The sequence below is a fragment of the Ursus arctos genome, unplaced genomic scaffold, assembly GCF_023065955.2.
Source record: "Ursus arctos isolate Adak ecotype North America unplaced genomic scaffold, UrsArc2.0 scaffold_27, whole genome shotgun sequence".
In the NCBI taxonomy this organism is placed as follows: Eukaryota; Metazoa; Chordata; class Mammalia; order Carnivora; family Ursidae; genus Ursus; species Ursus arctos.
Window position 1 is genome coordinate 27,001,401 of NW_026622952.1, and position 269,477 is coordinate 27,270,877.

At 46.8% G+C, this 269,477-nt stretch overlaps 1 protein-coding gene and 1 long non-coding RNA gene across 4 annotated transcripts; one reads left to right on the forward strand and one right to left on the reverse strand.

The window, feature by feature from the left end:
* Window positions 1–1,980: 1,980 nt before the first annotated feature.
* Window positions 1,981–175,436, reverse strand: LOC130541897 (uncharacterized). The gene is made up of 3 exons (XR_008955991.1): window positions 175,331–175,436; window positions 89,887–89,994; window positions 1,981–2,035 (listed from the first exon to the last, which is right to left on the reverse strand). It is a non-coding gene; the product is annotated as an uncharacterized LOC130541897 (long non-coding RNA).
* Window positions 175,437–181,267: 5,831 nt separating this feature from the next.
* On the forward strand, window positions 181,268–242,356 carry ERICH1 (glutamate rich 1). 3 transcript variants are annotated; one of them, XM_026508511.3, is made up of 6 exons: window positions 181,268–181,385; window positions 194,796–194,927; window positions 211,288–211,440; window positions 235,250–235,765; window positions 238,130–238,324; window positions 241,870–242,356. In XM_026508511.3, exons 1-6 carry the CDS (start codon window positions 181,364–181,366, stop codon window positions 241,941–241,943), a joined length of 1,092 nt encoding a protein of 363 aa, XP_026364296.2. In that variant the 5' UTR covers window positions 181,268–181,363; the 3' UTR covers window positions 241,944–242,356. The 3 variants fall into 3 exon arrangements, with proteins under 3 accessions (XP_026364296.2, XP_057159420.1, XP_057159419.1); XM_057303437.1 differs by lacking the exons at window positions 181,268–181,385; window positions 194,796–194,927 and adding exons at window positions 206,924–209,744; window positions 210,291–210,554; XM_057303436.1 differs by lacking the exons at window positions 181,268–181,385; window positions 194,796–194,927 and adding an exon at window positions 209,752–210,554.
* The last annotated feature ends 27,121 nt before the right edge of the window (window positions 242,357–269,477 follow it).

Here is a 269,477-nt window from a genome sequence, read left to right on the forward strand (position 1 = left end):
ATTAAAATGCAAAAGCAATAACCATTACATCTGAGTCTGAAGAAATTTCCAAACATTTCCTAAATAATTAAGCAGCTTCAGACATACTGGATCACATTACACGGTAAGAACCAGAATTCGCACATTGTTCAGTTCTGAACAGACACTTTGAAAGAGTAATCATTTCAGCCGACTCCTCTTTCCTCTCATTTGATACCATTCCTTCCCCAATCCGTGCCTAATGTCATCGCCTTGGGTCTTTCACAACTAGTTCTATAATATAAAAATCTTCTAAAGAAAATTGCCTAGCAAATGTCCTCAATATTCAAGTCTTACTGGGAGGACACCTTCTTGGTTCTAAAGGCTAATTACTTGGATTCCTACAGAAAGCAAATAAAACAGCTCAATTTGGCAGTATTTCATATATTAACTTGAAATTTCTTATTTATCAGACTGGCTAAAAATACAGAAAGCTCATTTCAACATCTAAAATCCCAGATTTTAGATTAGATTCCCAGAGAATGGTATTTAACTTTTAATTAATTTTATCATTAATTTTGATGCTTCTCAGAATCAGAGACTTGCCTGGAAGACATAAACTAATCATTCCTTCTTTAAATTGTGTTATAATCAGTATTGTTGATGGACACAGTTTACAAAAATCTTTGTTTCTTCAACGTGACCTGTTCATATATTTTTGTTACTAACTGAGGCTTCCAGAATGTAGAAAGAGGCTCGAAAGATACCTAACCATGTTCTCAACAAACTTCCTTGTAAGTAAGTGTGCTCAAAGTCACAGGCAGTGTACATTTGAATGGGTGATAGCAGAGACCACTCTATGGACTATTTTTGATAAAACAATAGGGTTGGTGATATAATCCGTCCATGATAAGTAAAAAAATAAATATCCTACTTTTCCCAAAATACTCAGTGTTTTACACTGGAATGCATAATATAAAACAATAACTTACTGACCGCTTAAGAATGAGATTTCAATAACCATACTAGCTAGTTAATATGCTCTTTATATTAAAAGCAGAGTAAATCCCAACACGTTTAACTCTTCTGACTCTCACAGAGTCCATTATGGTTTATTTTATTAAAGCTGGAAAACTAAGGAAATGTCAGCCCAGCTCTGTGTCATACCCAACACAAGTATCCTGGAATGCAGACAGATGTATCTGACAGGACACAGCTGACCCCAGGAAGGAGTAATTCTCAGAACTAGCCCTCGGCAGAAAAGACAGAGCGTTCCATATCTTTTCCTCAGGACCTGCTATTTCTTTGATGAAAATGCCCTAAATTAGAAACCCCACAGGGGAGAGTAGCTAAGACGAAGACCCATAGGACAACAACTCCACGTGATCTTCATGTTTATTTCCGAACTTCAACACAACAAAGTTTCAAAGCTTTCTTTTCAGGATTCACCCTTCATCATGCTTCCTTAAAATTTATGCAAACCAGCTCACTCACAGCCTCCAGCCTCCTACATCTGTGAGAAGTCACATGACATACAATTTCCCACTGTGAGACACCCATCCTTCTGTGTTTTCATTGGGACCCTTGAGATTTCAAGAATATGGCATCTGGCCAGCTCCCACCCCGACTGCAGGCAAAGCCCTGACTGCACACAGACTGCAGACACATTCCATGCTAGCCAATAACAGTGATCTTCCTCAGTGAGTAAGTACAATCAACAAAATAAACAATTCTGCAACTCATATATTCAACTTCAAAAGACAACCAGTTTCTCTTAAAAATCTAAGACAACTATCACCTAAATCGATTTACTCTGTCAAATAAAAACAGATCTTTGAGCTCGGGTTATAATTCACCACAAAACTGACCAATCCAGTTTTTTGCTTGTTTTGGTCAATATACAACCTTGCACTAAAACAGCAGCTAAGAAAACAAGATACCTAAATTATGCAATCATACTTCTCAAATTTTCCACTGACATACAACCTATGCTCTCAAATCAGAAGAACAAAATATATTTACCTGTATTCCTGTCTGGTAAGATACAGCAATGCTTCTGCAAAATGCCAGGCAAAACCTGTTTCAAAACATATAAATAAAACACATTTGGTTATTGCTCAGGTAGAGAAAGGTGCCTCGTTAACTGCAGCAAGAGTTTTCCTAATAAGGTCATTCAGTGCTGCACCGAGTCCTCATGCCCAGAACGATCTCACAAATTAAACAATACAGAGAAATTTTGATGACATACATTTTTCATTGGAAAGGTTAATCAGGTAGGTGTGCTCACTGTAACTGCTGTTCTAGAATGGTAATGCAGTTCTATTTAATGTACGCCCCTAATGGGTCCTGCGAGGATCTTGAAAGCTGCACTCAAGGGACTCCTACAATAAGGCAAATGGGCCCACCAATTTTTGTGATGGCTTTTAAAATATTAGATGCAATTAGAGCCTGAAAGTGGAGGGCCACTGGGGCAGTGTACTGGGCTGGCCTTGTAGCATCTAGGCAGAGATGCTTTCATCCAGGATGAGTTACAAAGAGGAATGGGGAAGAAAAGTCTGTGTTTACAGTCACAGTTTGGTAGTAAATGATGAAGGAAATACCTTATTAGATTAAGTGAAGGGAAGGTGGAAAGAATAGGAAACGGCTTTCCCCAGAAAATTCAGCACTGTAAGCACAGACCAAAAGCATCTGCGATGAAGAGATCTCTGTGGGGATTTATGATGATGCGTGCTAAACTCAACCAAATAAAAGCTGAACTTCCATCCTGAATTCTCCACCGATGCAGCTGCAACCATTCCTCCAAAACTCCCAGCCCAAGAGCAGGCATTACGTACCCTGGAGCAAGGACTTAGTGGAGAGGGAGAGGGAGGGGGAGGGGAGCGCAGTACGCAGGAGCCCAAGCCCAGCGCCTTGCCCTTGACCAGCGTGTGATCCAGCCACCCACACAGTGGCTTCTGCCAGGCGGGACTAGTGGTCACAAAGCCTCCCTCTGTGACCCTCCCCAATACCCCCCCACCATCCCTCCACACCAGGGAAAGAATAATTCTCGCCAAGTATCATCAATTGCAGACAAGTTGGTATTACCAATTTTCCACTCTAAACAAATCTAAGAGACAGAAAACAAAGCAATAATCAAATAAAAACCCAGTAAATACAAAATGTGGAATTAAATGTTCAGAAAGACGTCTCCCACTGCTGCAAAGCTGACTGTTTAGCTGGGACGCAGAACAGCAGGCCTGGGACAATCAGGGATCGAGGAAGCGCTAAACCACACGACACAAGGCCAATGCCAATGCCTAACTCCGCCTCCTGCACCTGGTGCCGGTTCTTCATCAGCCAGTCCGAAACCAGCGTCATTCTGGCCCTATTGTCTCCCTCACCAGCCCCTAGCCCTCGAGGCCAGATAAGGACATGCACACACTCATACACATGTACACACACATGCATGCACACTCATGTACACACACACACGTGCACACAGGTGCATGTACACGCATGCACGCATGCCCTGGGCTCCCTGTGAATCTTCATTCCTTCTCATTCCATGGCCAATACACTTGTTCACGGACTTTTCCAGCCATTTCCAGAAAGCCTTACAGGTTAATACCAGGCCTAAGAAATAGTCTCCCTCAGAAGAAAGGAATGGTCCTGCACGTCACACACTGCGTACTGCGTGATCCATGTGGAGGACACAAGCGTGAGTCACCATGGTGAAGTTCAACCAGGTCCTGCAGGTACACAGCCCTCCTGCTCTCCCAGCACCTGTGAGCACCCAGGCGGGCATGCTGGCCAGTCCACCGCAAAACCCCCGGACTGGTCTTTCAATCCACAGTCTCCTCCCAGTGACATAATCAAACGTGATGCTTCTGGTTAATTTTCCTAAGGAATTACTAGCGATTGCTAGAGAACAGAAATGTTCACAATGGAGGTGCAGGTGTGTCCCTAGCATCAATCTTAGCTCCAAACTGCCCCTTCAAGAAGCAGAAACAGAGTCTGGATCCATCAGACACTGCATGATCCGGCCACCACCTCAGTGCTGGTGGTGTTTTCATCCAGATGAACTGAACTCAAGGTGATATGATGAGGGCCCCACAGAAGGTCAGGGCTCGGGAACCAGAGGGGGCGTGAAGAGAGGCCAGGTGCTGTGTTGACAGAGCAGGGATAAGGGGAAGGGAAGCAGGTGCTGAGCTTGGTGCTGAGGTTGGCCCTACACAGCATAGGCACCGTCTTCCCCCAGCCAACCCCTGTCAGATGTGGCAGCTCTGGATTGAGCCCCCTCTCTGGTCCGGGAGTCTGGACGGTGCACAGAACCCCTGGGGGGGGACCCGAGTGGTAACGTGGGGTTCCTCTCAGATTCAGTGATTCACACCTGGGGAAGGGGCACACGCTCTGCTGGTGCCTTCCACAGAACTAGGAAACCCTCCCCCAAGGCCCGGACGTGCTACAGCAATCACACCCCACTGGGGCGCTGGGGGCCCTTCTGGAGGCATCCATGTCACATGGCCAAGCTGTGTCAGGGAAGAAAGAGCTTGGGAGCCACGGATTTAGGCAAACATACACATAGCTTACGTGACAAGTCATTCTAAAAAACCACAGTGGCCCCCACGCCCATATCCCCTTGCTTAACCCTCAAGAGCCCTCTGTGCCCAACCCTGTGATCCCTCCACTCCAGCTCCCACATTCTCCCTCTCCCACCCAGACACTGTGCCACCTGGCACCAACTGACACGGCCACTTGCTCAGCACAAGGTCCCACCAACGCAGCCCTCCTGCCCACCACCACGTGGTCTCTGAGCAAGCCGCGTGACTCTTCTGGGACCTCAAGCAGGAGAATATAAGGATCTGGAGAAATCACGAGCAGTCATGGTAGAATTCACTTGTGACTTTCCTGAGGGCAGACAATTTGTATTCAAAAATGGCAGCCATACCTAATCCTGACAGGTTCCTCCTAGCTGCAGGCATAGGTAAGACACCGGTGCTCAATCTTAGGAAAATGCTCCGTGCACACCTCTGCCTCTTCCAGCTTGGGCTGAGGGGGCAGGAAGGCGGGACTCACATGTGCGTCCATTCCTCTCTGGAGGGTCCCTTCCTGCCCAACAGTTCTCCTAAAGCTCAATGCTGCCAACCTGCCTATTCTAGGAAAGCATGCAACGGCTGAGAGTGGAGGAACTCCATGTAAATCCGTGCTCTCGACACACTGCACCATGCATCTGTCTCAGACTTACGTGCCTTGTGAAGCAGGCTGCATTGCGTGGTCTATCCCTGACATGTAAAGGCACAACATTAACTTGTTATAGGAGCCACAGGAAGAAAGGCTGTGAGGACATCGGGGCAAGGGCATCGTGCTGGGCACGCCACCAGCAGCTGGGGTCAAACAGAATACATTCAACCAACAGCCAGGGTCTTCCATGAGCACCTACCCAAGTAACCATGGGCATGACACCAACATCATATGCATTCATAGACCACGGCTGCTAATTATGTCCTCCATGTCCTGTGTCCAGAGTCCTCCAACTGAAATCTATTCCTGAAACATCCCTTTCAAGGTTTCACCCCTCATGCTGAGCCCTCTCTGGTGGTACCAAGCTGAGCAGGCTCGTACCTCATCTGATGCGTCAGGTCAAGAGTGCTGGACATTGCACTCCCTGGCGCACAGGCTCAGTAAGTGTCAATCAGTGAAGTCAATCCGAATTTGAAATTCTGTTGGTCAGGTGTGCTGTCCACAACTGAAGCGCTCACGTGGCTGTGGCCACCATACTGGATAGCGCAGACATCAAACATCGGCATCACTTTTCAGATGACGAAAACAAAGTCTGGAGGTGACATTCTGTGTCAACTATACTCAAATTTAAAAATAAAACGTTTTTAAGTGTTGCTGTTTTGTCCTCACCCCTCTTCAGTCTCTCTGGGCAGATGCCCCTCCGTTCCTATGTGGTCATTCCAGCTGGTGTCATGAGAAGCCAGACGTGGACTCAGCACGCCACATTTGCCTGGAGGTCCTCCCAGCCTTACTTCCTGTGGCTCCTATAACAAGTTAACGTTGTGCCTTTACATCTCAGGAACAGACCACGCAACGCAACGTGCTCCACTAGCACGCGAGTCTGAGACAGACGCATGGTCCAGCGTGTCGGGAGCTTGGATTTGCACGGAGTTACTCAAGTAACTCTTCCCAGAGAGCTTAACTCTTAGCAAAGAGCTGCAGGATTGTTCCTAGGAGAAGCTGTGTCCCGTGGCTCTCGTGGAATAACACAGACGGCCCTTGCATTTCATGGGGCCAGGACTGAGGATCTCCACGTGTCTGACAGGCTTTCTGCCCCCGCGCTCTCCCGGGCGGTCTGAGAGGCCGCTAGCAGTTGGTGCACCTGCTGCAGGGCGCAGAGCCAGAGAGAGGCTGGGGCTGGAGCTCCCGCGGGCTGGCCCCTAGCCCGGCAGCCGCCCTGCGGTCCTGCACGCCGCTCGTGTGCTCAGCTGCGTGCAGGGCGAGGATCGTGGCGCTGCCAGCTCTGAAAAGTTGTGTGTCTGTGGCGGCCGCCTGTACCAGCTGGCCCAGGCAAGTGCTGGACACACACTGTGCCTGTCGGCTCGCACCTCACCCGAAATCACATCCAGGGCGGCCGTGGGGATGAAGTGAGTCTGAGCACACTCCTACACATGGAAGAGAAGTGTTCACACCCTGGAGACGTCCCTCCCCCTTGTGGTGCAGGCTGTGGTTACACACAGTCCTCCACACACACACACACACACACGCACGCACGCACGGGGTCCGTGACAGAGCACAGGGACCCCGAAGCCCCAGACTCCAGCATCAGGACTGTGCTCTGGGGCAAGACACACACCCCTCAGCGTCTTCATCTGCGGCACGTCAGCGATCCAGGGTCCAAGGAGGCTTTCTGCATCACAAAGCAGCAAGCCAGTATCGTTTCACTCAGCAAAGGGGCACACACTCTGCACCAGCACCATCCAGGGGGCTGTAAAAACACGGAGTGCCCGGCCAGCCACTGGTTAAGGAGCTCCAGAGCCCTGTGCACACACAGCCCCTGCGGCCAACAAGCCCGTGCTGAGCACCTCGGATGTGCCGGGGGTAGATCTCACGCTAGGGGTTTGTACCATAACAGAGAGAAGGGACAAGGACTCTGTGGGAGGTGATGGGTGCGTTCGAACCTTGACTGTGGGGCTGATGTGCGTATGCCTCCCAACTCCGCACGCTGTCCACGTTAAACACTGCAGGTTCGTGTAGCAATTATGAAAAAGACTTCAACCTCCGTTTGACAGGTAAGGAGCAGAAAGAGGGCTTTCTTAGCAGAGCCAGAAATCGGGGATCCGACAGTCCCCAGACAGAGCTCTCGTTAAGGACTCTCAAGGTTCAGGGCTCCAAAGCACGACATGTGTCCAGGGCAGGTGTGGGAGAGGCATGCATGGGCCCCCTACCCATACTCAGAGACACGAACCAGAGGGGGCCAGAGCACAAGGGGCTGGGGAGGCGTCCTGGGGCTGAAAACAGGGAAGATGATTACAAAGCTTACACACTGAATGGAGCTGCCTCCGAGCCCGGCTCTACCTTCTTCCGGAAGAAGAACAGCTGGGCAGTTACCTGTCCCAGCCCTCGCCCTCCCCAAACAGGAGACTAGGATATTCTCCTCTGGGAAATAAAACAGGCCAAGAGAACATACCTCCTATTGACGTAGGCCTTCCAATTAAAACTGGCTTGCCACTAGATCTCTGTGGAAAATTCCACCAGCCAATAAGCCCCATTTACTCACCCAAAACAAACTCCGCATAAATGTTTAATATCTCGCACTTAATGAAGACTCACAGCTGAGGATTATCATGCATTGAAAGAGATCCCCCACTTTGAGGGTGACTGACAAAGTCAGAGGAAACAGAAACATTACCAGAAACGAGAACGTTTTATTTTTTAAAAGATTTTATTTGAGAGAGAGTGAATGAGAGAGAAACAGCATGCACAAGTGTGGGGGGGGGGCGGGGGCAGAGGCAGAGTAAGAAGCAAACTCCCCGCTGAGCAGGGAGCCCTACACAAGGCTCAATCCCAGGACCCTGAGATTATGACCTGAGCTGAAGTCAGACACTTAACCGACTGAGCCACCCAGGCATCCCCATAAGAGAACATCTTAAAAATATCACAGAAAGACAGAGAAGAGATTTTGCCTATGACCCAAGAACAGGACACTATATATGAAAGGGAAATTTATAGAACTATATATAAAAGGGAAATTTATAGAACAAGAAATACAGCTTTTGGAAACTAAAAAAAGGAAAATAAAATAAATAGTTGAAAAATAAATTCAAGGATGTATCCCAGAAAGTACAGAAAAAATATATATAAAGAGTCAGAAAAAAAAAAAATGAGAGAACAAAGAATTATGTGGTCATCCTGGGAGTCACACCATCTGGCCAATGGAGGTTCAGAGGAAAAGGGCCACGAGACAGATAGGCCACAGGGTCACACAAAGAGACAAAAGCCACATATCTGAATGATACAATTCCAGACTCAGTAGGTCACCATCCATACAAGGTGACCAGCCTAAAATTCAGAACAAAAGGAGACTCCCAAACTCAACCAAAATACTAAATTCTGGAAGCTGGAAAATGCAGGAGCAGTGTTTTAGAAATTCTGGGGGAGAAATAGAAGATGCCGTCCTGTCAGCCAAGCAAGACAGAGCGTGCCCCACTCCTGGGAGGGGAGCTGCTGGGGATCTCCACTGCCCCAGAAGGACCCAGAGGGCCTCCCAGGGGAGGCAAGGGGGGTGCTCAAGTGGAGGGCGTCCCGATGTGGCACCCGGCTATGGGCTCGTGGAAGAAGGAAAAAGCAGGGAGGAGGGACACATGCTGAACACACAGAAGAGAGAGCTAAAAATGGGATGAAAACAGGAAAGAATGGAAAGAATAAGCCTGCTTAATTTTTTTAAAGGCAATTAACAATAAATGGAAGTTGTCACCAAATAAAGAGGCATGATCCTACAAAGTGAGTCTGACGTTAATACAAACCATGGATTTACCCAAACATCAGGGTATAAGCCCACAGAGCACAGGGAGAGGGGACAGAGAGGCAGTGCCATCCACACCCACCACAGAGGGGCACGCAGAGGGGAGGGCCAAGGGTAGGGGTCTCCAGGCAGTGGGACAGGGTGGGCACAATGCAGCTGCCTCTGCTCTTCAACGCCTCCTAAAACCACTTTGCTCTTCATGGTATGCACACGTACGATTTAATGAAATTAGAATTAACTTGCATTAAATAATGTCTGGCCAGTCTGCACAATGATGTTTGCAACTACAAGAAAGCAGTACTAACACATCCTTAAGGACCCTTAAAATGACCAAAACACCTATCTAGAATCAAAGTACTTCCAGACGTTTTTACAGCTTTCTCATTACAACTTAGACACATCTGAACTCAGTCTTTTTTTTTTAATGATTTTTTATTATATTATGTTAGTCACCATACAGTACATCCCCGGTTTCCGATGTAAAGTTTGATGATTCATTAGTTGCGTATAACACCCAGTGCACCATGCAATATGTGACCTCCTTACTACCCATCACCGGTCTATCCCATTCCCCCACCCCCCTCCCCTCTGAGGCCCTCAGTTTGTTTCTCAGAGTCCATAGTCTCTCATGCGTCATTCCCCCTTCTGATTACCCCCCCTTCTTTATCCCTTTCTTCCCCTACCGATCTTCCTAGTTCTTATGTTCCATAGATGAGAGAAATCATATGATATTTGTCTTTCTCTGCTCTGAACTCAGTCTTTAAAAAAAAATTTTTTTTTAATTTGATTATTTGATAGCACACAAGCAGGGGTAGGAGCAGAGGGACAAAGCAGGCTCCCCGATGAGGAGCGAGCCAGACTCCAGGTTGAATTCCAGGACGCTGGGATTATGACCTGAGCCGATGGCAGACACTTCACTGACTGAGCCACCCAGGCCGCCCCAAGACACATCTGAAGTCAGTCTTTACCTCGTTATTCAAACCACGTGTCCAGGAACCCCAGATAAAGGCAAACACTGGGCTAGGAGTGAGAACAAAACATAAGCAAATTCGGATCCAACCCAGAGTCACTTTCTGATACAAGTTCATAAAGGGCTGTAAAACAAGGAGTTAGATCAAATGCTTCTATTTAAGCAACAGTAATCAAGACAGCAGGTGTTACTGAAGGAACGGAGGGCAGATCAGGGGAACAGAACCGAACGGACTCTCACAGATACAGTCAACTCATCTTTGGCCAAAGAGCAGCAGCAGCACAGTGGGGCAGAGACAGGGGTCTTCCCAGCAAAGATGTGGGAGCAACTGGAACACCCACACCAAAAATAATGAATCTTGACACACAATTACACCCTCGTAAAAATTAACTCAGATAGATCACAGATTAAACATAATAGGAAACATTCTGATCCCCTAGCAGATAACAGGGAAGCAAACCCTAGATGCCCTTTGTCATGGAGATGACCTTTTCTGCACAATACCAAAGGCTCCACCATGGAAGAAAGAGCTGGTAAGCTGCACTTCCTGAAAATTAAAAACTTCTGCTCCATGAGAGACATGCTCAAGATAACAAGCCACAGGCCAGGAGGAAATATTTGCCAAAGAAACATCTCGTAAAGGACCATTACCCAAAATATGCTAAGAACTCTTAAAACCCAACAAGAAAACACACAAGTCAATCAAAAGATGGGCCAAAGACCCTGACAGACATGTCATCAAAGAAGTTACACAGGTGGCAAATGAGCCTGTGAGAAGACGCGCCACACGGCATGCCATGAGGGACACGAAAGCTGAAACGAGGCACCCCCACGCAGCTATGGGAACGGCACCCGTCCAAGGCGCTGACCACACCAAGTGCTGGCGAGGATATGGCGCCCCGGGGACTCCCACTCACTGCTGACAGAAGGCAGAATGGGGCAGCCCCTGTAGGAGATGGTTTGACTGTTTCTTACCAAACTGACCACACCTTTCAAGTACAATTCAGAAATTCTCTTCCTTCCTATTTCCCAAAGCAGCTGAAAACCTACGTCCACACAAAACCTGCATGTGGATCTTTACAGCAGGGTTATCATAACTGACAAAACCTGGAAGCAAGCAAGATGCCCTTCAGCAGGTAAATGGATAAAATGGTCCATCCAGACAATACAATACTATTCAGCACAAAAAATAAATGAACTGCCAAGCCATGAGGACACGGAGGAACCTTAAATGCATATCACCCAATGGAAGAAGTTAGTCTGAGGCTATTTACTCTGTGATCCCAACTCTGTGACCTTCTGGAAAAGGCAGAACTACAGACACAGTAAAGAAAGGAGTGGCTGCCAGGGGATGAGGATGGAGAGGGAGGGGTGAGGATGGAGAGGGAGGGGTGAAGATGGAGAGGGAGGGACGAGCAGGCAGCGCACAGAGGGTTTCGGGCAGTGAGACTACTCTGTATGACCCTGTCACAGTGGGTACGTGTCATCACACATTTCTGCAAACCCACAGAGCGTGCCACACCAAGAGTGACCCTGATGTAGACTGAGGACTCTGGGTGATGACGACGTGTCCATGGGGGTCATCATTGGTGACAACTGCCCCATCCTGAGGGGATGCTGATGGTGGGGTGAGCAGAGGTGGGGGGACAGAGATCATTTGTCCCCGGAGATCTGTGCCTTCTGCTCAATTTACTATAAACTTGAAACTGTTCGGGGGGAAAAAAAAGTGTTCTCTAAAAAAGGCTTTTCCTTCATGTGAAATGTAAGCATTTCCAGGGGGACAGGAAAGGTTTCACCATAGAGCGAATACAGGCCCTGCTGCGGATGCCCTCACCTGCCAGCTCAAGGCTCTGACTCGGTGCCCGCCCCTGGCTCCTTCCTCCCTGACCCCAGCTGACTGTGCTCGGGCCTGCAGGCAGGAAGTCCATGATCTCCACAGACTCAGGACGACCTCGCTGCCCACATCTCCTGCCTGGATGATGCACTTCCCTTGCATTGAGGAGCTGTGACTTGCTCTGCAAAACACACAGAAACTCCCAGAGACACACCCCTGGAAGGGCTGACGAGTCCACATCCTGTTGTGGAATAGAGAGATCGATGTCAACACAAACATGAAAGATCAACTCATGGGACAGAATTAATAGCGCCTCTTCGCTGCTATGGCGTTAAAACAACACAACTGCACCAAGTGTCCCTTTCACACCACAAAAGCATCACTTTCATGGCAACAGACACAGAGCTCAGGACGTATGTGCAGAGCAAGGTCAACAGTGCCCTCGTCCCAGGTGGGTGGCCACAGATGGGGGATCTGCCGCTGCCCCTCCAGCCCCGCCACGCCCTCGGTCCTGGGAGCTCCTCCCGACGCGCCACTGCAGGACGCCGGCACAGAGACACTGTGCGTCATGGCTGTGACGTGAATAAGCGAAGGACCGTGGATCCACAAACTGCGTCACACCACTGACCGTGATCCCGCGATCCAAACGTCGAAATAAAGAGCTATTCTCAGTGCTGTGGTGCAAACGTCTCACGGAGGCCAAACCAGGTTCTGCCTGTGATTTTAGGGGAGAAAGGGAAAACCCCAAAGTCGCATGCTGCAGAGACCTCCGGCTGAAATCGCATGGAGGCGCAGGTGCAGCAGAACCAAACCACGGACAGGTCAAGTTCCCCAGGTTGTCCTCATCAATACCACATCTGATGCCAAAGCAATCACACCTGATGCCCCGCCAAAGGCCACGACCCCAAGCAAAACCTCACCCCCAACTCCGGCACTGTGGGAAAGCACCCGGAGCTGCTGAGCTCCCCAGACCGCCCGGTTGGGAAGCCTGGGCGCCACTCAGTCCCCCGACCAAGGAGCAGAGAACCACGTATTGTGCGAGCTGTGGAGTATTTCCACCCACGATAACCCCCTTCTAAGTACACGATGGAGGCCACCTTCCAGCCTGAAAAGAACTGTTCTTTGAAACAGCCATCTCTGCACGTTCAGCAGAGAGCTGTCTCGTGGCACATCTCAGGGTGCCGTCCACGTGTGAAAACACAAGTAAATCAGCAGACTTACAGAATGACCCTGTGGTCAGAAACACCACCTTGCCTCCCCAACACCCTCAAACACTTTCTTCAGGGTGATCATGGCCACCACGGATGGCTCACATGGCCCAGCTGTGTGCTCCCTCCGGGTGGTAACGCCAGCCCCACGGGCTCCACACCAGAGTGGTGGTGAAGGTTACATGTCCAGCTGTGAGCCCAGCTGTCCAGTTGTGTGCCTGACCGGCAGCAGGGTGCCCAGGTGGAACACTGTTTCTCCGTGTGTCTGAGGTGTTTCCAGGAGAGGGGGGCACTGGACCCCGCTCCTGCCCCCCACGGTGTGCGGTCCTATCCCATCCTCTGAGGGCCTGAGGACAACAGAAGGTGGAGGAAGGAGGGACCTGTCCCCCTCTCCCACTTCACTGCAGCAGCCAGGACACCTAAGTGCGACCACTGCCCTCAGACAGGACACAGACCAAGCTCCCTGGTTCTCGGACGCCCCGGGGCCTCCAGCTTGCAGTCGCAGACTGTCAGCTTCTAGGCCTCGGAAAGCACATGAGCCGCCTTCTCATGATAGATCTCGTCTCAGACAGACAGAGACAGAGGGGGACAGACAAATGTGACGTATGGACACACAGATGAATCCTGCTCTGGAGAACCCTGACTGATGCTGCAGATTTCTCCAGCTCACCACTGACAAGCCCACACCGCACCGCGTCTGGAGGGCCGGTGCGGAGGTCCTCGGCCGCGCTGCCTGCTGGACCCGCTGGGAGAGCGGCCCACAGCGACACCTGATTCCGCCGGCCCGGCCTGCAGTGCACCGTGAGTGGACCAGCCCGGGACTCCCATGCAGACAGCTCATCCCAGGCTCACCCTGGGAAGGACAGGGCTACAGGGAGGCACAGGTCTCTGTCCCTGAGCATGATCCCAGCCATGGCAGGGGTGCGCGCTCATGCACTCATGTGGCTTCTGGATTGTTCCCAAATGTTTACCAGATGACACTGAGAATTGCAGGAGCAATTCTGGCTCCCGAGTCCTGCTACTGTGGGAACTACCTGGAAGGACCAGGGTGCAGGAGAGATGACCCTTCTGTTGGAGAGCCAGCCAGGATAGCCCATGGGGTTTGGAAGCTCAGAAACGAGGTGTCAGGGTCCTGTCCTAAAACCAGGGAAGCCAACAGTGATGTCCCCCAAAAAGGATGAGTGAGAGGAGGGGCTGCAGGGCTGGCCCCTGCCCTGCTCTTCCCTCTGCGCTCTCTGCTCAAACTCCCAGAAGCTTCCCCAGGTTCTCTGCAGTGCAGGCCAACCTCGGGTAGGCACCTCCTCACACAGTCCCCTGCATCTGTCCTCAGTCTGGCAGCGAGAATCTCAAGACCCCTCGTGCCCAGGCCCCCCCTCCCACCACCCCACCCCCCCACCCCACCCCCGCTAAAGGTCAGCTCAGAAGAAACCGCTCTGATCTGGAAAAGTGGCTCCAGGCTCACAGGGTGCTGACAGGGTCTTCAGGATCTAGAAAACGAAGCCCCCCAGAACAGCCTGCCCACCAAGCCTCATGAAGGAGTCAGACATCCCATTTCTGAAAGTCCTCAGGCTGCACAGGGTGGGGAGGACTCCTACCAGGAAGTTCCAACACACAACACCCTTCGCACAAAATCATTACACCCGTTACAAAGGGAAAATGACCAAGAAGAGTTGCAGATATTTCCATTCTCATAAGAGAAACCATTTAACTTAATTTTACAGAACATTTATCTGAGCTTAAAAATAGCAGAAATTGGCACATAATGAGTTTGGACCAGCTGTTTCACTACACTGGCCCTCACATTTGTTTTTCTAAATTTCAGGAACTATTGATTGACGAAGTTAAGAACTTGGGAACTAATCAAGAGCTTATACTCCTACCAACAGCTCTAAAAAGGCGTAACAATTTAAATGAGAAGAAACATCATTTTGTTTTTGTTTTTAATGAATCAATGCAAGAGCAGAGTCACTGAAATTATTGGTCATCTGGCCCCACAGTTGATAGGCTGTCCCCCCAACGGCAGGGCATGAGTGTCCCAGAGAATTCGGTCCATTGAGAGACACAGGCCACCGACATTTCAGAAACCCTGAGGGCTTCAATAGAGCTCCGTTATTCTTATGGAAACAGTGGTAATTGTATTCTCTGAAAGTTCAAGAATATCTGACGTCTGATGTTATAAAGTACGTACCATATTCAACACCCCTCTCATCACACCCCCTGTACCAGGACCCCACAGAACCGCAGTGTTTGGTGTCACTGGCAAGCCTCCCTTGCTCCCTGTCAGCGTGGGAGCCCATCGCCTTGACTTTCAGCTCCTTCCCGGTCTCTGCTGTGAATCCTTGCCTCTCCCTGTCTCTCGGTTCTGTATGCCGAGGACACAGCCACCAGCTCCCCACTGGGAGCTGTCACCCACTGGGCCCTGATCCTAAACCCTGAGCCCTCAGGTCATACACATGACTGCCTATTTGTTGTTCCAACTCACACATCTCATGGGATCTCAAAATTACCATGCCCCCAAACAAACCACCTCCCCACAAACCGAGCTCCCCGCCTGTGTGTGCCCACACCTCCACACATGATGCCTGTGCACTGTCCCCAGCATGGGGCCCCACCTCGCCCTGCAGTCCTGAGTCCTCCATGGCAAGCCTGCAGCAGACCTGGGCAGGGCCTCACCACCACCCCCACTGCTGCTCCAGCCCATGCTACCAGCACCCTGATTAGTCCCGCACCCTTCCGACCCACCTGCCTGCTCCCACTCTCATGGTCTCATAACCGGTCTTGAAACGCACACCAATGTGATCCTCTAATTTAGTCTTTATGTCAGTCTTGGTCTAGAACACTTTGATGACTCCTCAGAACACTTGGTCCCTAAACACCCCCAAGCCCCCAGAATTCTGTGGCAGGAGCTAGTGACCTCAATCCCACTCAAGAGCTCCAGCCACACCAGCCCTTTACTGCTCTTCCACCTGCTGAGCACACCCCAGGGCCTTTGCATGTGCTGCCCTCTGCTGGCAAGCTCTTCTCCAGGGTCTCTTTCCAGATGGCTCACCACAGATTCCTGCCAAGTTCTCCTCTTCTGTGAGCCCTCCCCCACCTCTCAAGAAAGCTATCATTCTGCATTGGGTCCTCCACTATACTCCCTCACAGTTTACACAGCCTAGTGCTATCTCCTGCTTCTGTCTGCTCTCCACCTGCCCAGCAGGAACAGAAGCTCTGTGGAGGCAGGACTGTCTGTTGGGGTCACCTCGTGACCCCTGTGCCGACAGCTGTGGCTGACATGTGGCGGGGCCTGAATCAGTGTCTGCTGAAGAGATCAGTAGACTATTGCATATGGGAGTGATTATCCCACTTCCTCAGACCCCACAGCCCTTTAATACACAAGGTCCGTGGAACAACCCCATCACGCACAGCAGGTAAGAGGGACCAGCTGCATCTGAGGTGTGGGGTCCAGGAGAACAAAGGGCTCCTTTCCCGCTGCCCCCCAAGCAGGATCCTTATGGGACCGTCCCCGGGGTGAACTCTGAAGGAGGATCGTGTACCACGCAGGGCTCGGGACCAGGAGTAAACACACAGGTGGAAGGACGCACAGTTACAACAGCGCTCACCAACACCACGTGCTTCCCTCCCACATTCCTAGGACCTCACAACAGTCCTAGGATGTGGGCCATCACTGCCCCCCACTTTAAGGGTGCCCTGAGGAATGGCGACGTTACACGACCACTGAGCGGTTCAGAGCACAGGCGGGCACAGCATCCCCCACTTTAGAAACCACACTCCTCCTGCCGTGGGCTGAGCCGACCATGCCCGATGATTTCTTGTCAAATGCCCGCTCACAGACGTGGTTTCAGAATCCTCTACATAGCATCCAAATGCCCAATCCCCAGATGCCAGGCGTTGAAAGCCACAGCAATGTAGCTCGCTCACAGTGGCAGGTCCAGGGGGGCGGGGCAGACAGAACCCCTCCCCCACCGTCTGGACCCACCAGTGCCAGCAGCCCGGGGAGGAAGGAGCAAGCACTCACTGGCCTCTCAGGCTTCTCCTACAAGGAACACGGGGCTCCCACTGGCATTTCCTTGGTGCAAAGTGCAAGTCCCATGGCCACACCTGTGAGGAGAAGGAACCCCTCTTCCTGCACGCTGGGGAGGAGGCAAGACCCTTTACTACTGCGACCACGCCATCACCGGCCAGCCACATTTCTGAGCACAGCAGTGAGTTAAGCTGAAGGCTAGCACTCTGCCGGGGATGGTGGAATCCTCTGCTGACTTAGTACATGCTAAGGGGAGCTCTGACATACCAGGATGAGCATGGGAGCTGTGAAGAGAAGTGCTACAGGCCTGGCGCTGCTGAGGTCCCCGGGATGAGACCCAGGGACACAGCCCTGTGTCACTCACAACTGTCCCAGAGCTGCAGCACAGAGCACAGGGCTGGCTCTGTGCACATCTTCCCAAAGAACAGATGGGGAATGAGCGCACAGACACACAGACAAGAGGGCAGGTGGACTCGGTCGTGAACCATAGTGTCCCGCCTGGAGGGCTGAATCCCACCAGGAAGACTCCTGCCACAGCTTCCCGGGTCTGGGGCTGGCCCCGAGGCATCGCCAGGGTGGCTCGTCTTTGCCCAAGACCGTGGGACCAGCCCTACCAACCTCCCCTGCCCTTGCATTTCTCTACTTCTCTACTGTAGACAACGGTGAATATTGGTTCCATTCATTTAATTAAATTTAATTAAATTTATTTGCAGTGTAAGAAAATTTGAGTGCACAGGGCATATGTAACGGAGATAAATCACAAGTCCATGTTCATTTAATCGATCATGTTGGCACGGTTAAAACACATGGAACAATTCTTCAGGGTTATTCCTGACCATTTTTCTTCCTTTCTATTGAACAGAGAAATGTTGTATTAGTTGGGGTTCTCTAGAGATACACAATCTACTGGATAATAGGATATATATACACACACACATATGTACGTACGTGTGTACACATATACGGGCTTCTCGGCCCCCATAACCGTGTGAATTCCTCGTAACAAATGCAGCTCGTGGCAGCCGTGGGCGTGGCCATGCGAGGGTCTGCATCCCTGCTTCCAGGATTCAGGGTCATACTTAGAAGGGAAATTCTGGATCATATGGTAGCCCTATTTTTAATTTCTGAGGGCCCACCCCATGGCTGCAGCATTTTCATTCCTTCCCGCAGGGTAAGAGGGGTCCTTCCTCCACGGCCTTGTCTACACCTGCTACTTGCTGGGTTTTGACAGCAGCCACCGGGGTGCCGGTGAGTTGGCTGCTGGCAGTGCCCACAAACGCACTCACGCGCCATCCCATGCCAGCGTGGTGCCCCCCCACATGACCCTCTGTGCCACCAGCAGCCGAGAACTTTGGAATGCTCATTCCCCATGCCCACCCAAAGCCCCAGCCTCCTCATGGATCCATGGCCCTTCCCGACTCCCAGGCTGACCACAGCGGTGTGGCGCTGGTCCTTTCGAGTTCCCTGTGAGGTGTGACTCTTGTCTTCCTAACACCCTTGCTCATCATGTATGTGAGACACGCCCACCCCCCACAATTCACCCTGTGCTCCCAGACCTGCCAGCTGCTACAGGCCTCACCTGACCCACGCCTGCTTGGGGACGGAGACAGGTGCATGGAGGGGCCCGGGGTGTGCCCCCTGCCGTGGGTCCCCGAGACCAGGGCCCCAGTAGACGCCTGCACTCGGCAGAAGCTTCTGCCTGCCAGCTGCCTGTGGCCCTGGCCCCCCGGAGAACAGTCACAGGGAGGTTCTTCGCGGTTTCTCTGACCTGCATGCAAGATTAACGGCTGCACCATTTAGATTCCCTGCACAGCCTGACCTTTTGGACATTCAGTTTCTCAACCCCACCCGGTGACCTTTCTTCACTTTTCTATTGAATTTTTTTTTCCAAATTAAACTTGAATGGAATACCCTCCTTGACTCCATCATACCACAAAGGCCTCGTTCACCTTTTACTTTCAAAGGCTGTTGCCTGCCTGCAGCGCCTCACATCGTGCCCCATAAATGGGATGTAGCCCCCGACATGCCACGGCCCTTCCTTACACCCGCATAGAAGGTACAAATTCATCCCGAGCATTTGAAGAGCTGCTATAGGATGGAGGGAGTGGTGGCAGACACCCCAAGCCTGACCCCAGAAGTGCGCCATGGGGAGGGAGGGGTGCAGAACGACAGCCCCCCAGGTATGACAGCAGCAGGAGAGAAAGGGGGAAGAAATGCCACCAGCAAAGCATGCCTGGGGTCAGGAAGGCCACACAGAGGTCTCCTTGGAGAGAACGAGTGGTGGGTTTTCAGGGAGGAAGTCTGAGGGGCAGGCCAGGCGAAGGAGCTCCAGGCTCCAGAGTCCAGAGCAAGGAAGAGGCAGTTGTGGGGTAGAGCGGGTTGGGCAAGGGTGGGCGTGGCATGCTCACAAGGAGGGAAGGCGTGAGGCTGGAGGCACGTGCAAAGCAGAGTTCCAGGACCTCAGGAGCTTACATTCCATCCCACGGTAAGGGAGATGCTCTGGAAACCCGAAGACACGACAAGCAGCTGTGCACCTCGGAACAAGGGCTCTGAGAGCGTGTGCAGGCAGGGCCTGACCAGTCCCAGGCTCCGGGGTTCTCCATGCGGGAGATGGTCAGCAGGCCGGTGAGGCACTGAGATGGGGAGGGAGCAGAGGAGACGCATTCACCAGGCCCCATGAAGAAACATGACCTTAAACGGGGCTGAGTAGAGAAATTAAGACAGGAAAGGTATTTACCAAAGGAAAACAAAAACACTAACTTTAAAAGACATATGCACTTCGATGTTTGTCTCAGCATCATTTACAATAACCAAGCTATGGAAGCAGCCCAAGTGTCCCTCGGCAGACAAGTGGATAAGGAAGCTGTGGTGTATACACAATGGAATATCACTCAGTCATCAGAAAGAATGGTATCTTGCCATTTGCAATGACATGGATGGATCTAGAGAGTATTATGTTAAGTAAAATACATCAGAAAAGGACAAATACCATATGATTTCACTCACATGTGCAATTTAAGAAATGAAACAAAAATGAACAACAACAAAAAAGAGATAAACAGACTCTTAACTATAGAGGGGAAGTAGGTGGGGGACTGGGGGAAACAGGTGTTGGGGATGAAGGTGTGCACCTGTCATGATGAGCACCAGGTGGTGTACGGACGTGCTGAACCACGATATCTTACACCCGAAACTAACTTTACGCTGTACGTTAACTACGCTGCAATAAGAAAACACACAAGAAAGAACTTGAGGTGACTCCTATTTCTAATCTTCCATTAGTCAAGAACAGGGTTTTCCAAATTCTATTTCCATGAGAGAAAAGAGAGTTTCAGGATCAGAAGAGATGAGGGAACACAAAATATCAATCACATGCTCACCTTGGTGATGATAATTAGCATATTAAGGATGCTGAAAAGTCCTGCACAAAAAAAGTTCTACTCTGGTATGGGATGTGTGTGAGGTATGTGCTTTGTTATTGGTTAAACTTAGGTAACTTTCTTTAAATGTTTCTATCTGAAACTAAATGACTCAGGATCATTATTCTGAATTTCTGTGCAGCTGAGTAATGGAAATGGGGTGATCTTCGCAGTGTCCTGGGCCAGCTCTGCTTACCTCTGGCTCATGCACACCTGAGATGATGCCCCACAATGAGTCTGTGGAAGGCGAGCAAGCAGCCTGGAGCTGCTACAAGGTGACAGCCTAGGTGAGGACAGGTGAGGGCCGGTGAGGGCAGGTGAGGGCAATGCCATCAACGCTTGCCCGATGGTGGAAACAGGATTTGGCTCAGACCACAGCTGGAAAGCTATTCTTCCTATAAAAATGAGAATTAATCCACCCAACAGCATGGTCTACAGCTCATAACACAGCAACGCATAGGGACGGAGGTTAAAGAATACAGTGTAACACAACCATGCCACTGCTGAGAATAAGGAGGAAGCAAACCCCAGCGCTGCCATCTACAAAACTCCACTCATAGCATCACTGCTGAGCAATTATTCTCATACAGACTGAGACACTGACGGAGCAAAACAACATCCCAGAAGTATCAGCTGCAAGGGGGAGGAGAGAACAGAGCAAGAAAACCCCCCATGAGAGAACAGAGCGAGGGACAGGAGTCACTCAAGAAGGGCGTCCACAGCTTTCCGGAGCGAGCTAACTGAATTAAATAAATCCCACGAAGTCTCATTCCCTGCCTGCCACAGGTAGTGATACTTAGGTTAACTGTATATAGAAGTCCCGGTGTGTCTGTGCACTTGCACACACACGTATTCAGGTAGGTATTTCTCATTCAAAATGTCTTAGACTGCTTTCATTGATTTCTCCAGTCAAGAACCATTTCAACCATTACAGAGAAATGTCTGGGCTGGAGGATACTACTTAACTAATGATGCCAAGATTTTACTGGCCACAATGGGCGAAAACCAGGTAATTATCTTAAACACTACATATTATACACACCACTGTGAGTATGTGTACGGGAAAAACTCAAACATTTCTGCTGAATAAACTCAGTCAGGGATGGGAGGTGGGGGATGCAGTCATGCTTTAAAAATATAACAATCTGAGAAATGGGGAACAGAAGAGAAACCAGATACTCTGGTGAAGTACTCTACAACCAGCCAAATTACAGGGGACAAATGCCTTATATAAACCTAAGCGACAAATGAGATTCATGGTCACATTAAGCCCATGTAGACCTAATACCACTGGAGAGAGTTTTATGGCTCAAATCAAAATTGTCTATTAATTTTCTGAAAAGTAGAAATCCCCATTCTAGGTGGTACAACTCTGCTGAATTGTTTTAAAAAGGAATAATCTACTTTAAAGAATGTAAGATTAAATTTATTACCGTAAGTCACACTGCATGTAATTTTTGCAAGTTCTTCAGCTTTATCGCTTTAGCTCTGCAAAATGGAGGTGGATGGATCTTACTCATTTATTAAACCACTTACTGAGCACCCACCGAGCGTCTGCCATTGTGCGGGCCTGCAGATAAAAGCTGGCTGTCCAATTAGAGAGGACACGGTGTGACCAGCTACAAATTAACATCGTGTGTGCTGTTCTGAAGCAGCATTCAGAGCATCACAGCTATGCTTGAAGAGGCGCCTACCCCAATTTAGGAGGGAGGAATTCTCAGAGGAAATCACACCTGCGCTGAGCCAATGCGCGAGAGGAGCTGTCCTAGGAGGGGAGGGAACACCACTCTCCACAGGGGCCCCTATGTGCAGAGTCACCAGCATGACCGACCATGTCACCAAGACTGTGGTCGCACACGTGACAGTCACCACGGACAGAATCCTTTCTGAGTCTGGACATGATGCGGGGCTCCGCTAATGGGGTCTCACACAAAACACTGGCAGATACGCACCTGAGGAGCAGGAATCTGGAAGCAAATCTGGAGCATGAGGAGCTTAGAGGGAAGAACATTAAAAGCATGGAAATTGGCTGAGAGGACATGGTAATATTATTGTCAAAAGGAGTGAAAAGAGGGAATAAACCTGATGGAATGAGGTCAAACGGAGTAGAAGGGGAAGAAGCCAAGAACATAGTAACGGAAAAACCCCTGGCGGGAAGAATGCTTCCCCTCAGCCTCCCAAAGTAAGAGCAAAAGAGGAAAAAGGAAAAGCAGAGTGGAGACAAAGGCATGTACACTATTTCCTTTGACCTGCGTTTGTTATGTGAAATAAGAGAGCGTGTTGCTTGTGGAGAGTAAATGAGTGACAAAGTAGGCAGGGGAGGCTGAGGAAGAGAGCTGAGACACAGAATCCCACCACAGGGAGAGCCGGGGTGGGAAACGGAGGGGCATCTGGACAGGGCAGAGAGAAGAAAGTACTGGTAACAATGTGGGTACAAAGTGGAGACCATTTGCGGGGAGGGGGCTGAATTTTAACCAGCGTTATTTGCACAGATATATAGTTTTCCTTAGCAGAAATCATCTCTTGCAAGTACTGAGAAGTTCAATTATGGAATTAACCCATATCTGGAATTTTGTCAAGGAGGAAAATGACAGATTAGGAAGGGGGATGGTTGGGGAGGAGGTAGTGGCCAAAGTAACAAAACTACAGATTGGCGAGGGCCTGACTCCCTAGGAATGACCCTGAAGACAAGATGAGACAGACGGAGGGAGTCACCACAGGGGTTCAAGGACTAGGTTCTGTGTCAAGAAAAAGGGTCTCCAAACAAGCACAGGTGTTCCTGGGGCAGGAAGAGGCCCTCACAAGACAAACTGAAACTGGGGCATAAAGCCCCTGCATGGCGCAGATGAGCACTGACAGAAGCTTATCGATGGGCATACCAGGTACTTGGATCTCCGTCCTCTAATACACCCCTGTGCCCCTCAGGCATAGCCTGACATTTTGTGAATATTCCAACAAGAGAACAGCCACTACCTCAAAGGCTGGTGATCATTTATTATCAAGACATTGCAAATTATTTCTGGGAAATAATTCTCCACCCAGCAGTCAAGAGGGAAACAATTTATGTTCCTCTGGACATGTTCTTGCCCCTCAGTGAACCAAGTGGTCAAGCCCAAACTGAAACATACCTAGAATCCCTCTGGGATCCCACATAAAATGTATTCAGATGGTATCTATGTCAGTGTAAAATATTTAAAGTTAAATTATTAAACTCTCAAATTGTTGTTTTGTTTTTTAACATACAACCTTGCCAGATTTGGTCAGTGAGGACACTGGAAGCCCCTCAATCTATTTTTTCAGCTTTACTGAGGAATAAATGATGAATAAAACTGTATATATTTAAGGTGTACAATGTGATGATTTGATATATACATATACTTTGTGAAATGATTACCTCAATCCAGTTAACGAACACATCAATCACCCTGCCTGTTAACTCGTGTGTGTGTGTGTGTGTGTGTGTGTGTGTGGTGAGAATCTTAAGACCTACTCTCAGCAAAGTACCCCCTGTAAACATGCTCACAGAACTAAAGGAAAACCATGATTAAAGAAGTAAAGGCAAGTATGATGACAATGCTGGAAGAAACAGAGAACAGGAATAAAAAGAAATTATTTTTTAAAATAGAAATTCTGGTGCTACAAAGTAAAATAGCGAAAATAAAAATTTACTTGAAGAGCCCAACAGCAGCTCTGAACTGGCAGAAGAAAGAAAAACAAATTCGAAGATAGGTCAACAGAGATTATGCAGGCTGAAAAAAACATAGTGAAGCCTCAGAAAGGTGAAATACCGCCATGCCTACAAACAAGCGTGCAACAGGGCAACCAGAAAGAGGTGAGAGGAACAGAGAAGATATTCAAAGAAATAATCACTGAAAACTTCCCAAACTTCTTCAGAAACAACAACCCATGTTTCTGGAAAGAACGCAACAAACTCTAAGCAGAATAAATTCAAAGAGATCCAAAAAAAGACACATCAGAGTTAAAATGCAGGTCAAAGACAAGAGGAAAATCATGAAAGCCAAAAGAAAGAAATGCCTTCTTACTTACAACAGAAACCCAGTAAGATGAACATCTCACTTCTCAGCAGAAACTATAGAGGCCAGAAGGTAGTGGGACAACATATTGAAAGTGCTCAAGAAAAACTCAATCAAGAATCCTACATGCAGCCATTTAGTCTTCAAAAGTGAAGGCAAATAGGGACTTTTCCAGAAAAACAAAAACTGAACTCATTTATTGCTAGCAGACCCACTTTGCTAAAAATACTAAAGGAAGTTCTCTGGGTTGCAAACAGGTGACCTCAGATGGTAATTCAAATGCACATGAACAAAATGAAGAGTATTGGAAATTATGTAATTATAAAACACAGTATAAATGCACATTTTCTCCTTTCTTTTAACAGACCTACAATGACATTTATAAGTATGTATGAAGTGTTCTTGGGCCTGTAACACAGAGTAACATATGTGTAAGATATTTGCAAATAACAGCACAAAGGGGGTAGTGGGAGCAGAGCTATAATGTGCTAAAGAAAAGATTGCAGATTATGAAGGAATAATTATAACAATGTACTACTGAGTTTGTAACATGAAGAGACATGGCAGGTGTAAGGATAATACCAAGGGCGGGGAAATGGAACAGAGCTACATAGGAGTAATGTTTCTATGTACCACCAGAACTTAGTATAAATCTAAAGCTGATTCTAACAGGGTAGGTTGTACATGGTAAATCCTAGAGTAGCCACAAAAGAACTGAAAAATACATAGTGAAAAATACCATTAAGGAAATTAAAATACAACATCAGAAAATATTCACATAATTCAAAAAAAACAAAAAAACAAAAAAACAAAAAAGCAATGAGGGAGAGAGGAACGTACAGGCTCAAGACAAATGGAAACCGAGAGTGGAACGGCAGATGGAACACCAACCATGTCAATAATATTAAATGTGAATGGACCAAACCACCCAAACAAAGGCAGAGTTTGTCAGAGGGATTAAAAACAACAAACTACGATCCAACTCCATGCTGCTAGAGGGGACACAGTATGGATTCAAAGATATGACAGACTGAAAACAAAAGGATGGAGAAGATACCAAGCAAAAGCAAACACAGGAAAGCTAAAAGTGCCTACACTGATATTAGAGAAAACAGACTTGGAAGCCAGAGTGTTACCAGAGATAAAGGGGGACACCTGATAACCACAGAAGGATCAATCCATCAGAAACATGTAACAACTATACACATATGTGCACCTTAACAACAGAGCACCAAAATCCAAGAAGCAAAGACAAACAAAAATGAAGGGAGACATTCGACAATCGTTGGAGCCTTCAACACCTCACTTTCAACAATGGGCAGAACAGGTAGACAGAAGATCCACAACACACAGAACAAACCCAAGCCACACTCTAAAGCAGCTAACTCGTCGACACCTGCACAGCCCTCCACCCGATGACGGCAACAGACCACACGACCTGCTCCAGCACACGTGCAACACTCCCCAGGAGAGACCATATGCTAAGTCACAAAGCTCCATGAATGTAAAAGGAGAGAAATCGCATAAATTATGTTATTCACTCACAATGGAACGAAATTAAAAGTTAATCACAGGAAAAAAGAAAACTGGGAACCTCAAAAATATGTGGAAATTAAACAATGCAAATAGCCAATGGAACAAAGAACAAATCAAAAAGGAAATCAGAAACTACTTTGAGATTAATAAAAATGAAGACACACATACCAAAACTTACTGGGTGCAGCTACAACAGTGCTTAGAGGAAAATGTATAGCAATTAATGCCTATACAGAAAAAAGAAAGAACTCGAGTAAGTAAGGTAACCTTCCAAACATAACACTGGAAAAAGAAGAGCTAATCACACCTAAAAGAAGTAAAAGGAAGGAAAATAATAAATATTAAAGCAGAAATTTATGCAACAGAGAATATAGAAACAAAAGAGGAAAATAAAACCAAGAGCTAGTTCTTGGGAAAGGTCAACAAAATTGACAAATCCTTAGTCATAATGCCAAGAAAAAAAGAGAAAGGTCAAATGACTAGAATCAGAAATGAAACTTGGGGTAGCACTCCAGACCTTACAGACCCTACAGAAATAAAAAGGATTATAATAAAGGAATATAATGAACAAGTATATGCCAACAAATTACATAACTTAGAAAAAAATGGACAAATTCCTAGAAAGACATGAACTACCAAATCTAACTCAAGAAGAAAAAGATAACCCAAATGAAACCATAACAAGTGAAGACAGTCAATTAGTAATCAGAAGGTAGCTACGAAGAAAAGCCCAGATTCAGACGGCTTCTCTGCTGAATTCTGTCAGAGCTTTAATACCAATTCTTCACATATTGTTCCAAACACACACACACACACACACACACACACACACACACACACACAGAAGGGAACACTTCCCAATTCATTTTATGAGGCCAGTATCACCCTGATACTGAAACCAGATAAAGACATCACAAGAAAAAAAAGGCTAAGAAGTAATAGCTCTTATGAATATAGATGCAAATATTCTTGATATAATACTGGAAAAATGAATCCAGTTTATTATTAAAAATTTGATAGAAACACTCAACAAACCAGGAACAGAAGGAGACTTCCTCAAAGTGATAAAGGGTATCTTAAAAAAAAAAAAAAAAAAAAACACCTCTCAGCTAACGTCATACTTACAGTGAGATATGGTGAATGCCATCTCCCTGAGATCAGGAACAAGACAAAGATGTGGGCTCTCACCCCTCTATTCAACATTGTACTGGTGGTCCTAACTGGGACAATTAGGCAATGAAAAGAAATAAAAGGCACCCAGATTGATAAGGAAGCAGTAAAACGAGCTTTTATTACTGATGACATGACTGTGGAAGTGCTGACAATACTGACTCCATCTTTGGCCCACCATCTTGTTGATGTTTGCTCAGTGACCTCTCCTGGGGCCACGTGTTCCAGCTCCCCTGGCGATTAACACACACATCTTGGAAATGCCTGCCCAGGCCAGGATGGGAGCAGGCTTGATTGGCCTCCCATGAATCTGTCAGGGATAACAGTATTTCCCCCCTCCTGATACACAGGTGGGGCCAAAGATTTAATTAAAGCTTAGCTGTCACTGAAATGAACGCAAGCTCTTCGAAGGTGCATCTGAACCCCTCTGATCTCACGACAATGCACTTCTGTGTGTCCCTTCACTCTACAAAATCTGTGGACTAAGCTCCAGATTTTGTGGAGAATACCTATACAGCCACCACAGAGCACCCTGTTCCCAGTCCCCCCATCAACAGTTACCCTGAAACTCTATGTAAACTGTATGGAGTGGCCTGCTTCGTTTCCCAGTCTCAAAGTGCCTTCCCAGTTTGGGGGATACTTTACTATCCCTCCCCCACCTTCTAACACATGATCCTGTATATAAAATAGTCAAAGAAACCCACCAAACTGAAAACAAGTAGAATAAATGAGTTCAGCAAAGTCAAAGGATACAAGATCAATATTAAAAAATCAATTATAGGGGCGCCTGGGTGGCTCAGTCATTAAGCATCTGCTTTGGCTCAGGGCATGATCCCAGGGTCCTGGGATCGAGCCCCGCATCAGGCTCCCTGCTCCTCTGGGAGGCCTGCTTCTTCCTCTCCCACTCCCCCTGCTTGTGTTCCCTCTTTTGCTGGCTGTCTCTCTCTCTGTGTCAAATAAATAAATAAAATCTTTTTAAAAAATCAATTATAATCCTATACACATGAACAATCTGTAAATAAGACTAAGGATACAATTCCATTCACAACTGTATTAAGTAGAATAAAATACTTTGGAATAAATATAACAAAAGAAATGAAAAACATATACTCTGAAATCTACAAAACACTGTGGAAAGAAATTAAATACCTAAGAAATGAGAAGACAGTCCATGCTCATGATGCAGAAGATGTCACATCGTTAAGGTGGCAATACTCCTCAGACTGATCTATAGATTCAATGCCCTCAGAAACCTAACTAACGTCTATGTAGACATTAGCAAGGTGATTCTAAAGTTCACATGGAATTGGAAGGGACCCAGAATGGTCAAAACGATCCTGAGAAACAACAAAGTAGAAGGACTCACGTCTGGACGTCTATCTTACTGCAAAGCAGTAATAACCAACCCTGTGGCAGGAGCACAAGAACAGATCCATATGATACCACTGAGAATCCAGAAGTTACCCCATACGTTGTACAGGCAACTGATTTCCAACAAGAGCACCGAGACCATCCAACGTGGAAAGGAGACTTCCTGACGCAAGCACTGAACAACCGGGGAGCATGTGCCAGCGAATGAAGGAGGACCCTGACCTCACACCAGACACAGAGATCAACTCAGAATGGATGAGGGCTAAGCCGATATGCCCCCTAGAGGGACGCGTAGTGGTCAAACTTCCTTTTGGGTTTGGCGTGAACTGATGACAAAGAAGATCCACAAACACGGTAGGGATGGCGGCACAGTAACACGAATGGACATAAGGCCACTGAGCCACACACTTAGCAACGGTTACGGTGGTCAAATTCCAAGTCTTTAAAGCTGGAATAAAAAACGGTTAAAATGGTAGATTGTATGTTATATATATGTTCTGCCACACAATGATAATGTTTTTAAAAATTAAAAGAAGTACAAATTTTTAAAGGAATGGAGTTCTGACGTGCTACAACATGATGAATTCAGCCTGGGGAACATTTTGCCAAGTGACAGAATCCAGTCACCAAAGCCCACGTGTCCTAGGACTCCATTTCCTGCAGGAAATGGCCAGAGACTGGGGAGACAGTTCAGCCGTAGTTACAAGTGTGAGATATTGTTGTTTCTGCATCATTCCTAACAGCTGTTCTGAAATTTAATAATCAAGAAGCAAGGATGTCAACATATTATTTAAAATATAATTTAAGGGATGCCTGGGTGGCTCAGTCAGTTAAGCATCTGCCTTTGGCTCAGGTCATGATCTCAGGGTCCTAGGATCGAGTCCCGCATCGGGCTCCCTGCTCAGTGAGGAGTCTGCTTCTCCCTCTGCCTCTGTCCCTCCCCCCTGCTCGTGCTCTTGCTCACTCGCTCTCTCAAATGCATAAAAGATCTTTAAAAAATAAAATGTAATATAACTTAAGCAATAGAATGAATTCCTTTAAATTTCTGGGGAAGAACAAGAAGAAAGCACACAAAACACACCAAGCATGTAAAATTTGCTTGAGTTTTTAAGCACTTAAGTCAATGATACAAATTTAAAGAAGAATAGCACAAAACACATGCCACGTTAAATGGAATAAAATCACTGAGAAAGAGAATGACTCAGGTTGCATCAAAAAATAAAATCTAACTCTGAGGTCAGCAAAATAAACAGACCAGAGTTGAGATACTAATGCAGATCACTGTTGAGTCTGGGGTTAGAAACCAGGAAGGAGATTTCATGATGCACAGAGTAAGAGTCAACGTCTGTCACGAGTCCCTACGTACTGAAGTGGCTGGAGCACAGAAGAAATCAACAAGGAAACCACATCCACTGCCCACCTCGAGTCCCACCAAGGAGGCAGCAATGAGCCAGCGCACAAAGACGGTGAACTCAATACCAAGAGAGACTATTCGACACACGCTGGAATGAAGTAGATGGGCACGCCACCATGGGATAGACTCGATGCCAAAGAAGTGTCAGTTCTTATCACTGTATCTGCAAATCCAACATAATCCCCATCACAATTCCTAAAATAACTCTATGGAAACTGGAAACGTGATTTTAAAGTTTGTCTGGATGAACAAACGCATCAGGAAGAGGGGATTACCCCAGCCAAAATTACAAAACAGTCCTGCAACAGTAAGATGTGGCCACAGCGAGGGAAGAGAAATCCGGAAATAAAGCCAAGGACACATGGAAAGTCAGTGCACACTAACAGTTCCATCTACAGCTCGATTAAAAGGTGCACAGGAGACAGACTCATGAGCTTGGGTGGGGGGCTAGCAGGGAGCCGCTGGCAGAGCACGGTGGGTCCTGGACTTGGTTCATGCTCTGAGTACAGGTGCAGAACCGAGGACTCTCACTTCCCTGGGGAAGGGACACTGATAATCTGTGGCAGGGGGTAGAAAAAGCTCCTTAAATTATCACAAACAGATACTTAAAATCCAGAGTCAGATAAAGAAGAGGCCTGAGGGGACTCAGTCCTCACTGCCACAGAACATTTCAGGGCAAACAAACGGGGCTGTTGGGTGGCTTCCGTTTATTCTGAAGAACGCGAGGAGAAAGACGGCGGGCCCGGTGCTGTGTGTGCTGCACTCACGCACCTCGGAGAGGGGGGAACCGCCGTGGGTGGCACCAGGGAACCGCCGTGGGTGGCACCAGGGACCCGTGAGGCGGGCCTCAGATGCCACAGGCTTGCCCAGCACGGCCACAGGGAAACAGACCTCCAGCCCTGAGCCCGTCCCACCGCGTGGGCCTCTCTCCTTCCCGGCCCTGGCCGTGAGCATGAGGCACCAGGGCAAGGATACAGATGGAGACCCCCCAGAGGTAGGTAGGTGGACACAACAGGGTATGCCAAGGATGCTTCTGGAAATCCTTCACCAAAATGCCACTGGGGCAATGACAATGGCAAAGATAGAGAACGGGGTGCTGTGAAGACCACGCCTCTGGCAGGGGGTGTGGAGGGGGTATAGGAGGGGGTATGGGGGGACAAGCAAGTCTCCCAGTGCCTGGGCCTGGCTGCCACAGAGCTGGGGGGGGGCTGCATTTTCGGGGCAGAGGGACAAACGGTGCATAGGCAGGGTTTGGGGACTGGCGCTGGAGGACATGGCCCACAGGCTCCACCCGCATGGAAGTAATAACCCAAGTCGTAAGGTGCACGGCAGCTCTGGGAGCCCGCCAGGGGGCAGATACAGATGGTAAAACCCTGAAAAATGATGTGTATTTGGGGGAAAACAGACAAAGAAACAGCCACAGAAGAAGGAAAACTGGGGTCACATTGTCCTAAGGAAGCCAGAGAGAACGTCTGAAGAAAGCAACAGTTTTGTAGACACAAACTGGTCACGCATCCAGTGAAGAATCAAAGCAGGACCCAGAATTCCACTTTCCACGTCAAATCTCCATTTTGTAAATTAGTAATGATGTCCTCCCCGGCTGGTGCCCAAACCCTCTGCTCTGCTGAGGAAACCACCATGACCCCGTTCTGTACTGTCTCATTAGCCCCCTTCCCAGGACCAGCCTGGTCTTGGGAACATGTCCTGCCCATTGGGCACCGCTGGGGGCTGCTCGGCACCAGCAGAGGGCCTGCACCCAGACAGAGTGACCCAGATTCCAGAACGACCTTCCACCACCTCAGCTTCCTGGCCAGTTCTCTATCCCTTCATGTTCCAGCTTCCATTCAAAATGACGCGTATATATTCATTATGAAGACAAGGGAGACTTTTCATTTTCTTGTTATGTGTATTAAGTTTAACTTTATCCTGCCACCCATGTGGGAAGAGATGTGGAGGTCTTGGCATAATTAAAAACCCTGTGCTTGAGACGTGGTTTTCTTTGTGGTGACTGTGACTGGCTATCCCTTTCCACAGAGCAAAATTAAGAAGCATCTATTTTAATTACTATACTTTCAAGCTCTCAGCCTGCAAATACAAAGGGCATTTTCTTTTGCTAAAGAAGGAAATGTGCAGCATGGCCTCAGTGAGAGAGAAAGATCCGCTGAACAAATGTGCTGGGAAGGGGATGGGGTCGGGAAGGCATCGCTTCCTCAGTGGAGAGCAGGTGGGCACGTCAGGAGGAGCCCTGCAATCCCACTCATGCCATAGCCAGGCTGAGGGCTTTAGACAAACAACGGTCAACAATAAAAGACAGGTTTGGTGACTCCCAACCTCACAGGAACTATCAGGGGTGGCTTATTGGAAACAAAACAGAAGAATAACAAACAGTCTAGGATTATGCAAAGCTGCACACACACATACAGCAAGAGGAGGCGTCAGAAGGCTCTTGGGGTAGAGAAGAGGATGCCAGCCACTAGTGGGACCCCGGAGGGCAGGTGCGGGCAGAGCTGGTCAGCAGCTTTGTGTATTCAGTTGGTTGAAGGGGATGTCTGCAGAGAGACCAGACATCCGTTCCTGCTGATCAAAGTCAGACCAAATGGCAATCAAAACTTTCCTAAGGGGGAATTTCATTTCTTCAAATTCTCCTATGTCATGTTGATCACAGAGGACCCAAAGTACCAGGAGGCATCATGGCAGAAAACTACATGAAACCTCCACTTGAACACCATTTCCTGTGACACATCGAGTCTGCAGTCACCAACTCTCCAGGGCTTCCTGACTTGGGGTGGCGTTGGACACACAAGGGTTCCACCCAGAAGAGGGACACGTCATTCGCAGGCGTATAATTACAAGATGGTGGGCTGATCATGTATCAGACATTCAAAAACCTACCACACTTCCCTTGGCGCACATGCCCTCAGGGGGACAGTTAACATCCCAAAGAGGCTGATAGCTGTACTATTTCTAGAGCCTTTCTTTAAAATCATCTTCAGAAACTATAGCACATTTTTCGGATTATCCACCATGGTGCCCAATCTTCATTCTCTCCTGCTGATTTGATCGGAAGCTAACTCAGAGTACCGTGGGTCCCAGGGCCGTGACATAGGGCACCTGCTCCACGCTGCTGTGTTTCACGGGGGTTTCCCAAAATGAGGAACATGCTTCATTTCTCTGTAGGTAAATGTCTTATGGAGTCATGGTTATTAGATTTTCTGAATCAAACATCAGAACAGACATATATGGTCTTCCAAGGGCAAGGGTCCCACATCTGAACCCCCGAGCATCCCCTCCAGTAAGAAGTGACCCCCCCAACCTGAGAAGTAAGTCCCATGGACACGCACTCACATGCGTCCTGCCTTAAGACACACAAAAATAATGGCTTTCAGTATAAATGAAAACCATTTTCTTTCTCTTAAATGTCTTTTTCTCATGGTATCCTTAAGGTTAGTTATACTCCCTAAATATAAGTAATAAAGGAAAAAATATGAAAATGTTTTTAAATTAGCTGGAAATAAAGCATATAACCATCTTGAAAACTGACACCTTTAAAAAATTTGTAAGTATTTACATTTGAAGTGATGGATGCATGACGGATGCAATTCATAAGAAATTATAAAAATAATTTGTTAAACCTATCTTACCAGATGCTTTTTTGAAATGAGAATAAAATTAATACAAGTGTCACAAGGGACTAAATATGTTCAAAAAAGATAAATAAATGCACACCAAAATGTACCATTTACTTAAATAATGCTGGGCTCCCATCTTAGAATTTTGAGCTCAGATCCTTGAATTTTATTCAAAACAGAATTACTCAAAGCTTCGTTTCCCCCATGAGAAACCAGTGTGAACAGAGATTACATGCTGAAAAATCTGAGACAGCCACCCCAACATAAAGCATAGATGACAAGGTAAGATAGCATCTCACATAAATAATACTAAAATACAGCCAATATCAGTGTGATTTATTCATAATCATTAAAGCCCACATCCGAAACTCTGCAGATTTGTGTATATCACTAAAGTTTACTGTCACCAGGTTTGGTATGAATTTAGAACAGAAAAATCCATGTGACATAACCATAAAAATACTGTCCTTCTGCTGTCACACAGTTTGGATATCGAAACAAAGTAACACCATAACGAGACTCAGTACCTGTTCACCTGCTAGAAGCTTCTGTCGGACCTCAGACCTCCTCCAACTCTTCCTTCTCCTTCCCACCAAATGAGAAAAATCAGAGCTTAGGAGCTAACGTCTGCTAATGAACACTATCAGAGGCATGAAGTTTTGATAATTAGACATGCGTGAATTCCACACATTCCAATATAAAACTGTAAAAAAAAAAATGCTTTGCATGTGGGAAACACACAGAAAATAGTGTTTCTCTCCCATGAAATAAACCCAGTCCTGGTAGACAAAGATAAAATCGAATTTGCAATCCTGCCTTTGAGCCCAGAAGTCAACTGTCACTTTATCAATGGTGACAGCAGGTAAACAGTATACGAATCGGAGTCACAGAGTTAACAGTTCCCAGATGAACAAAGGACAGAATGGCAGTAATGCCTCACTCCGGCTTTGCATCGGTCGGCTCCAGCAGGAAGAATGGCCTTCATGTTGCAGAGGGAAACAAAACAATGTATAAAGAAGCAATCACAGCACCAGACCATTGAGATCGTGACAACTATAGAGATGTGCTTCCAGACCCAGGACACTGAAGCAACAGGGGGAAATCATCCCTGAGCAAGTTCTTCCCAGAAGTCACATAGGACAAGGTCAAGATCCCGAAGAATGAACAACAGCAAATGCTAGGTTAATTCATAGGAGGAAACAGCACATTCTAGAAATGAACGGGATTTATTAACTTGATGTTCATAGTTAACAACACCTGGGAAAAAATACTTGGTCATCAGAACCTACAACAGGATCTCTAAGAACAAGTCACAGCCAGCTAAACACACCTGCTCAGACAGGCTGATTAGTAAAACTCCATTTTCTTGTGCATAAAGAAGACGCACCATCAGCGCTGTGGTCTCGTGTAGACAAGCCCCGTTAGAACCCACTGACAAAGAAGGTCTCAGAGAAGTGGGTTTAACAGAAGATGAGAGGATGGGCACCCACCTTCTGTGGCTGGGAATTAAAAACTAAAAGTATTTAACCACAAGACAAGGACTAATGGGTTCACTGGCTCGCACCTGTGCAGGACCCTTCCAAAGTCTTACGCACCTGCAGCTGTGATATCCGCCCGGAGCCCTCCGTGCACGCCTCCTGGATATGGAGGGCAGGTGGAGGAATCGGAGTTAGCGGGTGACATCGGGGGGCAGCATTAGCACCACTGGTTACAGTTGGTGCAGTGAGGCTCCGGGACTACATTTAAAGACTTCTGCACAGCACAGAATGAGCAGTGTCATCAGACACACGCTTCTAGTTGGAAAGAGGACAGAGAGGGACCGAGCACTCTCCACCAAGAGCGTGAACAGTGCTGCAGATGGGGTGGATTCGGCCCTGGGCCTAAAAGCAATTCAATGAATATTACACACCCCAAAATACTGTCCTTGGAGCCTACTCTTTTATTGTATATAAAAATTAAGAAGAAACCCATGAGAATACGTGGACTAGAAGATTCTGCCTTACTAAACACTCCCCTTAAACTACTGTTAATGTAGATTGTATTTTTAAGATGTTCTTACTTTAAGGGATCAAATTAGACAGCTATCCCCCACCGTGTGCACACAGACCCCACCTCTCCCTGAAAGAACATGCACAGATGAGCTGAGCTGGGGGAAAGAGCGGTGAAAGCCCCTCCCACGGGGGGAGAGACACAAAGATACACAGAAGTGAGCCGGCAGTGAGCTTTGCAGAAAGGGGAGAAGGTTGTTAAGTCAGGCAAGCTGCTACCATGATTATAAAGCCCTATTTAACCGCAGACATTATCCTTCCCCACAAGTAAATACCACATAAAATGTATACTGGAGGGGGTGAGCAGATGTGGACAGCTATGGATGAAGAGTCGGACAGAGGATTACTAACTACAGCTCTCACACAGTGGCGTCCACACTGAACCCAGCCTGAGGCATATCAGAGCATCAGATCAATACAGAAAAGTGCGAAGCTCCAAAGGAGTCTGGACAGGGAACTGATAGTGCAAATCAAGACAAGTCTCAGAAAGCCTAACTTTAAAGTACCATCTTAAAATCAATCTTAACAGCCAGAAGCTAATATAAAAGCATTAGACTGGGCGCATGAGCTCAGCATTCAGCAGCAGTAATAACTCCCCGGTGCCCTTCTGTATTACCCGGCCTCCGACAGGGACGGCCAGAAGATCCACAGAGGGAAATTTCCATACCCCAAGCTAGCAGAGGCAAAGAAATTACAGCAGCACACGAATCGAGGGCAACAGCGAACGTGGTGCCTTCGAGTGGCTCCTCTGGTTACCCAGAGGACAGCCGAGGCAGGCCGCAGAGGGAGAGGGCCCTTGCCCACCAGGGGGATAGACTGAAACCTGCCAATGCCAGATTTGAGAATGGATGCCAGGCAACGCTGTCAAGAACAGATTCACATTTTCAGTAAGTTTACGTACATTTGAGATTTCTACATCCACTTTCCAATTTCCAATTTTCCTATATCTGGGAATACAGCTTGAAATTTCAAAAAAGGAAAGAAGTGTTAAACACACACAAACACACACACACACAGCTAGGGGCACCTGGGTGGCTCAGTCCTTAAATGTCTGCCTTCAGCTCAGGGCGTGATCCCGGCATTCTGGGATCGAGTCCCGCATCAGGCTCCTCCGCTGGGAGCCTGCTTCTTCCTCTCCCACTCCCCCTGGCTTGTGTTCCCTCTCTCGCTGGCTGTCTCTCTCTCTGTCAAATAAGTAAATAAAATCTTTAAAAAATTAAAAAAAAAAAAACACAGCTATATCATGCATCTTATTATTGTAAATTAATAAATGTAATGTAAATGACAAGAACATTGGCTGATATAAGTATTAACTTTTATTTTAAAATGCCTTGCTACAGGCCCTTATTTTATTGTGCTTTGCTGTATTTCACTTTCTAGATGTTTTTTTAGCAAATTGAAGATCTGTGGCAACCCTGTATTGAGCTTGTCTATTGGCATTTGCTCACTTCATGTCCCTATGTCGCGTTCTGGTAATAGGTACAATATTTCAAACTTTGTCATTATGATTATATTTGTTATGGTGATCTGTGATCAGTGATCTTTGCTGTTCTATTGCAATTCGTTTGTGGCACCACAAACAGCATCCATACGACGGCCAATTTAATCAATGCATGTGTGTGTTCTGACTTCTCCACCCGCAGGCCTCCCTATCCCTGCCCCCCAAACACAGTAATGTTGAAATCAGGCTAATTAATAACCGTACACTGGCCTCTAAGTGTCTAGGTGAAAGGAAGAGTCTCACGTCTCTCACTTTAAATTACGAGCTAGAATGACTGAGCTTAGTGGGGAAGGTGTGTTGAAAGCAGAGATAGGCTGAAAGCGAGGCTCCTGTGCCAAAGAGACGGCCACGCTGTGAATGCAAAGGAAGAGTTCTTGAAGGAAATTAAAAGTGCTGGTCCAGTGAACACATGACGATAAGAAAGGGAAACAGATTTATTGCTGATATGGAGAAAGTCTGAATAGTCTGGATAGAACACCACATTCCCTAAGTCAAAGCCTAACCCAGCACAAGGCCCTGTCTTCAGTTCTCCGAAGGCTGAGGGGAGGTGGGGAAGCTGCGGAAGAGAAGTCTGAAGTCAGCGGAGGTTGCTTGGTGGGCATTAAGGAAAGCAGCCGTCTCCATCACATGAAGGGACAAGGTGAAGCAGCAGGTGCTGATGGAGAAGCTGCAGTACGTCATCCAGAAGATCGGGCTCAGAGAATCCAGGAAGGTGGCTACACTCAACAACAGATTGTCAGTGTAGACCAAACAGCCTTCTGTCAGGAGAAGATACCACCTAGGACTTTCCCAGCCGGAGAGACGTCAATGCCTGGCTTCGAAGCTGCAAAGGACAGGCTGGCTCTCCTGTGAGGGACTAATGCAGCTGGTGACTCTAAGTGGAAGCCAGCGCCCACGTACCATTCTGAAAATCTAGGGCCCTTCAGAATCATGCTGAGTCTACTCTGCCTGTGCCCTGTACATGGGACAACACAGCCTGGATGACGGTACATCTGTCTACAACATGGTTTACTGATTATTTCAAGCCCCCTGTTGAGACTTTTGTTCAAAACAAGATTCCTTTCAAAATATGACTGTTCAGGGGGCGCCTGGGTGGCACAGCGGTTAAGCGTCTGCCTTCGGCTTAGGGCGTGATCCCGGCGTTACGGGATCGAGCCCCACATCAGGCTCCTCTGCTATGAGCCTGCTTCTTCCTCTCCCACTCCCCCTGCTTGTGTTACCTCTCTCGCTAGCTGTCTCTATCTCTGTCAAATACATAAATAAAATCTTTAAAAAAAAAAATGACTGTTCATTGACAATGCATCTGGTCACCCAACGGCTCTGATGGAGACGGACAATGAGATGAATGTGGTTTTCATGCCCGCTAACACAGCATCCATTTGGCAGCTCATTGATAAGAGTAATTTTGACTTTCAAGTCTTACTATTTAAGAAATACATTTTGTAAGCCTCTAGCTACCAAGATGGTGAGTCCTCTGATGGCTCTGGGCAAAGTAAACCAAAAACCTTCCAGAAAGGATTCACCATTCTAGTTGCCATTCAGAACATATGTGATTCATGAGAAGGGGTCAGAATATCAACACAAATGGGAGTCTGCAAGAAGCGGATTCCGCCTCCATGGATGACGTGGAGGGTTCAAGTAACCACAGAGGGGGTGGAAGGAGCCAGAGAACGAGAATCAGAATGAGCCTGCAGGTGGGCCTGCACTGTTGTGCTCTCAGGATCAAAGTCCAACAGATGAGGGGTTGCTTCTGTGGATGAGCAAAGATGGTTTCTAGAGATGGAATCTACTCCTGGGGAAGATGCCGTGAAGACTGTTGAAATGATGACAAAGGATTTAGAACATCACATAAACTTAGTTGATAAAGCAGCAGCAGGTTTTGAGAGGATTGACTCCGATTTGAGAGAAGTTCTACTGTGGGTAAAATGCCATCAAACTGCACTGTACGCTGCAGAGAAATTGTTCAGGAAAGAAGACTGGATCGATGTGGCAAACTTCCTTGTTGTCTTATTTTAAGAAACTGCCACAGGTACCCCACCTTAAGCACCCACACCCTGACCCATCAGCAGCAGCCATCAGCACGGAGGCAAGACCCTCCACCAGCAAAGGGACTATGACTCACTGATAGCTCAGATGATGGTTACCATTTTTGAGCAATAAAGTATTTTTTAATTAAAGTATATACATTTTTGAGACATAATGCTAATGCAGAGTTAATAGGCCATAGTATCATGCAAACATAGCTTTTATATGCACTGGGAAACCAAAAAGTCACTGGACTCACATTATTGCAGTATTTGTTTTATTGTGATGGTCTGGAGCCAAACCACAACATCTCCAAGGTATTTTATTTTAAATGATCCCTTTATTTAGAAATAAACTATCAACGTTAGTGCAGGACTTGGCCATTTGTCATTAAGTGCGACGAGCTCCCAAAACACAGATTAACACTCATCATTTTATGATTGTAAAATATTTACTGAAAGGAATATTTTTTGACTGGCATCCCTGAATGCTACATTTTATCATCCTGAACTCGCAGTGGGCAGAAATACATTAATTTAATCAAAAGTAAGTTAGAATTGTGTATCAAAGCATCTTCACAAATGATCAGAGAGTTTCTCTTGCTACCACTAGATCAACCCTCATCTATTTTTCTAGGCAAAAGATATTCCAGATCCCTGAGACTTTATTTCCAAGAGACATGAACAGTGCCTGAATGCTGGAACATAACAGTGCTGGATCATCTACACTGAAAAGAGTAAGAAATTACTCTTTCATCGCGAGCCTAAGGTCATCAAATCTTAAGTACTGGGAATTTAATCATTATTTGTTGCGTACATCAGTCAGTCAGTCAGTCAGTAACATGGGGACTGATGTAGAACTGAGCCAGTCAAGACAGAGAGAAAATTATTCCACTGGCATGAATACATCCTTGGGTCACCCCAGCCTGCATCGAGGGAGGGAGGGTGACACCACCCTTGACCTTCACTCCAATCCCAGTACCATCCTGATCAGTGAATTACACTGGTCACTTAACTGTTCTGGGAGCAAGAGGAATAACACAAACCAAATAAGCCTTGTAGGAGTCACATAACCAAATATCACAGCACATACATAAACAACTTATAAATAACAAAGTACAACAGGAGCGGACGCCTGAAATCAGTTTTGCTGCTTTTTTCATATCTGGCTCGGATACTCAGATGACCAATATTCTGTGTGACAATGGAAAAGTATTTTGATTATTTCCCTGATTCTATCAATTACGTATGCTAACAAGAAAAATATAAAATAATGCCAAGAGCAGTGACCACTCACAGTCTTATATCAGTGAGTGTGCCAACACCAGACTTCTGGAAACTTGCAAAATCAACATTTCAAAAACTGAGGCTTCAAATTAAATGTGGATTCAGAAACAACCCTGGCTATGGTCTATTCTAAGTCACTTACTTTACAGATGAAGAAACTGAGGGAGAGGTAGAATTAAGTGAATTTCCTAAGGCAACACAGCTACTTCTGGGAATAAAACCGGAGTCTAACACTCCTGATGTCCTGTGCTCCCTCCAGGATGCCTATGAAAAGGGCCATCAGCCACAGGACACAGTGCTTGCTGCCTTGGTCAGAATGCTAGAAGGGATGACGGCCCAGTCTCGGGTGTATTTCTTACTCCAGGTTGGATGCAGAGTCTTCTCCTGCCCACAATAACAGTGCTTTGTCCTCAGCTGTTTGTTCTGATGGTAGATGGAGACAAGCCAGTTAATTTCTCAACACGTCTGTCTTTCAGCACCCATGTATCATACATTTCCACAGTTCAGGTTTTCATTTATTTCAAATTCAATTATATTTGGATCTTCTAGAAGAGCCACAATCATGTAGGTTCATGAAGCTGTGAAATTGTTTCTACATATATTTCAGAAGAATTATAGAAAACTGTGCTGGAAACATTGATGCAGGAGGTTGGAATTTCTTTCAAAAGTCTCTTAATTTAAACAGTTGGTGGCATGAGAATTTATACATAACTGCCTTTTAAAATAATTTCCTAATGATTTCAAAGAAGATAATTTGCATTTATTTCTACTAAGTCAAACAATATTATCTGAGGAATAAAATGGCATGTGAATTGTCGGCAGAGAATAATCTCTCAGCAAAACAGCAAAACATCCACCAGGAAACACATCTGCACTGGAAGGCAGATACACCCTACGGCTCCAATGACATAGATATGGAGCACATGCCATTCTGTCCTGAGCAAGCATCCATGGAACACTTAATAGGCTTGCTACATTGATACTTACAGTAAATGGTTGCTGTGGTTAAGACTGTCAAATACCTTTCTTGTAATTTTCTGAATAATTCTCGAGCTTGTTTGCAATTTTATATTCAACTTCATACTAAATGGTGCTAGGTTTCCAAAATTCCTATTTGGAATAAAAAGTTATCAACAGTCTTTGAATTTACTTATCATTCCTTCATTCAACAATACCTACTGTGTGGCAATAACAATGCTAGGAGCTAGAGATACAAGAAATATTTGCTCCTTAAAGATAATGTCCAAAGCAGATTCAGACTAAAGACTTCAAACTTCTTACAGGAGTACCTAGAAACTCCACTGCAAGTGTGAAGAGAGAAGCACTCAAGTCCAAGCTGTAAGTTTAGAGTATGAATGAGAATAACAAAATCAAGGACCCATTCCCAATTTTTCTTTCATTTTCAATTCCTTTGTAAATCAGCTCTGAGCATTAAGATTACTTTGGTCATAAATGTTGCCTCCAGAAGAGTGAGGTAACTCTAATACCAGGGAAACCCTGTCCACATAAGCACAAAAGAACAGATGGCTAATTTCTTCCTCCCAATTATCTATGTACTAACTGAAAAAGAGAATGAACACCTTCTGTACAAAAAAAAAAAAAATTAACAGACTTCAAAAATACAAAAATATGAAAACAAAGAGGTAAAATTTATTTCTCAGATAAAATAATGAGTCATATAGAAGATCCAAGAGAATCTACTAACAAACTAAGGTAGGTGCCAATATTGCTGGGCACTAACTCAGTAATAACAACACAGTAGTGTACATAACACAGAAGAGTAACCAACTAGAATAGTCGAGAGATTTTTTTTAAGTCCCCATGAGGAGTTAAAACTGTAAGATGCTTTCTTAAGTATAAATCTAACCAAAGATGCCCAAAATTGAAGTGGAAAAATAATAAACACTATTTAAAATATAAAAGAAATATCAGATATATGGACACATATACTATATTAGTAAATATGATAAGGCTACAAGTTTTCCATTAATTAATGTATAAATTCAAAATGATATGAATCAAAGTCTCAATCGAAAACATAATAAGCAGTTTTCATGTGGACAAATGGCTTAGAATAATTAAAATAATTTCTGAAAGAACAATGGGAAGATTTACTCTACCAAGTATTTTGTTTTGAAAATGTAATAATTAAGAATGTTATTTTTTAATAAATAGACCAAGTTTTAATAAATAGACCAAGGAAACAAACTAGAAAGCCCTGGAAGAGACCCATACCTGTATGAAAAATTGACATGTAACAGTAATATATTTCAGATTGATGAGAAATTGATATACCCAGAAAAACAGATTGCCCATTTAAAGAATAAAATTAGATCTATCATCCCATACCCGAAAACCTAACTATGGGTAAATTAAGTACATAAGTCAGATGCAAACTTTAAAACCTCTAGAAGAAAATAACTGGCACTTTTTATCATATCAAGGTATGGAAGTCATTCTAAAGCAAAATTAGGGGCGCCTGGGTGGCACAGCGGTTGAGCGTCTGCCTTTGGCTCAGGGTGTGATCCCGGCGTTATGGGATCGAGCCCCACATCAGGCTCCTCCACTATGAGCCTGCTTCTTCCTCTCCCACTCCCCCTGCTTGTGTTCCCTCTCTCGCTGGCTGTCTCTATCTCTGTCGAATAAATAAATAAAATCTTAAAAAATAAATAAATAAAGCAAAATTAAAAACCAAAACTGCAAAACAGAAAGAAGTAGGTTTTAAATTTTAACTAAAATTAACATTTTTAAACAAATGGATGACAATAGACACTATAAAACAGGTTACAAAAGAAGTCAGAGATGACAAGGATTAGTATCTTAAATAATAAAGAATGTCTATAAATTAATCATAAAAAGACAAACCAATAGAAAAATGAGCCAAGGGTAAGAAGAGGCAATTAACATAAAAGGAAATACAAAGAGTCAATAAACCTTAGAAAAATATGTGCAAGCTCATTAGTAATCAAGAATTTAAAAACAAACAGAAAAATACAAAGAGACTCTATTCCACAGGCTCAGGATGCCAAAATAGTAAAGTCTTAAAACAGCAATTGTTGAATAAGAATGTGAAACAAAAGGGATTCTCCTACAATGACAATGAGGGAATACCACATTTTACATCGAACTGAAACTAAAGTCAAGTTGAAGATTTTCTTACCCTGAAACTCAGAGATTCTTTCTACCTCAAGATATATCCTAGAGCAGGTTCTCAGACTTTAGCTTGGATCAGAAACACTTGGGGTGCTTGTTAAAACCCAGATTTCTGGGCCTCATAAGCAAAGTTTCTGACTCAGGAAGTCTGGGGCAGGGCTCAATAATCTGCAATTCTAATAAATTCTCAGGTGATGCTGATGGTGCTGGACCTGGGACCCCACTTTGAGAACCACTGCCTAAGAGGAACACTGTACAAAAGTACATGGGAGCTATTCACTGCAGCTCAGTCCTGCAATACTGAAAACTCTGGAAACAATATACATGCCCTAAATCACACTGAGGAAGGAGAAACAGAGTCATTCTCAAGAATGCAATAATCATGCAGCAATTTAACATTTAAGGCTAAACACAGCCATACACATAGATCTTCACCTGCAAACACCTGCAGAACAACTCTGCATATTATTTGTGGATGCATAAAGATGTCATCTACAAGAAAAACATGCTTGGGAATACACAAACCAGATGCATGACAGAGACTAGCTCCAGGGTGGGAACACAGTAATGGGATTGAAGTAAAACGGATCCCTGAAGAACCACATCCTTAGCACTTTCTTAGAAAAAGCAAAGTATGAAACATACTTGGCATGACATTAAGATTTAATAAATATAAGGAGTAGTACAGCGGCAAGTGTTATACTGTTCTCTATGCATAGGTGTACCCTTGAAACAGTTTATAATAAGATGAAGACAACAATATATTAACTGTATAAGAATTAACTGCACAGAAGTAAATGAATGCTTTATAAAAGCATTGTATTTGGATAAAACCTATGTCAGAGCACCAACCCTTTGACTTTGCAGCTAATGTAGAGCTTCTCAACCAGTGATTCCCTCATTTGGTCAACAGCTAGACATCTGCTGTCTGCTAGGCCTGGGCACCTGGTCCTCCAGGAACTCAGGTATGCCCAGAGCCAGGTGCACTGGGTGTCTGGCAGGGAGATGGGGTAAGAACTGCAGCATACATATAAAGACGAGCTTTTAGTTGAACCTTATAAAAGAGGGGCAATCTGTCAGGTCCAAGGGGAGAGCAATCACTGCTAGCAGAAGAGACATACGATGTGAAGCAGTCAGGGACTGGTGAGTTGTTCACCTGAAACCCAGGTTCTGATATGGGGGCCACTGGGATAGAAAACAGCAGATGACACAGCAGACTGATAAATAAAGACAATCGGCAATTCACACCACTGACCCAGCTGTCAGGCCCAAATCCCCAAAGTCACCCATGATTTCCCACTTCCCGTCACACTCACATCCAATGAATTCATCATGCAATTCTGCTAGCTAGCAGATGAACCCAGAAAGGGACCCTGTTTCCCACCTCCTCCACCCATGCCTGCTGTAAACCATCACCTCTCCTCTGAATTGGCACAGGCTGCTGTCTGGTCCCTGGGCTCACTCTGCTACAGTCTCTACTCTGCAGAAAACAGCTGAGGGATGCTGCCAAATGTGAGTCAGACCTTGCTCCCCGCCCAAAGTGAGCCAACAGCTGCCCATCAAAATGAAAGCAAGACTCAGCCTCTTTCCTGTGTCCTGGAAAGCCCTGTGCCATTTGGCCTGGGTCACCTCCCCCCTCACTCACTTTGCTCCAACTATTCTCTTGCCACATCACAAGATGCCACCTCAGGGCCTTTGCACCTGTGGTTCCCTCTGTCTGGACTATTCACCCACCATGAAAGATCTGCAGGATGCAGGCTCTCACCCAGGTCTCTGCTCAATGCCACCTCTGCTCAGTGAAAGAGGCATTTCTATCCACAATGCCCTCATCCCTCTCTTTACCTCTTCTCCTGTGTTATCCTTCCTTGACAAAAATTACTATTTTGTGTAATATCATTCCATTATTTGTTCACTTATTCTTTGTCTCAACAACTAGACTTTAAATGGGGGATTTACCTGCTGGTCATCATCACGAGGAAGCATGCCTGGGACATATATAAGACAAAGAAATCTTTGTGGAATAAATGACTGAATTAGCATTTATTATGTTTACATTTTTGCAAAAAAATAAAAACAAAAAATGACTTAAACACAAGGTGATGATTTATGGATTGAATAAAGGAAGAACACCCATTTACCTTTTAGCTAAATCACTGAGCAAGCACTCTGCAAAAGGTTCAGTGAAAATAGGCAGCCTTACAGGTTCACTACAGGCCTTACAAAGCTATTTACTCCATGACGAGTAATATTTATTCCATTAGGATGGAAAAGCCAAGGTGATAAATAGTTAGAGAATCTTGGAGACGTCTTTGAAGTCCAGGACTGTCTTTATTTTAAACCACAGCAAATCAGTCAAGAAGACTTGCCATTTGATGGTATCAGTAGCATTAACAGCAGCAATGAGTCGTTGGTGATTAAAGTGATTTTTCTGCAAAACCTGGGAAGTCATCCCAGAGCCCCATTCTAATTTCTAACCCAAGGATTTGAAAGTTTACCTAACAACGGTCACTTGAAATGTTGTGGCCAGGGCTGCTTCAGGAACAATGGAAAAGTCCTACAAGCCATTATAGAATCTGCATCAAAAGGGAAAAAAAACATCAGGAAATATTTACCCTTCCTGGTTTCTTTAATTGGGAAAAAAACAATCTAAAACAAAAACCAGGGGCGCCTGGGTGGCACAGTCCTTAAGCGTCTGCCTTCAGCTCAGGGCGTGATCCCGTGATCCCGGCGTTCTGGGATCGAGCACCACATCAGGCTCCTCCGCTAGGGCTGCCTCTTCCTCTCCCACTCCCTCTGCCTGTGTTCCCTCTCTTGCTGGCTGGCTCTCTCTGTCAAATAAATAAATAAAATCTTTTAAAAAATAATAATAATAATAAAATAAAATAAAACGAAAACCAAATTTAGTATGGAAAAAATCATCTTGGCTATAATAACTTTATTTTTATCACATTAATGCTTAAAAACTACCAAAAAAAGGCAAAACCTCAATATTAGAAATACTCTGAGGGACACTTGGGTGGCTCAGTTGGTTAAGTGTCCAACTCTTGAGTCATAATCTCAGGGTCATGAGATTGAGCCCCTCGTCAGACTCCACGCTCAACAGGGAGTCTGCTTAAGATTTTCTCCCTCTCTGCCCCTCCCCCTGCTTGTCTGCATGCTCTCTCAAATAAATAAATCTTTTAAAAAATTTTTAAAAAAAGACTCTGAGAAGCGTCTTTGAAGCCCCACCTTCCCCATGTTTATGTGTGTGACATAACCAGGTCCTTCATCTTAGATCTGTGCACACCCTTCCTGTCCCAGCGTCCATCTCCAGTCGGGGCCAAGAAGGAACCTTGTCACCCTTGCTGCTGAACACCCAGGACCCTGGATAAAATCACAGGCAGGAACAAACACGGAGTAACCCTGGGATCCTGGCACCACTTCAGACTTGTCAATGCCATCGTCACCAGGGGAAGTCAGGTGCCCTGATGCCAAGACCCCGTCACCAGATTCACACATCCAAGGAAGTAAGCTGGAGTCAGATCAGGAGGCTCAGATGTGTGGTCACTGCCTAGAGGACTTCTGAGTTGCAGCAGGTACGCTAAGCCCTGACGTCAGACACCCTATGTTCAAACCCCAAGTTCTGCCACTAACCAGCTCTTCTTTTTAAGTCACATTAAAATAAGTGTGTAAACCAATCTTCTCAAGAGAGACGATGCTTAGAGTAGTTTTAGGGTTATAAAAAACTGAGGAGGAAGTACAGAGTTCACATAGAACCCTTCTTTGCCCCGTTTCTGGTTCCCCTCTGATGAACATCTGTGGCTCTGCTGAGCCCACACTGATAACGTTATTCTTGACCCAGGTCCACAGTTTACATCAGGGTCACTCCTGCTGTTGTACATTCTATGGGTTTGGACAAGTGGATAATGACATTATAGTATCACACAGAGTAAGACAGACAGTATCATAAAATAACGTACACACAGAGAAATTTCACCGTCCCAAAAACTTTCTGTGCTCCCCCTTTTCATCCCTCCCTCCTGTAACACTGGCAACCACTCATCTTTTTAGTTTAGTCTGTGTAGTTTTGCCCTTTCCAGAAGGTCATATGGTTGCAATCACACAGGATGTGGCCTTTTCAGATGGACTTTTTTGACTTAATGATACGCATTAAGGCTCCACCATGTCTATCCACAGCCTGATAGCTCCTTTATTTTTAGTGCTGAATAATATTCCATTGTCTGGACAGACCAGAGTTTATTTATCCATCCACCTACTGAAGGACATCTCAGTTGCTTCCAAGTTTGGAATTATGAATAAAACTGCTGTAAAAATCCGTGTGCAAATTTTTCTGTGGATGCATGTTTTCAACTCCTGTGGGTAAATACTGAGGAGTGTGGTTATGGGATCAAATGGTAGAGTATTTTCAGGTCTTCAAGACACTGTTACATTGTGTCCGAAGTGGCCGCTCCATGCTGTGTTCCCACCAGCAGTGAGTGAGGGTCCCCAGTCTCCACAGACTCTCCAACACATGCTGTGGTCCGTGATCTGGATGGTGGCCATTCTCACGGGCATATGGTAACATCTCATGGTTTTAACTTGCATTTCCCTGATGACATATGATGTTGAACTTCTTTTCATATACAGATGTTTACTCAACTTTTACCAATGTATTTTTTCCTGGATGAAATACCCATTCAAATCTTTTGCCCATTTGTTTTAGAGACAGAGAGAGAGTGACTGAGAGTGAGAGTGGGGGGAGTCGGGGGGGCAGAGGGAGAGAGAAAATCTTAAGCAGTCTCCACGCCCAGCCTGGAGCCCAACCTGGGGCTCAATCTCATGATCCTGAGGTCACAGAGTGAGCCAAAATCAAGAGTCAGATGCCTTACTGACTGAGCCACTCAGGCACCCACCCTCTTTTGCCCATTTTTAAATTAAGTTATTTATTGTTGAGTTTTAAGAATTTTTTGTATATTTTAAATACTAATTCTTATCAGCTGTGTCTTTGGCAAATATTATCTCCCAGTCTGTGCACAGTCTTTTCATTCACTTGACACTACCTGTCACAGAGCAAAGTTTTGTTTTGTTTTTTTTAAAAAAATGAAGTCCAGTCAATAATGACTTCTTTCACGGATCACATGCCTTTGGTGTTGTGTCTAAAAAATCATCAACATAACAAAAGTCATCTGATTTTCTGTTATCTCCTAGGTGTTTTTTAGTTTTGCATTTTATGTTTAGGTCTGCGGTCCATTTTGAGATAATTTCATGAAGGATGTAAGTATGTGTCTAAATTCATTTTTTTGCATGCAGAAATCCAACTGTTCCAGCATCATTAGCTGAAAATCTTTGCTCCATTGTAGCACCCTTGCTAGTTTGTCACGATCAGTTGAGCATATTTATGTGGGTCTTTTGTGGGCTCTCCATTCTGTTCCATTGATCCATTTGTCTATACTTTCACCAAGACCACACGCTCTCAATTACTGTTAGCTATATTTTTAATAAGTCTTGAAGTCCGGCAGAGTCTGTCCTGTGACTCCGTTCTTCTCCTTCCTTATTGCACTGGCTCTTCTTGGTCTTGTGCCTTTCCACATAAACCTCAGAGTCAGTGGACGCTATCCACAAAGTAACTTGCTGGTATTTTAACGGAGGTTGCAATGAATCTGCAGATAAGCTGTGGAAAACTGCCATCGTACCAAAACTGGGTGCTCCTATCCACGAACATGATGAAACATGAGTCTTTTATTTTGTACTTTCACTTATTTCACAAGGGTTCTATAGTTACCTCCATATAGATCTTACACATGTTTTGTTAGATTTTTTATGTAAGCACTTCATTTTTTGGTGTTAAAATATATGGTTTGTTTTTTTTTTTTTTTCATTTCGAATTCCAATTGTTTATCGCTGGTATATAAGAAAACAGCTGAATTTTTTATATTATCCTTGTATCCTGCAACCTTGTAATAATCACTCTTTAGGTCTGAAAGGGTTTTTTGTTGATTCTTTTTGATTTTCCACAACAATCAAGCCATATCAAGGACAGTTTTACTTCATACTTCCCAATCTGTATACCTCTTTTCCCCTTTTCTTGTCTTACTGCATAATCCAAGATTTCTAGTATGAAGTTGAAAAGGAGCGGAGAAAGGGGGCATCTTTCCCTTGTTCTTGATCTTAGAAAAGACTCTACTTTATCACCATTACATATGATGTCAGTTGTGGGTTCTTTGTAGATTTTCTTTATCTAGTGAGGAAGCTCCTATATTCCCAGTATGCTCAGAGTTTTTATCATGATTAGATGTTAGATTTTGTGAAATGCTTTTTCCACAACTACTGATATGATCATATGACTTTTCTTCTTTGGTGTGCTGACTTGATGGATTCCATTAACCAATTTTCAAATGCTGAGGCAGTTTACCATATGTGAGATAAACCTTCAACTTGCTCCATATGCTTCAGAAATTAGTAACTTAAGTCCTTGCTTTTGCCATTCCCATTCCATCCCCAGTCAAATGAAATCAGACTTTCCTCTCGGGCACCAAAAACTTACCTGGGACCTTTGGGGCACCAATCTGACAGGCACTTCTCATTGTTCTCCTCTTGCTGCATCTCTAACATGAGGCACTAGGATACATTCCTACCTTCTTGAAACTTATCGCCTGCCTTCCTCAAAATGCCAGCTTCCGGGTTCTCCTTACACCTTTCTGGTCACTCCGTTTTGCTCATTTATTCATTCAACAAACGTTTCTGGAGCTCATACTAGATTTTAGCCTACGTTAAGTGTTAAGCATATAGTTCTGCCCCAAACATACACACCTTGCTAGCAGAGCACCCAAGTTAGTGGAGAACAAAGGCATTGTAGAGAAAATACTCATAACTTGGTATTATGGGTGACATGCTCCTCACCAACAAAGCAGAGTGAAGTTCAATCTCTAATATGTCAGAATGTGATAGTATCTGGACATAGGATCTTTACAGAAATAGTCAAATTAAAATGAGGGTGAACCCTAATGCAGTATAACTGGAGTCCTTAAAAAAAGGAGGGGGGGACATATGAACATGGAGGGAGACATGCACAGGGGGAACAAGAAGTGAAGAGACACAGAGGACAGCCATCTACAAGCAAAGGAGATCCTCCCTCCTAGTCCTTAAAGGGACCACCCCTGATAGCACCTTGATCTTGGACTTCCAGTCTCCAGGACCATGAGACAATACATTTCAGTTGTTTAAACCACTAATTGTGAGGCACTTTATTAGAGCAGCCCCAACAAACCAACACACATGAAGAAAAGCACTGGGCATGGGGCGCCTGGGTGGCACAGCGGTTAAGCGTCTGCCTTCGGCTCAGGGCGTGATTCCGGTGTTATGGGATCGAGCCCCACATCAGGTTCTTCCACTATGAGCCTGCTTCTTCCTCTCCCACTGCCCCTGCTTGTGTTCCCTCTCTCGCTGGCTGTCTCTATCTCTGTCAAATAAATAAATAAAATTTAAAAAAAAAAAAAAAAAAAGAAAAGCACTGGGCAGAGTGGTAAGAAAGTGCAAAGTCCAGAGGCCAGAACAGGCTTGTCATTGTCACCAAACACAAGTGCCTCTGCTCACGGATGAAGGACAAAGCAGTGGGTAAGTAGACAGCACACTAGGTGGTTTAGGCCACAGGAGAACATCCTTCTTAGCTATGAGTATGACTATACACCGAGTCCTCCCACCGAATCACTGAACCGGGGGATGGTCTTGGGGACCCCATACAGTTGGATGAAGCGTTCGCTCCAGCTTCCCACTCCACTGCCATGAAAGCTCTACGCACTGAATTTCCTCTTGATAGCACTTACCTGTCACGTTTCATGTGTCATCCCTACGTCATCTCCCCCAGATTTTTACACCACATCTCACCTACATCCGGCGACCTGGTGTCTGGGAACAAGTCCATACACAGCAAACGCGTGACAAGTTTCACCAACATCTGCAGTGGAAATACTTGAATCAATTAGAGGATGCATGATGCAAACAGCATGCAGTGAAATGAAGCCTTCTGTAAAGCCACAGGAGACGTACACAAAGGAAGTGGTAAGCTCGCGGCATTCGGGTTTCCCCAGGAAAGGCTCACGGCAAGCACAAACCCACACTGGGTTCCGGTGGGTATTTTATCCTTTACAAAACTGTGGAAATGGCAAAGATGCTAACATGACAGTAGGTAATATAATCAGTACAAACCCTGTTTGCTGAGAACATAATTCTGTCAGCAATTTATATTAAAGCCTAAGGAGCTGAAGGATTTTGATTTGCTTCTTCACTGTAGGCAGACAATCAATTAAGCTGGTGAGAGAAAGATGAAAATGACCCACAGAATCTTAAGTAGAATGAAGCTGATAATTCACTAAAATTTACAGCCAATAAACAGATAAAAGTCAGAGAAAAGTATGATAGTTTGATTGGATTTGCCATTAGTCTTATCGTCCTGTGAGAAAAGCCGATCCAAGATTTCCAGCAGAAGGTCATGGTGACTTCATTACATGCGAGATGGAGGCCAAGGAAGCAGATGACAAAGCCCGGGTACCATCAACAGTGTGTCCTGTTCAAACTCCCAGATTCAGGGACACAGAACAGACAGGAACGTGTTCAATGGGACAGAGCAGGGTGGGAGAGAAAGGCAATTCCAGCATCCCATCAAGTCGAACCGCAAAACCATAAAGTGTTCAGACTGGCTGTAAGAGTACTGGCTCCCGGCACAGGCTGGCGAGAGGGGAGTGCCGGTTCCACTCCACGCGGAACACTGTGGTCTGAAGGGGGTGAAGGCATACGTGTGTGGGCATCGCCTACAGCTCGGCACAGCAGTGAGGAGATCATGCTTGGAGCCAGGCCCACCTGCCGCAAACTGTAGCTCCCCATACGCAAACGGAGTGGCCTGAAGAAAGCAATGGAACCTTCCTAAGACTCAGTGTCCTTGATAACAACAGAGGGATCGCAGTAAAGACACCTGAGGGCATGCACACAGTGTCACTAGTGAACACCAAGCCCGTGCTAGACAGTCACAAACCGTGGCTCCCGGCACAGCCCAGTGTCTGCTGGTGTGTTGCAAGCATCATGTGGTCAATACACTTTGTTAAACGAATGGGGGAATCCACACACCCTCCCACCCACTGCCACGGATGATACACAAACATCTGCAAACCCCCTGGCAGTGTGTCCGAATCTTTAGGTAGATGGAGGAGGAAATACGGCGTGCTCCTACAACAGGGTGCTGGACTGACCAGTCCTGCAAAGCCCACAGACCCCTTCAGAAGAATGTGCGCAAAGGCACATAACAAAACACACACAAAACAGTCATACTGAAATCGTCAAATATGTCTAATCGTGAGGTACTAATACAGGAGGTATTATTAGCACATCAAATGATCCCACAGCAGGTATGACACTGACACGAATTTCAAAGCGTGGATGAACTTACTCCTTCATAGCTAATGCACCAACACCGACCCAACGAGAACCACCTTCTGCCACTCCTGGTGAGAAGCCACGGTGCTCTTACCTACGCTGTGGCTGCCTCCACTGATGAGTAGAGGAAATGCAAGCTCCTACCAGAAGCTACTGGGAAAAGGACGGTGTTTCTCCTGTTCAAGTCCATAGGGCCACATGAGTTCTTATCTGCCAACCCAGGAGGGGTCTGTGTACCCCAGTTAAGAACCCATGCTCTAATTAAAGCACCATGTCTTCATGCTCCTGGAACCGTTTCAAGGGCCTTAAGCAGGTGGTTTTATGTCTCATCTACCTTTGCATTTTTCGTTAACATTACCACGGTATCGTATGGATCAGCCAGGGTCCCGGTGAAATCACTGGGACCATCCAGGGAATGACATGGAAAGGTGTGGTCAGGAAGAAGAAAAGGGCAGAGACAGGGTTGGGCCAGGGCAGTGACTGTCACCAGCCTGGGACCTGAGGGACCGACAGCTAGTCTCTCTCAGATTCCTTACCTGCAAACGGAGGGATTGACTGAAATGCAGTGTATGTGGTAGGCACCACGCAGCGCTCCCCAGAAGATGCCTTTGACAAGGTGACCACAGACTCAGTGACCCATCACACCACATCCCACATTTTAGAAGATGAGCTGAATTATCTGGATGACATGCAACCCACCAAATACACAGGATGTCAGGATAAGGTTCCAATAACACGCCTGCCTTGCAAGACCCCGATGATATGCACTGCCACACAAGGATGAAGCCAGAGGCCCAGACTTCTAGAAAGGCTTTCTATATTAAAGCTAACAAAGTATCAGTCACAACGCTTGATAAACTAGTGGTTCTCAATCAGTGAAACAGTAGTCCATAAAAATCTATACACAGCCACCCAGGTGGCTCAGCCAGTGAAGCATCTGCTTTCTGCTCAGGTCATGATCCCAGGGTCCTCAAATCGAGTCCTGCATCAGGCTCCTTGCTCAGTGGGGTGTCAGCTTCTCCTGCTTCCCTCCCCTGGCTTGTGTTCTCTTTCTCTATCTCTGACAAATAAAAAAAATCTTTTAAAAATTTTTTTAAAATCTACACATAGCCAAGGCCCTTGAAATTTACTTAAAAGTTAAGAACATACATCCCTTTGAGAAATCACTGCCTATCCTACCAAGTATCTTGATGATTTCTGACAGACAGACGACATTTAGCAAAACCAGCCGCTCCTCTGAGCGTCACTATTAACAAAAATAAAACAGTAGCCAGTGTGTTACAAACAGATCTTATGTGCTCTGAAAGGAACTTTCTAAAGTATTAAGAAATTTGCCAAAAACACTAAAGCAAACACGCAAAGATTACTCAGGACAACGATTATATGTTCAGACATACGATCTTTACCAAGTGAGGGCTGCTAACTGAATTTCCTAAGAGCAATCAGGAACACACCCAAAGCAGGAAGATTCTTCGTCACCAAGGCAGCACCAATTGTCCTGGGCTGCTGCAAAATACAATAAATAAATTTATCTAACTCAACTAATCACTTAAGGGAGTGGAAGAAAGGTCACTGGAATCCTGGCAGTGATGGACTCCCTCCAGCTTTGAAATTAAAACCTTGGCTGGATCACCAAGATTAGTTTTAATATATGCATTTAAACTTGCCTGCAGTGGAAAGTCACTGCCATGTGACAATTTCCACCCTATTGATTTTTTTTTTTTTTTTTTATTAAGGCAAAGAGAAAGGTTAGTAAAACAAAATAAATCCCGGAAATGTGTCCTGAAAACCAAGTGGGGGATAAAGTTATAAACCTATACCTGAAGAAAAACAAAAACCCTTTGGGCTCAAACATAATAGGAGAATTTTAATAGCTTTTTCTTTAGGCTTCCTGCAAATGTGAACATCTGCTGCAGAAAGATACAAAGAAATCTATATTTTAAAAAATGTCGTTTTGATAGAGAAACCCCTTCTGGAATCTAGAAAGTGTATCTTTCATCCTCTGTTCTTACCTCCCCAAATTTAATAACAAGATTCTGTAAATGCTCTCTTTACAAAAATTGTTTTAATGGTATAAATCTTGGGTATTTCAAGGATGAACAGAGAGTAAAAGATGCGTAGAAAAAAATTGTTAACAAATTTTGTTGACTTATCTCCAAATTCTTTAAAGTGAAAAAAAAGATGATTTTTAACTCTCACTTTAGTATTACCAAGGCAGGTTTTGTTCATCGTAAATCACTCCATCCTACGGCACTGGGATTATTCCAGTATTATTGTAACAGTGGCCAGACAGTTCCACAATAAAGTTCATGCTGCTATAAAATAATTTGTAAAATAGATAAAGCCCAATGATGCACATATTGGTTTCTGTAGGAGTCTAATTTCATTACTTATGTTTAATAAAAACGTCAACATTTACCTGGATTATAAAACAACAAACGTACTTCATACGCGCGCACACCCACATACTTACATATGCTAACATACAAACGTTCAAGTATTAGCTGCCCTGTCCTAAAATATTCTTGAATACTTATCTTTAGCTTTCTGTGAAACAGTAAAAAATGGTAAAAAGTTCAATGTGATTTTTTTTCTTAAAAAAAATGTAACTTAGAAAATAAAATTAAATTAAAGGTGAAATGACAGGATGACAGGAGCAACCTTTGACTTCTAGCAACAGATGAAAAGTTTAAAGAAACTGTTGACCCAAATTCTTCATCATCTCCTTCCATGAAACCAACCCCCGTTGGAGAAATAAGACAGTTTGATACCAGGAATATCAAACTGACAGACGACAGCAAGCCCCTTCAGAGTGTGACAGACATAAGTGACTGCCCCGCATTCCTGCTGCAAAATCACACCTGTTCACTGAGCATTTTCATGGGCTCCTGTCAGAGGTCACTGGCAGGACCACTGTTCTGCTAAACACAGAAGGAGGGTTTACAGTGGGGGAAATGCTGCACCAGCAGTCAAGGACAGAACACGCAAGGTTAGTGAGAAATGAGCATCCTACTTCCCGCTCCGCCACCCTGCCCTCTGGCACTCAGACTTTATTCTCTACACAAACTCCCTGGAGGACAGTGATCCCATGTCCTGAGGCAAGAAAACATCAGAACACACAGGAAACATCCTGCTGTTCCCAAAATGCAGGAGTAACCTCAAAGATGCTGGGCACTGAACTAAAATGACCAAGAGCCAGCATGAGGGGACAGGGGGTTTCAGTGGGCAGGCTGTGGCCCTCAGGAGATCAAAGATTAATAATGATGATGATGATGATGAAAGTAGAACAAGTTAAGTCTATATAAAAGCTTGACTTGATGATGAAATTCAGGTATGAAGAATTAATTTAGTGTTTTAAGAATACAACCGAATACCAAGATAAATGTAACTAAATATCCACTTATTGGTTTTAATACAAAGAAACAAATAGGTGTGTGATGATACTGTGTTTCTTCTGGTCAGCATTAGTCTGTTCCTAAGGAACATTACATTCTTCTTCATTCTTCATTTTATCTTTGAAAGCGGAAAAGGAATAAAACTTTAAGACAAGCAGATGCTGTAAAAGCAGGGACAGTATAAGAATGGAAAGGATCAGCCAGGAGGGGTCACATACAATTCGCTAGAAAGGGTCTGATGATTTAATGGGGAATGGTTGTCACAAAAGGTTTACTCCAAAGTGACAAATTAGCCAAATCTCCTAGGAGCTAAGCACACAGACCCAGTCCCTGTCTCCTAGGAGATGAAACCTCAAACAATCCTCCTACATGTAAGGGTTTTTGTTTTTTGTTTTTATAAGATTTATTCATTTATTTTAGAGAGAGAGAGAGCAAGTGTGCACAGAGGCAGAGGGGGAGAGAGAGAATCTCAAGCAGAGTACCCTCTGAGCACAGAACCCAGCTCGGGGCTTGATCTCATGACCCTTACTGAGATCACAACCTGAGCCAAAATCAACACTCAGACACTTAACTGACTGAGCCACCCAGGCACCCTGTAATGGAAGTTTTAAAAGAAACATACATTTTTAGTAATAATAACAGTCCAGGTCAATAGGTCATAAGAAATACAGGATTCCAAACCTTTAAAAAAATACCATATTCCTGGAAATAAAACCAAGTCTTCAAAAAAAACTAAAACCACATGAAAACTTGGGGCATTAGGGTCCGATGACACAAAAGAGAATCACTTGATTTTATAAAAGGGACTCACTCGGCTGGATAGCAATGGTTTTCCTGAACTATTCTAATCAACAGAAGCAGTCCCCAAAACCAATATCCCCTTACCTGCCTTGGAGGCTCATGGGAGACAAGATGCCTCCCTTCACAGTCCGGAAAGATTGTGACCATTGTAACATTGTAGGGGCATACGTTCCAAGATTACAACAAGTTATAAACCTAGAATACTTAAGAGGAAGAAGAATTTTCTTAAAATGTTTAATTAAAAGTATAATATTCTACAGTAACTTAAAATATAAGGGTTTTTACCCTTATAATCATATAATCATTATACCCTATATGATCACAGTGGTATTTTGTCTGTGTTCATCAGTAGGTTCAGCTTAGGAGAAGGAAGAATGAACTTAAATATTTATAACTGTCCGGACACTTCTTAAATTGATATTTCAATGTTCACAAACATCCTGGTAAAACCTGTTATGCAGTAACTAACCATACAATCTCCAAGCATATAAGGATAGGTGGCCTATGTGATGCTACAATAAAAATTAATTATTTAATAAATGCACAAAATTAGTTGAGCCATAAACAAAATAAAAATTCAGTAAGTAGTCCCCCTGAAAACTCTATGCAACATGAAAGAATCTATGAAGAATTCATAAGTTTTCTCTTCCCAAGAGTCTGACCAGCTAGACACATCCACACTGCAAACATACATTTAGAATAAAATAACTGTGAAAGTATTTGAAATACACTGACGTGCTGAAAAATATTTCTAAAAGATAAAAAAGCCAGTGATTGATATGCAATGCAATAAATAAAAAAGCCTCAACAAATCTCACATCTTACAAAAAAATAATCAAAAATAGTAAAAAAAAAAAATAGTTAAGAGACTTAAATGTAAAATTTAAAACTATAAAACTTTTTGAAGAGATCACAGGACACAGTCATTGTGGCCTTGCGGCAGCCAGAGCTCTTACAACAACCCTAAAAGCACAATCCATAAAAGAAAAATGATAGACTGCACATTATTAAAATTAAAATATTCTGTTGTTCAAAAGACACTGTTCAGAACAAAACAGACAATTTACACCTGGGAGAACAGATTTGCAAATCACGGGCCTGACAAAAGACGCGTACCCAGAATACACACGGAAACATTAACATACAAACTGCCCATTTGTCTAAAATATTTGAAGACACTTCATCAAAGAATAAACATGGAGAGTAAACATGTGAAAGAGGCTCAATGTCATTAGTTATGGGGGAAGTTTGGGGAAAAGCTGATGAGAGACACCATGAGAAAAGCCAGGAGAAATACACACAAGCCCACCCACAGTACACGCCGACCCGACCCAGCCGTGCAGAGCAGGCAGCAACCCCAAGCCACAGGCACTGGCTCGCCCTGCCAGGAGGAAGGCGCAGACACCCAGGGAAGCAGTTTGACGATTCTCAGGAAGCCACACACACACTTCCCATTCAACTGGCCATCCCCATCCTTCTACGGAATGAAACACCCATGTGAAATGAAGACCCACTTTTCACATGAGAGCCTGCATGTGAGGCTTACAGCAGCTTTATTCACGACAGCCCGAAGCTGGGAACAGCTCACATGTCCTACAACAGAACTGACGGAGATGTGAGTGCATTCATACAACGGAACACTACTCAGCAATTTCCTTTAAAGGAACGGTGGTGCACACAGCAGCATGGGTGAATCTCAGAGGCCTTCTGCGAAGTGAAAGCAGCCAGGATCAGAATGCACCACACTATGTGTGCAGCCTTCTGGAGAAAGCAAACACACAGGACGGAAAAGAGACCGGCAGGTGGGTGACGCGAGAGGGCAAAACACTCAGGACTGAAGAATGCTGGAACACAACCAAAATAACATTTTAAAGGAAAGTTTGACCCCTCAAGTATTCATATTAAGTAGAAAAAGCAGCTTAAAGAAGCCAGGCATCCAACCACAAAAGCTGCAGAGTGAAAGGCAGAAGAGAAAATAACAGAAATTAAACTGAAAAAAAAGTGCACAACAGAGATGATCCAACAACAGCAAAAGGCGAGTTCATGAGAAATTCCAGCCAGAATTATATAGAATAAAAGAAGGGGTCTATAAATTATATGTCAATTCAGCTGTTATTAGAATTGTTCTTAGTTATTAAAAATAAAAGGCAACAAAAGACAATATCAATGAAAAGGAGAACATAACTAAAATAACAAAAAGCTCAAACAGATCCTAAGAGACATTAAAATTCTGTCAGCAAATTTGAAAACTAAGGTGATACAGATAAGTTTAGATAAACACAATTTCCCTGAAGTGTCTCAAGAAGAAACAGAAAACCTGAATATTCCTAAAATCATTATAGTTATTGTCCGTGATTTTAAGCCTACCCACAAAGAAAACTCCAGGCCTATGTGGTTTCAATCAGAAGTTTTACCAAATATCTAAGGTAAAAGAATTCCAGGAGAAGAGGGAAGATGGCGAAGGAGTAGGGGACCCTTGAATTCAGCTGGATAGCCAATAAAATCATTCTGAATTGTGAATTCAACCCGAGATCTAAGGGAAAAATTGCTGACGTTCTACAAACAGAAAACTGACCACTGTTTGCAAGGTAGGAGGTGCAGAGAAGTGAATCCGAGGGGATATATGGGAAGATAAACCGCGGGGGGAGGGAGCCTCCGTAAGCCAGCTACTGGCAAGTGATAGAGCACCAGAGCACAAAATCGGAACTTGTAGAGGTCTGCTCCAGTGAGGGATGTCCCTGCCTGAAAGGTGCTCAGATGGCAAAGTGCGACAGAATCCTAGGTGGGCCAGTGTGGTTTCGAGATCCCTGGGGTCACAGAAAGAACAGGGGTGCCTGAGTACAGCAGAGTCCCCAGGCATCTCAGCGGGGAAGCCAGCTGCAACCCAATAGCCCAGGAGGGGGCTTTCAGCTCTGTCCACAGCAGGATTAGATGACTGCTCTCCAACCAGGGGCCCAGCAAATGACAGAACAGCTGAGTCCCCACTCCTTCCCCAGAGGAGTGGCGCAGGTGGGTGCAGGATGGGGCAACTGCTCCCAGAGCAGAGACCTAGAAAGCAGGAGAGCGGCAGGGAGACCCCCTCTCCCTCTCCTTCCCTCCCCTGGGAGGATTGGTGTATGTGTGCACTGCAGGAGTCCACAGACATCTACGCACACAAAAGTGACTGACTGTTTTTCCCTGAGGGCACACTGAAGAGTGGGGGCCATGATAGTTCAGCTCCAGGGCTGGAGATCGGGCACAGACATTTTTTTTTTCACCCTCTAAACCTGCAGGAAAATCCTTCAAAGAACACAAGCCACACAGTGCAACCAGAAACAGCTTACACTGAGGCAGGCCTCCTGGCAAGAGGGGTGTGACTCCGCCCAGGCAAAGACATCTGAGAATCAGCACAGCAGGCCCTTCCCCAAGAAGAGCAGCATAAACATCAGGTGAACACCAAGTTTATGGATCACACAGAATTGAAAAACTCCTACTCTATGGAAAAACACTATATAGACCTCAAGGCTTTTTCTCATGAATCTTCAGTCTTTCGGTTTAAAATCTTCTTCTTTTTTTTTCTTTATTCCCTTTTCAACGAGCTTCTTATTTTATCAAATCTTTTTTTAAGTCTTTTTTCCAATTTTCATTTTTACATTTACATTTTATATATTCTTCATTTTTGGCTTCCTTTCACTGTATTCAATTTTATTTTGGTATATATATAAATTTTTCTTTCTTTACAATTTTGGGATCGAGTGTCTTCTAACAAATAGACCATAATACACCCAGGACCGAGTGTATCATGGTGTTCTGTCTACTTTTTTATTATATTCTTTTTTTCCCTTTTTTTTTCTTTTTTCGTTTCTGATCTCTTCTGATTTCCCTAGTACATATTTTGCTGGGTGTCATGGCTGATATGTTTATTATTTTTTTTATTTCTATTTTGTTCTCTCATTCATCTATTCTTCTCTGGACAAAATGACCAGAAGGAAAAATTCCCAGGAAAAAAAGAACAAGAGGCAGTACTCACTGCCAGAGACTTAATAAATATGGATATTGGTAAAATGTCAGAGCTAGAATTTAGAACAATGATTATAAAGATACTAGCTTTGCTTGATTAAAACATAGAAGACACTGGAGAATACCTTTCTGGAGAAATTAAAAAAACTAAGATCTAATCAGGTTGAAATAAAAAAGGGTATTGCTGAGAAGCAATCAACAATGGAAGCTCTTATTGTTAGGATAAATGAGGCAGAAGAGAGAATCAGTGATATAGAAGAGAACATTATGGAGAACAAAGAAACTAAGCAAAAGAGAGAGAAATAATTACTGGACCATGAGGGGAGGATTTAAGAGATCAGCAATACCATAAAGTGAAACAATGTTAGAATAAATGGGATCCCAGAGGAAAGGTGGGGGGCAGTTAGTACGAGGCAGAAGGTATATTTGAGCAAGTTACAGCTGAGAACTTCCCTAATCTGGGATAAGAAACAGGCATTCAAGATGGAGGCACAGAGAAACCCCCTCAAAATCAATAAAAATAGATGAACACCCCAACTAATAATAATAAAGCTTGCAAATTTCAGAGATAAAGAGAAAATCCTGAAAGCAGCTGGAGACAAGAGGTCCTTAACCTAGAAGGGTAGACACATTACACTGGCAGCAGACTTATCCACAGAGACCTGGCAGGCCAGAAAGAGCTGGCATGATATATTCAGGGAACTAAATGAAAAGAATATGCAGCTAAGAATACTTTATCCAGGGGCGCCTCGGTGGCTCAGTCACTAAGCGTCTGCCTTCAGCCCAGGGCATGATCCCAGGGTCCTGGGATCGAGCCCCGCATCGGGCTCCCTGCTCCACTGGGAGCCTGCTTCTTCCTCTCCCACTCCCCCTGCCTGTGTTCCCCCTCTCACTGGCTGTCTCTCTCTTTCCAATAAATAAATAAAATCTTAAAATAAAAAAAGAATAATACTTTATCCAGCTATGATGTCATCCAGAATGGAAGGAGAGATAAAGAGCTTCCAGGACAAAAAGAAACTAAAAGAATTTGTGTTTACTAAACGACCCCCGCAAGAAATATTAAAGGGGCTCCTGAAAGCGAAGAGAGTGCCCAAAAGTAACATAGACCAGAAAGGAACAGATACAATATACAGAAACATGGATTTCACAGGTAATAGAATGGCATTAAATTCATATCTTTCAATAATTACTCTGAATTTAAATGGGCTAAATGTTACAATCAAAGGACACAGGGTATCAGATTGGATAAAAAAACAAGACTCGTCCATATGCTGTATATAAGAGACTCATTTTAGATCCAAAGACACCTCCAAACTGAAAGTGAGGGGATGGAGAACAATTAATCATGCTAACAGACATCAAAAGAAAGCTGGGGTTGCAATCCTAATATCAGACGAATTAGATTTTAAACCAAAGACTGTAGTAAGGGGTGAAGAGGGACACTAAATCATAGTTAAAGGATCTATCCAACAAGAAGATCTAACAATTGTAAATACTTACGCTCCTAATATGGGAGTAGCCAATTATATAAACCAATTATTATAAAAATACAATAATAGCAGGGGACTTTAACACCCCACTCATAGCAATAGACAGATCATCTAAGCAGAAGATCAACAAGGGCTTTGAGTGACACTCTGCACCAGATGGACTTCACAGATATATTCAGAACATTCCATCCTAAAGCAACAGAATACACATTCTTCTCAAATGCACATGGAACGTTCTCCAGAATAGATCACATACTGGGTCACAAATCAGGTCTCAGCTCGTACCAAAAGACTGGAATCATTCCCTGCATATTTTCAGACCACAATGCTTTGAAACTTGATCTCAATCACCAGAGGAAATTTGGAAGGAACTCAAATACTTGGAAGTTAAAGAGCATCCTATCAAAGAATGAATGGGTCAACCAGGAAATTAAAGAGAAATTTTAAAAATTCATGGAAACAATGAAAGTGAAAACGCCAACTGTTCAAAACCTTTGGGATGCAGCAAAAGCAGTCATAAGAGTAAAGTACGTAACAATACAAGCCTTTCTTAAGAAATTAGAGTCTCAAATACATAAGCTAATTTTATAAATAAAGAAGCTGGAGAAAGAATAGCAAATAGAGCCTAAACCAAGCAGGAGAAGAAAAATAATAAAGATTAGAGCAGAAATCAATGAAATAAAAACCAAAAGAACAGAACAGATCAATGAAACTAGAAGCTGGTTTCTTGATAGAATTAAGATCAATAAAGCCCTAGATAGACTTATCAAAAAGAAAAGAGAAAGGACCCAAATTAATAAAATCATGAATGAAAGAGGCAAGATCACAATCAACACCAAGGAAATAAAATGAATTTTAAGAACATATTATGCCGACAAATTAGACAATCTGGAAAAAATGGATACATTCCTAGAGACCTATAAACTACCAAAACTGAAATGGGAAGAAATAAAAAATCTGAACAGACCCACGACCAGTAAGGAAATTGAAGCAGTAATCAAAAATCTCCCAACAAACAAGAGCCCAGGGCTGGACAGCTTCCTACGGGAATTCTACCAAACATTTAAAAAAGAAATCATACCTATTCTACTGAAGCTGTTTCAAAAAAAAAAAAAGTAAAAGAAAAAAGAGAAAGAAAGAAAGAAAGAAAGAAAGAAAGAAAGAAAGAAAGAAAGAAAGAAAGAAAGGAAAGGAAAACTTCCAAACTTGTTCTATGAGGCCAGCATTACCCTGATCCCAAACCAGACAAAGACCCTAACAAAAAGGAGAATTATAGGCCAATATCCCCATGAGCATAGATGCCAAAATTCTCACCAAGATACTAGCCAAGAGGATCCAACAATACATTAAAAGGATTATTCACACGACCAAGTGGGATTTATTCCCGGGACACAAGCGTGGTTCAACATTCACAAGTCAATCAATATGATACATCACATTAATAAAAGGAAGGACAAGAACCATATGATCCTCTCAATTGATGCAGAAAAAACATTTGACAAAATACAGCATCTTGTCTTGACTAAAACTCTCCACAGTGTAGGGATAGAGAGAACATACCTCAATATCATAAAAGCCATCATAAAAGCCCACAGTGAATATCATTCTCCATAGGGAAAAACTGAGAGCTATTTCCTTAAGGTCAGGAACACGACAAGAATGCCCACTCTCACCATTATTGTTCAGCATAGTACTAGAGATCCTAGCAACAGCAATCAGACAACAAAAAGAAATAAGAGGTATTCAAATTCGCAAAGAAATCACAAAACTGTCTTCACATATGACATGATACTTTATGTGGTAAACCCAAAAGACGCCCCCCAGCAAAATTACTAGAACTCATACAGCAATTCAGATATGTGGCCAGACATAAAATCAATGCACAGAAATCAGCTGCATTTCTACACACTAACAATGAGATAGAAGAAAGAGAAATTAAGGAATCGATCCCACAGACAATAGCACCAAAACCCATAAGATAACTAGGAATAAACCTAACCAAAAATGTAAAGGATCTATAGTCTAGAAACTACAGAACATTTACAAAAGACATTGAGGAAGACACAAAGACATGTAAGAACATTCCATGCTCATGGATTAGAAGAATAAATATTGTTAAAATCTCTATGCTGATCTGGGAACAACACAGGTGGTGGGAACTGGGTGGGTCCACTTGCACATGGATTTTTCCAATAAATAAAGTACTTTACTGTGGATTTTCTCTATTTTATGGTTTTCTTAATGACATTTTATTTTCTCTTGCTTTATTGTAAGAATGCAGTACATGATACACATAATATACAAAATACATGTTAATCAACTGACGTGATCAGTAAGGGCTCTGGTCAACAATTGGCTATTAGCAGTTAAGCTTTGGGGGAGTCAGAAGTTCTATGTGGATTTCTGAGTGCGTGGAGGGCTGGACTGCACAAGGCTACCTGTACTATGATCCCAACAGATGAATAAAAAGCACTTGTAAAAATTTAACAACCATTCATGTTTTTTTAAAGTATTTAGCAAATTCAGAACAGAAAGAAACTTTCAAAGCAATATTTTATGATGATGAGAAACCATATAAATGTGCCCACTGACACCACTTCTTTCCTAAGGTAAGAAAAATGAACAAAAAGGTTAAGAATTAGATTACAGGTAGTTAAAAAATCAAAAGGTTAAAAGCAAAACTGTAAAGCTTCAGAAGATAACAGGACAGATGTGTGGCTGTTCTGTGTGTGCGAAGCCCACGCACTCCCACCCTTGCCCCCCACCCTGGAGCTGAACTTGGAGGGCTCCACCCACACACTGCCTTCCCCCTTCATCCTGCAAAGTTGTCCTGCTGATGATCAAGATCATTTGCAGGGAGACACTGGGGTTCGGGTTTCACGACCCTGTGCCCTCCTGGTGGGCAGTGGGTTGGCAATATCCAGGCCCCAAATTCTAAACTGTTCAAAATGTTACTGAGCACCGTGGCTGCTGCCTACAGCTCCCTTCTGATGCCTCTCCCTCCAACCCAGAACAAGTAATGAAACCTGCCACAAAATGTTCCCGTGGCCCCTGCACGGAACCTCTCAGTCACCCCAACCAGGGTGCTGCCCACCTCACAGGCAGCGCTCAAGGGTATAAGAACAAACCAGGCAAGAACAAGACCAATGGATGGACTCGACCAAACTTGGGAATTTCTGCTCAATAAAACAAACTGTAAGGAATGCAGAACAGCAAGCACAAATTGGGAAAATAAATTTGTATCACAGGTAAAGGATACAAGAGTTGCATCCAAAATATTAAGAATTCCTAAAAGTCAGCAATACAAAAATAATTAGGTAGAGAAATTTTCAATAAGCACCGACCTCCATAGGAAATACATACGGCCAAACACACACACACACACACACACACACACACACACACCATCCGATCTCATTAGAAATCAGAAAAATGAAAATCAAATGAGGTATCACTTCAGAGCCAAAAGATTGGCAAAAACATTTAAATCTGACCTCGTCAAGTGCTGCCAAGGACTGAGAGGAACCCTGCCCCTTACACAGAGCCAGTGGGACTGATGAGGTTGGGGAATATATGTGAGGTTCTGTGGGATTGAGTCCGGAGCCGACGACCGAGAAAGAATTCTTGAGGCGTCTTTGATGCAAAATGGTGGTTTATTAAAGCACGGGGACAGGACCCATGGGCAGAAAGAGCTGCCGCCCCGGGGTTGTGAGGAATGGCCCATTATATACCCTCAAGTTGGGAGGGGGCTAGGGATAGCGTAAGTCTCTAAGGAATTTTGGAAGCAAGGTTTCCAGGACCTTGAGGGGGCTAGCTACTGTTGGGAAAAGGTCATTTATTACCGTCTAATAAAACCTGAGTCATGACACCCTTCAGATGTATATCGGTGGGCCATATGCTTGGGGGATGATTGCCAACACATATCTTGGGGGAAGGGGGTTAGAGATAAAGGAAGTTTCCAAAGGAATTTTTATTTATACGTTAAAGTAGACTTACAGGATCTTGGTGGAGGGGAGGGGGTCAGGCTAGGACTGCCTTTTGCCCTTAGCAAAGTATTAACATGGAGGCAGCTGAGTTCCTAGAGGAATGTCACCATGCCTGTTTCAAGGACTTGTCAATGGGCTGTAGGTAGTAAGGACTGTTTCTTTGTCCTTTAGGGCAGCCAGGAGTGCCTGAGGAATGTCCCATACATCCCATGGGGGGGGGGGGGGTTGCAGGGTGTCAGCTTCTGCTTTGTCCTCAGCTTGCCTTCCATTCCCTCATCAGGACCGCAAAATGACGCTGTGAAAACAAGTGAGCATCACCTCATAATACTGAGAACGGGCACACTCAGGTGCACCGGGAGAGCATGCGCAGAATCGCTGTGGGAGTGACAGCACAGGCTGAGGTAGAGGAGATGGAGAAATAAATTGGGCTCGGTTCTTACAACTGCAATCTCTAACAAATGGAGCTCAGCTGAACTACACAAGAAAGTGAGAGAGGAAAAATACACAGCACATTTCTGTGGATATAAAGTTCAAACACTTATAAAACTAAGCAATATTTTATTTGGCAAATAGGAATCTTTTTTAGTGAAACTATGTTTTAAGTTTTTTTTTTTAAGGCAAAAGATTACCTCTATGGGGCTCCAAGGACCAAGCTTCAGAGGGAACTTCAGATGAAATCATGAAGCCCCAATTTTCTCTTAAGCTGGGTTATCATATTATTATTTTTCATACTTCACTCATCTTTTAGAAATTGTTTTATATCTGCACCAAATTTAATAATTTTAAATGAAACAGAATGTTACAGTGACTGCAAAAATGTCTAAGAACCAAACACCTTATGTCAGCCCCTAATGAGAGCGTAACACCAATTAGAGGGCAAAACAAGTTTCCACCATTCCAAGTTCTTTTATTATTTATCACTAGCGGGAAACATGATTAACATCAGAATGGGTGATGCTGTGAGAACTGCCTCTATTCAAAGCCTCATTCTAACTAGCTTCCAGAGAAGGGACTCTGAAAGAAGGCTGAGCCAGGCAAAGGGAACTCGTCCTGAGAGCAACAAACCGGAGTGGAAAGTTGTGTGCACGAAGTTACCGCAGGGGTTCTGAAGAATGCCCATGGCTAACAGCTGCGTTTTGCCAGATGTGGGGACTCTCCCCCTTGTGAGGCAGGCATGCAAGATCAGCGCCCTGGGACTAGGGTCCTCAGTGGGAGATGGACTGTGGGGAGTCCGGCAAATCTATTCGTAATGCCTGGGGTTATTACCAGCACTTAAAGAGCAGGACCAGAGACATCAGGTTTCCAGTGATGCCCAGGACATTCCTGCACAACACAGAATGCTCCTGCCTCACACCTATCTCACAATTGTTTTGCCAGACACTCAGGAAAGTCAGCCAACCTACTGTATAATTATCTGAGCTAAAACTTAGCTCGGTCATTAAAGGAAAAAAAATGCTTAATATGTTCTGAAGCTGGCTCATATACATATAAGGAGGATTGTACTTTGTTTTCTTTGAAGCTTTACAGTTTCGTGGTTTGGTGTTTTGTTGTTTTTTGGGTTGTTGTTCTTTTTAAACTATATTGGAAAGTCATTTCATGGAGAACAAAACATTTACATGGTATTAGAGTTGCCAAAACACCTGCATTTATACTGATTCTCTAAACATACAGAGGTAGACCTATGTAGCCTTTAAATGTCAGCTATAAATAAAATGCGTCATTAACATTTCTTCAATATAAAAGAAACACATTCATTTTGAGCATATACAAGCACCTACTTTTTTCATTAAGCCATTGACTGTGGTCATACCCAAGCATATACTTATTAAAATGTTTATTATTTTATTATTACAAAATATTTTCCTTTTATTTCACTTTTATATTAAAAATGGGCATTACATTAGTATTTAATCATGTGATAGGAATGTTACATTAGCTACAAATTTCTTTCCAGCATACTAAAAGAATGCAGTAAAATATATATTTTGCAATAAAAGGAAAAGTGTTGAACTTAGTAAGAGTTTGAGACTACCCTCCATCTAGTCTGGCCACTTTGTTTCTCTCTCCTCACAGCCAGACTTGCCAAGATATAGCCTGGATTGTTAATTATGTCACCAACATGTTTACAAACACATTTTTAATATATTCTTAGCGAAAGTAGAGGTTAAATGGACAAAAAAAAAAATCATTATTCAGCCTGGTGTAGTAGAAACAAAAATTACAGAATAGGGGAGTGGGGGCACCCGGGTGGCTCAGTCAGTTAAGCATCTGACTTTTGGCTCAGGTCATGATCTCAAGGTCCTGGGATTGAGCCCTGAGTCTGGCTCCCTGCTTAGCAGGGAGTCTGCTTATCCCTCTCCCTTTGTCCAGTCCCCCACCCTCATGCTCTAGCTCACTCTCTCAAATAAATAAATAAAATCTTTAAAAAAAAAAAAAAAAAGAAAGAAAAGAAAAGAATTACAGAATCAGGGAAACCCGTATTGAAAGAGGTAACCCACCACAGGTCCTGAGTGACCCCAGAATGCAAGGCACTCGTGACTCTCTCTCTGGGCTACTCCTTGGCACTGTGACTGCACCAGAAAACCCTCTTGAGTGTTAAGGTAATATACCCACCCAGGACCAAGAACAGACTCCTTGCTGCTTGAGATAAAAATGAGAATTCCCCAAGCTCCGTTCCTCAGGTGACACTCAAACCCACAGCATATGCATCAATTACTTGTTACTTCATGTGTGAGTGATGAAGTCACTGGTCCCTGATCCAATAACACCACGTCTTCTGCTAGCTTCTGTGACACATTAACACACAATTTATTAGTTTGTAAGAAAGTAAAAGCAAATGCCATATCCAACACTGAGATGCAGGGCAATCTGCTTAATCTTCATGGCTAATTTCCTGATCCATAAAACTGAGAAAATATTGCACAAATCAAATATATAGTGTGTCTACCACAGTGTCGTGACAGAGAATATGCAAGCACAATGATCAGAGAGTTCCTGTGCTAGTTAAAATAATGCTTCTAATTTGAAAGCTCAACTTTTCAGAGTAAACTGACACATCATTTATCAAATCAACTCCAGAATGAGAGGAAATATAAATGAAAACAGTAAAAAAGAAAAATGTTAGAAGAAAACCTAGGAGGTCATATTAGGACCCTGGAGTAAGAAAATACTTATTAAATAACATAAAAAATAATGTTTGCATACAAAAATGATAATCATATTAAAACTGAGAATAACTTAGTAAAAATATATTACTTAGAAAGTGAAAATCACAGTGGAAAAAATAATTGGAATCAAAGGTGGATTTACAGAATATATAAACCATTAGTATATAATTTTTCTAGAAAATCTAAGGAAGACAAGTCATTGGGAAAATGGGCAGAACATTTGAATAAGCATCTTGAAAATGAGTCAAACAGCCAAAAGACATATATAAAGGTGATAAGCTTCATTAGTCATCAAAGAATGCAAATGCAAATTAAAACTACAATAAAATACCACTATAAGCTCCCTAGGATGCCTGAAATGAAAAGTCCAGAAGATACTGAGTTGGCTAAAACATGGAGCAGCAGGAATTACCAAACACTGCTAACAGAAGTATACACCAGTAAAACCACTTTGGAAAACTGGAAATTTCTATTCAACCTTAACACAGGAAAACCTAAGAACTGGCCCATTCCAGGTACATACCCAAAGAAATACAAACATATGATCACCATTGGACAAACAAAACAATGTTCAAAGCAGCACTACCCATAATAGGCAAAACCTGTAAACTAACTGTCCACTAAGAGAATGAATAAATTGTGATAAAATCACATAATAGAATACTATACAGCAATGATAACAGTCTGCAATTAATACAGCACTGACAAATGTTAGGTGGGGAAAAAGAAAATAAAAGAGAAAACATCCTAGATTTATCCTAGGAATGCAAGCTTGGTTTAACATCCAGAATTAAATAATCTAACATACTATATCAATAGAATAAAGGACTAAAAAAAAAAAAACCACATGATTATCTCAATGGACATTTGACAAAATTCAACATTCCTCATGTTAAAAACACTCAACGAACTAGACAAAGAAGCTAATTCCTTCAACCTGATAAAGGTCAGTTATTAAAAACACACAGCAAACTCATACTTAGAAGACAGTGCTTTCCCCCTAAGATCAAGAACAAGATAAGTATATCTGTTCTCACCACTTCTATTCAACATTATGCTGGAGGTCCTAGCCAAGACAATTAAGGAAAAAAAAAAAAAAAGAAAGAAAAGAAATAACAGATGTACACATTGGAAAGGAAGGAGTAAAACTATCTCTGTAAGTAGGTAATATGATTTCTATATGAAGAAATTCCTAAGAAATCCACTTTAAAAAACATTAGTATAAATGAGTTCAGTAAAGTTGCAGGATATAAGATAAATCTACAAAAATCCATTGTATTTTGACACACTTGTAATAAACAAAGGAAAATAAAATTAAGAAAATGCTATTTACAATAGCATCTAAAAGACTAAAACACTTAGGAATAAAATTAACAAAAGTGTAAAACTTACACTCTGAAAACTATAAGACATTGTTGAAAGAAAGCAAAAATCGAGATCAATAGAAAGACATCTCATGTTCACAGATCAGAAGACCTAATATTTATAAGACGGAAATTGATCTGCATTTTAAATGGCATCACTGTCCAAATCTCAAATGACTTCTTTGCAAAAACTGATTAACTGATCTTAAAATTCATATTTAATTCCACACGACACTGAGCAGCCAAAACAATCCTGAAATTGAACAAAGCTGAAAGACTCACATATCCAATTTTTTTCCCCTAGAGATTTATTTATTTATTTTAGAGAGAAAGAGAGCACAAGTGGGCCAGAGTGAGAGAAACTCCAGCAGACGCCATGTTGAGCATGGAGCCCAATGTGGGGCTTGATCTTATGACTCTGAGATCATGACCCGAGCCAAAATCAAGAGTGGAACACTCAACTACCTGAGCCACCCAGGCACCCCTCACATATCCAATTTTAAACTTACTACAACATCCTATGAAGAACTTAAAACAGTATGAAGCTGGCATAAGACAGACTTACGGATCAATAGCACAAAATTGACAGTCCAGAAACAAACCCATATGTTTATGACCAACTGATTCTCAACAAATGTTCTAAGATAATTCAGTGAGAAAAAAAATATTTTCAATAATTGGGGACAATGGATCTCCACATGCAAAAGAATAAGACTGGACCCTATACAACATATAAAAATTAACTCAAAATGGATCTAAGACCTAAAGGCAAAAGCAAAAAAATATATAAAACTCTTAAAAGAAAACATAGTATAAGTCTTCACAGCCTTGACTAGGCAATGTTTTCTTAAATATGACACCAAAAGCATAAACAACAAAAGATAAAATAGATAAACTGGATATCATCAAAATAAGAACTTTTATGCTTCTAAGGACACATCAAGGAAGTGAAAAGATAACCCACAGAATGAGGCAGAAATTTGCAAATCATACATCCGATAAGGAATTTGTTTCCAAAACACATAAAGAGCTCTTTCACCTCAAAAACAAATAACCTAGTTTAAAAACGGGCAAAGGATATAGATCTTTCACCAAAGAAGATATACAGATGGCCACGAGGCACATGGAAAGATGCTTGATATCATTAGCCACCAGAAAACTGCAGATCAGAGCTAGGAGGTAAGTGTAGGCGAGGACTTGGGGAAATCAGGACTCCTGCACTCTGATGGCAGAAAGGTAAAAGGGTGCGGTGGCGTTGGGAGAGCAGTCTGAAGTCCTCCCTCTGTTGGAGTTACCACAGGATCCAGCAATTGCTGTTAGTGCACACCCAAGAGAGTGAAAATGCACGTGCATACAAAACATCTCTATACAAATGTCAAGAGTAGAAACATCCGTAATAACCAAAAAGTGTATACAACCCAAAAGCTTACCAACTGAGCACTGGATAAATAAGATGTGTACGGCCATGTGACTGAGCGCCATTCAGTAAGGACAAGAAAGGAAATGCATGCCTCCGCATGGGTAAACCTGGAAAACACCATGCTAAGTAAAAACAGACGGACACAAAAACCACATCTCAGGTAATTAGCTCCATATGAAGTTCCCAGAACACAGAAATATGCTGAGACAGACAGCATGTCAGTGGTGGTGTGCTGCTGGAGCGGGGGCAGGAGGGGCGGGAGGGGATAGCTAAGGGGCGCGTGGTTTCTTTTCTGGGTAAAAAGTGTCCTAAAATTGAATGTGGTGATGGGACGCGTCACCAAGAATATACTAAAAGCCAGTGAATTGTGAACTTTATGAGATTCCTTATATGCTAAACAAAGAATATCTGAACAAAGCTGCTAATGAAAGAGCATATACACTGTATAATTCCATTTACAGGAAGGTCAAATATAAGTAAAACTCAGTGTGTTGCTGGAAGTCAGCACAGTGTGGCCCTGGGTGGGAGAGGGAAGAATGTGGAACCCAAGCCTCCTGCAGTCTGGGAGTGTTTCATTTACTTATCCAGCTGCTGATGTGAAGGGCTCATTCTCTTCACAAAACTTCAGCGAGCTGTAAACTTAAGAACACACAATCTTCTGAAGGCATGCTATATTTCAATTAAAAGTTTCTTTTTAGGGCACCTGGGTGGCTCAATCAGTTAAGCATCTGCCTTCGGCTCAGGTCATGATCCCAGCGTCCTGGGATCGAGTTCTAGGTCAGGCTCCCAGCTCAGCAGAGAGCCGGCTTCTCCTTCTCCCTCTGCCTGCTGCTCCCCCTGCTTGTGCTCACTCTGACAAATAAATAAATAAAATCTTCAAAAAAAAAAATTTCTTTTTAGAAAAGTAAGCTGACTTACGCATGAGCCAGCCCTGTTGCTTCTGCTCAGTACCTCATCCCGACCAACAGACACACCTCCCTTCTAACTCACCGATGTCCATGGAAAAACTGAAGATGTGTCAGTCCTCATGCTGTACCACAGAGTGACGAAGTATGTTAAATAAAGGAGAAATACAGAAGAGTACTCAGCATCAAATACTTACATCAACAGAAACTAGTAACTGTCAAACCCCTCTTTAAATCATTTGCAGCTGACATACTGAAACATATTATCTATGCTATACAATAGTTCATCTACTAAATAATCCATTAAAATAGGCCTAAAACAAGCCAGGGAAACATTAACATTTAAAAATATCTTTCAAATAAGGTTATAAACATTGAAAGCACTTATTTGTTTTTAAAAGAATACATATGAAAGAAACGTACCGATAATACAGGGAGAGGATAGAAGGGACTGAATATGTCACAAGGCTAAGGTCTTTAAAATTTCTATAGGAAAACGTATTAAGACCCTGTTAAAAGTAGATGTTTGAGATATAGTAAGCCCAACAGCACCGTTTTCCACCTCCCCAAATCCCCACATCAAAAGATGCAAATTAACGAATTAGCAAAACACAGACACTCATGTACCATTGCAAGCAAACTAGATGAGGAGGCATCCCCTTGAGGCACAAAACCTAGAGAAGGTCAGAGGAGCAGCAGGGCACCATGGTACACAGCCACAGGAAGGAGCCAGTGGGTGCTCCTGCAAATGCCCTGGGGCAGCCAGAGAGCTGCGACAAGGGGGTTCACCCAACCACAGCCAGGGAGCACAAGGGTCTCGGGAAACAGCCCCACGGACTCCTGAGCCTGGTTGTACAACCTCCCCTGTGGGACCTAGCCCCACAGTCACAACTCAGCAGAACGGTGACACTGAGGCTAAGGGAAGGAAAGGTAAAGATAAAATTGGGGAACAGAAACAGTGCCAAGAAACCTCAGAAATCATGCTGCCGTATGATTTAACTCCACATGCAAACAACAGCAGGGAGAGCTCATGGAGAGAGAAAAGCCTTCTGCAAAACATTCAGCAAAAGCCAGGTGACATAAAAATGAGCAGCAGGCAAGCATCAAGGTCAAGTCTGACTAAGTTATTATAAGAACAAAGGAGCAATAGCCCAGTAAAGCTGGAAAAATAATTTTTAAAAAAAGGAGCAGAATGACACCCCCACACAATGAAAGCACCAGAAATTCAGGTCCACAAAGTAATTCAAACCCACCACCCGCTACTCTGAACACATTACAAGACATGGAGAAAGTGATGTAAGACATAAAAGAACACGGAAATCAAAATTGGAAGAACTTAGGAACGAGGTGACTGATCTCGGGAAATAAAGGATAGCTCGTTTCATAAATGCGGAATCCCTAGAAGAAACGAATGAATAAACAATAAACGTGTTGAGAGAGAGAGGTGGTTAAAAAAAAACAAACTTTAAAACAAACAGGAAGCACCAAATATTAAAGGCAGGCAAAGAAAATGCAAAAGAGACAACAGGAGTCCACAAATGTGACAATTAAAGCTGGAGGACAGATGTAATTCATGAAAAGTTTGCTGAATTTCACAAAAAAACAGGTTTGGCAACATAGTTAAAGAACCAGAGAAACCAACCTGTAGCGAATAACACCATGATCTATAATTCCATCACTGAACATTAAGAAAATTAAAGCCCTCTGGCATCTGGACGGAAATATAAATGACTTGTGAAGAAAAGGCGCCAGACTGCCCGCTCGTGGCCTCCGCAACAGCACCGTGTCTCAGTGGAGGAGCCTGGACTGGCGTGAAAACACACGCAGGGAAGGTAAGCAGACGCCCTTCCAGGATAAAGGGCTCAGGAAAAATGCTATCAACCCATAACTGCTCGACGATCGTTGTTTCCATGAGCCTCTTCTGCAGAAACTGCGAGACAACATGCTCCAGCAAATCAGGACAAAGCAGTACCGTGAAGAGCGGAGAACAAAGACGAAATGTAAACAGGAGGAGTACCGAATTCAGGGCACAGACGTGCCCACAGTACGGAGACAGTAACCCAAAATGGAGAAAAGTGAGAACTTAGGAAAAAGACTTTCAGTGGTTTTCAGCACTCATACCGGTGGTGGTACTCACCTTGTTCTGTTAATACTGCTGGACAAACAGCATGGGACACAGTAGATGCCTACTTATAGGTCATTCTGACTCTGTTATCTCCTGTGCTCTTGGAAATCAGGATTTTCAGCATGGAAGGAAACAGATACAAGTGCAATATAAAAGAGGCATAGTAAACATTCCAGAGTCCTGAATTTGAATTTTAAGTATCTAAGAATGGATAAAGTAGTCTGTCTTAAAAAATTCACATATACATCCTAGCTAAAGTCTAGACGCAATGACCAACCTGCGGCAAAAGCATCCTAAGAAACAAGACTGTATTCTCAAAAAGCACTTTCACTAAATAAAGCAAGGCTCCTTAGACACAGTCGACTAATTCCAAGTCTGGGATAGAAAATGGATGGTATGAACATCTACCAAAGCCTCTAGAGTCAGGTATCTACCCAAAGAATACAGAAGCACTAATTCTGAGGAATATATGCACCCAACATTTATAGCAACATTATCAACAATAGCCAAATTATGGAAAGAGCCCAAATGTCCATTGACAGATGGATAAAGAAGATGTGGTATAAATACATATATATAAATATGTATAAATATATATAAAAACATATATATAAATACATATAAGTACATATGAATATATACAAATATGTAAGTATATACATAAGTATATTTAAGTATATATAAATACATATAAATATATAAGTATATATATATAAATACACACACAATGGATCATTATTCAGCCATCAAAAAGCATGAAATCTTATCATTTGCAAAGACATGGATGGAGCTAGAGTGTATTATGCTAAGCGAAATAAGTCAGTCAGAGAAAGACAAATATCATATGATTTCACTCACATGTGGAATTTAAGAAAACTAATGAGCAAAGGAGATATAAAAAAGAGAAAGAGACAAACCAAGAAACAGACTGTTAACTACACAGAACACACTGATGGTCACCAGAGGGCAGGTGGATGGGGAGAAACAGGTGATGAGGATGAAGGTGTGCACCTGTCATGATGAGCACCAGGTGATGGACGGAAGTGTCCTATCACTATATTGTACACCTGAAACTAATATTACACTGTATGTTAACCAACTGGAATTTAAATAAAAACTTAAAAATAAGTAAATAGACTCTAGAGTTATGTCAAGGGCTCACAGCCCAACTTGGAAGTGGCCCCACACACCCCAGCCAAAGATGGGGGTGTCAGCACCACTAAAGAAAAGACCACAAGAGACTGAAGCACATCACATGTATTTAATCCACGTGTTTATAATAATATTTTTTAATGAACAGGTCATCTTTGGAGGGTGATGGGAATCAATTCATTATCTTGATAATTTTTACATAAAGCATTTACCCTGCCTTTCCTACATGAACTGTTCCATCGTACAAGATAGAGTAAGAGAAGTATCTCCTGATACAAACAATCCCAAATTACAGATGATAAAGATTCAAATACTATCATTTTTCATCTCCGGCAAATTAATGGACGTACACACTGACCACGGACTGCTGCCAACATCACAGACAGAAGCTGATGTGATGTGCCCTTGCTGAAGGAACACACCATGCCCCACAGTCTTGCCGAGGGAAGGCGCCTGAGTTGACCAATCTCTGGATCCAGCTGCAGCGCTCAGAAAATACAGAGCACAAAGGAACATGCTCGAGCACCACACAAGTACACGCAGCCAGATCTGGACCCCAGGACGTCTGGGCTGAAGGGTCCCGGGAGAGAAGGGGCTGTATGTTAAGAGAGATGTAGAGACACCTCAAGTGAGGAAAATGGTCAGGACTCAGGCCCAGAGTCTGGGATACACGGGTGGAGATGGGCCTGAGGGGTCCAGGGGAGAATGCTGGGCAAGAGGGGTGGGCTGCAGCAGGGAGCACAGCAGGGTGGGAAAGAGGCTCCTCACCAAGGTGACAATTACAAGGGTGTTCCCCATAGGAGAATTCATTAGACCATATGTTTGTATGTTTATCTTCTAGAGCTTTCCTTTTGTCTCTACCATTCTGTTGAAAATATGGCCTCTGACAACTACTAAATATTTAGGCCATCAGCGAGTATCAGAGCTTTATTAATATAAAAGCACACACAGTACCACACAATCAAGGAAGAATAGGCTTGGATAAGGTCAGGGAAGAGAAAGCAAGCTTTCTTATTTAACACGATACTGTGTATGGTCACGGCAGAGCATTTGTGGGCAGTCGGCGTTATAATGAACTTCTGTTTATGGCCCGACGAACGACAGCGCCAGCCAGCAGCATGCTCTGCTCTGGGACACGCAGCCGCCGTGGTCACGGGCCCCTCCAATTAGCGGTCTCTGTGTCTGCTTCCTACCGTGACATGCACACAACACCCTTCCTCCCTCTTCACTGAAGTGTTCTTTCAGGGATTGTTGTGTGCAGCAGGAGCCCTTTAATTGCAGAGGCATGACGATTTTGTAAGAGGAAAAAAGCACAAAACAACCAAGTGCAGCCGTTCCTTCTTCTGGCCTCAGTGATCACCCAAGTTCAAAAACCAAATATGACAGATCAATGGATATATGTGTACATATTACGTTAAGCTTATCAAACATTATATATTACAGATTAAATGAAATTCCTAAAGACCTCTATTTTTTTTATGTGTGTGCAGGGCTGGTTCACAACCCCAGCTGTGCTCTAGAATTTTCGAGACATATCAAACACACGGGTGCCTGGACCCTACTGCAGGACGAGGGACCCAGAATCTGTGAGTGTTTCCTGCTCTCACCATGAGATTCCTGAATGAGGTGAGGGCTGAGCATCACCGACACTGAAAGGGGAAAGAATCTGGACCACTTTGCATTAAAAAAAAGAAAATCGACAACTTACTATAAAGTAATAACCACAATGCACAGCAGGCTTTAGTTAGTGGACTTCAGGGCTCTCAACTTGAGTCAGGGAGGGACAAAGGGAAGAACTGCAAGAGGAACAGGACGAGGAGACACACCACGAACAACAGCTAGGCTTTTACCAACACGTTTGCGGTACATGCAGTGATCTGAATGTAGCTAGTTCTGTTTCCAGCACCCTCCACCACGTGGTCTCCACAAGACGGAAACACACCCAAAACGTGCTCAGCGCGCACACACGCGCACACACATGCACACACACGCACACACACACACTGAATTTCCACAGGGTGTCCAGCTCCATCCACCGCTGGGGAAGCAAGACACACCAGCGAGACAGGGCCCAATGTCAAGCCAAGTAAGCAAGTAATACTGCTCCATCACACACCGGGATGTACTCAAGGAGGCGGACGATAAACACCCGGCATGCATCTCAGAAGGAGAACCCTCAGAGGTGAGTGTTTACTATTCCATTCTCTGGACGTTTCATGGAGTTCGAGCTCATAGTCTTGGTCGAAACCGGTTTAATAAGTTTGGTGAGCAAGACTGATGACGTGCCAGGCTCTGCGGGGAGTGCTGAGAATAACACAGTCAGACACACCTGCTATCTTCACGAGCCCACCCTCTTACTCTGTGGGAAGCAAGGCTCCAAAGGAGCCATGGAACAAGCTGGCAAAGCCTCTTCAAGGGAAGGCGTCAGAACGTGGCAAGAGTAGCCCCTGTCCTCCAGCACGCGACAGCGTGAGGGGCCCCTAAAAGCTGTACGCACACCTAGTCTCTCCCACGAGAGGGAGTCTCTCCATCTCACGGCTGAGGGCACCGAGGCACAGAGAGGTGCCAAGGAGTAACAGAGAAAGGTTCTCAGTCACCAGAGGAATGGATGCCCACAGCCTAGCCCACGACATCCACAAGACGTGTCCACAGGAGTTTCAGAGCACCGTCCACATTCCAAATCCCCTCATCACCGTGACCGTGATGCTGACAAGACTCACAAAGTTTGAACTCCTCCAGCCAGTCTGGGAGACTTACAACATCCTTATTTATGGGTAACTGTCTGTGTTTGCCCCAGCTCTCTCAATAATAGGGACCACCTCTGAGAATCTGAGTTCAGAACATGTCAACATGGTCTCATCACGTGAATTCATTCCATGGTCTCTGACAAACCACTTCACTGTCTCCACTGACAGCCTTCCTTACGGCAAACTAAGCTGGCCCTTCATCCATTTATGCTCGTGACCTCCAGGGACGTCAAGCAGCCAACCAAGGACAGAGCCCCGGGAGAGACCCTGCCACGACCGGACTGTGGACACCAGACCACACGTTTCAGTTGTTCAAGCCCCAGTCCGTAGTAGTTCATTATGGTGGATCAAGGTGAGTGACAGACATGGAGAGCACATCTGGGGGGAAATGCCTGGAGCTCACACATACATGTTCATTCTTAAGTTACCTGAGCCACACGTGGGGCCAATTCTTCCCACCTGATCCAAAAGGAGTCCCTCAGACATTACTAAGGAGCCGTTCCTGCCAACTGCCACATCAGGGCCCATCGAAAACAACAGCCCGGGCTCGACAGGGGAAGGCCCCCCCAGAAGGGCTCTGCGGGGTCTCCTCCCACACTGTGGATGAACCTCCTAGAAACAGGCCTGGAAACACAGCCTGTGAATCAGTCTGCATGTCTGCCATTCTGCACTGAGCTCCAGGCAAGACATCATTAAAGGAGGTTCAGTGCAAAGTTGCGATCCACACTCTGTTTAAAAATTCTAACCAACTGGGGCGCCTGGCTGGCTCACGCGCTTGAGCACCTGATTCTTGGTTTCAGCTCAGGTCATGATCTCAGGGTCGTGGGACAGAGCCCCACATCAGGCTCCGTGCTCAGCGCAGAGTCCGCTGGAGATTTTCTCTCTCTGCCCCTTCCCCTGGCTTGTGTGCGTGCGTGTTCTCTCTTTCTCTAAAATAAATAAATAAATCTTAAAAAAAAAATTCTAACCAACCATCTACACTGCAGCAAACATATTTACCAATTTAAGCATGAATTTATGGTGACTGAGTGGAGCCCAGACATTTTACAAGAGGAAACCTCATGGTCATTATAATGCTGGGGGACGGCAGGGGTCAGAAGGCGCATCCCAGAGCGCTGCTGGTTTGCTATGGACGGCAGGACAGAAGGACAAGTGTATCACGCACTGGCGATTCTACAGGAACCAGAGGCAACGTGCTTCGGGAACTGTGGGTACCAGAAGCATGAGGAAACCATGACATTTAGCTGTGAAACCGAGCTGACGCAAACAACTGCTGGGGCCCGGCTTCTGCCGTGTGCTCTCATTTTCCTCCCAGTCAGCGTCTGTGGGATACATGTGTCTAAATTTAAGACCAGAGAAAAAAGTTCTTAAGAACAACACAGCTGTTGTGTTACTGTTATGTTCTGTTGTTGCAGATGGTTCTTTAAATCTAGGTGTTTATTTTGTTATGTAAGTATAGATCCATTCGTCCTGCTGGAGAGAAAGTCGTCAGAGGAAGGAAACGGCTCTCAAACACCACGGAAGAAGGTCTGTGTCTAACACACTCACGCAGTAAGTGCATAACTGTTCTGGAGTTATGACCGTGCAGCGGGAGTCTGGGGCGTCCTCTGCGGCAGTGGGCACATCAGAGCAGCGGCTGATACAGGGAGAGGAGTTCCGCTCTGCAGGTGCACAAGCACAAGCGAGATGTAACAGCCACTGTCACAGAGACACTGATGACCCCTCTCTAAGCATTTCAAGAACCTGGCAACTCAACCAAGCATGGAGGAAGGGATTGTAATTCCAAGCTCGCACGTGGCAAACCTGAAGCTCATGGGAAGAACCAGCTCAAAGCACCAGGAAACCGGAAAAAACGATGATCCCCAGGAGAGCCACGGCTCTTGCAGCTCTGCCGCCAGATAATGCCCTCCTGCCACAGGCAGGCATGCCGGGGAAGTGAGTGTGCCCACCTAGGGCCAAAAACACCGCGACTCTAAGATACAGTCACCTGTCTGACAGGGAGAGAGGGGGAGGGGCCGCAGAGGGAGGGCAGCTGCGAGGACCCGAAGGCAAGAGCCTGGCCAGATCCTCAATAAGGCTTTGATTTCCCACCCAGTTCTTCAGAACGTGTCCACAGAAGGTCATTTCAAACCCCAGACGCTGGCTTCCTAGATTTGAGAAGCCATATTTAAACAGAAGTAGGAAACTTTTTAAGGATCTAAAGAATAACTGAAATATTTAAAATAGTAGTTAATACCTTAAACACGTTCCTTATATCATTTAACTACTAAGTTGTGGTGTGAACCAAGTCAGCATAGGCTGTCGGCTCCGATCACAGAGCCGCTCCTCCTCACAGCGCATACACACACCCAGACACACCCCCAGACACACACCCAAATACACACACTCATACACAGGCACCCAGAGATATCATGAGACACACACAGACACACCTGCTCACACAGAGATACATACACTCAAACAGACACACTCACACACACACACACACACACTCAGACACACACACACACTCACAGACACACACTCACACAAGGAACACTGAACGTCATGTCCATGCTTGAGTTCATGAAGTCTCAATCTTGAAGTTAACTGTTTTTTGAGAAATAAAGTAGAGCACATTTGGGAAGAAACTATAAATAAAACCATCAGGGTAAGAGTGGTCTAAGCCATGCAGGAGGAAAAACTCAGGCAACAATAGGGATATGACCCCAAAGCTGTGTTTCTGAAAGCTGCTCTTTCTTTACAGAGATTTGGTAGAGGAAGACAAATCTTTTTTTAAGGTAAAAAGATCCAACTCCCCTAAAGAAACACAAGTTAAACTGCAGCTAAGCAGCACACAGAGAGGAAATTTACAACTGTTGTTTTAGACTAAGAATAGTTGGTTCCCACAACAATGTCCTGAATAACGTGTTCGTGGCACTGGAAAACAAGAAATGCACTCTTCAGCCTGGATGTGCCCAGAATCTCTTACAGACTTCCTAAAACGAGACTGCTTTGTTCCGTCCCGTCTGTCTTTTCTCCACTGCTCATCTGTTTGCACTTTAAAGCACACAGACTGAAGCGTCTGCGTCCCGCACCTGCTAGGGCTCTGTCTGTAAACCCTCCCCGCGTCCCTCACACAGCACTCGATTGACAGCGCTCCCGTCCGACTCCTCAGCCTGTGCTCCTGGATTCTGGCCAAGACTGATTTCTTCCAGGGGCACAGGTTCGAAATGACTGAATATAATTGCATCCTGAGATGGATCTTAGTGTGCTCACCAACCCTGATTGATTGCAGGCAAGTAATTCACGCTGGAATTCTCTGTCCACATTCATGAATCTTATCCTTTGATTATTTCATTCTTAATCAGGACAACATCTTCATTATATGTATAGTGTCATAGAAGAGAGTAAGCCCATTGCACTGAAATTAAATTACAAATCCACGTCCTACTGCAGAATCATCAGTCCCAATAAACAATTTTTCCACTACTTAAAAAATGGTAAAGGAGCTAATCTTGTTACATTCTGGAAATAGACTTACATAAAATATACAGATAAAGTATGAAAAACTTACACTTTGCAACTATTTTTCCAGGAAATGTAGAAATTTTGTTCAAGTTCATGGTAAAACACAAACTCTCCAACAATGAGAACCAAGCACAAGATTACGTGACAAATAAATATCGTGGTGAGACAGTGATGGCCCCAGAGATGTCCACAATCTAATCCCAGAATTTGCCAACCTCGGTACCTCAAATGGAAAAGGGACTTTGCATCTGAGATAAAGGGTCTTCAGGTGAGGGGATAGCCCCGAGATAATCACAGGCGTCCATAAGAGCAGGGACTGTTTCCCAGGTCCGAGGACCAGAGGGAGGGACGTACCAGAGACATGAGGATGGAGACAGCAGTCAAGGAGCAGGGAAGGCATGTGGGCACCTTTAGAAGCTGGAAAAGGTAAGAACAGATTCTCCACTGGAGCTGCCAGAAGGAACCAGCGCTGTGGACATTTCAATGTCTGCCCGGTGAGGCAGTACCAGATGCCTGAGTGACCTACAGAGCTCTGAGACGATAAATTTATGCTGTTTAAGCCAACAAGTTCACAGTAATTTGTTACAGAAAAAATTGTGAGTTCTCTCAGGATAAGGGCCATAAAATGCCTACTCTAGCACTATGCCTACCCAAAATTTCTACGAGTGATTTGGCCATATCACCACTCCTGACATTGTCAGAGACAGCACCGATTACATATACATCATTAGAAAACTACAACATACCATCAGTGCAGTAAGAAGTACTAGCATTTGGACCTGTCGAATCCCAATCCTCCCGGCTGCAGCTAGAGCGTGCCTATCGGGTGTGCTTATTGACTCTGTGTCTACACACACTTGGAAGTCAGACTAACGTACTCAGGTACAAAGTTGGACTGAGCAGGTGCCCTGCAGATGTCTTTCAAAGAACTGACTTCAGGGGGAAAAGGCCCATCTCCAGGAGACCGTCCTGTGCCAGTTCCTCCATCCTAAATGATCATGCAGCGTTTTCACGGTGACACTTTTCCCGAAAGCCAAGCCAAGCAGCACCTTCCAGGGATTGTCCAAGACTCTATGTGCCCTAGCATACATTCACACACAAACACGTAGTTGTTACGAACTCAACAGGCACGTCCAAAAGAAAGAAAAAGCTTTAACATAAATGTCTACCAACAGAAGACGATGGAAAGGGGAGAGTGATGCAAGAGTCTACCTCAATTAGCATTTTCCCAAAATAGGAAGTTAATCCAGCATGAGAAAATGGAACGGCATCATTCTCAGGAAATGGTATTCCAATAGCTAGTTAGCCAACTAGTGGCAGAAGTACAGCCTTTGCTTGATACACAACCAAAATAAATCAGAAGAATTACAGACGTGAATGTAAAAACTCAAATAAAATGTTAGAGTAAAATATGGCTGAATGTTTATGCAAATTTTGGCAAAGAAAGGCTTTTTATTTAGCATTTCCCCAAAGTCAGAACTCATGAAGGAATACATTCATAGGCATGACTGTGTGACGACTTACTTCTTACGTATATAAAAATCATAAAGTTGAAGCTGAAATGGCAAACTGAAGCAGCAAAAAAAAAAATTCTGGATCATAAATACAAGAAAAGAGTTAATACCTTATGGTCTGGATTTCAAAACAGTAAAATAAACATCCTAATAACATTGACATGAGTAAAAGACCCTACACTGTGCCATTTACACACCAAGCAAAAGTGAAAAGTGGGGGAAAAAAACATTCAACAGAACCACTAACCTAAGTAAACAAAACTGCCAAGAGTGGATCATCGGTCGAGCCCATAATTATAAAGAAAGTTTAAAGCAAGTTTTATATTATATATATATACACACACACACACAGACACACACAGATACATAGATATAGATTTATATATATATATATATATAAGTTTAAAAAGCAAACATTGTGAAGTGTGCAGTCTGAGAGGACAAACATTGCATTTTTGTAAAACCCATATTTGCAATGTATGCTGAAAATCTTTCAGATCTTCCTATCTTTTGAAACATTTTAAGTCCACAAATGTATTCTAAGAAAATAGTTAGCTGAACAGAGGAAATTTGTCCGGGCATTACTTACATTACCAGAGAACAGGACATCGCTATCAACCTGAGTGATGCCCGTATCATGGTATACTTCATTCCTATTAAAATATTTTTAAATATTTTTATTGACAAGGACAATTACCATAAAATACTGCATTAATTTATTGCAACATCTGTTATTGAAATAATTGGTATAATCATTTTATTAATACAAATTGTGGATATATACATATAAGGACATAAGAAAATATGAGAAGTAAACCAAAACATCAACAATGATCATCTCTGAATCTTATGCTTTATTTATGCCAATTTTTCTATGGTAAGATAATTTCCTTGCATGGTTTTTAAAAAGGAAGAAACAAGTAACTTAAAAGAATTTACAATTACAGTGTTCCCAATTTCTACAAGTAAATTTCTGAATTAGCTAGACAGAAGGTACTCCCAGAAATAATTTGTACAATTTATTCTTAATACATACGTACTTGCTGAACTAAAAAAGTTGAACTACTTATTCACACACGTGCTCGATGCTCGTCATCCATGCCCAAAGTCCTTGCAGGTAAGTGTGATCTGACGGTGAGAATGGAGACTTACGGAGCTTATGACCCACACCCCCCACGGGCAGGGACGGTGAGGGGAGACAAGCAGATGAACACACTCCACCACAGTCAAGAAAGAGTTACAGATGAAGCTCAAATAGAACCCGGGTTTCCACTGCCAAGCAAATACTGGACACTATCCACACCCCGCCTCCATTCACCCCGTAACACCAGAAACTGGACTCCCCACCAGCAGACAGGTAATAGGAGGACCCTCCTGGCTTTCTTGTTAATAAGGGAGAAAGGAAAGAAAGCATCAGGTTTTGCCCCATAAACAATTAAACCAAATTGAATTCATACGTTTAATAAAGAAAAGCATTTGGGTTTATCAAAGTTAACCAAAACCCTAACTAAAAACCAATGACACTACCCAATGAAAATGAATAATGCTCTAAGAGAGGGCTGTTTCTGTTGCCTATAGACAGTCAGGATCATATATGGTACTATTTTGTTTCTCTTCCTATATAATCTTTGTCTTGGAGCAACATAGATCTATTCATAGTTACCTTGACAAGAGTGAATTTTCTTTTGCAAAATAAACGAGATTTCTACATTCAGAATTACTGTGGCTTGATCTAGCAGCAACACTAGGAACGCTTTCTATAATTTCTCTTATTTTAAATGAGACAAATATCAAAATACAGCCTGTTCTTATCCGCGTTGAGCACAACAGAAATGTAAATACTGCTCTGAATTCTGCATGAGGATTGCAATATTGCCAAGGTTGGGGTTAAGTATGCAATGTTGGGGTTATGTACGCTGAGACATCATATCAATGAAAAGATAAGCATCTGAATAATTCCAGTAGGTTTTCTGAAAAACATTTTATTGTTATCCCAAAAATCCAAATGTGCATTTTAAATATAATCTATGTAAACGAATTTGCATGCAAAACATTCAATGTCCTAAAAGCTCCCACTCCCATGCAAAAACAAAAACAAAAAAATACTCATATTAAAGACAAATGGTTTCTTTATCAAGATTCTATTACTGCCCTATCCTTTTTACTCAGACTCTCAAGGATACCTAAGTATGATAGACTAGATCACAAAAGTAAAGCAAAGTTCCTCAACCTTGTCTCTTTTGACATTCGAACGAGCTCACCCTTCACGGCAGCAGCGGGATGATTAGTAGCCTCGTGGCCTCAACCCACCGGATGCCAGTAGCTCCCTTGCCCAGTTATGAAAACCTAAAACCTCCCTGGACACTCTAATGTCCACTGCTAGGGGGCAAAACTGCCCCCTCCCGGGAGAACGAGCAATATAAAGGGAGACATAGGCCTCCCCGTGGAATTTGGAGTGGCCTCCCAGGGAGGTGACCCACGTCTGTCCACGGACAGAACAAAGAAATTGAGAAAGACAGGATCCAGGTGGGGAGAAGAAGTCTCCATTTGCCTCCCTGTCCTTCCCCAAATCCACATAAAGGCCAGTGGTGGGGGAGAAGGGAATACATCCCAAACATAGCTGGAAAACAAGAGCACTCCAGAGACAGCAACATCATTAAGGAAATTCTAAGAGAAGAAGACAGATGGAACCCAAGGGGCCAAGTGAGCCCAGCGTGGCCAGGGGGCAGCTCGTCCCGGCCAGCGCTGGGTGAGTCGCATGGAGGGGAGCAGGGAAGACGGGCTTCTGACGACTCCTACCCCACAAAACCCGAAGAACCGTGTTCTTTCCATGAATTAACCACCTCTCAAAAACGCTGATAGAAATACAAAAATCTTCAGCGCCCGACAAGGTAAAATTCATGGGGAGATTTATAACACCAAACAAATGTCTTTTAGAAGGGAGGGGTCTCAAATCGCTGACCACACCTGTTACAAAACGCGAATCAGAGCAAATTAAAACCAAAGTAAGTAGAAGAAAGGAAATAATCCAGACCAGAACAAGTATCAGAGAAACAGAGAATATAAAAACAACACCAAAGTCTGGTTCGTGGAGAAGGTCATTAAAAGTGACGGACCTGACTGATAAGGAAAAAAGGAGAGAAAATTCAAGTTCAGGGAAACAGCATCATGACAGATTTTCAGATCCTGAAAGCGCGCTGAGGGAAGATCAGGAGCAACCTTGTGTCCGTGAATCTGAAAACAGGTGTTTTTCAGTGGGGTGGGCGGGGATGGCCGTCCCTCAAGCGACACTCGGCAACGCCTGGAGACATGTCTGGTGTTCGCCGCAGGAGGGAGGGTACGATCCGGTGGATGCTCGACACCTCCCCACACCCGGGACCGCCCCGACCACCAAGAATCACATGGTTCAGAATGTGAGGAATACCTTTCACACACCACGACTCCGCTGGCACAGTTCCGCAAGGTGAGAGGTCTGCCCTCCTAAGGCCGAACCTAGGAAAAGGGCCTTGTACGGCCACAGGTGTGTCCGCGGAAGGCCAGCGTGGGTGCCGGGCTGATGACAGAGGCGGCAGAGGGCTCGCTGCAGTGATTCGGGGAGTCACGGGGGAGGTCAGAGCCATGGCAGCGCCCTCACCTCTGCGATCCCCGTCTACGTGTTTTCCCTTATAGGGGAGAGTTGCATCTCCTAGGGAGCTACTGCTGCCCCTGTACAAGGTGAGGACGGAGCTGGGGGGCGTGGGGGCAGCCTGCGGCAGGCTCCCACGACAGCTCCACGGGGGACTAACCGACATCGCTGAGCATGGCCCTGCCCCTCTGACACTCGCCACACTAGGAAGGACTCCTCCCAAGGAGTAACATCCAAGCATCACCAACAACGCACTGGCCTCGATGTTCCTGGCAGCCACAGGCAGGCCTGGCGCCAATGAGCGCTTCCCTGCTTGGGGAGCGAGCATCCTGGGGGTGGTCTCCACACCGCACTGGGTCCCGGGCAGTGGGGCCGACAGCCAAGTGCAGAACCCCTTTATCCAGCCCCACTGAAAGGTCTCGGATGCGCCTCACATCCTTTGTAACACACTCCTTCTCTGCCTAAACGGGCCAGAGTGAATTCTGTTCTTTACGACCCAGAACCCTACCCAATTCCTGGAGGAAACAGGCAGTTGTCTGTTCCTAGCTTCAAGGAGTTTGCCTGAGTTCCGAGCCCTGAAGCGGCCTCGGGGAGGGTCTCTGCTGAAGCAGACGGGAGGAAGAGCTTAACAGGAAAAGCATGGGGCGACCGATTGGCTCAGTCAGAAGGGAACGTGACTCTTGATCTCAGGGTGGTGAGCTCAAGCCCCACTCTAGGTATAGAGACGCCTTAAATCAATAAATAAACTTTAAAGAATACTAAACATTAAGAAAAATAAAAATTAAATAAAAGGAAAAGTTTGTCTTCTATCTCCCCAAAGGCTCTTACACAAAACTGAAGTCCCAGCTGTGGGGACAGACACCCAAAGTCAACCTCGTTTTCTGAGAGTATCAAACAAGCCCAAGAAGATGTCAGCAAAGAGATGTGAATGCGTGAGGTGCCCGAGTGACGCAGAGAGGACGGAGGAGACAGAGAGGCATCATCAGAGGGTGCACCCAAAATCTTACCGCGTTCATCCACGCAAATCTCTTCCGGGGAAATAAGACACTCTGACGTCTCCTCTCTTCCCCTTGCACCATCAGAACTAAGGCGTCTGCGTGTGAAGGCTGCGGCGGACTGTGTGAGGTACTTAGCAGCACCGGGAGGGGAGGTCACAGCCCCGCCATCACCCGTGGTCGCAGGCAGGTGAGCGGTGGGCGTGGCCTGCCGGGACTTGCTGAGAACGCGGGAACTCTGGGTATTTCAGGAGTGTGTGGCAGCCAGATGTGTGCGTCCCTGCTCCGCGGACACCAGCTCTGTGCACCAGCTCCCGTGTCCCCCCACGCACACAAAAGCACCCACCACCGATGCCACATGGTGGCCTCTACAAACCACTATAAAGGAACAACAGCACAGCCCGAGAAGCTCCGTTCGGGGGATTCCGGTTACCTCCACGACTGCCACGGGCCGCGCACGACGCAGACGCTGGGCACATCTACCTCCACCTTCCACGTGAGGCCAGTGGGCCGCCACTGAGACCCCACTGACCTCCTCAGAGCCCCTCCCCACCTCATCCACCACAGCAGAGCAACAAACACGGCACCTCATCCTTCTCAACAGAAGAGCGCCCTCCCCTCCCGCGTCCCCACAGCCGGCCCGCCGGCTCCCGCCCCCCACGGACGCACAGAGGGCGGGGAGCACAGAAGGGACATTACCTGAGCAGTCCCCATCACGGCTGGGCTGGGTGCAGGCCGAGGGCGTCCAGCGGCAGGTGCTGTGAAACCGCGCCAGGCTTATGGCCGCGCCGCAGGTGGTGCCAAAGCCTAAGATGAGGAATGGATAGAAATGGGGAAAAGATGATAAAAAAAAGATAAGCATCCTCCCCCCAATGGAAAAGAAAATACATGGAATGTACATAAAAAAAACATGACACTAAGCGATAACTAAAACCGAGAACAGCGATTAGGCAGAGAAGCCATCTATAAAAAAATGACACCAGGTAGGTTTAAGTCAGACCCTGAAATGCTGTGTATATACGTGCAGACCTACGTCCACGGGGCAAAAAGGTCATTTCTCAAGCAGGGCGTGAGATGATGAGACATCGCTTTCCCACCTTCAAAATACAGAACCGGAGAGAAATAATAGAACCATACTTAAACCAGGGGCAGTTAAGGTGATGGCAGAAGCAGTATTCGTGAACCTGAGCGAGCTCTGAGACTCCAAGAAACAAGAGCGGTACCAGCAATATTAGCAAGTGCTCATTCTCCGTCCAGGAGAAAAATAGCACCAGACCCTGATGAAAATGAGGGCAGCCTTTTAAAAAACGGGTGCAAGAAAATATATTTTGATAAATTCTAAACTTCTGCTCCTTCTCTCATTGGAAACTAGTACATACCCCACCACCAAGTGAATCAGATGAAACGGGAACCGGGTCTCTTCGAGGAGGTTGTTGGTAACATCACACGGGAAAAGCACGAGGAGCTTTTGTTCTTACTGAGCCGGTAGGAACACAGAATGCGCACCGTACACACTTCATGTGCCCTCGGAAACCACGATCAGGTTGTGACTTTACACGAAGGCCCGAGGTCCTACATAGTGCTCTCACCTTCCGAAACTTACCCCGTCCCCAGAATCTCTGACCAAGCATGTTACCAAATGCCAGGGCTTCGTTTCTAATGTGCGAGCCTCATAAGGTAAGAAAATTAGCGAGTGTTTTATGTCGGCAAGCATACTCGGCAAGTACTGACTCTAAAGAACGCACAAACCAGAAAGCAACCCCGGCTTCCCCTACCAGTCAGTACGTGTGCTATGACTGTCACCTAAGCCGCGTGTGTGTTTCCAGGCATCTCCTCCTGAAGTTCCGCCTTTCCGGAACGACACGCCGCTTCTCACTGGCATTATTCACGTCCGGTACCAGGATTTCTCCTTTGTTTCTTGCCTGAAGACTCACACAAACCCTGCAAATCCCTTTCTGTTGGGCATTTGGGTTGTTTCCAGTTCTTCCGAACTGCTAAGATTTCTGCACATTTCTATATGCTTCTCCTTGCGTTTCTGCAGAACACACAGGACGTGCGTGTGCTGGAGCCCACGTCACATATCACCAGGTTTTCTGTGGGCCTCTGCTGGAGTTAGACTTTCCCACTGTTCTCACGGATTTGCAAACACTTTTGTTAAGATTACTGACCAAATATATTTCCACGCAAACTGCCTGTTCCATAGACTGGTCGGCTTCTATGGGGGAAGTTTCTGCTGACTCCGTAGTATCTCTGTATATATTCCAGACCACCTGTCTGCCCCACCCGCTGCACCACTCCTCCTGCCTTCTCATGCCTTTACTTTGCACTGGTGGCTTTCAATGATTTAGACAGGTTTAATGGGAGTTATGTCCAAATCTATCAGTCCCTTCTCTTTAAGGGCTTCTATCATTATATCTTTCCAATTCCACGATTTAAAAACATATTAAATTCACATTTAATTTGTTTTTCTTCATACTTTTTTCTTTGCTGCCTTATATAGGATTTTTTCAATATATAGGACTTTTCCGTATATAGGATTTTTCAGTGTCTATATATTTTATTTCTCCCTCAACAGTTTTAACATATACAAGTATACATATATTTTTCTAGCAAAGCCATTAATCAGTATCTCCAATATCCTCTTGAACAAAAGAAGAGCTTGGGATGCTTACACTTGCCTCCAAGTTCACAATGCCCTCCCCACACCACAGCTGCTCTGACATTACTATTGTGTGGATACCAAAGGAAAATGTTTTACTTATTCTAAAATCAACACTTATAAATAAAAGTGTCCTTGATCTCTTGGCTAGCATCCTTCTGAGTTCATTATTCCTCATGCTCAAAAATACCTTCTTGTTTTTCTTTCAACATGGTCTCTCTGTGGTAAACTGTTCAGGTCCTTTTATGTCTGAAGAGATCTTTATTTTGCCTTCAATACTGAATGACAGACGAAGAACAGAATTCAAGAAATCCAACAGATAGTTTCAGGCACCTATCGTTGCCTTTGAGAAATTTCTCATTAATCTATAAGCAATTTCTGTTCTCTTGACGAAGTTTTTCAGGATTCTGTCTTTCCCCTGGATACTGCAGTGTTTCACGAGGATGGGTCAAGATGTACATCTTGTTTGCCTTTGGTCTAGCAGGTGGTACAATTTTTCTGTACCCATTTTTTTACTTGAGTTTTTAAATTCCAGTTAGGGAACATACAGCATGATATTAGTTTCAGGTGTACAATACAGTGATTCAGCACTTCCATACATCACCTGGTGCTCATTGCAACAGGTGCCCTCCTTCATCCCCATCACCTGTTTCCTCTCACCCCCTCCACCACCTCCCCTCTGGTGACCATCAGTGTGTTCTGTGTAGTTAACAGTCTGTTTCTCGGGCACCTGAGTGGCTCAGTTGGTTAAGCAACTGCCTTCAGCTCGGATCATGATCCCGGGGTCCTGAGATCGAGTCCCACATCAGGCTCCCCTCCCCGTGCTTTGCGGGGAGCCTGCTTCTCCCTCTCCCTGCCACTCCCCCTGCTTGTGCTCTCTCGCACTCTGTCAAATAAATAATCTACAAGAGTCTGTTTCTTGATTTGCCTCTCTTTTTTCCTTTTGCTCATTTGTTTTGTTTCTTAAATTCCCCATGAGTGAAAGCATATGGTATTAGGTGGTACAATTTTTCAACCTGAAAACAATTTGTATCAATTTGGGAAGATTAATGGCCATTTTATCACAGATACTGATTCACTCCATTATTCCTTTCTTTAGCTTCTATCAGAAGCATTTTTTGCCTTTCAGATCTATGCACTGCATCTCTGCAGTTTCTCATGTTCGTTTTGGGCTTAATACTAAGAAATTTCTTCAGCCTCATCTTCTAGTTCACTAATGTTTTTTCAGCAATGTCTGATCCATGAATGTCTACTGAGTTTTAATTTCAAGGGCTATAATTTCTATAATATTTCTAACCACATCACCTCCTACTCTTGCTGCATAGCTGTCCCCCCTAGCACATGGGCTGCAAACAGGGATTCAAGCAGGGTACCAACTCCAGGACCCAGGATTCAGTAGTGACACAGCCTCCGAACATAGGTTACATAACCACAGCATGATGTTCCCTAACATGTAAAGTGGAAATAATTACAGGACCCAACTCATAAGGAAGTTGTAAGGATTAAGGGGGTTATTCACGTAAAGTCCTCAGAACATTGCTGGGAACATCTTAAGACTCAACACATGTTGCAAACATGGCCTCTGGGAGGAAAACGTTTAGCCCTCAGAGTTTATGCCCTGTGCACCTGTGGGCCTATTAATTCAGTTATACTAATCCAGGTGTTGGCAATGTCTGTTCTAATTTTCACTGCTCCTAATTTTAAGGAAAAAGAAAACTAAATTCTCATTGTAAATTTCTCCCTTTTTCATGGCATCCCACTCCTATTTTATAGATGAGATTTTGGGTCTTCTGAGTTTTCCTCTGGTCTATCCTTTAAATTTACTTTAACAGCAGGCTGCCCTCTGTAATTCGGTGTGTTTTGTCTAGCAAGTGATGAGTACACTTTGATGGCCTACTTTTCCTCACCTCTCTGTCCCCTCATCTCTCACAGTCAAAGCAGCCATGAGTCCTTCTTCTGGGGCTCCACAAAGTTGAGGGGCAGGATGACAAGCATATCCTTCCTGATCAGCTAGAAAAATGTAGACTCTCCCTCAGTGAAGAAGAAGGGACCTGAGACTCTTAGGCTCTTCTGAGTATGCAGAGCTGGGGGAGGAAGAAAGCTGTGCTCCCCCACCTCCCAAGGGAAAACGTTCAGGTCAGGAGAGCAGGCCCTTGGATGAGGGTCCTATCAGCAGCACCTCTGAGCTTTTTAGACCCTCAAACCTCCTTTAGAATTGCACTGTATAATTGTAATATAAATTTAACTTTCCATTTTTATTCTTCAGGGCTGAAAAGAATAGGTTTTAAGAAATCTCTCACACACACGCAGGCTTCAAGAATGCAAGGCAGAGCATGGTCCATATTTATATTTTACACAAGGTATTTTCCCTGATTAAAAAGAAATAAGACGAATACAGGAATCTACTTTCCAAATCACAAGATACTTTCCCAATTACAGCATATGTACATGAATATAGAGGTATTACACCAAATACTACCTACCTAATTTCTAATATCCGCAAATATTTTAACTGACCTTCCCAAAATATCTCAAGTACTTTTTACCTTTAAAAAAGAAATAGGAGGGCACCTGGGTGGCTCAGTTCGTTGAGCATCAACCTCTTGATTTTGGCTCAGATCATGATCTCAGGGTCCTGAGATCAAGCCCCACATCAGGCTCCATGCTCAGCAGGGAGTCTGCTTGAGAATCTCTCTCTCCCTCTGCCTTTGCCCCTCCCCCCTTCCTCTCTAAAAAATAAATAAAAATTAAAAATAAAAAGGAATATGAACCATTATGATATCTATATGACAACAGGAACTGAAGAACATAACATGTTTGCTCTGCTGCTCCTTTAATATGAGAAAATATAAAAATGTCACATTTTTTTTAGTTGGTTGAAAGGTAATCCACTCAATAACAAAAATATCTTCTATTATAGTTAAGAAGAGATTACGGCAAAGCATAACTGAGTAATGCCAAGGAAACAATCCCACATGCATTCTACTTAACCCATTTTCCACTTACATGAGGCAGAGATCAGTCACTCCCTCACTGGGCCCCACCAGCCAAAGCAATCATCACCCCTCTTCTCCAACAAATGGGAACTAACCACTTACCGCATTTCCACACACGTGGAGAAAAAGTAGACCGTGTTCACAGAGATGTGAACCTTGGCCCTGATGTAATTCTAAATATCACACATTAGGTGAAGGTCAGAACGTATGAACAGAAACATAAACAATGTGAAAATAAGCCATTCAACACTATCATATCAGATAAGTGCTATAATAGCATTATTTTTCCTCCAAGCGTTAAATTACAGGCACCCACTTAATAGCAAGCTTCTCTGTTTACAGAATGAGATTGTCTAATAAATTTTTTATATACAAAAATATGTACTCAAAAGCACTATAAAATTCAATGTTATAAATAGGAATTTTACTATAAGCATGTTAGCATCATCACTATTGTTCCTTAAATTCAGTTTTTCCTGTGCTCCACAGCTGCATGTCTCAATTTCAATCTGATTTCTCCAACCAGTTTAGAAATTTAGTTCATAGATTCATGTACGTCTTCGAAATATTTTTTAAGTTTATTTATTTTTTAGTAATCTCTACACCCAACGAGGAGCTCGTACTCACAACCTGAGATCAAGAGTCACGCACTCCACTGACTCAGCCAGCCATGGGTGTCTTCTAACTGATCACCTGTTACCCCCGTCTTTATCAATGTCTGATGCATTCTCCTTAGCACCCAAAGCCCGGGAGCATCGCTGACTTAATTCCATCTGTTTCTATCTGATCCCTCTGTAACACATTACTCTAGGATTACAGATTCCATTGAAATGTCATGGGCATCTCGCTATTAGCAAAAGAACTCAAGTCTCCACTACCTTCTCTAACACTACATCTTCTCTGCCACAGACTGATTCTTCCTCCTTTTAAGTACCTGCTTCCTCCTCTCACCTCTGCCGTGCCATCTTCCACTCTGACTGCTCTGCAGGAAGAGAGCAGAGCGGTCCCTGCGAGGCCAGAGGAGCACAGAACACTGCGGGACAGGGAGGCACACCACCACTTCGAACAAAGTCACATACAAGGGCTGAGGCTTTGTCCGTGGTCTTCACACTCAGGTATCAGCAGCCTGCACCTGGGTCTTCAGCCTGGCAGCCTTCCTGCACACTTCAGACTTGTAGCCTCTGCAGTCATGTGAGCCAGCTCCCTACCATTAGTCTCTCTAGACAGAGATAGAGGTATAGATACACATCCTGTTGGTTCTGTGTCTTTGGAGATCCTTGACAATACACATCTTAGTAGCAATCACATCGTGTATGGTGGCAGGTAATAGAAAAATGAACTCAAACTCACGTAATAATAAAGGCAATTTACTGGTTCATGTGGATGCAAAGTCCAGAGCCTCAGAGTTCGTTTGATTCCATGGCTCCATGATGCCAAGTACTTGGGAATCATGTCTTCTCCTTGTATCTTATGATCACAGCTACAACCCAAAGCTGATTACACCTCATGGTGGCTGGACGGCTGCTCAGAACTTCCAGAGATGTTTTGCTCACTTACAGGGAGAGAATGTGAGTTCCAGAAGCTGTCTTAGAAGAGAGGTAACCTCTTTCTCAGAAACCCCTTTTCCAATTTCAAAAGACTTGAGTCAGGTTACGTGCCTACTGGAATGCAAACCCACAGCCACGTGAGGCAGCTAGCTTCCTCCAAAGTTCCTGGACTGCAGTGGGACACAGGGATATGGCAGTGGTAATGCTGTGGGCATTCCAAGAGAGATCAGGGTCCTGATGCACCATCAAGAGAGCAGGGGTAAAGTCTGGGCAGGATCCGTCACTGTCCAAGCTTACAGCCTCCTCACAGGCTCTTACGTTTCCAGAAGTATTACAGAAGGAGACCCAATTCTGCAGCCACCTATGGATGGCACTGTTCACAAAACGCCATCTAATCAAGTCGGCAATTGCGTTTAACAAGTGTCCCAAAGTAAAACAAGCACGTTTCTAAATACTAGAAATGTTTCTGAGAGCTGAGAGCTACACAGGTTGGCACTGTGAGAAAAATGACACAGGACAATATTAAGACATCAATCCACAAATCCCTGTGAACTACTTTTCTTCTTCTGTCTTCAGTTTAAAAAATCATTAATAAATTGGATAAGAAAACTCATACCTTTTTAGATTCTCATGTTGAAAATGGTACTCAATTTACTCAGTAAACAAGACTATGGGAAATTGTGATGTGGCGTATGTCATAAACAAGAATTGTAGAAAAATGATTCTCAGTGTAATGAGGTTCATTTCTAGAATGTGCTTCAAAAACCATAGGTGTCAAAGGGCTGCGTGTGAAATCCAATTATCAGAGCATTAGACTTTTCCATCTTCATATCTGCAATTGTTTTATAATTGTTGTATTGCCATTAGCATAAGATGTGTAATGGCGTGTGCCAGAGAAGTGACTCTATGTTTTGCTTAATATTTTAACTAATGACTAAAAAGATAATGAGCAGAATTTCATTATAAAATGCATTTTGAACAATCTGAATTATCGCATGTTGCAAGAACCAGTAGCACTGGAGGAACGAATAGGCAGAGGTCAGACGTGGAGACGGTAAGCAGCGTTAGGTTCATGTGAAGCCCACACACTCCATGGAGAGACGGCAGACACTCCAGATCACGAATAGTTAAAAGGGTTTGAGGGGACGTAATGGTAAACCCCAATTTTACTGAAGGACTCGTCCCCACTGATAAAAAAGGTTTTAGCACAGATCACCACCTGCGGTCCAGGGCTCCTTGAGGGCATCACACACCAAGGACAAATTGACACAATGGTGCTCGGTTCTTTTTGGCGAGTCAGAAGGACCACAAACCAGTACTTCCCATGACAAAGTCTATTGCAGAAAACAAAATATGGTAGTCAAAGAAATCCTGACAACCACTCCTCGTGCTTGAAGAATGACAGCATCTCCATCCTCTCCGCATGCCCTCAGTGAGACCAGGGATAGACAGTCAGACAAGCCACTTATTTCTTATTAACTGATCTACTCACATGAAAAATAACTCCACTTGCTACTGAATTCAAGTTAACCCACAGCAGCAGACACATTCTAACTTAAAGATTTTTATTTATTTATTTGTTTGTTAGAAAGTGTGTGCACATGCAAGAGAGAGAGCACGCACAAGCACAAGCATGAGCAGGGAGAGGGGCAGAGGGAGGAGCAAACTCCCTGCTGAGCAGGGAAACTAATGCAGAACTCAATCCCAGGACCCTGAGATCATGACCTGAGCTAAACACAGATGCTTAACAAACCCAGGCACTCTGACACATTCTAGAACAGGAAGAACTTTTATCTATAGTCCTGTTTTTTTCCCAATGCTCTGCCACAAAGCAGAAACTTCGAACCAGGCAGGACCATGCTGGCTGAGAGAGAAGCTGGAGGGGCCGAAACGCTGGGGGTACATGACTTGAGCAGCACACCCTGCGTGAGGGGGAGTGTGTGAACCCACACTCAGCAAGTTATTGCCTGAGCAGTAAAAGTTTAGATCAAATCAGGGGTCTAAGAAGAAGTGAAAAGATCTCAAATGATGTCTCAGCAGCAAACTGGACACGGGCCCACATGAGGACCCAGCAAGCACGCATAAAATGTGAAGAAGAAAATCTAATTTGAAAGGTACCATTTTGAAATGTACTGAGTGTTAAGTACAAAAGTTATGATAGGGTAAATTTGGCATTCATTGACCTAGGGTAGGGTAACATCCACTGTGAATTTACGGTGGGCTGAGCTGGTAGGTTGCTCTGGGGGTAGTCTGTGCACCTCTGCTTTGGAGAAACACCACCTCTTACCCAGTCGTGCACCTGCGTGGACGGAAGGTGGCTCTGCGTGGCACTGACAGGCCTGAGGACTCTGGGGGCAGCTCAGGAGTTACCTCTCCCAGGGTCACCCCTGAAGGCACAGGTCCCAGTCAGCAGCTCCCTACTGTTCAGGGAAGGGGGGATGCCGTTCCCAGGCCACCCTGGGACTAGAACTCCCTTCTCCCAGGGGACCGCTCCCTCCCACAAGAGAGACGGGGCTTCCCCAGGTCTCAGCAGACCCAGGAACAAATTCAGAAAATCAAGAGAGATGAATATAACCCACACATATCAAACTCTGGGTCCCTCCTTCTTCGGTGAAATACACCATCACTTACCTGGCCACCACGCACAGGCCCTTCCTTTAATATCTGTATGCACAAACTCAACTCACACCTTCTCCCACCCAAGGCCTGCACACACACATTGAACAGGTAATATTCAACCAGCAGAAATCCAATCTACCAAACCCTGGTGATATGTACATGGAGGATCTCAGTGTCACTTTATAACACAGAACACACTATCTTCCTTAAGCTTCACACCAGCCACGAGACACACATTATACCCACCCCTGGACAGGCACCCTTCAGATGGGAGCCACAGCCAGGACTCCAGTTCAGATCTGACTCCAAGGTAAATCACGAATACTCCAAATTACCTAATAAGTCACCCATCTGCTCTGTGTTCAATTTTATAACAAAGCCCAGTTCTTAGATTCCCTCCCAAGCTTCTGCTCCAGCTATCTTTACCACCTGGCCCTTGGCTGCTCACTCACCTCCCTTTTCCCTTCCTTAATTTCCTGTTAGTCACTGTCTTTCTCATTTCAAAGGCTGCTTTATGTTCAAAGGGAAAAGAGGTAACAGTAAGGAGAGATAGCCAAGAAACTGCCTTTTGGGTATGGGGGAAAGTGATCAGATTGCACAGAAGACAGACGTATCTTAACTGAGATCTCATTCTTTGGGCTTCCAGTGAGCATAAAACAAGAGGCTGAGAGCTTCGCGTTTAGGGAGAGAACACAGACACGCTGAGCTGCCAGCCCAGTGGGAAAATCCAAGGTCACCAAAGACCGTCACAGGGGAAGGAAAACTCCAAAACCAGGACGTTTATGAAGAATAGGCCATCTGAAGAAGGTGCCAAAATTCTGTGAGTCAAGATTATTTGAGGTTCTCTGTCCGAGCTAGGAGATGCAGAGTGGAGGCAGGGGCATTCTGGGGAACGCTGGGGTTTACGCACCCCAAATCTTACAGCTGGGGTCAGTAAGTATCTCTGCTGACCACTCCTTTCAGTCTGGCTCTCCGGTGTCCTGGCCACTTCATAACAAGAATAAGCTGGTATTCGTCCTTTTTTACAGCGCGCTCTAACTTAGAAAGCCTCCTTAGCGAGAAGAGGGACATGGCATTTAAATAAGTGAGTAGAAAAGCCCGCTGCCTCACTGACCGATGACTATGGGCACAAAGCTGCTTCATTGACTGTGATTTCTCCGAGCTGTGTAAGAAACGGCTCAGAGAAAGAAAATGGAGCTCTGGCTTCCACCTCGAGCACCTAAAATTTTAGCAAGTACCACAGTAAACAAGGTCAAACCCCTCATGCATGTGTCTGCTGTCTTTGCCTGGGGGGCACATGTCCCTCCTTCGGGCCACCTCTTTCTCAATCCACACCAGTACATGCCCCACACCAGGGCTGGGCCCACCATCCCACCCCCACACGTGACGATGAGTCCAGAGGCGTACAGGCCACTCAGGGACCAAAGGACGGTCACTGCTATGGTTTTTGCTGGAATGACTGTTAGGATGAGGTAAGGCTGCAGCGGCCACGGGCTGCCAGGTGGGGAAGGCCACCTGAGAGAAGGCACAGTGGCCTCAGTCAGGGGTCGGAGCATCCACACCCTAATGACATCATCTGAGCCTTAAGATCCAGCTTCCATGATCCTATATGCAGGTCCTCTACACACCCCATGTGCTCGCAAACCATAATGAGTGGAGTATCTGTCACTTGTAATAAAATAACCCTACCTAATTGAGTAAGTTACAACTCTATCACAGTAAAATGTTGCCTGGCATCTTCTGGTTCTAAGATCTTACCTTACGCACAATTTTCCAATGGGGCTTCCAAATGGTCTTGGCAAAGGAATTAGCAAAATAGAGCATCCTGTCTTCATGGTCTTCAAAATGGAAGGGCTAGGAGGGAAAACCCAGCAAGAACTAACAGTCCAGGTTGAAATCTCAATGTAGTTTCCCACAGAAATGCAATTGTAAGTGTTGGTTAGGTTCCCAGCCTTGCTCATGTCCAAACAAATGAGAAAAGATGAACTCACAGTGGTATACAGGACGTGGAAAACTATAGCTTAAAAAAATCATAGTGTAGATCCTTCTAGAAACTTAGAAACTGCAGGTGGTTTGGACATTCAAGACAAACAACACTAAGGACTTTCTGAAACATGGCTCTCCTGATGCCAGGAACCACCAGACTTTGGGAATGGGTTGGCATTCCTGGGAAGAGCTCTGGAGATGGTGCGAGTCGAGTGCGGCACGGGAAACATGATGCCAGCAGGTGACGAGAAGCACCACACCTTCTCAGCACAGACTCACATAGCTTTGTGGGTGATCAAGGAAACAGCTTCCCCAGGATCTGGGAAAGGACCCTGATGAAGTGAGAGAGGACTGGGGAGGACTGTGGGGGAAAGGTGGGGCTGCCTTTTCTAAAGCCCCACTCCTGGTACAACACCGTCAATATGTTTATCTTTGGCATGACAAAAGGAAAAGTAATTTTGACGACTGCAGTTCACTTAGGGAGCAAATCCCACCCACTGCTAATTGAGCGTCCGAAGCTGTAGAAAAAGGAGGATGGGTTGATATAAATTAGTATAGGACAAGTGCCCTTTCTGGGTAACATAAGCTGAATTAGAGTGAAAACATTTTAAGAAAGTTTCAAGTATCTTGAGTAATAAGGAAGGCAATAATTTGCACCTCCAAATATAGTCCTGTTAGAATCTTCCTGCAAAAATTCAAGGCTGTTGGGGTGCCTGGGTGGCGCAGTGGTTAAGTGTCTGCCTTGGGTTCAGGGCGTGATCCCGGCATTCTGGGATCGAGCCCCACATCAGGCTCCTATGCTAGGAGCCTACTTCTTCCTCTCCCACTCCCCCTGCTTGTGTTCCCTCTCTCGCTGGCTGTCTCTCTCTGTCAAATAAATAAATAAAATCTTTAAAAAAAAAAATTCAGGGGCGCCTAGGTGGCACAGCGGTTAAGCGTCTGCCTTTGGCTCAGGGCGTGATCCCGGCGTTCCGGGATCGAGCCCCACATCAGGCTCCTCCGCTATGAGCCTGCTTTTTCCTCTCCCACTCCCCCTGCTTGTGTTCCCTCTCTCGCTGGCTGTCTCTATCTCTGTCAAATAAATAAATAAAATCTTTAAAAAAAAAAAAATTCAAGGCTGCTGAGCCGGTGTTAATTTCTTCAACTGACCAGAAATTGGAAAGTGTAGCACACGGAACCAACTACGATGGGTCCCCCCCACACACCATATCACCACACTCCTGGGATTTACTCTGAAATGGAATGACGTGGACGGCTCCAGAACAGCTCCAGAGGCCCCACAGAGCACATGACCTCCCCGCTGAACCAGCCCCAGGGCCAGTGTCTGCAGAAACTCAGCAGAACACGCAGTCCGTTACCGCGCGCCTTCCTCCGAACGCATGCAAGTCTGAGAACTGGAGATACATCTAGGACGAAGAGGAAAGTGGTTTCCTGAAAACTCCCAGAATTGTGGAACTGAAACAGACTTCAAAGAATCATCTAGAACAGCTCCGCCTTCAGGAAATTCAACAACCCATTGTTAAATACGTGGCTGCCCCATTTTTAAAGAGTTCTACAGCAAGAACTCTGCACGTGTGTGTCCCTCAGACTCTAATGTTCAATCACTACAACGGAGAGATGCCTGATTCCTCTTCTGAACCAACAGCCCTCTCGCTGCCTCTTTTTTTTTTTTTTTTAAGATTTTATTTATTTAACTGACAGAGAGAGACAGCAAGAGAGGGAACACAAGCAGGGGGAGTGGGAGAGGGAAAAGCAGGCTTCCCGCCGAGCAGGGAACCCGATGCAGGACTCGATCCCAGGACCCTGGGGTCATGACCTGAGCCGAACGCAGACACTTAATGGCTGAGCCACCCAGGAGCCCCTCTTGCGGCCTCTTAAATTCACAACAGGCGTCCCCACTCCTGACCTACTCGGAAGGCAGCTGGAAACTCACGTTAGAGCCATAAGTTGAACGTATTTAACAGATACATCTTTTTATCCATAATTTAACTTTAAATTTCTCTTGAAAGCCCTTGAGTTGTATTTTCTTCCCAGAGTTAGAAAAACGTTCTTTCCAATCAACAGTGCAGTACAAACAGAACGTGTTCGTTCACGACGCTCGCAATGTTCAGCATGACTACCGCAAAGTGGGAATATGAAATTCAAGGGGAAGTACAGTTCTCCAGCTCAAACGGAAGGAGTCCCTCTGGCTCAAGTGTTTCTGTTTTCCAGGAAAGGCTTGACTATTGCAATGGCCTCTGGATACTAACTGGATCGTGGGATTCGAGTTTTACAGTCAGAACTGACAACAAGCCAAGTTCTGAATGTGCACATTCCATGACCCCGTCCGCGAACCCTCCGCCTGGCAGTACCCGAGTCAGCTCTGGCTCCGTCCCCAGGCCTTCCCGGGTCCGTGTTCTCCCCGCAGCAGCCAGCTGACCAGAAGCCACCAAGGGCCCGTTCACCTTCAGTCAGTAAACGTAGGATGAAAGACACACGTGCAGACCGGAGGCAGACTATACGGAGCTTACAGTCTGTGTAGCAAGGAATGAAGTATGAGTGAAGACAGCTACGATGCCAGGAAAAACCCTGACTCTAAGGACAGAGGAAGGGATCACAGGGACCGTGAATCCTAGATTGGAAGAGATTATTCCGCACTGCAGAAACGCGGAAGTTCTGTGTGGAGGACATGACATCTGGGCCAGACCTACTGGGACCCGACAAGGACGGGAGCTCGGGCAGAGCCCTGATGGTGCCAGTGCGAGGAACAGCCAGGACTATGGCAGGAGAGCCAACAGAAAACCCAAGAGGAAAGTAGATTTGAGCGAGACCAGGACACCTTAGCCACAGGCCAGGAAAGCTGGACTCCTTTCAGGCCGGAGGGGACCCAGTGATGACTGAGACCACGTGTGAGATGGCCGGGCCAGTGTGGGGGTGGGGGTCAGCACAGGGGTCTGCATGGGGTCAACACAGGGGTTGGGATTCAGTGCAGGGGTCAGCACAGGGGTCGGGGTCAGAGCAGGGGTCAGCACAGGAGTTGGGGTAAGCACTGGGGTCAGCACAGGGGTCAGGATCACTACAGGGGTCAGGATCAGCACAGGAGTCAGGGTTAGCACAAGGGTCGGGATCAGGGCAAGGGTCACCACAGGAGTCAGGGTCAACATGAGGTTCAGGGACAGTGCAGGAGTCAGGGTCAGCATGAGGATCAGCACAAGGGTCAGGGTCAGCAAGAGGGTCGGGTCAGCACAGGGTCAGCACGAGGTTCAGGACCAGCACAGAGGTCAGGGCCAGCACGGGATTCAGGGTCAGCCGGGGGGTCAGCACCAGGGCAGGGGCCAGCGTCAAGCATCCAGGTTAGGAGGTGGATTTGGAGGCCACGACCGTGGCCAGCGAGGAAGGTGCAGTATTGGGCAGATGGCCTCTGGCGCCCACCACATCCTCCTGGGGTCCAGCAGTGAGCTGGTGTCTGGGATCGGCCATGCACGGAGCCAGGCTGGCTAACTCTGCAGCAGTGCTGGTTCTTACAGTCCACGGTCACGCCACCCTGGGCCGCACCCTCCAGCACTGTCCCTACACCCCAGGGACTGACACTGCACAGCGAGTGCCCAGGGGCTTCGAGAGCAGGGGCACTACACTGAGGCCACCACACCGCACGTGCTCACCCGACATCTCCTGAGGACCCTTGCACAGGCCATCCTAATCCCCACGGTCTCTCTCTGCCTCTCTCACCTCCTCACACCCTGCAGAGCATTCAAGGCCCCGGAGAATCCTGACCTTTTCCCCTATCCCTTCTCTACATCTTTGGATCCCATACATTTCTCCTCGCCCGGACATCTGTGTTGGAAGTTACAATGGCGGGTCCGCTCACCACATCTAGTCTCCGCATGTCTCTGCATCCGTTCACTTACCTCACAGGGGGCCAACCCCACAGGGCAGGAACCGGTCCCAGAGGGTGGAGCCATCGAGACATTACAAGGGTTTGAGACCCTCCCGAGCCCATGGCCCCTAAGCCCACATGCGGTTAAAAGTTCATGGGAGCAGGCTTTCATCAGCTGTGAGTGAGGACAGCGGGGGACACCATCCTCGCACTTACCCCAGAGCTCCACTCAGGGCGGGACACGTGGTAAGGGCTGAGAAAACACCTGGATGGGTCAAGTCCCATGCGCCAGTCACCATCATACAACCAAGGTGGAGAAGATGAGCAAAACATGGCCACAGAGCGGGTATCCCCTGACGCCATCCCAGAGAGGGGAAAGGAACACGGACACTGTCCTACTGCGATCGGGGCACTGGCTGACCACAGCTGTCCACCAAGGGAATCCTGATCCAGGGCAGACGCAGATGCCCCTCCCCTAAACCCACTTACACTGCATGGTGCTCAGCAAGCCACGTCGTCCACAGCAGCTCCTCTGAAATCATCTGTCACTGATGTGACACACGAGGTCAGCACGTCCTTCCCACATTTCACAACTGTTTCCAGTCACCTTCTTAATTTAACATGTACATATTATCCAGTATTTATGCTCCTTCCCAGTTCAGAGAAGAGATGAGTCCGGCAGAGGCTGCCAAGGACTGGCACCCGTGGGCTTAACAGAGACCCCTACATGCCTCAGTTTCTCTTAACAAAGGAGATAATGTACCTGTAGAAATCAAGATTGCAAGAGCCACTCTTAAGTTCCCCAAATTGTTTCCTCTTGGAGAAGATTTTTACTATATTATTTTCCCAAACGGCCTCATTAATTCAATAAAGATATATTAATAATAATTACTGTTTAACGGCTGCTTTCTGTGGGTCAGGACTATGCATATTCACAACCAAACATGTGCCCAGAGTTCTGGGAAGGGAGAAGGAAATACCCAGAAAAGATGGTGACAAGGTCACACTGGTCACAATTGATTTGGGTGGTTGGTCTGCAGGTAGGAATGTAAAGGGTCTACGTGGGGAAGAGGTGACAGGGAAAGGGATCGGGGAAGTCACAATCATGACCTAGCCTCTGAGGGACATTAGGGTTCGGGTGGGTGACAAGAAGACAAAAGGGCACCCAGGAAGAGAGTGTGGTGGAGCAAAGCAGGTAGTGGGGGCTGCAGGCAGGGGACACGGGCACGGATCAGGGCCACATAGCAAGAGCAAGAAACAATCCCACTTAGGAGAGGCAGGACCATTCACTTCACACTTCTCAACAAATGTCACCAAGGCACAGGCCGCTGTGAGAAAACATGCGTGCATTCACACACACCTAGATGGGTGCACATAGATATGCATACGGACTTCCATGGGCGCACACACACACATATGCCTACGTGTGTATGTGCCCACAGGTGTGCGTGTGTATGCCTGCACAGATGTGTACCAACATATGTGCACATAAAGCATGTGCACACCTACATGTGTATATGCACCCACATGCATGCACATGAACACACGTATGCAAACCCGCGTGCCCACACACATGCACATGGGTACATATGTAAACCTGCCCTGGTGCACGTATACACATGGACACACATGCTTGTTCATACCTGTATGGGTGCACGCCCATATCCATGCATGCGCACACACGTGTGCATATCTGCAGTCAGGCATACACACACACATGCACACACACAGATTTCTCTACTGTGGACACTCAATGTTGGGCAGCGGGACGGTGGTCCTCCACCTAGCTAGGAGGTTCAGGTCTCCATCCCCAGCAGACGGACGCTGCTGCATGTGTGAGCAGCTCTGTGGGTCCTTCGTGGCAGCTGCACGGTTGTATACAATTGTGCAAACAGTGTGCAAACAGTTCCCAGGTCCAGCTGATTCCCCTTTGAGCGTCAGTACTAAACTGACATCATAGGACTTCCTATGAGCCTCTCCGACAAACCACATTGCGGTCTTTGAAGCAGCACTGCCCTGAACATCTGTAACACATACTCCGACAGCTCGGGAACTCTGTAAATACCACCACGCGACACTCCTCACACGGGGGTGGGAGGCTCTGCAGCGTCTCATGTCTGGGAACAACGTAATGAGATCTGCAGAAGGTCAATCTGGCCGTGCTGGGATAGACTAGTGCTGGCAGACATGAAGAACAGGGTGAGGCTGTTTCCCTGAAAAGTGGACCTGCTTTCAAGGCTTACAAAACATCCCCCAGAAGCACAGTTTTCCCCATGCATTTCTTCTGTGTAACCGCAGCTTTCATTAAGGCAAGCAGAATGCTTACCCAATTACTGTAATTACAACATTAATTCACCACATTTAAGTCCTTTTAATAATCCAAAGTGAGTTCACAGTTAATATCAACTATTTGATATGCATCATTAGCAAAATGCGTTTTTGCAAAATATGCCTTGTCATCTCGTGGGCCGTGTCAGGTACACAGAGCCAGCCCCCAACACCACGTGAAGTAAGCCGAATCTGATGATGTCCCACTGCCTCTGCCAGCGTCAGACATGCCTGAGTCCTCTATTCCGGCGCTTCTGACCCCAAAAGCCCGGGATCCTCCTGCTGCTCGCGAACTATCCAAACCTTCCCTCTGCCACGTAACACCTCCGTCCTGCCCCCTCCGGACCTGCAGCCCCAGGGCATCCACACAGGTGATGGTGACAGGTGCATCTCTGGGGAAGGGACTGAGAAGTGGGTTCAGGATGAAGTGGATGCTGAGGGAAGGCTTCAGTGTCAGCTAGCCGGAGAACCCCTGCTTTCACCGGCTAGACCAGCTCACCCGAAGGAAGGTGATACACAGCACAGGCCCACAGGTGCCATGCCACGTGGGGCGCCACCAGGAACCTCAAACCCAGCTCACATCAAGCTTCCTCCAGGTGAGAACGCACAACCAACCCCAAGGTTCTCAGGAAAGCATCCGGCGGGAAGCCGATCGCGAGCGCGTACCTTCAGTGTGGACGGACACGAGGACCTGCTGTCTGCTCAGCATTGGGCACACACACCCGGGAGCCCTGAAGACACTGCTGGGGACACAGTTGGGAGTTTCAGAACAGAAACCACCACGTGGAAACCCAACAGGGCCCCCAGGAACAGGGAAAATCCCAAAGGCTAACAGCACAGGGTGGGTAGGGATTTGGAACAGCACCGGCATCTGAGGGCACGGCTGGTGGGGACACGAGAACATGCAACCACCACGGTGGACAGCTGTCAAACTCCTTTAAGAGTCACACGTACATGTGTGCCCAGAACCGCCACCAGCTGTGCACCCACGAGAAATGCAAACATACATCCACAAAAACACGCCTCACCCCCGAGAGCCAAAACCTGGTCATGACCGGGGAGTCCATCCACGGGTGAACGGACACACAACACCGCGGGATGTTCGTATTCATACAAGGGAACACTAATCAGCAAGAAAAGGAAACAAAGAACTTATGTGTGGACGACAGGCATTTCAGGCAGAGTGAACGGCAGCACGCACAAGCACCAGAGAAGGCGCGAATCCAGTCTGTCTCCCAGAACAGCTCTACTCCACGGAGAGGGAGGGCAGGGGGTGCCACTGGGACGGACTCCGAGACACGGTACAAAGGAGGCTCCCGTCTCGCGTTGGGCAGTGGTGACAGGGTCGTGTGCGCCTGTTGAAGCTTGCTGACCTGAATACTCAGTGTCTGTCCATTCGCTGCAAGCAGATTGTTCTTTAACACGAAGGGATGAAAGTAGGAAGTGATTCTGGGTGCTCTGATGGAAGCAAATTTGAGTTCAAGACCAATCTGCACACGGAGTTACTGGCACTGAGGGAAGGCTTCACAGGCACACGAGCAGGTGTTTGCCCGCAAAATCGGTGAGGTTAGGAGGAAGCATTTCATGCCAGGAGACCTCCAGGGAAAGGAGGCTGGAGAGGGATGGATGGGCCTGCAGGGAGCAGGGACAAGACCGGGAGGGGGCTGAGCACGGGGAGCGGTGGTTGCAGAACCAGCAGGGTCAGGTCAGGAAGCCCCCCTGTCAGGCCAAGGAGCCCGCGTTGTCCCCCCCGGAGGCTGGGAGCGTCCTAGAGATACCGTGACGGGGTTGTACTCTGAGCGAGCATTCTCGCGTCACAAGAGCACAGACCCACGGGCTCTGAGGACAGGAGAGCAATCCACTCGGACTGGAGCAGCGACCAGAGAAAACCAGCGGGAGTCTGAACTAAGCAGCTCCGGGGCATGAAGAAGGCATGGAAGAGACCTCTCCTTCCCCATCTTCTCTACCCCACAATGCAGGCATCGTGGTAAAGAAGACACTAGAGGCCAAGACAGAATCCCATCAGCTCCGCAGAAATCTTGAGCATTTCCTGAAAAGCAGAGGTCAGCTGGGACAGAGCGGTCATGATAAAACCACTCCCGAGGGGCGCCTGGGTAGCACAGCGGTTAAGCGTCTGCCTTCAGCTCAGGGCGTGATCCCAGCGTTATGGGATCGAGCCCCACATCAGGCTCCTCTGCTGTGAGCCTGCTTCTTCCTCTCCCACTCCCCCTGCTTGTGTTCCCTCTCTCACTGGCTGTCTCTATCTCTGTCAAATAAATAAATAAAATCTTTAAAAAAAAAAAAAAACACTCCCGAGAGGGGCCAAGTAGGGTGCATGCCGGGAACACGAGTGCAGACACCAGGAGAGTCCTGGGCAACCAGAGCCCACCCGTGTGGTCAGGGTCTGCATGCACACCCACCTGCTGCAACTCGTCCACACCCCAGTCAATACGCACACGAGGGCCCTCTGCACAGAGTGACAAAAACCGTGGTCCCTCAATGCACTCGATCCCAAGAAAGCTCCAGTGAGGCTGCATTACTGCCCTCTGTCCCTGCTCCTGGATTGCAAGTCTGTTCACGGCATTCTTCACATTTTGTATTTTACCGGTGGTTTCACTGGTCAGAACACCCCCCAGCCCAGTGCCGCACTGCTGCTGGGTGCTCCCAAGTACAAGTAGGCTGCTACGTGCCTTGCGGAGAAAATGTGTGCATTAGAGAAGCCCTGTCCAGGCCTGGGTTCCATGGCCACAGATCAATAATGTACGGTAAATGAGAGGTCTTTAAACAGACGCACTGAGAGCACGAGGTTGTGCATTGATGGGTTGATGAAAATGTTGTAACCAAAGGCTCACAGGCCCCAGGGCCCATGGTTCCTCAAGGAGCGGGAGTCCGGCGTGCGCCGACACAGAGGTCCCAGCGGCCTCACATAGCACACCACCCACCGTACTCAGACGTGTAAAAGAGAGAACACACTTGGGGTTTCCAAAGCGTTGGCCATTCCTCCCCACAGTGGTGCTGTGCTGGGTCACGGGTGGGGCCAGAGGACCTCAGACGGGATGCAGCAGAGTGGCCCCTTCGCTGATGTCACCCAAGGCGGGGGAAGAGTCACCCCCACACCACCGATGGTGGCTGGCTCCAACCTCTCTCAAATCACTAGGAATGAATTCTCACAGTCAGAAACACACCTGCCATCAGGCCAACCGGATTTCAGAAACAAAAATGGACCATCAGCAACAGCCCTGCTGTGGAGGAAGGACACCCAACTCAACCAACAGGAAAAGTCACACAGAAACAGCCCACGTACATAGACAAGGTTGTCAGAAGTACCACAGATGCTGCCGTGGGAAAGAACAGCGTGGAGGTGCTGGGACTTAGCAGCATACTGACCGTTTATAAAACCAAATGGGCAGAGCACACGGGCAAACACTGAGGAGCAAGTTAGTGACTGTGAGACCCAGTCGAGGATTCTACTAGAAAACTGCATAAAATTGCACAAAATGCAAGGATTTCACCAAAGTTAAGAGACATGAGGAACAACTCCAGGAGTTCCAACATGTTTCCAATGGGACCTTCGGAAGGAAAAACAGAGAGAATGCAGAGGAGAGAAAAAAAGAAAGAAAAATTCCCCCAAATAAAGGAAAAGCAGGTTTGAGGGTGAAGGAGCCAGTGAACACCAAGAGGCATGAACGGGAAAGCAAACCAGACCAAGGACAAGAATAAAGCCTCCCCACGGAGACGTGCCTTTGTGAAATCTCAAAGCGGGTGGAGGCAGGGCTGACACGCAAGCCCTGATGGGGTTGAATGGGACTTCCTGTTAACAACACTGGGTGGAGATGTCAGCGGTTCCTAGGGAAAGCGGTTCTGAATTTTGATTCCAATGCTCAGTAAAATTAGATTTTATGTGGGAATAAACATATTTTTAGTCACCAAGGACTCTAAAAGCTTTCCCACTCACAGATGTGAACAAAGACTCTTCAGAAGACAAACAGCAAAGGGAAAATGAATAAAAGTTAAGGAGGGGACATGGGTGAGGAGCCGGTGGTGAGTAACACCAGGGGAGGGACAGCCGTGAGACACGGACCTGCGTGCACACTCAGGACACGTGTGCAACTGGAGTTCACAGCACCTCCATGCAGAGAGGGCCCAGGGAGGAAGACAGGGAAGGAATGACAACGTCCTGCTTACGAGAGTAAGACAGCAACGGAAAAGTGTGAATCAAACATGTTCAGCTTAAAAACTCCACCCCACACACAAAAATGCAGAAATCTCAATAAGATATTAGCAAATTGATTCCTGAGGCGTATCAACGTAACACATCCTAACTAGGAAATGCAGGAAAGGTTCAGTATTAGAATATTTACCATTTCATTCAAAAGGTATTGAAGAAGGCAGAGGGGAACCTAGTCACACGGATGTTGGACAAGCACTTGACGAATTTCAACATTATCCCTGATTTTTTACATAATTCGCATGTTATGATTAAAGAGGAATTTCTTGGGGCGCCTGGGTGGCTTAGTCGTTAAGCGTCTGCCTTCAGCTCAGGGCGTGATCCCAGGGTCCTGGGATCGAGCCCCCCATCAGGCTCCTCCGCTGGGAGCCTGCTTCTTCCTCTCCCACCCCTCCGCCTGTGTTCCCTCTCTCGCTGGCTGTCTCTCTCTCTCTGTCAAATAAATGAATAAAATCTTTAAAATAAATAAATAAATAAAAATAAAGAGGAATTTCTTTTCCTTCAGTCCATCTGCGATTATTTTAGTATTTAACACCATGCTACCTTCCTGGAGCCATGCAGTAAGACAGAAAAACAAGAATAAACTATGGAAGGGAAAATAAAATTAGCAGTTACAATTTATCTTCTTAGAAAACCCAAGTTGACAACCAATTAGCAGCCCTTCAATAAGGAAAGGAATAACAACAGCACAATCTAAAAACTGGGAAAAGAATAGGAAACTGTCACTTGTTAAATAATACCTAACCATCCTACAAACACTAACATCAAACAAAATTACATTTGTGCAACTCACTAGTCATCTTGGCATTTTAATGAAAACAATGGCTCACTATCTCATCAGAGCGGAAAATGTGGAAGGTCGCTAAAATCTGAATGGGTAAATACGGTGTCTCTCAAAATCAACATGAATATTCACTGACTCAGCACTTGCACATATTCAAAAAGATGAGTGTGCAGCAAAGATTATTACAGCATTGCTTATTCTAGAACAAAAAGAACCAGTCTATGTGTGCACCACCAGAGGACAGTTACCCAGACAACTTTGCAACCTGAAACCCAGGACTCACATAAGACAGTGAACTGAGGGACCAAGTGCAGTAGTTGACCCCAAGCCAGAGTTTGCACCACAGGGGACGTGACATAAAGACATTGTTGGGTCAATGATAAAATCGGAATACAGGTGGTAGATGAGACACACACACGCTGTGTGCACATTCGGTTTACAGGTGACAAAGCACGTAGACTACGGCATGGCTCCCACATGCCTAGGGAACACGCATCACAGAACATAGAGGTGAAGTGCGCCCACACACACAAGGTGCTCTTCCACGGGGTCACAAGAACGGTCCGTGCGTGCACGCTGTGTGTAAAGGAGCAGGGAGCGCAAGTGAGCATGAGCTCAAGTCACAGAGCAAGTGGGGTGAATATGGTCACTCTATAAAGGGTGTTCGGTCCACGACTCTTTTCTTGAAATTTGCCTGAGGTGTGCAATTATTCCCAAACGAAAATGTTGCTTTTAAAAGGAAGAAAGTAGATGTTCATGCACACACGTTAAAATAAAAAAGATCTATTTGGCACATCAAGTGAAAAAACTAGCTGCAAAACTCTGTGTAGCCTGATCTCAATTATGCTTGAAACCTACACAGGGACACAAGTTATATTCACAGTAGATACACATTTAGTCACACAAATGCACAGAAACACCAAAGTCTCACCCAGTTACAGCTAGGGAGGAGAAGAACCTGGAGGCTTAAAATTCTGCATTCGACCATGAATTATCCAAACGTTCTAAGTGTTTTAAAAACACTTTCCTTATTTAAATTGCTTTCACTTGGTACTACCGGCAGGAAGGAAGCAGGGATGGAGATTTTGAGGGAAAGTCCTCAACACTCTGGCCTCTCAGCATGGGGAACCAGCGGGTAGTCTCACAAATCCCAGGCAGCATCAGTCACTCAGAAAATACAACCTGGGTGGCTCAGTCATTAAGCATCTGCCTTCAGGTCCCGGGATCGAGCCCCACCTCGGGCTCCCTGCTCAAGGGGAAGCCTGCTTCTGCCTCTCCCACTCCCCCTGCTTGTGTTCCCTCTCTCGCTGTGTCTCTCTGTCAAATAAATAAATAAAATCTTCAAGAAAAAAAAAAGGAAAAGAAAAAGAAAAAACAGAAAGAAAACATGACAAAACACCAGCTGCGATTACATGTAGGTGGTGGGATTATAATTCACCACGACTTTCTTCCTTTTGCTTTTCAATATTCTCCAAACTTTCTACAAGGTGCTCCTCCAAACTTGGAAAAATTACATAAGGTAAATAATGCTTACTTGATATACTAAACCATCCAGTGTTAACAATAAGGAATTGTGATTGGACAGTATCTGTCCAATGAAGGGGAAGAGGTGGGGAGAGCCAATGTTTTGTTTGCTTCCCAGACAGAAGCAGAGAAACGGGGAAAGAAACTTTTTCCCACCAGCACAGACCAAATATACTCAGTTGCAGTGAAATCCTTTCAGAGCCTGGCAGTGGGACGTTCCATCATCCAAGCTGCCTGCGAGCCCCTTCTCCAGTGTAACGACTCAGACAGGCGCCCATGCATCCAGATCTATGCTCCAGCCCTTAGCAAGTCCTTCCCCAAGTGAAAACCATGAAGGAAAATGGGGACTGGTTCGAGCACACAGGGGAGCTGGAGGAGGGACACAAACGCAGGAAGGGAGCCTCACTCCTTGTCATTTGGCTCACACTGTCCCCAGCGTCACCCGTCCTTAATGGGGCTCCAGCTTCCTCACAAGGCAAACCCCCGACCTGCTCCCCTGGAACACATGTGGCTTCACCAGCTTCACAGCCCCTGCCCCAACATCCTTGCCCTCCTCAGAGTCCTCCCCCTGCTCTGCAGCCAAGCCAGATCCGACTCCTCAATGAGCCTGGGAAGGGGACCCTCCCTCCTCTAGCTTCCTCCATCTCTGTGGCTCTGAGGAGGGGAGAGAACGGGTCCCCCACACCAACCCACACGTGAGGTTATCTGTCCACGACGACCCTCCTGAGCGTGTAACGGATCCCCCCCAACCCTGAGAAAACAGAACAGCACAACGCACAGCAGCTCAATGGGGAGCTGGGAGTCTTTCGGGGAGCCTTTGTCTGCAACCCAGGATCTGTAACCATACTGGGCCACTCACCTGGGACACACTCATTCTGCAGAGACCCATGACCACAACCACGGGCCACATCTGCAGCCATACAACCACCCATGTCCAGGCAGGGCCTGAGCCTGATTCACCTTCTACACAACAGAACCCCTCACCTCCTGAAGGGCTGGAACACACCAGAGTTACAGTGTATATCCGGTCAATAATGCGGTATGTCCCACTCTGGGGGAAATGTAAAATTGCCCAAAAGTGAGCTGACAACAGGAGAATGATCCACCTGCAGGTTTAACTGTCTACAACTGGAAGTCAGTTTTCTGCATCCGAAACCGTTCAGAGAGGAACAGGACAAACTACAGATGGGGGAACTCTCTGCAGTGACAGATCTGACAAGGTTTTATGCGTCCAGGACATATAAAGAACTCCGGGAACTCAACATGAAGAAAGCAAACCACCCACGTTTGGAACGACATGGGGAGAACTAGAGCAGTCCCTTCACCCAGGAAAATAAGTGGGAGCAGGTCCGTGTCTACTGCTCGGGATGTCGGGGAGCACCAGGGCCCCGCATCACCACTGGGGAACATCTACGGAGGCCTGCAGGCATTCACAAGAAGACCACCACGCCGGAGACCACGCTCGGAGAAATAGCCGCAGGGTGAGCTAACCTTCCGAACGGTGCAACAGAACCCGTCATTACCGGGGACAACAGCGACTTCTCTGATACTTCCTCGTAGGATCACGCCACTACTTTGAGGTCTCTTGTGAAAACACTGTCTGAAGTAAAGGAAGGAGGTTCGCTTGAGAACAGCATGACGCCTGTCTCCTCGATCGTGCTCTTGGGGTGATGTCTGCTCACGTGCTCTGTGCCCTCAGAGCCCGTCCTCAGGCTGACATGCTTCATCTGATGACGAGTTTATTTTATTAAAGGTGTAGGTGTCATGTAGACAGCTCCTGTCTCCTCCGTAAGATCAATGTATACTCGTGAGACTGGGAACGGCTGCACTGGGAATGGCATGAAGCCAGCACGGGAGACCCTGCAGGCCCAGGCACCAGCGGCCGGACCACCTGGAGACTGGCCACCCACACCCCAGGAACAGCTATCTTTCTAAACAGTAACAGTGAAGAGCCGCCATGAGAAAGATGGAGGGTTAATTCCAAATCTGGGGGGATACGTAAAAGCTTCCAAATCTGCCCAAGTACAATGGTATTTCATCACCGGTGGGCACACTTGCAGCTGGGCGTTACCATATCGCTACAGGAGACACGCTTTTACCGTGAAGCACAGGCACGAGCACACATGAGACCCCGCTGTACAGAGAGGCAGGCAGACACTGACATCGCCTCCTCGAAGGAACATGTCACTCCATAAGCACCATCCAGAATCCTGAGCCGCCCAGGTTCTGGGTCACCAGAGCTGAACCGCTATCACCTATCACATGCGATCAGGCTGACTTTGGTCCCTAAGTCCCCAGCCTCACTGCACACATGCCCCTTGGGCATCACAAACTGCCCCAGGTGCCCTCGAGTGAGCGCAAATGCGGGCCACCCGCGCTGACGCCCCCCAGCACACTCGTCCTGCTTGTGGATCTTGTGACACAAGCTCCTATGTGTGGAAATTCTCCTGCAGGCCGAGTCAGTTCTGTTCTAGTCGGCCTGGACTCCTGGGACAACCTCCTCACGGCTCTGGAGGCTGCGAGCCCAGGATCCGGGTGCTGGTGATGGCCTCCTCCTGGCTGCGGACCAGGTGCTGGTGATGGCCTCCTCCCGGCTGCGGACCAGGTGCTGGTGATGGCCTCCTCCCAGCTGTGGACCCTGCCTATGCAGCACTGTGCTCTCCTAAGGCAGACAAGTATTCTGCTGTGTCTTCTTACAGGGGCGCTGACCCCACTGTGGGGCCCAAACCTCATGATCTCACCCAACCTTATTGCCCAAGGACACCCCTTCCCAATACTGTCACAACTGGGGGTTAGGGCGGCAACATTTGGAGGGGACCGAACATTCAATCCATAGCAAGTCCCCCCATAAAATAACCTGCAGTATTAGGACAGAGCCACCTGGGAAGGCCCAGAGCAGCCAGGAACACAGGCCAAGGGGACCCCCGGCGTGGGCGGGCTCCCAGCCAGGACAGCAGGGGCAGCTCCTGGGAACCACTTCACGCCTCCAGCTTCACCTGAACGAGGGGACGGGAACCAGGAGCAGCAGCGTCCGCGGGTGAGTCCTGCCCTGAGTCTGTGCTTCCTCCGGTGAAGGGCCACCGACCGGGACCGACCCCACCCTTCCTTCCAATCAGCACAGACGTGAGAAAAAGGATGTTCTCTTTGAAGAAGGGGAGAGAGGGGAAAAAAGGAATTTCTTCTTTACTTAAAAACTACAACTGTGCTCTCCAAAAATCAGTCTCCGTGGACTAAGGTCAAGGTGTGTATAGGGCCGGCTCCTCCTGGAGGCTCCAAGGAGAAATATTTTCCTCAGCTTGACAGGCCCGGCTCATTCGTGGTTTACGACGGGTGCGAAGGACACATTTCAGAGTATAAATGCTGCCGCGGTACAGAAAGCTCGCCGGATGGAGGGACATGAGACTCAGGACACCCGTCAGGAGGCTGGCGTCGTCACAGATCCTACAGCAACTACGGCCCAGACGCGGGCGACTTCGAAGAAAATGCATGAAAAGATTTTCAAAGGGAAGAAGAATCCACTCGCGCAGACGGGTAAAAACAGTATCAGGAGGGACAGGAAGCCGCAAGTCAGGAGGTTCGCTTTGTGAAGGAAAACTGAGCCGATGAGATTAAAGAACCTCATATTCACGTTCTGTGGCTACTGTGATACCACAACACAGCAAGAAGGAAAAGGGGGAAAAACTAAAGGGAAAGGCATTATCTGCGCTTACGATCGGACAAAGAGATCCCGAAAATTGTCCTCCACTTTCAGCTGCAAACAGGGCAAGGGACAGGGCGTCCCTGGGGTGGGGGGGTGGGGGGGTGGGGGGGGCAGGGAGGCCGGTCCAGCCACAGGGTCTCTGAGCACAGAGGCTGAGTGGGCACCTTCCATGCACTGGCACTCCCTCCAAGAAGCTAGTTTTCATTGGCAAAAATTAAGACGAGTTTTCTGATTTTTCAAAATCCCCCAACTGAAATAAGCCGCACACAAGGAGATGCTCTCTCTCACCCGTTTCTGAGCCCTGCACACCCCAGCCGGGGCTGCTCCTCGGACTCTCGTCCATGCAGTCCGTGCCAGAGCGTCACGCTTCTCTTCGTGTGTGTGTGTGTCTTTTGTGAACGGCACCCTCACGTGGGCTCACATCCACCTGCTTGGGCCTCAGAAGCACACTGAGGTGCCCAGCAAGCTCTCCACACGTGCCGGCGCAGGCTGCTCCAGCTTTGGGAACTGTGACAGCTTCTGAATCCTCGGCTAACTCTTCTCTCCAGATCATTCTTTCAAGGAGCCTAGATTCTGACGACATGCTGACAGGGACACGCTGTCAGAAACTGGAAAGAGCTCTAAGAGCCAGACAACGGCAGCCATAGGGATGGGGCCAGTGCCACCAGCACCCGCCTCGCTGAGCACAGTGAAAGCTCAGAGAGGTCTCCCAAGCAGGTGTGGCCGACGTGGGGGAAGGGGGCACGTGAGCTCTGTGGACGGCCAGCTGTGAGGGAACCCTTTCCAGAGAAGCATCACGCCACCTGCCAGAAGGCTCCAGCTCCAAACTCAGTCACTCCCTGGGTCACTGGGTCCTTACTGAGCAGGGAAGGCAGCAAGGAGGCCAGTGCAGGGGAGAAGTGTAGCAGGACACAGAGAGGTGAGCGCAGGAGGAGATGGGCAGGGGTCGACTGGGAGGGCCCCACCTAGCAGACAAAGGGCTTCTGCCTTTCAGAAGAGATCACACAGGGCCTTGAGGACAGCAGACGCGATGATGTCATCCAAACACCTGCACCACCCTTCCACTCCCCGGTGTCACGTTCCCCGAACACAGTACTAACACAGTGCTCGGCTGCACCTGCCCCACATCAGTCCTGACGCTCAGAAATCACAGAATCAAGGTGCACAGACAGCACTGGGCTGCAAAGATAGTCATTGTGGGTTTTTTATAGGATTCCTGAAAACTCTTACATGTACACTAACGCACGTTTCTAAGTTGACACCTAAAATTCTTCTCCGTAAGTTTAATAGCGGCAAATGACATAAATGTTATGTAATTTATATTCAAATTTTGAAATAAAACTTTTATATCGTCCCCTCTCACATGTATCAACAGGAACATAAATGCCACACAATTTCATACCGACTACTCTCCACTGGAAAACGTAGGAATAAATTCATCTTCAATGGCTGAAAATTTTACATTCTGCATTTTTGTCCTTAAATTCTTATTTCCATTCCACCTTCCCTCATAGAATTGTATCCTACCGTAATGCATGTTTAGTTTTAAAAGACTTCTGTGTGGGGCGCCTGGGTAGCGCAGTCGTTAAAGCGTCTGCCTTCGGCTCAGGGCGTGATCCCGGCGTTCTGGGATCGAGTCCCACATCGGGCTCCTCTGCTGGGAGCCTGCTTCTTCCTCTCTCACTCCCCTGCTGTGTTCCCTCTCTCACTGGCTGTCTCTCTGTCACATAAATAAATAAAATCTTTAAAAAAAAAAAAAAGACTTCTGTGTGTACACACACACACGTACATCCATGTACATACATACGTGTATGTATATACAATCAGAAATGTGTTTTTCAATTTTCTGTGACAAAGATTCCAAATGGTAAAAAGTTCTATGTGATTAAATTATCATTACTCTTAGAGGTACATAATTGAGCCTAAACTATAAATACACTAAAATTTTTGATAAGCACTGAACATTAAAATGTAACTGGCAATGCATCTCTTCGTGAGATGGAGAGAGATTCTTCACAATTCCTTAACGTAAGTGTGGGAAAATGTCACTTGTTGGTGAAGACGACAGCCGAGCACCAATGACTGGTGAATGCTATCAGCGCTGAGACACTTAGATCAGGAGGACGATGCCCATCTTGTTACGGCAACAGCTCTCAACTGCGGCACATCCTTCGGAAAGCGGTATCTTCCACCAAGGATTTTTATTAACTGTCCTAGTTCAGTTATGTTGAAAGTTAGAAATCGGAAACGACAGATTGTGACCTATTCGTTACAGCCATTACTTTCTTCAGCAGCAAGTGCAACACGACCACTGTCCCTTCCTCTGAGAGCAGTTTCTCTCCCGGGCAACGGCGACAGTCAGATCATGGTGGGAAGGCAGGTACACACGTGCACTTTATAAAGGGGGGGATGGGCAGCGAGCAAACTGAGGGGAAAGACGTACAAGCACAACTCGGACGCTTCCTAAGAGTAATAGGTCTTAGGAAAAAGCGCACATGATATGTAAGATCAGGGAATTAACTTCCTTAAAATAATCTCGCATCATGTGCTCCAGGAAAAGTGCTGATGATTTGGAAGAGTAAGCACTGCACTTTGAAGACACTTGTTAAGACAAAATAGTAAAACAGAGGCCTCTTTTTTTCAAAATGTCAAGAAACTCTGTCTTTCGGACACATCTTAAGCTCAGAAAATGGTCATACATAAGCGATATGTTCCCATGTACACAAGATTGTGACAGGACTTCCAAAATATGGAAACAAAGACAGATAAAGAAAACGTCCATGTGCGTTTTCATTCCTTTAACAGTGTTCTCGCTAAAACAAGGGTCCGTGGGAGCCGCGTGGACGCGAACATCTTCCACGGTGGCTCTGAGCAATTAAACATGCCTGGTTTTAATGCCCACAGCAGCTGCAGACGCACATTTATTAGCGTCTGGGGTATCTCACGAGGTAGCAGGTTACAGGAAACGTCTGCGAGCAAGCGGCCTTAGAACCTGCCTTAGTTGGAGGATTCGGTCACTGCCACATTATTCCCTAGAGGAGGCAGACCCCGCAGTGGAACTCTGTGAACTGGGTGCAGCTTTCCTTATTCATGGAAAACTGAAGGCCCTCCCTGACGGATGCCAGCATCATGTGGTGCTCACTCTCCTTTCTAGAAACGGCAGCGGAGCTCATCATAATCTCTGCCCCGAAGTGTGCACCGGGATGTTGGGGTGGGCACCTCGTCTCTGGCCCCCTGACAGTGGACACACAGTGAAAGCCCAGGTTTGCAGGGACCTCCAGTGTCCTGGAGGAGGACAAAGTCCAAGACATACTTCTACACCTCAGAAGAGTCACGGTGCCATGTGATTGGCAGACAATAAATCCTCAAGAGTGAATACGCTGTAAGCAGCACAAATAAGCCAGAAGACAGCCACTGAGAGAAATAGTTGATAGAATCAGTGCTCAGAATGAGCAGGGACAGCCCTCAATTGCCCTGGCATAGAAACTATACCTTCAGTGTGCTGACATGTATTGATTTGAATTTTCCATAGCAATAACTGAACCCACATTTCTCAACTCTCTTTATCAAGAATTAAAATGTTTTATTGAGCATTAAAATTAAGTGATGCAGGGAGATTAAGAATGGCAGACTCTTAGCTTTAAAATATTAATCCACATGAAATAACAAAGTATTTTAAATTTCAGTATTAAGATAGACACACATAGTTGAAAGTCTGATGAGACAGAATATTTATTATTTGTCATCAGTTGCAGAGACAGCCTGGGACTTGCACGGTTCCAAAGGAGGATGTAAGCTAAAGTTGATCTAGATATCACCAGTTACTACAAGTTATTTGTGGTAGTCCACAGAAATGAGCAGACACCAGTGCCTCCCCCTAGCTTTTGAATGAGAGTGGCATTATCTCCTAAATGCATTCAACTTTTTAACAAAAGAAACAAAAATTACAGCACAGAAAGTGGGTGAAATAATTGTTGCTGCAGAGAACCCTGAGAACACATCAAGAAGAGAGGTGTAGTTCCCATAGCAACAATCACATAGGCATTTCTTTTTTTTTTTTTTTAAAGATTTTATTTATTTATTTGACAGAGATAGAGACAGCCAGCGAGAGAGGGAACACAAGCGGGGGGAGCGGGAGAGGAAGAAGCAGGCTCACAGCAGAGGAGCCTGATGTGGGGCTCGATCCCATAACGCCGGATCACGCCCTGAGCCGAAGGCAGGCGCTTAACCGCTGTGCCACCCAGGCGCCCCCACATAGGCATTTCTTAGACGGATTGTGTATATGTGATGCTGGGGTTCTGGGAAAAAATTCCTTCATGTGTCATCGACATGTCCGACAAAAACTCTGGGTCCCACTGAATTCCCTTTTCCCTTTTGTGTTCACGATCTTAGAGCTGCACTCCCCCACCCTCATGTTCCATCATTACAGGATGAATGTGGTACTTGGGCAACGCTTCACTTTTAAGAGGGTTGTAAGCACTAAAACACTAATTACAGAACTTCATCACGGTTGTAGGGAGTCTCACATGCTTTCATATCATCCTTCAGTATTTGCATTCTTAAGCTCTTTCTCACACACACAACACACACCTTAAGGCAATATCAATTAGTTTCTTCGATGTTCTTTACCCTCCTATGAGCATTGTTAGGAATCAAACTTACAAAAACACATGTAAGATACTTTAATAACAATTTTATAAGGATTATGTTAAATTATACTGTCTTAAAGAAAATATGCTATTAAACATAATTTCACCTGCTTGTATTTCCTTGCTTTAATGTGAATACTAGTGAATTTAAAATCAGGGAAGTGCTTCCCATCCTGTCTCTGCTGACACTGAGGGATGGAGGAACACTCACCTTGCACTGGACTGACGGCTGGACTGGGGGGTGAAATTCTCATTCCTTACATACTGTGTGCAGTAAATATGAATCACTTCCATAACTTCTAAACAAAATGATTTTTAAAAGAAAATGGGTTTCTGAGGATAAATTTGTGTCACCTAATGTTAGGACAGATCCACAGAAGTGGCCAAGGCTGTCACATTTCACAGTGGGCAGTGGGGTTAGTGAGTGCTGGTGTTACTACCACCACCTAAACCACACGGATTAGAGTAGTACTGAACACCTCTGATTCCAGGATTGGGAGTTATCCCGATAATCCACATATTTGGATACGAAACAATGACAACCAGTAAGTCTGTTTTGAGCTCAGCTACCATGGGCTCCAGGACTTGAGACAGACTATAACGGTTTCTGCAAGTGTTCTTCTGTACTTAAAAGGGAGACCGGCATAGTTTTCCCATGAAACGATTTTGATCCAGAGACTCTCCGTTCCTTTTATGAGAAGCATTTGTTGACCATATGCATTAAAAAAGTACACCTTTGAGGTTTGAGAATTTGCACAATATGGGGGAAGGGGCATGGCTAAGGAAATCTGGCCAGAAAAGTAGAAACACACATGACAAAGTCTTCAGATTTTTTGGAAATTTAAGCAATCACAGATATAAATTAAGGGATTTTGCGATTACTGCCCAATGTTGCCACTACCGTGGGAGGAGGGAGTAGGCAGCCTCTCCAGCACAAAATGAGTGAAGAAGCTAGAGCGGGATGAGAGTCAGCACAGGGGGCAAATATCAGAACTGACATCTACACTTGTATAATCTCCTACGCTGGGTCAGATCATAACGCTTCCCCTGAGAATACAACGTTGACTTTGTTCAAAGTCCCAAAATCAACAGACCATCTACAGGTAACATTCAACAGCCTCAGCCGAGGAATGCCTTACAAAAAACTGACCCAAATTTCCACTGTGGAATGAACCATTCATAAAAATTATTGCACTTTTTACAACAAATCATTTTAAACCAAGTCAGGCTTGTGAGCCCAGTGTTATGTCCTATGGCGGACAAGAAGAAGTTAACCCTCATCTGAGTGCATGATGCCTGAACCCAATGACCACGAGCTGCCCCACCCATCACCAGCCTTGACAGTGTGCACGTTCACAAAGCACGCACACTTCACTGAACCCGCCGCACGTCAGTGTTCGCCAGAGCCAGCTTGGCCAACGCAAGGACATCCACATGGACCAAGTCTTCGTAGTGAAATGGAGACAGAGGTACAGGCCCAGAACGTTTGCAGAGTCCACAGAAATTGCTAAAGAAGCACCCAGAGCATTACAAAGTCAACTGAGCAGAGAGCAGGATTTGGTTTGGGGCAGCCCTAGGAAATCAGACAGCATATGGCTTTCTGCAGCACACATTCATCTTCAGCCTCAAAATTCAGTTTCTATAAGGAGGAAAGCCTTTTGGTCATCAGTCAGAAAATCCTAAGTTATGGACAAACTGACATTATGTGGGCTGTAATTGAATAGATCAGAAGTGTGACCTATTTCTCCGGGTGGGAAGGCAAAGGACTCTGAGCAGGAGCAATGATTCGGCAGCCAACTGTTTCCTTTGTAAGCCAGAGTTCGGGGCGCACGCACGGCACACGTGCTGTGATTCACCATTTCCAGATGAGCGCTGGATAGCTCATCATTAATTCCATGACTCTAGACAGATTGCTCACCACCTTGTGCAGGGAAATTAATTTGAATAAATAGGAATAATGTATGTTTCTTGTTTGCAAGATTATACAAAACATGTCACAGAATAACCTGGAAGATCTTGGAGGTACTGGTACAAAAACAACACATGAATATAAGGCATTATTATTCACACCTACAAATAGGTTTTCCTCGACGGGCTGCTGGTTTAGACAGAGAACACTACCCGTACAGAGCTGCATTAATGTCTCGGCGAGGCCCGCACACCTGCTGCTGCAGAGACCCTTCGGCTCCAGCCATGCTCCAGCTGTGAGGCTTCACCTCATCCACTGTGTTTTCTGCAACACATCCACATGGCCACCAGCAGAACCGGTGCACACGGAGTGTGGCTCTGCTGCCTCACCTCTGGTGGGAAGAGTTCCACTATGCAACAGTCTCTTGTCCCTACAAGAATATGGAGTAAGAATGTCTTTTGTTCCTAATCTGAATGATCCTCTAGTTCATGGCGGCCACGCAAACACGATCTGCAGAACCAGAAGTTTAAGCCCCATCGACATCATTCAAATTCTAATTGCTTCCCTGTAGATGTCTGTAACTCATCAAGATTCTGAATAGTAGCTGAGATTTAGTCCTCTCTTCCTTCCCAAACCTCATGAAGATTTACTCATAAATTAAAAAAAGATGACCAATACCCAAACATGGAAGCTTACAGAGACTATCTACTGTGTCATTCCACTAAACAAATTAGATCACGGTTTTCTTGCATTTGAGGTTAATGGGTGTAACTTCCTGCATCAGCTACTTTTCCCTCTGCAGGGCACGCTCCTGGATGAATGACTACACCTCCAACTGCCTGTGTTTTCAACACTCTCTGCTGGATATCTGCATGGACGTTCCAGAAGCCAATCCTTCCTGAGATCCAATGCCGCAAGTACTCCATAAATCATTTTTGTACAATCTTAGCTTCAAATAACTGCAAACTACTCTGTTACTTTGCTGTTTATCATTATTCATTAACCTTAAAAGATTTCTGTGATTTTCTTTCTCTGGAGGGTCTAGCTGATAACATTTGGCATCACTAATAGTGACTGACTGCGTACTACATCCCAGAGGCCATACCTAGTCATCCACACACCATCTTCTTAATGTTCAACGCTCCTTTGATGTCACCCTCAGCTGACAGATGCGGCGGCCTCACCACAAAGGGATGCAGTGACAGCCCCCCTTACGAGTGCTACAGGATGCCCGGGTTCGGACCTGAGGCCACCACACTTGAAGCCACTGTTCTCTGCAGGCCCCACAGACCTCTTTCCTCCCACCCCAGACACAACCCAGTATTAAATAATAATACAAGATGATTCATGAATTTTATATTTTAAAAATATCCTAATTTTAAATCTAATGTTCTCAAGTCCCCACACGTTCCAAGCAGTTAGTGGTGCTAGGTTTGCAGCATTGTGTTGGCTTTGTAAGAGGTTAGACCAAAATTATCAATGCATGTCACTTCTGGCTTCATGACCGTGTCACTATAAACCCACAAAGAACAGTAAAAACATCAAGTAAATTAACTGACCCAAATAGCAGTGATGTGCCTGAGAGCACATCGATGATGCTACCGTAACAAAGTGGTTCAGGAGCGGAGCCCACAGAAGACACAGGCCTGCAGAGAAGCTCAGGTAGGGGCTCGGTGACATGAGCGCCTTCGGGAAGTGCGTGTGGCAGACCTCCCTCCCTTTTTTTTATGAAACACGTGTCCATTCCACCTTCCCTAAATCAAGTGACAGTAACAGGACCTCAAGTGTATTCAAACACGTCCGTTAGTGACAGGGCACCGTAGCTTCAATCCTTATGATCACATTCCCAGAGCAGGAAGGAAACTAGAAAACAGAGACTAACAAAACATGAACATCCTTCCTTCCTGTCCACCAAGTCCAGGCAGCAGCAGTGTGATTACAAATCAGATGAGCATCGTTCTTCCAAAGGCATTAGTCTTGGATTGTTTCTTAAATTGTAAAGAACAGTTTAAATATCCAGATGAAGAGACTGTTTATTAACCACAGGGCACAAATGAAACGTTCCACTACCAGAAATGTCTTTCAGATGACCGTGTTTACTGAGTTTGATAAAAACCTTATTAACAGTTGCTAATACGAAAACTATTCATCAATAGCTCTCACCCCGAAGTTCTGCTGCAGTCACAGAAAATGTCCTGTGTTTCTTGTACTCTTAATGTATAGTTTAAAAATGCTTTCCAATGTCTCCTATTACACTTAGAATCAGTGGGCAAGGTCCTTACACATACAAGAATTAACTGAGTAACAAATCTTCTATGTGCATTTCAACCTCCTTGATGCCTGGCCTTATTCCAAGGACAAGGCTGGAACATGCTGGTGTGTCTTTCTTGTTTCCTTGCTAGAAACGAATACACGTTTGTATGGGAGAACGTGCACAGTCAGTACCAGGAGCAGAGTGGTGGATGAGGTCCTGGCAGGGACACGTGTCCTTTCGGAAATACAATACACAAACAGGAACACCCACATGAAAAAGAAGACATGCAGCCAACAGAAGGGACCCGAACAAGCTTCTTGAACTTAATTTCTCTTTTGTAGAAGTTAAGGTGCTCGAGGAACTTTATTGCCTACCACCTCACGGCCCAGATTCACAGCCCTGACACAACACCAGTCGTGCCTCCAAAAGGAGAAAGGACTACTTCTCCTGAACCACTGGCCTCATGTATTCCTTTGCTACAGTCCAACCCACTGCTCACACTTCACATCCTAGGCCATTTAATTCACTGATAAAACAGCACATAAATAAGCTCTCCAAGGCTTTCAAGTGAGCGAGTGAGCCGGCGGGAAGAAGGGGTCCATTTTGACTACGTTTGTTAACTGTAGGAAAGCGAGCAGTGATTTTCAGAATGACATAGTTCTTTGGAGCTTGAGTCTGGAAGGCCAAAATCTGGTTGGTGAATTAATGAACTTTGTCCCCTGTAGAAGTCAAGGTCTCTACCATCAACTGAAATGACTGCTCCAAAATATCGTGCATGGATCTCCTCACCCAGAAGAAATGTGTATCTGGAAACCTTTGCCTCCTACCCCAACAGCCCATACCCGTGGCATATGCAGACAAGAGACTAGATACCAGGTGGCCATTAATCCGCTACCAAAATACACCGGCTGGACTCATCCAGGTGACACCACAGTTCAATTCTGGAGACCACTGAACAGATTTGACTGACTTCAATGTGTGCCATGACTCACAAAGAAAAGGGTCTCCAACATAACTGTAACTTTGACAGGCCTGAGTGTTTACAAGGAGAGTCCAGCCCACCCAATTACATAATTGGGAAAGGATCTGGAGGGCTGTGTTAGATATCCCACACCCCAGATGTGTGCGTGTATGTGTATGTACAGGTACAGGCATGAGTGCAGGTGTGCAAGCTTGCAGGCATGTAACAGTGTGCTTGTGCACGTGTGTGCATACATGTGCAAGCACGCACACATGCACCAGATGGGAGGCAGGACAGAAAGAACAACACTTCGCATGTATTCTCTCTCCTACAAGTTACCCTTCCGACTTCCTCAGCCTCCTCGGTCTTCACAAATATAGTACAAGTCCACCAGCCCTGACTGCAAAAGTCCAAAATTCAAAAGGTTCTGAAAATCACAAGTGTGTTGGCATCTCATCTGGCAACAAAGCCTCACATTTCTGCCCTTCCCAGAAAGGCAGTATGCACTAATGTGAAGTAATTCATCTTTCTTTACCCTGCTCAGTATGAATATAACACATTCTACTGCAGAAATATTAACATGTCAGAAAACAAGATATTCCCCCAGGTCCCACGATACAGGCAGCATGGACATGACATAACAGTAGAAAAGGTAAGTCACCTCTGAGGGTGCCTTAAGGGTACCTTGACCATTCCTCTTAAAGTAGTAGCCCCCCACACTCTCGTGTAACTGCATTCCTGACTTCTTTTTGTTCATATCCTCTCTACTACCTGATATCATATACTTATCTATTTATTTATTTACCCGTATGCTCCTGCAGAATATAAGGTCCAAGAGAACAGGAACGATGTTTGCTTCAGGCTGTAGTCCCAGAATTGAGTGTCTGGCAACACTGCAACTTCATAAACATCTATTCACTACAGTTTACTTAATCCGAAGATTTAAAACTACACAATTTGAAATTGGCTTATACTATGTACTATCTAAAGAATACAGAATACAGGAATAGACTGCTGCCATGTGTATGAGTATGACTTCGAATGAGAAAAACTTCTCCTGTGTCCTGGTTCTACCAAATTTCATCTGGGAGTACTTGGAAATGTCACATGAATAACATGTTCCTTAGTTTATTTATATGTGAAACAGAGAAAGCAATTCACATCACACCAATAGGAAAGGACATTCCAAGTCTTAAGGCACTACCGAAATATTACTCTAGTCATTTCTGTGATACAGTTGGAGAGGAACATCAGTTTCTTGAAGCCTCGGGTGTTTAGTTTCAATATTTGTTAAATATGTGTTATTTAAGCCCCCAGTCAATGATAATTTGTTAATGCAGACAGACTAAGACAAGGCAGCCAAGAAGACCCAGTGCAACGGCAGCTGCCCGGCACCTGGCCCACAAAGCAGGGATATCACACAGAGATACTCAGGCCACCCCACTCCCAGCTCTGGAGCTATGATTCACAGATTCTGTCCCAAAGGAGAGGCAGTCCGTAAGAACAGAAAACCCCAACGCTCTCCCCAAAGGGAATGGCTTTACTTGAGACATTATGATAAGTTTGAGCCCAAGAAGACTCTCAAGACAGTGGATGTCTAGGAGGAAACAATTAAGATGAGGATGGGAGCTCTATGAAAGCAGTAAGTTACACTCAAGGCAAACAAGTTTACCAGAAAGAAGCAGAGAAAGAAGAGTCCTCCTGGGATCACACAAAATCCCAGAGACTGACCTCAAAAACTATCACTAAAATGGGGCCCAAATAAAATTGATCAGACTATTGCATAATTCATACCCCTGGGCATTAGAGAAAACAACAGAGCAATCAGCTGACAACTAGTGGAGCCCAACAGCTGTGATACCAAATGAGGCAGAAATGTTACGAGAGAGAAAAAGAGGCAAAGAAAATGGCACTGAAAGCACTCTTCTCCAAGCGGCCATTCTAAAGAATAACTTAAAAAGCTTCACACTACAGGGGTGTAGACTTTGTGAAAATAGTCCAGCCAAGTTTTCAAAAAATTAAAGCAAAGAAAAACAGCAGCAATCCCCGGAGGGAAGATGAATATTCGGGTTTACCACATTATCCAGATTCTAATATAAAACCATGAAGACATGGAAACAAAAAAATGGTATGCATCCACCGAGAGAAAAAACAGGCAACAGAAGCTGCCTCTGAGAGATTCAGATGTTAGAGTTAACAAAGGCCAAGGCATGTTTTACAAATATGTTCAAGGAACTAAAGGAAATCACACTCCGAGAATAACTGACCACGTCTCATCAAATAGAGCATATCAGTAAAGGCACAGCAATTGTAAAAAAAGAGCTAAGTGGAAATTCTTGACTGAAAAGTACAGCAATTGAAATGAAAAATTCACTTCAGTGGCTCAACAGTAGGTCTGACTGGCAGAAGAACAGCAGCTTTGAGACAGATTAATGGAGATCACGCGATCTGATGCGCAGACAGAAAAGGGAATAAAGTAAAATGAAGAAAGCCTTAAGGAGCGGTGGGACATCGTTAAGCATATCAACATATGTGCTATGGGAGTACCAGACAGACAGGAGAGACGCAGAAAAGGTATCAGAAGAAATAATGGCAAAACACAAATTTCCAAATTTTTATGAAGAACATTATACACACATCCAAAAAGCTCGACAAAATTCACCGAGGGAAAATGCAGAGATCCACATCCAGACACATCATAATGCTAAGAGCCAAACACCAGGAGAAAATCTTGAAAGCAGCAAGAGAAAAATGATTTCTGATAGAAGGAACACCAGAAAGATAAGCATCTGAAATCTCATTAGAACAATGGTTCATAAGGAAGTGAGAGGACATATTCTAAGTGCAGGAAGAAAAAACTGTCAACCAAGCATCCTCCATTCAGAAAAACCACTTTTCAAAAATGAACGTAAAATAAAGAATTCCCAAATACATAAAAACAGAGAATTTACTGCTAGCAGAGCTGCCTTAGAAGAAATGACCCAAGCCAGTAATCCAAATATGTGAAAAACAAAACAAAAACCACCAGTATATTAGGAAAAATAACACACACACACACCCCCCACAAATCTCCACATCATAACATCTAGAACCTGTGAATATGTTGAGGGCAAAGAAGAATTCAGGTTGCAGATGAAATTAAGATTGGTCAGGTGACCTTCAGATGGAAAGATTATCCTGGACTTTCTGTGTGAGCCCAGTCTAATCGCAAGGGTTCTTCTAAGTGGAGAGATGGTACTATGAGAGGGACATGGCCTAACATTGCTGGCTTTGAAGATGAAGACTGGGGCCATGAGACATGAGGCCTCTGGAAGCTGAAGTGAGTGGAGAAATGGATTCTACTCCAGCATCTCCAGAAGGAACACAATACTGCTGATCTTAATTTTAGCCCAGTGAGACCCCTTTCAGCCTTCTTCCTTTTAAAAATTGTTTTAATTTTTTTAAAGTTTTCATTTTAATCATCCAATGCTGATCACAAGTGCCCTCCTTAATCCCCATCACCTATTTCACCCATCCCCCCCCCCTCTGGTAACCATCAGTTTGTTCTCTATGGTTAAGAGTCTGTTTCTTGGGCCGCCTGGGTGGCCCAGTCATTAAGCGTCTGCCTTCCGCTCAGGGCGGGCTCAGGGCGTGATCCCGGCGCTCCAGGACCGAGCCCCACATCGGCCCCTTCTCTAGGAGCCCGCCTCCTCCTCTCCCACCTCCCGTGCCCGTGTTCCATCTCTCAGTGGCTGTCTCTCTATCAAATAAACAATTAAAATCTTAAAAAAAAAAAAAGAGTCTGTTTCTTGACTTGTCTCTCTCTTTCTCCTCCTTGCTTGTTTGTTTTATTTTTTAAATTCCACATATGAGTGAAATCATATGGTATTTTTCTTTCTCTGACTGACTTATTTTATTTGAAGTTTAAAATTTTTGTGTAGTTAAAATTATGAACTTTTTCTTTATGGCTTCTGTGTTTTATATGTTGTTGTTAAAAGCATCTTCTATCCCAAAGTGATAAACATGGATTCTTATTTTTCTTATAATGTGTTTGAGGCTTTGACTTTTACCTTTATATTTTTAATCGAAGTGGGTTTATTTTTTGTAAAAGGTATAAAATATTTGACTTAATTTTTCTCTCTCAATTTACTGAGAAAAATTCGGTACATGACTATCCCCTCCCTAGAGTTATTTTATTGCCACTATCAATTATTGAATAATTATCTATACATGGGTCTATTTTTGAACGCTATTCTGTTACAATCCATTTGTCTCTTCCTGAATCAATACCATAATGTTTTTTTTTTAATGATTTTTTATTATATTATGTTAGTCACCATACAGTACATCCCCGGTTTCCGATGTAAGGCTCGATGATTCATTAGTTGTGTATAACACCCAGTGCACCATGCAATACGTGCCCTCCTTACTACCCATCACCGGTCTATCCCATTCCCCCACCCCCCTCCCCTCTGAAGTCCTCAGTTTGTTTCTCATAGTCCATAGTCTCTCATGTTTCATTCCCCCTTCTGATTAACCCCCCCTTTCTTTATCCCTTTCTTCCCCTACCGATCATCCTAGTTCTTATGTTCCATAGATGAGAGAAATCATATGATAGTTGTCTTTCTCTGCTTGACTTATTTCACTTAGCATTATCTCCTCCAGTGCTGTCCATGTTGTAGCAAATGTTGAGAACTCGTTCTTTCTGATAGCTGAGTAATATTCCATCGTATATATGGACCACAACTTCTTACTCCAGTCATCTGTTGAAGGGCATCTCGGCTCCTTCCACAATTTAGCTATTGTGGACATTGCTGCTATGAACATTGGGGTCCCTTTCAGCCTTCTGACACCAGAAATGTAAGATAATGGATTTGTATTTCTTTAGACCACTAAATTTGTGGTAATCTGCTACAACAGCAATAGAAAACTGAAACAACTTATTAAAATAACTCTGCAATTATAAAATACAGTATAAATACATATTTCTTTGTTTCCTCAATTGATTTTAAAACATACATATATAATTAATGCATAAAACATGCATATATAATTGTACCTATAAATATGTACACATACAATTGTATACACAATGTGTACACATACAATTTATCTGCTTTTGGGGGGCCTGGGTGGCTCAGTTGGTTAAGCATCTGCCTTCGGCTCAGGTCATGATTCCAGGGTCCTGGGATCAAGCCCCGCATCGGGCTCCCTGCTCAAGGAGGAGCTGCTTCTCCCTCTCCCTCTGCCTGCCCCTCCTCCTACTTGTACTCTCCCTATCAAATAAATAAATAAGATCTTTTAAAAAATTGATGTGCTTTTTCTTTTGTTTTGTTTTAGGTGTCATATGTAAGAAATCACTGGATAATCAAGAGTCACAAAGATTTATGCCTAAATTTTATTCCAAGAGTTTTATATTAGCTCTTGTGTTATGTCTTTGATTTATTTAGAGTTAATTTCTATATATGCTGTGAGAGAAGAGTCCAATGTTATTCATTTACATGTGCTGCATATATAGTGGTCCCAGCATTATGTGTCTAAAGACTATTCTTTCTTCATTTAACTATCTTTGCACCCTTGTCAAAAAACCCTTCCATTTTGCCATAAAGTTAGACAAGTAGACCAATGGAACAAAAGAGGGCCCAGACAGAAACCCTTGCAAATGTGGTCCAATGATCTTTAACAAGGATGCTGAGACTGTACAACTTGAGACAGTTTCTTCAACAAAAAAATGTCGGTAAAATTTGGAACTTTCACACAAAAGAATGAAGCTGGACTCTTACACTCTACACAAAAATTAACTCAAAATGATTAAAAACCTATATGTAAGACCTAAAACTATAAAACTCCTAGAATAAAAAATAGGTGAAAAGCTTCAGGACAATACGGGTTTGACAAGATTTCTTGGATATGACACTAAAAGCCCAGAAAACAAAAGCAAATATATACAAATGGGAGTATGTGAAACTTAGAAGCAACCAAGATGTCATTCAGTAGGTGATGGATAAATAAACTGTCCATCCAGACAATGGATTATTATTCTCTGATAAAAAGAAATGAGCTATCAAGCCATAAAAAGGCATTGAGAAAACTCAAATGCATATTACTAAGAGAAAACCAATCTGAAAAGGCTGCATATCATATGATCCTGACTACACAATATTCTAGAAACGGCAAATCTATGAACAGGGTAAAACTATCAGTGGTTGCCCAGGATTGGTGGTGGTGACAAATGAAGGGGCAGAGCAGAGAGAGTTTTTAGGACAATGAAAATACCTTGTATGATACTGTAATGGTGAATATGTGGGCTCTGGGTGATAAAGTTATGTCAACATAAATTCATTAATTTTAACACTCCAGTAAGGGTGTTGATAATGGGGGAGGCTATGCATGTGTTGGGGCAGTGGGTATTTGGGAAATCTCTGCACCTTTCCCTTAATTTTACTGTGAGTATTAAACTGGTCATAGAAAATTTTCTTATTTAAAAAAAAAAAGCTATTTTGATTTTTTTTAAAACTGTGGGAGCTAATACAGGAATTCAATAAATTTGCAGGATACAAAATCAAAGCACGAAAATTAGTTGCATGTCTATACTAGTAATGAACAATCTGAAAAGGTAATTAAGAAAACAACTGCATTTACAATAGCATCAAAAAGAACAAAATAGAAATAAATTTCATCAAAAAGGCAAAAGACTAGTATTCTGAAAACTAGAAAACACTGCTGAAAGAAATTAAGAGATTTAAATAAATGGAAAGACATCCCATGTTCATGGAGTGGAAGATTACTGTTAAAATGACCATATCCATATCCAAAGTGGTCTTTAAATTCAGTGCAATCCCAATCAAAATTCCAATGGTGGGATTTTTTTTTCTTTTTGCAGAAATAGATAACCCCATCCTACAATTTATATGGAATCTCAGAGATCCTGCACAGCCGAAACAATCTTGAAAATGAAGAATGAAGCTGGAGGACACACACTTCCTGATTTCAAAACTTACTACTAAGCCACAGTAATGAAACAGTGTGGTATTGGCAGAAGACATATAGACCAAGGAAAAAGAATGGAAAGTCCAAAAATCAACCCTCACAATATCATTAATCGATTTTCATTATCAAGGGTATCAAGGTCATGATACCCTTTCAATAGGGAAAGGAAAGTCTTTTCAATATAAAATCCTGGAAAAACTGAATATCTTTATGCAAAAAAATGAAATTGCACCCTCACTCTATACCACATTCAAAATTAACCAGAATGGATCAAAAAACTAGAGTTAAAAATGTAAAACTCTTAGAAGACAGAGGGTCAAATATAAAACTTTCCTTTATCAATATACAATATCAAAGGTGTGAAAAAGTACTCCACAGAATGGGAGAAAATATTTGCAAATCATCTATCTAGTAAGGGATTAATATCTAGAATACATAAAGAACCCTTAAACTAAACAAAAAGACAAAAAAAAATTTTTAATGGTCTAAGGACTTGAATATTGATTTCTCCAAAGATGATCTACAAATGGCCAAAAAGAACATGAAGAGATACTTAACATCACTAGTCATTAGAGAAATACCAATCAAAACTCAATGAGATACCACCTGACACCTATGAGGATGTCTGCTACCACTCCTGGTTACACACACAGTATCAGCATCCCTAGGTACACACCCACAAGGATGGAAATCAGGGACTCAGAGATGCTCGTACACCTGTATTCACAGCAACATTATTGTCAATAGCCAAAAGTGCTCATCAACAAATGAACAGGTTAAGAAAAATCGTAGGAAGGAGCCGAGATGCCCTTCAACAGATGAATGGATAGAGAAGATGTGGTCCATATATACAATGGAATATTACTCAGCCATCAGAAAAAATGATTACCCAACACTTGCACTGACATGGAAGGGACTGGGGGAGATTATGCTAAGTGAAATAAGTCAAGCAGAGAAAGACAATTATCTTTTGGTTTCACTCATTTGTGGAACATAAGGAATAGCAGGGAGATCGGTAGGAAAAGGAAGGGAATAATGAAGGGGGGATAAACAGAAGGGGGAATGAACCACGAGAGACTATGGACTCTGGGAAACAAACTGAGGGCTTCAGAGGGGAGGGGGTGGGGGATGGGCTAGCACGGTGATGGGTATTAAGGAGGGCACGTATTGCATGGAGCACTGGGTGTTATACGCAAACAATGAATCATGGAGCACTACGTCAAAAAAAAAAATCATAGGACACAAGAAGGAATATTATTCAGCATTAAAAAGGAATGCAGTGCTGATGGCTGCCGCAGGGATGAGCCCTGGAGACACGCTCAGAGAGACGAGGCTGACCAGAAAGAACAAGTGTGAAATGACTCCATTTGTATCATGTACCTGGAACAAACAGGTCAATTCCAGGAGTCTGAATGCAGAGTAATGGTTATCACGGGTGGGGTGGGGGAGGAAATAAGGAGTTAGTGTTTAAAGGGATGCAGTTTCTGTTTGGAATTATTTTTTTAAAGTTCTGAAAATGGATAGTGGTAAGGGTTGCAGAACATCGTGAAAATACGTAAGACCACTGAATGGTACACTTAGAAATGGCAAAAATGGTAAATACTATGTGATTTATATTTTATACAAGTTTTTAAAAAGGAATAAGGTGCTGACCCATTCCACATCAAGGGTAAAGCCTGAAAACCTCATGGTAAGTGAAAGGAACCTATCGCAGAAGACCATATAATGTAGGATTCTATTTCTATGAAATGTCCAGGGTGGATAAGTCCAGAGAGACCAAAAGTACATTTGTGCTTCCCAGGCGATACTGGGGATGAAGTGACTGCTAATGGGTACAGAGCTACTTTTGGGGGTTATGAAAATGTTCCAAAACTGACTGGTGATGTTTGCATAATTCTGTGAACATAGTTGCAAGCGTGGAGTTGTACATTAAATGGGTGAATTGCATGATATGTGACTTACATCTCAAGAAAGATGTTATTCCTTTAAAAAGGAAAAGATATGCCAAATCTACCCTGAGTGTTTGCATACACCCAGGACACCACTGTGTGTGTGGTTTTCCTGGCCAGCTGAAAAGCAGAGAATTCTATCATAATTAATAGTAGCTGGTGTGAAGGTAAGATATGGCGTTAATCACGTGTTCCTTGTAAAGTTGATATTTATATATTCCTGTTTTCCCTGATATTACAATATCATAGGAAAAACAATGTCTAATCAACACTTGGTCGCTGTTAGTCATCGGTTTAGAAAGAGCCCTTATATAAGGTGCCTGCATTACCTTGTGAAACTCACCAAACTACGTGCGTGGTTTCAGGTGGGAATAAGCCGTTGAAAGATCTATTTCACTAGAGTCCAAGGAAGAGATAACAGCTTTTTTTTTTTTTTAATAAATGAAGAACAGGATTTCAAAAACAACAGAAGACCACCGGGTCTACAACACTGATCTCTTATACCTAACCAGCAGCTTGCCCGTATTAAAAATGAGCAGGCTACATGCACACCTGACTTGAAGGCACAGCCTCCTAAAACCTAAAAATGTCATTTTTATGTGAGATCCTTTCCTGTGCTGCAGTGGCACTTGGCACGTGCCGTGCTGCCACTCTATCCCACGGCCGGGTCCCTAGCCTCCCACCAGACACTGAGCGCTGTGTGCTGGCAAATTCATACACCGACACCGTAACCCCCAGCGGAAAGGTAGCAGGAAGGGCATGCTTTCAGAGGTGATTAGGTCATGGGGGTGGAGCCGCCATCATGGGACTTGAGCCCTTGCAAGAAGAGACCCCAGAGACTTCCTCATCCCTTCCTCCACTAGGTGAGGACAGAGATGGAAGACAGCACCCACGAAGCAGGGAGAGGTCCTCATCACACGTCAAATCTACTGGCGCCTGGATCTTGGACATTCAGCCTCCAGAACCAGGGGACATACATGTCTGCTATTTATAAGTCTGTGGTGTCCTGTTATAGGGGCCCAAAAAGACTAGGCCACCTTCCCAGAACACAACTATCCTCATCTCCAAAACCTGTCTCTGCTCCGTAACACACAGTGTCAGTATTTGTTGAAAAAATCAAATGAATGGATTGGATTCTTTAACTCTTGATTTCAAAATGAGAAATCTGCTGTGGATGCCAAATCTAACAGTCCGCCTTTGGTATGGCTCCGAGACCTACCCAGAACCCAGAACTCCTCGTCCAGCCTGCTTCTTCCCAGGGACTGAGGCTGAAGCCATGGGCGTCCCCCATCCCCTCTGGAACCCTGCCTCACAGCTACTCTGCCGGCTGAACCAGCAACATCCCAGACCCTCCCTTTGCAATGGAAGCTATAAAGCTCAGGTTCTGAGACTCAGATCCAAATAATTCTCAGAGGACTCTGAGGGGCTCTGTCTCTTCTGTGGTGTCTGATGCGTCCTTAATACATTTCGTGTGGCACAGGCCTTGGGCTACCCCGGTGGTTTCATTTCCCGGGTCCTCAGCTGTCTGCCTCTAATGAACATGGTGAATTCTGAATTCCCCTAGAGACAAGGCCTTCATTTGAATACGCCTCTCTTGACTGGGGTCCAAAAAACTGCTGCCCTGGTTCTCCTGAAACTTGCCCACATCCAAATACACTCACCAGTTTGGTGGCTGATTTCTCAGGGGAACCCTGGTCCCCAGCAGGTGCAAGCACATCGACTATCACCAGCTGTTCTCTGATGCATCCGAGCTCAGGACGAGGCAGCACTGAGGCTCTGCCTCGATCCCACATGATTCCTCTCCTGGTCAGGAAACATTCTGGGCATTTTCCCCTAGAACCAGCTCTGAATAGGCAATAAGAGCTTCTCTCAACTCCTTCCTTCTCAAGAGTCAGCTGTTGTCTTTAATGGGCCTCAAATCGTATATTCCCCCCGAGACTCTGGAGGGAGTTACGAGGACATGCTTTCCCTTCCATAAGTAAGGTGGATCCTAGGATCAGTGGCTGTTGTCCCCACCACGATCCAACATTACGGTCCCCCATTCCCACTGTCCTGCTCCCTCCCGGTCAGCCTTGATTTTCCAGTTAGACTATTCACATGCTGCCCAACATTTTCTGTACTGAAACATGGGTGAGGGGCAGCCCTTAATCCTCCAGCCTCCTAAGTCATAGTCTCTGAATGAGAGCATGGATGGGCACTTGAATAAATCAAAAACTGAGGCAAAGGAAATCCAGAAGTAGACCCACATGCCCAACAAAATAGAAACTTTTACCTTTAACTTTTGTTAGCTGTTGAAATTTGGAAGACACACTTTAGATAGTAACTAGAAGACTACCCTCTGAAACTGAGCTACAACGACTCAGTCAGTGGATGGTCGGGAAAGGAAGAGGGAGAAACTCCAGTGCACCCTACCATGGGACTTGAGGACAGATGGGTGCCAGAGGGAGGAGCCGCCTGGAGAAGGAACACAGGGTCCACACACGTGCTTCCCCTGCTGGTCCATCAAGTATCCTACAGCTGCAGGCACACTCGAGAGTGAATGTGCAGAATTTTCAGATTTGATTTCAAATCAATTTTTAATGTAAGACTACTGAGATTTGGTTGGCACTGAGCTATCACTTTGAATTCATGAACCTATTTTTATCATGTTTTGAAAAAATAAACATTCACAGATTAATGCCTTCAAACAGGGATGCACTTCTGTTTTGCACAAGAGTGACGTCTCCAACCTCTCCCTGGTATCTGCCCTGAGCTGTGTTCTAGGAACGCTGTGAACTACCTCTAGCCATCTGCATCATCTTACCTGGTCTCCGTGGAAACCAATGACTTGCAGAAGCGTCTCTTTTCTGTCATAAAGTCTGCAACACACCTCTTCTTGATACCCAGTACAGAGGGGCCAATAGAACGATACATACAAAACAGGGCTAGAGATGCCATATTGTGAAAGACAGATGCTTCATACATGGAAATAATCCCCCAGAACTGCAGGATTTCTGCTGCCAACGTGAAGGTCCTATAATTGGGTCTTACACCAACACAGCACGGTGCCACCACTGCGGAGTCTTGGACAAGAGGCAGCCTTTCCAAGAACTGCTTCCCCTTCCACAAAGTGGGGGGTAGAAATAGACGGACATCAAACACACCTACTCAGCAGGTACCTGCCATGTGAGTGAACACCCCAAAAATGGTAGCTCTCTGCTTGGTTGTCCTTGCAAGTGCTGAGGAACAGCCAAGCTTAGAGATACAGTCTGTGGTTCTGAAACATTTTCTCACAGAAACGAGCTAGCCTTCCTGACATCTACACCTCTCCATCTTTTCTCTCATGGGCGTGATGCTTAGGACAACTCAACTAACTCGTCTAGACAACACCTAGACATTGTGAAAAAATAAAAACAGAGCTACGACCTGTTTGGAACTCCAGTACAGTTGCAGATGCTGCTGTTTTATAAATAATTCCACTAAAACACAAGAATCAGCAAAGATGATGGTGATGAGAGCACTTGCTCTTCTACGACTGAACTGAGTTAATGACTGAAGATTTACACGGATGTTGTAAATAGCAGTGTGGACTGAATTGTGTGTTCCCCCTCCCCAATCCATATGGTGAAGCCCTAACCCCAATGTGACTATATTTGGAGGTGAGGTCTTTAAGGAGGTAATTAAGGTTAAAGGAGATCATAAGAGTGAAACCCTAATCTGATGGGACTGCTGTCCCTATAAGAAGAGGAACAGACACCAGGATCAAGAGTGTGCAGAGGAAAGGCCACGTGAGGACTCAGGGAGAAGGCAGCCATCTGGGATCCAGGAGGCAGCATCACCAGCCACCAGCCCTGATGGTGACACCTTGACCTCAGACCTCCAGAGCTTATAAGAACAGAAATGTGTGCTGTGTGAGCCCCCAGTCCCAAGTCTTGCAATGGCATCCCACACTGACTGAGATACCCAGATAAAAAGATGAATGAATATGACCCATTTATGTAACACCGGTGCTCTGCAGGGGAAATCTATGCAATACCCCCACTTCAACCAATTATGTATTAAGAACAAGTGAAATTCAGAGAAATAAACTGAAATTGTAATTTTAAAAAATTATAAATTTTACCCTGATTTTCTGAATTACTAGTTTTTCCTCAAATTCTGTGCCCAAATCACCATAAATAGGTAGAAGATCATTTGAAAAGAAACCTGTGTCCGAAGTCCAATTAATGACGTTTTCCAGTAAGAAGGACAATATTTTTTACATTCTGATACAAAACGATAAAGCCCATTGCTGAGCCTAGCACTGAGGCACTTCGCCTGTGCCAGAGAGAGCTGCGAAAACTTGCTTTTAGACACTGGAGAGCACCAGCAATCCCACTGGCCACCCGTGGGAGCTCTGACATCCGCATCCCGGAGCACACAGCACTCACACCCGAATCTCCATTCAGCTGCAGCCCGTCCCACAGCGTGACAGTCAGCCCTGCAGGCTAAGTCCTCTCACTCATCAGTATTTCCAAGGTTATCACGAAGCCTCACTCCACAGTATCACATGTGGAAAGAGATCATTTGTAAATAATGAATTAGTATATGTTAAAAGTGAAAAGGTGAGATTCGTATTTCTGAACAGTGTCTTAATCCAAATTAAGGGATACGTTCCACCAGCCCCTAATTATGACAATCAGAGTCACTCGTGGACACTTTGCTCCTGCCGGTGAGGAGGACAGGACACAAGGTGGGGAAGGCTGCTGCTGGTGGCGGGGGGGGGGGGGGGGGGGGGGGGGCTCGAGGTCGCCTGGAGACAGGGCAGAGGGTCAGAGACTCACTCAGTGGTGTACCGTCCTGTTAGTTTACCTCTTGGTCTGACCTGATAAATATCAGTAATAATCTAGAGTTGGAAAGTGAGTTCTTATGTGGAGTAAATAGTGTTTCATAATGTTCTTAATATCCTATGTCTAGGGAAAATAATTTGCATATCAGTTATGTATTTGTGTTATGGATTACATAACATTTTTTTAAGATTTTATTTTTAAGTCATCTCTATACCCAACATGGGGCTCAAACTCACAACCCCCGGGAGATGAAGAGTCACACACTCCACCAACCAAGCCAGCCAGGCACCCCCGGTACGTAACATTTCTAATGTAATTTAAACCTAAGAAGCTTCCATCAGGAGAAGACAAAGTTGAACACGTTACCAGCCCATATGCAAGTAGGTCATTCACACACCTGAGGCCGTCACGGTCTTGAAGGTGAAAGACCACATTTTGTTTGGGGAAGGTCTGAACGCACCTCGTTTCTCTGTGGCTCTTTCTTCCCCCTTCCCGTCTTCCCCCAACATCACAGCACATACTGTCCAGGGGGCCCCACGAGGATTTGTGTTGTCCACAGGAGGTTTAAAGAGAATATCAACAGGTGGTCAACAATGAAAACTGCGTGCTGGCTCACATGTAATCCAGAAACAGAAGACTAATCTCTGGCTTCTCTCGTCTGCAAACCTCACGGAATATGGCAGGCGGGGGAGTACTACGGGGTCACCAGCACAGCGATGCCGCTGGCCCGTGAAGGGAGAGAGGGACAGGGAGGACGGAGTGTGAGCCCATGTGTGAGCCCGGATCCTGCTCCCAGCCCCGTACCGAGGGCTGAACACGCAGCTCTCTTCTACTCTCGCTACAGCCTGCGAAGTGAGTAGGGTAAGTGTCCCCCTGCAAGTGGGGAAACCAATGTTCAAATTCAGTGACCTGCCCCACACTCTTAAGGGAGTAACAGTGAGGTCAGAATTGGAACTGGGACTTACATGGCCTCACACCCATGGTCACCACTGCTATTCCCAAAGAGCTTGTAACACAAGCGTACACAGGCATGTCACCCATCAAAATCAGTCTACAGACAAAATGCAAAACGAAGAAGGTCCCAGTCCCACAGGCTCTGAACAGCAGAATGGGCTGAGACCAGGATGTCTCCTTAAAAATGGCACGACCAGAGAGGATCAGGGAAGGGTGGAGGGGAATCCATGCAGGAAAGCGTCCACGAACAGAAAGAGATGCTGGAAGAAGCTCATTCTCCATTTTAGGGCACAGATCCTTGACGAGACCAAGTTTAATTTTAAATAGAACAGAGAACGCCTGTGTGGCAAGAGTGGCTCTCTCTCCACGTTCTTGAAGGCACTTTTTACTTTACATCCCGTGCTTCTGGTTTCAGAGGTGAGATTACTGTTCCCATCGGACTGCATGACATATCATCTTACTTGTAATAGGTCTGCATTATTTCTGTAATTTCAGGCAAAAAGAAGGACCTGCAAACCCATTTGTAGTAATACACATTTAATGTGTGAAGCATAGGATGTGTTTTATGTGCAAAAGTACTTAGAGATTACAAAGTGTACATTTTTTTAAATTATGAGAGATGCTGAAGATCCCAGAAATGGGATACATGCCACCAAACTGCAAGGTAATATTAAGAAAATTTATTTGAGGAGTTCTAATATATCAACAATTACGTATTTTAATCCTTTAAAACCTAAGACATAATAGGACACGTGAAGTGTTCCAATCACATAGCTTCTTTAAAAATCTACACCTGTCATCAAAAAATACCTACAGTTATTATAAATGACAGGTGCAAGGTAATATCTTCAAGAAAGAGAAATCAGTACAATGTTGGCTCTTCTGGCATCAGTTTAAAAAGAAAGTACATTATTCAGAAAATCATACACTCAACATCTTCCTACATGCTTTCTACTGTGGTAAAACACACATAACATAAAAATTACCATCTTCACCTTTTTTTAATATATAATTTTAATTTTTTTTAAGTAAGCTCCATACCCAGTGTGAGGCCTGAACTCACGATCCTGAGATCAAGAGTTGCGTGCTCTACCGACTGAGCCAGCCAGGCATCCCCGATCCTAAACTTTTTAAGTGTACAATTCAGTGGCACGAAGTACCTTCGCAAGGTTGTGCAACCATCTCCAGTACTTACATACTTTTTAAAAGTACTCACAGTAAAGAGGTTCAGCGCACACAGAAAGAAGAGCACATCAGGTACAATTCTCAGCTCTGCCACTAGCATGAAGACCATGGGGACAGCGCCCAGGATGGGTTGAGAAAGCCCCAGCGGACCGCAGCCCGCGTCCTCCGCTGCTCGGGGCTCCATCTCCTCCCTCCAGACACTGGCAGGCAGAATGCCCCCTTGCACAAGCTGACATACCACAGCGCTCCGTGCTCAGCGCCTCAACACAAGCCTCACTACTCAGCGGGGCTTGAAGCAGAATCACGAGCGGCTAGCGCTGAGCTTCCTGCAAATGCACAGTCCCTTCATTCAGCGCCACGGTTTCCCAGGCAGCTTCGGAGCCCCCACCCACTCCCCGCCCCACGCCCACACAGCGCAGAACTTTCCCATGGTTTCGGTGTTGTGTCTCTGCTCATTTGGAAGCTCCATGGCCGAGTCCCTACCTCACCCCCAAGTTTCACACGTCTCCTGGTCTGTCCGGGAAGTCTAATTCCACCGTCTGGAGACTGCTGTTCTCCAGGGCCGGGTTTTAATCCCATCATCGCCTGTCCACATCTGATGAGCACCAACGCATTCACGAGGACAGAGAGATGCTTTCGCTGGTGGTTTCCCGCTTGAGGGCAAAGCAGCCCTGGGACACCAGAGAGTCTGTGAGAGCCTGATGGACCTGTAACAGGGACCACAGAAGGAAGCCCCGGCCACATTTTATACACATCTTCTTCTCCCGGCCTTACTGACAGAGACTTGAATGTCGCACTGCACTGGTGTGCGTGTGGTGAGATGCTTACCACGGTTAGGCTCGTCAGCACCTCCTGCCCCTCACATGCTTACCGCTTGCTGTTGTGGTTACAGTGAGAACATTTATGCTCTAAACTCGTAACTTCCAAGTACATGACACTTGTCATGCTAACTACATGTTTGTATTTTCAAAGAACCAGCTTTTTATTTCATTGATTTCCTCTATGGATGTTCTATTTTCTATGTGTTTATCTGCACTCTAACCATCACTATCTTCTTCCTTCTGCTAACTCCAGGTTCAGTTTGCTATTCTGTTTCTAGTTTCTTAACATGCACAGTAAGAATCACCAGGGAAATGCAAATCAGAACCACAATGAGATTCACCTGATACCTGCCAGAATGCCTAGAATAAAAAGGACAAGAAACAACAGGTGTTGGCAAGGATGTAGAGAAAAAGGAACCCTCCTACACTGTTGGTAGGAATGTAAGCTGATGCAGCTACTGTGGAAAACAGTGTGGAGGTTCCTCAAATAATTAAAAATACAATTACTATATGATCCACTAATTCCATTACTGGGCATTTATCCAAATAAAACAAAAACACTACTTTGAAAGATATATGTGCCCTTATGTTTACTGGGGCACAACAGACAATATCAAGATATGGAAGCAGCCCAAGTGTCCATCGATAGATGAATGGATAAATAAGAAGTAGGATGGATGGGTGGATGGATGGATAGATAGATGGGTAGACAGATGGATGGATGGATGGATGGATAGTTGGATAGATAGTGGAATACTACTCAGCCATGGAAATGGATGAGATCTTGCCATCTGAGACAACTTGGATGGACCTAGAGAGTATTATGCTAAGTGAAATAAGTTAGCCTGGGAAAGATAAATACCAAATGATTTCACTCATATGTGAAATCTAAAAAACAAAAAAAATGGATAAAAAAATGAAAAGCAGAATCAGACATATAAATACAAAGAACTAATGGCTGCCGGGGGTGGGGGGATTGGGCAAAATGGGTGAAGGAGAGTGGGACGTACAGGCTTCCAGTTATGAAATGAAGATGTCATGGGGATGAAAGGCACAGAACAGCGAATACAGTCAGTGGTACTGTAACAGTGTTGTACGGTGACAGATGGGAGCTACACTTGTGGGGAGCACAGCCTAACGTACAGACTTGTCAAATCACTATGCTGTACACCTGAAAGTAATATAACATTGTGTGTCAACTATACTCAAAATTTTTTAAGATGTACAGTGAGGTCATTTTTGTTTTTAAATGTAGGCATTTGAAGCTCTAAATTCCTCTCTTGAGTGCTACTTATGCTGCATCCAATGAGTTTTGGTATATTGTGCTTTTGTATTCATTTGTCTCTTGTTTTCTTATTTCCCCTGTAACTTCTTCCTCAACTCATTGGTTATTTAGGAGTATGCTGCTTAATTTCCACATTGTGGTCTTTCCTTTGTTTTCCTTCCATTATTGATTTCCAGTTGTATTCCTCTGTGGTCAGAAGACACTTTTGTTATTTCAATATTTTGAAATTTACTGAGACTTGTTTTATGACTGTGTACACAGTGTACCTGGAGAAGGTCACATATACACTGAAGAATGTGTGTTCGCCGTTGGGTAGCGATTTTGCATATGTCTGTTAGGTCTACTGGTTTTCAGTGTCTCTCAGGTCCTCTAGCTCCGTACTGCCCTTGTGCATGGTTGTTGTACTGAAAACAGGTTCCTGGCATCTCCAAGTAGTATTACAAGACTGCTTATTTCTCCACAAGAGAATATACTTTTAATTCAGTCAATGACTCTTCATATATTTTGGGGTTCTGTTGTTAGTTGCCTATGTGTTTATAATTATTACACTTTTTTGATGGATTGAACCTCTTAACAGTATAATCCTCCTTTGTCTCTAGAATGCCTGAGTTTTAACTGGACTCATGGCACTCTAGAACAGGGGTTGGCAAACTCTGACCAGCAGGCCAACAGTCACAGTCTGTTTTTATAGGACTCCCAAGTTGAAAATGTTTGTATTGTTAAATAATTGAAAAAACAAAAAATATTACATGACACGTAGGAAATTATATGGAATTCAAATTTCAGTGTCCATGTTTTATCGAAATGTGGCGATGCTATTCATTTATGTGTGGTCTAGGACTGCTGCCACAGGATAATGGCAGAAATGAGTAGTGAAAAAGAGGCCATATGACCTGCAAAGCATAAAATATTTATCATCTAACCTCATACAGAAAAAGTGAGTACAGTCCTGCTCTAAGACAAAAACTACGTCTCCCAGCTCGCTGTGAAGAGAGGAATGGCCATTTGACTAAGTTTTGAATGGTTAAGATGTCAGAAGAAATGTTGTGTATGACTCCTAAGATATGTGCTTAGCAATAGGGAGTGTGCACATCTTTGTCTGTTTCTTCTTACTGCTGGTTAGAAAGCAGATATGATGGCTGGATCTCCAGCATCCAACCTGGCCTGTGAGTTAAGACACAAGTTTAGAATGGCAGAGCAACAAGACAGAAGCAGCCCAGATGCTTGGTGATGAACGAATTCCTACAGAGTCCAGGATGTCCTAAATGTGGCCCTTGTTTACATTATGGAAAAATTAATCATTCTCTTTAAGTCATTATCATTTCATGATCTTTTTTGGATGTTAGAACCTAATATAGACTGATATTCACTTGCCCCTTAAAGCTGGTTTATTTCAATGTCAGTGGCATGGCAATTAAGCCAAATGCCATGCATTTGGCAAATGCTTATTTTGATCCTAGCACAGAAGTCAACAGAAACTTCCTCTGCCAACCGAGGGACCCATACTGTCCCAGTCACTTGATGAGGGATTCTTTCCTTTTTCCATCCACTGTGTAACAGACCTAAGAATATTCTCAATAATCTGCACACAAACAAAAGGGAAACAAGGTCTTTGCCAAAATACTACTTGAAATTTATCTGTTATCAAATGATCTTAGTCTTAGAAGGGCCCTTGAAAATCATATAGTTTGGGTTACTACTTTTTTTTTTTTTTGGAATTGAATTACATTTCAAAGAAACTTGTACACAAACACTCCCATACAAAATGCAGATAAAAACAGAGAAGTTCATAGTGGGATCTAGGTGGAGAGACTGCAGCCCCAACCGCTGTGGCTCCCCCGAATTCTCAAGTCCCTTCTGCAATGCTCAAACTTGATTAAATATTTTCTAAGCGACAATTCAAACTTTCCCATGAAATTTGCTCACCACCACTAGTTACTACTGCATTGTATTAGTAACAGCCACGAGCTTGAATTGCATCTATTCCAGTCACTGAGAAATCGTTTTTCTTTCTAAACCTCCACGTTGCCTTGAGTAGGTTAAATCAACAACTACCTGGATATATGGGTGGGTTTGAGTACTATTTTTTTTCTTTACGAGGTCTGTGATCTGTACTGGTGATAGAGGAACTGTTCTTGTCCCGTTCTTGTCATGCTCCTACCTCTGAGGGACTCTGTAAGTTACAAGCCCTGCCCTCACCTGCTTAACAGACAGCACTGGTCATTGACCTACTGTTACCAGAAGGGTGTGTGTCGGGGCCTTATGTTATGGTTCATACGGGACAGGTTATCGTTGTGTAGATTTAGAAAAGTAACTGGCCAATAACACAGGGCTTTATCACCTACAGATGAAACACATCAACCTGAACTCAGGTGGTGACAGCTGACGACAGCAGCGCTGAGGGGATCCAAAGACTCCAACAGTCACTTCCTAGTCATTCACCTGTCAGAGGACATGTTAATTGTTTTAGAAAAAACTGACAGTTCTTTTTTTAAACACCAAAATGGCAAAAAAAATATAGTACACATTTATGTACATTTCGATGTCGTTTCTTTCCCCAGGTGGACAAATTCATAGGAAGTAAGGAAATCACTAAGGATTTAAAAGGCATTATGATTAGAAGCAATTCTCTAACAGAAGCTAAAATGAAGACCTTGCACCACACACTTGCTCGTTTTTCTGCAGAGAGAAGCCTTTCAACCCTGTAACCTCAATCCACACCTCTGCCTAGTCTTTGTCAGATGAAGCAAATGAGTGGCAGCCACTGGCTCAGAACGATGAGCCCTGGAACTCTGTTTAGACAGAACGTCATGATTTCTGGAAGAAGGAATCATGACTCAGTATCTCACCAACATACTTAAACCGTAAAAACTAAATCTGGTTATAGATTAGGAGCTGTAAGACACAAATATCCTATCGAATGAACTCTCGGGCTCTCCAAAGTGAAGCTTTCCACTTAAAAGCTGGAAGCACGGGCAAATATGGTATAAACCCTCTCATTCCGAAAACCATTTCATTTACTTTATGAGATTGTCATTTTGGTGTAATTCTCGATGTTGTTTTAAATAAGGAAATTATCAGCTAAGGTTCAGGACTGCAATTAGAAAGATTTATTTCAGTTTCCCTGATTCTTCTTACTCTCTTTGAATCCAGCTAATGAGTCTTGAGTTCTCTGTCCTACCGGCACGCAAGTCATCATGGTCAGCATGTATCTTCCCGTACGTGAGCACATTCATCGCTCTCCAGAAGGAATATACCAAGCGCCCTGCTAAGTAAGCACCTGTCCGTACCCAGCACAGCCACCGCTAGTTCATGGGTCTAAATCACCTCTGACATTCACTGCAGATTTCTGTAATTATGAATTGTCACTCCTTATCTCTTATTCTTCATACATCCTTTTAGGCAAATTCTACCCGGAATGGTCTATAAAGTGGGAATCACACCACATAACTCCCTCTCAAGACGCTTTTATAGGTCATTCCTTTCCAATGTTCTCTCCTTGAACCACCTCTAATAGGACGGTAGCACAGTCAAGACGGCCAATTACAGCCCTTCCGACTCAAGCAATTTCTCACAACACCTGAGCAAAGAACTCTTATCTTGATAACGAAAGTATTACTTAAGATGGTAATACTATACTTTGCTTAAATAAGATACAATTCCTTGAAAATTGTTTCTCAAGTAAGTAGAATAATAGCACACACAGAGAAGTGTGGTGTTAGCCGCAGGCCTGGGATGGTGAGGCCATTATCCCAGCCGCACCGATGACTCTCCACATGCCTTTATAGCAGCACCTTTGTCCCCAGGCGTGACCCCATGTTCCCTTGCACCCTCACCCTCGGACTCCTGAAACCACCAGATTCCTGATTCCACATTCCCTGAACTAGTGGCTCTTTCACACTTCTTTTTTTTTCCACTCAAGTGGCTCTTGGAAGAATTTTGAATACCCCCTAAGGCATTGCAAATGATTTGAATACCTAGTAAAGCATTGCAAATGGAATATTGTAATAACTGCCATTTTAAGTAAAACTGGTAACTCATTCTTTTAAATGTACCCGGTACCCAATGGAACAGGATGACCATAGCCATGGGAGGCCCCCATCCTCAAGGCCAAGACGATCAGGCCACAAAGTGGATGGTGCCCCTGGCAGTCAGCAAGGTAGCAACTCTAACAAGCCATTAGAAATTGCACACTGTCACTTTCACTCCACGACTCTTAATTCCACTCCATTTATCCCAAAGAACTTCATCCCGAAGTAATATATCTTATGCATGAAAGCTTCTATTGATCGCTGTTTCATCTGTCCCTACAACAAAGATATGTATGCGAATGAATTAAAATGTTTAAGACTCCCTGTGACCATGAAGTTCAAGTGTTTACACAGATAATGCAAATTTTTATTAATAAAAAACATAAAAGGTAAACGGTACCACTTGTGGTGAGGATAGAGCTTTTTTTAAAATGTGTCTTTGAACAAATATTCCTTCTTGCTAGGCTGAAAGTGGGTTCAGCATCACTTCTAGACTATATTTTGGGGGGTTTTTTGAAATAAGCATGAGAAACCATATTCACAGAGACAGTGTTTTGTCACAGTAATGTCACTCCGACCACTGATTCCCATACGTTACACACCAAAGCTCACAGCGACCTTTCCTCTACTCCCAATGACCCACCAGAGGATAACATGATTAGGTTCTCCTTCAGTTTTGTTGAAAACACAGAATTCAGAACACCCTGATACACACCAAGACACTACCTGGTCCTGAGGGCTGTTCACTTTGTCACTTCCCACACCAGTACTCAGAGCTTCCCAGATACGTCCGTGCCGCCCCCTCGCCCCCCGCCCAGGTCTTTCCCAGCCAGGGCTCAGCAGCAGGTGCAAGAGGAGAAGTGGAAAAGGACTCTGAAGACGGACTCATCCATCTAAGGCTCCTTCTCCAGCATTGCTTCTAAGGGAGGGAGGGAACATGGGTAATGTTATGTGTTTTGCTATGTCTGTCTTCCATAATGCAGGATCCGTGCCAGCGTATAACACATGTTCATACACATAGGAGGAAGCCTCTGCTCACCATGCTCACTGAAATGCCTGCTTTTGAGTATTAAAGTAAAATGCTCACCAAGGCAGATGGTCACATGAAGGACTTACTGCTTCTCCAGCTCAAAGCCATCAACACTCTGACTTTTCAGTATGTCCATGCCCACTTGTGAAATACTAAAATCCACAGATTTTCTTAAACAATGCCATGAAGAAATCAAAAAGACGATGATCTTACAGAATTTTGGCCAATGTCATTTAAAGAATGACAGAGAAGGGGCGCCTGGGTGGCACAGCGGTTAAGCGTCTGCCTTCGGCTCAGGGCGTGATCCTGGCGTTATGGGATCGAGCCCCACATCAGGCTCCTCCACTATGAGCCTGCTTCTTCCTCTCCCACTCCCCCTGCTGTGTTCCCTCTCTCGCTGGCTGTCTCTATCTCTGTTAAATAAATAAATAAAATCTTTAAAAAAAAAAAAAAAAGAATGACAGAGAGTTAAAATACATTCCAAACTGAAAAGCCCGAATACAATAAAACAGTTTGTCTGATTTGGGGTGATTGAGTAATTACTTTTATCTACCCCCTTTTCCTTCAGAGACCCCATTAACTAACAGTAAAGGAATCTAAAGAGAAGAACATCTACAAACATGGGTAAGTAAGCAGGGACCAACAAGCTGGAATAATCTCCAGGAACTGGAAAGCGGGTGAACAGGCGATTGACGACAGAGAGCGGGTGAACAGGCGGTTGACGACAGAGAGCAGAGGAACAAATAGCAAAATACACAGGAATAAAGCAGCTTAGGTAGCCCATGGGAGCTCCAGGATGCCTGGACCAGGTCAGACACAGATGATGCAGGGCAATCGAGGAGGGAGACAGTGGTAAAGATACCTATGTGAACGGTTCACAGCATGCCTGGAACACAGTGAGCATGGAGCGTCAGGTGAAGCTTAAAGCATCACTAGGGAATCCTCCTACCCCTTCACACAAAATACCGATCAGCCTGCCAACCACCTCCTTCTCACAAAATTGGACTATTCTTCTTTTCAAAAATAAAACTGATTTGCTCTAAATGAAGACCTGAATTTTGGGGCTCTCCAGCAATACAGCCAGCTCTCCGTCCAGCTCCCTCAGGAGAAGCCCACCTGGTGACAAGCCCTGCTTGCAAACTAAGAGCTATAGCCAAAATGAACAAAATAAGCAGATCAGGGCACAGGAGAAACTGCAGAGAATAAAGTAGATTTCTGACCCCCCTCTCAAAAAAAGGCAAATTAGTTTCCACAAAGAAATCCGAGAAGATGCTGGGCCATTAAAAAAAAAATGTTGCTATAAAAACAGAAATAGAACAAAGACATTTTGGAAAATAAAAATAAAACTGTTGAGATTAAAATTTGAATAGAAATGTTAGAAGACAGTGCTGAGGGGCGCCTGGGTGGCTCAGTCGTTAAGCATCTGCCTTCAGCTCAGGGCATGATCCTGGAGTCCTGGGATCAAACCCCATATCGGGCTCCTCCGCTGGGAGCCTGCTTCTTCCTCTCCCACTCCCCCTGCCTGTGTTCCCTCTCTCGCTGGCTGTCTCTCTGTCAAATAAATAAATAAAATCTTAAAAAAAAAAAAAAAAAGAAGACAGCATTGAGAAAATTTTCCAGAAAGTAGAACAAAAATATGAGACTCAAGAGTATAGAACAGAAAACTTACAAAACACTAAGAATCAATCTAGGACGAGTTCCACATCCAAATAACAAGAATTTCAGAAAGGAAAAACAAACAGCAGGAAAAAAAAGAGGAAAAAAAAAAGATGGGAAGAGATTACCAAAGTAACACTACATGAGAGTTTACAAAAGCCAAAGGCACAAAACTACCAACCAGAGGAGCCCACATAGCCAAGCATCTTGACTGGGAGGGGAAAAGACCTACACCAATGGACATCCTCGTAATTTTCTAGAACATAAAGATAAGGAGAAAAGTCTATTTTCACAGAGGAGAAAGTTCAACAAACAAGAATGGACTTTCAAGTAACAACAGTAAATAAAACAAAGGAAAAACGCCTTCAACCGTCTTTAGCAAAATTAGACTCTAGACTTCTATATCCAGCCAAACTTTCACACATATGTGGGCAGACAGGCAAGATCAGAAAAGTCACCTTCTACTCTTATTTTCTTAGTAAATTATTTGAAATTGCACATTAACAAAATGAGGGTGAAAATCACCACAGAAAAAGAGAAGAAATGTAAGGAACAATAGCTCTAGCCAGAAGAGAAGTGAAAGAGACAAAGAGACCCAGGCTGCCCTTCCTGTACAGAAGGGCTTCAGGAAGCCGCTCCTGTCAATGAGTCAGTCAATGGGGAAAATGAGGTTTCAGATGAGAAATGTAGCATTTGGAATGTAGCTGAGAGGCAGTGAAGAAAGAAAATGCAAGAAAAGGAAAAAGCATCAGAAACTTCAGGTGGAATGAGCAGCTGCTTGAGAAAGAAAATGATCAACACGACCAGGCAGGCAGCTCTGCCCTGAATCTCGCCATTCAGATAACAACACACATACACACATGTATTTTTGACTTTCAACCTACTGAAAAGCACCAAATGTAACCACGATCGCTAAGCACAACGATGGACACATGTCGGCGGGCAGAAGTGAACCGAGAAAGGAAGGAAACTGACAGGTATTAACGTCCCTGCATTACAAAAAGGGTTGTCGGGTGAAACAACCGGGAGCTGACAGAGTGAGAAGTAAAGGAAGAAACTGTTGATTAAGGTAACGAGTTAGCAAAAAGAAGGATCTAAAAGCAGCTGACTTCCTCATGCTGAGAGAAGGGGCAGATGTGAGTAGCTAGAGATGTTAAAGGGGATTAGTTAGGAGACAAGGAAATCACCCTGAGAAGACCTGAAAACGCAGTAACGCGTCCAAGCAAGCAACACAGTGACATCAGGATGGTGGATATGTGTCCACCCCAGAGAACGCACCCCACCAGGAGGGACCCCACCGTGGACCGTGGACTCTGGGTGATGAGCACTACAGGCTTACCAGCTGTAACTAATGTCGGTAAAAACCAACGCTGACAACCAACAGGGGGGCTACGGGAAATCTCTGCACCTTTCTATTTTGCCGTGAGCCTCAAACTGCACTAAAAAATAAAGTCTGTTCAAAAACCTTGAGTTGCATGTGGTTCTCCTCCCCTTACAGGGAAGAGTGGAGCAAGATGCGCTGCTTTTCACTGTAATTCCTTCTGTATCATCTGATTAATTACATGTAAATGTTACTTTAAAATACACGTAAAGATATATAAAAGTGAAAGTTTTTCAGTTTTCATATTCAACAAGGAAATGAGTATGAAGGGTTTTCTCCACCTAAAGAAAGGTCTTCATTACCATCTCAAAGTTGATACAGAAAGTACAAATACACAACTGATTTTTATGAAGAAATACTAGGAAGGCTTTCAATACAGCCAACCGTGTCACAGCATCCTGCCTCCTCACCCCTCCCAGCACGGACAGCCTCAGAGCAGGGCGGACCCCATGCACCCTGACCAGCTTGGAACCCTTGGGCAGTTACTGCCTGTGGCTTTGGTTCCCTCAGCTTAAAGCAGATTGACCACAGATGTATGGCCCACGGTTCTCTTTTCTTGTGGGACCTCGTCTGGCTTCGGTGTAAGGGTGATGCTTACCTCATAAAGTGAGCTTGGAAGTGTTCTCTCTACTTTTCCCTTTTGGAAGAGTTTAGGAAGGATTGGTATTAATTCCTCTGCAAATACGCAGAACTCAGATGTGAAGCTGTCTGGTCCTGGGCTTTTCTTTGTTGGGAGGTTCTGATTACTGTTTCACACTCCTTCTATGTTACTGGTCTGTAGTGGCTTTCCACTACCTTTTCACTCAATCTTGACAGGCTCCATGTCTAGGAATTTATGCATTTCCTCTAGGATACCCAATGTGCTAGCATATAATTATTTAGGACAGTCCACATAATCCTCTTATTGCTGGGCATCCGTGATAATGTCTCCTCTTTCATCGGTGATTTCATTTTTCTGAGTCTTCTCTCTTTCTTTCTGTTGGTCCAGCTAACATCTGTCAAGAGCAGACCCGCTCCCACGGTGATCTCACGGAACTCAGTGAGACGCCATCAACACAGCATCTAGCACCACACCCCAGTGCTCACTCAGGAAACGGTAGCTGAACCTCTATTGTCTTTAATGATTGGAGTACAATTGACCCTTGCTTAGAGGCACCAGACCCCTGTGCAGTCTAAAATTCACATATAATTTCTGACTCCCCAAAACTGTAACTACTAACAGCCTACTTTCGACCACAAGGAAGTCTTACAATAACATGAACCTTCCATTAACACATTCTGCAGGTAATATGTATTATATACTGCACCCTTACAACAAAGTGGGCTGGAGAAAAGAAAATATTTATTATGAAAACTGTAATAGAAAATAGATTTCGTTTTGTAAAAAAAATAACAACATGATTGTGCAAGAGTCAAATATATAAACCAGATAAGATCTTGCTGAACAGTTAAACCCAAAGAAATACAAAAGTAGAGAAACAGATGTTTAGAACTGAGAATAACTGTGGAAATCATCTAATCCAATTCCATGCACTTAGAGATGGGGCCACAGAGCTAAGGCTGAGGGAAGGGGCAAGAGCAGAAGGAATAGGGATTTAGTGGTAAAGTCAGCTATCAGCTAAGTGATCAATGGATGCATGCTAGTCAAATAACCTGTGGGTGGGAAAGAGTCATGACCATCAGTAGAAAGGCCGAGTGACTCAGTTCACAGGGGACACCCGCAGGACTTTACCATGACTCAGAGAGACTGTGTGCACAGCAGCACCCAGCAGGAAGGAGCAGACCTGTGATCAGGTGTGGCTGGGGCTGCACCTGGAAAAGAAGATCCCTTGACAACAGAGCTGGAGGAACCACACAGACACGATGTGAGAGGAGTGCAGAAAAGCTAAGCCAGCCCCCAACCTGCTCAAGGTCTGCCTGCATGTGGATGAGGAAGGTAACCAGACACAGCCTCTGGGGTGACCAATTTAAGGCAAAGCCATCGAGATCAGAACCTGGGAAGAGCCACGTGCTTTTGGAGAGTTTCCAGGAAAACCTGCAAGTAATACTTCAGATGTGTCATGTGAAAAGTTGTTGCTCCATCTCTAATTCAATAAAAATATTCATGGTTTGTTTTAATCTGTAAAAATAAAAGCATGGTCTCTCATAACAACTGCTGGATTGAAATAAACAAACAAAAACAAACAGTTGAAAAGTAATTTGAAAATGCTTTCCCATAAATATAAAGGACGCAGTACTACCTTCTGAGTATAATAATTTCTACGGTTAAATGATTTTTACTACGTGAGTGCCCAGGCAGCTCACCAGGACGCTCTGTGCTGAGGAACAGAGCAGAGTTCAGTCTAGCGCACAGCCATGGAAGGGAACCCAAATGTCAGTCCAGGCTCCATTGCTGCCCCACCCCAACCCCTGACTGGTCATTCAGGCTCCCCAAATCTCGGGATCCTCAGTTTCATTCTGCCCTCCATGCACAGGTGCAGAAGGGAATGACATCATCATCACCCCCATTCCACTAATAAGATGACTCACAGACACGGTCATGGCCAAGTGCACTCAGCTAGAAGGTCAGGAAGTGGCAGAGCCACCCCGACCGCACCCACTCCCCATCGTGCCCCATGGTTGCCCCATGATCATGAAATCATACAACTGAGGGGCACACGCATTTGAGAACACCTGGTAGAAATGGTCTAATGGCTTTTAAATCCACCAAGAGAACAGACTCAGCCTCTGATTACATAGTGAATTTGACACAGAATTTCTGGGGAAAGGCATACAGCTTCCCACCACTTTCAACACTATCAGGGGTTCTGCTAAAACATGACTCTAAAATGGGAAAATCAAAGACACACAGTCTCTAAATCAAAGAGATCTGATCTTAGATTCAGTAGTGTGGGTTCCTAAACTCCACCCAGGCCCATGGACCACACAGCCTGGGAAGCCAGCACCACTTCCCAATGGATAGGCACAACACTGGACGCTGAAGGAGCACATCCAGAGCCCATAGTAGCTACGGCCTCATTCTGAGGAGTATGCTTGAATCTTCTGTCCGCCAGTAAAATGTGAGTGCAACATCTTTTAAAACCCAGTGTGAAATAAATCAATCTCATGTAACTGCATCATTGTCAACACATAATGGGAACTATTTTTTTTAAAGGAAGTTCATTGTGGGGTATTCCCAACATTATTTGCAAATCTAGCTAGTCATTATATGACGACTGGTTTGTGATTTAAGGTATCTTGTATAGAACATCTTCTGAAGGTTATAAGCTAAAGGGAACCATAGAGTAAAGGAATGGCCAGAGTTGGAGGAAGGAAGCATAGACGTTACAGGATAAAAAGGGTTTTAGTTAGATAGGAAAGAGAAATGAACACAGAGAGAGAAATATAACACAAGAAACAGGTTGATACAGAATTTTCCAGGTGGGTGATACGGCTTGTGCAAAGGCCCAGTGGCAGGCAACAGTAAACCGTGAGCAGGAATCCCGCATGAGCAGGGTTTGCTCCATAAAGCTTCATGCGGAGTACCCCAGGAAAGAGGATATTTTGCAGCAAGCTTTGAAAGCCAGAAGGGAGAAATCTGGATTTGACAAAAGGCAACAGAAAACAGCATGCAGAGAAGTGACATGATAAAAATGGCCTTAGAAAGATTATCCCAGCAGCTGTGTGTAGGATGGTTTCAAGCCGAGGGAGACTGGAGGCGGAGACCTGCTAAGAGAATGTTCTACTAATTCAAGCACAGTGGGGGGAGGGTGTGGTCGGGGTGCAGAGCCTGGTGGAGGGAAAGAGCACTCCTACGGGAGGAGGAGGTCTGGGACCATCCTCAGTTTCCCCAACTGTAAAATGTGAGGCTTGACCAGAAACTTCACCTTGAGCACTGTGGGTTCCAATAGATTCCAGATGATCCAAAGGACGATGGATAAGATCTCCAGGTGGGCTGGATATCAATAGAGACTGGGGAGAAGGAAAAGGAAAAGCAAATCCCAAACCACACCTAAACAATGAAACCTGGTTTTTGCAAACTAATGCTCATGCATTTAGTATTCTCTTAAAGTCCTCCTAAATATACGATTGTATCCATACTACCTAAAAGCAGATTAGATAACATTCCCATGTAGTGAGTTAATGGTTCCAACCTTACTAGACCCTCCACACCGCCCGGAGTGGCCCCGTCCTCCACCTGCTCCGGCAGAAGCCTTGCAGAGGCCTTGACACTCCCCTGCACACCCTTTCCTTGAGCCTGGGAGACAATTACCTCTGCCACCCCAAAAGCTGTATTTATCTCCCTCCACAGACTCTTACTCCACCAAGGGCCTTCTTGCTTCCTGAAATATACATGATGCTGAGCACAGCGCTTGGGTCCTTGGGAGTTCACGAACTGATACATCAAATGAATGAACAAACAGTAATGTTCTCTCTTGTATCCACCAGACATGCACCAAAAAGTACCTTCCAAAGGACCTATAATCACCAAAAATCTAGAAATTCATCCAAAATTATCCAGATTATTACAAATTGCTAGGAAGGGGGCGCCTGGGTGGATCAGTCAGTTAAGCATCTGACTCTTGGTTTTGTCTCAATTCATGATCTCAGGGTCCTGAGATTAAGCCCCACACTGGGCTCCACGCTCGGAATGGAGTCTGCTTCTTCTTCTTCCTCTGCTCCTCCCTCTACACACACTCTCTCTCATAAATAAAAATCTTTTTAAAAAATTGCTAGGAAGATTTACTGGAGGGATTAAAAATGCATATCCTGGTGACAAAGGCATGTGCTCCTTTCTAATTTCCACCATGTGGCTACAGACATCCAATTCCTGAGTACTCCTTTCTATGGGAACAGAGAATGCTAATCCTGCAGCCCTTGTTTCTAACCTGTGTTTACTCGGCCCTCCATGAAAGGCTTCACACACAGGAAAGAGAGAGAGACATGCAGAAATCCACACCGAAAGTTCCTTCAGTGTGCAATCACCATCCCACTGAACGTGTGATTCCCTGCTATCTAAAGAGAGATCTGTCCCTTTAAGATACAGTGAAAGTTGTCAAAGTCCAGTGGAGCTGAATTTGGCAAACTCTAGAATGTCCGTAAATGGAGCTGGTAGCTGGATACGGCAGACATCCATCAGGGGCCCCAGTGAGCCTAGGAAAGGTTGGGCATATCATTCAGACATGGCTGCTCAGGAATTCCTATGGAACAAGCCCACCTGCTCTGGACACCCACACACCCTCACTCAGGACCATTTCCTCCCGGCAGGAGCGATTAATGGCAGCGGCTCGCTGGGGCACTGAGGCCTCCCCTCAGAAAAAGGGCTGGAAGCAAGGAAAGGAGTTACCAGGGCATCACTTCAAACAGGAAACTGAAGTCTATACTGTACTGTTTCCATGGTTCTGACTCTCAGGGACCTTGAAACGCCCGTCCCATCGCAATTACACAGAGAGGGCCATTATCCCTAATTTGTGGCAAACTGTAACCTTACCATGCTTTCTCTGTGCATTTATTTTTAAATACCTCAAGGAAAATAATGATTATTTATCCCATTTTATTATGTTGGATGATCTTACAGGACACGCATCATGTTTAAAAACTAGTAAATCTCCATCTGGAGCATTGGTAAATTCTTTATGCCTATGATATTTAAACAGATGAATAAAGAATTCAAAGAAGCTTCTGGGCTTGAAAACTGACTGCACCTACTGTTATTTCTTGTATTTTTCTCTCTGTGATTCCCTTCAATTTTATAGGTCCCTCTCTTCCTCCCGATCCCTCTGCGGTGGCCTCAACTAGAACTTCTCACTCTTCACAGATCTGCCTGTAATTTCTGAAGACCTTCAGAGATACCTGCTATCTCACAGAAACTCTTTCAGCTCTTCATTCTTAGAAGGAAATGTTTACTGAGTAAACTTATAATTTAAATAGACTTTATTCTTTCTAATGATTGATTCCCCCCATTTCCCTACCAAGCTTCAGTATAAATAAATAGTGTCCATATTAGCCCATAAGTAACATTAAAGAACACTGAGTCTCAAATCCCATAATACATGAAAAGGATCATTCACCACAATCAAGTGAGATTATTTTGGGTTGCAAGGACGGTTCAATATCCTCGAATCAATCAGTGTGACACAACACACTAATAAAATAAAGGATAAAAATAATAAGACCACCTCAATAGATACAGGGGGAAAAAAAAACATTTGACAAAATTCAACATCTGTTTGTGATTTTAAAAAAACTCAAAAAAGATGGTTTAGAGAAAACACACCTGAATGTAATAAAGGCCAAATATGAAAAACCCAGAGCCAACATCATCCTCAATAGTGAAAGAATGAAAGCTTTTCCTCTAAGATCAGGAACAACACAAGGATTCCCATTTTCACTACTTCTATTCAACAGCACTAGAAATTTCAGCCACAGTAATCAGACAAGAAATAAAAGGCATCCAAATTGGTAAGGAAAAGTTAAACTACCACCATTTGCAGATGACATAATACTATATTTAGAAAGCCATAAACATTATACCAAAAACTATTAGAAGTAATAAATGATGGTGTACCGTATGGTGACTAACATATCATAATTTAAAAAAAAAAGAATGAATTCAGTAAAGTTGCAGGATACAAAATTAATGTACAGAAATCTGTTGAGGGGGAATGGGATAGGCCAGTGATGGGTAGTAAGGAGGGCACATATTGCATGGTGCACTGGGTGTTATACACAGCTAATGAATCATCGAGCCTTACATCGGAAACCGGGGATGTACTGTATGGTGACTAACATAATATAATAAAAAATCATTATTTAAAAAAAAAATCTGTTGAGTGTCTACACACTAATAATGAAGTAGCAGAAAGAGAAATTAACAATCTCCTTTACAACTGCACCCAACAAATAAATAAATAAATAAATAACCAACCAACCTAGGAAAAAACTTAACCAAGGAGGTAAAAGACCTGTACTTTGAAAGCTATAAAACACTGACAGAAACTGAAGACCACATATGGGGAAACCATGCTCATGGATTGGAAAAACCAATATTGTTAAAATGTCCATACTACCCAAAGCAATCTACAGAATCAATGCAGTCCCTATTAAAATACCAAAAGCATGGGGCAACTGAGTGGCTCAGTCAGTTAAGCAACTGCCTTCAGCTTGGGTCATGAGCCCAGAGTCCTGGGGTCGAGCCCCACATCGGTCTCTTCTCAGCGAGGAGCCTGCTTCTCCCTCTCCCTCTGCCTGCCACTCTGCCTACTTGTGCTCGCTCTCTCTCTCTCTCAAAAATAAAATCTTTAAAAAATAAAATACCAAAAGCATTTTTCACAGAACTAGAACGAATAATACTTTTTCTAAGCTACTTTATTTCCTTGTTTATTGCTGTCATTGACCCCTCTATTTCTCCTCAACCATTAGCCCTCTCCTTCATTCAGTTTCTTTCTTGTTCAGCTTTGATAGCACAGTCTTTTTAGAAAAAAACACACTTAATCTGTATTAGTTCCTTATGGCTGCTGTAACAAATTACACAAACCTGACGGCTTAAAACAACACAAATTATTCTATAGTTTCAGAAGTCTGAAGTCCAAAATGGATCTGGGCTAAAATCAAAGTGTCAGTAAATCTGCATCGTTTCTGGAGACTCCAGGAGAGAATTCATTTCCTTGCCTTTTCCACCTTCAAGAGGCTGCCTGCATTCCTTGGGTTGTGATCCTTTCCACCTTCAAAGCCAGCAGTGGTTGGTTTAGTCCTTTAATGTTGCATTACTCGGACATATTTCCATTGTTACAACTCCTTCTTTGACTGTCCCACTACCCTTTCTCATTCATAAGGACCCTTGTGATTACACTGGGCCCACCCAGATAATCCAGATAGAACCAATAATACTAAACTTTGTATGGAACCACAAAAGACCACAAGTACCCAAAACAAGGCTGAGAAGGAAAAACAAAAAGAAAACAATCCCATATTTCAAGAAATACTACAAAGCTGTAGTTATCAAGACAGTATGGTACTGGCACGAAAATAGTCACACAGATCAATGGAACAGAACAGAGAACCCAGAAATAGACCCATGCTTACATGGTCAAGTGATTTACAACAAAGGTGGCAAGAATACACAATGGGGAAAAGACAGCATCTTCAATGTGGTACTGGGAAAACTGGACAGATCCATAAAGATGAATGAAACTGGACTACTTTCTGACATGAAACACAAACTCAAAATGATTAAAGACCTAAATGTGAGACCTGAAACCATAACGCTCCTGGAAGAGAGCACAGGCAGTAATTTCTTTGACATCAACTATAGAAATATTTTTCTAAATAAATATCCTTTGGCATGGGAAACAAAAGCAAAATTCAACTACTGTGACGATACCAAAATAAAAAGTGCTTGCACAGCAAAGGAAACCAGTAATGAAAAAGTAACCTACTGAATAGAAGATATTTACAAATGATATATCCAATAAGGGGTTAATATTTAAAATATATAAAGAACTACAACTCAACACCCAATAATCCTCCTCCTCCTCCTCCTCCTCCAATTAAAAAATCGGCAGAGAATCTAAAAGGATATTCTTCCAAAGAAGACCTGCAGATGGCCAACAGACACATGAAAAGATACTCAACATCACCAATCATCAGGGAAATGCAAATCAAAACCACAATGAGAAATACTCTCATACCTGTCAGAATGGCTAGGATAAAAAATACAGGAAACAACAGGTGTTGGTGAGGATGTGGAGAAAGGGGAGCCCTCTTACACTGTTGGTGGGAATGCAAACTGGTGCAGCCACTCTGGAAAACAGTACGGAGGTTCCACAAATTAAAAATAGAACTACTCTATGATTCAGTAATTCCATTACTTGGTATTTACTCAAAGAAAACAAAAACTATAATTCAAAAAGATATACAACCCCTCGATTTATAGCAGCATTATTTACAATAGCCAAGATACAGAAGTAACCCAAGTATCCATCAATAGATGAATGGATAAAGAAGGTGTAATACACACACACGTACACGACTATACGCAATGGGATATTATTCAGCGAATAAAAAGGATGAAATCTTGCCATTTGCGACAACATGGATAGTATTATGCTAAGTGAAATAAGTCAGAGAAAGACAAATATCATATAATTTTACAAATAAGAGGAGTCTAAAAAAACAAAGAATCAAACAAAAAGGAGAATCATCCCATAAATACAGAGAAGAAAGAGTGGTTGTGGGAGGGCAGGTGGTGTGGGGCATGGGCAAAATGGGTAGAGGGGAGTGGGACGTACAGACTTCCAGGTATGGAATGAATGTCAGGGGATGAAAGGCACAGCACAGGAAGACAGTCAGTGATACTGTAGGAGCGTTGTATGCACAGCAAAACTTTGTCCCATTGCTATGTTCTACCCCTGAAGCCAGTGTAACACTGTGTGTCAACTATCCTCAAATTAAAAAAAGAACACTGAGCCTTCCTAACATGCCCTAATGTTACTACTGCTCCCAAGAGGCATTGGTCAAGTCCATGCACTGAGACACAGGGGAGCGACACAGCACAGGGGATCACTGTCCTCCCTCCCCGGGTATCACAGGTGGACAGTGACACCATTACTCCCGGCTTATGTCCCACACTGTAAAGTCTTCCAACCTTTCAGGGCCACTGTTTGCATGTTTGCAAGACAGAGATGATAATACCTGACCCAAATAAGCTTGTAATCCGTGTTCTTCTAAGGTGGGGGTTCAGGACAAAACAATCATAGGACAGTGACCATGGCTTTTGCCACGTTTCTTTTTTTTTTTTTTTTTTTAGATTTATTTACTTACGTTTTAGAGAAGTGAAGGTTTCACAGCTCACCCGTAGCAGAGCTGGGATGTTACTCTGAGTAGCTAATTGCCAAAGCCTATTCTTTTTTTTTTAATAGTAATTTTTTATTATATTAGTCACCATACAGTATATCCTTAGTTTCTAATGTAGTGTTCCATGATTCATTATTTGCTTATAACACCCAGTGCACCATGCAATACGTGCCCTCCTTAATACCCATCACTGGCCTATCCCAATCCCCCACTCCCCTCCCCTCTGAAGCCCTCAGTTTGTTTCCCAGAGTCCACAGTCTTTCATGGTTCATTCCCCCTTCTGTTTACCCCCCTTCATTCTCCCCTTCCTTCTCCTACTGATCTTCCTATTTCTTATGTTCCATAAATGAGTGAAACCGTATAATTGTCTTTCTCTGCTTGACTTATTTCACTTAGCATTATCTCCTCCAGTCCCGTCCATGTTGATGCAAATGTTGGGTGTTCATCCTTTCTGATGGCTAAGTAATATTCCATTGTATAAATTTTTGCCACGTTTCTAAAAATCATCTTGAGAAACAAGATAAGCAGGAGTCTACTTAGACAGACAGAGGAATATAACATTCAAGAGGAAGACTGTCCTGAGAAATCCAAGAGGCAGCCCGTCTGCAGGAGGACCAACAGTGGGGTGACTCTGGGCTGCTCGGGCAAGGGGACCTGGACAGCCTGTACCCCACTCCCCAGAGGCTTCGTCACAAGAGGACACCAAACTCCACATCTGCCTGATCCCAGCAGGGTCCGCTGCCAGAGGCTGGGTGGCTCTTTGTGGATCCCACGCCTCCTGGCCATCTTTGGCAGCCTGCCACTTACACATTTCAGGGGGGTCCAGACCCCCTTATGGTGCATCCACCGTGTTTAGCGCTGAATGAATGGGCCCAAGGCGTGAAAGCAGGAAGATGGGCAGGAGGCACTGCTCTGAGCTCCCACCTGTGGCCTCAGCCCCTATTCCTGGACGACCAAGTCAGACGCACCCCAGACAGATGCTAACCAGGCCCCGTGCGTACCTGAGGTCTCTGCTCCACCTGTCTGCACAGCACACACCCACTCTTAAGTGCTGTGTAGGGCCAGCTGTTCAGTTCCACTATGTCCATGGCTCCCACCAGACTACAAGCCTCTGGAAGGCAAGGACTGCCTCCCCCTCTCTTTTCGGACCGCAGCGCAGGACTGACACAGACAAACCCGGTCACAAAGGAGAACCAGTGAGTCAGGTGCACCAAGAAAACCTAATAAGCTTGAGAATGTCAGATGAAGCAGAATTCTCAACTTACCATCAGGATTAGGAAAGAGGCAGAAAACCCAGAGAACTGCTTATGTTTCTCAAACCTTACAGTTCATTTATTAAATGTCTCCACAGAGAAAGCAAGAAGGACCCGGAGGGAGGACCCTGAGCTGGCAAGTTCAAGAACAGGACAGGGGAGAGACGCCCCTGAACAGTGATTAGAAACAGTCAGGAGCTTGTATCGCGTCAGACATTTATGTCACAAAGTATCGGAGGTGGCAAGACCACGCAGGAAACAGATCTTTCCAGGGAGGGGTGGTCGTGGCATCCACTCCGTTAATGGCCCATCTGCCAGCAGATGCTCGAGGGGACCCAACTTCCAGGCTCCAGCAGCTTGGGCAGCTCACCTTCTCCATCAAAATAGCGCAGCACAAGTCCAACAGTTCAGAATAGGTCTATTTTAGGACTGGACATTTTTCAGACACTAAATTTAGGCTGCTTGAATTCTTCTTAAGAAACTATCCCATTAAACCTTTTGAAACAGGAAATCTACATTTCATTATAAAGTCAGAACACAGCGTTCTCTGATCGGCTGTGAAGCACAGGGGAAAGTGAGTGTTAGGGACGGCGCACTTGGCAGATACAAACGCCTGGCGGGGGTATTTTGGGAAGGTTGAGGGCGTACAACTAATGGACTCACGTTCAGAAGTCTGATCATCAAATGCTGAAAATGTGTGGCCATTAATTATTTTTAAAATCATAACTTATTAAATTTAGAAAAGTGATATTTAGTTTGCCTTTTTGTTACCTTTTATTAGTGATTCTGGCCATTCTCAAATGCTTATGGACTAAACTGTTGACTCTTTTATGAATTTCCTGATTGTTCCTTGTCCATTTTTATGCACTCATGAAAATAATCTTTATACATAAAGGATATCAACCCATTTTTAAGGATAAGAACAAGCATGCCTCCAAGCTCACCATGTCTGCCTTTAGTCTTCTGCGGGCGGGAACAGAAAAGTTTCCCAACGTTCCTTGCCTTTGCTCTCATGGCTCTTACACTTACAAACCCTGTCCTGGGCCACGATCAGTGCACACTTGCCCCATTTCCCAGTTGTGGCGAGGGTGCCACAGAATGAGCCTCACACCCATGCTGGTGCGGACGCGCTGCTCTGGAAGGACCTTGGCAGCAGTTTCAGGTTCTGAGAACATTCATGCCCACTGTGGTGAGCCAAAAACAGCCCCCAGGGGATGGCCACTCCACTGCCTGGAATCCAGCAACCTGACCTTGTTTGGAAAGGAGGTCTCTGAGGGTGTGATTCGGTTAGGAACCTGGAGATGAGCCAACACTCCAGGTCATCTGGGTGGGTCCCAGATCTAGTGACAAGAGTCCCTCAAAGAGAGAGACTAGAGATGGACAGGGGACACAGACAAGAAGTCGTGTGAAGATGGAGGCTGAGACTCAGTGATGGGGCCACAGGACCCCCAGTCAGCCCCAAGAATGGCAGCCAAAAATTTTGGTAAGCAAGTGAACACTGAACAATAGAGAAATGCTTAAATAATACTGCACACTGGGATATTATACTTCAATAAAATCAAATCAAAGAATATTTTGAAAATATAGGCACATTCTCAGAAAAGAATATAAAGTGGAAAAAAACACTATGGTTTCTATTTCAGTTTAAAAAATAAGAATAAGGTGGGAAAGAAGCACACAATACAAAAACAATGATTGTTTCTAGGTCATGGAATTATTGGTGACTTTGAAGTCATTAATTTGTGCTTCTCTATAATCTCTAAATATTTAGCCGATCCAGTGACAGGAAAAAAAGAAAATGTATGACTGTCACCCAACTAGCCTGCAATTTCTCCACCAGCTAAGGGAGAGGACAGCCATTATCATAGGAGGGAAGTTTTTAGAAGTGGAATAAATACAACAGGAGGTATTGGCAAGAAAAGATCTGGTAGCCAAATGCGTTACTGAGTTTGACAATAAGACTCTGACCTCCGGGTTCTGCCTGTTCTTGATCCCTGGGAAAACACAGCATACTTCTCAAAGAATATTCTAGATCTAAAATAGAGGGATTCTAAAGGGTTGGAACAAAAGCTCACGAGCAGAGCTGAAGGAATAGACTGTGCCCTGCCGATCATTAATAAGAGTGGTACTTAGTGACACTGTTAACTTCGTAACACTGCGGACCCTCATTCTACCCAATGCACATACGGAGACAGCTTCCCCACAACATACTGAGATATGTTGGAGGAGGATACAAGATCTTAGGTCTCTCGCCTTCCCTACAGTTTGGACTCCAGTGACTTACGGGGGAAAGACCAGGTAAGGGTCTTCTCCTTGGGGCACAGAAAGAACAGGATGCATCTGCCTGTCCGATGTTCTGCACGGCCCCTGCCACGCCGCACTCCAGGTGCCCTGCAGGTCTCTGGACAAAGCAGCGCACAACGGTGTTAAGCCAGCTGCGTCAATCAATCCTGAGCAAAGCAAGGCTGAGATGGAGAACAGATGCCCCAGGAGAGGGTCCCACAGATCCTGCTAGTGAGTTGCCATTGCAGGTGACACAGCAGGTGACAGAGGTCAAGGGAAAGAAGTGGTCTGTCTTCCCAGGCTCTGCCCCACGGAGTCCCCCCGGCTCCTCCTCTCCTGGTTGGGGGAGGGTGAGCACAGTGTGGTCTATGCCCCAGGTTCTGCCCCACGGGGTCCTCCCAGCTCCTCCCTCTCCTGGTTGGGGGAGGAGGGTGAGCACAGTGTTGTCTGTGCCCCAGGCTCTGCCCCACAGGGTCCCCCCGGCTCCTCCTCTCCTGGCTGGGGGAGGGTGAGCACAGTGACTCTGGAAGGCTCGTGTGAGAAGGCAGAGCTGCAGACAGAAAGAACCTGGGTACAGAAAGACCATTCAGGGGAACGCACTCCCTGTCCCAGAAAACTGTTCCACTTGACCGGAGCTAGAAGCCAAGCTCTGCCGTGTCACATAACCAGCGCTGCAGAGGGACTGTCACAGCAGACAGCAGGCCCCAGCAGAGGCCAGTCCTCTTCCTCCAGAGGCTGCGGTTACACCTGGGAGTGCAGTCCCTGAATGTGACGGCCACCTGCACCGTGAGGGGTTAGACCAACAGAGGGAAGGCCCAGCGCAGAACAGGGACAAACCAGGATCCCTGACGGTATTCCACCCGCCACCATTTATGACAAGAGTAACATGTCCCGTTTCAGTCATTCTATGTGGGACTGTCCATGACCCAAGGCCAATGTGTTCTGACACAAACAGAAAAAAAAAAAAAAAAAAACAGAAGACTGTGGATCCGTCCCAGCGTTCGCAGATGAACAGCGTTAGTACTCGGATCAATACTCACCCACTCAGCAAATATAGACCAAGCACCACGGACACAGCGGTACTTTAGGGGCTTGGGACACAGCAGTGACCAAATAGCCCACAACCCTCCACCCTCAGAGCTGACGTTCCAGCCAGAGGCTTCACTCTCCGGCTCTACCAGACCATACATGTGACCCCGACACGTCACCTAACCTCTCTCCCCTCATTTCCCCATCTGCAATGTGCAGATGAAAACAATCCCAATCTCCCAGGGCTGGTGTGCAAGGGAGGAACACAACGCTGTGTGTTGCACACTCAGCAGCATGCCTGCCACTGGCAAGTACTCTGTGCACGCCGGTGATCACAGGCGGAGGACAAACATCCAAAAATAAATAAGTAAATCACACAGTGCGTCAGACGGTAACCAGGGAGCTCGCGAGTGCGGGAGGCATGGCATGGACTCCCTGAAAAGTGCCATGTGGGGGCTCCATGCAGGGAGGGGTGGCTGTCATGTCCTGGGAGCACAGAGGCAGGGCCGGGAGCTGTGCAAAGGCCCGGTGCCAAGATGCGCCCCAGCCCCAGGAACAGCACAGGGAGTATCCACTGTGAGCACAGTGTGCTGGGGAGAGGGACTCAGTGAGCTAACCAGGTCGGGGGGCGGGGACCTGCTGTGCAGACCTGGGGGAAGCTGCCCTTCACTCTGAGCACTGGAGACGAGATGGGGACAAATCGGGTCTCCCATTCCGGCCTCTGTACCTCTTCTGTCTCTCCTCTGTGCTCCACACAGAGATATGGGGTGAGAATGTGGTCTCTGTAATCTCCTTTTGTCCATTAATGTGATATGAACACTTTTTTGTAGTAGGAAATACTTAACTTTCATCTTTTTAATGGATATGAATTTTTCTGGTAATGTGACTATAACACAGTGAATTTATCTAATTTATTATTCCTATTTTCCAATATTTTCCTGTAAAACAAAACCAGACTGAACATCGTTTCAATAGTTTCCTATAAATTCATGACTATTTTCTTGGGATATGTTCACAGAAGTGAGATTGCGGGGACTACTTATTCACAAAGGCAGTTTTATTTTGAATGAGTCCTGGGACTCTTAATAAAACATCGTTAGAGAAGCAGGTGGATAAATGAAGGGTGACTAAACACTGTTTGGTTGTTTTAATGAGCTATGTAGCCCCTCCTTCACGACAAAAATAAAATTGTAATCTAACTAGAGTGATAATCTAGAACATTTTACTGTAGACTCAGGAATGTTATATCCTAAAATGGCCACAACGGAAGTTCAAAAAAAAACAACATTCACCTGTTTACGAAAATTTCTAAGTTACCAATAGATTCTATGCTGTTTTTAAGAGTCAGAAAAGAGATGCTCAAAAATTTGTTCAGAAACTGTCAAATCACAAAGAATGTCAGAAAAATGGACATCATTTATAAAAAGCCAAAAGTTTCATATTCTTGCAAAATTAAAAAGGTAACCAAATCCCCTGATGTGCTTGTCATGTCCCACATCTCCAGCATCCACACACACCCCTGAGAGAAGCCGTGGGCAGAAACAGGTCAGTGAGGGGTCTCTCCTGCAGAGCATCGGGCAGGGAACTAGTTGTGGATTCACTCACTCAAGTACCTACTGAGTAATACGACCTAAAACACTCAGATAGAACAGGGGGATATCCAGATCTGCCCCCTTCACTGTCTCTCCTCAACACCACGGACAGAGCTGGGCAGCTGGCACGTGGAGGCAGGAGCACAAATAAGGATCTCCCATGGAACATTCCCTAAGAGAGGCACAAAGAACCACAGGGATGACTTGCTTCTACACGGAAGGACTGGGGAACCTGTCAAATGGGACATCACAGTTAAACGAGGTCTGAAAGGACAAACTGACGAAAGCACAGAAGAGAAACAGTGGTAAGTGTGGGCAGAAGAATGGCGTCATTCTGCTCATAGCTAAGTCAGGAAACAGCGAACAAAGCAGTGATGGGATCCGAGAGCTGAGCCTAGAACACCACGGACGGAGTCCTGGGGATGAGGAAGAGAAGCAGACGTAAGGTCAGATCTGCCAGGCTGAGTGTCTGCTCATTGCTCTCGTTCACACACTGCAACAGATAGCGAGACAGATGGAGACCCAAGAATGCATAAGGCCAGCACCCTCCCTCAAAAGCTGTCATTCTGAAAGGGGAAGAGAAGTAAAGGGTTAACCACAGGGCAATGTGAGGTTTACTCTACTAGTAGGTGCACAGGGAGAGTTACCTAGCTGACCTTACGGGGTTAGGGAAGTTATTGTAATGGTTTCTAAGCTCTTACTCGGAGGCTGAGTACTGCTCCCCGAAGTGTGGGTGGGAGATGGAAACCAGACGTGGTCTTGGGGCTGCAGACGACGGCCATGACTCCATTCACCTGGGGTCACATTCAGACCACAGAGCCACTCACCTTTGGCTAAGACAGGTTTATTGGGCATTTCTATGGAAACACATGGAAATATGAAGGGACATCAGAGCTAAGAAACCTTAGCAGTCCACAGGATGTACGACACCCAAACACTAAATGGAAGCAGATCAGGGCAGGAGGCAAAGGCACACAGACATGGCTCCTAAACCCAGAGCTCCACTCTCATCATGGAAACAACATGGAAATACTGGAAAAGGTCATCGTGCCCTTGTGTAGGGTGGACCTGCAGGGTTTGCTTTTCATGTCTTTCACAATTTATTGCAAGACACAATCGTGAAAGCACTCTGTATGTGTACAAGTGTTCCTTCTCAGGCAGCCTTAAATCCTTTCTACAAAGTCTCCCCCGAAAACATCTTGATTTAGCACCTAGGACAATATTTTCTCCACAGAAACACAAGTATGCAAAGCCCACCCCAATTATGTGATCAAGTGAGGACATTTTCGGGGTGTCATGGACTTGGTGAAAAGGAAACTCAGTCAAACTGGTGCCCAAAGAATTAGGTGAACCATCCTGGTTGTCACACTTGTTTGCTCTAATTGTCTATTTCTACCTGATGAGCATATTTGCCTCCTCTTTTGTGGTAAAGCTGGGTCAAAACTTTTTGGAAATAGGTAGCAAAATAAATACATGACTAAGAGTAGAAATAATAAATACCTCGGTTTTATGGGAATTCAGAGCATCGCCTCGCTATGTACAACATAGCAAGGCTCAAACGGGGCCCCAGTTTTACTTCGTGATCCAAAACTGGCCACGCTTACTGAGCATTTACCACACACACCACTCTAAGTGCTTTAGAGTCATCGACCCCTTTATACCTTGGGACAGTCCCGTAAAGCTAATTCGTATCCATCCCTTAATGACTAGGGAAGGTTACGGAGGTCAGATAAACCGTCAAAGGCCACTGGGCTGCCCAGCCCAGTCTGACTCCAGAGCCTGCACTCTGATCACCACCTACAGTGCCAACACGGATCCCGCTGCTCGGTGCTGAGCAAACTCAGTAGGACAGATTTCCATTTAGCACAAGAGGATCATTTCATTCTGCCCAGCTTATAATATATACTCTATGGGCCCTAAGGGAATCATTTCGATAGTTTTACTTTCGTGCAGAGTATGGTGTACATCATTTTAAAGACAATGACCAATTACATTTACAGTTACTTTTTTAAATATTTGCTGTAATTTTATGGATAGGCTAACTGAAAATGCTTATTCCTCTTTGGAATGACTTTTTTCCCCCCTGTGGATACACCAAAAAGGTATATCAAACAAAAAAAACACCTCAAGATGGACAAATCTCACACATGAGAGCTTTAATGTGGACATTCTGGGGGAAACTAAAACCCCCACATTGCACCTGGTTCTCAAGGACAGAAAACCCAATTCAAATTGGGGGAGATTTCTTGGTTTACATAACTGAAAAGCCAGCGTCATTGCTGCAGGCACGATAAGGTCTCAGGACTAGTGGTCTCCAAACACAATCGAGCCCTAAAAGTGGGCACAGGTGACCCTCCTAAGGACATCAGCAGTCACCTGGAAGAGTGAATTCACACTGCACGGGAAGTTCAACAGAAGCCTACCGAGCCGGTCTGGAGAGTTTATCTCCTTGAAGATCCACCCAGAACCACAGAGATCTCGCTCAAGGACCAGCGTGACCGGCACCCAGCAAGGAAAACCACCGGCAACCACTCGGGTAGGCACATTCTCCAAAGCGCTTGGGGGAGCTGTCGGAACAGCCAGAAGACTGGGCAGGCACCCCTCCAGGGCACAAAGTCAGGACGAGATGGGGCCCATGAGAGGCTCACTGCCAGCAGCTTTATCAGAAGCAGATGAAGCCAGAGCACAGAGTAAGGGCAGGAACAACGAAGAACGGGATTGCACGTGGGGTCCAGCTACCTTTGCCAAGGAGTCGGACGCTGACAACAACCGTGATCTGTGCCCTGGCGGGACAAGCAGGTACAGGATGTGAACTGCAATCCGCACACCCTACAAGCCCACCCTGTGGACCCAAAGCCCACGGGTCCAGCTCCCTACACAGGAGTGTTTGTCATGAGTAAACACGGAACACCCTGCACCTGCAAAATGACACATTTGAAACACTGATGATCAGCTAGGACCCTGGTCACAGGATAAACCGTGGTGGATGAAGAATGATTTTTAACTTCCTAACATGTTTTGCCTACTAACTTCCTGCATGGTAGCCTATAATTCTTTTAGAACCAACACGCTGGTGAGGCTCTAAAGAGAACTCCCATCTGTCCAACAGGATGAATCATAGTTATTTTTATTGTATCCAATGAATGACCGTGGCATATCCTTCCCAAGGGTCAATAAATGATACATTTACTTATTTTTCCCTCTAAGATCTATACTCAAGGTGTACATCCTTCAACTCCTTGGGTAACCATGAAGTTGTCCTCAAATATAGTCATAAAACAATGACAGCATTTCTTCAATTTCATCGTGTAGGCACAGGATGGAAGATACTCTGTTAAAAACAGACATAAGAAATCCCCTAACAATATTAATCGTATTAGAACCCTTTAGTTTCAGAAGTGGTTTGACTCTGGGCATCTGGAATCCAATGTGACCCAAATGTTACAAAGCAAATTTTTTGCTTTTAATATTTAATTTGGAATTCCCAATTTCAAAAATGAAGTAAACAGAAATAAGAGCAGCAATAGATTACATTAGGGCCATATTTATGTCTCCAGGAAGCAATAATGCAAAGTAACCTGAGTTCTATAAAAATAAACCCTTATTAATTCATCTAAATCACCAGCAACCTAAGCCATACAAAAATAGTGGTAAAAGAATACATGTTTATTTCTGTCTCAAGCAGGAGCACTTTGGACAACTGTACTGTAAATGCGAAGTTTCTTGGAAGGAAAGGGAATAAAGGATTAACAGAATGAAAAGTTGGCTTAGAACACTTATCTGAGAAAACATCTCCGTGGTGAGAAAACTCTCATTTTAAGCACTTCATCACTCTGGATTATTTGAGATGGTATTCCTTTCGCTCACAAAGCTTACCCTATAACCTACAATGATCCTACAGATGGGCTAGGACAGGTCACTAGAGTAAGTCACCCAAGGTTTACTGACTTCTTCACCAAGAACAGAAGATTTCAGGGGCAGAGGGGCTTACAGACACAAAGTTATCAGTGAGTGTAATCCCACCTTTATGGACCTCCTCACCCGGGACAGGACATTGCCGTGATCTAGAAAAAGGCAGTGTGCTTTAGGACAGGACTTTCTCCCCTGTTTTCGTTCATTAGGTCCCTGCTTCTCCCAGATGTGCCTGAGCAGACCGTATTCCCCACAGCCTGCTCATCGTGCTGCCAGATGTGGAGCATAAAATATCCCAATTTGTTCTCTTGCAAGCAACGAAAAAGTCCTATCATCTGAAAGGAAATGGTACACACGCTCCACAATCAGTGTCGGAGCCAAGGCTGTGAGTCACCCAGTGCCTGCACAAGACAATTTGGCTACTGGAAAATCCTGATTAATGACTTTTTTTGAACACCGGAGTAACAACCTGACCTGCCAAAAATCACAATTTTTTCATCAATTCACCATGTTTTGCCTTGATTACCTATTACCTTACCCAGAGAATATGAAGGAAGAAAAATGAGAATGGTGTTTAAGGCACATGAACCTCAGACGTCGATGTTGCTTTTCCCAAGTTGTGGGGGAAAGGGCGGGGGTGACGTCCCCGGGAGGTGCTACATGGCCTCCCCAAGCCTGTGCTGAGAGCCTGGGGATTTTCTAGTCACCAACAGAACTAATTCACCATTTGAAATAAGTACCAGGTCGGCCAGTTCCTATCGCATGCAATGCTCCCCAAGGACACACAGACAGCAAGAGCCCAGGACCCCAGGGAGAGTCCTTGCCTGAAGTCCTCCCCTCAGCTCTCCTGCCTCCGAGGTGACAGACAAAGCCGTGCGCTTTACATTCTGAGCTCCAAAGCCACGCCAGCCCTGCCGGCAGCATTACCACCACTGAGGAAGAACTCGCTACCCATCGCTTCATTTGTAATCAATACAAGACAGCCAACGCTGAGAAGTCACGAATCCCAATTCCAAGCCCCGGCCGGAATCGCCATTCATTTGGCAGAAGAGAACACAGGCGGCTGGAATCACAGCAGCTGAGAAGTGTGCAAGAGTCAAAGGAAGAGAGGCTGCCTCCAGTTTCCCATGCAAATCTCCAGCCACTGGGCATGCTCTCTCCTCTCTCCACCTGTGCCCCCCCTCACACCTCCACGTGCGCCCTCTCCACCTGTGCCCTCTCCCCTCACAGACCTCTCTGCTCTCTCCACCTGCAGACCTCTCCTGCCTCCACTTGGGCCCTATCCCTTCTCCACCTGCACCCTCTCCCCTCTCCAACTGCAGACCCCCTAGACCTCTGAGACACTCCGCCTTGTCGCCCCCTCCTGACCTCTCCTAACTCTTTCCCCAACCGTCCCCCCCCCGACCCCCAGGTTCCCTGTCCAGCTGACTCCAAGACTCTGGGCTCAGTGTGCGCAAGGTCGGCCAGGTGGGCTGGGGCACCCTCCCCAGCCTGGCCTCACCTGCTAGCGCACGCAGAGCCCGTGCCTGCCGCCCCCACCCCTGGCAGCGCAGGCTGCAATAATTACATCCTCATTATTTCTCTGCGATCGTTAGCGAGCGAGCCGAGAACAGCAACAGCCGCTGCCGGGGGAGGCTTGGTTACAAAACCCTGCGCCGGGAGCTCCGCGCTTAGCAACCACCCCGAAAAAAGCCCGGTGCTCGCGCTCCCACTTGAAGAGCCGGGCGGCGGCCACCCCCTCCCTGCGCTGCAGCCGCCGCGACCCGGCAGAAGTGGCTCCTCTGCCCTCCCTGGCTCTGCGCCCCTCGCAGGCGCAGCCCGGGCTCCTGGCCCCCACTGAACCTCCCGAATCCGGGTCAACCGCCCACCTGCGCCCCCGTCCCCTCGAGGCTGCCCCGCGGGAGCCGGACACCGCCCCCTCCTCAGCCTCCGCCAGCTCCCCCAGCTCGCCGCCCGAGCGGAGTCTGTCCCGCCTCCGCGGCGCCCGCACCGCACCCATACCCGGAGAGCCCAGGGTCCGGGGACCCCCGGCCACGACCAGCGATGCGCCCAGCCCGAGCGAAGGACGAGGCCGCCCGCGCAGCCCGGGACCCTGTGTCCAGGCTGCCCAGGGGTCCCTGCCCGCACCCCACGCGGAGCCTAACCCCGCGCGCGACCCCGGCGGTTCGCACCTTCCTCAGCGCAGACATCCTCGGGCGCTCGGAGTTCAGTAGGTGCTGGGCGACATGGCGCGTGGCCCGTCCGTCCGCCCGTCCGTCAGTCCGCGGGGCCGCTGCCGCCGCCGCGCGCTCCGACCGCGCTCGAGCCCGGCGCACGGTCGGAGCTCACCGCCCGCGCCTGCGCACTGGGCGCCCGGGGAGGCCCGGCGCACTGGGGGGGGCGGCCGGCGCGCGGCGGCATCTGGGGAGGGGCCAGGCCCGCGCCCGGGGGAGCCCAGGCCTGCGCGTCGCGCCCCCGGCCGCCCCGCCCCGCCCGCCAGCGCGCAAGCCACGCCCCGGACGCCACCTGTTGCGCGGGGCGCAGCAGGGCGCCTGAGGCAGCATGCAACATGAGGCGCTTGGAGCTCGCCTGGCAGCTCCGCGGTTCCAGCGCTACCCGCGCTAGCCGGTGCCAGAGCGGTGCGAAGTTAGCGCGCGGATCCCACACGTGCCTCAGCACCTGGGAAGCAGCAGCGCGCTCCGGATCCGGAGGGGTGACACGCGCACCAGGTAAAGTCAGCTCCATAGCCAGATGCACTCTAGCCAGAGAGGACGCAGGAGAACATGCGTGTTCCAGGCGCTGGCAAGGGACTGTCACCGCAAAGGTGTCCCGTCTGTCCATCCTGCTGCTGCGGCTGCCCTAAAACCAAGCCTCCTCCTCCTCCTCCTTCCATGGGCGCACTTTCCTACAGAGAAAACGTGCGTGGTATCCACAGGGAAGAAGGGGTGCACTATGGCGTCACTATTCTTTTTAATAGTAAACCTGCATGGAGAGGCAGTGAGCACCATCAGTGGGGTCTGGCCGCCTCCGTGCGTTTGCTCTCAGCAACACAGAGAGGACACCAACCGAGGAGGAGGAAGAATTAATTGAGTAGAAGTTGTGTTGACAACCTGAGCGATCTGGACAACTGCCGCACTGGCCATACTCTGGTAGACCGTCATTAAGTTCGTGGGAATATCCTTCCAAGACCAGACTGCGTGAGGAGGAAAGTTACCAGCCAGAGTGGTACCTGCTCCACCAGTAACCACAGGCCAGGTGTTCTTACTCTGCTCTGTCCCCTTCTGGTCGTGGGCCCCCGAGCAGGGAGGGGAGCCCCATTGTAACTCCTCCAAGTCTCCACCTGAGTTGCTGGGAAGTGTAAGGGGGATAAAAGCCCAGGAAGCTGCTAGCAAAAGTGAGGCCAGCAGGATGAAGTTTTGTTTATAGGGAAATGACAGGGTTTAGAATAGGAATCAGGTGATCAAAAATATTTCGAGTAGTCAAGCAAGTCTTCTTCAGAAATTTCAAGATTTTTTTTTTTAAGATTTTATTTGTTTTAGAGAGAGACAGTATGAACTGGGGGAGGGACAGAGAGAGGGAGAAGCAGACTCCCTGCTAAGCAAGGAGCCCAATGCAGGGCTTGAACCCAAGACCCTGGGATCATTACCTCAGCCTAAGGCAGCTGCTTAACTGACTGAGCCACCCAGGAACCCTCAGTAATTCCAAGATCTTTAAATAAAAGCACTGTCTCCCTAAGAGTTCTTCTTCATAGACCTGACCACTCTTGTCCATCAATTGCATTTTATTTTACAGCAAAGTTCTAAATGCTGAGGGGAGTGGGTACAAGGTGAGTCAAAGAAACCTGTCCACAATCGCATTCTCTGCAGTGATTCTAGTATCTTCCAATTTGTCTCTGCTCTCAAACACTGATGAATTATGTGTGCCAACCCTCAACCAGAAATCCAGAGTCTAGATCCATTTTTTAATTTAAAAAGCTTACTTCCCTCCTCTCCATATTTGTCCTCATCTGTTCATCTTTTTGAGATTCATTTGTTCATTCACACCCCAGCAACAACAAAAAATAACAAAAATGTGCTGTCTGTCATGTCTCTCAGTATATGAGCAAAACAGAGAAATAGCAAAGCAGCCACTGGACCAGGAAGCTTTCAGTCCAGAGAGGGAGTCACTTTTAAAAATCACACAGTAGCATGATTACAAGTGATAAGTGCTTCTCAGAAGGACAGAAGTGGGGTGTTAGTGGTGAATGGTAAGAGGGCAGCTAATATAGCTTGTGGTATCAGGGAAGGACTCTTTGAGGAAGTCAGAATTAAGTTCAAGCTTTACCTTGCGCCAGGTTTGCCCACAAGCAGGTCCTGAGACATGGAGTCAGGTGCAGGTAGTTTAATTTGGAGGTCAGTCCAGGAAGCTGGAGGAACATGCCAGGGAGAGAGGGAAAGTTTATCAGATGTATTACCAAGCTGGTCACCCCTGTAGGGTGCTCAGTCTGGCTGGGGTCCCTGAAGGAACCATGTGGACAAACCTCAGAACTGCTTGACTGAGGTTTGGAGGACTGGACATTTGTGAATTTCCAACCCCCAGACTGACAGGTGTTTCCCCACTCGCTCACCTTCAGTGCCTCTGGCTGAGCAACTCCTATAACTTACGGAAAGGCTGCCAGCAGGATTTGGGGGGCAGCAGGTGAGTGCAAGGGGATTGTATAGAGAACCACAGTGCATCCTGAGGGCACCTTCTGCCAGAGCCCTGGGATTTGGACAAGAAAGGAGCGGGGTGGGGAAGGGGATGTAGGAGGAAGGAAGAGCGGGCATGAGGATCCAGGGAGGTGGAAGGAAGGGCAGGTGGAAGGCCCACCCTCCATGCTCGGAATGGTCGGAGTAAGTAGAACAAAGTGAGCAAGGGGCAAAGTGGCACGAGAGTGTCTGCAGAACAGTCTGGGTTTAAAGGAGATTGGAAGGGCTCCAAGCTGTATCTTGTATTCAATAAAGTCTGATGTAGGGTTTTGGGCAGGGAAGGAGGGTGTTCTACAGAGATAATCATGACATTTGTGGACAAAGTTTCTTTTCTTTCTTCCCAGTCTGTGCACCTTGTCATATTACCTGAGCCAGGACTTGTGGTGCCATGTGGGAAAGAGTGGTGGGAGGGGACACCATGAAAAACAGGGTTAACATGATGTTAGCTATAGGGTTTTTGTAGATGCTCCTTATCAAGCTGAAGTCCCCCTCTGTTCCTAATCTAATGAAAGTTTTTATCATGAACACGTGCTGGGTTTTCTCAAATGCCTTTTCTGCATCTATTGATATGTTCGTGCAATTTTGTACTTTAGCTTATAAAAGTGATGGATTACCTTCACTGATTCTGAATGGCAGTGAGATTTTTAAAAGACATTTTGGCTGCAATGAGGAGAAGACTGGAGGGGGTGGGAGTGAGAAAGCAAGAGTGGAACTGGGGAGCTCAGTTTAAGATGCCTGCAGGAGGGCGTTTGGGTGGCTCAGTTGGTTAAGTATCTGCCTTCGGCTCAGGGCATGATCCCAGGGTCCTGAGATCGAGTCCCCTGTCTGGCTTCCTGGTCTCTGGTCTCCCCACTCAGCGGGGAGTCTGCTTCTCCCTCTCCCCCTTCCCACTGTTCCTGCTCTGTCTTTCCCTCTCTGTCAAATAAATAAAATCTTTTTTAAAAATGCCTGGAGGAATTCTAATGAGAAATGATGAAGGCATTAGAGGTCAGAAATGCTGCAGGGAGAACACTCTTGTTGCAGTTTTTCTGGGCAGGTTATGAGGGGGGAGAGAGGGAGGAGAGGAGGTACAGCGATCCCACATCGGGCTCTGCACCTGGGCAGGTGGCATTTCTGGAAGGACACTGGGTGGCAGGTACACACTGGTCAGCCTACACAGGACCTGGTGACATGAGGTCCTGTGACTTTGGAGCAGGTACACAGAGGGCAGATGTGGGAGACACACAGCAGATGACAAAGTGGCTGACTTTGCCGTCTCTTCTTTCAAGTTTGGATCTGAAAGACATTAAGGACTTAGGGCGGGAGGAAAATCTGGTTTCTGGATGATTTTGTTGTAAAGCCACCAGGACCGGAGTGGCCTTGAACTCTGGTGGAGTGTTGCAGAAGAGAAGGACAGGTTCAAGATGCAGGCTCATCGAGGACATTAGTCCGGCAAGTATCCCCTCCTCCTGCACCAACATATTTTACGTAACTTTATTTCTTAGGACAGTTTCAGGTTCACAGCAAAATTGAGGGGAAGGTGCAGAGACTTCACATATACTGCCTGCCTCCCCCACACTCTCAGCCCCCCATCATCCACATCCGCACCAGATGGACCTCTGAGCCCATACTGACACATAATCAACCACAAGAGTCTATCATGATTCTCATCAGGGCTCACTCTCGGTGCTGGACATTCTGTGGGTTTGGACAAGTGAATGATTACCCCTGAACCCTAAAGTTCTAGTCAACTGTTTGATGGACGCCTACATTTAGGGGTCGAGAGAGCCTCTCAAACTTCTCAGGGCGGATGCTACATGCCACCCCCAAGGATCATCCTCTCAGAGGCTCCCCATCTCCTTGTGACTCCATCCTTCCAGTTTCCGGAACAACACCATGGACACATGCCACACTTCTCTTCTTCAGAGCCCACACGGGTCAACATGAGAAACTCTTTTGCTCTGTCGTCAAATGCATCCGAAATCCGAGGACTGCTTCCTACAACCTCGGAAGCTACTGCCCGGATGCTGGCCCCCAAGGTCTAAGTGGCATGGCCTCACCCTGGTTTCCCTGCTTCCTCAAGGGACTTCTCTAAGATGAAGTCAGAGCAGTTGACTCCTGTGTTCCAGCAGGCTGATGATTTTCCGTGGCTTGCTGGGAAGCAGAGTTGTGATAATCCACTTTAGGCCTGTGCCCCAACACGGAGGCCTTTTTCCTGCCTGATGGCATCAGTCCCTCTGCCCTCCCTGGTCCCGCTGCAGACACTGTCCCCCCAGGAACCTCAAGGGACATGTGCCTCCCCTCTGCTGAGTGCTCTTTGCCTGGTTATCACCAAGCCTTGCTCCCTCTGCAACCAGCCTGGCCCACATGATCTTCCTGTGGAACCTTCCTGACCACCACGCTCACGTCCACGTAACATGCTGTGTGTCTCCCTTCATTCCCTTCCCAACTCCCATCATCCGATTTTTCATGACATGTCTGCAGCATCTTGAACAGTGCCTGACATGCAGACTCTGAGCTCTGGGAAAATATATTTTCCAAGAAGTAAATTTGAGAAAGGGAGCAAACAATAAGTCAGGGTCCCAGGAAAGTACGGTGGGGTTGGGTGGGGGCGCACAGGGAAGAAACCCACCTGGGGTGGACATGGACCCACGGGAGAGTGACAGGGGAGGGCGATGGTCTTTCCCATGGCCGTCAGCAGGCTTTTTTCTTCCCCTTGGCCTTCACAACCCTAGTTCTGGGGTACCTCAGGACACCTGGTGCACGGTGGGCTCTAAGCAGGGCGCTGCACTGCTCCCATCCCTGCAGCACCAGCACCCCTGATATGGGGCCACGGAACCCTAGGTGACACCATGGGTGGTCACCAAACCACACTACCGGGTGTCCCCTGGAGCTGCGCCTCCTCTCCCCGTGAGCCCCTCCCGCTGACCCCCTCCCTTTGACCCCCTTCCCCTTAACCTCTCGCTGACCCTCTTCCTTGTGACCCCCTCCGGCTGATCCCTCTCCCTTTGACCCCTCCTTCCCCGTGACCCCCTCCCGCTGACCCCCTAGTCATGACCTCTCCCTAAACTTAGTGTTGCATTTCAATTATATATCAATAAAACTGGGAAAAAATAAATCCTTCCCTTTCTTCATTTGAATATTGATGATTAAATGGTAATGACGAGGAGATATAGTTTAATAGGGTTCATATGAGCCTGGAGTTCCCTGCATCTCCTGACTTTTTCCTAAAGCACCAAAACGGAGAACCGGGGTAAGCCAGGATTCAGTCAGTTCCCTCTGAGCATGCTCGAAGCACTCCCCCCCACCCCACCCCACGGCCACGCCCACAGCCTATGTACGAGCCAATCCACAGCCGGAGCGCGGCTGATTGGCAATCTGCGGGAAAGACCCCGGATCCCGATTGGGCACGCCCGTTGTTATGGGCGGGCATAGAGAGCCGGAATCCGGAAGCGTCGCCGCGCGGCTCTGGCCCTGAAGCGGGTAGCGCGGGGATAAAGCTAGGGTCGCTTAATCGTCATGGCAGCGCTACGGCAGCACGGTACGCTGGGTAGGGGTCTGGGGGCAAGGGTGGGCGGCGCAGGTGGGGAGCGGGGGCGCGGCCCGCCCAGATCCTGCTCTAGGACCCAGACTCCGGACCCCCGGCCCACCCTCCTCCAGGACCCCAAAGCCCTGTCCACCTCTCACACGGACTCGGGACCGCGGCCCACCCCCCACCCGGACCCCAGAACCCTGTCCACCTTCCTCCCTGAGCCCGGGACTGCGGCCCACCTCCCGCCGGGATCTCAGAGCCCTATCCATCTCCCATCCGGACCCTGGACTCCTGGCCCACCTATCCCCCAGGCCCCAGAGCCTAGCCCACCTCCCTCCCATACCGGGACCCTGGCCCACCTCCCGCCCACACCCCGGAGCTCCGCCCCCCTCCCGCCTGGACCCGGGACCCCAACCCTCTTGGATCCCAGAGCCCCGCCCACCTTTTGCTGGACTCTGGACCCTAGCTCACCTCCCGCCCAGATCCCAGACCCAGGCCGGTGTTGGCGCTGGGGGCTCGGGAGGACTACCGGGGCGGGCCGAGGACCCCAGGGCTCCAGCAATCTCTGGGATCCGTACCCCAGCCCTGGGTGTCCAGAGGCCCTGGGCGGAGGAGACAAGGCCTGTGGGACCCCGAAGGAGCGGGGAACAGCTTTCCATGAATGAATATGGGATTTGCAGGGACAGTCCCCAAAGACTTTGTAGGGACCTGCACCTTGTACTGGAGCATACACTGTGGGACTGGTTTTCCTCCCTTGCAACCGGTCAGAAGCCTCTCTGAGCCTCATTTTCTTCATCTGTAAAATGGACGTAATACTCTACCTTGTAACAGTGTTCATTAACTGATATTTTCAACCAGCGCCGAAGGAGTGGAGTACATGTAATTGGCTAACATTTTGGTGCCTTAGAGTTGAATGTTGGAAGATGCAGGGAACTCCCATCTCACATAAGGTGCAACTAAATCTTCTCATTCGCACTCAGTCATCAGCATTCAGATGAAGAAAGGGAAGGTTTTATGTTTTCCCAGTTTTATTGAGATATGATTGACATTCAACCCTGTATGAGTTTAATGTGTGCGGCATGGAGACCTGACGTGCGTGGACGCTGCAAAATCATTGCCGCAATAAGTTAACATCCATGTTTTTCCTTGTGGTGCGAACTTCTAAGACTTTCTCTCTTAGCAGCTTTCAAATACAGCACACAGCACAGTAGACTACGGGTCACCGTGCTGTGCATCACGTCCCAGGAGTTATGAATTCTACAGCTGGAAGTTTGTACCTTTGGCCACTTTCCTCCAGTTCTTTCCCTCCACCCCTCACTTCTGTTAACCACTAATCCGATCCCTGTATCTGCACATTCAGGGGTTTTTAGATGCTACCTGTAAGTAAGACCATACGGTATTTGTCTTTGACTTAGCATAGGCCTTCAAGGTCCACCTATGTGGTTGCAAATGGCAAGATTTCCTTCTTTTTTAATGGCTGAGCGTACCATTGCGTATCTCACTACAGCACCTTTATCTATTCATCCATCTTGTGTGGACCCTTAGGCAGTTGCATGTCTTGGCTGTTGTAAATTGTGCTGCAGTGAACGTGGGGGTGCACATCCCTCTTTGAGCTCCAGATTTCATTTCCTCTGAATAAATATTCAAAAGTGCGATCACTGGGTCATAGAATAGTTCTATTCTTAACTTCCTGAGGAACCCCCATACTGTTCTCCAGAGTGGCTGCTCCAGTGTGCATTCCCACCAACAGTGTAAGAGGGTTCCATCTTTGCCAACATTTGTTATTTTTTGCCTTTTTGATTATTGCCATTCTAAGAGGTGTGAGGTGATCTCTCGCTGTGGTTTGGATTTCCATTTCCCTGGTGATTAGTGGTGTTGAACATCTTTCCATGTGTCTGTTGGCCATCTGGATGTCTTCTATAGAAGAATTTGTATTCAGATCCTCTGCCCATTTTTTAATTAGCTTGGTATTTTGCTCTTGAGTTGTGTACATTCTTCATATATTTGGGGCATGAACACCTTTTAGATGCATGACTTGCAGGCATCTTCCCCCGGTCTCCAGGCTTCCTCGTCGTGATAATAGGTTTCTGTCCTGTGCAGAAGCCTTTTGGTTTGATGTGTCCCACTTGTGGATTTTCACTTTTGTTCCCTGTGCTTTAGGTTTCCTGTCTAAAAAATCACCAAGACCCATATCGAGAAGCTCTTTCCCTGTGTTTTCTCCTAGGAGTTTATAGTTTCAGGTAAAAGTGAAGGTTTGTTGATACATTTCTTATGTTACTTGGATTGGTTCAGGCAGTGGTTTTTTTTTTTTCTTTTCTACATTTAAAATGGATGATTATGGTTTTGCCCTTTAAAATGAAAAGTTGAGTGTCCATTATAGTTAAAAAGCACTTGCTTACAATAAGAAAAGGAAACTAATTTCTCAATAAGGCAGAATACGGAGAGCAGTAAATAGAGTTCCCATCTCTGTGGCTTCCTTTATAGGAGAACACCGTGGGGGCGCCTCCCTACTGTTCTGCACCCCACTGAGTCCTGACTTCCGCCTATGAGCTTTAAAAACAGATCACCACAGGTTAAAATGGCTTAATTTCTAACCAGTCAGATGTTAGTCTCCAAAATGAACACTAAAACATCTTGAGTACTCAAACCACTGTTCTTACGCATGCCAGAAGCAGGAGCGAAGACTGCAGGCTTGCGAGTGGGCCTAACCCAGGTGGCCACCCTGGGTCTTATAGGCTGGCTGACAAGCCCCGAGCCTTCTTCCCTGTCACCGGGGGTCCTTCCTGAACTGCACGGCCGTTATTTCTCTCCATCCCGTTCTCTCATCCCACGTGTGTTTGTGACCCTCCCAAGCCTGACACTGAATGCTCTTCCCTCTGCAAGAAAGTAGGGTCATCTGAGTGCACCTGTCAACTTGTAAAAACCTTTCTCAGCTCGCCAGATAGAGATGAATGAAACCTTGCATTGTTTTCCTCAGTCAGGGACCTTCTCTAAAAATGGCCTCCTTTTCCTATTGGATCGGTGATAGAATTGTCAAAGTGAGGTTTAAAATATTGCAGTTGGAAAGTTGGATTAGTAAGTCTTGGAAGCCTACAAATTAAGTGGGAAACTAAGTGTTAGTTTTGTGAGTCTTTTTTACAAGATCACTGAAGAGTGTGTCTCTAGGACAACACTTATGCTTCCAGAAACACCTATGGGGGAGATTGCAGTTGGAAAAGATTCTAAGCACTTGTAAATTATCGAAGCCTACAATCTGGGAACTGTGTGGTGGGCAGCGAAGGCTATGGCTGGTGCTGACTTGCCTCACAGCTCTGCTCTCTCGCTGCCCAGCCCCCTTCAGAGACACGGGGTCGCATGCAGAACTCTCACTTCACACTCACTCACGCAGCACATGTTCACTGAGTGTGCTGAGTGCGTGTGACATCTCATTCAGGCCCTGGGAATGAGCAGGGAACGAAACACTTTCATTCTAGGCAGGTTCCAGGCTGTTGCTTTGAGCTAGGGTCACCGTTGTGGCTGAGCCACAGCTCAAGAAAAAGATGCTCCGCTCTGGCATGGACCAAGAAAGCGTGACAGGGGTAGGCTGGCAGTCAGTCTGCAACCGTGGTTCTAGGGGCTTCCCTGAAGGCAGAGTGCTTCCTCTAGGTCGTGAATCCTAACACACAAATTGCCCTTGAGACAACTTGTAGTGAAACTGCGGAAATTCATAGGGAGGATGTTTTGCCTTTGCAGAGATACTACTTGAGTAAGAAGCAAAATTTTTTTTAATATGTTCTATTTTATGCGGGGAACATGTATGAACGGTACTAGCAGATATCTCCTGGGCCAGACTTTGCAAGCCTCTGGGAGGTAACAGGCAGACATGAAATGAACAGCTCTCCATAACTGAAGCGAGTCCCGTGAAGGCCCCCATATTGTAAGTGGAAGTTCAAGTGGCTTCCTTTGTGCTGGGGCAAATTGAGTGACTACCCAACATATCATCAAGTGCTAAATCAGGTGGGTACCGGCCGGCTCAGAGGAGCCGGAGGCAGAGGAAGCAGAATGACAGCAGTGGGAATCTAGAAGACTGTCCAGGTGGATTGGGTGGTAGCTGCCACAGGACTGGCTCCCTGTGGAATTGGCACTCCCTGGTAAGAGCGTGGGGTCCATCCCTGGGCCAGGAGGAACACACTCAGCTCTGGTCCTGCTTCTGCCCCTCACCACTGCAACGTGGATGCCACTGTCCCTCACTTCCTGCCACTCATGACTGTGCCGTGAACGCCAGTGTCACTCCCTGCCACTCACGACTATGCCATGGATACCACTATCACTCACTCCCTGCCACTCACGACTGTGCCATGGACACCACTGTCCCTCACTCCCTGCTCCTGTATTTATGAGATGAGTGGTAGGTAGAGATGATTAAACAAATAGATTCAAGTCAAGAGCTTGGCAGAATGCCAGTCCCCCAGTAATGCACCTCTTTCTCATCCAGCATCCCCCACCCTTTGGGCCAGTCACTTTTTGTTAATCCTAAGATTTCTCATCAAGATTTCTCATCAAGGTCATCTCAGCCTCTCATGTTATCAGGATTAAATGAGTGAGTGACCGTGGCCCTGGCTTCCCACCTCCACGCACTTGCACATTCCTCAGGATACTGAACCCAGCCCTGACCTATGTGCACCTGCACCTGCACTGGGCTCATCAGGCAGACGGGCAATTGAGGAATGTATGTAATGTACACAGTCCAGTGTTTCTTCATGAGACTTTGCTCCTGCCATGACCAATTGTCCCAGGGTGCGCTTCTCCTGGGAGCCAAGAGTGTGTGGCCAGCTGAGCCATTGGGCCCCCAAGATCCTTGTCCTCCAGGGACTCTCATTGGATGAGATCTGAACCGTAGTCAGTTTAGTCCCAGCTGGCCGAGACTTCGTCCTCTTCCCCTTGTCCTCGCATCTGAGGGAAGGCTCTGTGGTCGGCATAACCTACCCCTCACTGTGGCACTCTCTGTGGCCTGGATGCTGATGATAATGTTCCTGGAGCAGTGGGGCGGGGATGTGTGTGCATGTCTGTGTGTCTGTGTGTGAGTACACATGTGTGTGTATCTCTGTGTATGTACATGCATGTGTGTCTATGAGTGTGTGCATGTGTGTATCTGTGTCTATGTGCATGCGTGTGCATCTGTGTGCATGTGTGTGTCTGGTGCGTGCATGTGTGTGCTCATGTGTACATGCATGTGTGTTCATGTGTGTGCATGTGTATATCTCTGTGTGTGTGTGCACATGTCTCCCCTCTCGCACCCTCAGACTTACACACACAGGCAGCAGACTTACACACACCTCCTCTGGAGGCGCAGGACCACCGGCTCTGGTTGGGATGGATCTCTGTTGAAAAGAGACCCCCCTGTGCTTTTGCTGAGCTGCGTGCCTGGTGTCTGGTGCCAGCTAGCTCTGGGTGGCTGTTAGGGCCCAGCTTCATCCTTGTTGTGCCCGTGAGGCTTCCACAGTAGAAATAGCCTGGCTTTACTTATTCATATAAGTTGCCCAGGGCAGAAGGCTAGATTAGCGCCCCTACCCCACTGTTCCAGCTCCCATGATGGCATGCACCCTCCATCACACACGGCTGCCGTCTGGATTGTCACCACCAGATTCCTGTCGAATTCTTCTCCCAGCCAGGCTTCCTGTGCTCAGCAAGCATTTCCTGAATGAGCAAAGGAGTGAATGCACGAGCTCAGCAAGCATTTCCTGAATGAATGAATGAGATCATTAAGCATTTAATAAGTGAATGAATGAATGAGCTCAGCAAGCATTTCCTGAATGAATGAATGAGATCAGTAAGCATTTCATAAGTGAACCAATGAATGAGCTCAGCAAGCATTTCCTGAATGAATAAATGTGCTCAGCAAGCATTTCATGAATGAATGAATGAATGAGCTCAGTAAGCATTTCCTGAATGAATAACCCAGGGAACAGACAGACAAATGGCTCCATGCAAACCATGAATGCTGGTCCCTGGCTGCCCAGAAGCAGCCATGTTGGGGTAGGAATTGTGAGCTAGTATAGGTTTCGGGCACAGGAGGGGTGGGCGTTTGCTTCCATAAAAGACAAATCTGAAAGTGGACAGGATAATTGCGGGAAGGGGCAGGTCCAGCGGCAGGAGGGCCAGGCAGCGTGTGGTTGGGTTTCATGGGTGGGTGGAGACAACAGGGAGTAAGGCAGCACCCCTGGGGGACAAGTTTCAGGAGAAGACGACATGAGGACTGACCTTGTCAGTCCAGAGACATGCCTGGTGGGCAGTTGCAGACTGCTGTCCTTTGGATTTGACACAAGTCAGATTGGGGTGTGTGGATAAAGCAGGTTGCATCACCTGGAAACCAGGCGCCCAATGCTAGGATGCTGCTGTTCAGAGGGAGGTGGGCCCCCGTTGAGGGCCTGCCCTGTAATCCTCAGTTGTCTAGGGGCTGTCCTGGGTTCTTTCATGACACCGTTAGTCAGATGCAGCTGCAAGAGGACACAGCAGAAGCTCAAGAAAACCAAGGTCATTATACTCATGGGTCCTAGAGATGGAAGACATGCCGTGCCACCCCATGCTGGGCCACTGGGGGGGGAGCACTAGGGGAAGATTTAGACCAGGGCCTTTGTTAGGGTTTCCATGGGATAGGCGGGCAGGTCGTGGTAAACAATTTAGGTCTGGCTAGTTTGAACAGTTTTGGTGGGCTTTGAGCAATAAGGAAGGCCCTTAGTTGCCTGGCACCAGGCCTGGGATGGTCAAAGAAGAGGAATATTGCTCCTGGGTGTGGGATGGTGGGGAAGGGGGGCAGAGGGGTGTTGCTCGGGATGTGGTGTAGGTGGGGAAGGCCAAGCTCTGGATGGATTAGTTTTTGAGTATCAGAGGGACTCTCTTGCTTTGCGTCTCCTAAGAGTGGGCTGGCCCTGGGAGGGGCAGTCTCTCCACCCAGGAAAGTTTTTAAGATGTCAAAATATGATAATACAGTTCATCCTTGAACAACAGGGATTTGAACACGTGGGTCCACTTGGACATGGGTTTTTCCCATCAATACTGTGTAGTTCTGTAAATGTGTTTTCCTTATAATTTTTTAATAGTAATATTTTTTATTATATTACATTAGTCACCATACAGTACATCCCTAGTTTTTGATGTAAAGTTCCATGATTCATTACTTGCGTATAACACCCAGTGCACCATGCAATACGTGCCCTCCTTAATACCCATCACCAGCCTATCCCATTCCCCCACCCCCCCGAAGCCCTCAGTTTGTTTCCCACAGTCCATAGTCTCTCATGCTTCATTCCCCCTTCTGTTTACCCCCCTTTCTTCTTCCCTTTCTTCTCTTACTGATCTTCCTACTTCTTATGTTCCATAAATGAGTGAAACCATATGATAATTGTCTTTCTCTGCTTGACTTATTTCGCTTAGCATTATCTCCTCCAGTCCCGTCCATGTTGCAGCAAATGTTGAGAAATCGTTCTTTTTGATGGCTGAGTAATATTCCATTGTATATATGGATAACTTCTTAATCCAGTCATCTGTTGAAGGGCATCTCGGCTCCTTCCACAATTTAGCTATTGTAGACAATGCTGCTATGAACATTGGGGTGCATATGGCCCTTCTCTTCACTACGTCTGTATCTTTGGGGTAAATACCCAGTAGTGCAATTGCTCAGTTTTTAACTCCTTATAATTTTCTTAGTGACATTTTCTTTTCTCTGGTTTCCATTGTGAGAATACGTGATACACAGAGCAGACAAAATAAAGTTAATCGACTGTTTATGTTTTTAGTAAGGCTTCTGGCCAACAGTAGGCTATAGTAGTTTGGGGGAATCAAAAGTTATACAGGGGGCGCCTGGGTGGCACAGCGGTTAGGCATCTGCCTTCGGCTCAGGGCGTGATCCCGGCGTTGTGGGATCGAGCCCCACATCAGGCTCCTCTGCTGGAGCCTGCTTCTTCCTCTCCCACTCCCCCTGCTTGTGTTCCCTCTCTTGCTGGCTGTCTCTGTCTCTGTCGAATAAATAAATAAAAAATCTTTAAAAAAAAAAAAAGTTATACAGGGATTTGCAGCTGCACAGGGGTCCGTGAGCAAACCCCACGTTGCACAGGGGGCAGCTACACACTGAAGATCGAGTGCATGACACTGGCATTGTCCTGACTAGACGACTCAGTCAGGAGCACAGTGAAGTGCTAGGTCCAAGGTCACAGGCCGGCTGACAGTGACACAAAGCAGCACAGGCCACCAGCCTGGAAATGTGTGGATCAGGGGGAGGCCCAGGCGTGCCTGGCTTAGGGGCTGGAAAGCAGGATAGTACCCCACCTCTAAGACACAGTAGCAGGTGGCCAGGTCCCTCAGTGGAGGTGGGTTTCAGGACCCCAAGTTAGCGGGCATCTCCCAGTCTGTGTCCTCCCCGAGCCCTCCCACAGCAAGTGGTTCACCTAACCACTTCTGCCTGTGGCCCGGCTGCCAGTCTCACCTTGCCTTGGGGGCAATTCAAGATCTGGTGGATGAAAAAGCCAATGTTCGTGAAACTGGGAAAAATAAAGGTATTGAGTAGACATGTTAGGTTATCCTGTATATCCCCAGGTAGTAAAGCAAGTTTCTGAAGGGCCTGGGAACTCAGGCCACACGCTGGTCCCTCGGCGTGGTCCGTGAGGCCAGGAGCTCCCAAGCCACCTGGTCCCGTGTCCCTGCTGTGTCCCCTGGTGGGAACAGTTGAGGCTGGGACGGCTCTTCTGGCAGCTGACGCAGTAAGTCACGTGAGACACTCTGCAAGGAAAAATTGAGGACAAAGTTTGGATTTTTTTTTAAGTGTGAAAGTTTTGGGAGAAAATGAATATTCAGTGTCCATGTCACCCTTAGATGGGGAGAGTACATCATACTGGTCATGGTGTACGTTCCAATTATGTCCCCTTTGGGCACCATTTCTGGCTTTATTTTGAGTACTGTTTCCCTTTTATTTAAAACTTCAGAAAGCTTGCCAACTCTTTCTTAAATCTTAGCTAATTATTCTTTCATTTATGATTCTATTATGAAGCTCATTAAGAAACTATCATTCATTAAATTAGCATATTATCCTGCACTTTCCTTTCTTGTGAAGTGATAGGGTGCTATTATCAATGTATTCCTAGATTATAGACAATGGTTAAATACCTTGCCTCATTATTGGGATAAAATGGAAAGAATAAAATATTGAATATTGTTGAGAAAGCTATGGATAGACTGGTAGGTACTCAGCAGGCATTTAAACATAGTCTTTCCTGAGAAGATGAAACTCAAAATATCCGATTCCAAGAATACAGTAACCCTGAGAAAATTTTAACTTCAAGTGTCTGTTGAAACCTGGTATACCCAGGTCAGGATGGAAACAGGGGTGATGTGACCCAGGATTTGTTGAGGTGGGGGATGTCTCCGTTCTCGCTAACGCCGTGACCAGTGCATGGGTATCTGTCATTGGCATGCCTTGGAAGGTTTGCCCCTTGCTCAGGCTTTGGTGAGGAGGGGGCGTGATCACTCAGCCACAAAGCTTCTATTAATGTCCTTTTCTAGTCTTGTTTTTGGTAGCAGTTTTCATTTAAATAAGGTTTCAAAAAGCCCGGTGACCCTCAATTCTAGATAATCACTTTTCCACTTGTACATCTGTACACTGGAAACTCTGTAAAAGTGTGTCATAAACCTATTTGTTCTGTGTTTTCCTCTCAAAATTTTTAAAGTTATGTGTCACTATTTTAGGGTCCCTTCTATTTTTGTGTCATTTCAGGGAGTGTGGGGTGCCGCTAGTCTTACTCCTTCTCAGTAACATCCATCTTTAAAAGACTTTTGGAACTGCTTTCCTTCCTCATGTCCCCAGATTAGCTCTATACATGTTTTATCTGTCCTCTCTGAGTCCTGCTTTTCCAAAGACAGTGGTCTGCAGGGATGATAACGGGGGTTTTGACATACTTGCCTAGAGAATCACGAATGAGTAAACATCATTTCTACTCTCCCCCATCACAAGCTCTCCAAATGTACTGGGTGTATTTAGTAGAAACAGGTGTGTAGTTTACCCCCATTTTAAGTGAAATATGCTATGTACACAGATATTGAGGCGAATATATATTACTTTGTGATCAGACTGAACTTTTTAAAGAGAAAACCATTCCTGATATCGATGGGATGCTTTTTGTACCACGTATTTGTAATCTTGAATTTTTTCAGAATGGGTTAGAAAAACAAAAAGCTCCTATTTCCATTTCTCTTTTCAGAAGAGCCTTTTTGAATGGAACACACAGCCAGTTTGCCCCAATTGGGAGACTACCCGGCCGGCCCGTGCGGAAGCTCGCTCGCCTGCTTCCCTCCAGCATCCCGGGCTTCTACTCTAACAGCACAGCACACAGGAAGGCCATTCCTTGCAATGCCACCGTTAACACCTTTGTTAAAAATGGGACATACTCCCTTTTCTGTACTCAACTGTTAGATTTTAGAACCAGTAACGGCATTGAAAAAGAGTTACTCACTAGAATGAGTAAACTCACACACACACTAGATCAAAAGGTGCATTTCAACAAACCAGAAGTGACAGGTGCTTTTTAAAAATGATGCTTGGGGTGCCTGGGTGGCACAGTCGTTAAGCATCTGCCTTCGGCTCAGGGCGTGATCCCGGCGTTATGGGATCGAGCCCCTCATCGGGCTCCTCCGCTGGGAGCCTGCTTCTTCCTCTCCCACTCCCCCTGCTTGTGTTCCCTCTCTCGCTGGCTGTCTCTATCTCTGTCAAATAAATAAATAAAATCTTAAAAAAAAAATAAAAAGAAAGTCTATAAAAAAAATTAAAAATGATGCTTTACTATGTACCAATATCCCGAAAAAAATACTGGTACTTTCTTTTATGTTTTGCTTTTCACATGAATCACTAAGTAAATTTGACCAGTCGGAAGACATGCTTTGTTTACAGAATTAAGTCCATATTTGTAGGAAACCATCAAGCAGTTCATAGGGTACATGTTTTATTCATAACTGTGGGCTCCGAGTAGCAGTGAGAGTTTAAGTAGCTCTAAACCATGTTTTTAGGCCTAAAATAGCTGGCTGTTTCTGTTTAAATGAACTATGAACTCTTTTAGTGCTATGTGCATGAAATACCAGGATGGGAGAGTCTGTTGTGGGAAAGGGCTCTGGGACTCGGGTGCGCTGCAGAAAGTTCCCCCTTTAGTGGGTAGTCGGAAGTGTGTGAGGAAGAGGTGAGGTAGGAAGGTGCAGACGGAGGGGTATGGTGGGTGCAGCCACGTCTGTGTCAGTGCCACTATGGCCAGGGGGGCATTTCAAGGTGGGAAATGCTGGGGCTCAGCTCACCTTAACCCGTTGTCTTACCCAGCAGGGGCAGAATGGAACATTCTTCTCTGCCACGTAAGGAATCACCCACAACTGTTGTTTCTAACTGAAACTCTGGAAACTTCTCTTCCATGTATCACTGAGTACCACCAAACATTTCTTTTAAACATTGTGCACAACAGGCTGTTTCTCCCCACGGTTCTGGTTCGGTGATGCTCCCAGGCCCATGCCTGCAAACCCGTTCTGCAGAAGGCTTTGGGAACATTTCGCCTCAGCAGATTGTGTTGGAAACACACTTTGTGCCGGGTCCCATGCTAACGACGGTTTTGTAGAACATTCAACCAAGTGCATGGGGAATCTTTCATTGCTAGGACCTGTGGTCTTAAATGCCAGCGTCATTAGCACGGACCACTTTCCTTCCAGCAGAGGAGCCCCTGCTGCGGAAGGGGGCCGCCTTCCTCCCTGGGAGCCACCAGCTGTGTTCCAGCGCATTCTCTGAGGAGTCATCATAGTAGAGGGAGCCCTTTGGAATTTTGAAACCCAAATTCTGTTCTTACAACTAGAACGGGTCAGTGGGATTATTCCTAGTAGGAATACTGCCCGACAATGTGATGAAACTGGGAGGCTGAGGGTACCCATGCCCCCAGCTGTGGCAGGACTGCACTGCCTACCGTGAATCTGGGAGTCCCCACGTGCTGGCTTCCAGCATTCTGGTTTCTGCTGGTCGGCTGCCAGTCACCCCAGAGCAGCTCTCTCCCATTCTGTTGAGTTTGTTTCTGAATTTACAAATTCATTTTATTAACCTTTCCCCTCTCCTTTTCCAGGATGCTGTTTTGAGATTCATGCCTGTTCCTTATCCATACTTCCATCAGGACAGAAATATTTATTCATTATGACAGCTCTTTTTCCAGTTAAAGTAGAATGCCAACTAAACTAAACACGTGTGTGTTAGAGCTGGGGTTGGGTTCCTAACTGCAGCGGTGAGCTTGTACAGGTGCACTGGAGGGAGTGGCCCGTGCTGCCGGCCGGGGGTGCTGCTCTGTCTGCCCGGCTGCACACGCGGCCCTGGGGCCTGCTGTGTGAACTGCAGGTGGACCAGCCCTGTCTAGGGGGACACTTCATACCCAGCACCTGAACTCCAAATTCAGAAACTGGTTCACAGTCGTACTTTACACGAAACTCAGAGAGATAAGAACACTGGAGGGAAGAAAGACTACTTATCCAAAAGTAAACACCTGAGTTTATACTCACCGCTACCCAGATCTGCAGCCCTCTGTTCCCAGGCTGCTCGTCCTGTGGGGAGGGGGTCCTCTGATGAACCAAGCTGGAGGTCGCCTGATGGAAAGTGCAGGGACCCTTGAAGGATAGTGCTGGGGGGTCTCTGATGGACAGTCCTGGGGGTCCTTGGGGGACAGTGCTTGGGAGGGTCCTCTGATAGACGGTCCTGGGGGTGCTTGGGGGACAGTGCTGGGGGGTCTCTGATGGACGGTCCTGGGGGTCCTTGGGGGACAGTGCTTGGGGGGTCCTCGGATGGTTCTGGGGGTCCTTGAGGGACAGTGCTGAGGGGTCCTCTAATGGACGGTCCTGGGGTCCTTGGGGACTGTGCTTGGGGGGTCCTCTGATGGACGGTCCTGGGGCTCCCTGGGGGACAGTGCTGGGGGTCTTCTCATGGACAGTCCTGGGGGGGGGTCCTCTCATGGACGTTCCTGGGTATCCTCTGATGGATGGTTGTGGCAGTCCTCTGGTGGACAGTGCAGGGGAATTCTTGGATGGACAGTGTTGGGGGTCCTTTGGGAACAGTGCTGGGGACATCCTCTGATGGACAGTCCTGGGGTCCTCTAGTGGACGGTCCTGGGGATCCTCCGATGGATGATTCTGGGTGTCTTCTGGGGGACAGTACTGAGGGTCTTCTGATGGACAGTGCTGGGGATCCTCTGATGGACAGTACTGGGGAGTCCCTGGGGGACAGTGCTGGGGATCCTTGGGGGGACAGTGCTAGGGTGTCCTCACATACATTCCCTTTTTTGTCTGGTGATAATGTCAGGCTATGTCTTTATTTTATATAAAATCCATTTGTGATTTAAACTGCCATGAATAATTCCTCCTCTTTTCTTTGTCAATTGGTTGTAGTGTTTGTGGAAAAAGTGCTGAGGAGGCTTTTCCCTAGTGTTCCCTGTGGCCAAGAAAAGAGTGCTCCCGTGACTCCAGCTTCTGACAAACCAGCTGGGAGAGTGGCTGCCGAGAAGGCCCCCACTTTGACAGGTGAGGGGCTTGCAGGGGGGAGGGGGGTCACCAACGGTTTCCTGTCTGCCCCGGAGCAGGTGGCTCCGGCCTGGCTGCCATGGGTGCTGAGCGCCAGGGTCCCTGTCCCCACGTGCTCCAGTCCAGTACGCTCACAGGGAGAGAAGCCAGTGCTGGTGCCGCCATCATAGAGCCCTTCTCTGATCTCGGAGATGACCGCTGACCCCACCAACCTTGTCTGTCCTCTGCCACTGTCACTCTGTCCCAGGTGCTGGCCCTGTAGCACCTGGGACTGTGTCCACGCAGCACGGGCTCCTGACGGTTCTCCTGCTTTTGTCCCTCATCCATGGGTCTTGGGCAGAGGTCTGTCTGAGCTTCTCAAGCAGGAGGATGGTCTGCAGTGGAGCCTCCTTAACTGGCCCCCAGCAGCTTGGGGTCTCCTGCTGGTATGGCACCGCTGGGTGGGAAACGCAGGGAGATGCCATGTGGGCCGTGCTGCGAGTCCCCGTCCTTGGGCTCGGTTCTGTTTCCTCTGGCATGAGCCTGTACTGGCCTTTGTTCCCACGTGACTCTGTTCCTGAGTGCTGGCCCCGTGGAGTGACCGTGACGGAAGAGACAGGTTAGTTCCCTGGATGCATGTATCCGACGACATACCCTTAGCATGATCTCAGCAGCAGGCCCAGGAGTCCCACCGTTCTGCTTGCTGCCCCCGAGGCCAGGTCTGTGTGGGCAAGCCCACAAAACCTGTTGACCTGTGAGACAGTGAATGCCGTGGGCACCGCACTGTGCACGTGAGTACAGGCAGTCAAGAAGGAGATGCTATCCCCCCACTTTCACAGGTGGGGTCGTGGCAGGCGTGCTCCTCCTCCGGGACAAACCCACATATACTGTGCTGCCTTCCTGTGTCCTTGTCCTGTACCGTGCCGTGCTAATAACGGTGTGGCCGCCCGTGTGGAGCCCCGCCTGCACCAGCACCGCAGGGACTTCTTGCTGTGAGCGAGCCGCTGCTGTGGTCCAGGACCCAGCGCAGGGTGATGTCACAAGCACGCACACCAACCCCAAGGAATGGCGTGTTTCCCTTTCCAGGTGGCCTACCAGTGAGTGCTGAACCGTGTCCCCAGATCCACCATCCAGGCCCCAACCCCTGTGCTGCAGGATGTACCCAAAGATGGGGCCTCTACGAGGTGGCTGAGGTGACTGAGGTCACGAGGGTGGGCCCTCAGGCAGTATGACTGACAGGTGCCTCATCGCAAGAGGGAGTCATGACCCAGACCCACACTGGGGGATGAGCACGGGAGGACACCGGGAGAGACGACATCTGCACACCAAGCAGAGAGGCCCAGACCTGTCTTGCCGGCATGTGGACCCCAGACTCCCGCCTCTGGGCCGTGAGTGACACAGGTCTGTGCTGCAGGCCTCCTGCTGCCGGGGCTGACCTACCAATCGGAAACATGTGTGTCCTGGAGTTTGCACAACTGAGTTCGGAAAGCGGAGTGCTGCGGGGAAGGCGTGCCTCCCCACATGAGAAGCAGGCCATCCTGTGATGGCCCAGTTTTCTCTCTGAATATTACTGAATCAACGTTCTTAATCTTTGTCAAAAGTTTGTTTTTAGGGTTTAGTTGCATTTTCTTCTGTCTTGTAACTTGACAGTTGTAACGGTGATTAGTCACCAGTGATAAGGCTGGTGGAACATCAGATAAGGAAGTCTGTGTCCACGTGGATGAACTCGTCTCCAGCAGAAGCGAACACCTATGAAGCCCAGGCCGGTTTCCCCGGGAGGACGGGTCTCCGTGTGCTCGCTCTGTGGCCCAAGGCCCACGGCCTCCACGGCACTGCCCTCGCAGGCCTGGAGCGCTGCTCTTCACGTGTAAGTCGCGGGGTCAAAGCAAGGGCTGTGAGACTTCACCTCTCCTCCTAAGCATGGTGAGGAGACAGCTCATTCTGTCATGGCGGCGTCCATCTATGCATGGTGGTGGCGCACAGGCAGCCGCACGCTCTGGGGGTGAGTGTTTGCCGTCGGTGTGGGGAGGAGTATTTGCCATCGGTGTCTGTTCTGTTCCTACACGTCACTCACGCTCTCTGAAGTGGCTCCTGACCCTCTGCGCAACGTCTTTGCACCTGATCTTGTGCTCAGTCACTTCGTGTCAGCAGGCACCTGTAAATACCGTCGTTGGGCCTGGAGACGTTAATTAAACGTGAAAAATACCATCGCGAAGTTCAGTTCAGAATGTGTTTATGACATGGAAACCACGGGTTCACAAGGCCCCGAAGCAGTTCTGTCGAGTGGGCGCATCGCACGTGTCCGTTGGAAGGTCTCACTGGGTCCCTGCACACATTCCATCCCAAGCGCCAGGAGCGCCATCCGGGGGCCAGGCTGTGGTCAGGAAGCAGAGGTGCAGACTCCCTGCGGAGCGCAGAGCCCGAGGCCAGGCTCCATCCCACGAACCTGAGATCATGACCTGAGCTGAAATCAAGAGTCGGATGCTTAACTGAGCCACCCAGGCGCCCCTAATTTTTTTTTTTTTTCAGATAAAATTCACATAACCTCAGGTTTATTGTTTTAACCATTTCAGAGTGTTCCGTGCAGTGATTTTTAGTATATTAACAAACGTGCAAACACCACCGCTAAGTCCAGGTCATGGTTATCACTCCAGAAACAAACCCTGTGCCCATTAGCAGGCACTCCCATTCCCTGCCCCTACTTTCTGTTCTGTGGGTTTGTCTCTTCTGCACATTCCACGTATGTGGAATTCTATGCTCGGTGGCCTGTTGCAACTGGCTCCCCTCCTTCAGCATCGTGTGTTCAGGTCTGTCCACGTTGCAGCGTGTCTACACTCCATTTCTCTTTACCTGTCAGATGTGTAGAGCACATTGCATCTATTCATTACTCAATGGATGGACATTTGGGTGGTTTCTGCTTCTTGACTGTTATCAGTGATGCTGCCGTGAACATCCTTGAGCAAGTGTGTATGTGTGGACATGTGTTTTCACTTGTCCTGGGTGTGCACCTGGGCGTGTGCTTGCTGGTCCCATGGTAGTTCTAAAGGGTGGCCACAGTGTTGTCCCAGCAGCCACTCCACGCAACACCCCTAGCAGCTGCACGAGGGCTCCAGTCCCCCACACCCTTCCTGTATCTGCTGTTTTATGTTTTCTTGATGGCAGCTGTCCTAGCGGGTATGAGGTTGTATCTCACCGTGGTTCTGATTTTCATTTTCTCGATGACCAAGCATGGGGAGCGTCTTCTCATGCATGTGTTGGCCATCTGTGTATCCAGAGAAATACCTGTGTGAGTCCTTGTAAGTTGAACTGTTTGTCTTTTGTTGTTGAGTTGTGAGAGTTGGTTATACTCTGGATACTAGACCCTTATCAGATGTGTGACCTGCAGATACTTCCTTCCATATTGTGGTTGTCTTTCCACTTCCTTGATGTGTCCTTGGAAGCACAAAAGATTTCAAGTTTGATTGAGTCTCATATATCTATTTTTTCTTCTGTTGCCTGTGGTTTTGGTGTTATATCTAAGAAACCGTTGTCAAATCTAAGGTCCCAAATTTTACATTTAGGTTTTCTGGGAGTTTCATAGTTTTACCTCTGACATTGAAGTTATCAATGCCTTCCAAGTTAACAGTTGTATATGGTGTGATGCAGGGGTCCAGATCCAGCCCTTCACCTATGGGCATCCTTGTCCCCACCGATCATGGAGCAGGTTGCTTTTTCCACTGATGGCCTTGGCACCCTTGTCAGAAATCAATCTGGGCTTTCAGTTCTAGTCCATTGGTCTATATGTCTGTCCTGTGCCAGGACCACACTGTTTTAATTACAGCTTGGTAGTAAGTTTGGAAATCAGGAAGTAAGGGTCTTCCAACTTTGTTCTTTTTCAAGCCTGTTTTAGCTATCAGGGTCCCTTGCAATTCCACATGAATCTTAGGATCAGCTTATCCATTTCTGTAAAAAAAAAAAAAAAAAAAAAAAAAAAAGCAATTGGATTTTGATCCACATTGCATTGAATGTGCAGAACACTGTGGGGGGGTTGCCCTCATAACTATATTCACTTGTCCAGTTCATGAATTTAGAACAACTTTCTGTTTAAGTCATCTTTTATTTCTTTCAACAATATTTCATAGCTTTTACTATAAATTTTACACTTAAAAAATGTTTATTCCTAAGTATTGTATTCTTTTTGATACTATGTAAGTGGAATTACTTTCTTCTTTTGATTTCTTTTTTGGAACGCTCATCGCTGGTGTGTGGAAATAACATGAATCCTCTGACCTCGGAACAGGCAGTTGTTTCCTAAATACGGATATTCAGGTTTTTGTGTCTTGATCTTGTATCCTACAACTTTGCCAAATGTATTACCTCTAACAATTTTGTGTGCATGTGTGCACATGTGTGTCTTCAGCGTTTTCTACATACAAGATCATGTCTTCTGTGGGGAGAGCTGTTTTATTTCTTCCTGTTCAATCTGGATGCATTTTCTTTCTTTTTTTCCTTTCTTACTTCCTTTTTTTTTTTTTAAATAATATGTTAGTCACATTTTTTACTTCCTGAAATATCAGTGTATGAGGGAAACTGGTCTCTCTACTGGTCTTGGGGAGAGGATCCAGGCTCTCCCTCTGCACGGGATGTCCACAGTGGGCTTTGCACACATACCCTTCGTCAGGTTGAAGTTCTCTCCTATTCCTAGTTTGTTGAATGCTTTTTTTTTTTCTTTAATTATGAAAGAGCAACATACTTTAATGAAGCAATAAGCCTTAGAAATTTTGAAGGAAAAACATAATTTATTTGCAGCTGGAAAAAGAAATCTTGGCTAGAGCAAAACAATGAAATCTCGAACAAATAGACAAAACTTGTCTGAAGCTTCTGTAAACGTTATTTTGAGAAGTCCCTTGGATCCATGGTGCTCCTGGAGGTGACAGCTTGGTGATCGTCAGAGCTGAAGGGGTGCCCATATCTTTGTAGGGTTGGAACAAGGCAGCCCAAATGAAGAAGGGTGCCTTTATCAGTGAGTCCTTGGATATGAGATTGGGAGAATGCTCTTTGTGGATAGGACACAGCGTGGTAATTATGGTAATTATTTAGCCAATTTACTGATGTTTGTTCACTTCTCAGAAACCCTTTTCCTCTTTCTGGTTTTAAAAGAATGCTGGTAATTCCACTTGGTAAAGACAAGGGTATAATCTGCAGATAGGCGAAACAACCAATGTGTATGCATTTGGTAAACTGCTTTCACTCAGAGGCCCGTATCAGACCTTTATTTTTCATTATTGCTCTTACTTTATTTTTAATTGATTCGTGTATCTGCACATATCCTAAAGTCCTACAAGTAGTCCTGCAGGAATTACCATGACAAGCAGCAACATGCACAACACAGGTCCCCAGGTCTGCACCTGCTGTCTGGCAATGCTCCCACTGTGCTTCTGAAGCCTCTCCTGGGCCCGGCGAGCCTCCCTGCTGGCTCCTGGTGGTGAGGCCCTGCCCCCTCACAGACATGCATGGTCACCTCTGGTCTTCCAGTGTCAGTCAGCCACAGTATTGTGGGCTTGGGACCCACTGTTTGCACTGTGATGAACATGTGGAGAGTATTTGCCACTGAGTCACATAATATGTGATGATTCTGTTTCGTACAACTTCTGGTGGAGTAGAGTTAGTGGTGCTTCATGGAGTTCATAATTTTCTTGGGTGTTTGTTTGCCTAATTTTCTAAATACTTCCCACTTTCCCCTAACTGCCCCCGCAGGCCATGGTCCGCAGCACCTTTGATGCGGTCAGACCTTGGGAGCTCTGTGGGTTCCATCATTTTGTAGCGATCGCCTGCACCGCATGGACCCGCTCCTCTGCCAGCCTAGACCCGTCTCTTCCCTTCAAGAGGATTTGTCTCCTTTGTCGGAGTAGCTTCTTGACAAATGGTTTTTGGGAAATAAATATTTTGGGGACTTTGGATTGTGAAATATCTTGATTCGTGTACTTACATGTCACGGGGTGTAGATTTCTTAGTTAGAAACCGCCTTCTCTCAGAGGTTTGAAGACTCCACCTGCAGCGTCCACTGTCGATGCTACAAAGTCAGCTGCCGTTCTGATGCTCAGTCCCGTTGGAAATAGCCATGGGTCCCCCCTCTGGACTGTGTTGGCTTTTTCTTTCTGACCCCAGAGAACTGAAATAGAACACAGATGTTTTTCCGTAAGGGTCTCTTTCTGTCTGCTGCACCAGGGGTCCCATGGGCCGTTGAGTCTGGAAACACGGGTGCCATGAGGCTTTCCTGGTCACTCCTCCCTGGGATTCCTGTCGTCAGGCTTTAGGGCTCCCAAGAGATCACCTTGCTTTCTTTCCTCTTATTTTTATGTCTTTGTCATCTTGGTCTCCTTTCTGGGCAATTTTCTCAACTTTATTGTCCACATCTTGTGCTTCTTTCTCATTCTGTTCTCCTGTTTCAGCTTTTGGGGTGAGTCAGAGGACGCCACCTGCTTACAGATGGGCCTCCTCTGCCTCAGTCTCCCCACACAGACACCCAGCCTGCCTGCACGCCCTGCCAGCTTCCAAAACCACACTGCTGTCACTCACCTGGAGGCCCTTCTATCCACCCTCCTCCTCTAGGTGGCATCTGGGGAGGAGGTGGCAGTGGGTGCCTCTGTTCGGTACTGCATCTCTGTCCTCGAGTTGCCTGATTGTGTATGGGTGGAATCTGCCCTTGCGCTCAGGGCCTGAGGCCACATGGTCACTGCCCCGAGGGACTGCCCAGGTGCCCTGTGGGGCTTCCTTCCTCAGCCACTCTTCTCCCATTTGAAAAGGAGGGCCTAGCAAGTGAGGATGCCACTTCGGTGTACCCACCAAGGATGACTGGGAATACTGGTCTCATGGAAAGAAAATGAATTATTCTAAGGATGGGTAACACATCTCTCTGCAAGTCAGACCTTTGGCATTCCTTTGCTTTCAGCAAAACTGAAGGAAACAATTGAGTTATCAGCCAATAGATCATGAATAGTAATTTTGTTTGATGATGGATTTCTCTGTGATTTTGGCATATGATTTAGAAAGAATTCAATGAAACAAGTAATATTGCTATTTTTAAAAAGCCACACACTGTCATCTGCCTATTTTTGTGTTCAAAGTTTCTGAGCAGTTACCTCTGTAAAAATGCAAAACAGTAACAGCATTCCAGCAAAACCCTGTCTCGTTGTAGCAGGGACAGACGTCCTGCTTTCTCAGCAAGAGAGTTGTTTTACAGTTACTTTGATCAATTGCCTTCTATTAGTTGTAATAATTTAGAAAAAAATTACATTTAGCATCGTGGAAATTTTTGAAAGAATTCAGTTTGTTTGAGAAGTATGGTGTGATAGAATTACTACTATATGAGGGCAAAATTGTGGGGGCGTTGGAGTGCCAGAGGAGAAAAGGATAGTGTAGCATTTCTAACTGAGCCAAGAGCTCATATATGTTGTTTCTGTGGATGCAGGTGGCCATCAATTTGTGTGGGGTGTGGATTCCCTTTAGATACGAATACTTACCGTCCAGCACAAGTAGGTGTCGGATGTGGCAGCTGCAATGTGTGTGTATGGGGCATGCAGTTTAAAGCCACTGTTTCGGGATGCCTGGGCGGCTCAGTCGGTTAAGTGTCTGCCTTCGGCTCAGGTCATGATCCTGGGATCCTGGGATCGAGTACCACATCGGGCTCCCTGCTCAGCAGGGAGTCCGCTTCTCCCTCTCCCCCTCCTTGTGCGTACGCTCTCTCTCTCTCTCTCTCTGGCAAATAAATAAAATCTCTTTAAAAAAATAAAATAAAAAAACCACTGGTTTTTTTTTTAATGATTTTTTATTATATTATGTCAGTCACCATACAGTACATCCCCGGTTTCCGATGTAAAAAGTTCGATGATTCATTAGTTGCGTATAACACCCAGTGCACCATGCAATACGTGCCCTCCTTACTACCCATCACCAGTCTGTCCCATTCCCCCACCCCCTCCCCTCTGAGGCCCTCAGTTTGTTTCTCATAGTCCATAGTCTCTCATGCTTCATTCCCCCTTCTGATTACCCCCCCTTTCTTTATCCCTTTCTTCCCCTACCGATCATCCTAGTTCTTATAAAAAACCACTGTTTTGGGGACTGTATGTGCAGGAGCACCCCTCTGAGCGGCGGTCTGGTGGGCTCGTGCTGTTGCATCTGCGCTCTTAGAGACTGTGAAAATCGGTAAGTGGAGGAACATCTATGAGTGCCTGGAGCTGCCCGTGAAAATGTTGCAAAGCTCTTTTTGGTAAAAACTGCAGTCAGTTTTCCATTAAGATGTGAATATTTTCTAATAAAATCTTGATAGTACAGCAGAAGTCTCGGAACCCACTCCATTCAGGTCTTTCAAATCTTAACCTTTTGCCACTTCCTCGAAAGCCTCCTGTAGTCTAAGAAATACAACATATAGACCTCAAGGGCATTATGCCGAGTGGGGTAAGTCAGACAGAAAGACAAACACAGCGTGATCAGTGTGGACTCTGAAAATGGAATTCACAGGGGCTGGGGTGGGGGGACGCTGGTCACAGGGCACAGACCTCCAGTTACAAGGGAGTTATAGTTAACTATTCTGTATTGTACACCTGACAGTTCCCGAGAATAGATCTGAAATGTTCTCACCACGACAGAGAGATGGCATTACACGAGGGGATGGAGCTGCCAGTAAGGCTGGCCATCATCTTGCAATAGTTAAGTGTGTCAAATCACTATATCCTATACAAAGTCTCAGTTATATCTCAAAAAGGATGGAAATGTGAGATGACACCAGTGTAAGTGACATCCTCAAACCCCTCCAGGCCCAATTCCCTCTCACCTTCCTAGAATTCGGAAACCCCCACTTCCGTGCAGTTTCCTACTGGGTTCTATAGTATACATACTTTATCATACATATATCATACTGGAAGGTGTGTAAGACTCTGTGTTGCTGACAGTAACTGCTGTCGATTTTAGCCGCTGTCATGTGCTGTGGAGCGGCTGTATCAGAATATCCCCCACTTTGGTTTCCAGCCATTGGATTTTGCACCTTGCTCTGATGTCCCCCACGGTTCTGTGCGTTGGGTTTGTGGACCTTCTTGGATCCCTGTGGTTGTGATCTTCATCACGTGGGGAATGTTCAGTAACTTTTTATCGGAGGGCTTCAAGTTCATACATAAGGCCACCTGACGTTGCCACACAGCCCACAGAGGCCCTGTTGGTCCCATGCCTTCTCTGTTTCTATGGGCTTTGTTTGACCTCCGTGGGGCTCCTTGCGTGTTCTTCCATCCCAGCTGGTGGGGTACAAGGGTCCAAGCAGCAAGGTGGAAGTCCAGCTGGTCTCGGAAGCTGCTGTCCATCACCCCACGGTGCTCAAGTGGAGGATGGGAGGGGCCACCTCTCCCATGCTCCTGCCCACCCTCAGCTGTCTGGATGCAGGGATGCAGCCGGGCAGTGGCCTGGCCCTTCCCCCAAGGTTGCCGGCTGCCAGGCACCCTCTCCTGAGTGCTCTGCCTGGAGCCAAGATTTAAAGCCACCCCCCCACCTGGCAGCTCCTCCCTGGGGTGCCCACACCCTGCACAGCAGAACACTCAGGGGTCCCCCTCAGAACCCTGGGCTCGCTCTATGAAGCCTGCTTCTCTCAAGAATGCAGCCCGTGGCCTGCAGGCACCTGGGCCTCCCTGGACCTCTGTCCCCTCCTCACCTCGGGAGAACACCACCTGGTGGGTCCCACCCCATGCTCCTCGCGCTCACTCTGCCTTGGGCCATGGTGACCATAGCCTCATGGCTGGTCTGTTCCTCGGTGATCAGCATCTAAAACTTGTTTCATCAGGTTGGCCCGTCTGTGTGGTTGTTCCAGGCAGGATGGCACGTGCTGCCTGTGACTCCATCTTGGCTGGAAGGGCACATCGTATATTCTTCTGGCTTTGCAGCACGGCGCTATGAGTGAAGATGCGCTGGGTCGTCATGGACCTCTCCTTGCACAGGGAAGTTTCCCTAGGGCCTGTCCCCAGAGAAGTAGCTGTAAATGCCCTCCAGTGACCCGCCACCTTCTTGTGCTCCAGGTCCTACTGAATAGTAGCACAGCTGACCCTCGAATGAGCCGGGGCTTGGGACACTAACCTCCGGGCTGTCAGAAATCTGCCTCTAACTGTTGATTCCCCAAAACTTACCCACTAATAGCCTACTGCTGACCGGAAGCCTCACCAATCACATAAACAGTCAATCAACGTGTTCTGTATGTTATATGTATTATATACTGTATTCTTACTACAAGTCAGCTAGCGAAAAGAAAATGTCATGAAGAAAATTATAAGGAAGGGGCGCCTGGGAAGCTCAGTTGGTTAAGCGTCTGCCTTCGGCTCAGGTCATGATCCCAGGGTCCTGAGATCAAGCCCCACATCGGTCTCCCTGCTCAGCAGAGAGTCTGCTTCTCCTTCTCTCTCTGCTGCTCCCCCTGCTTGTGCTCTGTCTCTCTCTCTCTCAGATAAAGAAATACATAAATAAAATCTTAAAAAAAGAAAATTGTAAGAAGAGAAAATACATTTACAGTATGTGCTGTATTGATCAAAGTAAATCTGAATATCAGTGGACCCCAGCAGTTCAAACCTCTGTTGTTCCAGGGCGAGCTGATAAAGTGCAGGGAACCTACATCTCATTTTAATGTGCATTCCTGATAGTCGTGAAGCTACACAGCATATGCATGTTTGTAGACCATATTTTGGGGCTATTTTTCTCCTGGGTTGTTTTTGGTTATTTATCTTACAGATTTCACGAGTTTTTTGTATTCCAAATCTCAACTCTTGGCCAACTATATATGTTGCAAGTACCTTCTCTCCATGGATTATCTTCATTTTTAAAAATAACAATATGTTCTATTGTTCAGAAGTTACTATCTTTAAGTTTGTGGCTAGTGGGGTTTGTTTCTGGCTTAAGAAGTCTTTTGCTACTGTAATAGTAGGTGTTTTATGTCTCCTAAAAGACAGTCCTCTCCAGCATAGGTGCTGTGGTCCATGTTGGGGAGATGGTCTCACCTTACTTCGTGCAGGCTCCTCGGCCAGGTTTGCAGCAGAGAGTGTCCCCTCTGGGTTTGTGAGCTCCGCAATGCCAATGGCCACGCTGGTTTAATTACTCTGGCTTATAATGTGTGTTCATATCCAGTAGGGAGAATTCATCCCACTTATTCTTCCCTGCTCAACTCGGCCCTTTGCTCATCCATGTGTACTTTAATCAGATTCTCAAGGTGTGCACAGAAAAATTCTTGAAAACGTGTTGCTTGTCCCGGGATGGCCTGTAGCCTCTAAGAGCAGCTATGCAGGGAAAGAATGTTTGCTGCGGGTTACCTGGCATTTCTCAGAGTTTTGGGGACAAGTGCTCAGGTTCTGTCACTTGCCCTGTCACCAGATGCGGAAGCCTCTGACGCAGGACTATTTTACCAGGCCTGTGATAGCGAGTACATGCCCACGGTGGAAAGCACAGGTACCTGATGCTCAGGGGAGTGGCAAGAGTTTATTGCGTTTGTCTTAAAAAACCATGTTCGGTGCTCAAATATATGTGCTTTTTAGCTAATACTGTCATAAAAAAAGAAGTGCTTTTGAAAGCTAACTGCAAATATGTGCCCGATATGATGTGGCTAAGCTGGTAGATGGAGTTGGAAGTACACGGGGGGGCAGCTTTCGTGAGAGAATATGGCAACAGGTGAATTGTTCACCATTTGAAAAGAGGAGCTCACAGATCCGTCCTATTTGGCAGATGTTACTCAAAGCTGAGCACGATCAATTAACCACAAGGCAGTGAAACTTTTCATGGCACATGAAGTAGCTGCAGTGAAGTGGCCGTTGGGAAGCTGGATAACCAGACTGATGGTGGGGGTCGCAGGGATGTGGTCTGTGTGCACGCAGCATGGGTGCGCGGTGCACGGGGCTGTGCGTGCAGTGTGAGTGCGCTCACCGTGGGTGTGCATGGGTGCACTCGCAGCCTGGGTGCGTTCGTAGTGTGGGTGAGCTCGTGGTGTGGGTCTGCGGTGGGTGCATGTGGGGACATCTTTTCCTCTGCAACATAGATCCCATTTCTTGAAACGTCAAAACTTGCTTCTAGGACAGGAATGGGTGTGGTGTCCACTGTCCAACCAGCCCTGCCTCTCCGTAACATTTTGCCACTTACCCCAGGCAGGTAGGAGATATTTTCTATTTTTTTTCCCTGAGAATAACCTATTTCCTGTTAACTGTAGCTGCAGTATAGGTTAATGGAATGACAGGGAGCTTTTGAGCTGACGTTTAGGCCTGCATGGAGCATTTGTGCCCGGTGCACATGACCAGAGAGGGACCCTCCCTGGTAATGACACCCACAGTAATCGTGACCATGAGATGCTACTCTCTGCCTGCCAGGTGGACAGAGAGCATTTTCAAAGTACACATGCCACACGGTCATTGAGAACTTTTTTTTTTTAAAGGACTTTACATTTTAGAGCAGTTTTAGGTTCAGAGCAAAACTGAGAGAAAGCTACAGAGATTTCCCTTGTGCCCCCTCCGCACACCCCCTCCAGCTTCCCTCAATATCAGCACCCCCACCAGAGGGTGCATTTGTTATACTCAGAGGTCCCGTATGGACACGTCGTCATCACCCAGAGTCCTCAGTGCACATCAGGGTCACTGTGGTGTTGCACGCTCTGTGGGTTTGCACAAATGTGTGATGACACGTACCCACCGTGACAGGGTCACACAGAGTAGTCTCACTCCCCCCGGGTGGAAGAGGCGCTGCCGTCCATCCGCGTCCGGCGCGCTGCCCGGGGCTGCTCAGAGGTGGCACCAAGTGGGCTCAGGGACTGCCATGGGACAGCTCCAGGTCGGAGGGAACCTAAGCGAAGTGGACAGCCCAGCTCCTGTTGGTGACTTCCGCTGGCTTCACTTGGGCTGTGAGGGTCCCCCCAGAGTTCTCTTCTACTGGGACACTGTCCCAGGGCTGTCACCGTGCACACGCCCAGCAGGGCGCCCGGAAGGGCCCACCTCATTGAGCCTCAGAAGGCCGCTTGAGGGCAGCCGCGCTGGGTCACAGGCTTGTTAGCGGGGTGAGCCGAAACTCGAGGCCAGAGGTGACTCCAGAGCTTCCCCAGGTCTCGTGCCGCCCTCCCGTCTGCCTTCCCAGATGTTGCGTCAGTCTGGCACTTACACTGTCAAGCCGTTGGCCGAGAACCGAAACAGCACGGGGTCCAGGGACTCTCTGGCCGGCTGCAGGGTTCCAAAGCGCTACTGGGACTGTCCATCCTGCGTGCCTTGTGCAGTAAACATGCTGGATGGCGGTGTTTGCTGGATGTGGAAGCGCAAAGCAGACAGTCCCTGCCACCAGTGAGCCCGCATTCCCGTTGGGAGATACATAAAACCTGTGAATGAATAACCATGGGACACGGAAACGCAGAACAATGCCCGTTGCATGGGAGGACTACAGATATATTCCGAATATCCTCTCTCTTAGCTGCCATAACAGATCCCACAGACCAGGGCTTACACAGCACACTTATTCCTCACGTTCCTGGAAGCTGGGCGTCCGAGTTCCAGGGGCTGTTGGATCCATTCCTAGTGAGACTGCTGTCCCTGAGTGACAGCTGGCCACCTCTCGTTGTGTCCTCCCGTGGCTGCTCCCTGTGTGCACGACAGAGGGGCGCTCTTGTCCCGTCCTCCTAGAAGGACACCAGCCCTCCCGGGTCAGGGTGCTGCCTTGTGACCTCACTTAAGCTTAAGACTTTGTTGTAGGCCCCACCTGGGTTAGGACTTCTGCCTACGGATTTGGGGGCATCTGCTAAGAAGGAAGCAGTGCTGAGTTGGAATGAGGGAGTGTCAGAGACCTTACATAGTGGAGCAGTCCCTGGGGAGAAAGTCACAGAAGCAGGAGCCCCAGGGGCCTGTCCTGTAAGCTGGGGGTGCACCCGGTGCACAGGCCAGGGTGACAGGTGTGGGTATTGCCTCTCACGCTTCAAGGAGGCATCGAGCCCTTTTTGTTTTAACCGGGGGTGGCTGTGGTGAAGTGGAGTGGGGTGTAGGGGCGAGGCAGGTCAAGCCCCCTGACAGCTGATCCATGGGATAGACCACCTTGTAGCAGTAGAGACAGCAATAAGCTCTTTAAGGTGTGTTTAGAGTTAAAATCGACATTCACGCTAGGTACAGATTGCAGGTGGAGGAGAAAGAAATCACTTCTGTATCGTGTTGAGGAGCTGATGATAGCTGTTTCTATTGGCCAAGCAAAAGCATATTTTATATTTTATATACACCTTAAATACAAGAGATGAGACAGAAATAAGGAGTAGGTGGCCATGGAAAAGAACTGCCTAAGTCCTGGAAATAAAAAAAATCACCCATGCCAGTGGTGGGCAGGGGTGTGCAGAGTCACGTGTGCATGGGCGCTTAGCAAAGCCTAGTTAACTTTCTCCTTGCTCATCCCTGAGCCGTGAACATCCAACTGGGGAAGGATAAATGTCATCACAAGAAACCATTTTTCCCCAGAAGAAATTGGGAAGAACTAGAGCTGGAAGCTGTCAGGTCATTTATGGTTCAAAGGCTCAGCGTTTGGAGCCATGGCTGCGGGCGGCCGGATGAGAGCTGTTTCCCGGGAGCGTTGCACTGGATGGGGATGCGTCTCAGTTGCCTTTGCTGACTCAAATCGTGCTTTACTTCCCGGTACCCCCGGTGTTCATCCGAATAATCGAGTGAATAGTGACATTTCTAAGTTCTGTTTAACTTTCTTACCAGTGACACTTCAGCCGACCAAAAGCTTCCAGAAATACTCTGCGGAAAGGATAGAAGTTGATGTCTGGCTGGGGTGGTCTCCTTGGAAGTCATGTCCCATTCTGCCTGTTTTCAGTGGGATGACATGGTAATTAATTGACTATGAAGTAAATTAACCTAAGAACTGAATTCTTGCATCTTACCTTCAAGAAAGTGAAATACATTGATGGTGGAAGAATTGGAGAGTGTTTCAAGGTTTTTACATTATATGTCTTAAAGGCACATTCTGTCATGTATTCATGATTTCTTTCAAACCTTGTTTTGTTGTTTTTAAAATAAAATGTCAATTTTTCTGTGAAAGATTAATGGGGATATCCACTTGTGTTTGTCACATACAAGATTGCTTTACCATATTTTCTATGCAAATATGACTATTAAAAAGATTGAGAGGTCGTTTGCAAACATCTCCCCTCTCCTAGGCTGCCTCATCATTGTCGGGACATTTCCTTTTCGCACTTGTTTATTTTTCCTTCTGTTTTCCGTGTCTGAGAAGAGAGATCCAGAAAGATTTTTCTGGGGCCAGTGTCAAAACAATCACTGCCTGTGTTCTCCTCTAGGAGTTTTATGGTTTTACGTCCCACATTTAGGTGTTTGATCCATTTAGAGTTTATTTCTGTGTGTGGTCCCATCCCAGGAATGGAAGTACAGCCCAGGGAGCAGAGCCCGGAACGTTGTCATCCTGTTGTGTGGGAACAGATGGTTACTGCACTTCTCATGGGAACACTGCACAGCACGCAGAATTGTCCAGTCAGTATGTGACACGAAACTAACACAATGCTGTGTGTCAGCTGTGTGAATTAAAGAAAGGTTGATGCCACCAGTGTTGGAAAGAACATGGGAGAAACCAGTGTTCCTGTCGTTGCCTTTCTAGACCGTGCATCTCAAAAGCCACCAAAAGGTGCTTACCCTTCGGACAATCCCATTTGCAGGGATTTCTCTGAAGGAACTCAGTGGTCAAGGGTGCAAAGTTTTGTACGACAAAGATGTCAGCAGCTGTTCGTGATAGTGGAAATTTAGAATCAACCTCCATATGTGAAATTTAGGGCAATGGTTAAATTATAATTAAATTATAATTCACCAGAGATGTGAAATATTATGTAGCCATTAAAAGACCACGTAGATGTAAACATATCTCAATATATTATTCTGTCATGTTGTGTTAACTTTTGAATGATTTTATATACATAATATACAAATGTAATAATAATTAAATACGGGTAGCATGATCCCATTAAGATGTGTGTGTGTATATACAAGTATGCAGGTTGTTAGCACACATGGAGAAAAAGTTCCAGATTATGCACCAAAATGTTAGGAGATTCACATGGTAATGATGAGAGGTATGCTATGTGGAATTTTCTGCTTCCTACTTACGAGTTATATTTTTCTATCATTTTATGAAAATCCAGAGGTTAAATAATCACAGGTCGTTCCTTTCTCCTGGCTGGCTATAGGGCTGGCGTGCCTCTGACGAGGCGCTTGGCTTACTGAGCTCTGTGCCAACGGCAGTGACTGGGTTTCACAAGCTGTTAGGTCTCACATCTTCGGTGGATGAGTTTGGGGAAGGGTGCCAGGACCAGCAAAGGTCTGGTCACATGATGCCATGTTCACAATCCCCTTGTCTCCTGCAGATGAGGACACCGAGGTCCCACCTCGAAGGCGGCTCTACACGGTGAGTTTGCCTCCTGAGGGGTATGTCCCCACTCCGCCAGAGCCACAGGGCAGCCCGGCCTCCGAGGACACCTCTAGCAGCGATGACGCGGGAGGAGGATGCCAGCTTTCAGGTGAGGCGTGATTCCACAGTGTCTCACTCATACAGACTCACAGAGGGTCAGGTGAACATGTCCGCAGACGGCCACACGGTGGGCTGAACGTGTCTTGCGCTCATTAAAAATGATGGGAAGACAGACTCAGGGTGGGAGGAGTTTCAGCCGGAATGGGACCAGGGATGATTACTATTAAATACACCACAATGTCAATGGTACTTGTTTTAGTTTAAGTAGAACTTTTTTCTTGATTTTTGCAATTTTTTCAGAATTTCTGAGGTTATAAGTCAGTTTTGTAATCATGGAAATAACTTCCTTTGCATCTGTTTTGTGCAAGAACTGAATGACTGTTTTGCTTTTATGGTTGAACGCCCTGTGAATGAAGGAATGTAAAGTGCCTGCTTTGGTGCGTGTGCTGCTTTCACATTAAAGCGAAGTAAAGAATAATTTGGAATTGTCAAATAAAAATTTTACCCAGATGATTTTCTAACTAGTATAAACTAAGAAACTCTATACTCTAAACCTTAATTAATTTGAATATCAAGAGAATGTGGTTTCCTTGTACATTGATCTTCCCGAGTCCCTAACTGAAGGATGAGAAACCATAAAACCAAAAATGGGGTAGCTAAGGAATAATCTAGTCATCTTTTCAACCCTGTTGAAAATCTTTAGAATATAATTGTTAGATGAATAAATTATTTAATTAGAAATGTTAACACGTTCTTATGAAGATCAATGACTTTGGTGAACATATTTCGCATGTACTTAGTACATTCAGTAAAAAACATGTGGGACTCATTCCCATGCCACTGGACACAGTTCTGCTCGCCCGCAGCTGTGCACAGTTAGCTCTGCTGATGAGGCCAGTGAGGGCCCAGCTGCGTCCGGGATCCCCGTGTCAAAAGCTGAGTCTGTCCTGTGATCCACAGGCTCTGAGCTGGAGTGGTGTCCTCACAGAAGGTAGAGGGATGTTGGTACAACTGGGCAAGTGCGTCCCAGCTGAAAGCTGCCCCCTGAGAGGGCAGCCCGCCGGTCCTGTGCCACTGCTGGCCTGAGAGTGGCCCATAGCTGAGAGCAAAACAGTGAAGACCAGGGGGCTGCCTACTGATGAGTCACTCCGTTAGAATTCCATGGTAACCTGGCAAGTGCACTAGTGAGTTGGACAATGTTGACTGCAACATTATTACAGGATACATGTCTGTGATTTGTTAGGCAGAATCTTTCTGTTAATTGTCTCTTCCTGTGTTACCTATTGTGGGCGTGGGTCCTCCTTTTCCCAGAAGTCGTGATCAGGGAAGGGTGTGGTGGAGACGTGGGTAATGGGACTTGCGTCCCTGGCCGGCACCCTCTAAGGAGAGTGTGGACAGGTCCATCACTGAACACAGTCTTGTGCACCTTGCTCTGTCCATTCTGACTCGGGACCCTGAGCAGCTATCTGCCATGGGGGTCTCCCCACCAACCAGGGACCATGTCTGGACTTGAAGTGATTCTTTCTGGAAGCCCTGTGAGTTCAGTTTCCTAAGTCAGCGCTGCTGAAAACACTGCCCACTTTTCCAGAAGAGCTTCAAATAACTTAGTCATCAGATCGAGGCTGGGAAGGCCGTATCTTTCCCTTTTCGACACTTGGAACCCATCTCTATTTCCATCTGCTTTGTTTACTGTTTATCAAATATTTTCTTCCTGTTGTCAGCCCAGGAAGTGGGCCGCTGCAGGGCACTGGAGGTAATAAAGTTGGAGGAAGTTTCAGCAACTGCTGTTCACCCACACCTCCTACCAGTGGTCTCCAGAATGAGCGAGTGTTCAGAGAGGCCCAAGCGCCCAGCTCTGCGGGGTGGGGTCGAGCCGCAGCATGTGCTGAGCATGTGCCAGGTAGGAGGTGTGCAGATGGGGAAGCTGGGAGAAGGAGTCCTGAATCTTTCTGTTTGCAATTTTAAGCACAGAGAATATGAGCACTGACGTTGGAAAAGAAGAAAAAGTCAAATTGTTTCTGTTTTTCAAAGAACCACTTCTGGCCATTGACTTCCATTGTGAATACCCAGGACCAGTAAGTCAGTGACATAGTAGCTTAGAGAAAACTTCAGGAGGAAAAGGGCGACTCTGCCCTGCCTTCTCAACCACGTGTGACCGCCGGGCCAGCTGCTTGTGGCCTATAGGTTCTGCACACCCTCACCAGGCCCTCGTGCAGGGCCTGGCCACAACCCAGAGCACCTGAGTCCCCAGACCACCCGGGAACCAGCGGGGAGCCCCCGTCCTGGTCATTGGTCATCCCCACACCACTCCCCCTGAGGCCCCCTTCTGTCCAGACTTTTCCCATTCTGTGGGTAATCTATGAATGTAACAAATCCAGACTCTGAATTCTCTCAGGCTTAGTATTTGTTAGCAATGGGCTGGCGGGAGCTGTAAGGAAAGGAAGGAGCTTTGTCAAACCAAATGGGTACTATGGGACTGCAGGATCCCCCTCCTTCTGCATGCACGCAAGTGCCTTGGTACAGCTTTCGAGAAGAAGAAATCCATGCTCTCTGTGCTCCTTCCTGCCTTGGACACCTGGCGTTTCTGTTCTTGCTCACGTGGTGTTGCTGTTGCACGTTGTTCTCAACAAGCCAGTAAACCATGGCCCGTCACCTGTAGAACAGAAGCCATCCTTCTTGGTAGCTCTTCCATAGAAAATGCTAAATGGCTGAGTCATTTCTCTGGCAGGAACACTGTTCTGCTCACTGACTCAGTGCACCCCCAGGAAGGCTGCCCTATGTGACGTTACATAACCTAGGACCTTACCGCGAAAGTCCTCCCGGCGGCCAGGTAGTAAGTGTTGTTCATCTTGAGAATGCGCCAGCTCGGCCATCTCCCCAGCACACTGCCCGGCAGGACCCCAGGGACTCAGGAGCCCGCTGGTGGAAACATGAGCAGATGCGGAGCTGTTCATGAGAGAGAGCCCTCCTGCAGACGCCCCAGGCTCCTCCCCCGAGCAGCCTCCGTGTCACCTTCAGAGGGAGAGGTGTGTAGTGTGTCCGTGTGCCTGTGTCCTGGGTTCTCTGTGGTGCTGGTGCAGGTGTGGGAGGGGAGAACCCGTCACTCCGTTCCTGGGGTTTGGTGAGCACTCCTGCTATGCCAAGTCAGGTCGTAAGAAAGCTGTGCACCTACTGTATGTCAGCACCCCTTTCTGTAACAATATCATTGTGGAATTTCATTTTTAATGAGGTTAGTTAAAGGCCTGGAGAGTGTTTTTGTTGTTAGCTTGCTTTTATAAAACCATCATTTAGAACTTTGTTCTTCATTCACTGTACATCCCCTGACGTTTGTATAAAAATCCAAGTGACAGTTCGCTTTAGCATTCAGTGCTAGAAAATGCTTTGGTTGTTGGGAGCTGGTGTGCTGCTTCTTATTGGACAAGAGACATTTTACTCAGATACACTCTTTTTACTTTGGCTGCCAGGAAGCTCAGATCATAGGTCTTTGTTGTCTTTATCTTTTATCTTTTTGTTGTCTTTAGTTGCAGTTGTTTTCCTTGATCTCTGCTCTCTGATAGTTACCTCTCCCCACCTCTCAATGCTTTCATCATTCTTTTTCGATTGAGTCCTTAAGAGGTTGATTTTTCTAAGCTACGCCCTACCCTTTTTGGAAGTAAAAGGAGTGAACAGTGTTCCACTATGAGTTCTCCTAACTAAGTAAATGCCTGCTAAATGTGCTGGCTGTGTGGTCAAACCCTGGGACCACAAAGTTGGCAGACAGGGTGCTGCATGAGGGGCTCGTCACAGGGAGACTCGCATGCACAGCCGATGTAGAGCATAGTAAGTTACCTGACAACAGGCAGCAGTGAATGCCGCGGAGCACAGAGTGACCTTGGGGACATCCACACGTGTGCGCAGGCAGGGCACCTGATCCTGTGGAAAGCATGGCTTAGGGACGATGGACAGAGGGTAGCAGGACCGCAGGCAAGGAGATACCGCGTGTGCGGCGTGAGTGGGTGTGAGCAGTTTCTGGATCAGCGTTGCAGGGACTTAGGACGGCGTCCCAGGAGCGGGTGACCTCTGGGGTCTGGACTTGGCACGTCTGGGGCACAGTGAGGGAGAGAGGGCGCCATGACCTGAGCCAGCATGGGTGATGGAGGGCAGGTGTTCCCAGGAGTAGCAGTCAGATGTGTTGACTTTCCTCGAGAGAAGGAAACTGCCCCTGGTCAGTGCTTCTGACCCTGGAGGAGCTGCGGTGAGGATGGAGAGACCATGACTGTCGTGAGCATCTTTCCTTCTGGGTGAGCCTGGCCTTGATCCTGCAGTGCCTCCCTTGTAAAGGTGAAAGCGCTCACACACCGTTGGCACAGCAGAGCTTGGCCCATGAGGGCGTCCACACCCCAGCACATGCCGGGAGCAGGTGCACACGTGCGAGCATGTTCACCCCCACACACCACCCCTGGAGGTGCTGCCAGTGCGGCCAGAGCGCATGTTTCCCACACTGCGCTGTCACTGTGTGCTGGGAGTGGAGATCAGCCCGGAACACCATGCTGATGTGAAAGTGCTGTGGGGCATTCCAGTGACCCCGGCGCATTTCAAATGCGCCCCACAATTACTGTTTGCACTTCCCCTGAGTGTTTCCCACTGTCTCCAGCATGCCCTGGTTGGCAGCTCTGTGGGCCTCACTCATCCTTCCCGAAGGAGGGTTCTGTGCCCCGTTGGCCTCACAGCGTATTAGTCTTAGAACAGAATCTCGCCTCTCATGTTTGTCTTCTGTGGCTCAGAGACTGTTGTTCCTTTGGCCCCATGGTTAGTCAACACCTTTGAACCGCCAAACGAAGAATCCAGCTTTTTGTTAGGTAGCAACAAGCCTCAAAACCCCCTCGTGTCCTTAGAAACAGAATTATGGCTGGGTCCACTGATTTCAATCCCAGCTCCAGCAGGGAGCCCAGCAGCCTCTGGTGAGCCCGTACATGCAGGTGACCTGGGCGCAGGACAGGTGCTCGTACATCCATCTCATTTAGACACGCTTTTCCCGGCCACCGCTGCCTGCCCTGAATCCCCTCCCTTCTTCCCTGAATTAAATGTTCTCACCAGCTGTCCTCCTCCATTTGCCCTTGCAACTTCCCCTGCTCTGCTCTTAGTGGCAAACACTCGTGCCTCCCCTCCTCCCGCTGCCGTTCACCACAGTGAGCTCTGCGGCTTGCCAAATGTCCTGTGGTCATCAGGACACAAGTTCCTGCCGGCCACGGGCACAGATGAAGTCCTGGAACCTCGACCAAAAAGTTTACACGTTACACAGATATGGGAGGCTCAGTCTCTCGGAAGAGGGGCCTTTTCTGTGTGCTCCTCTGATCGTTGTTGCTTTTGTTTTGCTAAAATGAAAGTACTTTGTTCTTCTTGCACACAGAAATACTTACTACAGAAAAGTCATGCATGACAGACGATGCAGAGAGAGTAAGGCCACTAGCCAGAGGCTTCTAGTGAGCATCTTCCGCACGTCCCCCCTTGCACGTGACGCATGCACGCAGTTTACTTGTCTCTTGTGCTGCAGTACGGAGTTTCCCTTCTCACAGCATACAGATATGTGTATACCGTGTTTTTAAACAGCTGAAATATGTTTTGTGAAACCAAGTTGTCTGGAAGTTTCTACACTGCTGCAGTTCGCACATTGTACGTAAACGCTACAGTCTGATTTCCTCCTGAATACAGACTCTCACATAAGAGTCCACATGTTTCTAAATATCAGGACCTGTTCACAAACTATCTTTCAGAAAGCTGTTGAGTTCACAGTCATGAAGGCCGACTAAGGGAGTTCACTTTCTCTCAAAGCTGGGCCTTTTCAGCTGGAACTTCTAGCCCCTTCCCTGGACAGCATGTCCTGCTGGTCACATGAGGAGACGGTGTGTCTGGGACGTTCTTCCTGAGCCTCGGAGCTTGGCGGACAGATCTGCCTCTGCAGAAATTTAAAGGTTCTTCACGGCCAAGTACACCATATGCATGGGTGAAACACAAAGGAACAAAATAGGAAAGGATAGTCGCACATTTCACGTCGGTGAAAGTGAATTTCCTAAAAATGTGGCAAGCTGTCACCCTGGTAGAATAAGCAAAACAGAAATGACAACACCCCAAAGAACAAATAAAAGCAACTGTCTTAATAAACGTATGAAAACACCCTTTTATGCATCCCTACTTTGGGAATTTTTACGTGAAATGTTTGATCCATCCGAAATATATTTTATTGGAGCAGGTGTAGGTCCATGTCTTTTTTAAAAAATAGATTTACCCTTTTAAATCCCATACCTTTTCTTGAATTATCTGTTAATTCTCCTTAGTGGTTTGTTAGTTTTTTTTAATCTTTGTAAGAGAGCAAATTCCCACCTTTGCCTGATCTTCTTGATTCTTCTCATCGGGACTCTCAGGACCAGCTTTCCTTCCTAGTGGCATCAGTGGCATTTGGGCTGGACGGGCCTCACAGGCCATTGGGTGGATGGCAGCACCGCACCCCAGCTGAGAGGCAAGCACAGATGGCCTTCCCCGCCCCTCGCACCGTCCCCGGAACCCCTCAGGTGCCCCAGGACTAGGACCCTGGGAAGGGGGGTCGAGTTGCTGTAGATGCGGCCTTGGCGAGTGTGGTGTGTTCAGGGGCGGGGCTTGTGCTGAACAAATCCGCCATCTCCACCCATTCTCTTATCATTGTCCTGTTTTTCAGAAGAGCTCCATTATCTTGAGAACTCCCCAGGTTTACTAATCCGCAAACTGATCAGTTATTAATTCTTAGGTAACTGTGTCCATTTCTCTATGGCCTTCCCCAGTATTGACTGCTGTTATTTCATGATGCTGCCCACTTTTCTTAGTTTTGTTTTTTGTTTTTTGTTTTGAGAGGGAGAGAGAGGGGGAGGGAGCGAGGTAGAGGGTTAAGAGAAGGAGACTCTCAAGCAGGCTCCCCACTCAGCATGGAGCTCGACACAGGGCTCGATCTCACAAGCCTGAGATCATGACTTGAGCCCAAATCAAGAGATGGATGCTTATCCAAATGAGCCCCCCAAGCGCCCCTTTTAGTTATTATAACATATTTCATGAACTTTCTGTAGACCCCGAAGATCGATGAGAGCTAAATATCTGGAATGAGGTCGTCTCCCTCCTTATAATTGCAGTGACAACAAGAGAAAGCACCTACGCGAAGTCATTTTCCCTTGATGAGCATCCCGCCAGGCTGGCTTCACTTGTCTGGAATAATCTATGACTGGTCAGACCCATGACCGCAGGCCTGTCTTTCTTCCCCAAATGGCTGGTGTGGGTGTGTTTCTCCTTCCTGCTTGGACGTGCCCGCCTCGTCCAGTGCTCCCCTCCGCTTCCCTGGGGCTTGGCACCACAGAGAGGATGTGTACACCGGGCCAGTGCTCAGTCCTGGCAGCCTTGTCCCAGGAGGGCTCCAGGGCAGTGGGCCCGGGATTCTGAGTACTGGCCATCTGTCTAGTCAGGGACTGCCCGGGGCATCTGCCCTGTTCAAAGAGCCGTTACGCAGAAGCTGCACCCAGTTTCTTACCCTGAGACAGGTGGCGAGGCCCCTCCACCACACCAGGCTGTCTGCAGCATCCCCCTGCCTCCTGTGGGGTTACTGTTGCCTTCCCTCTTCCCTGGGTTGGTCCCTGCTGCCGTCCTAGCCCGCAGATTGTTTCCACAACAAGAAAGTATATTTAACACCTAAATAATTTAATGATAGTGTATACCCACAGCTACTTACATCTCTTCATGACACAGAATGTATCTGTGTATTGATAGTGCCGGCTTGCTTTAGGTTATAATAACATTTGTATTATATGATATTTTCATTCTTAACAGTTTTAGTGATTGTAACAGTTATAGTCTGTTCAGCGCCAACAAACTGCCCTTTAGGTTTTCCAGTCTCTCGTTTCAGTGACTGAAAATGCTCCCTGAGGTTATCAGGTGTCTTCTGGCATGTTCCCTGTGGCTTTTTGCTTTTTCTTTTTTATGTTCAGTTAGCCAGCATATAGTACATCATTAGTTTTTGATATAGTGCTCAGCGATTCATTAGTTATGTGTAACACCCAGTGCTCATCATAACACGTGCTCTCCTTAACGCCCATCACCCTGTTACCCCATCCCCTCACCCCCTTCCCCTCTGTAACCCTCAGTTTGGTTCCCGGGGTCCAGAGTCTCTCATGGTTTGTCTCCCTCTCTGATTTCTTCCCATTCAGTTTTCCCTCCCTTCCCCTGTGGTCCTCTGTGCTATTCCTTATGTTCCACTTATAATTGAAACCATATGATGATTGTCTTTCTCTGCTTGACTTATTTCACTTAGCATAATGCCTTCCAGGTCTATCCATGTTGACATAAATGGTGGGTATTCATCCTTTCTGATGGCTGAGTAATATTCCATTGTATATATGGACCACATCTTCTTTATCCATTCATCTGTTGAAGGGCATCTCGGCTCCTTCCACAGTTTGGCTATTGTGGACATTGCTGCTATGAACATTGGGGTGCCTGTGTCCTTTCTTTTTACTACGTCTGTATCTTTGGGGTAAATACATAGTAGTGTAATTGCTGGGTTATAGGGTAGCTCTATTTTTAACATCTTGAGGAACATCCATACTTTTTCCAGAGTGGCTGTACCAGCTTACATTCCCACCAACAGTGTAAGAAGTTTCCTCTTTCTCCACATCCTCACCAACATTTGTTGTTTCCTGTCTTTTTATTTTTTGCCATTCTAACTGGTGTAAGGTGGTATCTCAATGTGGTTTTGATTTGAATTTTCCCTGATGAATTTCCCTGATTTGAATTTCCCTGACGTGGAGCACTTTTTCATGTGTCTGTTGGCCTTTTGTATGTCGTCTCTGGAGAATTGTCTGTTCATGTCTTCTGCCCATTTCTTGACTGGGTTCTTTGTTTTTTGAGTGTTGAATTTGAGAAGTTATTTATAGATCTTGGATACCAGCCCTTTATCCGAAATGTCATTTGAAAATATCTTCTCCCATTCCGTGGGTTGCCTCTTAGTTTTGTTGATTGTTTCCTTTCTGTGCAGTTTATCTTTGTGTATGGTGTAAGAGAATGGCCCAGTTTCATTCTTCTGTATGTGGCTGTCCAGTTTTCCCAGCACCATTTGTTGAAGAGACTGTCTTTTTTTCCATTGGATATTCTTTCCTGCTTTGTTGAAGATTAGTTGACCATAGAGTTGAGGGTCCATATCTGGGTTCTCTATTCTGTTCCACTGATATGTGTGTCTGTTTTTGTGCCAGTACCATGCTGTCTTGATGATCACATTTGTAATGTAGCTTGAAGTCAGGCAATGTGATGCCCCCAGGTTTGGTTTTCTTTTTCAACATTCCCTTGGTGATTCGGGGTCTTTTCTGGTTCCATACAAATTTTAGGATTGTTTGTTCCAGCTCCTTGAAAAATATCAATGGTATTTTAATAAGGATGGTGTTGAAAGTATAGATTGCTCTGGGCACCGTAGACATTTTCACAATGTTTATTCTTCCAATCCATGAGCATGGAATGTTTTTCCATCCCTTTGTGTCTTCCTCCTCCATTTCTTTGATCAGTGTTCTATAGTTTCTAGAGTATAGATCCTTGACCACTTTGGTTAGGTTCATTGCTCTGTCTTCCCAGCCGGGCTGGCTCCAAGTGAGCTCGCAAGGATGCTGGTTTGAGAGTCCCCTGCAGGAGCTTGTCCTTCTTCAGCCTGCCCCTGGGAAGTCTGACTCCCTGCTTGGTTCACAACCATCTCCAAAGCCCACACACTTTTCCCGTCGCATTTCAGGGGCTCCTTGCTCTCGAGTTCCTGTCCCATCTGCCCAGTAACTTTGCCCTTCACACTCCCAGGTGGGGTGCAGCGCAGGTTTGAAACCTGGGAGCAGGACCCCAGCCTGGCTAGCTTTCAGCCGGGAATGCAGCAGGCAAGCTGGGGCCACCTCCCCAGTGGATCCAGTTCAGAACACTGAGCAGGGTTGCTTCTCTCGGGAGCCCCGCCCAATGCGCCAGCACCTGTGCTTGCCGGCCTCTGGGCCTGTTCTCAGCGTCTCCCTCCACCCACACATCTTCCACGGCGCTCCTGTGGTCCCAGATGCTTCCCTCACTGTCCCGCTCGCGCAACTCCCTCCTGAGGGCTCCGCATCCCCCCCATCCGCAGCTGAGCCACCTGAGAGGTCCTCACACAGGCCCTGCTTCCAACCTGGCGGTGAAGGCTTGCTGGGCATCCCTTCACCTTCCTCACTGTGACCCATGATAGTCCGCGGTGTCCTGTGAGATGTGCCCCACGAGGCCCCTCCAGCCCAGCCCAGGCTTCCTTCCTTGTGTCTGCACTCTGCCTACCAGCATCTGCACACTGTCGTCTATGTGTGTCATCTTTCTCTCCTCTCTGGACTCATTTTCCGTGTCTGCTTAATGGGGGTAACAACCCGGATTTGTGCGCCAACACAGTCGAGTTTATTGCAAAACTCGTACCAACATGAGCATGGCCAGCTGTTTGTTCCCTGAGGCACCAGTGCTGTGGGGTTGGGTCTTCTGCCGATGCTGGGCAGTGGGCGAAAGCAGCCAGTGAGGAGAGAGCCAGTTTGCTCTCGGAGTTCGTAACCGCCAGTGGCTTTGACCATGTCCCCATGGTTTCGTTCAGATGAATCTGCAAAATCATTAAAATCAAGTCTTATGATTATTCTTTTAATAGCAAGCACTAAAGGAAGCACTTGGTGGCTTTTAGGAAGCACAAGCTAACTGCGTGGTTCCCTGTGGACTCCCTGTGAGCCAGATAGCGTCCCTTCGGTGTGCTGGGACAGGCCGGGCCTCATTTCTAAGGCAGGAGGCCTCAGCCCTTGTTGTCCACGTCTGTGCTGAGGACCCCGGGCCCCTGGCTTCTTGGAGGCCTCCGACGTTCTCACTAGAGCACGGAGCTCCACGCCCTGGCTTGTCTGACTGACAAGGCACAGTTTTCAGAAATTCAGCTGCAGTCAAGGTAGAGGCCGAGAGGGCACTCCGCCAAAATCTGCTGACCAGGGGCCACATTCCAGACACATCACATCTGCTCAGGTTGTGACAGAGGCAGGGTGAGAGTCAGCAGTTTTTCATTCTTGTCCTGCTGATTTGCTGCAGTGAGACTTAAAACATTTAATTGTGTGAGCACCTCTGCTCTCTCCTGGGTCACTAACAAGGCTGTGAGGGGCCGTGGAGGTGGAGTCACTGACACACCCTCACCGGAACCACCTGCCTCAGCTGCACAGGCCTGTCAACGAGCCGACGGAAGTAGCTGGCCTTGGGGAGGATTTCACGCATTCTCGTGCCACCTGCCCAGGCCCATGTCGCTTCTCAGAGGCTGGAGCTGTTGTGCATATGCTCACATTTTGTTTCTTTGGCATTTTACTGACACTCACACCTGACACTCTGGGTCCCTCCCAATCTCAGGGAAGTGAGTTGCGCAACTTTAGGTGAATGTTTGATTGAAGACCATGTGGCACCGGATATCAGATTATTAATTTTAAATAATGTGCCAGTGCAATCAGCTTTTTAGCCCACATTTAAAAAAGCAAGGGGTGCCCCATTTGTGCCGATTGCCTGTTATTTTCTTAAAATATAGTCACTTACTTTCCAAACCATCATTGGTACATATTCGTGAGAAACTTGGATCAGAGAAATATTTACATTTTGGTAAACTTACACTAGTTTAGCTTTAAGTGAATGCATTACAATAATAGAATGTATTGTGAATATTTTTATTGGATATTGGTTAATAAGTATTCGACTAATAAATGTTCCAGAAGGAGACACTGAGAAAATAAGGCAGGACATTATTTCAGACAAGGACATCCACTCCCACCACGTATACTAAACACAGCACTGGAATCCTGGCCAGATCCATCAGGCAAGAGGAGGGAATGAAGGCATCCAAATTGGCATGGAAGAAGCAAAATTCATTAAAGACTAAAGCCTAAAGCTCCACCAAAAAATTATTGCAACTAATAAGTTCAGTAAGGATGTAGAATATATAATCAGTATACAGAAATCAGTTTCATTTCTATATACTGACAACAAAGTATTAGAAGATGAAATCAGGAAAACAATCCCATTTACAACTGCATCAAAAAGAAGGAAATATCTGGGAATAAACTTAACCAAGGAGGTGAAAGAGCTGTACTCTGATAAGACATTGATGAAAGAAACTGAAGACAACACAAATGGAAAGACATTCCATGTTCATGGACTAGAAGACTTAATATTGTTAACATGTCCACACCACCCAAAACAACCTACTGTTTCAGTGCCATGCCTATCAAATTACCAATGCATTTTTCACAGAAATAGAACAAACAATCCTCAAATCTGTATGGAACACAAAAGACCCCAAGTGGCCAAAGCAATCTTGAGAAAGAAGAACAAAGCTGGAGGCTTCATATTCCCAGGTTTCCAGATACACTACAAAGCTGTAATAGTCAAGACAGTGTAGTAATGACACAAAGACAGACACAGGGATCAGTGGACTAGGACAGAGAGCCCAGAAATGAACCCAGCCATAGGGTCAATGAGTCTTTGACAAAGGAGGCAAGAATATGCAATCGGGGAGCGCCTGGGTGGCGCAGTCGTTAAGCGTCTGCCTTCGGCTCAGGGCGTGATCCCAGCGTTCTGGGATCGAGCCCCACGTCAGGCTTCTCCGCTGGGAGCCTGCTTCTTCCTCTCCCACTCCCCCTGCTTGTGTTCCTCTCTCGCTGGCTGTCTCTATCTCTGTCAAATAAATAAATAAAATCTTTAAAAAAAAAAAAAAGAATATGCAATGGGGGAAAATAGTCTCTTCAATAAACGGTGCTGGGATAACTGGACAGCTACATGCAAAACGTTGAAACTGGGCCACTTACCCACACACAAGAATAAACTCAAAATGGATGAAAGACCTAAATAGGAGACCTGAAACCATAAAAATGCTAGAAGAAAACATGAGGAGAAAGCTCTTTGACATAGTTCTCGTGAGTGATTTTTTAAATTTGACACCAAAAGCAGTGTCAATAAAAGCAAAAAATAAAATAAAATAACCTATTGGGACCATATCAAACTAAAAGATTTTGCATAGCAAAGGAAACAACAAAACAAAAAGGCAACCTACTGAATGGGGAAAATATTTGCAAAGTATACATCCAATAAGGGGTTAATGTCCCAAATATAAAAAGAATTCATACAGTAGTAGCCAAAAAACAACAGTCTGATTGAAAAATGGGCAGAGGATATGAACAGACATACAGACAGCCAACAGACCCATGAAAAGATGCTCAACATCACTCATCATCAGGGAAAAGCAAATCAAAACCACAATGAGAAATAACCTCATACTGTCAGAGTGGCTAAAATCAACAAGACAGAAACAGCAGGTGTTAGTGAGGATGTGGAGAAAGGGGAACCCTCTTGCACTGTTGGTGGGAATGCAAACTGGTGCAGCCACTCTGGAAAACAGTATGGAGTTTCCTCAAACAATTCAAAAAGAGCTACCCTGTGATCCAGCTTTTCCACTTCTGGGCATATAACCACAGGAATGGAAACAAGATCTCGAAGAGATGCCTGCCTCCCATGTTCACTGCACATTATTGACAGTAGCTGAAACATGGAAACAACCCTATGTGTCCGTCAAAGGATGTGTGGATAAAGACCATATCATGTACATACAACAGAATGTGGTTCAGCCATGAAAAAGAGAGAAGTCCTGCCATTTGCAACAACGTGGATGGACTTCGAAGGTATTTTGCTACATGAAGTAAGTCTGAGAGGGGAAGTTAAATCCCACATGGTATCACTTATATGTGGAATCTAAAAACAGAAGGCAAAGCCCTAGAAACAGAGCATAGGAAAGTGGTTGCTAGTGGTTGGGAGAAATAGGGAGAGTTTGATAAGAGGGTCCAGATTTTCAGCTAGACGATGAGTCACATGTGGGTTTCCTGCTGTGTAGAGCTGGGGAGGGACACCGTGGAGGAGGGGCTCATGCAGAGCCTACAGCTCTGAGAAGCACCCCCACCCAGGAGGATTCCCATGAAATGCCAAAGTAGCAGCCCTAGCAGTACGTGCCAAAATGTTCCCGAGGAGGAACCCAACCACATGAGCTGCAGGCTTCGGGGCCGCACATCCTCGACAGCACCCGAGCAGCCACTCTGTTGAGCAGGCTTAACGCCAGTTCTCAGCACACAAGGTCACAGGTCCGGGTCCAAAAGGAGGGTCTGTGCCGCACTCAAAAGTTCAGAGTGCCGCAGGTGCACAGTGTCACCTGACTGTGATCCCCGTGCCTGTCTGCACCGACCTTTCATGACGGGATTCTGTCAGCCTCACTGGACAAGAAGGTAGATCACTTGGAGGTGCGAGGTAAAGTGGAAGAGGAACGTGTGGGGAGTCTGAGACCCGAATACTTACTCAGTGTTATCCACGTGATCCGCCAGGCTCCTGACCCACTTGTGTCATGTTTTTCTCATCTGTATAATGAGGGGTTTGAATAGACGGTTTTCCGATTTCTCTCCCAGTTTAAGTATTTAGATTTCCTTGAACTAATTGTCCTGTAAAGTGATAATGAGTAAAGAAGATTCATGAAAATAATTCTGACGCAGCGTCTCTGACCCGCCCTCTGTCCCACAGCAAGTCAGCAACGCGCACCGCAGGCTCGCCGGTGAGCTGGGGGTGTGGCACGCAAACAGGACACTGATGGTGGGGTAGGCTGTTCAGCAGACTGTATGTTCCCAGGGAGATGGAGAGCAAGGGCATGGAGGCCGAGATGGGACAGGGGCCGAGCCCAGCAGGGCCACCTTCACTTGGCACACAGTCCCTGCAGACAGACAGCAGAAGATCCGCCCACGTCCGGGTCTGCTTTCTCCGTCGTGTCCCTATGGCCTAGCCCGACCGTGCACCGAACACGACTGGTGAACCAGGAGCATCTTGTGGTGCTTTCCAAAGGCGTCAGGGAAGTGACAGGTGCACAGACCACGTTCTCCCAGATGTGGCTGGTGGGACCCTCCTGGAACCCCAGTGATCAGCTCACTCCAGAAAAGCACACTCTGTGACTCCATGCTACCCACTCTCCCATCAACACACGGACACAAATTTGGTTACCGGTGACCCATGGTTTCACATGGGATTTCACAAATTCTTCTCCAGGGTAATTTATACCTTCTTGTAAATTATCCGAGCAATAAGGAATGAAAAATACTGTAAACATGGAACAGGGGTATGTGGTTCCTGCCATTGGCTCTGGACACAGCATAAAAATGGTAATGTGGAGTTAAGGATTTTACTAAGCCTCTGCCGTACCCTGAAATAATGAGGTAGTGCCAGAACCCCATGAATTCTGCACATAAATCCCACTGCATGCCCACACTTGGTCCCATTCAGAATCTCCACCTCATCAGAGCCTCTAAGAACATGAGTTTACCCAAAACCAGTCATTGTGAAGGAGCAGGTTTCCACAAATGAGCCCCTGGGGGTCTCTACTTCCAGCCAGCAGACCTCGGGAAGGCGGCCTCATGCCCAGCATTCTCCAGGCCACTCTCATCTCTCTGATGGCATCTCTGAGAGCTTCCCAAAGCCACCAGGGTCCCAGCCATCCAGAACCCTACATGAAGTGACCCAAGGAACCCCCGTTAGGAAACAGCCAAGGAACCCAGATCTCCTGTAGGTTCACCCCAGTCTGTCTGATAGAGAAAGAGAAGCCCTGCATTAAAGAGTGCCTTTTTGGTTGTGTGAAGGAGTAACTCTGAGGATCCCAAGATCTAAGTGGACCTTGTGTCACTATACTTCCGGCTCCAAAAGACAGTTGATGCCTGTTTGTGGAAAAGAGAAATAAGCATCATTTGCTATGGACTTTAGAGCATGAGGAGCTCTGCACAGTCTCCTTATTTTTGCATCATGGCTGGGTCTGAAATGCAAGCTCTTTATTGAGAACCTATTATGTCAAACATCGGAGAAACAGAAGTGGCTGAAACGCAGCCCTTAGAGCTTGCAGGTGAGTCATAAAGTCGATAACAGGTCTTCTCCTCCCGTGCTGCACGCTTCTAGCAGAAGGAGAGCCCTGGGGACAAAGGAAGCCGGCGGGTCTGAGCTGGGCTTGGCAGTAAGCAAAGGCGGCTCGTGAACAAGAGGAACGATTTAGTTTTAACCACAGAGAATGAAGAATCATAAGAAGGTCTGGCGTGTTCCTGTGAAAAGTGTTGTAAAGGGTCAGATTTATCATTTCACCATATTTTTATAAATTATTTTACATTACTAAGAGTTCTGCATGTAACCCAGCCAAACAGCTGCATTCTGTTCTGCTTTATAAAAGTAGTTACGTTCGTTTGCATGTAGGCATTGCCCAAGGGACATACATGGTCTACGGGTTGTTCTGAAATGTTAACACTTAAAATAAATGGATCCTTATATTGACTATGTTGTCTACATATCAATCTAATTATTAACACACATTACCATTTTTCAAAAGAAATGTTGAACCGTGTTTGGGTCTGTAATGACTGAAATTTTTAAGCTAAGTTGCATCATGATGTTATCCTTAGGACACAAATAGGGGAAACAATCGCTAAGCCCCCGGTGGCCGTGCCATATGTCACAGGACAGCAGAAGAGCAGGGCAGCTACATAACCCTGGGAGCAGACTCGGCATGGTCGGTGTCTGGTTACCAGTCAGCCTGTCTGGAAGCTACTGTGAAGCCCGTCCTATCAGCAGAGAACGGGTTCACACAAGGGAAATCTGAGTTTGGGCACCCCAAACACCTGTGCAGACGTGTGTTCAGAAGCCACTGGCACTGCGGGGCTGGTGGACAAGGATGGACGGTGCACCGCATGAGAGGCTGCCTCCACCACGCAGGTCGGGGCCACATCAGGAGAGGGTTGGTATGTCCACGCTGGCCGTCGGCACCCAGTACCCAGCGGCCAGCCTGAGCACCCTCCCTGCTCCTTGCTTTGCGTCTTTCCCAGAGGTGAGAGGTGAGAGACAGGTGCCCGGAGTCCCCACATCCTCCAGCTCAGGGAGTCTGGGACACAGATGCACCTGCCCAGCACATAGCCTGCCAGCTTAGCCTGCGACTTCCCTCCTTGTCCCTGGTCCGTCTTGTTCTTGGAGGACGTATTTACTTCATGGAAACCTTCTATAGTTTTGTGTTTATTGAATAACTTCTGTGTCTCTTCCTTATTCACACTGTTTCATTACTTTCCTGACTTACCTATTCTTTAAAAGAAATCCCCCTTCACCTAATTTAACTTTAATGAGTTGTGTCATGGTTTTAACATGTTATCGAAAGGATTTGGGATTTTATTGCCATATATTAAACCATTTATTTTATTAATTCAAAACTTTAACCATTTTATTGGTCATTTTATTGAAAGTTATCACAGAGAATTACTCTAAATATGAATTGTTTTGAGAAGTCCATATCCGAGTGGGGTTTCTTAAAAGATTTTATTTATTTGTCATTGAATTTATTTATTTATTTGTCAGGGAGAGAGAGAGGGCATGCACAAGTAGGCAGAGTGGCAGGCAGAGAGAGGAGAAGCAGGCTCCCCACTGAGCAGGGAGCCCGATGCGGGGCTCGATCCCAGGACCCTGGGATCATGACCTGAGCTGAAGGCAGATGCTTAACCATCTGAGCCACCCAGGCACCCCTACATCCGAGTGTTTTTGTGGGTGAGGCACCACCTGATTATTCTTCCACCAAGTGCCTATTTCTCAGTTTTCAAGACTAAAGTTTCATTTTCCAAAAGCATAGAATTCAAGCCATTCAAAGCGAACCTAGAGAACTGGGAGGTGATTGTAGTATCAAAACCTGTTTCAGAAAAGAAGGCAGGAAGTAATGAACCTGAAGATTGTTAGGTCGTGTACGTTGACCCCATATGTATTGCGTTCTTGCAAAGTGGAGATTAGTGTGGCAACAGATCAGAACATCTTGGCTTCTCAGAGCGAAGTGATCTGATGGCCATCAGGCAGACAGACTTACGTGAAGAATGTATTATCTAGATTGTAGTGTTTTGGTTTTGGTTTTGAGAGGATGAGTCAGAGAGAGAGACAGAGGGAGAGAGGCAGAGGGAGAGGGAGAGGATCTTAAGCAGCCTCCCTGCTCAGCATGGAGCCTGACACAGAGCTCAATCCCATGACCCTGAGATCACGACCTGAGCCAAAACCAAGTCTGACACTAACCGAATGAGCTACCCAGGCGCCCCCAGATTGTAGTGTTTGAAGCAGGTGCCCTTTCTATGACATGAAGGTCCCGTGCATTCTTTTGATGTTATTTGGAATTAAAAGCTCAATTAGAGCCTGGAACTGAAGCAAAGCTCAGTCAGACCTCTGCCCTGTGGCCATCTGTCATAGCTGCTTCCCGTTCTTGCTCTCTTTGGAAATTTCTGCTCTAGATATCCAGAACCAATTAAAAAAAAAAAAAGATCAAGCAAATCCATTTTTTAAAGTTACAGGGAACTCTTATAAAGTCCCCTCTGCCCAGTATGCAGGCTGGGCTGCAGAACTGCCCCTGCCTGGCTCTCCCTTGTCCCTATCCCCGCAGTCCCTGGGTGGTGGAGGGACAGTCCCAAGAGCCAGGAAGACACATCCCCATGAAACAGGGACACGTCCCCCCACCCGCACCCCTATTCTCACCTTGCTAAATGTGTGCAGTCAGCACTGGTCACTGGCCAATACTGTCCTGAATTTGAGGCAAACAACAGACTATGAAAGTAATTCAAGGGGCTCCTGGGTGGCTCAGTTGGTGAAGCAGCGGTCTTTGGCTCAGGTCATAATCTCAGAGTCCTGGGATCGAGTCCCACATCAGGCTCCCTGCTCAACAGGGAGTCTGCTTCTCCCTCTCCCTCTGTCGCTCTCTCTCAAATAAATAAAAAAATCTTTAAAAACTAAAGAAAGTACTTTGAAGCACCTCACATCTTCATATTTTAACAAGGGCTGTCATGTGTGTGGTATAAAACAACGCTAACTCTAAGCTTACTACTTTGCCTTTAGCATCTAGAGGACAGAGAGCCAAAGGGTAATTATCACATGCATTTGTAGCCTTACCTTCGAATCTAGAATAAAGCTCACATTTCCTTTAAAATACTTAGCTTTTTTTTAATGCAACATGGTACAGCTGCAAGAATTGGAATAGGCTGGAGACTATGGCTATTTTTGGTATCTAACTATTTCTACTACAGCAGTTCATCAGAATGTAGGTGCCAAATAGTAGCTGAGAGAACTTTGACAAATTGTGATTATTTTTAAAATTAGCATGTCTGAAAGGTATGTTTTGGGGATGGCAGCTTTTCAAAATTACTGTGCTTCTCAGATTATAAATAGGCCACTGGTTCCCTAATATAAATGTTCCCATAGCTTTTATTGTGCATGAGGGTTTGAAGAAGGCAAGTTTGCAGGTGTGTAGTGGGCCCGTGAAAATGGAATGCTCTAGAGTCAATGGAGGAGTGCATGTTTGGACAAAGTCCCTTCAAGGAGCTGCAGCCCAGATTCTCTTGTGAGATGCAAGGTCAGGGTAGCAGAAGTCACAGAAAATTAGCACTTAAGGTCCTTTCCATTGCAGAAGAACCTTGTTTTCGAAGGGCAGGGAGTTTGCAGAATGGAAGAAAGAGCTCCAGATCTGAGAGTCCTTCCAGTGGATCCTTCCTGGTGCCTCCCTGGGCTGAGCCCTGTGTGTGCGCTGCAGCCCCAGACTGAGCCTCAGGCAACCCCTCCTGTGCAAGGCTGTCTGGGAAGGGCTCTTTTTCCTCGTGTGGGGGCCGGAAACTGTCGGCCACCCTGGGGGGCGGTGGGGAGGGCTCGCTTATGTCTAGCACAAATGTGGCCTCTGCCCCTGTGGGGCTGATGCTGGACCCCTGGGATGGCGCTCTGATGGGTGGCCTCGCACCCGCGCAGAATGTGCAGTGAACGTTAGGCCCTGTAGGTCCGGAGTCAGCTCCACGCCGCCCTCCTGGCATGCTGACAGCGCAGCTTCTAATAACTCGGTTTTCAACAGTGCTCAGCATTCATCCGCCTCCACATCCAGTGTGGACAGTAGATGACGCCAGGCACTGGTGGTGTTGGTCCAGGTGCGAGGGACGAGACCCGCGGCCCTTCTCATTGGCGGGGCTTGGGGACAGCGGTGGAGGCGGTGCCACGTGTGTTCCCAGGAAGCGGAGTGGTGGTGTTTGCATGGGAGCCCAGGTGCCCAGGGCTGGAGGAGGGCAGATGCAGATGGGGAGCCACGCCGCACACAGACTGTGGCAGGAAGTGGGGTCTGTGCGCGCCAGAACAAGCGGGCTAAGCGTGCGCAGCACTCCCTGTGGGAGGATGGCAGGGCGCAGTGTCTACACGCACCCAGGCGGGCCGGCATGCCTGAAGTTACAGTGTACTTGTCAGTTACACTGCGGTAAACCAGGAAAGAAATCCAGACAAAACAGGAACTTGCGATCATCAGTCCTTTTCCCTTTCTCTCCGCCTACCTTCCACCTCCCTGTGTCCTTCCCTCCAGCCCACCCAGCAGGTGCATGCGGACAGACGGGAAGCTGCTCACAGGTTCACAGTGGAGACAGCCCACCATGGTGGGGTTGCTGCCCTGGGGTCCTGAGACCAAGAGAGAGATGGAGAGACAGAGACATAGAGAGACAGACGGAGAGAGACAGAGAGACTGAGAGACAGAGATAGAGACAAAGACACAGACTGAGATAGAGACTGAGACACAGACACAGACACAGAAATAGACACAAAGAGATCGAGAGACAGAGACACAGAGACAGAGACATACAGAGACACAGAGACTGAGACAGAGAGACTAAGAGGGACAGAGACTAAGACTGAGACACAAAGAGACTGTGACAGAGACAGACACAGAAACAGAGAGATACACAGAGATGGAGGCAGCCCCTTAACTGATGCTGCAGCAGTGTCAGAGCCTCCACTGTTGCCCCGTGTTCAACTCTGGGCTTCAGGGTGAGCACGTCACAGCCCCGCCGTCTGGGCTGCCCAGAGTGGCCACCGCGTGTGGGTTACAGTTCACAGAAGTCAAAGAAAACCTGCAGTCAGGCCGGCCGGCACCGAGGGCCCAGCGGACATTCGCCTCAGCCGAGGTCGTGAGGATCAGAGTCCCGGGGACCCGTGACATTGAGTGAGGACAGACAAGGGTCTGGCCTGGTCCGAGGGGTCTGGGAGGCCGCCTGACAGCCCCGTTCACCGAGGCTGGTGGGGCGAGGGGAGGCCAGGCTGCAGGCCCCGCTGTGTGGACGTGCAGGCGCTTCAGGAGGCAGAGCTGTGACTGCCTGAGGACGGGCGTGAGAGGCAGGTCAAGGGGTCAAGCTTGAGGTGTGGGTGGTGGCACCACGGTGGTGTGGCGGCCCTAACGTATCACAGAAATGTCATCTGTCTCCATGAGCAGACGGGGCTTCCTCCCGTCAGCGGCACTGGCGGCTGTCTCCTATGCGCTGGTGTGCCCCGCCATGGCCTGTCCCGCCTGCGTCCCCTGCTCCTTTGTGAGGGCTCGGGAGCTGCCCCTGTCCCACACACGAGCCTCCTCGGGCTGACAGAAATGGCCCAGCCAGAGGTTATCATGAAATATTTAGACAATACAAAATTATGAAAACATTTTTAAAGGTTATGGGTAAAAAAAAAATTTATTCTTTTTTGACCAAGAGATAAGAAGAAAGAACCAGATCATTACTGTTGTGGTTAATCAGTTTCTTTTCCCATAAAGAAATACTTTCTACATAGATCTTTGCATCAAAAGTATAAGTGCCAAGCCAGATGCTGGTAGGATTCTGTATGCAATTTATACATTGATTCTTTCTTCTGTGCTACCACAGACTAATTTAAAATTTAACTATGCCTCAGTGTCTTCTTGTCGAATAATTCTTACTGTCCACTCTTCTTTGCTAACCCTGAGGACATTATCGCAGTCAGCCCAGCAAAGACCGGACGCCTCTGATGAGACTTTGCAGAAACCATCGGGTGTGTAAGTGTGTGTGTCACGGGTGTGTTTCCGCTGAGATGGAGAGGATTTGTCTGAGAGAGGTTTCTGCTCGGGGGGCTCACGGACAAAGCGTCTGTGTCGGTCACGCGGGAAATGTGGCCCGGAGACTGTGCTGCATTTCCTTCCTCTTGAGTCATTGCTACCCCTGCCTTCCATCCAGGACTTTGTGGGGTTTGTTGTGTTTTTACTCCCACCCCCAAGGAGACTTTCTTCCTTCATCTCATATATGAAAATTTTTCACCAACATCTTTTCTTCTCGGTTGTCAAATGTGTGTGCCTGGCCGTGGAGCTCTCACAGCCTTCGTAGCAGCATTGGGTATGCTCTTCTTCTGTTTGAGCTCATACGTAAGATATTCCACTCCGTACTTCATTTTCCAGAAGCGTTAGGAACTCTTTGCCACCCGATAGCTTGAGGACCTGGGAGTGGGAAGAACCTTGCATGCACAACTGCAGGTGGGGATGTCCGGAGCGCCACCTGGCCCATGGCCACCTGCACCCTGTGGGCACTCCCCCCCCCCCCCGAGTCTAGCTAGCGTGCTGGGTGTGGGCTTACAGTACCTTCCTGTGTGTTGTTTTCCTTGTACAAAGTACACGCATGCACACACACACACACACACACACAGCTGCCCCTGTGGAAAAGTGTGATGTACTGATGGTTTCATGGCCTCTTTGCTGCCTCCCTCTTAAAACAGCAGATCAGTTGTGTGCTTGTGCTCAGCCCCTGGAAGGAGAAATAAGCCTCCGAGTACGAGCATGGCAGGTGGCAAGGCTGGGGAAGCTTGAAGGAAGACGCTCTTCGCGAAGACCCCAGAGAAGGGGGAGAAGCTCTGGGCGTGGCGCGCCAGCACGGCCGGTTCCAGTCCCTGTCATGCCGTCACACAGCTGCCTGGAGCTCGGCGCCAAGCAGCGCTGTCCAGGAGATTGAGAAGCCAGGCCACCTTGAGGGACCTCCATGTGGGCACGAATGAGACATTTCCAGCTAAGTCAGAGGGCAGAGTGCAGCCCTGGAGTAGAACGTATAGGGAACGAGGTTTTCATTCAGCATAGTGACCGTGTGGATGGTTACAATAAAGTCCGCCCTGTGCCGCGCCTCACACACGTCACACACGTCACACACACTTGAACTCCTCACAATAACCCACCGCGGGTGGGGGATGTTGCTGGGAAGCAAGAACCCCCAACACGAGACTTGTTGGCCAGTGTCGCGCTCCCGGGTCCGCTCGGCCTGAGGAGTCGCTGGCTGGCGCTGACCCGGTCCGTGCCGCCTCTGAGGGGGTACACCCACGGCCCCTGTGTGCAGGACTCCCACGGTGACTGTTTCAGCTCCGTGACCCCCCCCACTGCCGTCCTCGAGCCCTGTTCTGACGCCACGCTCTCGTTGGAGGCCTGCGGGGTGCGTCCATGGCACACCGCCCACCCATTGCCGCTGACCACGAGCCCAAAGTCCATCCTCATTTCAAAATGTGACCTCGTGCCGATTCACACGGGCAAGGCGCCGCTATTTATGACTTGCTCTCCCATCCAAGTAACTCTTAGAAGGCGCCAAAGTACAATTTTCAAAAATAGGAATTAATGTGTTTTCCCCAAGGCCACCCGCCTGAAATTTTACTCCCAATAAAATCACAACAGCACTTACATCCCTGAAATCTCACCATTTGTCATGACTGTAGCAACGGAGAATGTGTGCTATATCCGTATCCGTGTGGGCCTCTCTGGAAGAACAAGGCCGCCGCTCATTACGTAAGGGTAAGTCCCAGGTTCCTCAATCACGTAGATACTTGCGATAAAGTCGAGAATCACTGAAGAAAATGTTTTAAATTCCTTTCCTACTGAATCTGTAAGATTCTAATGGAAAACTTGGCCTAATATGTTTGGTTCCGTTGTACAGAAAACAGTTGTGTTTGAATTTTTGTTTTTATAGATGAGGAGCTCCATGACCAACCAAAGAGAAGAAGAGCAAGAAAGCATAAATCCAGGAAAAGTTTTAAGAATCCCAATAACGATCATGCAGAACAAGCAGAATTCGAGAAACGGCAGAGTCTTTTACAAGAAAAACTGCAGCCACGGCCCACAGATGGCCCCACAATCAGTAAAAATAAAAAGAGGAAACTGAAGAAGAAGGAGCAGATGAAGAGGAAGAAAGCGGCTGGTTTAAGGACGACAGCCTCTGGCAGCAACTTCATGTACCAGCCTGAGGAGGGCGACAGCGAGCAAGGAGGCCCGAGAGAGAGTGACCGGGAGGATGCGGAGGACCATGGGGAGGATGGTGCCGATGCCCACCGGGAGGACGGTCCAGACGCCTGCAGGGAGCACAGCACAGATGCCCGTGGGGAGCACCGTACAGACGCCAATGAGGAAGACGTTAAAAGTACCAATGAAAAGGCGGATGGTATCCTAAACTTTCTGAAATCAACACAAGAAATTTATTTTTATGATGGTAGGTTTTTTTACTGTTTTTTTATGATGGTAGGTTTTTTACTCTATTTGAATAATGGTATCCACTTATTTGGAAAAATAAAGAAATACAGTAAAATATGTAAATGTTTATAAAACACTGAAATATTCAGTAGTCAAAATAAGTCATTAGTTTTGAGGCAAAGATCAGAATATTTAAAGTCCGTCCAGCAAGGATGGAGAATGGTTTCTGCTCGAGGCGTACCAGAGAACAGCGTGGTCCCCACGCAGAGCCGTGGCTCCTCACTGGCTGGTCTCTGCGTCTGTATTCCCTTAAACCCGATTTCAGAGGCTGTTGGTATTCTCAGCTCATCTCCACAGGAAAGGTAAATCCAGATTGCAGGTCTGATGAACTCCTGTCCATTTTCATCAGCTAATCAGGAAGTAAAAGTGTAAGCACAACCGTGTCCTCTAGGACATACTTTATTTTACTCCCCACACATAACTTGTGGATTTAAGATTTTCAGTGAGCATCTTTGAGCAACTCTGAGTATTGATACAGGAGATGAAAAAGGGAAGCAGATTTATTCTCGTGGATGGTAATTCCTTAGGTTTGTGTTGAGGTTTACTGACGGCTGACCTCAGGATCAGAAAGGAGCAGGTGCTGAGTCGCGCCGCTGTGTTCACACCAAGGACAAAGGCGCTTGGGATGAACCGTTGCCCATTCTGACGACGTTCCTATTGGATTCAGGGGCTGGGGTGGGTTTAGTGTATCCTGATGCGAGCAAGAGTTTGACCTTATGAACAAGATTGAAAAATATTGGCTATAGGATGGTTTGGAGGGTAAGGAACTGATTTACACAAGGGTGTGAAAATGCCATTGTTAATAGATCAGTTTAACCCTTTCCCCTTTAGCACGTCTGTCAGCACTTTGTCTTAACAGAGCGAAAACAAACTTAACAAATATCCAAACGAGGCTAATAGGGACACATAGCTATCACGCAGCAGAGCCGGAGTCTCAGAAAGACCTCAGTACGGGATCTGTTGCATGTGAGTCTAGGAGATTCTGCGGAAAGGCGCCCAAGAGGGCAGACCCCAGAGGAGGTGACACCACAGAAGGGCTGAGCCAGCACTCCACAGCCTCCTTTCCCCTGGGGGCATCTGCTGGCCATGCATGTGGGCACTGGAGCGGGGTGCAGGGGAGCGCCGGCCGAGCCCTAGGAAGCTCACCCACGAGCACAGCTTCGGCAAGTGCAGGCCTTGAGAGGGGAAGGGGAGGCCCAGGGGCTGCCACCTCTGGTGCGGAAGGAGAGCCAGAGAAGCAGACACTCTGTGGGTCTCTCAAAACCTTTGCCAGATGCCACACTGTGGGGTGCAAGGTAGGGAGAAGCAAAGAACTTCGACAATATGGTGAACCTCTCAGCAGTTTTGGGGTGCTGACAGGGTTGGGAGGGATTGACCCCTCGAGCACTCCAGAGGGCCACACACTTGGAGCAGGGATGGGCAGGGGTGGCTGAGCCCGCCCTGTGTCAGCTCAGTCCCCGGAGGGGCAGGTTGGCCCAGACCACTGCCAGTCTCCATACTCACGCACTCAAATTTAGCAGGCAGAACCACGAGAAGAATGCGCAGGGGAGACATTGATATTATCAGGCATTGAAAGAGGTGTGATTAAGGTGCTCAAAAAAATAGGGAGAAAAAGGTGAAAAATTGGAGATTTTCACCAGATAGCTTCAATCTATTAAGACAGTCAAATGGAAATTCTGAGAAATATAATAACTGAAATTAAGACCTCAATGCTGAGTCCAAGAGTCTAAGCAGCGGGTCAGGCTCAGCATGAGGAAGAATCACTGGCCAGGAAGCATGCAGGATCGAACCTGCAGATGGGCGCTCGCGGACACCAGGGGGACAGGAATGGGTGTGACATGCATGTACTTGGAGTCCAGGATGGGGCGCAGGGGGCCGTGTGCAGAGCTAATAGTTGGGAGTTCATCACAATTGGGGAAGGCCATCAAGTCATAGACTCAGAATGCTGTGTGAACTCCAAGCGGGATCCATGCAGAAAAGAGCACACCCAACGCACTTGCCATTCAGTCGGAACAGGGGCAGGGACACTTGAGGCCGGTCTGCAGAGCCAGCCATGTCCCCACAGCCCTGCCGCCACCTAGGACTCCCAGTGGCATTTCTGGAAGGTGTTGCAGGAGGTGGAGGCACAGACAGAAGCAGGCCTCCACCAGCCTAAAGCAAGTTGTAGTTTGCTGTTTATTGTTCCCATTCTGCTCCCTGGTCTCTCCTGGCAGCTTCTTCCATCCCGAACAGCTCGTTCTGAGTAGAGACGTGATAGGTTGGAAGCTTACCTTCAGTTGACAAGAATAAACATGTGTTTCTACATGACCCTGGTTTTGCTTAGGTGCCTCCAAGGACGCAGACTCTGCTGTCTCCATGGAAGCCAGTCAGGAGCTGTTCCAGCACCTCGAGGATCACAGCATGTCCCCCTCCGATGTGCTCCTTGTGGATCACATGAAAACGCTATTACTCATGCGAGACACCGAGAGCCTGCTGCACGCCCTGGAGAGGTTCCCAGCATGCTGCACCATGCCACCTGGTACGTACAAGGCCACTGGGGTTTGCCTCTGAGACCCCACACTGCACCAGAACAGTCGGGGGGCAGAGCATCTGGGATGCGCGTGTGGCTTGTCAGGACACGGGAATGTGCTTGCCGGAAGCATGACTCACGTGATGGACACAGAAGGACCTGTGTCGTCTGATCTTCTCGACTGTGAGCTGTGAACCATTAGGGCCAAACGTCATCAGTTTAAATGTTCGCCCTTCCCTTCTTCCTTCTCTGCTGTACTGGTAGGAGGTTAACGTTTTTTCCGCCCTCTAAATATTTTGGAGAGAGGTGAATTACAGGATGATGTTTTTCTTGTTATCAACCTTTATTGGGTGCCCATTCCATGCAAATTGTCAGGTGCTGGGGCCAGCCGTGCTCAGGTCCTCCCAGCGCCATGGTGCTGACTTCACATTAGTAGCTCGAAATGGGCTGTGGGGGAAATACCAGGCCATGGGAGTGTGCAGACACCGAGTATCAGAAAATTGGGGCTTGTCCTAGAGAACCACCGTGCGGAGCCCACACCTGACCCACACGAGGCACATGGGACCTTTTCAGCTGAATGAATGGAGGGGTTCTGTTGACTTCGTGGGAATGTCATAGTGACCGTAATGACTGTTCCCACCCAGAAACCTCATGGTGCAGCTGAAAGGTCAGTGCTAACATGGTATCAAATCAGGTGAAAGGACAGTAAGGGCATCCCGATATGGCACTGGGATGATGAGCAGGGGAGTGACAGGGACTGTCAGCACTTCATTCTCCAGTTGGGGAGGCCAGTCACCGAGCTGGGGTCCTGGAGAAGCTGCGCCCCAGTCCTGAATTAGCCTGTTTGTGGAGCTTCATTGGGTGTCCACTCTGTCCTCAGCTGCCAGATTCTCAGAGAACAGGGCAGACAAAGCCCTGCTCTTGGGTGCTTGTGTCCCAGTGGGGAGACGGGAGACGAGATCAGGAGCTGACACCAGCCATGTATGCGGTAGATCGGAGTCTGTGGAGAAGGAAGTCCCTCAGGGAGGGGATATTCTTGCAGCCAGGAGCAAATACACCAGGATGCAGTGTGGCGGGTGTCTCGTAGTGAGAGTGTGTTCTGGGCTCAGACCGGCGGGATGGGGGGCGACCTGGCAGCAGTGTCGGCCGGACTGGGGAGTTGTGCCACAACTACGGGCTTCTGCTCCCAGACATGAGCAAGACCCCTGGTTGTCGAGTTCAGACCAGAGTGGAGGGTCAAGAGCAGGAGGCCGGGGGCTTGGCTTATGGTGAGAGGCCGTCTGGAGGTGTGGGAGGTTCAGGGAAGCTGTGCAGGTGGAAGCCACAGGATGGCCAGCTGAGCAGGTGTGGGGCCTGAGCCCCTGGAAGAGCCCAGTGGCCGATACTGAGTTGTGATGCTCAGAGGGGCAGTGCAGGGAGAGGGACCTTCCGGAGCCGGGGTCGGATGGGGCCAGTCGGATGCTGGCTGGACACCTGGGTTGGGACTGAGGATGGGGAAAGTCACCAGGGGCCACCTTCACAAAACAGGGAGGGTGGGGGAGACTGGAGATCCGTCCAGGGGCCACTGCAGGAGGCAGCATGGGGGAGCCTGGCGGGGGGAGGGTGGGATAAGACAGCGCAGGGGAAGCTGACGCCCCGGAGCCCTTCTGTTGAAGAGTCACAGCTCAGCGGGGTCGGGGCAGCCAGAGCTTCCCGGGAAGCTAATCCAGCATCCACCCTCCTTGCTGGTTGTCCTAGAGGGAGCAGAATTAAAGTTCCATACAATTTTAGCTCAAATTGCAGAAAGCCAGTTTTATTAAGTTAAACAAATATAAAGTTTTTATGAAATAAAAATAGATCATTTAAAATTTTCAGAATTTGTGTTGTATTCCTCACACTGAGGTCTTATACTTTGCTCTATAACGTGTCAGCAGTTTTCAGCAGCAGTTGGGGATTTAGCAGAAATGTTTCTCTCGGCTCCTTCCGTTAAAATCACTGGACAAGTTTGTCTACAAGCACACTTACTTTAAGCCCTTGGTAGAACTAAAACTTACATATGAAGCACCTTTCTTAAAAATGGATTCCCTTTTAGCACATGTAGGATATGCATTCAGAGTTTTTCTATTTAAAGCTATTTTGTAGACAAAACAAAGCGTGTTCTCAACAGTGCAACCTTGTCTTCAGACCAGTGTGCCTGATGCAGACTTGTCCTGGGCCTGGCACAGGAAGCGTGGGGCGCAAGTGCACTGTGTGTGCGCTGGGCGTGGACCGCAGCACCCTGGGAGCCGCAGAGGGTCCTCCCTGGCCGCTCAGTCATTACCGTTCCTGGCACTGGGACGTTTCCTGGCTGCGCCCTAATCGGTCTCTTGACAAGTGCCTGTGTGTGTTTACGGAGCTAGGACAAAGCTGGTGCGCAGGAAAAGGGGCCCACCTCGCTGACCCTTTACGTTTCCCAAACACAGGCGCCTATGGTATAACCAGTAACACTGCTGGCTACTGCATGTTGTCACGCCTGGCAAGGGAGCAAGGTGTCAGGGGTCAGGCCGCTGGCCGGGCAGAAGGGCACATTCGGATTGGCCTTAGCCGTGTGCCTCTGTTCAGAGCGGGCAGTGGGGTGGCCCTCCCAGTGGAGCCGGCTGCATCTGACAGGGCTGCAGGGATGCTGGCAGCCGGCAGCTCCCAAGGGCAGTCCCCACTCCAACGGGCCACCCCAGCGGTGGCAGCCTGGGACGAGTGTCTGAACGTTAGGAGGCCTGGCACCAGAGAAGAATCTGCACTGGAAGCTGGACGGGCCCCTGAGGCGGGAGAGGGATGGGTGGATCTAGAGGCTGGCTGCGGGCGCAACAGTGAGTTTGCGCTACTCCTGCATGTCCGCTACTCCTGAACATCCGCTACTCCTGGCCTGGCACCAGAGGAGAAGAACCCGCACTGGAAGCTGGACGGACCCCTGAGGTGGGAGAGGGATGGGTGGATCTAGAGGCTGGCTGCGGACGCAACGGTGTGTTTGCGCTACTTCTGCACGTCCGCTACTCCTGCACGTCCACAACTCCTGCACGTCCGCTACTCCTGCACGTCTGCAACTCCTGCACGTCTGCTACTCCTGCACGTCCGCTACTCCTGCACGTCTGCTACTCCTGCACGTCCGCTACTCCTGCACGTCCACACCTGCTGTTCCGGCGCCCGTGCTCAGGGGTTCCCCCTCTGACTCCTGAGCTCTTTGTTTCCTGCATGCACACCTCTGCCTGCCCTGGGTTTCAGTGTGCCCTTCCCCTGAGCGCTGGTGGTCACACAATTCTGTCGTGGGTATTCTGAAGGTCTGCCAGAGCGTGTAGACTGCAGGCTCTCGCCCGAGGGAAATGCCAACACCCAGAATTTATCTGTGTGCTGTAGGGCTCTCGGCGCCGGGCACCACGACCAGTATCACTTCTATGCCAGAGCTGTGCTTTATTAAGGTTCCTGTAGGTTCTACTCTGAGCCAACGGCTAATGGCTATAAAACGATCATTTATCGTTTTTGTTTTGGGGCTTTCTTGTCCTATTTTATTTTTTGTTTTCTATTTTGTGTTTGTTTTCCAGACCACGCCAGAGTGCTCTCAGCTTTCTTTAATTACTGGATCAGGCATATCCTTCCGGAGAAACAGCAGGAATAAATCTGTGCGTCTAAGAAGAGCTAACGTTTAGCAAGAAACTTTAACAGGCAAACGTGAGATACAAAGAAGATGGAACTGCCTAAATTTGCTTTGTAACCTGAATCCCAGGGCCTTTGAAAACACCTCTGCGCATTGTTTGTGTGTTGTACACAACAGGCAACATGCAATCTGAGACTATGAGAAATTGGGATAAAATGGACCATTTTCAATGATCGGAAATTGCTATGTCTCAAATTACTACACAGTGATCCTGATTTTCTGATTCTTGTAAAAATTGAAAATGGACATTGTTAAATTTAATAAACTATATAGTTTGAAGTTGTTATATATTTTTATTAAGTTATATAAGCTTGTATATGAAAGTCTCTGTTTTAAGAACACTTTATGGACATTAAATGTTTGGTTTAAGTCGTTTGATTCTCCTTGAATTTATTATTTTCTTCCTTGTTTCCTCTTCCCTGCTTCAAGAATATCAAGAGCATCATTTTCCCAGTTTGATCTTTCCTTTCTTTGTGGTGAAGTCACTTGTGCACAGGATTACTGGATTTTAGAAACACCTGTTAGCTGACTCACATTTTAGGAGGTCCTTGGCTCTGTCCATGAAAATATATTTTTTTATTGTGGTAAAATATGCGTAACATAAAACTCATCACTTTAGCTATTTTTAAGTGTACGATTCAATGGCATTACATAATTCACAGCATCGTGTGACCACACCACTATTCAGGCTAAACAACATTCTGCTGTATGGATTCACCACGTTTTGTTTACCCACCATATGTTGATGGACATCTGGCTATTGTGAATAGTGCCACCCTGGACACCATGCACGAAATCCTGTGTAGACACATGTATTCCCACCTCTCGGGGGGTAGGATTGCAGGGTCTGACAGTAACTCCATGCATGACTTCTCGAGAAAATGCTGGTCTGCTGTCCACGGCGGCCACATCCACACCAGCGCTGTTATCTCCTGTTTCCTTGGCAGTAGCTGTCCTGACGGCGGCAAAGTCATGTCTCATGTGCTTTCAGTTCACATTTCCCTGGCGTTGAACGCTTTTGAGCATCTTTTCACCTGCTTGTGGGCCATTCTCTTTTCCAGGGAAACACCTGTTGAAGTCATTGTCCACTAGTGAATTGGATTATCTGGTTTTTGTCATTGGATTATATGAGTTCTTTATATATTCTGGATCTTAATCCCTTATCAGAGAAATGATTTTACAGTGTTTTCTCCCATTTTGTGGACTGCCTGCCTTTTCTCTCTCTTAATACTATTTCTTGATGCACAAATTGTTTACATTTTGATGGAGTCCAGCTTATGTTTTCCTTTGTTGCCGATGCTTCTGGTGTCATATCCAGGAACTAATTGCCAAACCGGTATCATAAGATTTTTCCCTAATGTTTTCTCCCAAGAGTTTCATAGTTCTTTATGTCTCTCACATGTAGGTCTTAGAGTTAATTTTTATATATGGTGTAAGGTAAGATTCTGATTTCATTCTTTTGTGTGTGGATATTCCGTTTTCCCAGGATCGTATGTTGAAAAGACTGTCCTTTCCCCATCAACTGGTCTTGGCACCCTTGTTGAAAATCATCAACCGTGTACATGAGGGTTTATTTCGGGGCTCTCTGTTCTATTCCATTGGTCTGTATGTCTGTCCTTATGCCAGGACCACACTGTTTTCATTACTGTAGCTTCGTAGAAGGCATGAGATCAGGAAGTGTAAATCCTCCCCAACTTCGTTCTTTTCCAAGATTGTTTTGGCTATTTGGGGCCCCTTGAGATTCCATGTAAATTTTAGGCTAGAGTTTTCTATCTCTGGAAAAAACACATTTGGTATTTTCATAGGGATTGCCTTGAACCTGAGGATCACTTTGGGTGGTGTGGTCATCTCAACACTATTATTTAGTCTTCCACTCCATGAGCATGGGATGTCTTTCCATGTATTTATGACTCTTCCTAAGTTCCCTTTAGCAGTGTTTTGTAGTATTCAGTCTACTAGTGTTTCTTTTTTTTTTTAAAAGATTTTATTTATTTATTCGACAGAGATAGAGACAGCCAGCGAGAGAGGGAACACAAGCAGGGGGAGTGGGAGAGGAAGAAGCAGGCTCATAGTGGAGGAGCCTGATGTGGGGCTCGATCCCACAACGCCGGGATCACGCCCTGAGCCAAAGGCAGACGCTTAACCGCTGTGCCACCCAGGCGTCCCTCTACTAGTGTTTCTATCATTAAACTTAGTCCTAAGTATTTTATTATTTCTGATGTGATTATAAATGAAATTGTTTTCTTTTTTTTATTTTAATGTTTTTTATTATATTATGTTAGTCACCATAGAGTACATCCCTGGTTTTTGATGTAAAGTTCGATGATTCATTAGTTGCGTATAACACCCAGTGCACCATGCAATACGTGCCCTCCTTACTACCCATCACCAGTCTATCCCATTCCCCCAACCCCCTCCCCTCTGAAGCCCTCAGTTTGTTTCTCAGAGTCCATAGTCTCTCATGCTTCATTCCCCCTTCTGATTACCCCCCCTTTCTTTATCCCTCTCTTCCCCTACCGATCATCCTAGTTCTTATGTTCCATAGATGAGAGAAACCATATGATAATTTTCTTTCGAAATTGTTTTCTTAATTGCCTTTTCAGATTGTTCATCACTAGTATAGAAATGCAACTGATTTTTGTATATTGGTTTTGTGTCTTGCAGTTTTGCTGAATAACAGTGGTGTATATGTGTATTCTTTAGAGTTTTCTGCGTATAAGATCATATCATCTATGAAGGAGATCATTCTGTTTCTTTCCTTCCAATTTGGATGCCCCATTCTCCAGAGCTCCTCTCCCCTCATCACCCCTCCATGTCCTTAAGGGATGCCTGTTCCACTAAGTAGAACCTTCTGGAGGCAGATTGGGACAGCCAGGATTTGCTACCAGTTCTGGAGATCCATCAGCTTGCAGCTAGGTGCTATGAAGCACCCCGAGCTTCATAAAAGTCAGTAAGTGGAGCCACCGGCCAGACTTGGACACTAGCATAGGCCCACCACACCCCAGGGCTGTGACCAAGAGAATGAATGCCCATGGGTGGAGTGGGCACATGTCCTGAAAGAGGCATTCTGGGGAGGCCACACCTTGAGGTGGGAGAGGTGGGCAGCATCACCGTTCACTCTCCTGACAACATCTGGCTCCTCCCCAGCCCCCAGGAAGAAATGTCGCCTGCACCAGTGTCCTACTCATCCACTGCCTCTTTCTCTCCCCTAATAGTAATTCAGCATAAAATGAGGGTGAGGTCTGAGACCCAGAAGTCATGCCCCTTCCCGCAGGGACGAGGGACCACTCAGCAGGCGGGATGTCAGCGGCCGCTTGCCTTCAGGGACCCCCTCACTGGCCTCAGCAAACCTGACTTTTCTCTGTGCCAGGTTGTGACCCTCCCCACAGTGCCTGTGAATTAATAAGCTGTGTCTGCCAATATGAAAATATTGACAAATTCATTAATTTTCCTGTTAATTCTCAGCGTCCAATTTGTGTCTCTTAATTATGATCAATTTACGTTTTTTCTGTGCTGTTGATGGAGAGGAAAACCCTCCAGTTGGCAGACAGATGGGGCCCTTCATTTGTTCTCTGTTTCCCGAACTGCACCCGAAAATACACAGGAACAGGATGTAATCCCACGGGGGGTGATCAGGGTCAGTTGGTTTGTGTATCATTCTAATTCAAAGAAGAAAAAAATGCCTCTTCTAGAGAACAAAAGCAAATAAATCCTGTCTCTAATGTGTCCGCATAAATATGGTAATCTGTTTATCACAATGGGGTTGAAGTCGGGTGATAAGTAGATCAATTTATCATTTATAAAAGTACAGAATATTCATGGAGTCCATGTGACTTGTTCTCTGTGAACCAATCATGACAAAGAGAAGGAAGCTCTCAGGAAATGGGGGAATATTTGTTGGCTTGCTGATACTGAGACAGTGGTGCCTCGGCGCAAAGCCCATCCACACGTTCCCGCAGTCCTGAGACCCCAGATGAGGCCACGGCACACGCGCACAAGCATTTCCTGCACCACTTGGCCAATTCTGGACACGCAGGTGTCCCGTGTATCCACGCATGGGTCAGCACACGCAGATATCTGGAGTATATACACAAATGAGTCAGCACACACAAGTGCCTAATGTGTATACACACATGAGTCATAGAACACATAGGTGACTAGTGTGTGTACATGCATGAGTCAGCACATGCAGGTGTCTGGGATTGTCATAAATATTCTATGATTAACTCAAGGGAGTATCCCGGTTGTGGGACCTGGTGCAAAGGGGAGGTGGGAACAAACCTAGTTCCAGAAAATTGACATTGTGTGACCCCCCCCCACACACAGATAATGTCTTCTGTTTGGGGAAAGCACAATAGCCTTCAGCAATTCCTTCAGCCCAGATTTTTAAAGTTCCCCCAAATGAGCCCGTTTCTCACCTCTTGATTTTATCTTCCTTTTAGCTATTTAAATATAGATTTCCAGAAAATAATATTAAGATGGACTCCATGTATTACACGCTCTTATTTTTCTCCCTTTAGCGGACATTTCAAGAAATGCACTGTGCAGAGGTGGGCGCGTGGTTGGCCGCGGTCACTCACACCGGGTCATTCAGCCCCTACCATTTTGCAAGAGAAGCTGGTGGCCAGAGGCTGGGGTGTGCTCAGCGCCACACATTCAGGTAAGAAGTAGATCATGAGATGTAGGTGTGGGTACAAAGTGTGGGGAACGCGCTGTCGGCATGAGGGTAGAGAGAAATCACCTTCCAGGGGTACCTAGGGAGGGAGGCGTGTGTGCGCCGCTCCCTGAAAGATAGGTCAGAGGAGGGCATCTGGGAATCTGGGAGGAGGGCTGGTCCTGGCCTTGGCTGAGCAGGAGGAAGACGGAACGTCACCGGTCCCGTGACTGTTTCCGTCTGTGCCAGCAAGGCTAACTCACAAGAGCTGACACACCTTTGCTGGAAATTACCGCGAGAATATCTGCTCCTCAAATCAATCACCACAGCCCTTGTAGGAAATGTGTCTGTCCTAAAGTAATGAATGCTGTGTGAAGGAATTGGAACATTCCAGCACGAGCGTGGACACTGACTGATGGCAGCCAGCCATCCGAGGCCGTTCCAGGGAGCAGATGTCAGGTGACATGCAGCAGCTCTGCGTGAGCTCTGTTAATCGCGGGGGTGCACGTGGTGTCATCGTGATGATCTGGTCCAGTGGGCCTTTCCAGGAGGGACGGGGTACCTGCCACCGTCTCACCATGTGCAGGACACTTGCACGCAGCAGTTTCCCAGGTGCCACTTGACCTTCAGACATCCCACATCCCAGTGAGCACGCGACAAGCCCGCGCAGAGCCAGCTCTGTTTCTCGGTAAACAAAGGCAGTTTTCTTGAGTCTGTCAGAAGTACCATGGTTTGCCGCGTCTGCGGGGGACACCGATTCTTCCTTCTGTACCAGGGACTGCTCGCCTTACAGGAAGCTCGTCACCAGGGACAGTGCCACCCAAGGAGAGGGAGACCAGACGTAGGCAGGGGGGTGTGCGCAGCCGCTAAGGACAGATGCCCCTACATCGGGTCGTGTGCACCTTCTGGGGGTGAAATGCACATTCATCCGTGCTGCTTCAGGATCCCGGCAGCTTGGACAGCAAGGAGGGATGTGTGCAGCTATTTAAAAGAAAGTCCATGTTTTGGTGAACTGTGGGATGGGGGACAGTCAGTGCCACGTGCGGGCCAGAGCCATGTGGACCAAGTCTGGAGGAGGCTTGCTGTAGGTCCACAGGTGAGGAACCCGGGTCGCCGGGCCACACCGGGGTGGGCAGCACACCGAGGCCTAGAAAGGAAAGGTCCAGAAACAGCCCATTCCCGGGTCCTGGGTCAGCCGTTCTGACAGTTGCTTTACAGAATAAATACCCCATGTTGGCTCTTGTGGCACAAGAAGTAATTTTCGTGACCTTGTTATTTGGCTAAAGTATGCTTGGCAAATTGGAAAAGACAAATGGGAATTTCCCGCAGGCTCTATTCATAAATAAAACGTGGCCTGAATTGTCATTATTCTACTGAAGTTGACTCGGTGTGCAGATGCAAGGGCGCGGTGCAGGAGAGCACGTGCAGGCCGGCTGGAGCTGGCCGGTGGGGTGCAGGGGCGGCAGGCCGGGGTGTGGCAGGACCCATACTGGCCTGGGGGTGCCTTCCCTTGTGCTCACAGAAGGCCGGAGGCAGGCTCGCGCTCAGGGATAATGGGCTTCCTGGGAAGCCAGGCCCTCGGCACAGAGAGCCGTAGCTCCCACCACCAGCGTTCAGGGTCAGCAGCCCTGGCGATGCTGTCATGTAGGAGGCCTTTTCCCACCTTCACATCTCTCCCTGCTGCTTGGGAGCCACCACCAAGGCCCTCGGGATGAGTGACTGCCCTGTAAGGGGGCTGCTTTAAAGGCATCTGGAAAATCAAATCCTCATCTATTGGCACAAAAGAGAGTGAGCGAAAGAAAAGGCCATGTGCAGACCAAGAGTGATCACGTGGGATAAAGTGAGCAGCATGATTAATTCAGCAATTGGGGTCCAAGATACCACGGAACAGCCAACCAACCACACAACCAACCAATTAACCAACCACACAACCACACACTAACCACACAACCACACACTGACCAGCCATACAACCAACCAACCACACAACCAATCACTCAACACGATTTATTCAGAAGAATAGCCCATGTTATGAATTGAATGCCCACGCCCCCCCCCCATTCCCACAGTGAAGTCCTAACCCCTGGTGGGATGGTATTAGGAGATGGGGCCTTTGAGAGGCGCTTGGGGTCAGATGAGGTCATGAGGGCAGGGCCCCATGGTGGTATTACTGCCACTGTAAGAAGAGGAAGACCAGAGCTCACTCCCTCTCCACCACATGAGCACATAGCTATAAGGCATTGTCTACAAGCCAGGAAGGACCCTCACCAGAACCTAATGCCAGCACCTGGATCTTAGGCTCCCAGCCTCCAGAATGGTCTGCTGTTTATACCCACTCAGTCCGTGGTGCCTGAACGGGCTAAGACACAGACCAAGCTGACTAAGACAGCCAGAAGCTCAAGATTCGGCAAGACCGGGTTCTCAAGAAGTGTGAAGTTCAGGGCTGAAATAAGGAGGATTCCTTGGCAGTCCACTAAGAAGCTTTCTGATCCCTAGACCTCCCCTCCTCAGCTCTGTTTAGCCAACGACTGTGCCTTCCTTACCCCAGCACAAGATGGAGCTTGAGTGTCTAGAGAAGACGAGCAGAGACTCCATGGATGGGGACCAGTACAGCTAAGAGCAGGGTTCCCGGCTACACTGAGGGCATCAGGAGTGCTTCCTGTTCTGTGTTGGGATTGCTACTCAACTGTTTCTTCATCGCACCCCTGGGGGTCATGCTCTGACAGCCCTGGAACCACTCCTCCATGGCACCTACCACATGTAACCATGTGTTTGTCTGTGTGACAGTGACCACTGTGTCTGCCTGCAGACTGCAGCATGCTCTGGGGAATGCGCTGTCTGATGTGGCTTACATCCCGTCCTTGGTCCTGGAGCCCAGTGTTTGGCACAGAGGAAGACTCAATAAACAATGGTGGGATGAGTGGACAGATGAATAGATGAAGGCCTAGAATCCCAGTTAGGTCATGCAGAGAGGACCGAGGTGTGTGGCATACCATGGACCAGAAAGGGAGGCTGGAACCAGGCACCAAGGGCTACAGAATGGGATGCACAGTCAAACCCCGAGAAAGACCCTACGTTCCAAAGCGCAGGAAGCCAACTATGCTAGGGAAACTTGTGCTGGTTTAAAATTCCAGAGCTGAGCCAGACAGAACTTTCTAAGGTTCTTGGGAGGAAAAAAGCAACCAGAAGGTTTGGAAAGCTGGATCATGCCAGGTGTTGGTGTAGCTGTTAGAACAACACATTAGGTGGACACTAGCATCACAGATGGAGCACTGAACACAGACAGAGTGCTAAACACAGCACTGAACAGAGAAAAAAGTAAGAAACATGGCGGAATGTTCACATAAGTTTAAACTGTGCATATGTGAAAAAACAGTAGCAATTTTATGAGAATATTGAAATAAAAAGATAAGTTATAGAATGACTACAATGGACAGATTGGAGTGATGTGGGGAATCAAGGAGAGAGGTGGATGAGTGATGGTAAAAGAGAGTGAGCAGGAGAAAAGGCCATGTGTGGATCAAGAGTGATCACGAGGGAAAAACGAACAGCATGATTAATTCAGCAGCTGGGGTCCAAGACACAAAGGAACAGCCAACCAACCACATTACCAACGAACCGTACAACCACACACTAACCAACCAACCAACCACACAAACACACAACCAAACAACTATACAACCAAACACCAATCAACCAACCACACAACCAACCAAACAACCACACACTGACCAACCACACAACCAACCAACTATCCAACCAAACAACCTCACACTAACCAACCAACCAACCAACTATCCAACCAAACAACCTCACACTAACCATACAACCAACCAAGCATACAACCAACCAACTACAAAAACAACCACAAACTAACCAACCAATCACACAGATAATCAACCAAACACATAAACAACCACACAACCAACCAACCAGCCACTTAACTGATCAACTACACAGCAAACATATCAAATGAACAAGCACACAACCAAACCACAACAGAGCAAGCTACCCAATATGGTGGGTATGTGGTTTACCAGAGCACTTATAATTTGGAACATGAGATCTGTTCTTCTGTAAAAATTGGAAGTCTCTGAGAGAAGGGCAAAAGAAACTAATGAAATTCATATTAGATTTTTTAAATGTCAAAAGATTCCAAGAGAGTCCTGGATATGCTGATAGGCACACACAAAATTCTCTGCAGGCTTAATTATTGTTTGCTGTGTTTGATTCACTTACGCCAACTGTAGCTCTAGGGTGTCTGAGCACAAAGATAAAGTAGAATTTAGAAAGGTAAGTCATAGCTACAGCCTCAGGTCTAGAGACAACAGACACCTTGTCTGTTGGAAGATGCTCTGCCAAGATGAAGAGCAGAACCAAATACTGCTGCTCTTCCCAAGGACCAAAGACTCGAGCCTCGGACTTGGGCTGACACTGGGTCCAGCTGTGGACCCAGGCTCTGCAGAGACACTTCTGAGGACACGAGATGGTGGCTTCTGATTTTCTAGCCTACAAAGCTCTCAGCAGCCTTCTGCTGTGAATGTGGCTAAAAGGAATTTCTAACTGACAATAAAGTGCCCAAGTTGCCGAGTTGAAAATTTGTTTACTTTTTTAAAAAGCTCCTTCAGATATTCACTCATGTCTTTAGTATGTATTCTCTCTTTTCTTTTTGATAGTAAGATGAATTTTATCTATGTACATAGCATTTTCAATTAGAACAAATTCTACATTTATTCATAAAATTACTAACCAACATTATACACAAATAATGAATCATGGAACATTACATCAAAAACTAAGGATACACTGTATGGTGACTAACATAACATAATAAAAAATTATTATAAAAAAAAGGAAAGGGGTTCAGGGAGGCATCTTTCAGTGACAGAACGAAAGGGAAGTCATGAGATGTCCCCAAGGATCCCACACAAGGTGGGCCATCCGCAGCTGAGCCATGTAGTGGAGCGGGTGGGATTCAGTCCTGCATTTGCCTTATGTTTTCCGTCTCCTAGCTTGCTGAGAGTCGCCTTTGTGTTCATAAGCTCTCCTACTCCTTGCTCTGTTGGCCTTGTGATACACAGGAGCCTAGGAAGGGCCTGACGGGAGGAGGCATGGAGAGACCACGGCCCGAAGGTGGAGGATGTAGCTGCACGAGCCGTGTCTCCCGGGGCGGGCCATCCACAGGCTGAGCATCAGCACTGGTGCTGTGAGCACAGTTTGAGCCTGGACCAGGTTGAGGCCCCTGAAGGACAGGCTTCGTCTTACATGCTCATACTTTCCCAACACCCCACAGGCACACCCCCAGGCATTTAGGAGGTGCTTGCTGAGGATGTAAGGGAGGTTAGAAAGCTTCTCCTCTCCCTTCTGGGTTCCAGGCACGGGCCCTGAAGGTTTACCCATGCAAGACAGAGTGATATGCAGAAACAGCGGAGTCTGTTAGCAGGTGGATTACCACCCTCACAGGAGAGGCCCCCTGGAGCAGCGAGGGGGCATTGGAACCACGCTCACACACATCTGAACAAAGAACAAACATTTGCAGCCAGGTGACAACCCAGAGGAAGGGGATTAGGCTTTCAGGGGCAGCAAACAGGGATGGTAGGCACGGGGGAGCTAATGAGGGTATGGTTATTCAGGACCAGCGTGCCTGCTTAGGGTGGGTGAGAGTCTAGCACCACCCTCCCCTTGCTAGTCTGGGAAAGGGGGACACCTTCACAGACAGGATTGATGTCCTGGCTTTAGGCAAATGGGGCAGGGGCAGAGCGCTGTTCTTTCTCATGAGTCTTCGGCTCAAAATCACCGATATGGCAAAGTGGACTGTTTTGGCGTGGGTGTTGTGGCCCCAAAAGGGACCCTCTGTCTCCTTCTAGGGCTGTCCAGCTGTGGTGCAGGGTGCCAGGGGCCTGCCAAACATGGGCATGGAAGGAGCAGGCCAGGGCTCGAGGGAGTGGGGGACACCTTGCGTGTGGTCAGCAGTGGCTCTCCTGGAAGTGGCGTTGTCCGCTTTGTCTAGAATTCCCTGCAAGCTTCTTGAGAAGCCCAGTGGACTTTGGGCAAGAGACAGAAACATTATCTCTTTTGGGAAGGTCTGGGCCAAGGGCCACATTCTGGAAGAGAAGGGCCCTTGTGCGCCGAGATATTGTTTCCTCAGTTTTAACTGATTAAAGAGCAAAAGTACAGACTGTGTTCCCATGGCCGGGGGTTAGGTATGAAGCCTCTGTCTCCGCGGTCAGTGTGTAAATCCGGTGACGGTTGGGGCCTGTGGGCATTCTGTTCCCTGGCGCATTCGCTGGATTGCTCATGCCGTTCATGACAATTTCCTGAATCAGCCGCACACCCGCTCCTTCCCTATTCTGCCTCCCCCCCCCCCCCCCCCCCCCCCCCGGCATGTATTCCCAGTAGTAGCCAGCTTCCTAGGAGAGACTGGGTATGACAGTCACCTCCATGGAGATGGGCGGGGTGCTCTCTCTCTCTCTGCCTCTCTCTCTCTGTGTCTATCTCTGTCTTTCTCACCCCTTTATGGACTTATGGAGTTTCCTTGGGCCAACAGGAGCCCCTTCAAGCTGGCCCCCATGTCCTTCTGGCATGCTGCGTCTTTGAGGGCTTCCCTGCTCTCTGAAAGCTCAGATACGCAGGCACATCTCCTACTTTCCATGCCCCGGAGCTGGGATCAGCCATTTCTCCAAGGAGCAAAGGGGTGATTTTTTTTAAATACAGATTTCAGAATCAGTATTTTTCAAAATCCTTCTTCCCCACAGGCCCCCACCCAACGTGCTTCATAATATCAGGGAGGTTTGGGGTGCCTTCACCCCTATAAAACCTGCACCGTTCCTGGCACACATAAGGTGATGAAAAAAAAAAAAAAACCCAGAATGTCAGTTTTCTTCCTGTCCTTAAGACTGACAAGTTCAGCTGAACCAGAGCATGAATCTCAGCCCAAAATAGCCCACACTGACGCGCAGTGTCTAATTCAACTTAATTGAAATACCAGTTTTGTGTTGAATCGACCCATTGGAAAGAGAACGTAACAAGCCAGGGAGATACGGCCCCCGAGCCGTGTATTTTTCTAAGATCTCTGGGCACGGGCGAGGCCAGAACACCAAGGATTTGGAATACGTGAATACACTGATGTTTCCTTGGGCTAAAATTACTTCACTCCATTTTTCTACCTTTTTTAAGCCACCCTAGAGATGGGATCCCAGATCTATTTCGAAATCACACTGAAGGAGATTCCACTGCCTGCTTGCATAATGCATCCCAGTGTTTTAATTTAGGATCTTCTCATCACGAAGGAGCATATTTTCAGTCTCTGCAACTTCAACCTCCTCCTCTTGCTTCATCGACAAGCGAGATGAAGCAAAATCACAGCTGCCCCTGAGCTCCGCGGACAACGTGGTGCCGCGGGACACGGAGACCGTTGTCACCTGGACAGCGGCACAGCACATCAGTCCCCATGCACCCAGCCCCCTAGTGGGGTTCCAGTCACCGCTAGTAAAACAGCAGCTGCCACACACATGTGCTCAGCTGCTGACAACTGTCTCCAACCGCCAGGTGCGCCGCAAGCAAGCCCCGCGCAGAATTTTGTTCCTCAGGCCCTGGAGCCTGGATGTCCAAGGTCAAAGTGCCGGCCAGCTCCTCGGTGGAGAGAGAGGGCGCTGGGTCCTCCTTCCCGTCCGGTAAGCACAGCCGCCCTGGGACCTCACGGAACCTCTGTCACCTCCTGCCAGGCCCTGTGTGCACACAGTCCCGTGAGGGGTTAGGGCTCCCACCTGTGAACCTGAGGGGACTCAGTGTGCAGCATTAACCAGTCTTAGAAAATACTTCATCCTTCACCGCGCACCTGCGAGGCGTGGGCCTCATGGAGCCTGTTTTTTAGACGTGCAGACGGGTGGATGGACGGACGCAGAAGAGGCTGGGAGCTGGAAGGTTGAGCCAGTAGGTGGCAGCGCCCTCTGAAATCATTTCCTGCGTCCCTGCCTTCCTTGGGCTGTCGTCCTGAGTGCATGATGTCCGTGGCTGGTGGGCTTGGAGGCAGCAGACGTGCAGCTCGTGTCGGGCGCTCTGTGGCTGTGTCAGGATGCCAGGGAGCCCGGCTTCCGGAGCCATGCCAGCAGCTCCTGGGGAAAGTGTCCGAAACAGAAGCTGAGCTCGGAGGGACAGGTGTGGCTTTGGAGTCATCCTCGGATGGCCCTTAGAAGCCACACCTGGAGTCAGACCTCAGTCCCAAGGTAGGAAGAACGCCAGCTTTCCCTGATGCATCCACAGGCCAGGATGCGACCCCAACATGTGGAGCCGAGAGTGGGCTCCAGGAGCCAGGCCCCCAAGGAGATGGTACCCTCACTACTCTGAACAAGATGGCTGTGCCTTGCGTCCTCCGCAAAGCTGGCAAGACAAGCCTGACAGCCACGGGCCCGCTGCCCACGCTCTCCCATGCAGGTGCGGTCACATCTCACCTCCCCTTCGGACCTTGTGCACCTGCTTCTCCCTGAGCCTTGTGCCAATCCCTGGGGCATCTAGACAGACGCCAGCTCATAGAGTTTGCTTTCAATCCTGGTGTGTCCGCAGTCTGTCTGCCGGGCCTTCTGTACAGAGGGCCCCTGTATTGTTGGTGGCCCAGGGCTGGCCAGTCCGCACGCTCCAGCAAGTGACCCGGTGTCCCAGCAGTGGTGCCCCAGGCCCATCTTCCAGGAGGGAAGCCTGCAGGTCTGAGTCTGCCATCCTAGGGAAGGACTGCGCAATCTGGAGAAGGCTCCCGGTGGCAGAGAGGGGCTAACCTGAGCTTCCAAGATGCGTGGGTGCCATGGGGCTCAGCGTTCCCCCAGGGGTCGGAGAACATTTCACAGATGGATGGGCAGAGCACCCCAGGGGCATTCAGTGTCCTTGGCCTCGAGGGGCGCTTGGCACAGAAGGAGAGCTCGTTCCCAGCGGAGGAGCCTGCTTGCCACACTCTGAACAGAAAAGCCACGTGGAATGATCACGATTTCTCTTTGAGGTCCGTCCTCATTTCCAGGGTGAAGTGTGAAGACCAGACGCGGTGTGAAATACTTCATTACTCCCAAGGAAGTTCCAGGAGAACTAGCATCCCCGAAACTTGGGCGATGGGAGTAAACGGCTCCGCAGAGTTTAAATCCCCCTTTGTCTGGACTCACTGGGGCGGGAAAATGCTGAGTGTGCTTGTGCAGCCGTGGGGGGACTCGGCCAGCGCTTCCCAGTATTACAGTCACACCAGAATCCGGGTATCCGTAAGAGCTGCGTGAATTTGCTGAATCACGCAGCTGTGAAAACATATCCCGGAGCACACCCACTGGAGCTTGTCCACGAGACACGCAAGCGCTCGAGGATTACAGGCACGGGATGCTCTGCAGAAACATCGGGGAGGAGGGCAGGTCATTCTACATGAATCTTCTCCAAGGGGTGCAGGCCACCCAGGGATGGGTTAGCCCAGGAACACGAGGGAGACCCTCGGGCAGCCGTGAGCCCCACGTGGGGGACCGCTAGAACCCCCGCTGTTCCCGGGGGCCCTCATCACCCCTCGTCTGTGCCCGCCCCCCACTCCGCTGCAGGGACTCATAGCACCGTGCCCCGGGGAAGGCTCCGTATTCTGCCGCTGGTCCTGGTGTCCGTGAGCTTCCCAGGCTGCTGCCTGGACGTGAGCACCCTCCCCAGTGCTTGCTGCACGTATTCAAGTGTGAAGGCTTCAGTTAGACTGTGTGGCTGGGTTCCACGTTCCCGTCCATGCTACCGTGGTCCTCAGCTCATGTGTCGCGTCTCTCTCGATAGCGTGCTTGTACGTCTCAGTGGATGCTAGCCGCCGTCTGGGATTGTGCAGCCTGCGTTGACCTCCGTTCTGTGGCAGAAACGAGTTGTCCCCAGACCCCGTTCTCCCTTCCCCCTTCCCCCATTCAGTGCTGGGTTTGCCCTGACCTGCCCCTGGGGGTGGCCACATAGCTGCCTTCTGACAGTGAGGGTCCGGGGAAGCGAAGGCTATTGCTCCCAGGCCAGGCCCCCCTTCCAGGGGCTGGAACACCCTGACACGGCCATGCACACCAACTTCGACCTACACGGGCTGAGTCAGGTGGTGGCAGAACGGAAGGGACAAAGGACAAGCCTCCCGGGGCCCTTCCCCATCTCCCTGGAACATGGACTTGAGAATGAAGGAGGCCATGCCATCCCTCAGCAGTACTCACCCCTGCTGGGCTCGCCCCGCACAGCACAACACACCCAAGGATGCACTCGTGGGCACCACCTGGGAGGCCACGTGCTCGTGTGTCGGGATCTGCACAGAGCAGGATCCCCTCACCCCAGCCTTGCCACACACGCTCCAGAATGCCCACAGGGCAGCACAACACGCCCACCCCCTCAGCACACACTCATATGCCATTTTCCCCCCTCGGGTGGTGTCATGTCCCCTCTGCTCACTGGTGAGTTTAAGCAGGGGTCCACACATCTGCCTCCCTGGGGGCTGCTCTTGTGGGATTGGCCCGTCCCCGTCACTCCTTTGTCTCCTGTCAGGTTTCCCGTTGTCCTCAATGACTGGTGGGAGTTCCTGGAGCATTCTGGATGCAGATCTCTTCTCCATTTCAGGCACTGCAAGACTTCCTCCAGCATTCCAGACCTCCTCCAGAATTCCAGACCTCCTCCAGCATTCCAGACCTCCTCCAGCATTCCAGACCTCTTCCAGCATTCCAGACCTCCTCCAGCATTCCAGACCTCTTCCAGCATTCCAGACCTCTTCCAGCATTCCAGACTTCCTCTAGCATTTCAGACCTCCTCCAGCATTCCAGACTTCCTCCAGCATTCCAGACCTCCTCCAGAATTCCAGACCTCCTCCAGAATTCCAGACATCCTCCAGCATTCCAGACTTCCTCCAGCATTCCAGACCTCCTCCAGCATTCCAGACGTCCTCCAGCATTTCAGACTTCCTCCAGCATTCCAGACCTCCTTCAGAATGCCAGATGTCCTCCAGAATTCCAGGGGTCTGTTAGTGGGGCTCCTTGGGTCTTCAGCAAACACATCCACCAATATCTTGCTTGATAATTTGTACACTTGGGGTTTTGGTAAAAACCGTTTTCCATTTCCAGAGCTCAAAGACCTGAACTTTCTTCTTTTACTTTATAATTTCACCTGCCACATTGAGTGTTTAATCCAGTTCAAGTTCAGGTCTGATGACAAAATTAAGGATCAGGCTTCATTGTTTTCTCCATATACTGAGCAAGTTTCTCAATCTCGACCTTTAAAAAAATCTGTCCTTTCTCGGGGAGATTGTGGTCTGTCATCTTTATTAAGTATCGAGTCTCCTGTATGACTATGGGTCCATTTTTTATCCTGTTTTGTTGTATTGATCTATCCGGTCCTATGGCAATCCACATAGCCGGTATTAGTTTGGCTTTCTAGTACATTCCACTCTGAGGTAAGGAGAGTCCCCTTTTGCTTTACATCTTAAAACTGACTTTGCTATTCATGTATTTTCATTTTTCATATAAATTTCAAATGATATTTTTGAGTTTACCTAGAATTCCAGCTGGGGATTTTATTTGCATTGCAAAGAATGCATTTGAGTGGTGTTGATATTTTTACAATGTTATATCACATCCAAAAATATGTATCTCTCCATTTGTCCAGATCTTCTCTTTTGTCCTTCAGTAGAGTTGAACAGACTCCCTAAAAGTCCAGAGCATTCTTTCTTAGGTTAATTCTTGATTCCTCATCCATTAGACATTCATTCCTTTAACACATACTCACTGAGTGCTTTCATAGTCCTTAGCAATAGGGGCAGTAATGAAGGAAACAACCCAGGTCCCAGCCCTGTTGGGGGTAAGATTCCACAGGAATATGTGGAAAAGAAGGCATATTTTATAGCTTTAGGTAGATATTTTTATTCGTATTATAAATAATTATTTACTATATGTTTTATTTTTTACTATGTTCCTATGATATTTTAGAGTAAGAGCATGTGAATACATTTTTTTATTTGCTATAATGTTTCTAGTTGATTATTGATGTTGTAGAGGAGTGATACTGATTTGTAAGCTGAGCTTGGAGCTGGCAACCTTGATGAGTTTCCTATTAGTTCTAAAAGCACAGCAGTTCTGTTGAGGGTTCTATGTAAATGAGCTAATCAACTATACACAGTAACACATTATCTCTTTCCATCATTAATCTGATTATTTTATTTTCACGTCTATACCTTTGGTCAAAATATCGAATGTTATATTAAACAGTAGCAATGATATCAGGCATCCTTATCTTGTTCCTGATTTTGTATGAATTATATAAAATTTGTCTGTCAAATGTGTCTATTACAGGTTTTGATAATTTGCCTTTTTTAAAGTAGCAAATGTCCTTCTCTTATTTGTTTCCTGAGACTTTTTCAGATAAGGGTTAACTGTCATTATGGGAATTTTCCGCGTTTATGTAGAACGCGATTTGGTTATTCTCCCTTTAACTCACTGTGTGGTATGGTTGTTTAAGAAAAGTTGTCCCAATTGTTTGACAGTCTTCCCACTGAGAAGCAGGGTCTCCGTTCCCTCCCCTGGAATCTGAAAAGACATGATTTCTTGGACCAAAGAACATGGTGGAATGACTCCACGGTGGAATGATGTTGGACGACTCCCCAAGGCAGGTCAGTAAGTCCACCTCATTCCCTGGGTTTTTCCGTCCGGGGGAAGCTGGCTGCGACGTTTGAAAGTCTGAGTACGTGCTCAAGACACCAATGCCAGGCTTGCGTCAAGCCCCCAGCCGTCAGTCAGCATCGAGCTCCAGCCATTAGACTGAGCTATCTTAGACTTCTGAAAGTTTGAGCTTGAGACAGCACCACACAAGACACCCCATCAGAACTGTCTGGTCTCCCCAGATTTCGGGCCCGTGAAGTCCTGAGCGGTGCAAGCCACCACGTTTGGGCACAGTTTGCTAGGCATCACTAGGAACTGGAACATGTGGCTAATTTATCGATAGATTTTCTAGTGTTCATTAATCCTCGCACACATGGGATAACGCCCACTTGATTGTGTGAGTAATTTCCTTGTATCTCACGGATTTGGATAGCTCTATTGATGGGGGACCTTCATCTTCACATCCACAGGTGAGGTGGTCCGTACCTTCCTTGCTGTCTGCTTTGGGGCCATGCATCACACGGTGCTCTCTCAACGGCACCCCAGACCCATGGTGGCTCCACAGCACGGCCACCCTGCCTGGGCTGCTCCCGTGACAACCCAGCGTGATGGGAGACCTGGCCCCGGCCAGGACCCTCCGTGTGCTCAGGTCTCCCCGTGGGCATGGCCACAGGCCCTGGCCACCTCAGTGCAGCCTGATGTCCTTCCTGCCCAGCCCTCCTCCTCACTGTCCTGCCATGGCTGTTAGACCTACTCGATCTGACGCTCTCTCTGCTCTTTCCCCCTTGTTGGGGGTTGAGTTGTGCCCCCAATCATCCACGTGCTGATGTCCTAATGTCCAAGCTTCAGAATGTGACACTTGGAAACAGGGTCATGGCATATGTGACTGGACAAACTGAGGTGAGGTCGTACTGGAGGAAGGTGGGTCCCTACCCAGATATGACTGATGTGCTTGTAAGAAGGGAAAATCTGGACACTGACGTGCACACAGGGAGAGCACATGTGAAGACAGAGGCAGAAGATGGGGTGATACGTCTACAAGCCAAGGCACATGAAGATTTCCAGTAACCGCCAGACGCTGGCAGAGAGATATCGAACATTCTTCCTCCAGCTTCGGAAGGAACCAACCCTCCAACACCTTGCTCTCGGACCCCCAGCCTCCAGAGCTCTGAGATAATGCATCTGTACTGTCGGGGCCCGGTTCGTGGCAGTTTGTTACAGAAGCCTGAGCAAAGCACCACACTCTCCGTCCCTCACAGACCCCGCTGCCGGGTCGCTTATGTCTCTGACTCCTTTTTGGTGGCTGCTTTCTGAGGACCTACACAGACACAGTGACTTTTAACATTTTTTTATTTGAATTCTAGTTAGTTAACATATAGTGTAGTATTGGTTTCAGGAGTAGAATTCAGTGATTCATCATTTACCTATAATGGCCACTGCTCATCACATCACATGCCCTCCTTAATGCCTGTCACCCAGTTACCCCATACCCCCCACCCCTCTCCCCTCCAGCACCCCTCAGTTTTTTCCTAGAGTTAAGAGTTTCTTATGGTTTGTCTCCCTCTCTGATTTCATCTTATTTTATTTTTCTCTCTCTTCTCCTGTGTTCATTTATTTTGTTTCTTAAATCCCACATATGAGTGAAATCATACGGTAGTTGTCTTTCTCTGATTGACTTATTTCACTTAGCATAATATCCTCTAGGTCCATCCACGTCATTGCAAATGGCAAGATTTCATATTTTCTGATGGCTGAGGAATATTCCATTGTATATATGGACCACATCTTCTTTATCTATTCATCTGTCGACGGACATCTCGGCTCCTTCCACAGTTTGGCTATTGTGGACATTGCTGCTGTGAACATTGGGGTGCAGGTGCCCATTCTTTTCACTACATTTGTATCTTTGGGGTAAGTACCTAGTAGTGCAATTGCTGGGTTGTATGGTAGCTCTATTTTTAATGTCTTGAGGAACATCCACACTGTTTTCCAGAGTGGCTGTACCAGCTTGCATTCCCACCAACAGTGTAAGAGGATTCTCCTTTCCCCACATCCTCACCAACATCTGTTGTTTCCTGACTTGTTAATTTTAGCCATCCTGACAGGTGTGAGGTGGTATCTCATTGTGGTTTTGATTTGTATTTCCCTGATCTCAAGTGGTGTGGAACATTTTTTCATGGGACACAGTGACTTAAAGCTACACCAGGACTTTATATTAGAGTGAGCAGAGAATCACGGGATTGCCTACAGGACATCTCCACAGAAAAGCTTTTAGGGACACTATAAACAAAACTAAAGGTAATTTCTGATGACCTCTCATGCGTCTTGCTGATCTAGTTCACTGCTAGGGAGCAATGTCAGGGGCAGGAATTTTCTTTGTATCACCAACCCAAAGAGAAACTAAGTTGAGGATTCACATAAAAGAAGTAACTTGAGCTGGGTTTTTACTTTATAAATAAAATTGTGGTATATTCAACCTGACTGCTTGTATTAGGGTTCTCCAGGGAAGCAGGACTCAAAAGAGATATATAAAATATATATATATTTATTATAAGGAAGTGGCTCACACAATTAGCCCAGCAAGTCCGAAGTCTGCAGAGTGGGTGGGCAGGTTAGAGACCCAGGAGACTCTGTGTCCCCGAGCAAGTCTGAAGGCCACCTGCTGGAGAATTATCTTTTGCTCAGGGGAGGACAGCCTTTTTGTTCTAGTCAGGCCTTCATCTGATCGGATGAGGCCCACCAAAGTCCAGCGATGTAAATGTTAATCTCATCCAAAATCCACGCTCACAGAAACTCCCAGAATAGCATTTGATTAAATATCTGAACACCATGGCCTGGTCATGTTCACACATAAAACTCGCCATCACACTGTGTTTCCAAAGAATCATAGAGAATTTAGCTTCCATGCAGTGTGGACAATAGGAAGCAGCATGCAGAACTGTTGTAGGGTATTGTTGGTTCAGAGACAGAGCCGCGAGGAAGTGCAAGCTGGGCAGGGGGGTGGGGGACAGGAAAGGAGCAGGACGTTCTCCAAGGTGAGGGACGCCCTGGGGCGCGTGGCTTCCGCATCACCTGGGCAGTGCTGGCTGTCCCCATGAGGGCAATGGAAGCACCACATGGTGGTAGCCGTTGTGGGGAGGGAGAGACCACGAACCATGTGAGCCAGGTGAAATCCGGCCCGGCCACCCCGCGAAGATCTGCATAACTCCTGACAGAAGGAAGTCAGTGTTTCCAGAGCTCCTGTGATTTCGCCGTGCAGAGTTTTCCGGAGGAAAAGCTGGAATCGGGGGCCCGGACTCTGAGGAATCGAAGTCCTCGGCCACACTGTCGATGAGGAGCCTGAGACAGTGGAAAACCTAATTAGCCTCTCAGCACCCTAGCTTCCACCATAACCCGCAAACCTTGCTCACGGGGCTTCTCCCCAAGGGTGGCTTTGCGGGCTGGCGGGCCCGGATGTGGAGGCTGAGGCCGTCGCACCTGTGCTGGGGGGGCCCACACGGGGGCCGGCACCTCCTGAGCCACGTGAGAGCCTGCGTGCTGTCTCCCTCTGCCTCCTTGTCCTCTGGCATGAAGCCGCGCCCTGCGTCCGCGTCCGGCCCAGGGTGGGTGACACCAAGCTCACCCTGCGTTTTCATGGCCCTGAAGCCGCAGCGAAGGTGACACACTCACCCTCGAAAGCACAGAGGAGGAAGGACGCCCTCCATCATGGATGCCGCACAGAACACGGTGTGAGATGTTTGGCAACGGAAATCATTGTTGCAAATCCAGATAGCGTTTGTAACAGAGCCCAGCAGATGCTTTTACAAATCCTTGTGAAATATCAGAAACTGATGGAGGAATACTCGTGACTCTGGCGGCTGGTGTGCAAGGACCCCTGCTGGGGCTGGACCACAGCACAGAAAATACACTTCCAGCTCACTGTTAAAGGTAGTTAATGTTTCAGGGAAACTGACCAAGTGTTCCATGTTTGACAAATGATGAAAGCAACTTTCACGTTAAAGATGTTGGAATAAATCCTGTTTATGCTCCTATGTCAGCAGGCGAGTGGAAGTTGTTTTCCACGGTGGGTATGCGGTTTGGGGAAATGCCAGTCCGCCGCCAGCATGAGGGGTTTTCCGCCAGCAGGGAAACATGTGAGTCGTGACCTCAGAGCTGCTTGTCCACGAGGAGTTGGTAGGACACGTGTTTCTCCGCTTGGTCTTCTGCAGGGATCCACGTGAATGGCATTTCTGGTCCTGCTGCAGGTGCGCTGGGTCCAAACATGGGCCCCGCGTGGGTTCAAGGTCAGGGCACGTGAGCCAGATCCCTGGGCGCCCATGGACGCTGGGCTTCACTGAGACCATGGAGTGCAGCCCTCAGGTGGTAACCGCCTGTCCAGTGGCCTGGGCTGTGGGCATTAGGGGTTGTCTGGGTGGACATGGTGGCGTCATTAGAGGTAGGTCCTTCTGACCTGGGACATCTCTGACCGAGAAGGGCTACTACTGTCCCCACCCCATGCAGTCAGCGGGGAAACAGACGCCACGTGGTGACCTGGTGCAGGGGGTGCGGTATGGGTGCAGGGCTGCCCGGCCGTTGGGCCTCTGCTCCCTCACCTGGGACCAGGCTAACAGCAGCACCGACAGGAGTTTGTCTGGAGTAAGGGAGACAAGTTCCAGGGGGCCCAAGTCGAGCCGCTTCTGGGCTGGGCTTCAGGTGGGAGCATCTTGTGTCCCCGGAGGCAGGATTCGCACCTGCACTTCCTGCCCATCCAGGGGCCCAGTGCCCGCCATGCTCCAGGCAAGCACATCAGGGTGCTGGCCGGATTAACCCATGGCCCACGTTACCACTAGGAGGGCGTGGCCCAGGCTCTCCCCTGCCGTTTCTCCTCCTGGCAGGTGGTGAGGACGCTGTGATGGGGAGGTTGGTGGGGCTGGCCCTTCGAGGAAGAGCAGGGTCAGGGACGGTGCACAGCATCTCACCTCCCAGGGACAGCAGGTGGTGGGGTTTGGGAACAGAGCAAGCTGGGGGGAAATGCACCTGTTTGGGACTATACATCAGTCCCTCTGCTGCTGTTTCTTTTTTTTTCTTCTTTTTTTTTTTTTGATTTTATTTATTTATTTGACAGAGAGAGAGAGAGACAGCCAGTGAGAGAGGGAACACAAACAGGGGGAGTGGGAGAGGAAGAAGCAGGCTCCTAGCAGAGGAGCCTGATGCGGGGCTTGATCCCAGAGCACTGGGATCACGCCCTGAGCCAAAGGCAGATGCTTAATGACTGAGCCACCCAGGCTCCCCTTTGCTTCTGTTTCTTAACTCAAAATGGAACCAAGCTTGATTCTGTTTTTCATTAAATGTCAGTTTAAGCAAATGTCCCAATTTTAGTGTTTATGAGATCTGAAGATTTTTCTGGCACTTTCCTTGTCACTCCTGATGATTTTTTTTTTTAATCTGTGGAGGATTACTCTGAATATATAAGGTTGCTGCAGGTAGGGGGGAAATTCTAGTTTTTCGCCTTTTAATTACAGCTTTGAATGCCATATCGATTTTGTTCCAAGTCCTTCTCGCTTGTAATTTGGTAAAACTAATTCAAATGAACTTAGACTTCTCCCAGATAAGTCTCGTAATGGTTCATGAAAGTCTTAATTAAGCATCTGCTAAAAAGTAAATGAGTTATGATAATTTTGGTAATGGCTATCACTTTGGAATACCTAATGCCAAACATTTGGAGAAAGAATTATAATAGCTCCTGCTTTAATTAAATGATAAACATTTCTCTGTTAAACTTTTTGTGGAAGTCACCGCGCATAGGAAATGATGAGCATGGCCCCGTGCCACGTCACTGACATGTGCCCTGACACACAGGTGCAGTCCACCCAGGCCACGTGGCAATTCAAACTAGCACAGCACAACCTTCCACTAAAAACAAGTAGCCAAGGTAAACCAAGCTTGACCCCAATCATAATTAGGGACAGAGCTAGAGTAAGAGACACCACGAGTGAGTGTTCAAAATATTCTGATTTCCCACCAATTCCTACATTCACGTGTCCTCCTACCCATGTGTCACGGGGCAGACAACACAGGGAATCACAGACAAGAAAATGCCCTGAGGACCCGGGACCCTCTGTGGAGGCCCCAGCAGGAGCATTCTGGTGCACAAGGCAACAGGAAGTGTCCTTGTCACAGCTCAGGGTGCACAGGGGTCCCACGAAGGAGGCACTGACACAGACTTATCGGGGAGCATGCGGGTCCCAGGAAGGAGGTGCTGACATAGATGGCTTGTCGGGGAGCTCGCAGGTCCCACGAAGCAGGCGCTGACACGGAGGGCTCATCTGAGGCCAGCACCTAGCTCTCTGAGCGAGCAGGGGGTGGCCCATGTGCTCTGTGCCTCCCAGTCTCCATGCACAGTGCAGGCTTTTGGCACAGGAGGCGCCACAGTCAAGCCAGCCAGCGGGAAGGGGGGATTAGGGCCTCATGGTGACAGGGGTCACGTCTTTGCCTGGGAGAAGCCGGTATTACCTGTGGTGTCCTGGCTGCCGGTCCATATGGGGCTCTTGTTCAATGCACTGGGAAGTGGGTGCAGGACTGAGTCCAATAGTGTGACGTGTATGTGTGACAGGTCATTTTTAGCTGTTGGTAAACCTTGCCAAAATTAATACACACACACAAAGACCTACCTGGGGCCCTTGAGACCTATTTCTGGAAGGACAGAAACGTTTCGATAGATGTGTATATCACAGAACATTTAGGACCAGGTGTTTTCCTCCTGAGGACAGCTCCCTGGGCAGACATGGACAGCCTGGCCCCAGTGCCTGGGAGTGATGGAGCCCTGTGCCCACCTATGAGCCCCGGGGACACACTGAACGTGCACACTGACCAGAGGCAGACCATCTGCAAACACAGGACTCTGATCTAACCCTGCAGCCACCAGCCGGAAACCAACCCGTCTGCCACAGTCACCAGTCTGGGGGATCCAGTCCACCCTCCAAGGTCACCAGCCCAGGGATCAGCTCATCTTTCACGGTTGCAAGCCTAGGGACCCAGACCGTCCTCCACAGTCACCAACCTGGGGGACCCACCCTGCCCTCCACAGTCACCAGCCCAGGAACCCAGCCCCGTCCTCCACTGTCACCAGCCCTGGGGACCCAGGGAGCTGGAAGTCAGACCTGTCGATAGCAACCCATCCAGGAAGCCTGACAATAACCCTGTGACAGTTGGCCCAATGGCCAGAGCTTGATCTATAACTGACAGCTTCCCTAATTTTGTCCCCCCTGCCAGCTCAGGACCCACCCTGGGAAGCCAGATACGCTCCCAAACCAGTGGTGAGGACGACCCTCCTCGTGAGCCCAGTCTGGCTTCCCGGGGCCCGTGGCCTCTGTCAGGGCTGACCTGGTGCTCTCCGGACCATCTCTTTCCCATGCGGAGCTCCCACTCCTCCGCTGCCTTGGAGTTTCTGCCCAACGCAGGTGAGCCTGGCCGCCTCCCCGGCCCCACAGGCTCTGAGTGAGTTCGCAGCCTCTGCCTGTCCTGCCCTGGGCGGCCCTGATTTGTTTCCACAGCAGCAAAGAAAAGAACCTCACGAGTTGATGAGAACACCCAGCCCAGGATGTGTGTGTGCTCTGGGGGAGGCCCATGCTTCCCCCACATCATACCAGGAGCCCCTCCCTGCCGAGGAGCCCCCTAACCGCCTGACCTGGTTCTGGGCACCTGTTGGGGAGGAGAGCGGTGATTCCTCCAGCTCGCAGCTGTCCGCAGACACCTCGGGCCCCTGGCCCTGATCCCCAGCCCTCCTAGCACCCCTGCGGGCCTCCCCCACTACATTACATTCTGTGAGTATTTCACACTTCACGATCATTCCTGAACCAAAGAATGTTGACGATCCGGGGTCCTTAGAGGTTATCTCTAGTACAACCTCCGACCAGATGCAGATTCTCTGAATTCCCTTCCAGAGGGTCCCCGGGAAGGCCGGAACAGGGGGGCCTTGAGGTGACTATGGCATGTGGGCAAATTTGGGAGCGAGGCTGGGAATGAGAAGGGTGGCCTCCTTCATCAGCCCTGAGCTCTCCTGCCCTCTGCCTGGAACCACCGCTGTGCTTCTCATGCCCAGGCCAGCCTGAGGCAGCCCGCCCCACCAACCCGTGCAAGGTGCAGCCGCAGAGGGGAGCTCCTGGCCCCCAGCCCTCCTGCAGACACAGTCAGGATGTGTGCCCCCAGCCGCTGGCCCTCCTGCGGGAAGGCCTGTGGCCTGCGGCTGGGCCCTAGGCACTCCCATTCCCTCGGGTCTGGGGCTTAGCCCCCAAGTCCAGCCTGTGCAGAGGGCCACCTTCCTGGAGCTCCGGCTCCGCACAGCCACCCCCTCCTGCTGCCCCAGAATCTCCATCCAGACAGTTCTGGAACACGGAGCCCCTCGCTTGGGGCGCCTGCACCTGCGAAGCAAAACATTGAACACAGCATAGTGTAGAGTGCAGAATGTGATGCATAGAAATCAATCGGCATACATATGCACTGTACTTACACCACATATTATAACATTAAGCTGGCGATCTACGTTGTCTAAGTAGAAACGGTGGTATGTTCTGTAAAAAGAGTCATTTAAAATAGTCTGGAAACGCTTGATTGCGATGCTTCCGTCTGTCCAGAGAGCTCAGGAGCTCGTTCCCGTTAGGTCTGGGTGGGCTGGCTCGTGAAACCACCCCGGGGCTGCAGGATGAAATACAGCAATGCCCACAAAAGCACTCTGCAGCCTCTGGGAGCTCCGAGCAACTCGGGTCAGGGTCGTCATGCTGACTCTCCCTACTGTTCCCAAGGGAAGCGGGGCGGTGTTCTCACCCCCACCACACTCCCAGATGTGAACGCACGTTGAATGGGAAGAGGAGTGCAGGATAGAGTCTCCGGATGGAGACAGGTGGACGGGGCCTTGTGACGGTCCTGCTGGCATCGAGCTGGAGGGAGGGAGAACACGTGACTCAGCTCCCTCTGGACCACGTGTGGGCGGAGTTCCTCAGGGCTCAGCTCCGTCCGTCCCCCTGTATGTCCATGTCTCAGAAGGCCCCGCTGCAGCCTCGGATTAACAGCCTACTTGTAAACACAATTCCCAAAAATGTAATACGATGCCAAAACCGTGGTAACAGGGAGGGACAGAAGGAGCGTGGTGTGCAGTGTGGAGGCAGGCAGAGCGCCTGGCATCCACAGGGACCGCGGCTCACCAGCCACAGCTGGCTGGGCCGGATTCTCCCCAGCAGCGGACAAGGTTCCAATCCATGCACCACTGAGCCACAGAGGCAGCAGTGGCCGACCCACACTGGGCAATTTGAAGGGGGTGCAGTGGGAAGCCAGCTTCCCACAGTGTGGGGGCTGTGAGGCGCAGCGGTCCTGGGGCTGGTGGGGCTGGACTCAGCTGCCCAGAGCCTCCCGGTGTCATGACACCCCTTTCTGCCCTCCTCGTTCCCTAATGCCCCAGATGACCCACCTCACCCTGGAGGGGCCAGGAACGGATCTGCCTTTTAACTCCTTTGCCCCTGTTCTCTCGTCCCTCATGGGACAGACAGGGCAGCCACACACTGTCTAGTTACTTACTGTTGAAGGGGTGCAGAGCACATGACCCAAAATACCTGGGCGTACCGAGTACTTTGAGCTGCAGTCATCTGAGACTCAGAGCAGGACGGGCTCTCTGACTTCATATCAGAAGGTGTGGAGCTCGGGGACTGATGGGTCCCTGGGGCTTCCCTGTCCCTCTGTAGACTCCACGTGCATAGAAACTCGGTACGTGAATGTGTGGCCTCCCCTGCTGGTCGGCCTTACTCTGGTTCAGTTCTCAGGCAGAGGGAAGCTTGTCCCCCGCTCCGTGGTCTGGTTCGCGCTGATCAGGACACCATTGCCACTCATACATGGGAACTGCTGGAAACGTCATGCAAACTATGTAGCAGCCGAAACAGGTGCCGCCTGTGGGCGGGAGGAAGGCCCGAACGACACCTGTGCAGGCGTGGGCCTCCCACAGCCGGATCTCGAAGAGGACCGTGAGGGCCGTTTAGCAACTGACGGTAGGCTTTTCTTCACTAACAACGAGTATGGCTCCGAGAAACAGCCTGATTGCCTTCTTCTGGGTGTCCGCGCACTCCGCTAGCCACGAGGTGAGCCGTCCCCAGTCCGGCTCCACGGCTGGAGGGGTTCCGTGAGCTATGCACGGGCGGGCCCGCGGAGCGGCAGAGAGCCTGGCTCCCTGACCCAACACCCAAGCCTGCAGGCATCCCAGACGCACAG

Bases quoted from the DNA above. Each gene is read 5' to 3' on its own strand.
- ERICH1 (XM_026508511.3), top strand. From the start codon at position 181,364: ATGGCAGCGCTACGGCAGCACG. The intron at 194,928-211,287 runs GTGAGGGGCTTG...TGTCTCCTGCAG, and splicing joins GAAGGCCCCCACTTTGACAG to ATGAGGACACCGAGGTCCCA. The intron at 235,766-238,129 runs GTAGGTTTTTTT...GGTTTTGCTTAG, and splicing joins AGAAATTTATTTTTATGATG to GTGCCTCCAAGGACGCAGAC.